General features: G+C 44.2%; 4 protein-coding genes across 8 annotated transcripts in view; 3 read left to right on the top strand and 1 right to left on the bottom strand.

The window, feature by feature from the left end:
* SCARA5 (scavenger receptor class A member 5) overlaps window positions 1–98,438 on the top strand; it is a 121,035-nt gene extending 22,597 nt beyond the window's left edge. For both annotated transcript variants that reach the window (XM_082607266.1, XM_082607265.1), the window contains exons 3-9: window positions 1,633–1,761; window positions 45,381–46,055; window positions 56,205–56,285; window positions 58,382–58,480; window positions 60,618–60,674; window positions 84,495–84,689; window positions 96,022–98,438. In XM_082607266.1, coding sequence (XP_082463392.1) covers window positions 1,633–1,761; window positions 45,381–46,055; window positions 56,205–56,285; window positions 58,382–58,480; window positions 60,618–60,674; window positions 84,495–84,689; window positions 96,022–96,158 — 1,373 coding nt within the window. In that variant the 3' untranslated portion in view covers window positions 96,159–98,438. The remainder of the gene's footprint in view (window positions 1–1,632; window positions 1,762–45,380; window positions 46,056–56,204; window positions 56,286–58,381; window positions 58,481–60,617; window positions 60,675–84,494; window positions 84,690–96,021) is intronic.
* A 34,891-nt stretch (window positions 98,439–133,329) lies between these two features.
* On the top strand, window positions 133,330–162,441 carry PBK (PDZ binding kinase). Of its 3 annotated transcripts, none has more exons than XM_082616627.1 (8): window positions 133,330–133,496; window positions 137,647–137,724; window positions 142,431–142,524; window positions 147,173–147,315; window positions 147,998–148,167; window positions 150,519–150,648; window positions 160,623–160,799; window positions 161,430–162,441. In XM_082616627.1, exons 2-8 carry the CDS (start codon window positions 137,667–137,669, stop codon window positions 161,627–161,629), a joined length of 972 nt encoding a protein of 323 aa, XP_082472753.1. In that variant the 5' UTR covers window positions 133,330–133,496; window positions 137,647–137,666; the 3' UTR covers window positions 161,630–162,441. The 3 variants fall into 3 exon arrangements, with proteins under 3 accessions (XP_082472753.1, XP_082472754.1, XP_082472752.1); XM_082616626.1 differs by having other exon boundaries at window positions 133,331–133,496; window positions 161,427–162,441; XM_082616628.1 differs by lacking the exon at window positions 160,623–160,799.
* An 11,951-nt stretch (window positions 162,442–174,392) lies between these two features.
* Window positions 174,393–202,040, bottom strand: ESCO2 (establishment of sister chromatid cohesion N-acetyltransferase 2). The gene is made up of 11 exons (XM_082618327.1): window positions 201,952–202,040; window positions 200,745–200,813; window positions 199,151–199,982; window positions 195,771–195,864; window positions 189,978–190,035; window positions 187,104–187,230; window positions 185,874–186,005; window positions 184,334–184,423; window positions 183,490–183,633; window positions 178,895–179,070; window positions 174,393–175,780 (listed from the first exon to the last, which is right to left on the bottom strand). The coding sequence occupies exons 2-11, from the start codon at window positions 200,795–200,797 to the stop codon at window positions 175,648–175,650; spliced, it is 1,839 nt and encodes a 612-aa protein (XP_082474453.1). The 5' UTR covers window positions 200,798–200,813; window positions 201,952–202,040; the 3' UTR covers window positions 174,393–175,647.
* Window positions 202,041–203,546: 1,506 nt separating this feature from the next.
* Window positions 203,547–242,643, top strand: CCDC25 (coiled-coil domain containing 25). 2 transcript variants are annotated; one of them, XM_082616813.1, is made up of 9 exons: window positions 203,547–203,652; window positions 208,378–208,425; window positions 212,930–212,969; window positions 217,673–217,724; window positions 223,540–223,615; window positions 227,602–227,705; window positions 227,907–228,109; window positions 237,437–237,482; window positions 241,287–242,643. In XM_082616813.1, the coding sequence occupies exons 1-9, from the start codon at window positions 203,625–203,627 to the stop codon at window positions 241,314–241,316; spliced, it is 627 nt and encodes a 208-aa protein (XP_082472939.1). In that variant the 5' UTR covers window positions 203,547–203,624; the 3' UTR covers window positions 241,317–242,643. The 2 variants fall into 2 exon arrangements, 1 of the variants encoding a protein (XP_082472939.1); XR_014293655.1 differs by lacking the exons at window positions 227,907–228,109; window positions 237,437–237,482; window positions 241,287–242,643 and adding an exon at window positions 225,327–225,429 and having other exon boundaries at window positions 227,602–227,693.
* Window positions 242,644–288,358: the final 45,715 nt, after the last annotated feature.

Genomic DNA, 288,358 nt, shown 5'->3' with positions numbered 1-288,358 from the left:
CCCTTGTGGTCACCAAACCTTCTGAAGGCCGTGCAGGTGGCAGTGTTACCTGAGAGGTGATAAGGAGCCCCCGAAGCACCTCAAACGTTTTCTGACTCTCAATTATTTCATCATCTGCTGTCAGCCTTTTCCAGTTCCCACCCATGCCTCCATGCGTGATGTTCTGCAGTTGGCAATACTCTCCCTTGCAGGGGGTGGAGAATGAGCATAATAGGGACATGCATACTTTGAAAAAAAAATGCCCTCCATAGATTCTTTTTTTTTAAATTAATTAATTAATTAATCAATTAATTATTTTGGCTGTATTGGGTCTTCATTGCTGTGCGTGGGCTTTCTCTAGTTGCGGCGAGTGGGGGCTACTCTTCGTTGCGGCGTGCGGGCTTCTCATTGCGGTGTCTTCTCTTGCTGTGGAGCACGGGCTCTAGGCTCATGCGGGCTCAGTAGTTGTGGCGCACGGGCTTCGTTGCTCCGCGACATGGGGGATCTTCCCGGACCAGGGCTTGAACCCGTCTCCCCTGCATTGGCAGGCGGATTCTTAACCACTGTGCCACCAGAGAAGTCCCCCCTCCATAGATTCTTACCTGCCATGCTGGGGGTCAGGGTGGAATGGCATCCCTTCCTCTCCATTGTCAGCTGACAGAGCTGGTGGAGGTTGGTGAGCTTGCTGGCCTCTGCACCGGCCATCTGAAGGCTGTCTCGAAGGAGAAGTCCAGTGGAAAGAGGACAGAGAGTCAGGACACCTAGGTCCTCACCCAGGGTTTGTCACTAACATTTGACGTCCTTCATCTGTAAACAGAAGGGGTTGTACTAGACAATCTGTAAGTTCCATTCGAACTCTGATATTTTGCTGTTCCATTTTGGCCAGAACCTGGTGAGCCTTGTGTCGTTTCACAGGAGGAAGTTAGGTACTATGTTTTCCTGTAAATCTTAACCTGAGGTTGTAAACTGGTGGTTGGATCCGGCATGTAAATGTGTTTTGTTTTGTTTACGCTTCCTAGTGGTTTTTTTTGGTTTTTTTGTTTTTCTAATTAGTTGTCAACACTTAAAAAAAGGGCGATTTCTCCAAATCACTTCTGACTTGTCTTGAAGCCAGAAGTGGTTTTGAGTAGTGAGTTTTGGATCTGCCAATGCCCGGCCCTTCTTCCTGCATGGCAACCTCTTCTGGACTGGGCATGCACTGTTGGGTTCCCCAGGCCCACCTGGCCCACATCCCTTCCAGGCCACTGTTAGAAGCTGGAGTTTGCAACCTCGTTCTAAAATTCTCTCCATCTTCTCCTGATCACATGGGACAATAACACTTTATAAAGGACACATATTCCAGCCTATTTGAGCTTTCTCTGTGGCTTGGACTGGCTCTAGGAGGTGGGTTTGCGTGGCCTCGTGAGCTGTGGGCATGCCTGTCTGGCTAGTTCATGAGCACAGAGGGTGGGAGGAGAGATAGAAGCAGAAAAGCTTCTCACGATTCAGAAAAGCTTCCCACCATTCCAGCTGCATTACAGATGTGCAGAAGTTGTGTGAGAGGTTCCATGTGAACATCTGCATGCATCAGGGAGGGACGAGACCAAAAGAGAAAAAGGGCTTTGGGGCTTTTCAAATGTCTTTTTTCCTCTTCTCCTTACCCTTATTGTCTAGGTCCATGCCACAAAGGACGGGCGGGTGGCTGCTGCACCCAGCTGGGCTCCCTGTCGGCCCTGAAGCATGCAGTCCTTGGGCTCTACCTGCTGGTCTTCCTGATTCTCGTGGGCATCTTCATCTTAGCAGGTAAGAGCATCCTTTCCCATCCTGGCCTTTAAGGAGGTGAGCAAGAAGTGAGAGCGGATGGGAAAACTGGGGAGCTGGAGCTCTTCCTTCCCATAGTCAGGAACTCAGACACTGCTTTCCTCACCATGGAAACCACAAAGGAGGAAGCTGGCTGGTCTTTCCAACCAGGCATAAGTCTGAGCAGCATCGCCTGCTTTGTGTGGGGGTGAGGAGCTGGCAGGGGCTCTATGAGCATGGGAAACCTCTTGAGTCCAGGAGTAGAGACCTAGCTGCTCCAGGTGGCTTCTGCCTTGTCCTGACTCATAGTCTGATGCTGTGCATTACACTGGGCCTCCCTAGAGCTCTGCACTATGGTTCATACTGAGCAGGCTGGGCCCCCTGTCCTGGGATGTGATGAAAATAGTTATGAGACACTTTGTTGCTGAGGCTAATCAGGGTCATGGTAAACCTGTTGCCCCTTTGTGATGACTGGGGGTGGGATGAGTTTGCCCCAGCTCAGCCAGGCTCTTCTCCCCAGTTTCTGTCTGTACAACAGGCTAGTGACAGGCTGGACTTTGGACCATGTCCTCTAGCCCAGAAGCAGAGCTCATGGACCCAGGAAGGGATCAGATGGAAGATCCCATGCTTTGCTCAGCCCAGCTCACACACAGGTCAGACCACCGTGATGGAGATGGTGGAGCAGATAGGGACAGAGACCGTGGTGGTCTCTCCTGACTCCCACCCAGAGGGAGAGAGGCTCAATTCCCACCTACCTCGATGGAGGTATATAAGGCTTGACAAAGTGAGGCCAAGGGATCAGCATCACTCATCTTACATGAGTGCCTACTTGGTGCCTGGTTCCACGCTAGGATTGGAGACACTGCTAAATAAGACCCAGGGGATCCCCTCCTGGAGCTTCCAGTCTAGGGGAGGAGGTGGGAGCACAGAGGTGGAGCCCTGTCTCAAGGCAGAATGCGACAGGGACTATGATGGGGCCTTTGATGTTGACACACAAGTGCTGTGGTGACCCAGAGGAGATGCACACAGAGCAAGTGTGGGTGTTGCGTGGAGGGGCCAGGGTGGGGTACGGGGAATGTAGTCAGAGAAAGGCTGCTGGCCAGACAGAGCTGACTTGGAGTGCAGAGGGTGGGGTCCTTGACTTAACTCTTAATTCCTGCCCTTAACTCTAGTAATATGGAGGTTAAGCCCTTGAGGATGACCCCTCACTAGAAATCTCTGGTCTCGTGTCACTTTCTGTCAAGTGAGACTAGTCACTTGGGCCCGGTGATGGGATATTCAATGCTGCCTTTGCCCTCAGATTCCCACACTCGGGGCAAAGGGCATCACTAGGGGTGGTGTCTGTCCTATCAACCATTGACCCGGGTTGGGGGGCAGCCAGCAGCAACAATGAGAGAAACTAATGATTCGTCCAAGGGATGATGTCCAGCCAGAGGATTTTTTGAACATGTTCTTGGGCTGCTCAGTGAGAGATTGGGATCTGGGTTTTGTGGGCTTGGCAGCCACGACCATAACAAATTTACAAAATTTTTGAAAAGTGTTTCGGCCCGGCAGGAAAGCTAGGCTATGGTATTACAACTACGCTGCTGAACAAGAATTTTTAGGTGACAGAAGAGGGTGTGGAGGAGAGAGCCAGGCTGGTGGGGACCCTGGGGCAGGTCTCTGGAGGCCTGGAAGGCCTGGAAGGGCATCATCTCTTGGGTTTCAGGGGAATGAAAGTTCTCTTCCAGGGTCTGAAGGGCTGCCATGTGGAAAAGGGCGGACATATTCTGTGTGGTCTCAGAGGGTAGAACTAAGTGAATGAGTGGGTTTTGTAAAGAGACAAATTCCCATTCAAAATACAGGAGACTTTCTAACAAGAAGTGGTACCCAGCACAATGCAGAGAGGCTTTTCTTCTGGCTTGGAGGTCGAATGGGATTTATGATGATGTTCTGGAAGTTTCAGAAAGGAGGGTGGAGAATGGTTTCCTAATCTAATGGAAACATTGCCTTGCTTCCTGTTATTCCATGTGGAAATCTGGGGAGGATTTTGATCATCATAATTACCTTTGAACCTGAAGTTTATGAGTACCAGATTGCCTGTGTGGAATGAAAATTTGGGGTGGATTGGAACTGATCTGATGAAACAGAGCATCAGACTTTATCTCTTGGCTCTGTGGCCTGGCCACTGTCACCTTCCCAGTTTCTTGTCCGGAAAATCACGTTGGCCTCTGGGAGAGGTTTGAGGAGGGTAGCCAATGAAAAACTATCGTCACCAGCTGCCCCATCCCTAGGGAGGGGACTTAGGAATGTGGTGGATGAGTCCGGGCTTCTTCAGAGAGGCCCTGCCTGACGTTGGGTAGGACGTTTCTTCAGATTACCCTGATTGAAGACCTCCAGGGATGCTCCTTTTCAAAAATACCAAGATGGTGGGGAGATGTATGGTTCAGTGTAAACCAGAGCTAGCCTGGCCTTTTCTTAGGTGTCCTGCTGTGGCTGCTTCCTCATTTGGGGCAGAACTTGCTCTCCAGTGCCCTACCGAGGTCACCTTTCATAGGAGGTACTATGGTCTGAATTGTGTCCCCTCCAAAATTTATATATGAAGCCCTAACCCACAGTGTGATGGTATTTGGAGGTGGGGCCCTAGGGAGCTAATTAGGTCATGAGGGTGGGGCCCTTATGATGGGGTTAGTGGCCACATAAGAAGAGGGGAGAGAGAGACACAGAGAGAGAGAGAGAGATCTCTGCCATGTGAGGACACAGGGAGAAGGGGCCATTAGAAGCCAGGAGGAGAGTCCTCACCAACAACCAAATCTGCCTGCACATTGATCTTGGACTTCCCAGCCTCTACAACTGCGACAAATAAATTTCTGTTGTTTAAGCCACCCGGCCTATGGTATTTGGAGGTGGGGCACTAGGGAGCTAATTAGGTCATGAGGGTGGGGCCTTGTTATAGCGGCCCTAGCTAAGACAAGAGGAGTTCTGTATGAACCACTCTTAGACTTCAAAACCTCCTCGTCGACACAAAGCTCATACATCCGACAATTGTATGACAAAATTAACCACTGCAACCAAGTGCCATGTCTGAATACCCGGTTGGTAACATCTGATTGAAGTACAGATGCCTACTCTTACTTCAATATTACCAAATTATAGTCTCACTGCATAAAAATATTACTCATAAAATTTCCCATGGGATTTCTCTTGATTCCTTTCTCTATCCAAGTATTCAAAATAAAAGACAAATACTGTATCTGTGTTTATGCAGCATCTCAGCATCCCCTCTCAGGTTAATCCAGCCATTGCCCAAACTATGTACTCAATTGGGCTTTCTACCCACCACCTAACTCTCCATTCCCGACCAGCATCCTCCCGGGAACTTTCCTCTGATATTCCCACACCATCACTGGGTTCTATGACCACAGTCTTCCATCATCTCCCAAGAAGGTGGCATCGGTCCATTCTTCCCAAATTCCTCTAAGCCTTTCTATGTCTTTAACCCATTTTACCTGGACTGATGGTTTCCTATTATGTTTTTGTCCTGTTCCAGCGTTCCTTTTGGGACAGCAAAGACTCTCAGGCTTAAGTTCATGAACAAGGGAATTGAGATTGGATGATCACGTGTTCAGGAGGTCCTCCATCTAGCACTTTATGGAAGATGTCCTCTGTGATGGAGTTCAAGGGTTAGAGGAGGTTCAACCTTATCCATGACTATTGTGGGACATCACTGTGGTGACAAAGGGTGGTCATCAGGAACTATCTCTTCCTCCCCTTGCCTGTCATGGCTCCATTGAAGAATTTGAACTCCCACTGTGACATGAAACAGCAGAAAGGGGACGTGTCAACATCTGGGGATCTAATTTGGTGGAAAGCTGGAGCATTACAGCAATCCAGACTATAGAGTTGGACCAGGGAGAGCTCCTGGTGATCTAGGGGCTCCTATCATGCCTTAATTTAATCCTTTCTTAATAGCAGTCAGCCATTGCCATCAACATCCTCAGTAAGTATTTAACTTGTGCATGAGTGCTTAGTGGGTTTAGGACAACAGAGCAAGCCCTGGTGTCTTAGTCTGTTCAGGCTGCTATGACAAACTACCACAGACTGGGTGGCTTAAACAACAAGTATTTATTTCTCACAGTTCTGGAGGCTGGGAAGTCTGAGATCAAGGCGCTGGCAGACTCCATGTCTGGTGAGAGTCCACTTCTGGTTCACAGATGGCTGTCTTTTTGCTGTGTCCTCACATGGAAGAAAGGGCTAAGGATTTCTCAGGGGTCTCTTTTATAAAGGTACTAATCCCATCCTGAGGGCCCCACCCTCATGACTTAATTATCTTCCCAAGGCCCCACCTCCTACTACCATCCCTTTGGGGGTTAGGATTTCAACATATGAATTTGGGAGGAACAAAAACATTCAGTCTATAGCTACGGAATAAAAGATGTAATTCCTGCTCTGGGAGGATTTAAAATCCTAACACACGTACACATTAGGACAATGTGATGTAGCTAAGGCTCCGTGCCAAATTCTGCAAAGGAGAGCCTGATTCTCAGGAGCTGGAGGGGTTGGGGCAGCCTCAGCCTGAGAGAGCTGAACACCAAGTGACCCAAATGTTGTTTAAATTGAGCACCCCTTTTTAGATCACGTTGTTTCAGGGAGGTCTGTCGCCGACTTTGCAGTCTGGGAACAGCGTGCTCAGAGCCCACATCCCTTGATACTGCAGATTACTGATACCATCGTGCCTCTTGGAATTTAGAGTGTGATGCCCTCAGCCTTTTCTGGGACACTCTGTCAGAAACAGCACATGCGATGTCATCCTGTGCTTATTGTGAGGGCGCCCTTGAGGACATTGTTTGTTCTGTTACATAATGTCAACTAAGAGGACCCGTGGAGAAAGTATTTTCTGTCTCAGTCTCAGAAGGAGAAATACTGTTCCTGAGGAATTAGTTTGTTTTCACCTGAAGGAGACTGTGGATCTGAAAGTCATTAAAATCACTTTCCTGGTGGTAGTTAATGCAAACTGAGAGCGAGTTGTCATCTCTTTGTAAGATGTGTGAATTTGTAGGCAATTAAAATGGAAACCTGGAGACATCTCTGATCCACCCACAGCAAGTGTATTGACCTCCAGGCAAATGTTTTTCTGCTAGTCTCATTCTTACCTTCATTTAGTGTCTCTAACTTGTTCTTCCTTTATCTTGTTCTCATCTACTGTTATTTTAGAATATTTTATGTATCCTCATAAACTGCCTTAATCCTTTTTGGAACAGGGAAGGGTATTATGCCCAGTTTTGTCTTTTATTTTATTTTATTTTATTTATTTATTTATTTATTTATTTATTTATTTTTGTGGTACGAGGGCCTCTCACTGTTGTGGCCTCTCCCGTTGCGGAGCACAGGCTCCGGACGCGCAGGCTCAGTGGCCATGGCTCACGGGCCCAGCCACTCCGCGGCATGTGGGATCTTCCTGGACTGGGGCACAAACCCGTGTCCCCTGCATCGGCAGGCGGACTCTCAACCACTGCGCCACCAGGGAAGCCCCCAATTTTGTCTTTTAAAAATAATTCTGCCTACTGTATTCAATTCTGCCAGTGCATGATTTTTTAAATATGTGAATGAATGAATGAATGAATGAGACAAGGTACCTTAGAGGGGATCTTGGTTGTGGAAAAAAGATGATGATTTCAGTTTTAGCCAAATATCGAAATGACATGGTAATTATGGACTCACCATCAGGTACCCTTGGCTAATAGAAGAAGTAGGTGTGTAATTAATTATATTAAGACACACATGTCATGGTATCTACTGTATTGGCGTTACAGCATTTAGGGAGAATATTAGGATAGAGAGGGTCACGTAGTACCTTATGCTGGTTAACACCACGGACTCTGAAGCCAGCCTGTTTGGGTTTGAATTCCCCATTCTCTGTTACCAGCTATGTGACGTTAACCAAGTGACATGAACTTTTTCTACCTGAGTTTCTTCGTCTGAACATGGGAGAAGTAATTGTACTTGCCCCTTTGGGTTCTTATGAGAGTTAAATAAGTTGATGTATCTGAAGCGCTTAGAGAAGCACCTGGCACACATTAAACATGATACAAGTAGTAGGTACTCTTGGTCTTATAGTAACAGTACTCCGCCTACTCTCAGTATTGTGACTTTTGCTTTTTCTTGGTTTTCTTTGCAGTCAGTTAAGCTTGATAACATAAACTGAGAGAAAAACTTGGGTCTGTAGTCCCACTTCATCCATTAACACCCTGTAATCTTGGGAGAAATCACTTTGCTGTCTGAACCTTTGTACACTCATTTACAAAATGAGCAGGTTGGATTAGATCAGTGTTTCTCAAACTTTTTGACCATGACCTACATTAAGAAATACATTTTACATGACAACTAGTTCACACATATATTCATAACTGAAATAATCTTAAATGTGTGATGAATGCTGATGATTTTCTATTCTGTTCACTTAAAAAAAAATTGTTACAACCCACACATTTTTTTCATGATCCACGAATGGGGTACAAACCAATGTCTGAAATACAATGGGCTAAATGATAGCTCTATTTTCTATCTGTCTTTCAAATGTTCTAAGAGAGTAGCTATGTTCTCTTTGGCTTGTGGGTTTGAGAGTAAATTTCTGGGTTCAAGTCCAGGCTGTGCCTCTGAATGTTTCTGTAATCTTGGGGCAAATCCTTTAAGCTCTCAAATCCTTGGTTTCCCCACCTACTGCATGCGATGACCATGGTACCTATCCCCCTAGGGTGGTCATGAGGATGAAATTAATCCATGTATGAAAACTCTTCGTGCCCGGCACATTCTGTCAGAATAGCAAAGGGTTAGAAACCTCTTCATTTAGCCTGAGCACCCAGTGGTTTTGTGTTTAAACAGAGGGAACTAGGCATGCTCGGTGCAGTGGGAGGGGATGTGCTCAGAGCCCACATGGTTCCAATAAATTGACAGGGGAAGCTTAGAGACTCTGAGGGACCCTCTGCACTTGCTGTGGCAGCCCAGGGAACAGGATGACAGTGTTTCCAGCTCTGCGGTGCTACTCGGGAGCTGAGCCTTGGAAGGGGCCTCAGGGGACACCTTGAACACCCTCCCTCCCAGGGCAGGAACCTCCCTCCCGACTCCCCAGCCCAGGGAACAGGATGCCAAGAAACAGGACAGTGTTCCCAGCTCTGCGGTGCTACTCGGGAGCTGAGCCTTGGAAGGGGCCTCAGGGGACACCTTGAACACCCTCCCTCCCAGGGCAGGAACCTCCCTCCCGACTCCCCAGACAGAAGAGGTATTGTGCTCTTATGGAAGAACAGCCACCAGTGACAGGGAACTCCTGCCTAATCATCCCTGACTGTCCCACACATGCTGTTTCTAGTTTCTCTGGCAGGAACAGCTCACAACAAGGCTGTCTCCTCATCCTCATGGTTATTCTTCAGAGAATTGAAAATAACAGGCTCAGCAACAGTTGCTTGGGAGACCTGGTTTGGGGGCCTCTGTGAGATGCCCTGATCTTGCCACATTGTATTGAAGTCATCGGTTTAAGTGCCTGCTCCCCTCCTAGTCCAAAAGAAAGCTCTTCACGATAAAGCACCGTGTCTTGTTCATCTTCGTATTCCCAGTGCCTAACGGGGTGTCCTACACATAGTAGATGCTCATTTAATGTGTGGCCTAAACTGAACACCTCAGCATAATGGGCATCCTCCCAGCCCCTCCCAACGAGCTCCAGGTTTTAGTGGTAAACAGAATAGACACAGGACTGCTGGTGTGGCCTGTCCAGGACGGGGTTTGCTGGGCTGTGACCAACTTTGATCTGTTTCGTTTTTTGCTTTTGTTTTGGCCGCACCACGCGGCATGTGGGATCTTAGTTCCCCAACCAGGGCTTGAACCCATGCCCCCTGCAGTGGAAGCTCAGAGTCCTAACCACTGGACCACCAGGGAATTCCCAGACGAACTTTGATCTGGACCCTCCAGATCACATTTAGGCTGATGTAGCCTAAATTTTCATAAGCCTTCCCAGCAGTGACTCACAGTAACACGGGATACCACATCGAAATGATGGAATACTAGGCAGCCATTAATAATCATGTCCACGGCCCACCCACCCCAAGCCCAGATTTCTCTCAAAAGAAACACTGCCTCGCGAGGGCTCCTTTGTCCCACATCAGTACAACTGGCTTGTGGTTGATGTTGTCGTTGCCTTCACCTAAATGCAGATCTTGTTAGTGATCCCAATTCCATGTCATCACACAGGTTTCTGCCAAGTATTGCAGCCTGTTGGATGAGTTTGAATCCAGACTCGGACATCTGTCACTTAACTTCTCCTCTCAGTCTTGTGTCATCAGTCGTGTCTGAGCCAACATCCCAACCCGATCCCCATCCCACAGCCTGCCGCCACGTGGACGGTTCCCAGGAGGACATGACCAAAGGCACGCCAGCTTAGGCACGCGCTCTACCGTCCTGTGAGGCGAGGTGGGGACACCTCACAGACCCCCACCAGCCGTCTTCCTTAAACCTAGACCAACCCCACCTAAGAAACCACCTTTCTCCTGCAACCGACCTTGGCTGTGTGGGCCTTGCCATCAGAGCTCCCCCAGAAGTACCCCCCAGCCTCACCTTAGCTCCAGGGCAGAGGGAGGAAAAGGAAGAAGGGAGTTTGACATCCTGACTTCTCCACAGAATATTCCACTGCCCTGCATGGGAGACATTTCATATCTCTCTGACTTTGATGGAGGCTTCCAACCACCCCTGAAATGAGAAAAGTGGGCCCGGGGGGAGGTCACCTGCAAACTTGACAATATGCTCTCTGGGTCTTCAATCAAATTGTTACAATAATTAGATAGGACAGGGCAGAGGACCTACTCAGCTACATCCCCTAGAATCCTTTCTCTTGAGGAAGTGCCAAATCCAGCCACTGCCTGTTTTTGTCAATAAAGTTTTATTGGCACACAGCCGTGCCTGTTCATTTGTGTATTGTCTACAGCTGCTTTCTTACTACAAGGGCAGAGCTGAGTTGTTATAACAGAGACCAGATGGCCTGCAGAGCCTAAAATAGTTACTCCCTGGCCCTTTACAGAAGAAGTTTGCCGACCTCCCCCTCCAGGCTTGACCACTAATTGACCTCCCCCTCCAGGCTTGACCACTAATTAACCCTTTAATCTTTCACCTCTGTGTTGTGCTTCACAGTTTTCAAAGAATTTTCACATACATGATGTCATCTAATCCTTCTAACAATCGAAGGACTCCAGAAAAGAGTTCACAGTATCTGGATGAGGAAACAGGCTCTGGGGAGTTGCCTGTGCCCGCCTGTGGCCCCGCAGTGGGGCAGTGGGAACCTGGACCAGGACCATGGGAATGTGTGAATTGGGGACTTCTCTTACCCCAGACTCCAATTGGAGGTACTATCTACCGCTCACCGTCCAAATGCATGGGAGCTAGAGTCGGACTGCCAGGGTACAGATCTTGGCTTTGCCACGTACTGTGTGACCTTAGGCAAGTTATTCAAGCTTCCTGAGTCTTAGTGTTCCCGTCTATAAAGTGGAAGTGATAATACTCTCCACTTCAAAGTGTTGCGGTGAAGATTACATTAATCCATCCATGTAAACGGCTTACAGTAGTCCACAGCATGTAGTTAAGTATCATCAGTGCAGTTAGGTGATTGTACTCGAGACTAACGCCCATCAACTGGGGAATTCCCTGGCGGTCCAGTGGTTAGGACTCTGTGCTGTCACTGCTGAGGGCCTGGGTTCGATCCCTGGTCAGGGAACTAAGATCCCACAAGCCGTGCAGCCCGAACAAACAAAACAAAACAAACAAACAAACAAAAAACAACTCCCATCAACCGTACCACAATCCAGCCCTCATTCGTCCATATCTATACAGAAAATAGCAAGAGAGCCTTGTCAATTGCTTTGATTTCTCTCCCAGAAGCCAGGATTGGAAGAAATTTTAGAGGCACTGTGAACACAGCACCCAGGTCTTGCTAAGAGAAGAGCTTTCTTATTTTAGCGAAAGAAGATGGAATGGGCTTGAGTTAGGCTCTTGCTTCCTTCTGCAGTTTTCAACTCCCTCTTCATGGCTCAGCCTTTGCACCTGTGAAACCTGCCTTGCCTTCTGCTTTCTGGTTCTATCTTCTGCTCTGTGTGCCCTTAGCCATCAGGGCACATAGAGATCTCATCACTAACTGATGTCTCTGAGTGTGGCCTGGGATTGAAGCTGAGCCACGAACAAGCTCCCCTTCTGTGTTCTTTTGGAGAGAAGAAGTTATAAACTTGGAATTTCTGCAACGATCCTAGGCATTTTGCCTCGCCTGCCCCCGCCCAGGGGCTTGGAGCCCTCTCGCATCAAATCCAAAACAACAAACGCTTGTTGAGTGCCAACAACGTGCCTGGCAGTGTGTTAAGACACAGCGAGATACAAAGAGGAATGAAGAGAGGCCCCTGCCATAAAGATTGTAACAACTGGAAGAGCAGATATGCAAAGATAAACTAGAAACACAGTATAGAGCAAAGAAACAGAAGTTTTGGAACGAGGCAAACCTGAGTTCAAATATCGGCTTGATCATTTATGAATTGTGATCTGGGGAAATTATTTAACCCTCATAAGAAAAAACATTAAATTGGGGATAATAATGATCACTTATCAGTATTATGAGGATTCAGTGAGAGAACACATAAAATGTCTTGCACAGTGCCTGGTTTATCCCAGGGGGTCCATGCCATCCGTCCTTAAGAAGTCCCTCAGAGTTGGGAAACCGAGTGTTTTGGCCTCAGCTGTCCTTCCACCTGAGCAGCCCAGCATGGGCTGATGGCTGCAGGCATCCCTGGGCTCTTGCCCTTTTCTGTGCTCCTTTGTGGGAGCCCCACGTTCCCCAAGATGCTTTTCAGAGCAAACCAAGGGATGCGGGGAACTGCGGCAGGGGGTGGGGGTGGGGTGTGCCCCCTTGGCGTATTCCCAGCTCATCCTCCCGGGGTGGTCTCATTCCACAGTCTCCCCTCCTCAGGAAATCCCAGAAGACAGGCAGGCCCAGGCTCCGCTCCAGCTCAGAGCACATGGGTGGCCTCTCCCAATGGTCCCTCGCTGCAGTCCTCTCTGATGCTCAGCTGTCCTCCACTCTGGGCTCAGCTGTCCTCTAGGGGCGCTACCCAGAGGCAGCCCTCCTTTTCACGAGATCCCCATCTCTATGTGGGGTCTTTGGAACCCCCATCCCAACTTAGTACCTGCGTGAACATGAGGGAGGGCAACGAAGGTGTCTGAAGTGACTTCTAGGAGGCGATGGTGCCGGTTCCGAGGGTGGAGAAGCTGGGGAATCATCCAGAGCCCTAGCTGTGCTGAGTCACTCTGGGAGGAAGCCCTTCTGCAGAGCTCTTCGTTTCTTCTTCCTGCTGTTGTCAACGACGACAGGGTCTGGCCAGTTGTCCTCTGTGTAACATTTCAGCCTATTATCTGCCAAGGTTTTGGAAAAACCGCATCTTTCTGGGAGGAGTTGAGGAAAGGTGTCTCTGATTTACAAATTAACACCCATCCCCTGACCATTAGTGGCCCTCCAGCCTGAATAAACAAGGAGATTGCCTTGAGGAAACTGGAAAAAAACCTAAATGCCAACCTTAAGGGATTGTTTAGCTAAACTTTGGTGAAGTCAACCCAAAGGAATATTACACAGCCGTTCCAAATGATAACTATGAAGCAACATGGGGAAACGTTTATGAAATCATGTCAAGGGAGAAAAGACTGCCCAATTGCCTGTGTAGGCTCCAGGGCAGTTGTGCAAACAGATGTGCATATAAAAGGAGAAAGGCTGGAAGGGAACTTGGAGGAATGAAAACAAAGGTGGTAGAGTGAGGCTTATCTGTACACATTCTTTTTTTTTTTTTTTTTTTTTTTTTTTTCGGTACACGGGCCTCTCACTGTTGTGGCCTCTCCCATTGCGGAGCACAGGCTCCGGACGCGCAGGCCCAGCGGCCATGGCTCACGGGCCCAGCCGCTCTGCGGCATGTGGGATCTTCCCAGACCGGGGAACGAACCCGTGTCCCCTGCATCGGCAGGCGGACTCTCAACCACTGCGCCACCAGGGAAGCCCTGTACACATTCTTCTTTCTCAGTTTCCTCTAATGTTGTTGGTGATTTAATAAAACCACCTTTAAAAAAGCCACGGGAATCCTTCTATAACCCCAGGAACACCACACACAGCAACCAGCCTAGTTCTGACTGTCCTGGATTCACCAGCACACCCTCAGTTCTCTCCAAACGTATGTGGGTGCTGCCCCTGCCTGGTTTCACATGGCGACCAGTAGAGGCTTCCTGGAGGCTGGGACCAGGGGACACAGATGGAGAGCTGGACAAATGCCCCGAGGGCACAGAGCAAGGGAGAGGCCGAAGGACAAATAAAACCAGGGCTGGGAAGGGGGAGTCCTGACCTCAACCTTGTAAATGAGACTGAGGCCCAGGGAGGGGGTGTCTGGCTCAGGATTTCCCATGCCTCTGTGTCCCAGTACAGACTTGCATCCAAGGCCCCAGATCCCCCCAAGCTCCTGGTCCCCCAGGAAGCCCTGTCTTCCCGTGCACCCTCCTCAGGGGTGCCAGCTGTCCTCCAGAACCAGGCACATGCTTTCTGGTGCCTCCCTTTGTTCTCAAAGCTCTCTGCTTGGCTAACGTTTGTCTGTTTGTTTGTTTATGACTTCTACTTCCTTTGGGAATAAAATTAAATGCTCCAAGTTTCCATTTAAACTGTTTTTCTTTTTTCTTGCTTTAAGATTTCCCCACTGCCCAGCTTTAACGAGGTATAACTGACAAAAATTATATAGATTTTAGGTGTACAATGTGATGTTTTGATATATGTTATGAAATGATCATCACAATCAAGCCATTAATGTATCCATCACCTCACATGGTTAAGATTTTTTTGTGTGGTGAGAACACTTAAGACCTACTCTCTTAGCACATCTCCAGTGTACAGTACAGTATTGTTTTTTAAATTTATTTCAATTTTATTGGAGTATAGTTGATTTACAATATTGTGTTTCAGGTGTACAGCAAAGTGATTCAGTTATACATATATTCATTCCTTTTTGGATTCTTTTTTTTTTTTTTTTGCATTATGCAGGCCTCTCACTGTTGTGGCCTCTCCCGTTGCAGAGCACAGGCTCCGGACGCGCAGGCTCAGAGGCCATGGTTCATGGGCCCAGCCGCTCCGCGGCATGTGGGACCTTCCCGGACCGGGGCACAAACCCGTGTCCCCTGCATCGGCAGGCGGAGTCTCAACAACTGCGCCACCAGGGGGAGCCCCCTTTTTGGATTCTTTTCTCATATAGGTTATCACAGAATATTGAGTAGAGTTCCCTGTGCTCTACAGTAGGTCCTTGTTGGTTATCTATCTTATATATAGTAGTGTGTGTATGTTCATCCCAAGCTCCTCATTTAACCCTCCTCCCCACCACGTTTCCCCTTTGGTAACCATAAGTTTGTATTCGAAATCTGTGAGTCTGTTTCTGTTTTGTAAATAAGTTCATTTGTATCATTTTTTAAAAAATTAGATTCCACATATGAGTGATAGCATATGATAGTTGTCTTTCTCTGTCTGACTTACTTCACTTAGTATGATCATCTCTAGGTCCATCCATGTTGCTGCAAATCGCATTATTTCATTCCTTTTTATGGCTGAGTAGTATTCCATTGTATCTATATACCACATCTTTATCCGTTCCTCTTTTGATGGACATTTAGGTTGCTTCCATGTCTTGGCTATTGTAACAGTATTGTTAACTATAGTCACCATGCTGGACCTTAGATCCTGCATAACTGCAACTTTGTACCTTTTGACCACCATCTCCCCACGTCCCCTACCCCCCAGCCCCTGGCAACCATTCTTTAACTCTCTGCTGTTATGAGTTTAATTTTTTTAGATTCCACCTATAAGTGAGATCATACAGTACTCTGACTTATTTCACTTAGTGTAACGTCCTCCAGGTTCATCCATGTTGTTGAAAATGGCAGGATTTCCTTCTTTTCTATGGCTGAGTAATATTCCATTGTACGTATATACCACATTTTCTTGATCCATTCATCCATCCACAGACACTCAGGTTGTTTCCACATCTTGGCTATTGTGAATAATGCTGCAATAAACAGATATCTCTTCGAGATCCTGGTTTCATTTCCTTTGAATATATGCCCAGAAGTGGGATTGCTGGATCACAAGGTAGCTCTATTTTTAATTTTTTTAGGTGTCTCCTTACTTGTTTTCCATAGCGGCAGTACCACTTTACGTTCCCACCAGCAGTGCATGAGGTCGTCTGTTTCTCTGTGACTTCTCCCCCGCATGCACGCCCACCTCCTTCCACGTTAGGAGCAGGCCTCAGCGCTGTGACCTGTGTCCCCTAACATGTGTCCACTTTCACAGCCTCCAGCACCTCCTGCACATTCTGAGGACCCTGAGCCCCTAAGTCCTTCCTTACAGGCAACTGCCTTCTAAAGAACTCCTCATGGAGGGCACCCAGGCACCTCAGAGTCAACAGTCCCAAACCCAAACTCACCGTCTGTCCTTATCCCAGCCTCCCTTATTCTTCACCTTGCTTGATAACATAACCATCTAAGATGTGAAGCCCATTTTATGGGTGTACCATTATTTCTTTAACCAAATCCCCGTTGTTGGATGCCAATGTCTCCAACTCTTCATGAGGGACAGGACACAACAGTTGATTAATGGTGACATTGTTCTGTGGCTGGCAGAGTTCAGGAGGGCATGGGATTGCCCTTTTCAGCCCAGGCTCCAATGGCCCACCAGGTCCTCCCCCAGGTGGGGAGAGGAAAGGGCTTCTGCAGCATGTCACCTGTGCCCATTTGCTCTGGACTTTGGGGCCATCTAAGCATCCCTTTCCTGACATTTCAAGGAGCCTCCCTGTTGCTCGGTTGCTCAGATGACCTGGTCCAATGGGCCCCTCCTCCTCCGCCATCCCAGCCCACCCCATCCTACCGCTTCCTCACAGCCTTTGGTCCTGGATGTCAGCCTTCAGGCCATCTGGCTTCCCTTTGGGCTAGACTACAGAAAGAGGGACTGGGATTGTATTAGTCAGCTCAAGTTGCCATAACAAAATACTGCACACTGAATGGCTTAAACAACAGAAATTTATTTTCTCACAGATAGGAGGCTGGAAGTCCAAGATCAAGGTGGTGGCAGGTTTGCTTTCTCTGAGGCCTCGCTCTTTGGCTTACAGACGGCCGCCTTCTCACTGTGTCCTCACATGGTCCTCCCTCTATGTGCACATCCCTGGTGTGTGTCTCTCTTTTTATAAGGCCACAGTCCTATTAAATTAGGGCCCCCACTTTATGACCTCATTTAACCTTCATTACTTCCTTAAATGTTCTATCTCCAAATACAATCACAGTTGGGGTGGTGTGGTGGTGGTTAGGGCTTCAACGTATGAATTTAGAGGGGACACAGTTCAGTCCAAAACAAGAATGAAGAAAAACATCCCTCACTGGATCTGCTTCACGGTCAGATATCTATGTGTATCAGACCTTCTCCTGCAAAAATGACCTACTCTAAGCAATTTCCCCATGGACTATTGTGCTAAAAAGGAACTCCTGTCACCTTCCTTTCTCTTTGTGGCCTTTTACAAAGGACCCCTTTTCTTTTTGAACCCAAGCTTGGCCTTTGCTTGGTCCCAAAAGGAGTTGGGTATGTGTCATAATGAGGAAGAGGGTGAAGGGAGAAGGAAAAGAATCCATTCTGTCTCACTGTTTTTTGCTATAATAAATAATGCTTGCACATAAGCCATTGTCCATATAGCAAGTAAATCATAACAGTCCAATGATTTCCTTTGGATAGATTCCTGATGGTGGTATTGCTGTGTCTCAGTGGATATATGTTTTTAAGGTTTTATGGAAAGATTGAACCAATTTACATGGAAGGACAAAATTTTTAATTATTCTGTCTTAACTATGTGTAAATGGTTTGTCACTGTTGGGTCTACAAGAAAGGTCTTGTTATTTGTGAGAAATAGAGGAAGTAGCTTAATTGCCCTTTGGGTAACTAGCTGAGGACTCAGGACCCAAGGGAAGCAGCACTTTGCTGGGTCTGCAGCCCATGCCCTTATGATGGCAGTGAAGGCAGAAAGAGTCCACTGTCCTCCAGCTTTCCAAGAACTTGGTCCACACAAACTGGGATCTCTACCCCGACCCTCATATTCCAACTTTGAGCTGATCAGAAAATGACTCCCCGGGTCTATCAGTTTCGTAGGGCTGTCCTAACAAAGTGCCACAAACTGGGTGGCTTAGAACAACAGAAATTTATTTTCTCACAGTTCTGGAGGTTAGAAGTCCAAAATCAAGGTTCAGGTAGGGCTGTACTCCTTCTGGAGGCTCTAGGGGAGAATCTTCCCTTGTCTTTTCTAGTTTCTGGTGGTTATCAGCAATCCTTAGTATTTATTGGCTTGTAGCTGCATCTTATAATATGTGCCTCATCTTTAAGTGGCCTTCTCCCTGTGTGCCTGTGTCTCTGTGTCCAAATTCCCTCTTCTTGTAAGGACATCAGTCATATTGGGTTTAGAGCCCACTCTAATCCAGTATGACCTTAACTTAACTTGATTATATCTGCGAAGACCTACTTTCCAAATAAGGCCAACTCACAGGTTCTGGGTAGACATGACGCTATTTGATCCAGTATACCAGGGAATGGAAGTACGTTTGAAGTCATTGCTGGTGAAAAGCATTGAAAGAAAGAAAACATTTTGGGCTTCCTCTTCTGCTGAATCTCAAGGGAAACTCCCTATTTCATATTCTTTCATGATATGGTCAGTCAGGTGTGGCCACAAGAAGAAAGGACAGAAAGGCTGAGGAAAACATAATGTATTGTACTCACAGGTCCCAGAGACGAGAGGCACACATGCCACACAGAGCCACATGGGGAAGCATCAGGGGGCTCAGGAGGCAGAAGACAGGAGTGAGGGTACTACTTTGGTCATGACCTGTATTGGGGTTCAAGGAAAGGAAAGACAGGGCAGAGTAAAAAGTTTAAGACTGGCTGCTTTGAATAATTCCAGTGGGCTGTGGGCTATCGGGGTGGCCTCTAGTTGCCTGGTACCTGGCCCTGGGATGATTAGGACAGAGGAAAATTGACTCCTGGGGCCCACAGGCCAGATAGAGGGGGTGTGGCTCTGGGTTGGTTACTTTGCACATCATAGGCGTGCATCAGGCGGGGCTCTTGCTGTCATCTCTAAGAATTGGCTAGCCCAGGGAGGGGCTGTCCCTGCCCAGCCAGGAAGAGATGTCAAAACATTGTAATATACAGAAAATTAAACACATATACAATACACACCCTCCTGCGGGAAAGAGGAAAGACCCGGGTTCCTTGGTCCCAGCTCATGTACACCAGTGCAGCGTTCTCGGGGGGCTGGCGGGGTGCACTCACATTCTAGAGTGGGCTCTGTCTTCCACCTCACTGGGACACCGTGGGCAAGTCAGCAGCTGCCCCAGGAGGACAGGTCTCCACACTGGTGGTCCGGCCCCTGGCTCTCGGCCTCAGCACTGCCACTAACTGTGTGGCCTGGAAGCCTGGAGACCTGATCATTTGGCACAGGGATGGTTACCTAGAAAACCCATTTCTACCCTGAGGCTCTTTAGAGGTTACATCAGGGACTCCAGGTTGATAATTTCTGGACTAGACCTTTGACGTCCCATCAGCTTGGAAAAGGTCCCCTGGTGTCCCCCTTCTGCATCCATTTAGCCCATCTTTCATCTCACTCTTGTATTGAGGCTGGTGGTTTCTATGACTCCCCGCTAAACTGTGCCCTCTGTGAGGGCAGGGGCCACATGTGAATACCTTTGTATCATCCACGTTGGCCTAGATTTTGGAATTATACGGACTTGGGCTCCAGTCCCAAGCTGCTCTTTTTCACTCTGTGACTTTCGGCAAATTACTTAACCTCTTTGAGCTGCAGTTTTCTTCTCAGTAAGTGGTACTTCTAGTACCATCCTCCAAGTGACGTGGTGATCCTTGAACGAGACAGTGTGTTTAAGTGCCCACCATTCCTCTTGGGAAGGAGTCCCAGTACACCATATATTACGGTAATTCTTGGTGTGGGCTACAGAAGAAGCTGTTTAGCGCACGCTAACCTAGTTTTTTCTCTTGGAGCTGAGCGCTCAAATAGGTGTTTTGTGGCAGATCTCAGCTGGATAGACTGAGTGGGTGCACCCATGGTATTTCTTAACCTATATTCCAGGGAAAGAGTCAGCATCGGGGTTTCTGGGCATTGCTGAGATGGACAAGGTTAGTGCCACTTTGAGATCCAGGCACCTGGACTGAAGCCCCTGCCCTGTCCCCATACTTTAAAGGGACCCACTCAGTCCCTCATCCTACCACATTCGATCCCACAAGACGAGACCTCTTTGGCACTAAGAAAACATACCTGCCTGGAGCCCTTGACCCCTCCCTCTGGGCCCTGCCCCAGGGACCTGGTGCTGGGGAATTTCCTGCCCTGAAGGCCCAGCTCTCTTCCAGGGCTTTTGGACTGTCTTGCTGAGGGCAAATCATATTGCTGGCCAGAGGGTGGCAAAGCAGGAGCTGTTTGCAGGTGTTGGGGGGATGGGAGGGTGGAATTTGGATGTTGGAGTGACCCCAGGCATGGGTGTGAGGCCCGCTGTGGTGCAGGACCGCACAGGGGTGGGAGGGTGAGGGTCTTCTCACCAGGCAATGCCTGGACCAGGTTCTGGGGAGGTGTACGTGTTCCTGGCACCTCCAAGTTCTGGCTCTCACCAAAGTCCAGACATGGGTGATTTAATGGCTACGAACGTGCTGGTGTCACTGCCTCCGACTTCGAGGCTGGCGTCCAGTTGGCAGTGGCCATGTGCTAAGCCTGGCCCCTCCTCGGGGGTTCTGGACGTCCCCGGCTGCAGGGACTCTGCTCAGAGGCAACCAGCGGGGGGTGGGTGGAGGGGATGCTCTCAGCCCAGGCCTCGCAGGGAGGAAGGATGCTCAGACACACTCGCTGCGCCTTCCTGGTCTCTACCCCGTTGGTGCCCCTTGACCTGCCCGGGGCTAGCCTGCTGCCTCTGGCTCTGGTTCTTCCTGCAGCAGCCCTGCTCTCCTCGGCTGGGCCAGTGTCCCACCCCGCCGCCGCCCCCAGCCCCTCTGCAGGAGCCATACCTGTGCCCACCGGCCGTCCTCACCCAGGCCGCCTGCAGTGGAGGATGCAGACCTGCAACACCATCAGGCTTCAGGCAGGGGTGCTCCCACTTGGCTCCAGCCACCATGAGCTTAACCGTTTCCACCAGGAAGGGCTCTCTAAGGGGCTGTGGTCAAGGCGGAAGCGGGTCGGCTGGGGGTGGGTTAACGTATCACTGCTACGCCCTCTTCTCACCTTCCTCTCTCTCTGAGCTTTCCCGTGGCAACTACGGCCTAATGCCCCAGCTGCCCAGTTGGTGGTGCCCGAGTCCCCCACCTTGCCACACGGCAGCTGCTACCTTCACCACCCCGGCCAACATTACATCACAGTCATATTCTATTTTCCATCCACCATTTCACTTGGTGGGGGTAGATACCATTATCCCCATTTACAGATGAGAAAACCAAGGCCCAGTGAGGTTGCTAGTTCCCACAGGTGAATAGGTGTTCATGAAGTTTAACTGGCACCCGTGGTTGTGGTCTGAGCTGGGCTCAGACTCAGGTTTTCCAGCCAAGAGCTTGTCCCACGCGCCCGTGCAGCGTCCACACGGTTTCCACCTGGCCCCCAGCAAGGGGATGCAGCTCAGCTTGGAAGCAGATCTCTGGGCCAGGCGGGATGAAAACAGGCCTGGGGCTCACGTCCTCGTCTCTGTTCCCATAGCTCACGGCCTCTGGGCAAGAGGTAGGTAGAGAAACGGAGGCACCTGGTCGTGAGTACAAGGGGGCGTGGTTTTTCACAAAGAAGGCTACTTCCAAGCCAATCCACCGTTCCATCCCTTTGTATCTGTTCACACAGCCTGGCCATGCGGGTTTTTATGATGTCTGCTTTTCTAGCACACATTATACAAACAGATCTACAAAAAGGGCTGTAAAGCATCGCAAATGGCAAAGTAAAACGCACGAACTCCCAAGGATGGATTTTAAAATTTTCTCGATAAAACAGGGTGTGATGGAGACGTTCCTGTTCCTTTCCGCAGCCCACTGCTTTCAATCTAATTAGGCGTTTGGTCTGGAATCATTTTTTTTTTTTCCTCTCAGTCTTGGAAAGTGTCCCACAGCTGGAGCCGCCTGCTCTCCACTGTTTGTTTTTCTTCCTTGGAGAGGGACTTGGGAAGGTTACCCACCAAACCCCAGAGGAATAGGCAGTTTGAAGAGCTTTCATGTCCCCAGGCACACAAACCCCAAACACACGGGCCCCAGGCTGCACTCTTTCTCCCAATGAGCCAAAAAGCTGGCCCAGGGTCCTGACCTCCCCCAGAGCAGGGCCCGCCCCAGGCCCCTCCTCCTTCCTTTACGTTTGATGGCAGAGAAGATGGGGGAAGGGAAAACGATTCCAGCCCATGGGCCCCAGGCCAGTTCCTGAAACTTCAGTTGTAAAAGCTGAACTGGGGCTGCATCAGTGGCTCCCGGTCGGCCCATTTATCATCTGGCCTTGGGTGGGACCAGGCAGAGCCTGAGTAATGCTTGCCTGGGGTGCACGCTTAGGCCCAGCCAGACTCTCCCCTCAGCCCCGCCCTTACCCCGGGGGATCAGTCCCCAGACCCAGGCAAGGCTTCATCTACCCCACCCCAGCTCTTCTCTTTAGCTCCCCTTTAGAATTTTTTTTTTTAATGTGGTAAAATAGACATAAAATAAAACCTACATCTTAACCATTTTATTTTATTTATTTATTTTTAAATTTTTTTGGCCTCACCACGCAGCTTGCAGGATCTTAGTTCCCCGACCAGGGATCAAACCCGTGCCCCATCAGAGTCCTAACTACTGGACTGCCAGAGAAGTCCCCATCTTAGCCATTTTAAAGTGTACAGTTCAGCGGCATTAAGTACATTCACAGTGTGCAACCGTCACCCCCATCCATCTCCAGAACGCTTTTCTTCTTCTCAAACTGAAGCTCTGTGCCCTTTACACACCAACTCCCCATTTCCCCTCCCCCCAGACCCTGGCAACCACCCTTCTGATTTCTGTCTCTGCAAATCTGACTACTCTAGGAAGCTCACGTAAGTGGAAGCGACAGTATTTGTCCTTTTGTGACTGGCTTCTTTCATTTAACAGAATGTCCTCCAGGCTCATCCATGTTGTAGCATGTGACAGGATCGCTGTCATTTTTTAAGGCTGAGTAATATTCCGTTGTGTGTGTCTCTATATATTCTGCTTTCTGTTTATCCGTTCATCCATCAGTGGACACTTGGGCTGCTTCCACTGTTTGACTGTTGTTAAGCATGCTGCTATGGGTATGGGTGTACAAATATCTATTCGAGTCCATGTTTTCAATTCTGTTGGGAGTATCCCCAGAAGTGCAAATTGCTTGCTCTTTGGATTTTTGTACTTGAAAGTTCAGCAGGACATTCTGACCACCTGGGCCCTCTGTTTGCTGGGAGAGACAGAAGAGTTTGAAGGAAATTAGAGAAGAAAACCAAAAGTGAAGGAGATAATAAACTTTCATCATCCCACAGCTCTCGGCACAGCAATGTCACTGAAACAGAAATGGGATAGGGTTTTTATTAGAAATGCAGCTTGCCAGGGCCCAGCCCATTCCTAAATTGGAATCTCCAGGCTATAACCTCAGAGTGACTTGGGTGCTTCTGATTCATAGCAAGTTTTAGAGCCACTGCCTGCAAATTACACATTCCACCCACTGGGCTAAAGTGGGTAAAAGGGACCTCGTGAGATTCTCTGTGGTCCTGGGTACACTTGGAGTGTCGATAATGACCAGTCCATCACATCTGGTCTTCTGTTTGCCAGATTCTTGGTCATAGCATAGTGACCCCTGCCTGGCTGGGTTGTCTACAACAGTCTGTATTCGCTCAGGCTGCCATAACAAAATACCGTACACCAGGTGGCTTTAACAACAGAAATGTATTTTCTCACAGTTCTGGAGACTGGAAGTCCAGGATCAAGGTGTCAGCAGGGGTCGTTTCTCCTGAGGCCTCTCTCCTTGGTTCGCAGATGACCGCCCTCTTGCTGCCTCTTGACCAGGTCCTCTCTCTGTGTTCTTCTGCCCCTGGTGCCTTCTCTTCTTATAAGGACACGAGTCATATTGGATCAAGGGCAATGGCCTCATTTGAACTTAATCACCTCTTTAAAAGCCTTACGTCCAAATACAGTTAACATTCTAAGGTACCAGGGGTTGGGACTTCAACACATGACTTTTGGACGGGGGGACACGATTTAGACCCTAACACAATCATTTCCTCCTTTATTCAATAGATGATTATTTTATTGTATTTTATTTTGCAGTACGTGGGCCTCTCACTGCTGTGGCCTCTCCCATTGCGGAGCACAGGCTCCGGACGCACAGGCTCAGCGGCCATGGCTCACGGGCCCAGCCACTCCGCGGCACGTGGGATCCTCCCGGACCGGGGCACGAACCCATGTTCCCTGCATCGGCAGGCAGACTCCCAACCACTGCGCCACTAGGGAAGCCCGATGATTATTTTAAATTCTTTCTTTTGCTCAAATATAATACCATTAGAAATTAGAATAAAAATTACTCATAATTCCACCACAAAAAAATCAAATTTTTTTTTTGGCTGCATTGGGTCTTTGTTGCTGAGTGCAGGCTTTCTCTAGTTGCAGCAAGCAGGGGCTACTCTTGGTTGCAGTACGCCGGCTTCTTGTTGAGGTGGCTTCTCTTGTTGCGGAGCATGGGCCCTAGGTGCGCGGGCTTCAGTAGTTGTGGCACGTGGGCTCAGTAGTTGTAGTGGCTCAGAGCCACTACATGTGGCTCGTGGGTTCCAGAGCACAGGCTCAGTAGTTGCGGCGCATGGGCTTAGTTGCTCTGTGGCATGTGGGATCCTCCCGGACCAGGGCTCGAACCCCTGTCCCCTGCGTTGGCAGGCAGGTTCCTAACCACTGCGCCACCAGGGAAGCCCCCAAACTCAATTATTTTTAAGAATCCCAGTCTTGATCTGTGTGTGTGTGTTTGCTTAATATTAAAGCATATGCATTTCCCACATTGTTACATAATAGACCTCATAGCTGTCATTTTTAGGGCTTCATCAAAGTCTACCAAGTGGATGTATAATCATTTAATTATTCCTAAATGGTTCAGTCCTGACTTTCCCCAGTTTTTTACCCCTACAAACAAGGATACAATGAATTTCTTTGTGCTATCCCATTTCCCTTCTTTTGGACTGTTTCCTTAGGGTAAATTCCCAGGGGTGAGATTATCGGACAAAGGATGTGAACATTTTTATGGCTCTTGATACATTTTGGCAAATTGCTTTCCAAAAGTATTTGATATTGTCATCAGCGATATATAAATGCACAAGTTTTCACCATAGTTTTGCCAGCATATGTAGCACCGTCCCATTATTTTTAGAGAGATTTCATTTTGTTTTATTCTGCATTTCTCTGATAACTAATAATCTCATAAAGTTTTTCATACATTTGATTATTACTTGTAGCATCTCTTAAGAAACTGGCTCTTTAAGCCTTTTTCCTGCTTACCTATGTGAGGCCACATCAGATATTTATCAAGTATCTACTACCCGCTCCGGGAATACTGGAGGGCGACCAAGGGTGTGTAAGGCTTAGCTCTTACCTTCCAGAAGCCTGAAATCAACAATCACATCTTATTTAGTTATTGCTGATTTCTCTGTACCCGGTCCACTGCTTTGCACATTTTGTGTGCTCAGTAACTTTTGTCACGTGTAGTTCAACCCCAGATAACACGTTTCTGTTTCTTGAAGTTCACGGAGATCTGTATTCCGTTCAAAGGAATGCAGGCTCAGAATCCAAAAGGAGCCTGAAACCCAGAGAGATAGCCCAAAACTGAGAATCTTACTTGGATGAGCATGAGGTCCTGTGTTCCAGCGTAGGGAAGGTGCACTTGACAGGAACTTTAAAGGAAGATTCAGGGTTTGAGGTTGGCGGAATGAGGAACTGTGTAATACAGCTGCTCACCAAAAGCTGTTGCCATCAGAGGCATGTGAATAGCGGTGCAGTGTGTAGAATACGGAAGGTGACAGTACTGTCCGGCTCCACGTAGTTTAGACACCTCTGCAATTCCCGTTTGTCCTTTTTTCCTGTCTTTTCAGTTTTTTATTTTGAAAAACATTTTAAACCTACAGAGAAGTCGCAAACATTGTATAATGAGTGTCTGTAGACCCTTCATCTTGGTGCCGGGACTTCTCTTATATCACCACTTAGAGTTTTTACATTTGGAAATTTAATGTAGGTACAATGCAATTGTAAATATATCATCCATAATTAACTTGCTTCCATAGCATTTTTTTTAACCTGCTGCAGGATCAAAGCTGTTGCTGAAACTCAGCCTCTGTTCACTGGTGCTGAATAGAAATGCGGAGACAGTGTTCTGGGTGAAGTAAAAAAGAGTAGCTTTTTTTTAAAAATTTATTTTATTTATTTTTGCCTGCATTGGGTCTTCATTGCTGCATGCAGACTTTCTCTAGTTGCAGCGAGCGGGGGCTACTCTTTGTTGTGGTGTGCGGACTTCTCATTATGGTGGCTTCTCTTGTTGCTGAGCACGGGCTCTAGGTGCACGGGCTTCAGTAGTTGTGGCACGCGGGCTCAGCAGTTGTGGCACACGGGCTCAGTTGCTCCGCGGCATGTGGGATCCTCCCGGACCAGGGCTCGAACCCGTGTCCCGTGCATTGGCAGGCTATTTCTTAACCATTGTGCCACCAAGGAAGCCTGAGAAGAGTAGCTTTTATTGCTTTGCCAGCAGGCACAGGGGAGCACAGCGGGCTAATGCCCTCAAGACTGTGTGACCCACCCTGGAGGGGGGTAGTGAGGAGTTTTATAGTGTTCAGGGAGCAGGGCATGATCAGCTCGTGGACCATTCTCGGATTGGTTGGCATCAAGGTGAAGTTTCAAGCATCATCTACCCTCCACTTTCAACCAGTCTAGGGGTCCATGCTCCTGTGGTCAGCAGTTTTCATCTGGTGGGTCGGCTTCCTGTACAAACAACTTAGGAATGTGTGTCAGGCCTTTATCTGTATCTTTCAGGGAACTGGGAGTTCAGTGATTCTGCGATGTGGCAGATTTATAGTCTAAATTGTTACTGGTTCCCCAGAGCAATGGCTATTCTCAGTTTCTCCATCTTCACATTTCCAAATCTTTACTCCTGAGTCAGCATTTTACTTCAAAAGGCAAAGACACAGGGGCTTGTACACGGTTGCAAAGCCAGGATTACCCATTCAATTACCATGTCTCTTTAGTCATTCTTTTATCTAAAATAACTCCTAGCCATTGATGGTTTTTCATGACCACGATATTTTTGAAGAACACAGGTCTGTTGCTTGGTATAATGTCCCTCAATTTGAGTTTGTTTGTTTCCCCGTGATTAGATGTCAGTTAAACATTTGTGGCAGAATTATTTCATAAATCCTTCTCAGTGAATTGCATCAGGGGCATATTATGTCATTTTGTTCCTTTACTGATGACGTTAAATTTGATCACTTGGTTGAGGTCTTCATCTACTGTGAAGGTACCTTTTATTTCCTTTCTAATTAAGAAGGGATCTGGGGGAGACTCTTTGATACTGTGTAGGTATAGTTTCCCAACAGTCTCTCACTCAGTGATTTTTATCATCCACTGATAATTATTGCCTGAATCAGTTATCACAAAGGTGGTCATAAAATGGTGTTTTTTTTCTAGCCCACCTCAGTGACACTAGAGTTACAGGTGGACACAGACCCTGGAGTGCTGAGGCCGGCTTCAATTACAGGTGTCTTTCCCCAGCTCCGAACTGTGATGTCCTCTCCGTAGCTTGATGTCGGCCATACACCTCAGAAATTGGCAAGTGCTACAAAGAGGGATTTTTGTTTTTCCCTTGGAGAACCAGTTGTTAAACATTTACTGCTAATTGCAGACAAGCTGAAACACATTCAAAGGAGAATGGTTTGGGCAGTGATGGGCCTTGAAACTTTAAGGAAAGGGGATCTGTCTTCGAATATTAAAATGACTACCTTGTGCGGACTCTTCGTTATTTAGGAGGAAATCCATGAACACCCCACCCTCTCTCCCCACCTGGTGCTCCAGCCGTGCCTGAGCCCTTGAAGGAATCACAGGCACTCTACGTTCCGTCCCCACCACTGACCTTCCTGTGTGGAGCTGAGGGGTGTGGCACGCAGGGCAGAGGCAGCGGGTCACCTTGGGAAGGGAAAGGGATGCTTCTCACTCTGATCTTACAGGAAACAATGTGTTTTCTGTTTTTTGGCTGCACCGAGTGGCCTATGGGATCTTAGTTCCCTGACCAGGGATTGAACCCAGGCCCTCAGGAGTGACAGCGTGGAGCTGTAACCACTGGGCCACCAGGGAATTCCCGGATCTTAGAGGAAACAATGTGCATGCAGGGCTGCGAGGTGCAGAGGATATAGAGTTCATGGCTTTCATATCCTTGGTAAAGTATGTACAGAGTTACTTCTAAGAATGACGGATAAAGTAGGCTTGGGCGTCAGGAGCATGAAGAAGGTTTTGAATGGCTGCTAAGGGGATTTTTTGCAGCCTACCATCCCACTCAAGGCAGTTCAACTCCAGGTGTATCCCAACAGCACAAGGATAAGCCAAGTCAGCACAATTCTTCTACCAGGTCCAAGAAGTAAAGCAAGGAAAGGAAGGGGATGCAGCTACCCGGGGTTTGTCACTGATGAGTATAAAGTAGGAAAACTCCCCAGAGGCCTGGGCATTTGAAAGCAGGTCTGAATCCGGGCACAGCAGTGATTCAGGTGTAGCCAGAGGAGGGCTCACGGAGGAGGTCGAGTTACTAGGATCAGTCTGCCCACTGAAGACAGTGGCAGGTCCCCTCCTGATGGGAGAGCCGACAAGCTTGGTGGCGCTGGTAGAAAGAGGGGAATCAGTGTTTGGGTCTCTTTGGAAAGTACCCAATGATACCAGGTCCCAGGGGAAGGAGTGGGGTGGGGGGTGGTCTTCACCCTCTTCACCCCCAGGGACCCCAGAGAGTCACAAATGGGAGGAAGATGAGGGACAAATGTATGTGGCACTGCATCTCAAGGCCTGGCTGTCACTGGCTGATGGTGGAAAAACCATTTCTTTTCACTGCCCTCAGTTCTTCCTCTAATGTAAATGGGGATTAAGTGCTGGTGAAACGTATACAATTATGTAAAGCTCTATACAACTCTTCAGATGTACCATTATGAATATTCATGTCAACTAATCCGATAATCAATGAAGGAAGGGAAGGCACCTAGAGTAGAAGGTTACCTGAACACCAATAGTTTGAATTTGAATACGCCTTCGCGACAGAGCTGGGGTTTTCTTCCCACATGTTTGATTTCCTTAAATGAGATAACATCTACATAAAACACAACACAGTGCCTGGCCCATAATAAGTGCTCAATTAGAGTTTACTCTTTTCTTTAGTCCTCACAATGCCCCCCACCCCAGATAGATGTTGTTAATTCTATTTTTAGATGAAAAGGGAGAGACTCAGAATGATGAATTCCCTTGTCCAAGAGCAGCAAGTGAAGTGGTGGGCAGGACTTGAACCCAGGCCTTTGGCCTCTAAGTTCGATATTCCTCCCTTTCTAATCTACGTGTAAGGACCCATCCAATTTTCAGAGTCTATGACCTTCTCAAATCCACTTCCTTTATATAATCTGCACTTCACGCCAAGATGTCAGTTTTTGAACAATTGTACATGTGAGATACATGCAGTGTTTTGGTTTTTTTTAATTACAATATGTTAAAAGTCGTCATTAAATTTTTCCCTTTTGTAGAAAAGGCGCTAAACCCACATAATACCACATCGTGATTGGTGACTGTCACTGGCCCAATTTCATATGACTCTTTTGCAGTAGTAAATAGTTTTGTAATACTAACAATATCCAATCTAATAATGCAAGATACCCTGGGGACCAATTAATATCTCAAAGTAACTCTTACTCTTGGTGTAAATGTTTTTAGTTGGAAAAACTCTGCCTGTTGGGGTGAAAATGCTTTTGCATTATTGTTGATAGTGATTCACATGGATGGATGGATGGATGGATGGGTGGATACCTTATTCCGATTTCCTGGACAACAGTGTGGTATAGTAGCAAGAGATGTGAACTGGGTTTCAAGATCTATGAGTCCTAGCTCTGATTCTGCCACCAATTCTTAGATGACCTGGGACATTTTCATATCACCTTTCTCAGCCTTCATTTCCTCATCTGAAATTGAGAAGTAAATGATTATTAAGGTCACTCTTAGCTCAAAGCACCCATGATCTTACTGCACCATGAGTCCGAGTTCTGAAGAACAAAGATATCAGAGGTTTGACACATTGGCTGCAAACCTCGTGTTCCAGAAGAGGAAACTCAATAAGTGCCAAGACTCCTGGCAAGTCTGGCTCAGAGTCCTCACATGTTTATTAGTGAGAAGAATTTCCAACCTCCTCAAAATACTTTATGACAGACTCAAGCAATGAAGAAAGATGGAGCTGAGAAAATCAGCCAATGGGGAGAGCTCACAGGACTCCAACCAAAAGCTGCATGGAAGCCCTAGGAGACTGATATTGAGCTGTTTGAAAACAAGCACTTATGGAACAAATTGTCCAGAAAGATAGAAACACAGAAACATGCTCACTGCCCTCCCCGATTTCAGATTATGGCCTCATGTGACTGTGGCTGGGAGGCGGACTGGTGAGATGGAGGGGGCCCCTCTAACCCAGCATCAGGAGGCTCTTGCTGGCGCCAGAGGGATGGACCGCACATGGGGTAGAGCAAAAAGTCACATACTCTGGGGTTTAAATCTGGATTTGCCATTTGCACATAGTGTTTTCTCGAACAAGCTGCTCAGTCTCTCTGAGCTTCATCTGTAGAACTGGGGATATGAGCATGTCATGTGTTCTTTTATGAAATGGCCAGGCATGTGTGGCCACAGAGGAGCTAGAGGCTCAGGCAAAGTGTATTGTACTCACAGGTCCCAGAGACAGGAGGCACAAAGGCCACACAGGGCCACATGGGGAAGCATCAGGGGCATCAGGAAGCAGAAGGCAGGAGTGAGGGGAACAGTTAGGCCACGGCCTTTCTCGGGGTTTCTGTGAGAAAGACAAGGCAGGGCAGGGTAAGCAATTTAGGATTAGCTAGTTTGGATAATTTTGGTGGACTTCGGGCTATAGAGGTGGTCTCTAGTTGCCTCTGACCTGGCCCTGGGATGATTAAGGCAGGGGAATATTGCCTCTTGGGGCCAGAGAGAGGAGGTAGGGTTCCAGATTGGATAGTAAAGGATGCTCCCCGCTGGGTCCTTTGCATCTCTAAGAATTGGCTAGCTTCAGGAAGAGCTGTCTCTCCCCAGCCAAAAAAGGTTTCTTAAGAAGTAAAAATGTCATAATATACAGAAAATAATTATATATACAGGCATACTTCAGAGATCATGTGGGTCTGGATCCAGACCACCCCAATAAGGTGAATATTGCAATAAAGCAAGTCACACGAATTGTTCGGTTTCCCAGTGTATATAAAAGTTATGTTTAGGGCTTCCCTGGTGGCGCAGTGGTTGAGAGTCCTCCTGCCGATGCAGGGGACATGGGTTCGTGCCCCGGTCCGGGAAGATCCCACATGCCACGGAGCGGCTGGGCCCATGAGCCATGGCCGCTGAGCCTGCGCGTCCGGAGCCTGTGCTCCACAGCGGGAGAGGGCCACGTACCAAAAAAAAAAAAGTTATGTTTACACTATCCTGTAGTCTATTGAGTGTGCAATAGCATTATGTCTAAAAAAACAATGTCCATACCTTAATTTAGAAATACTCTGATGCTAAAACATGCTAACCATCATCTGAGCCTTCAGAGAGCTGTAATCTTTTTCGCCGGGAGATGGAGGATTGAAATATTGCAAGAATTACCAAAGAGTGACACAGAGACACAAAATGAGCAAACGCTGTTGGGAAAATGGTGCCAATAGACTTGCTTGATGCAGGGTTGCCACAAACCTTGAATTTGTAAAAGACACAGTGTCTGTAAAAAGTGTAATAAAGCAAAGTATCATAAAACAAGGCATGCCTGTATGTATACTCACAGATACAATACAGAACACATCTCATTTGTGAAACTGGACATACGGACAACGATCTCAAAGGATCACATGAGATAAGATACATGACACCCAGCCCACTATCCAATACTGAGTGGACAGTCATTAATATTAGTTTTCTCTCTTCTTCTGTTCAGTTAAGTGGAAGGACCATGGGATTAGTCATCCCATCTACACCTCTGTCTACCTGTGTGACCTGGGGCAAGAGGGTCCTTCTGTCTAGGACTCTGTTTTCATATCTGTGAAAGAGGGAGGGGCATCCACATGGTCGCCAAGGTACCTTTTTTTTTTTGCGGTACACGGGCCTCTCACTGTTGTGGCCTCTCCCATTGTGGAGCACAGGCTCTGGGCACGCAGGCTCAGCGGCCATGGCTCACGGGCCCAGCTGCTCCACGGCATGTGGGATCTTCCCGGACTGGGGCACGAACCCGTGTCCCCTGCATCGGCAGGCAGACTCTCAACCACTGCACCACCAGGGAAGCCCGCCAAGGTACCTTTAAGGCCCGATGTTGCCACTTTCTTGTCTGATTCCTGCTGAGATTGGAAGTGCACCTTTCTGGGATGGAAGGACTGGGACAAGAGGTCCCACAGGGGGGCATGGAAAAAGCAGCCTTGGAGGTTGAAACCGTGATGCCAGATTGAAAAAGAGATTGTCCACACCTTTGAGCACAGAGCCCAGCTCTGATGGCCCATGCTGGGCCATCTCTTTAGAGCCCACACAGTTAATCTCCCCAGTAACCAACCATGGGCCCAGCCTTGGTGAGCCAGGGAGCAGGGACATTGCGTATGAGGTTGTGAAGCACAAAAGTACCTATTCCACCGCATACATTTAATCTTCACACTGATGTAAGTATCTTGCCTGTAGACCAAACCCCTAAGTTTCCCCACAGCATCTAACTCTGAGGACTGCTATAAAAAAAAAAAAAAAAAGATTGGGGTGGGTATCCGATATTCCACACATGGTCAAGTGTCCAGCAATCAATAAGTGCTGAATATGAAAGTTTCCTCTCTTGTGAATTATTCATGACCCAATGAAACTGTCTTATGTCTTAATAACATTCAAACACTTATTTGTATCCTTTAAAAAATGTGAATGGTCCATTTGCTAGCCCAGTGATGACATGAGAGTCTAGAGAGGAGTTTATGCTCTATGATGGGTGGGTACCATGTATATAGAGGGGCCGTGCATTAAGTGAAATCCAGCAAGTTTTAGGTTTTTTTCACTTTCTTTTGTGTTGTTGTTGCTTTACTTTCCTTTTCAAATAGAATGAAAACTGCTGGAGATAAGATCAACTCTGGGCTCTAAAAGAGCAGTATTTACACCCTGACCCCTTTTTCTTGATGGATTGCTTCATTATAGCTTAGGGGTTTTATTATATTGTATATCAATGGGGACTCCAGCTTAAATGCCAAAGAAAGGTGCCTGGGAAAATCACTGAGCGTGTACCATGGGGCAAGTCACTTTTCTCTAAATGGGACTCTCCTTTCCATGTGTGGTTTGAGAATAAGGGTCTAAATTTGTCAGGTGAGGTCTTTATTTATAACTATATTCCATTAGTAAGTCTTTGAGGGCTACTTTGTAGAAATAACTGCAATAAAGGACCAACAATCCCCATTAAAGTATAGAGAAGATCCCCCACTAGATTTTTGTTTCTAAATGAAACTCTCACATCCCAAGAGTGCATCATCACCCAAAGGCAGCAGTGATTTGAAGAGGGGCTTGGTCCTCAAATCTCCAGGCAGTCTGGCTCCGTGAGACTCAGACTGGTTGCATTCTAGGCTCTTCTGAGTTGGCCAGGACAGTACCACCTAAGGGTGTGACCAAGGCCTGGAAATCAGCACCCACCTTTACTCTCCACCCCAGCTTCTTCCCAGTTAATCTCTAGTAAAGGCCCTCACTTATTATGGGTTAAATTGTGTACCCCTCAAAATGGATATGTTCAAGCCCTAACCCCTAGTATCTCAGAATGTGACTGTATTTGGAGACAGGGCTTTTAAAGAGGTGATTAAAGTCAGATGAGGTCACCATGTTGGGCCCTAAATCGGTATGATTAGTGTCCTTATGAGAAAAGGAGTTTAGGACACAGACATGCACAGAGGGAAGGCCATGAAGACACGGGATGAACACAGCCATCTACAAGCCAAGGAGAAAGGCCTCAGGAGAAATCAAACCTGCCAACACCTTGATTTTGGACTTCCAGCCTCCGGAACTATGAGACAATTAATTTCTAATTTCTGTTGTTTAAGTCATGCAGTCAGTGGTATTTTTTTAAATTAATTTATTTTATTTATTTATTTTTGGCGGTGTCGGGTCTTCATTGCTGTGTGTGGGCTTTCTCTAGTTGTGGCGAGCGGGGACTACTCTTCTTTGCAATGTGCAGGCTTCTCATTGCAGTGGCTTCTCTTGTTGTGGAACGAGCTCTAGGTGCACGGGCTTCAGTAGTTGCAGCATGCAGGCTCAGTAGTTGTGGCACACGGGCCTAGTTGCTCTGTGGCATGTGGGATCTTCCTGGGCCAGGGCTCAAACCTGTGTCCCCTGCATTGGCAGGCGGACTCTCAACCACTGTGCCACCAGGGAAGCCAGTCTGTGGTATTTTCCTATGGCAGCCCAAGCAAACTAATATATCATTTATTTGTCTTTTTAAAAATGCATAAATAAAAGAAGGAAAAAACAAAATAAAAAATAAAGACAAAAAAGGGAAAGAAACAATGGTAACAACAAGCATATCCATGAGTAGAATGGTTTTTAGACCTGCCTCTCCCTGGATGGCCCACTGAAGCTTGGCAGGGTGATTACAGGTACAGCTTAGAAGAACCACAAGAAATCGTCTTATTTACAGCCCCTGCTTATAATATCACACCACTCTGTTTTCATGGTGAGTGCTTTTTTTTCCCCCACAATGATGTGAGGCCAAGAGGAGTCTGATGCAGAGCCTCTGCAGTTGGCATCAAAACACCCAGCTCCCAACTCTGGCTTGCCCCTTCTTAGCTATAAGACCTCTGAAATTTACTTAATTTCTCTGAGCTTTAGCTCTCCTCACTTTAAAACAGGGATAATAAATAATGCCTACTTCACAAGTCGTTCTGAGGATTAAGTAGCACAGGTACATGGAATGTCTGAGGTGTTGCTAAGAATTTGACAAGGATGAGCTAATGTTGAATCCAGGGATCACTTTGAGAGTCTGATTGTAAATGCAATATACCACATTTGTCCCTTTTATATGTAATCCTCTTGCCTTCAGCTGAGATTTCACATCAATTAAGATAATTTTGAGTTTTGATTTTGTCACCTACAATATTACTCTTGACAGCTTTGCATCGGCTGTTGGTTATCTACAGCAATTTGATTCAAAATGGTTTGAAGGCTTAAATATAAGACATGACACCATAAAACTCCTAGAAAAGAACGTAGGCAAAACATTCTCTGACGTAAATTGTACCAACGTTTTCTTAGGTCAGTCTCCCAAGGGAATAGAAATAAAAGCAAAAATAAACAAATGGAACCTAATCAAACTTATAAGCTTTTGCACAGCAAAGGAAACCATAAACAAAACAGAAAAACAAACCTATGGACTGGGAGAAAATATTTGCAAATGATGCGACCTACAAGGGCTTACTTTCCAAAATATACAAATAGCTCATACAACTCAATAACAAAAAAACAAACAACTCAATCAAAAAATGCGCAGGGGCTTCCTTGGTGGTGCAGTGGTTGAGAGTCCACCTGCCGATGCAGGGGACATGGGTTCGTGCCCCGGTCCGGGAAGATCCCACATGCTGCGGAGCGGCTAGGCCTGTGAGCCATGGCCACTGAGCCTGCGCGTCTGGAGCCTGTGCTCCACAACGGGAGAGGCCACAACAGTGAGAGGCCTGCGTACCGCAAAAAAAAAAAAAATGGGCAGAAGACCTAAACAGACATTTCTCCAAAGAAGACATACAGATGGCCAATAGGCACATGAAAAGATGCTCAACGTTGCTAATTATTAGAGAAATACAAATCAAAACTGCACTGAGGTACCATCTCACACCAGTCATAATGGCCATCATAAAAAAGTCTACAAATAACAGATGCTGGAGAGGGTGTGGAGAAAAGGGAACCCTCCCACACTGTTGGTGGGAATGTAAGTTGGTGCAGCCACTGTGGAAAACAGTCTGTTCCTCAGAAAACTAAAAATAGAACAATAGCAATTTTACTTCTGGGTATATATCTAAAAAAAAAAAAACCAAAAACACTAATTCGAAAAGATACATGCACCCCAATGTTCATAGCAGCACTATTTACAATAGCCAAGACATGGAAACAACCTAAATGTCCATTGACAGATGAGTGGATATAAAAGACATGGTACATATATACAATGGAGTATTACTCAGCCATACAAAAGGAATGAAATAATGCCATTTTGCAGCAACATGGATAGACCTAGAGATTATCATATTAAGTGAAGTAAGTCAGGCAGCGGAAGACAAATACTATATGCTATGAATTATCATATGGTGGAATCTAAAATAGGACACAAAGGAACTTATTTATGAAACAGAAACAGACTTACAGACATAGAGAACAGACTTATGGTTACCAAAGGGAAGAGGTGGTGGGGGAAGGATAAATTAGGAGTTTGGGATTAGCAGATATAAACTATTATATATAAAATAGATAAACAACAAGGACCTACTGTATAGCACAGGGAAGTATATTCAGTATCCTGTAGTATACGATAACAGAAAAGAATCTGAAAAAGGCTATATAGTTTCTGAAACTATATAGAAACTAACGCAACATTGTAAATCAACTATACTTCAATTTTTTAAAAAGTTGACCCCCTTCCGCCCCCCACAAAATAGCATTTTGATTCCTCCAGGTTGATACCATATCATTCAACAGTACTACAGTCTTCCTATTCTTCAACCTCCAGTTCCAAGAGGCCACTGAGTCCTAACAATGTTACTTCTCTATCGTGTCTTGTATGTCCCTCGTCTCTGTCCTAACAGGCGTGGCCCTGCTCCAAGGCCCTCCTCTGTCACCAGGACCACAGCCTCCTACTGCATTTCCACACCTCCTCCAGGTCCTGTTCTTTGCAATTCACTCTCTGCACCGCTGGCAGAAGCATCGGACAAGAAGCCACTCCAGACAACTAAAGAAACTTCCCTCATTACACTCATTGCATTCAGCTTCTTCAGATAATCTTAATATTGGGTTTGGGTTTTCTTTTCCCAAAGAACATTTGGAAACACATTAGAAGAGTTTTAAAACAGGTTCCTTTTGTGTGTACATTTCTCCCTAAGTAAATGATAAATTTCTTGATAGGAAAGCTTACATTTTAGACTTCTGTGTATTTACGGCTGCCCAAACCCATATAGTGAGTTGGTACGACACAGACATGTACTGAATGACTTAATGCATGAATGAACAAATGAATATCCCCAACTCAAACTTAGTTGTGAGCTCTTAGGACAACAGGGAATCAGGATGTGAACAGGGAATGTGCCAAAAGGGAGATGGGGAGAGAGCTGGCCTCTTCATGCCTAGGGAAGAAGGGATGCTTCTTGTCTTAGCCTGGAATTACTTTGGAAATCAGAGCCAGAGACACGGGCTTGGTAGTTTATTGTGAAAAGTGATCCTGGGAGGCAGGAGTTAGGGACCGGAGAGATCAGAAAGGAGGGAAAACAATGACAAGGATATATTCTTGAGCCGGTCTCTGCTGTGGCTGCTAGAGCTCAGCCCTTCCAGGACTTTCCAAAGGGCTATGTAGTAAAAGCTGAAGACTTGTCTGTCTGTGGAGAGTGTTTGTCCACCAGCTGCTTCCTGCATAGGTCGGGGTTACCCTGAGTGGCAAGACCATGCATCGATGAGGTCCAGGTGGCTCCCATGATTCTGAGAAGTCACAGAAGCCCTGGGGGCAGACAGCTAGAGATCGGAGATGCGGATGAAGTGTGGTGTTGCCGGGTTACACCCACCTGAAGTTGGTCACTGTAGCCCTGGCCAGAGTAAAAGGTGGGCTGAGAGAGAGCGAGGCTGGGCCCAAGGGCTGCCCCCGTCTCCTCCACTGGTCCAGGCTTTTTTTTTTTTTTTTGGTACACTGCATGGCCTGTGGCATCGAACCTGTGCCCCCTGCAGTAGAAGCTTAACCGCTGGACCACCAGAGAAGTCCTCCAAGCTCTTCTAAGAAGAGATGTGGGCACTTCTGTGCCTCCTACCACTCTCCATTTTCAATCATTCACTTATTCATCTGATAGCTATTTACTGACCAGCTACCAGGTTGCAAGATTCTGCACTAGGCACTATGCTAGTCTAAATAGCAAGTCCCTAATTCCATTTGCGAATTCACAAAGCATTGGTCTCTTTCCTATTAGACGTATGCACCCCATCAAAATGCTGGGTTGCCTGACATTGCTGGTAATAATTTCAGATCCTTTAGCCTCCGAAATGGGAATCCCGGGGATACGTTCTCCAAGAGAAGCCTTCTGAGTTATAATTTGTCTTGGACCCCATTTCCACAGTATCAACAGTGAATTATCAGAGACTCCATCTGCTTGGACCACCAAAGGGAGTGCTTATGCCAGGAGCACAGAATATCCAGCCACACCTCTGAGGAAAGTAATCAACCTGTTGGTGGGGTTTTTCTTCCTCTGAGGTTGTACCAGGCCATCCAAATATGGATATCCATGGCTGTCCGCTGGCTTCCAGTCAGCCTGCAGTCCATGCATCCTCCAGCTCCCAGTCTGTGCTCATCCATGGGCCAGAGTCAGGGTCTATGTGTAAAGGATGGGTATCTGGGTTGCAGCCAACCCAGCATTCCAGGGGGCAGGTAGTCTGCATCCTTCATGCCTGTTTGTGGGATCCTGCCTGTAAGACCGAGAATTGGCCACCTGTGCTTGCTTACTTAGGGAGCCCTACCAGCCTCTAAACTGACAAAGGCCACTGCAGGTAGGCTCTCAGGAGGGCACACCTATGTGGGCAAAGCCTGTGGCCCCGGGAGCTACTGCTTGGTGAGTCTTCAGATGGACCGGGCATGAAAAAGCTCAGACCACCTGTGCAAAGATGGAGAGTCTGTCTGGCTTCCTTCTCAAAGGGCCTCCTGATGCTCTGAGCTGCAGTTGCAAGCTCCCGGCTCCCTCCTGTGTGAGCAGGGGCTGGTGAGGCCACAGACAAAGGAGAAGCCAGTCTCCAGACTATAAATGTTTATCCTGGACATCCTGCTGAGCTAGGAATGAGGGCATGTGGTTCTTAAAAACAAATAAGGCAATAAGCTCACCCCAAATGTACCAATGTGCTGCCCTCTTCTTTGGGTCCTTATGAATGTCCCCTAATACCCTCCCTCCTCAATCTGCTTCATTTCCCCTGCCTCAGCCCTTCACTTACAAAACACACATTCGAAGATAAAATTATGCAAAATTTCAAGAGAGTGACCGCAGAGCAGTAAGCCCCGAGCACGGGGCCCTTCTGCACGCGGCGCCGTGTGTCACTGCACTGGTCACACACCACGAGGCTGGCCCCAGTTTCCTCCTACCTCTTGGAAACAGGGGGGCCCTAGTGAAAATGTGCATCACTTTAAGCGCTAAAGGCCTACTGATAACCTCTTCATTATGCAATTCTGAATGAATATTATGCTCCACTTTTAAATTAATTTTCTATTAAAGTCACATGTCTCCAGATCGCAGGAAATCCAACCCTGTGTTGCAGACCTCCTGAAAGAAAGCCCCTGTCTTTTTCTTGGTGCTTAAATTGAGGTGCTTACCTTGCAGTTTCATTTCAGCCCCATCCTTTCCCATCTTTGCCCTTAATGTGATGCTCTATGAATTCTGATACCCGCCTTCCTTCTGTCAGCCTAAATGAAGACAAGGCAGGACCGCTGCATGGGGCAGTGAAAGAGCCAGGCAGGTCCACCTCCTACTCACAGATGGCCTTGAGTTACTTACTTCATCGCTTGAGTTTCCATTTTTCATCTGTGAAAGGGTGATACCCTCTGCCCGTAGGCTTGGGAGGACCACAGGAGAATTGTACGGCACTTGGCAGTGTCCTAGCATCTACCTCCCCAAGGGCCTCCATCCAACTTGGATGCTATTTCTTCGTGCCACCCCCCTCCCCAAGCCTCTAACAAGTCCCTCCTGCTTCTTGGGCCGGTACAGGGCCTCTGCCCAGGTGGTCTGGGTAGAGAGGGAGGCAGATGCCTTCTGCTGTTTTGTGTAAGGGGGTTGGGGGGTAAGGGGGGGCCAGCAGGGCCTTCAGAGACCGAGCAGCCTGAGCTTCCTTTCATGCTCTGCCATCTTCTCGTGCTTCCTCATCTGAACACAGGCAGAATTCCTACTTCACACGTGTGCTGGGAAGAGGAAAGGAAGCCACTTCTAGCAAGAAATGAGAACCGAGTCTGGTATAAAGTAGGTGCTTAATAAATGTCATCTCCTGCCCTGCTTCCCCATGTAGACTTTGGAGTTCAGTATGGGACTGACCTTCCCTGCAGCAGGTATGGAGGACAGAAGACTGGATTGAGGGACAGGTGACCCCATCGCGTCCTTATTTCATGCTTCTGGCATCTCTTGCCTTCTCTAAGCCTCTTGTTTTCACCCTTCGATGAGATTAGGAATACCTACCCTTCCTACCTCCTGAGATTAGTTACAGTGAAAATTAAGGGAGGTGATGGATGTGACATTTTGTACAGAGATAAAGGGTTATTAACACCAATGCCCAAGGTTTAGGTGACAAGACCTCACACAGAACACTTAGCTTTCTTCCTCCCAACTCATACACACTTCCCCTTCCTCGCTGGCACTGTGGGTGTGCCTGATGTTTTTGGGGAAGGCATCCTCGCTGGTCAGTGACATCTGGAGCACCTTGACTTAACCAGCATGTGATCATTTTTTAATGAACATAGAAGACAAGTATGGAACAGGGAGACATCTCAGGGCTGGGGTGTGGGTAGGAAGGCTGCAGGAGACGTGTCTATGCGAACCACCTAGCCCAGGGCATGGCCTGAGACAGACATGAATACATTAATCATATATTATGACAAAGTGTATATTAACACATTCATTAGTATTCAGCAATTAATACTGAATCAGAATCCCAATTAGAATCCATGATTCCTGCCAAGCAGCCTGACTCCCGCCTGGGTGTATGATGGGGAACTCATTACCTTCAAGGTTTATTCCATATTTGTGTGTCTCTGTTAAAAAGTTTGTTCTGTGCCTTCCACCGTTTCGGCAGTATCGCAAGGGGAACTCTGGACCCAAACTGCCTGAGGCCAAAGTCAGTCTCCTCCGTCAACCAGTGTGTGACCTTGTGAGTGACTCCACCTCTGTGTGCCTCAGTTTCCTCGTTTGGAATATGAGGATCATAACAACACTTATCTCAGAGGCTTGTTATGGAATTAAGTGTATTAATACGAGAAGCACTTAGAAGAGTGGCTGGCACATAGGACTCAGGAAATGCCAGTTATTATTGTTACTCTATAATTTATTTTCCCCTTGTGAAAGTATGAAAGTTGAAGCATAGTTAAAGCACATTAAAAGTAAATACAGCAGGCAGAGAGATAAATGAACTGTTTGCATAAACATGAATTAAGAGAGTCACACTCAAGGAAGAATTGTTCCCTGTTGAGGACAGCAAACATCTGGAAGGAATTAAATGGCGGATGAGAGGGGGTGGGGGTAATGTGAGCTAAGAACACACTGTGACTGTTGGAAGGAGATAATTCACTTCTCGGGTAGGTAAGTGATCCCAAAAGGGGGAGGCTGCTCTGGGCTTCTACGGCATGATTGGTTGCCTGAAGAGTATTAACCCCTCAAAATCATTTTGTTCTGATTAGCTGGAGTACCTAAAATGCCTGTAACATTCCTTTGAGCTAATGCATTGCCTTGAAACAGCCATTTCTTAAATGCAAATATACTAACATAAAATAACAAGGTATCGTTCTGTATCTGTGAAATTAACAGTATGAAAATTGTAAGGGTACACTGAGGTTTCACTGAAACTGGCACATTTAAAAATCTATAATATACCTATAAATAGGTATAACTTTGGGGGATGCAATTTGGCTGGAATTTTTTTATTCTTTTTTTTTTTCTTTTGTGATTGGGTTGGAATTTTTAAGAGTCATAAAAATGTCTATAACTCTGGCTCTACTAATCCAACTTCTGGGAATTTACTGGTAGGAAAAATTCCAAAGGAAGGAGGGACCTTTCTGTGTTTATTTTCCATGATTGAGAATGGGTAAATTACAAGACATCTCCCTGACAGACTCTTAGGCAGCCATCAAAAGTATAATTATAAATGACAGATGAGAGAATATTTGTAAAATAATCATTCACAAATTTAAAAAAAACCCAGAAATCAAATTGTAAAGATTGGGTATGCACATGGATGGAACTAGAAGAAGAAAATGGAAGGAAAACCAGTGGGCTTTGTTGGAGATTGTGGGATGGTGGAAGAATTTTTTCTTTTATTTCAATTTATGTTAATATTGGTTGTGCAATAAACAATAATCAAAGACCCAAATGAACCCTCCTGGAAGGGGTAGCTGATTGTCAGCTTTTACCATATGGGCAAGTTTCAGTCCAGTTTTCTGGACAGAGAGAAGGGGTCTTAAAGCTGGCAGGTTCTGAAAGGAGGGGGCTGATGGGCAAGGCCAGGAGCCTCCAAGAGCACAGGGCACCAGTTGGGCATGGGGACCACCTGAAGAGAGAAGGAGGGGCTGGTGGGAGCTGGCGGAGAGTGAGTTTAAGGGAAATTGCCTCCTTCATGGCATTGCCTCTGGCCAGCCTGAGCTAATGGAGTCTTAAATCAAGTGGTTGCACTGTTACTCTTAGTCACTCACAATGCCAATTTTAAAACCAGAATGAACAAAACCCACAGTGTTTTACTACTTCTCATAAGCTGCGGTATCTCTTTGAACTTTGGAGCATCAAGAGCAGAGACTGCCACTAAAATATTGGGCTTTCTGTTTTCCAACTGCCCTGTCTCTAATACTTGTCAAGCAATCTGGGTCGAATATTGTGGACAAACACATGATCTAATCCTGGACTGCAATGATTTCTTAGGTAGACAATTCCTGTGGTTACTTGGGCTGTGACGGGTTCATGGATTCATTTCCCCAGAACCTTTACTTGTATTGACAACTCTTTGGCTAATTTTCCAGAGTAGCGGAGGAATGGAGGGCACCACTGGACCAGGAGTCAGGAAGCATGCCATTAGGCAGATCACGAATACTCTCCCGGACTCAGTCTTTTTATCTGTAAATTGGGGAAACTTTTTACAGATGACTGCATAGACCTAAATTCTGTGATGAAAGTCTGAAAAACCCAATTTGGGCCGTATTAGAGGGTCTTATGCCCAGAATGAAGTTGACGATCCTTCTAACATACTTTGCCCAGTCTTTCCACACCATGGAAAAACCAAATTTAGATCAAGCCGCACCCTGTAAGGGGATGTTGACACACTGAGTATGTGCAAAAGAGGTTAGCCAGGATTCATGGAGGCTTAGAAGCTTGTTGTGAGACAGGAGATGAAGGAACTACAGATTTAAACCAGAAACATTGTTACGTAGCAGGGATGTGATAACTGTCTTTGACATGCTGAAGAGCTGTCTTGTGGGAAAAAAAAATTCACTTGCTTTATGTGATCTCAGAGGGCAGGATCAGTGGATAGAAATTACAGGGAGGCAACTTTCAAGTCTGGACGGAATGTAGAACTTTTGAACAGTTAGAACTAACTGAAGGTGGAGAGATGGGCATATGCAGAGGCTGGGCATATGCTTTTCTTGGAGATTAAAGGGCTGAGTGAGGGAGAATTTGTTTTCTTGTTGTTGTTGCTGTTGTTTGGTTTTCGGGGGGAGGGGGTTTGGCCATGCCACGCAGCATGTGGGATCTTAGTTCTCCGACCAGGAATCGAACCCTTGCCCCCTGCAGTGGGAGCACTGGACCACCAGGGAAGTCCCGAGGGAGAATTTGAAGTGGGGTTCCAATGCCCAGCTAGCACTGTGAGCCTCTGAATCTAATCTGAAATGACTTATCTCCTGCAGGGTGGCCACCATCAATGCTGTGCACTTCTGGAAGCATCAGCCCCAGCACCCTCCCAAACTACCTTCCCCTTCCAAATCTTCTCATCGCTTGAACAAGCTGTGTACCAAATTCCACGGCTCGCTCCATTCCAAGATTTCCAAGGCACAACTCCCTCTGTGCCTCGTTTGCCCCCATCTCCTGCCCTGCCCCCCACCCCCCACTAGTAGTTTCCATTTCTCTGGTTTGCAGAGCAGGGCGGGAGACAGCTGTGCATAGTGAACAGCAAACAAACAAGCATCCCTAGACCTCCCAGGATGCGCCAGGGTTTGTAGCATACCTGAGTGCAGTCCCTGAGCTTCCAGGAGACACCAGATGCTAGCTTAGAATGATTAAGATGCACACCACACCCCTCCCCTTCGTATTGTGAAATAGCTTTTCGTATAACCAAGAAAAGGAAACCTCGCCAAGAGGAAAGGGTGGGAGATCACTGAGATGGGTTGTTTGCCTGAGGAGGGAAATAGGAGATCTAGAAGTCAGAGGCGGAGAAGGGAGGGTACGGATGTTAAAGCATCTCCACCCACCCAGAGGGAATGGGACCCTGAATTCAGGAGTGGGAATTACCAGTGTTGCCCAGAGCCTGGCTGAGTCTGCTGCTGCCGCGGTCCCTTCAGGCGGTCCCCTAGCAGACTTGTAGGGAAGCATCTGGGTTCCGGAGCAAGCAAGCCCTCTGGGTTGGAATCCTGGCTCCACCTCTTACTTGCTCTTCTGCCTGAGGCAACTTGAACAGCTCTTGCCCTAAAAGGGGATAAATAAGGGTACCTCCCTCCTAAAGTGGAGAGGATGACACACAATACTGTAGGGTGAGCCACGTGGAACCGCTGATGTCTGATCATTTCCAAAATATAAAAAAGACAATGTCGGGGCTTCCCCGGTGGCGCAGTGGTTGAGAGTCCGCCTGCCGATCCCGGGGACAGGGGTTCGTGCCCCGGTCTGGGAAGATCCCACATGCCGCGGAGCGGCTGGGCCCGTGAGCCATGGTCGCTGAGCCTGCGCGTCCGGAGCCTGTGCTCCGCAACGGGAGAGGCCACAACGGTGAGAGGCCTGCGTACCGCAAAAAAAAAAAAAAAGGCAATGTCTTATGGATCAACCTCATCCATAATGAGTCCCCGGTTCCCAAACTCATCCGCACCTTAGAATTATCTCGGGCTCTTTTTAAAATTCCAAAGCCCGGGTCACCTCCCAGACCCATCCAATCACAATTTCGACAGGTGGGATGCCTGGCCAGGTGATTCTCACGGGCAGACACGTTTGGGGACCACTGGCTGAGCACAGTGCCGGGGATGTATTGAGGCGCTCAGCCATGGCCACCTCTGATTTCCCTTCATCTGTCGTTTATTGAGCACCTCCGGCCTGCCGGGCTCTGTCCGGGCCTGCCTCTGGGCCCCGGGGGCCTCCGCAGCCGCCTCATCTCTCCCCCCACCCCCACCCCTCCTCCTCCTCCGCAGTGTCCAGGCCCCGGAGCTCCCCGGACGACCTGAAGGCGCTGACTCGGAACGTGAACCGGCTCAACGAGAGCTTCCGGGACTTGCAGCTGCGGCTGTTGCAGGCTCCGCTGCAGGCCGAGCTGAGCGAGCAGGTGTGGAAGGCGCAGGACGCGCTGCAGAACCAGTCGGACTCGCTGCTGGCGCTGGCGGGCGCGGTGCAGCGGCTGGAGGGCGCGCTGTGGGGACTCCAGGCGCAGGCGACGCAGAGCGAGCAGGCGGTGGCCCTGCTGCGCGACCGCACGGCCCAGCAGAGCGACGCGGCGCAGCTGGAACTCTACCAGCTGCAGGTGGAGAGCAACCGCAGCCAGCTCCTGCTGCGGCGCCACGCCGGCCTGCTGGACGGGCTGGCACGCCGGGTGGGCGCCCTGGGCGACGAGCTGGCCGACGTGGGCGGCGCCCTGCGCGGCCTCAACCTCAGCCTGTCCTACGACGTGACCCTGCAGGGCACGCGGCTGCGGGACCTGCAGGTGCTGGTGAGCAACGCCAGCGAGGACGCGCGCCGCATGCGCCTCGTGCACCGGAGCCTGGAGCTGCAGCTCAAGCAGGAGCTGGCCGTGCTCAACAGCGTCACCGAGGACCTGCGCCTCAAGGACTGGGAGCACTCCATCGCGCTGCGCAACATCTCCCTGGCCAAAGGTACCTCCGACCGCCCGGGACCCCGGGGGCTGCTTGGGCCCTTCTGCTCAGGCCTTCTTCCCGCACCTGCCTCCCCAGGGTCCGGGAGTCCCCCTCCCTCCCCGAACCCGCTCCGCGTTCATGAAGTCTTGCCCTCCAGGACCCTGGAGTCTTCTGCCCAAACGGACTGTGCCCATTTCCAGGCCCACACAGGATAAACCTCCTCTCTGCTGCCCCCCGCCCCAGACAGTGCACTCTGTCTGCACCCCTAGGCATGAGAATGGCCAAGATGGCTCCTGGGGACCTGGGTGGTCAGAGCTTGGATGTGCCAGCCGGAGCCTCCAAGAGTCTGGGGCTGGGGAGGAAAGCTGGGGCTCAGGCCAGACAGGGAGGCGCTCCCCCAGTGTCCTGGTCCTTGCATATGGTGTTCCATGCTGTTGGGCTGTGCCCGGCAGGCCTACAAGGCCTGCACTTGCCCAGCTTTAAGACAGAAGAAAGAGCCTGGAGTCAGCAACAGAGTCCTCAGTGGTTTAATGGATTGGGGAGTTTACACGTCTGAAGCAAGGTCCTGGAGTGACACCCCACCGTGTGCGTCGGATGGGCGGGCAGGACAAGGCGGCAGTCTTCTCTGTGGGGCGGGGTGGGGGGGGGAGATTGCCAGTTGGGAATTGATGTCAGGTGGGCTCATCGGTTACCAGGGAAACCAGCAGAGGGTCACGCCCCTCAAGGCCCCTTTGATAAGAACAGTCATTAGCTGGGGCGGAGGCAAGTATGTAGGAGGATGAGTCACGTGATTAGGGTGTAGGTGGAGCAGACACTCGCTGGGCAGGGGATGTTCAGAGAACAAGAGAACAGCCATCTTGGGCGGCCTGACCGTATACATGGTAGAGCTACAAAAAGTTGGAAAATTCCAAATTTGAACCTGGCCTTCCAGGCTGTTATAAAGCTATATTTATCCAGGTAGAAGAACATGTTTTATTTTCTTTAACAATGTGTTGGCTTCATTTATCACTCTTGAATATAATGGCAAAAATGCACGGGCCTCCATTCGTACTCTCGCTTGGGGTCCACAAACATCAGCACCTTTACAGCCAACCTTCCTCTCTTGCACCCCTGACTGACCACTCCCCCGCTCCCCTCTCCCCCATTCCTTCCTGCTGCTGTCTGCCCTGCATGTCACTGTCAGAGTGTTCGAGAAATGTACTCTTCCTGCATGACCCCCTGCTCAGAACCCAGGTCTGCGGGGTTCACCAAAAACTCCTCAGGCTGACAGTAGACAATGAGAATACCATTTTGAACAACAACTATGTCAGGTACCGTGCCAAGTGTATCTCACAGGGTGTCTTTTGAAAACAGCCATGAATGTGCTGAGATTCAGGAAGCTGCCCACAGTTGCAGGCTAGGAGGTGATGGGGCCAGGACTTGAACCCTAGCTCTTCTGATCCCAGAGCTGATGTGCCTTCCATCACATCCCTGGCCCCAGCCTGTCTTTCCTGCCTTCTCCTCTAACTGGTCCCCTGTACCAGGGGTTACAAACAGAACTGTCTGCAGGGGCCAGTCGAGCAATGTCAATGCCTAAAATGACTTTGGTGTCAGGGGAGTAGTAGGGGCTATGGCAGGTCCAGCCCGTTTTGGCCTGGCATTGATAAGGTCTTCCCATTTGTTCCAGAGAAACTGGAAACATGGAATGTTCTAGAAACTTTTAATTATTTAACTCTGTGGGCCAAATACAACACATCTGTGGGTCGTACATGGTCCACAGACGGCTCTCTTGCATCCCCTGCCCTATGTGAAGCATCCAGTCCAGTGGGACACGTCTTGTCCCTGCCCCAGAGACACAGCCCACCTTTCCCACTGCCTTAGCTTTACTCCAGCGGTTCCTTCCACTGCAAACCCCCCTTCTTACTCCTCGTGATCTAAATCCCACTGATCCTTCCCATCTCAGTCAAACCCACCTCCTCCAGGAGCCCGCTGGCCTCTGTAGCTCACCGAAGTCTCCCTTCTCTGGGATTCTGTATTTATCAGAGCAGAAGGTAGTCATGATGGAGACTTATATTTGCATGGAACTTTCCAGATCCAGTTAATAATAATAGAACATTATTTTGTTTTAAAGTAGGTCCCCATCACCAGCTGTGAGCTTGGTTGAAGGCAGGTTTCGCTATGGAGAGCAGGTAGGATTCCTGCAGAAAAGCAACTGAAGCTGCAGGAGAAAATACCAGGCTTACTCCAGGACACACAGTTAGAAATGATCCAACCCAGGGCTTTTGTATTCAACAGCTTTAATAAGGTGTAATTTACATGCTGTCGGATTCACCCATTTTAAATGTGCCATTCAGTCACCAGCCCACGACTTTCAGCTCAACGCCAGTGCTCAATCTGTCACAGCCAGTCACCCTCAGCTGTGTCCCCCAGCACCTAACAGTGTGATACATGTGACTGGAACTCGAGGAATGTTTGTGGAACAGCTGTTACATCTTTTGAACCCGTGCCATCAGAGGATCAGTTTTCTTGTCCTGGGTCCCTTTGGTTTCATGTCTCAGAAATCAAAGGAGAGCAGGCGGTAGCATGTCTTCTTCCAAATCCGCACCCCTGGGGTCTTAGCTTTTCCCATCTTTTCATTTCCTTGACCTCCCCAGTCTGTTCAGTACTCAATAATAGCAGCGACACCGAATCATAACCTACCACGAGCCAGACATTTTGTCGACATTTATTCTCTAAGCAGACATTAAAGAGTGCTAATCCTCACATCCTGCAAAAAAGGTATCACTGAACCCATGTTATAGCTGAGAAACTCGAATAACTTTCCCAGTGTTTCTGATACAGTTGGCAAGTGACAAAGCCAAGATTTAAAGTGGGTCTTTCTGGCTCGGAAACCATGTTTTTTCACTGACCGTGGTGCTTTCTGGGGTGGAGAGAGACCGGCTAGAAGCCATGAAGTGAGAAGGGAGCGTGGTCCCTCGGGTCTATTCCCGTATTTGGGGGGTAGGCCCTACCACGTGCTCCTCCTTCCTTCTTCTTCCGGTCAACAGACATCACCAGGCTTCCTGCTGGTGCAGCCTCTTTGGCCTCAGCGAACATTTCGCATCCTGATTCTTTAACTTCTGAGTCCCTCTCCTTGGCTCGGGCTGAAGCGGCTCTGGGTCATGCATTTGCCATGGTTCTTCTGGTGGAATCCTCTAAGCAGTCTTTCTTTGGTTCTGAAACTAAGTTTCACACTTGGTTCCTTTGAACTGAAGTTTCATCTCGGTTCTGCCCAGACCTGCCTTCCAGTCTTCCAGCTTGGCATTATTGATGGGTTGCTGGCTCTTCAGAGGTGAACACCATTCGGCCCCTATATCTCCCAGGACCACCACTGTGGCTGGTGTTTCCCCTTCCCACCTCCCTCTCTCATGGTGGTTAGGGACCCAACTGGTATGATTAAAGAGAGTTCTGTTTGGTATATCTGAATGTAATTACCATTCAACTTCAACAGCACAAAACTCTACCGTGGCTTTTAGATAAGGGATGTTTCACCAGATAAGCTTTCCTGCATTTTTACACTGCTGTCTGAGGGGCCTTTCTTTACTAGTTTTGTTCAGTTCCTCTCTTAGTCTTTAAACACACACACACACACACACACACACATGCCCTTTGCCCTTTCCTGGCTCAGAATCCACAAATACCCCACTATGTATATTTTTCAAATATGGGCTTGTTTATGTTATTCTTGAGCTTGACCCCAAACGGTTTCATTCTCTCACTTTGTTACACAGTTTTCTATGAGTTTTGTCTCTGGGTTCGTCTTTTGTGTACATTCACAGTGGGGCTTTCTGTTTTCTGCTTTGGATTTTCAGCATTTATCAAGTCTGTTGAAATCTCTCTGTGGCTCTGAAAGAAGCAGAGAACTTAGATGATCAGACAGGCGAGGCATCCCAGGAGGGGGAAAGCTAACCAGAGAGGGGAGGCATCCCAGGAGGGGGCAGTGTGTGAGCAAAGGCCTGAAGGCAAGACTCCCCAGCCACATGCAGGTGGTTCAATTCGCTACGTGGGTGTTTATAGATTCACAGAAGGTTAGAGTGACAATAGGGCTCTGAAATCACCTAGTCCACTCCCCTCATTTTGTAGTTGAGGCCCTTGAGGCTCAGAGAGGGGAAATGATTTGCCTACATCAAATCCCCAGCCAGTGCCTCGGCTGGGCTAGAAGATTCATCTCTCAATTCATGAAAGCAAATTGACAAAGCAAACTTATCTGTGGGCTGCTGTTTCGAGAAAAAACACCATCTAGTAGAGTAGAGAGTCCCACTCAACAAATGTTCATAATGGGAATGGGGTCTCGGGTTCCAGGCTGGAACGGTGGGCCCTGGTCTCTGGTGCACAGGGATGTGCATCCCTGAAGGTGGTGGGCGTCTCTGTGAACAGAGGTGTTTCTATCCCACCACGGGCTAGGAAGCATGGACTGGTGGCGCCCTCCCCAACCCCAGGGCAGGCTGCAGGGGCTCTGCTGGGAGGGGAATGGAGCGCCTGCTGTGAAAATTAGCAGTTGCTCCCAGCCTTGCCCACCAGACCTCTGCCTGAGGCTCAGAAGAAGGCTGGCTTTGCAGGCTGGGCCACGGCCCCGTGCACACCCTCAGGGTCCCAGAGAGGATGCATGAAATGAAGTGAGAGAGCTCTTGATACAGTAAACGTCCTAGCGCTGAGAATGCAGAGCCCCAGTGACATCAGGGCAATGGGAGCAGGGACCCGACCTCTGGCAGCTGCCCCAGGATTAGCGTGGTTCTGCAGTGGTGTTTACATTACGAGCTTGGTCACCGTTCTGCTGGCTTCGGGCCCGAGGCATCAGCTGTCATGATCATTTGTTCTTGGCAGGGCACTGTCTAGATTCCAGCACACATGAGTCCCCCACCCCGTCTCTCGTTCCAGGATCCGGGAAGGGAGAACGGATTGCTTTTCCCTCCCCATTGGCTGGTCCCCAGAAGAATCCTGGTGTTTCTCCCAAATGCTCAGTCCCAAATCCTTTGTTCTGTGCTGGAGATGCTTCCAGCTGGAGCGGCTCAGGGCAGCCCAGCGAGGGCAGAGCTGTGCTGGGGGTGGCATGGGGGGTGGGCTAGACCAGTGGACAGGCTCTGAGGGGGGCCTGGGCCCAGGGCCAGGAGGTTCCCTCCCCACCTCCTCTCACTCTCAGTGCCCCCTGTGGGAGGTGGCGGGAGAGAGGGGCTGGCACCCAGGACCGGAAGCCCAGTGGAGGGGCTCTGGACTGTTTCCACAGTTGAGGAGAAGTGGACTCTGCTCTCCTTGTCCCAGCCCACCTCTGCCCTGGCCTGCTCCAGGGATAGAAAAGGTGAGACATGATAGCGTAAGCTGAGAAGCTTAAAAGCTCATCCGAATATTACTCAGTCATCAAAAAGATGAAATAATGCCATTTGCAGCAACATGGATGGACCTCGAGATGATCATACTAAGTGAAGTAAGTCAGACAAATACCATAAGATATCACTTATATGTGGAATCTGAAATATGATACAAATCAACATATCTGTGAAACAAAGCCAGACTCACAGTTGTAGAGAACACACTTGTGGTTTCCAAGAGGGGGATGTGGGAGGGATGGAGTTTGGGATTAGCAGAGGCAAACTATTATATTTAGGATGGATAAACAGTAAGGTTCTACTGTATAGCACAGGGAGCTATATTCAATATCCTGTGATAAGCCATATATGAAAAAGAGTATATATGTGTATATATATATATATATATATATATATATATATATATATATATGAGTGAGTCACTTTGCTGTACAGAAGAAATTGACACAACATTGTAAATCAACTATGCTTTAATAAAAATTTTAAAAAATGATCATCTGGGGACCACTGGGACCACTGACACCATAACAGCTTCCACGACTGCCCAGAAGTCATTCCTTGAAATCTCTCCTGTGTGCCAGGTGCTATGTGAGGCCCAGGGCCACAGAGAGTGGGGCTCCAGCCCTTTAGATAGGCCTGTCCTCCTTGGGGACCACAGTCCAAGGGGAGTGACAGTGGCTGGCGTGTGGGCCAGGGTCAGGGTGGCCTGACCAGGCTCTGGTGCTCCCCTGAGCAGTTTGTACATGGTGATGCCTGAGAGTCCTTCCAGTTCTGAGATCTGGGGGTTCTGCCCTGGTGCCCTCGGAGATGGGAGGGATGAGTGTGAAGATGAGCTTCAGGGCTGAGAGTGATGGGCCTCTTAGAAAGGAAAAGATTTGACTAGTATTTGGGGACGCCATGAGGAGAACGTTTTTGCTGAGGTGGAAGAGAGTTTGTTTCGAGAAGCATCAGGCTGTGAGTTTGCAGAAGAAGGAGTCAGGTTAGGAATGATTTTCAGGGGGTCCCCAACAGAGGGGGCTGCCCATCACGGTGTGAGGGGCCTCCAAGGGCTCTGAGTTCACTTGATTCTGATGAGATTAATCAGACAGCAACAGTGGGCTGGAGAGAGAGGCTGGAGCCAAGGAGGGAGGCTGGGGGGAAGGAGTTAGACACATGACATGGGAATCACCTGGAGGACAGCCTTGAAGGGGGCTGGGCAGAGGAAAGGGAGGAGTCCAAGAAAGCTCCAGATTGTTAACCTGGATTCCTGAGAAAATGACAAAAAGTCAGATCCCAAGAGTGCATCACCCATGGGCAGTACTGGTTTAAAGAAGCACTTGATCCTCAGAGCTCCAGGCAGCATGGCCCCATGAGACTCACAGTGGCCGCATTCCAGGCTCTTCTGAGTCGGCCGGGCCAGTACCACCTGAGGACATGACTAAGGCTTGGAAATCAGCACCCACCTTAACTGTCTACCCCAGCTTCTTCCCAGTTAATCTCTAGTAAAGGCCTTCACTAACCACTTAGTTATGTCTTAAGAACTCTCCATGGGTAGGATGTTTTTTGGATCTGGCTCTCCCTGAATTGGAAGGGTGATTTCAGAGTCTGGAACAACCATCTCCAAATAGATCTGAGGAAGCATTACGAAAAGTGAGGTACAGATGGTCAGGGATGGCCTTGCCACTCAAAGCTTCCCAAGCCTGTTTATATCCACGATGTCACTGAATTCGCTTCTTCCTCACTACAAACACCAGAGGAAGGGATTTTTACTTAGATTTTATGGAACCAGGACCTGAACCTAAGATCTTCCATATCCATCCTCAAACCTCACCTTCCAAGTGATCTCTGCCACCTTGATGCCTTACCATCAGGGTCAGGCCACTGGGCAGCATCCTCTCTTTGCCAGAATTACTCCCGGGAAGGTCCATATGTTGGGTCACACCCACATCAGAGTGAATAAAACAAATGGAGGGCATGGTCCATGGTATCCTTGACCTGCTTGATTCCCGGAGTGCTGGGTTACCCACGGGGAGGCCTGAAGGGAGCAGAGAAGAGTGAAAAGGGATGGAGTGGACTGGGGGGAGGGGGAGGGGGACAGCCCAGTGGCAGCCCATGACGTACAGAGATCCAGGAACCACTCTCAGCTCCCTTTGCTGCAGCTTTGACCTGGCCAGGAGATTGTTGGAATGGGCACTGTTAAAGCTCATTTGCTTCTGGACTCTATCTTTCTTTGCTGTATAATCTTAGGCGTGTTCCCAGCAGTTCCTGTGGTCCAAAAACCGAGGTCAACATGGCCAGTCTTACTTTGCTTTTCTTCCTAGAAAAGAGGAAGATGACTACAAACCCCAGTCCTCCTTAAATGATTTGTGTAACTCACAAGTCATTGTGTAATGATGTGTGCATTTTTCAATTGTTGATTACTTTTTTCCCTGTGCACGTGCTGTTGAATTCTTAAACAGCTGTCAACTTTGGTTAGGGTCTGCAGACAGTGTCACCTTTGGGAATGTATCAGTACATCCTGATCTTGGCCACCTGGCTGTTTCGTGTGTATTAACACCCTCTGATCTCATATACTCGTTCATTCATCAAATATTTATTGTGCAAGACATGACTGCTCTGCTGTGAGTATACATGTTTTGGTTTCCTAGGGCTGCCATAACAAAGCACCACAAGCTGAGTGGCTTAAAACAACAGAAATGTATTCTCTCACAGTTCTGGAGGCCAGAAGTCTGAAATCAAGGTGTCCACAGGGCCCTACTCCCTCTAAAAGGTCTAGGGGAGGATCCTTCTTGGCCTCTTTCTAACTTCTGATGTTGCCAGCCATCCTTGGCGTTCCTTGGCCTGTAGACACATCACTCCAGTCTCAGCCTCCATGGTAACCTGGCCTTCTGCCCAGCTGTCTGTGCGTTCTCTTTTTATAAGGATGCCAGTCATTGGGTAAGGACCCACCCTACTCCAGTCTGACCTCATCTTAACTAATTACATCTGCAAAGATGCTGTTTTCAAAGAAAGTCGGATTCTGAGGTTCCAGGTAGACGTGAACTTGGAGGGGACACACTTCCACCCAACGCAATACAGTTTGGGCATTTTCCTTGGTCCTCTTTTTTCTCTCATCCAGCAGCCAGAGCAGGGCAATTTAGAGTCTGGATCTTCACAGCCAGTACGAGGATGTCAAGGATGTGGTCTTGTCTCAGGGAGCTGGCCATTTTCTTAGGAAAAAGAGAACACGTACTCCTGTGACTGTAAGACCAGGCATTGTGAGATAAACGTCAAGTGGCACCAAAGACGTGCATTCAAACAGGCCATGCCCACTTGCAGCAGGAAAGATAGATCAGAGAACGTTTGGCCAAGAAGGTGGTCATGAGCATCCTTGGGGGGCAGGTAGCCATAGGAGATTAGCAAGGAAGGCCCCCCTGGCTCGCCAGTCTGGGAACAGCAGGCTGCCGTGCGGGAAGGTTCGGGTGCATTCTGGGAATGGCAGGAGGTCTGCATGAGGAGCAAGGCAGGGTGGGCGGGGCCAAGCAGACCTGAGTTGAAACCACGGCTCCCTCACTCGCTAGTTGGCTGTGTAGTCTCAATACCCAGCATGGGGGGACTGAATATGATCACACAAGCTAGAATCCCTGCCATGATGCTGGACCCTCGCTCTGGAAGGAAGCCCCGCTAAGGAGCAATTAGAAACCTCTTCTTCCATCCAGGTGCTCAAGCCAGAGATCTGAACCTGATCCTGGCCGCCTCCCCTGCCTTCACCTAGTTTAGCCAAGGTCTGTCTCTTCCACTTCCTAACAGCCACTCACATCCCTCCCCACGGCTACTTCCCTAACACAGGGCTCCCCCACCTCTCACCTGGGGTGCAGCCTCCTCCTTGACCTCCCTGCCTCTGCTTTCCCTCTGTTCCAATCCCTTTCCAGCACTGCAGCCTGAGCAGTCTTCCTCGTGTGCACATATGACCACACTGTTCTCTCAGGCCCCCTCTGTGGCTCCTGGTGCCCCCAGGGTCAAATTCAACACACACCAGGCCTCCAGGACCCTCCACTTTCTCACCCTTCTTATCCCATCATGGGACCCCCACCCCCAGTTTCTAATCCCATCATGTCTCACAGATCTCCTTCTTATCTTTAAGCTCTTACAGGGATTGTTCCCTCCGCCTGGAACTTTCCCCTTTTCCTCTTAGTTAAGGCTGTTATAACAATACCACAGACTGGGTGGCTTACACAGCATTCCTTTCTCACAGTTCTGGAGGCTAGAAGTCTGAGATCAGGGTTGGGTTCAGATGAGAGCCTTCTTCCTGGCTGCAGATGGCTGTCTTCTTGCCGTGCCCCCCTATGGCAGAGAAAGCATGCTCATCAGTGCCAGCGTGAGGAAGGGAGGGAGGGAGAGTGCTCTCTGGGGTCTCTTCTTATAAGGGCGCTAATCCCATCGTGGGGGCCCCACTCTCATGACCTCATGTAAACCTAATCATCTCCCAGAAAGGCCCTGTCTCCAGATACCAGCACATTGGACGTTAGGGCTTCAACATACGCATTTGGTGTTGGGTTAGGGGAGCCACAGACATTCAGTCCATAACGCACTCCCACTCCTCTCTTTCCTTAGCCACCTTCTGTTCCTCCTTGCAATTTCACTTTGGGTATTACTTCTTCCGGGAAGCTTTCCCTGATTCCTACCTCCCCAGTGCAAACACACACACACACGCACGCACACACACACACGGCTGGACTAGATGGAGCCCTGTGTGCATCCAAAGCATAATGCTGACCCTTCCTCTTTTTAGGAGGGAGTTTCCTCCGCAGGTGACCTACTCCAGAAAGCCATCCTCTAACCTTAGTGCTGTTTGTAACCCTTTCAGGACCACCGGGCCCCAAAGGCGATCAGGGGGATGACGGGAGAGAAGGCAAGCCTGGAATCCCTGGATTACCTGGACTTCGAGGTAATGGGGAGGCCCCTGGGAGGGAACTGGACATACCAGGAAGGGAAGGGGCTCTGCTATCCATCCCTGACCCTCTATTTTCTCTTTGGTATCGGTTATGGAGCTCCTGGGACAGTGCCCAGTCAACTCAGCTTCAGATGCCCTGTTCTGTTAAAGCTTCAGATGCCCTGTTCTGTTAAGAGACTAAGAGGTTATTGGTATAACTATAGGATGGAGCAAATCCTTTTGCATAGAGAGTACCAGGACCTGAAGGAAAAGGGAACACACGAGGCTCACAACTCCTTGAAGCCACTTCCCACCCCAGCAGTCAGGGTCCCTGTGACCAGGGCCACTGGAAGGTATTGAGGGTGTCCCCTGATCCACAGCAACCCATCAAGTATGCTGTGTCCCCTCAGTGTTTCCTGAGTCCCCAGCACCTGACCCCCTGCCTCCTGCGGAACCTGCCCCGGTCAGTAGATACCTGCCCTCTCATGCCCTCTCCACCCTGCTACATGCACTAGTGACAGCCCGGAGGGTCCAGTAGCTGGCGGGGAGGGTACTTTGAGGCCTTCTGGAAAGAGTCAGTTCGTCTTAAATGCCTCGTCTCAGGAGTTCCCGTCCTGTTACTTTACCACCTTTTGCATCCCAGCCTGTCCATTCCCGAGCCTCTGCTGTGAGCAGCGTTTTTCTAAGGGAGTGTAGAGTCTTCTAAGTGATGTAAGAAGAGGGGAGGTTTATCAGGGGAAAGGTGTCGGCTTATTTATGTCAGGAATTATACCTCCAAACCACCCCCTTCCTAAATCTCTAAGGAGGCTGAGAACAGGAGAAGAGGCTGGTGGAGGCAGAACCCACGGCCTGGCCTCCACTCCTGGCCTCCACCTCTCAGCACAGCTCCCTAAACTCAGAATCAAGGAGGCCCAGGGCTCCCAGAGCTGTGGAACCTCCTTTTCTGCCTTAGTCAATGACAGGATGCAGGATCCCTGGGCATATCCTGCAGGAGACACAGAATGCCGTGGCCTCAGGGCTGCTGGGCTCCAGGAATGCTGCGTTAGGGAAAAAAAATAAAGAAATCAAGCCCTCATCCGAGGTGCTACCACCCTCTTGGGGCCCCCATCCTCTTCCAGCCGTTTGATGTTTACGGCGGAGGAATCATAAGTGCGAGACAGATTTCTCCGTGTCGCGGAAAAGGCCAAAGGAAACCAACTAACATTGGAAGCAGGAGAGTACAATTAATTAGTTAATTAGAGTGCCCTGCTTTGCAGAGATAACTGTGGGTTTAGGTCAGACCTCCAGGGCCGAGGCCTCACTGGGCGAAACCACTTGTTTACTCTGGCTTTCCAGGGTGACGTGCAACCAGTGCCACGGGGCCTTGTGGCCAGGAGCCCTGGGGACTGATGCGACAGCGGCCTGTCTGCCCCAGTTGCGGAGCTTGCAGACTTCCTGCCTCCTCCTCAGCCTACCTTCCCCTTCTCTACACTTCCCTGTGTTTTCCACAAGGAAGGGACCTTTCTGGTTTTTTCTTACATAGGATGGGGAGTGATTTAATCTTCCTCCTACCCCAAGTACCAGTAAGCCTTTTTCATCCAGCTGAGATGAAGCCGACCAAGCAGGGATAGGACCCTGCCTCCAGCGCTCTCTGCTGTGTGACCATGGGCAGGTTACCTAACCTCTCTGGGCCTCAGTTTTCTCATTGGTAACACAGGTGAAATAATACCTCAGTTTATGGGGAGGATTAAATAAGATACTTAATGGAAAGCACCCAGAACAGTGCCTGCCACGTTCAAAAGGCTCCCAAAAAAATTTGCAAGTCTAAATCTCTAGCAAAGCTAGAGGTATAGAGATACCTCCCAAATGAGCTTGGCACCTCCACCATCACTCACAATAGAATTGGACCTTTCGGGGGGAGGGGTTCGGCCTCACTGGATAAAAGGTGCTGACGGGGAGGGTTTGTGCTGACCTTTTGGACACTGTCTTTGCAGCATCTTTAACTGAGAAGAATCAGGAAGCAGGGATAGCAGGAGGATGCATGGTTGAGGTCTGTGGCTAAGCCAGACGATGGCCTCTGGGGGCCCTTCCAGTTCTGAGTCTGAGGCTCCAAAACTTTCTTGTCTCCCCAGGTCTGCCAGGGGAGAGAGGGACCCCGGGACTGCCCGGCCCCAAGGGCGACGAGGGGAAGCTGGGAGCCATGGGACCGATGGGCATGCGTGGGTTCAAAGGTAACAACGCATCTCAGCTCACCCTCGCTCACCGCCAGCCCCTGCGCACCAATGTGGGCACTGGAGTGTGGACCGGGTTCAAATTCTAGTTCTTCCACTGGCAAGCTGAGTGACCTTGAGCAAGTCACTGAATCTCATTAGGCATCAGTTTTTTTTCTTTTTTTTTTTTCTTTTTTTGGCCGCACCACAGGGCTTGCGGGATCTTAGCTCCCCCGACCAGGGATGGAACTCACACCCCCTGCAGTGGAAGTGCGTGTCCTAACCACCGGACTGCCCAGGGACTTCCCATTAAGCATGAGTTTCCTCATCCCCAAACTAACGAGCCGCGTGATACCATATTTCACAGGCCTGTCACGAGGATTACGTGGAACGTATATGAGTGAAAACACGGTAAACTCCAAAGCGCTGTAGAAATGCAAGGGAGTGTTACTATTGGTTGCAGCTCAGTGTTGTAACCAGAGGAAGCCAGGCCAGGAGAGCGGGCTTGCAGGAGAAACACAGACCCAGGATGGCCCCCTCCCCCCAGTACGGCCACATTCCTCACAGCCCCTCATATTCTTTTTATTCCCCCAATATTTAAAACATTAGGGGTTTCCCTGGTGGCGCAGTGGTTGAGAGTCCGCCTGCCGATGCAGGGGACACGGGTTCGTGCCCCGGTCTGGGAGGATCCCACATGCCACGGAGCGGCTGGGCCCGTGAGCCATGGCCGCTGAGCCTGCACGTCCGGAGCCTGTGCTCCGCAACGGGAGAGGCCACAGCAGTGAGAGGCCCGCGTACCGCAAAACAAAACAAAACAAAACAAACAAACAAAAAACTTTAATCAATCCTCAGATTTCCATTGCCAATAGTGTTTCTTCTGACTTTTTTTCCTTCCCATTAATAGTCATCTTGTTCATTTTCAGGGAATCCCACTTTATAGTCAGTCCCATCTTTCCACGTTCATTTCAAGAGTGTCCAGGCCTCTTAGCACCATTGCAGAAGAAGAGGAACTCTGATATTCTTTCCCCAGGCTCTCTCACTTGTTAAAATGAAAACTAAGAAAAAGAAAAGTACTATTAATCATTCCCACCCCACATCTAGGATGACCTCTTAATCTAGGATCACTGGGAACTTTTATTCTACTTTCTGGTTGGTGATTAAACAGACTGAGGTTTTCCTTCCTCTTATGATCCACATTTTAAAAAATCGATTTTAAAACACATTACAAAAGCAGCACATGCTTATTGAAAACAATTTAACAATACAGAAATGTATAAAGTATAAAGTAAAAAGTGAGTGCCTTCCCCCTAGGTCTCTTAAGTGCTTATTCTTCAGAATAACTACTGTAAACACTTTGGAGCACATCCTGCCAGACCCTTTTCCAAGCACATTCATATTTACATATATGGTTGCTTTTGTTTTTTTCAAAACTTGGAGCACATGAGGCATCCTCCCCTGGAACTTGCTGGCTTGCTTTTTTTCATGAGAGAATATGCCATAAGCTTTTGATTTGCAGATATCTTTCTGGAGGCAATTGGATGGAATTCCCTGGTCATTTTAATGTCCCCTTGAGTGGTGTCAGGACCCTTCTACTTCTTTGTAGAGTGAGATGCTAGCTGAGAAAAAAAGCTCTGTTGTTTTAACCATATCCTGGGAAGGAAATTCCACAATTCCCTGGAAACTCTCCCTCGTGTTTTATAGCCTCCTCCACTGATAAATCTGCCTGACATAGAACCTATGTCTCTCCCTTTGTAACTGAAGACCCTCCCTCCCTTTTCTCTTGCCGTGCTTATTAGAACAACCTTGGATTTGGACTTCTGAAACTTTGGCTGTTTAATAGGAATATCTTTGCTTTGTCTTCTTCCTGTGGGATACCATGTACTCCTTAAGTCTGTGCTGCGCTGCTCCTCTATGCTTTAGTTAGGAGGGAATGAAACTTCTCTGCTTGGTGCCCACCCACCCTGCTTCCAAGGGGGACCAGAATAGGCAACATAATTGGCCCAAGCTCTTACCCTTTCAGCCATGCATGCCCTCCAGGGCTGCGGGCTCCTCCCTGAGGATTTCTCTGGTCTTGGGTTAATGCTTCCTGCACGTAAGACTTTATTTACAATTAGGATTTATTTCCATTTCTAATGTCCGTTTTCCTCCTCTGTTTCAGGTGATCGAGGCCCAAAAGGAGAGAAAGGAGAGAAAGGAGACAGAACAGGGGATGCCAGTAAGGAAATTCTGTTGGGGTCACTGGATTCTGTGTCAGCACAGGTGTAGCTGTTGCCCAAGCAACCCAAGTTTCGGTGGCTGGAGGCTGGAGCCATAGGCTGGGGCTCCAGTGTCAAAGGAGCTCCCTGGGCTCCCTGAACCCACTCCAGGGCTCAGCTGATCCAGCAAGAGAGAATTATACCCCAGGGGCACAGGCCACATTTCCAGACATGGTATAAACCAGTGGTTGTGTGGGAGGGACTGGAGGCAGACTACATGGGCTCCCTTCCGGCCGCCTCACTATGTAATGTGTGCCTCAGTTTTCTCATCTATAGAATGGGAAGAAGAAACATTCTTATGTCATAGAGTCATTGTAGAGAATTAAATGAGTTAATCCATGTAACAGGTGGTTAGGACACGTGGTTAGGACTCAGTAAGTGTTTGTTATTATTATCCTATGTAATACACCTATTTAGACAGACTTACATCATTGGAGATGCTTGCTAAAATTCAGTTACTGACCTTGTTAAAAGTCAGCAAGACCTCATGGGGAAAGGTGTGGAGGTGAAGCAGAATCCTGTTTGTTTTCCTCCTCTGCCACTAACTGAGCAGCGATGCTGGAAATCTCATTATTTGGAAGACCACCGAGGCCAGGAATGGGCGTCTTTCCAATGAGGATCCTTCCTAAAATGTTTAAAAGGGAAGCCAGCTTATCTAGTTATGACACTCTTTTCCAGGGTTTATTTCCCCCACAAAGGGCTACATGTAGAACCTTGGAGAGAGTGCCAGAAAAGAGCAAGCCTCCCAGCCAAGTTTCGATGAATAGAGTCTCCTAGCCAAGATTCAAAAAAATACCACCATATAGTATCTGTTGGGCTCTGAAATGCTGCCATCTGGGTGAAGGCTCAAGCAGTTTACCCACTTCTAGGGCATCTGGGCCCTGGTGTGGGGTTGCCTAAGAAGGCTGGACCTGGGGAAAGGGACAGATGCCACTATAGATGCACACTTTGGACCCAGATTGAGGGTTTCTTGAAGGCTGATCTTTGGTTTCAGTGGGTCCTTAAAATGACATTTCCATCCCAGCCACGCAGGACCAGGAGACCTTGCTCTTGACTAGTGCCCTTCTCCAAGGTCCCTGAAACTCTAACTTGCCTCCTACTTCCTCTGCCCTTTCCTTTCCCAGGGCAGTGATTAAGGATCAAACAGGAAAAGTGTACGTGACAGCTCTCTGTCGCTCTAACGTGGTGGGTGTACCTGAGGAGGAGGTATGCCTGTGTCTACCCTGGACTCCACATGCCCACCTTACCTTAGATGCTGTAATCCACAAAGCCATCTATGTGCTTCGCAGTCTTTCTGGCACTATGTAGAGTCCCTTCCAAGGATAGCCAAGGGCTTAACTGGGAGCGACCCGGCTAGATGAGATCTGCTGGACCCTGCAGGAGCCAAAAGAAAATTTGGAAGGGGAAGGACGGGAGTCTAGATGTGATCTAGGATGTCTGAGATAGATCTGACGCACATTTATCTAAGGGCTGGGCACCAGGACTTTGTCTCTTGAGTGCTGCCTTCTGCAGCTCTTAGTGGACTGGCTTCTGATGGAATGCTGCCCGTGCAGCTGAAAAGGACCGTGGCATTTAGCTGTGTGAAATAAATAACTCCTGATGGGGTGGCGGGAAGGGAGGGACTGTGGAAAGATCACCTGTGAGAGGGGAATCAGAAACGCTGCCCGCGTACCCAGGGGTGCTTGTCAGGACTCTTTGACAGCCGTTCTCCAGCTGGCTCAAGAGGATGGTGTGGTCTCAGCTAGCCGAGCCTGGGAGAGGTGATGGTTGTCAGTCGCCATTCACCCCAGGGATGCTCGCGTCACTGTTTACCTTGCCTCCGTGGGCTCAGCTGGGTGGGATTTGCGCTGGGATTGGGCTCTGAGGCTAGGGGCGCTGTGTATGCGTGGGGGGGGGGGTGGGATGTGGGGGGTGGGAGCTGAGCCACGTGGGGGCGCTCCCCCAAGCACGGGTGGGGAGCCTGGGGAAGGGTAGCTAATCCACTTGACCCCGGAGCCTATTGACTGCACCACAAGAGGCCCGTGTCAGCTCTGGATGGCCCCTCCTCGGGGACTGCCCTGAAGATGCTGTACCCTCCCTGGAGCCAGAGCTCACATAACAGCCTCCTGACAAGACCCCAAAATGTCTCCATTTGTGATGGAGCTGGAAAGTGGGGACAGGGACGGCCCCATCGACAGGCGGCCATACACAGCGTGGGAGGCACAAGGGACACATATGGGGATCGCAAAACCACCAGGCTGGACGGCCATCCATCCATCTCCCATTCTCAGAGGCCTGGAATGGGGAGAGGAGACACCCAAGGCAGAGGCTGGACAGAAAACCCAGGCCTCGGCCTTCTCTGATTCTGGAATGAGAGCTCAGGCCCCTGGTCTTGAAGAGGAGGGTTGGGCTCCTTAAACCCCCTAGATATATGGCTGGAAGGGCCTGAGGCTGAAGCGGGGGCTGCTGAAGCAATTCAGGGCTGAGACCTGGGCCTTCCCATGGCCTCCACCCTCTGGCCTGTCTCTGCTCACGCCAAACCCACACTGTAGTCAGACTCCTGGTTAGGTTTCTAAGGAAGTCTGGTCCCAGAGGCCTTCACTGGATCCCTGGGACTGAGGTCTGAAGAGGGAGCCAGGGATCATCTTTCAGAAAAGTGTGGAAATTCTGACCCAGGCTGAGTGCCCGCTTCTGGGGGGTTCTTAGTCATTCCCTGGGCCCAGGGCAGCCCCACCGTGAGATCCAGTGGGTGGGAAGAAGGAGTTCTCAGCACAGGGCTCCACCCTCCTTCAGAAAAGGATACGGTGGACGAGGCCCCCTCCTCTGGGAGCCCAGCTTGCACCTAAGGCCTGGAACCTTTACCAAACACCTCCCACCTTTAGCAGCGAAATCCTAAAGCTCCAGCAGGTGGGGATGTTACTACATTAAAGGGGTTGATGAGAAAAACAACAAAGACCCCCGCCTCAGGTCAGAATTGGAAATTAGGGGTTTTCCTTTGAAGAGGGCGTTACAGAAAAGACTTCTCAGGACCCCTGTTTTAAGTAAATATTAAAATATTTTTCAGAACAAGATCTTGTAATTGTTTACCCATGTTTTGGCCTGGAGTCCTAAGGTTTTAGAGTTCTAGGGTTTTAGAGTCCTAGGGTTTTAGAGTCCTAGGGTTTTAGAGTCACAGGGTTTGGATGGTGTTTCAAACCAACTCCTCTCCCACCCTTGACCCCACTGAACGGTCCTCTGAACAGAGAGCTGGAGAGAATTCCCAGAGTCCCCCAGCTAGGTCATGGCCAAATTGGGGCTAGAATACAGAGCTCTTGACTTCTGCTTGATGAGAAGTAAGGGTGTTTGTTTGTTTGTTTGTTTTTAATTTTTATTGGAGTATAGTTAATTTACAACATTGTGTTAGTTTCAGGGGTACAGCAAAGTGAATCAGTTACGCATATACGTATATCCACTCTTTTTTAGATTCTTTTCCCATATAGGCCATTACAGAGTATTGAGTTCCCTGTGCTATATACGAGGTAAAGGGTTTTTGTTGTTGTTTGTTTCAGGCAAGGGTGATATCAGTCATTCTATTAGATGTTTGGCTTTTGAGAGTTTCGCCAGGAAAAAAAAAAGTTACATATACACATCTCAAGACAGAAAGACATTTGTTTTACCCTCATATATGGTCCATTTGCAAGAAAAATAAATAGTATTTTTGCAGCTAAGGGGTGGGTGAAGGATCCAGTCTTGTTTAAGGCCCACAGCATGAATTTCAAGCAGGATATAAATTCAGATTGTTTAAATACGATTCCTCAATTTGGTTTCACATGGAAAAAAGTATGCAGAATGACCCAGGGGTAAATTCCAAGCCAGTGCTTGTTGATAGCTATCAGTTGCATCTCAGAAAACTTGAAAAAAATGTTTAACACCTTGTGTGTGTTTTCAATATTTAGGGAAGTAGGTTTGTGTGTGTTTGGCAGAGAGGGGAACCAGTGGGAACCCCAGCATGCAGTATAAGCTCAAAATAAACGATCAGGATGGTGGTTTCTAGACAGTTTTTTTTTTTTTTTCCATTGCTACTGAGATGTCTCTATCTCTGTTTTAACAGGTACTCATTTTGGGGGAGGGGGTGTGTGCTGCGTGGCATGCAGGCTCTTAGTTACCCAACACGAGGGATTGAACTCGTGCCCCCTGCAGTGGAAGCGTGGAGTCCTAACCACTGGACCGCCACAAAATTCCTTCTATCTCTGTTTGAGAATAAGGGATGCAAAGATAGTCCTTTGGAGTCCGTGAATTCCCATCCGCCCATCCCTGTCCCTAGAATTGGCGGCACTGGGTGCCCCAAGGGACCTTTTTGAGCACCAGAAGATAGCATTCTTTCAGGCCTGAGCGACAGATCTACTGGACCTTTTATGTATAATTATATTTCTTTATTAACTCAACTGCAGGTACATACTTTTTTTTTTTTTTGTGGTACGCAGGCCTCTCACTGTTGTGGCCTCTCCCGTTGCGGAGCACAGGCTCCGGACACGCAGGCTCAGCGGCCATGGCTCACGGGCCCAACGGCTCTGCAACATGTGGGATCTTCCCGGACCAGGGCACAAACCCGTGTCCCCTGCATCGGCAGGCTGACTTTCAACCACTGCGCCACCAGGGAAGCCCCCTGCGTGTACATCTTATTCCTTATACAACTTTAATGCCCCAGCAACAACATGGTTTAAAAGTAAACCACACTTCCAAGAAAAACTAAGCACTCACACAAGACTGCTCACCAGTTTGCACAGGTACTCTGGGGAGTAAAGTGTCTGTGCCTGACATTTCACTTAATTCTCCAGTCCTTCCTATTCAGGAGGCATAATGATGTCCCTGTTCAAGAGATGAGGAGGCTGAGGGTAGAGGATAAGGAACCCGCCCAGAGCCACCAGCGTTCATCAGGTGCAGAGCCAGGACGCAGATCGGGTCTGTCCACCCTGCAGCCTACCACCAGTCCTGTTACCATCTTCGATTATCTTTTACTCTTTTTTTCTCTCTGGCCTTTGACATGGGGGTCAGCATGGGGTCCTCATGAGCTACCATCCTTAGTGGGTTTAATATGAAAGCGCTAATTTCCTCCTTAGCAAGGCTTCCTTTTTTTAAATTTATTTGTTAATTGCAGTATAGTTGATATAAAACATCATATAAGTTATAGGTGTACAACAAAGCAATTCACAATGTTTAAAGGTTATCCCCCATTTACAATGATCACAAAATATTGGCTCTGTTCCCCGTGCTGTACAATACATCCGTGTAGCCCTTTTTCTTTTTTTATACATTTATTTATTTATTTTTGGCTGCGTTGGGTCTTCATTGCTGCGCGCAGGCTTTCTCTAGTTGCGGCGAGCGGGGCTACTCTTTGTTGAGATGCGCGGGCCTCTCACTGCGTTGGCTTCTCTTGTTGTGGAGCACAGGCTCTAGGCGCGTGGGCTTCAGTAGTTGTGGCTCGCGGGCTCAGTAGCTGTGACTTGCGGGCTCTAGAGCGCAGGCTCAGTAGTTGTGGCGCACGGGCTTAGTTGCTCCACAGCGTGTGGGATCTTCCCGGACCAGAGCTCGAACCCGTGTCCCCTGCATTGGCAGGTGGATTCTCAACCACTGCGCCACCAGGGAAGCCCCCTGTAGCCCATTTTATACCTAATACTTTTTCATCCTCTATCCCTGTATTGCCGCTCTCCCTTCCCTCTCCCCGCTGGCAACCACTAGTTTGTTCTCTGTATCATTGAGACTGCTTCTTGTTTGTTATATTCACTCGTTTGCTGTATTTTTTAGATGCTCAGTTACTTTTGAGAGACTTTTCCCCGTCTCAGAGTTCGCTCTTCCTTTCACCAAGCCTTAACTGCCTCCCCTGCCTGGGGGCTCTGGGATAAGCCAGACTAAAGTTTTCACACCGGGGATGGGGTTCTCTGCCTCTGCCAGTGAAGCCTCCCCCCTCGTGGGCGTTGCGCATTCTTCGTGACTATGCGATTGTGCCTTCCTTTGTCCCTTCTTTTATCCTCACATAGCGAATCTCTGACAGATGCAAACATCACAGGGTGGGTGGAGATGGAAAAGTGGTTTTTAAATGTTTCTCCCCCTACGCTTATGTCTGGTGACTGAAAATACACAGACACACAAGACTCACTGAGAAAAATTGTCCCACAGCAAACACTGTCTCCTGTGCTGGCTGGAGCAGAGTGGGGGACACCCCAGAGAGAGAAATGGGCACAAGGATGTGGAAAACGAGGAGCGCTGGGCACCAGATGAAAGCTGAAAGATGAAAGCTGCCAGGGGCAGGCAGGGCCTCAAGCCCCCGGATCAGAAACCGGGCCGACACAGCGCGGAGCTGGCTGTGGAAGGGGGCTGAGGCAAGAGAAGGTGAGGGGGCCGCCCTCACTTTTGTCCTAGAGAAAAGGTACATGTGTGGCAGGAAGGAAACATTTAGGCAAGAGAGCGTCGGTTATTCGCTTATTTAGCGAACATTCGTGGAGGCTTCGCTGGAGATCAGGCTCTGGCTGAAGGCTGGGGAGCCCAGATGAGGAAGGCCTAGCCTCACCTTGAGGAGCTCCCAGGCTGGCAGGTGACAATCCTAGGAGAGCATGGTGAGGGTTTTAGGAGGTGAATATACAAAGGAAGTCACTCAGTGAGGTGTCTTTGACCCAAGTCTTGAAGGGCAAGTTGGTGTCCAACCGGTGCCTGGAGAAGGTGAAGAAATGCCAGGGAAAGAGAACTGCGCATGAAACAGCAGAGCAATGTCTGATAAACCCAAAGCGTTTGGTACAGCAGAGGTTTGCAGAGCAAGAAACAAAAACTAAGGCCAGAGGGGTATTCAGGGATCTGTGCGCAGGAATGCAGGCTTGGTCTCTGGGCGACCCGGACGGGCTCTAAGCAGGGTGTGACATGGCAACAGTGGGAGCTGACCGGCCAAGCAGAGAACTAGACTAGAGCTAGGACCCAGGCCGTGACAGTGGAGCCCCAGGCATCCCTGATGGCCCTCAGCCCCTCAGCCAAAGCCGGCACCTGGCAGGCTGGCCCTTCCCCCGATGGGAAGGTCCTTGTTCAGGTCCGGGCTCCCCCGCTGCCTCTGCACCTGCTCTTGGCTGAGCTGCTCTGCTTTGAGAAAGGCCTGTTTTTCAGAAACCCCCGTTTCCTGAGAAGAAGAGGGGATGGGCGGGCTGTGGAGCAGCAGTGCTGAGATCCGAGTCCCCTGCAGACCCAGCCGTGTGGCCCTGAGGCCACTCGCTGAGCCTCTCCAGCCACAGTTTCCTCTTTTCTCCCCCGTTCTGTGCGAAGGATGGGATCGGGCCCCGCCTTGCCAAGAGCCTACCTTAAACCTTCCAAAAACCAATCCAGTGACTTTTCCTGAAAGCTTCCTAGTGACCCCTTCCAGGAGAGCTTCCAATCGCTCTGCCCAGAAAGCAGCTCAGTTCCGTTGAGCCCAAGCCGCCCTTGGTTTGATGGCTTCAAATAGATCCAGGAAAAACACAAGTGCTGGCTCCTTTAAGAAGCCGGGGGCCAAGTGGGAGAGTGTGGTAGGGGAGGTGTGCTGTCTAAGATCCAGGGACACTCCCGGCTTGTAAAACAGAGAGAGAAGAGCTGCAGCTTGGGCCCCAGAGCAACGCAGCCCCCTTGGAGACTCCACGCTCTCCCCGCGTAGCAGAGGATGCTAGGTCCTTAACAGGCCCGCTAGTATTTGTACTCTAGATACATAGATGCTGAGTGAACCGACGCAGGAGCCCGCTGAGGGCCACAGGGGGAAAAATGAACAAGCCAGTGTTTAGCGTTTATGTCGAGAGTGAGTGGCCAAGGGCTGGAGCGGCACTTGGAGAGGTCTGCTGCCTTTAACCGTTAGGCTGGTGGGTATTACTCCTGTAGGTGGAGGTAACCTGTCTGCCCCCTAAGCACCTGTTCTTTTTATGATGAGTGATCCAGGGAGCGTGTCAGCACCGTCTGCGCGTCTCGCATGACCCACACTCAGCTGGCACTGCTCAGCCCATCCCCCCGGGGCCCCGCAGGACCATAACATCCTCGACTCCCTGGCCAACAGGCGTCGGTTTCTGGGATCTGCCCTAAAGAAACCTTGTAGGAATACAAACCTCAGATCGCGGGTGAGAGAGGCATTTTCTACAAAAACAACGCCTTGGAACCACTGAAGAATTGAAGTTTTGGCCTTTGATGTGGGTTTTGTATGAGGAAAGTTTTGAGACGTACGTTAAAACCAGGAATGATTGAACTGTTTATTGAGAAAGCAACTCAACCAACTCAGGAATTGTTCGTAATCCCCGTGACCCTGCACTCACTCATTTTAGGTTGGGTGGTAAATGTGCTGCAGGCACTAGATTAAATCCGGGAGGTCCCCGCTGCCGTGTCTTTTTGATGTAACTGGATCAGAGTTAGCTGCCACTGCATGAACTTCATGGCTCCACTTCCTCTCGAGTCCTTTGCATGTGGAAAACCCCCTCGGGGTGTACTTGGAAACAGTGGTCTAGATGGACTTACTGCCCCTAGCGCTGGATTTCAGCCGCTCTTCTAAAGAGTGCCATTGTGGAATTCTGATGGAACAAAGAGGTAGGCAAATCCTGTGGACATCCCGGGAGGTCTTGTGGATGCTATGGTCAGGGGAGCTCACGGCTGATGCTTCACCGACTCAAAGGCTGGGCGAGTCCTTTGCTGTGGCGGCCAGCACCATCCTTGGGAATTATACTCAGCTCAGTACTATTTACTGAGAACTGGCCACCCCGGTCCCTGAGCTCCCTATATTTCAGAAGTCTTTAAGGTATGTGTCATTATCCCATTTAAACAGATGAGGAAGCTACTCTGAGAGGTTAAATTACTTGCCCAAGGTCAGAGAGCTAGATAGTGGTGGACCCAGTATACAAGCAGGTACGTCTTCAAGGGTTTAGAATATGCAGATGGGAAGCATCCCAGCCAGGGGTCTCAGACCTTGAACTTGGAAGAGAGCAGAACCAAGAGAGAGGAAACAGGGAAGGGTGGGGACACGGTGAACGAAGCCAGAGGGTGTGAGAGAGCCTTCTTAGGAAAGGCCACTAGTCTTGGTCATGAGCCCTAGAGGTAAGGCAATGGTCCGTGAAGGCTTTAGAGGGATGCCGTGTAAACGTCAACACCTCCTCTCAGCTATACCCGTGACAAAATGAGGGTTCAGAATCATGGCCTTTCTCCCGGCTCTACAGCATTTCTTTCTAGTCCTAAAGGCCTGTTGACCCTCTATGACCCCTCACTGCCCTTGGAGAGGCCCAGGAGCAAAAGCAAGGCAAAGGACTCACCTCTCCACCCAGGCCGCCCAGTAAATTCCTACAAATCCAGCTCCAAGCAGAGCTTCTGGGCACTAGCGACATCCTCCCACTGTGATGGGGTGAGCCTGTGTTTCAAGCCTGGGCAGGGAATGTGCTTCGTTTATTATTTGATCAGACATATTTTCATTGAACACCTGCTAGGAACCAGGCGACCATGGCTAGGGCATTAGAGGAACAAAATCAGCCACGACAAATTCCTGGTTTCCAAGGAATATGCAGTAGAGTTGGGGAGACCAATGGGAGAGTCAACAGTTAAGAAAAAAATCCAGCATAAAAAGTACAGTGATAATTGGGAGATACTTCTGCTATTCCTTCTGTCCAGTAAAGTCCCGAGTACCCCCATGTGACCCCCAATGAAAGACACAGTACAGTGGCCTGTGGGGCTGGAGACCCAGAGGTGGCCACTGTATCCTGGGACCTTAAGAAGTCACTTTCCTTCTCTGAGTATCCGCTTTCTCATCTGTAAAATGGGTATCACACCCACCACCCCAGAGGAGGACTGCCAAGATCAAATAAGACCGTCTAACAAAAGTTCTTTGAAGAGGCATAAATCACCATATTTAGAGCAGATTGCCATTAGGAAATAGCATTTTATAAAGTGCACCCGCAGGCCAGACCACATTTTAAAAGCGATGCCCTCCAGCATCGCTTTTTCAGCCTGACCGGAAACTCCTTAGGCTTGTGGGATGACTCCTGTCCTTCCCATAGAGACAACATTTCCTGTGGATGTCAGGGGAAGGAGCAGTGCCCCGTCTAGGCAGGCACAGAGCCCTTGTGCTGCAGGCTGGCTGGGGGCATGGGGAGTTCTTTCTTCACAGGAGAAGAAAAGTTCAACTTCCTTAAAGGGCAGCTGGTCTAGATTATCACCGGGTCTCTACTCTGCAGCTGCAGAGAATCAGAGCCTATTTTCCCAGCCCCATGTGTTTATTTCTGTTCCCCACAATCTCCTTTCTTTCGACTTGTTTTGCTTTGGCAGGGCCTAGAAGGCAGGATAAATACACCTAAAGGAGCTATGAGGTTTCAGTATTATGCTGGGTTTCTCCTCCTCTCATCTCTTGAGAAGCAAAGTTCCCTGGGCTTTTGGGCCCTTCTGATGCACAACCAAGCAGGTTCTGGGGTATTTAGGGATCAGTTCTGTTCTTAGTGCCCCTCAACCATTCATTCATCCACTCACTCATTTAGTACCGTTTGTTGATGGCGACGTGCTAGGTCCCTGCCTGCAAGTGGGGCTGCGACTGGGAACCACAAGGATGCTGAATGCCTGTCACTTCCTGGGAGCTTCCAATGGTGGGGCATGCGGGCTGGCCAAGGGAGCGGTGCTGGACTATTTCTCATCTGTGGGAAGCACATAGCGGGGCCACAGGTCAGGTAGGCCCTCCTGGAGGAGGTGACCTGACTACTGTGAAGTCGTGTAGCCCAGGCTTGATCCCAGATCCATCCTCTCCAACAGTGCTTCTAGCCCGGGCTGGGCATTTCCACTACCTGCCAACTGTTCAAAAATGTTCCGCCCCCGATTCCCCGCTGGTAGATTTTGAAGCACCCCGGTGATTCTTACATGAAGCCCAGGGTCAAGAACCACGGCTTTAAGTCCCAGGCTCTTTCCCTTATTCCTAAAGACATGAGTTCCTACAGATCCAGGGGGCTGCTGGGAGATAGATGAAAGGTACTTTACATATGGTGTGGGCTGTTATTAAATATTTGTCTGAAGTGTTCAGCCTGACAGTTGGCTCTGTGGTTTGAAAATGAAAGGCCTTTGCTCTCCCTGGCTCCACCCCGGAGCAGCTGTGTGACCTTAGGCAAGTTATTTGACTTCCATGGGCCCATTTCGCCTCTGTTAAGTGAGGGTCATAATGCCTAACTCATGGAGCTATTGTGAACGGTAAATGAGCAAGGGCGGGCGTGAGCACTCTGCACGGGGCCCGACATGTCGTGGGGACTGAGTGTACGTGAGTTCCCTTTACCGTCCACCCTTGACTTGAAATCTCTCCCGGGCAGCACCCAGGACCTGCGTTTGTTGTGCTGGGTTTGGGGCGGCTCTGAGCCAGGTGCAGACAAGCCCCATAGGCAGTGGGTAGTTCTGCCCCAGCCCTGGAAACCAGTTCCGAGATGGTAGCTACTGGTCATTAAGCTGTCCTCCCGGACCCACTGAGAGGCTGAATAATGCAGCCACTCCCTCGGCTGTGCTCCCACCAGATGCTGGAGAAAGAGGAAGTTATTCTGCATCTCGCCCCCCCAATTATAACCCTGAAACCCAAAGCAAATAGAGTAAAATAAGGTAGGGAGTAATTGGATGAAAAAAACACTGGAGCCCTCCAGAGATGCCAGTGCCCTGTGAGCGAAACCAGATGTTGGTTTTAAAATCCTGGAATGGATTCCCAAGAGATACTGTCAAGTTCCCTTCCATCCCCAGAGGCAGAATGAGCAGCTGTCAGGCCTGGTACAGAGTGGAGAGGAATCCTGTATTTGAAGTGGGAGGGGGGATTCAAGGCCAACATCCAGAGTCCCTTCCAGCTCTGGGGCTCAGGCATTCAACGCCAAAGCTGGGGAATCTGGAGCAGACCCAGCCTGCTTTGTCTAAGACCTTGCGTTTCCTACATCTACATTTACAAGGCAAAGAGAGCAAAGATATTTGTTTTTTAGAAAAGAATCCCCACATATTAGATATGTGCTGGGAGCCCCAGAGTGGCCTCAGCCCTGGCTTCACATTCCTGGACCATTCTGGAGTGGCCTTGCTTAACGAATCACATCCAGCTTGCATTAGTGAGCAGAAACTTGCTGACAGCAGGAGCCAGTCTTCTGCTGACGCCCCTGTCCCCCTCCCCTAATATGCTAAGAAGCCAGGAACTGAGCCCTGGGGAGAGCAGAGGAAGTTAGGAGGAGATTAATCCAATTGGAGGAATGAGAGCCCCCCCTGCTCCCGCTCCCCAGGCAGCAGGCTGGCTTTGCAAGGAGACTTCCAAGGATACACCCCTGATGGGGCTACTGGTATCCAAGCCAAACTCAGCAACTCATGAAGACGTCTCAGAGCTGACGCACATGTTTCTGGGCGAAGTGCTGGCTGACCGGGGGTGGAGCTCACAGTAATGGGTGCCCGTGGTGTGCCAAGTCTTTGACATGTGAGATTGCTCCCAGCCATCACCATTTTACCCATTTTAAGAAGAGGGTAAGTGTAGAGAGGTCCTATCTGGTCCTATAGTAGAGCCAGGATTTAGACCCTGTTCCTGAGTCCAAAGCCAGCCTCATTCCGCTCTCCCCTGGTGCCTCCCACAGGAATCCCCACCACCATGTTTTCCTCCCTCCGCATTCCCCAATCCACCGAGCGCAGAAGAGGCAAGTAGCTAAGCAGCTTTCAGATGGGTGTGTGGGATTCACAGGTGCTCTCTTTGGGCATTTTTGGTAGCAAGGACCAGAGAGACTCACTGGGTCACTTCACGTAATGGGGTCACATGGTAAGGACACCTGGGAAGACTTTGGAAGACTGGGGCTCATAACACCAGTGGGCCTTGCAGAGCCTGGAAGGGGCAGTTCTTTCAGAATCCCAGGCAGTTCTGGGGGCTTCAGGACTGGGGTTCATGTCTTCACTCTAGTGTCTCATGTCCGACGCGGCTTGTTAATCCCACTGTCCCTGCCTCTCTTTGCTTCTGCTGCGTCTCAGCTGCCTGCATATTCCCCCCACTCAGATTCCTGAGAGGGTCTGGGTGATCCTGCTACATCATTCTAGTGGTTTGGACCAAACTCCTGAGCCAGACCCATCCATCACTCATGGCCTTACACATGGGAAAGGAAGTGCCCACGGGCTGTGACCATGGCATACAGGTTGACTAGCTTATCTAATGCCAGTCTTATCACACCTGATGTCAAAGATAAGCAAAGCTGGGTGCTAAAGTGATCAGGACAGATCTTACTCAGTAATATACTATATGTAGTGGGGCAATGAGGTCAAGGGGAATTGAATTCAACTTTGATTCGTACAGGGGTGACTGGGCATTTTAATGGGAGAGTGAGGGAGTGAGGGGTGAGTGGGGACTCAGTGGAGTCAGGGACGTGAAAGATTACTAAAAGCGGGAGGGGGTTGGTCCCTGTGAAACCCATCTGGGTTGCTAACTGGGACTCCTCCTTCCCACAGAGGCTGGGAGACAGGACGCTGTCTTCAGATGGTGGCTGGAACGAACAGTAAATTCCTTTAGCAGCCTTGAGTGTTCTCAGGCAGGCACTTTAAGGTGGGGCTGGGGTCATCCTAGGGATGCAGCTTGGAGCTGTTAGAAACTGTGGGTTTGGTTAAGGAGAGGGTCTTTGTCACTGATGCCCTCAAGCACCCTGGGAAGTGAGTGTGACAGGGGAAGAAAGGAGGAAGAGAGAGTGTCCTAGTGCCTCTAAGGCTTAAGAAGAATGCTGGCAGCGTGCCCTGCCTGGCCCCTGCCAGTCCCCTCCTCCTGGCTCACCACCCTCCTACCTACCCCACACTGCCCACCCCAGATCCCGTCTGGTGGCACTTAGCAGGGGCAGTTTGGAATTGCCTTGTAGCATTTTTGTGTCCAGAGAAGAAGCAGGTTCCAACCCTCTGTGTCCCCATGGCTGGGTCAATCCATGTTTAGAAATCAACCAGCAACAGGGAGTCTAGAATGATCTACAGAAAAGCAGCACAAATAGATACAACCCGGGGTCAGGGCCCCCCATCACGGTCTTCATTCTGGTGTGGTGGGCTCAGTGGGTAGACACTGCACCCATTCTGAACAGGAGGCACCAAAGGTTAAGACTAGAACCAGAGAGATACAGGAACCATGCGGTACTCAGCTGGGGATTCTGATCGGACCCCCTGACAAAGTCATGTATCCATCCACCCATCTGCCATTCATCCCACCTAGTCAGCAAACATTGACTTAGCTTTTTCAGCTGGCCAAGCATAAGGTTAAGTATTGAGGGTACTGAAAATGCCAATGCTGGAAGGAGCAGTGGTCTAGAAAGAGAGGGATCTGGCGTCCCAGCTCTGAACATCAGTTTCCTCATCTCTAGATGAGGGGTTTGGACTGGGACGTCCCTGAGGTCTCTACCAGCTCTGACATTCTGTGGTTTTATCCATTTTAGGCTGTTAGTTCATTTGAGTGCCTCAAGGGTAGACAATACTTATCTGTCCTTGCATCCTTAGCACCTAGTACAATTCTGGAATATCATAGGGATTCCATAAGTGCATCTGGATGGATAAGTAAATGAGTAACTGAAAAAAGAAATACATACATTGTATAGAGAATTAATAAAGATAATGCATCTTCAGTCCCCCACATCTGTGCACAGGAAGTAGAATCACATTGGATGTCAATGGAATATTATCACTCCTCTCGAAAGCTAAGACAGGTTTATCCTCTCCCCAGCTGGAAACAGCAACATCTTCATTTTCATAGACAAACTCAGCAGTAGCTCTGCTTCACGAGGGTATTCCTGCCATCTTGGAACTCCCAGAAGACTTAGGAGAAGCCAAATTGTTTCTGTGCCTTTAGGGTAGAAGTATTACTATTCAAGGGCTAAAGTCATTTGTTTTTAAGGGGACTCCTCCATCCAAAGACATCTTGCATCAGAGATGTGAAGCCGACTTAGTGGACCCACGCAGAGATCCCATGAAGAATGAAGGACTCGGGGAATTCTCTGGTAGTCCAGTGGTTAGGACTTGGTGCTTTCACTGCTGTGGCCCGGTTTCAATCCCTGGTCAGGGAACTAAGATCCCACAAGCCACACAATGTGGCTAAAAAAAAAAAAAAAAATAGAATGAAGGACTTGGAGAGAAAGGAAGATAAAGATGGAGAACTGGTTCCAATGTGAAGTCTCAAGTTCAGTCCCAGCTCTTCTACTACTGACTGTGGGATGACCTTAGGCAAACACAGCACCTCTCTGGGCCTCTGTTCCCTTGTGTGTCACATGAAGAGTTTGGATTATGATGATCTCCAGGTCTCTGCCAGCTGGGAAACTCTAGGCTTCTCCATCATTTGTGATGGTTAGAAAAGCCCAGGGACTTCCCTGGCGGTCCAGTGATTAAGACTCGGCACTTCTACCGCAGTGGGCATGGGTTCCATCCCTGGTCAGGGAACTACTAAGACCCCACATGCCACGCGGTGCAGCAAAAAAGGAAAAAGAAAAGCCTAAAGACTGTGTGACGATTACCTAAAAGTAGCTCAATGCACCAAATAGTGGTGACATCTGTAGCCTACAACTGAGCGTGAGGAAGTTGTTGCTAGAGATATCTCCGGAAAATGCAAAGCTCCTTCATCCAGACACAATGTCTTGTTCTTCTCCACCATCTGACCTCTTCTGTGCCTCAGCCCCACCCTCTTTACTGAGGGGCCGGGTCAGGACTGGAGCAGACCTGCGATCCTGCTGCAGGAGGGTGGATGAGGGCCTCATGGTCGGTCCCAGGAGTGGCCTGGATAATGGGCAGGGTCAGCAGAGCAGGGCAGGGAAGGAGGAGGCGGCTTCTGGGGTCTGGCCCTGCAGCTAGGCAGGAAGCTCCGAGCAGGGATTAGAGCCACGGATGCTCTGGGAAACTTGTTGGTGAAATGACTGAACCCTTTGATCTGGGAGAGAGCAAGGAGGCTACCCAGCTGGAAAGGACCAGTCTCCTGCCCTGAGTTCCATGCATCAGCTTCCTCCTCTGTTAGTTACAGTGATGCTGCTGGTCGAGGCTTTGGTGGAAGGGACTCTTCTCTGCTTCTCTGTATAAAAAGGGAGAACCTCTGACCCCAAATCTGGGGCAGCAGGGAAAAAAGAACATTGGGGGGTCCTTGCTATGAGAGGTAGGAGGAAAAACTCGTGCCCAGGACTTAGTGGGCTACGACTTGGGACAAGCTATCAAGTCAGGAAACCCTCCACTCATCCTCCAGGTGTTCGGTGGGGCACAGCGTTTGGTGTTTCCCTTCAGCTTGGGTCTCTCAGACCAGAGATGGAACGCGGGCAGGGCTCTTCCTGCAGAGAGCAGGGTGTGGGCCAGCCTGGTGGTCGCTACTGTCCTCTCCACTTACAAACCGTAGGCACATGTCCAGGTAGATTCCAGTCTGCAGAGTAGGGACCCCAGAGCAAGAGAAAGAGTTTGATATTCTCTTCACTCAGGGGGGTTCCCTTTATGAATCAAACTCAGATAGCCACATGAGCTTCTCTGGGCGGACTGGGTTCTGTGGAGTTGTGGATCCACATGTTGCTCGGGAAGGATTTCCCAGGGCTCCCCGAGGTGGGAGGTTAAGAAGAAAGTATGACAGACTCTAGGTCCATCCACCTCATTACAAATAGCACAATTTCATTCCTTTTTATGGCTGAGTAATATTCCATTGTATATATGTGCCACATCTTCTTTATCCATTCATCTGATGATGGACACTTAGGTTGTAGAGTCTGTCATTCAGAGTGAAGTAAGTCAGAAAGAGAAAGACAAATACCGTATGCTAACACATATATATGGAATTTAAGAAAAAAAAAATGTCATGAAGAACCTAGGGGTAAAACAGGAATAAAGACACAGACCTACTTGAGAATGGACTTGAGGATATGGGGAGGGGGAAGGGTAAGCTGTGACAAAGTGAGAGAGGCATGGACGTATATACACTACCAAACGTAAGGTAGATAGCTAGTGGGAAGCAGCCGCATAGCACAGGGAGATCAGCTCGGTGCTTTGTGACCGCCTGGAGGGGTAGGATAGGGAGGGTGGGAGGGAGACGCAAGAGGGAAGGGATATGGGAACAGATGTATATGTATAACTGATTCACTTTGTTATAAAGCAGAAAGTAATAAAAAAAAGGAAAAAAAAAGAAGAAAGTAAAGAGGCCTGTCGGTCAAGGGCAGCTATCAGGGGAAGTCACATGCAGTTGTGACAGCCTAAGGTCCTCTGCCCCCAACCTGGGCCATCCCCTCTGACTACTGGCCTAGGAGTGCCTGGGCTTTGTACAATCAAAACCCCTGCCTTCCGTCTTCCTCTACTGTCATGTGCAAGGAGAGGCATCTCCTTGACCCCAAATACACACTCCTTGGGGAGCACTCTGGGTGGGTGTCTACGGAATAAGCTCCCTGGACTTACAAGAAGTGTAAGGGGGTGGGGGGTACGTACCAGGCTGAGGCAGCCTCCCAGACACCGCATCTGATTATGTCGGGCGGACACAGCTGTGGGGTAAGAGCGTTTCCCATAGGTGGTTGGTTGCTTGGTGGGAAAGCCTTGCTCTAGGGCAGAAACTGCTGGGAAAAAGCGACCTGTACACCCTCTGCCCACAGAAACCCGAACCTCTTAGCAAGTCCTGACATTCTTCTCAGCTCGAGAGGGGGTCAGTGTTGCCATCACTGGGTGATTCCACAAGTGCATTCCAGGAGGTGGCATCATGGCTCAGCCTGGGAAAGGCTGCCTCCAGGCCCCCCGGTAGCTTTCCAGGGCAAAGCAGGCTAGAGATTCTGTTCCTAGGACAGCCCCTTAGACTGTCTTATTCCCTGAATTGGGGCAGTTTGCATCATAATCAGGTCAAGTCTCAGCCACGGATTTCCTAAGGGAGGTATCCACAGGGATGGGCTTTTGTTAGGGGAAGAAAGGATTAAAAAATTACAGCTTCGTGCCATGTTCTGTAAGATGGAGCTAGACCAAGATGAACCTCATTGATTCTTTTGGGGCATGCAGCATCTGCCGATCCCGTGGGCAGGGAGCTGTGCTCAGCCTCCATCCAGGGAGAAGCCCTGGATTGGGGAGACCTGGGAACAAGTGACAAGGAACAGGCTCCAGTGCTTGATGAGCCAACCCTGGGGTCCGGGTGTGCGGGGCACGGGGGACACACATAGCCACAGGACTGATGGGGGCTATTGACCTTGCTTGGTGTGTGGGGAGCATGGGGCATAGACCAGGACTGACGCTGTGTCCCATAATTATGGTTACCATATGTTTCCAATTTTTGGAAGTTGACCTGTTTCCAAATATTCTTTTGCCACTTCCATATACACTGAAGCCTCCTGGGAATTCTAATATTTCAGCAACCAAGTGACGCTCTCCAGATTTCCTTCAGCACTCACTATAATCACATGACAGACCACAGCCTTATTTGCTCATTTGGAATGTATGGTCATTGTACCAATAGCTTGAATTCTGGGTCCAGAATCGAGGGCCGTCCCACCGAAAGAAGCCCTCAGTGAGGGGACTGAGTAGAAGCGGCTGTGCTGTAATAAAGAGGGTGTTGGAAACACTGGTAGCCCTGATGCTGACTCTCCTCAGGCCCCCACCAAAGCCATTGGCTCTGGGGAGATGTGTCCACTAGACAGGACTTGCCCACTGGGGTATATACTATCTGAGCGCATTCATTCGTGCATGCCTTCATTTAGCCCAGCTTGGGCATCTTGATGTACCAGGCACTGTATCAGGCCACATGACCTGTCTTCAGAGTGCTTACAGTGTCCCAAAAGAGTAAATAGGCAATTATTACATGGAGTGATAAGTATGTCCACAGAAGGGGCTGTGGCCAGGTATGGGGGAACCACAGAAGGTTTTCGGAGAGATGTGACATTCAAGCTGAGATTTAAAGGACATGAAAATCTTAGGCCAGAGCACAGACATGGGTTTTTCTGAGTTGGGGGGGGGGTGGGGGGAGGTCCATGTTCTCCCTCTGCTCGTTCAGGTCTCCACTCAAGGCCTTCCTTGTCTCCCCGTCCAGGATGGTGCCCCCCGCCATGATCCATTCCCTTCCTTATCTCCCCATCCAAGATGGTGCCCCCCACGATCCATTCCCTTCCTTGTCTCCCCATCCAAGGTGGTGACCCCGCCATGATCCATTCCCTTCCTTGTCTCCCCATCCAAGATGGTGCCCCCCACGATCCATTCCCTTCCTTATCTCCCCATCCAAGATGGTGCCCCCCACGATCCATTCCCTTCCTTGTCTCCCCGTCCAGGATGGTGCCCCCCCGCCATGATCCATTCCCTTCCTTGTCTCCCCATCCAAGATGGTGCCCCCGCACGATCCATTCCCTTCCTTGTCTCCCCATCCAAGGTGGTGACCCCGCCATGATCCATTCCCTTCCTTGTCTCCCCATCCAAGATGGTGCCCCCCACGATCCATTCCCTTCCTTGTCTCCCCATCCAAGATGGTGCCCCCGCACGATCCATTCCCTTCCTTGTCTCCCCATCCAAGATGGTGCTCCCCCATGATCCATTCCCTTCCTTGTCTCCCCATCCAAGATGGTGCCCCTCCACGACCCATTCCCTTCCTTGTCTCCCCATCCAAGATGGTGCCCCCACACGATCCATTCCCTTCCTGTCTCCCCATCCAAGATGGTGACCCCGCCATGATCCATTCCCTTCCTTGTCTCCCCATCCAAGGTGGCGCCCCCTCCATGCTCCATTCCCTTCCCGTGCTTCTGTTCCCATCTATGCATCACTATGTGGCCATAGTTATATTTTTATTTGTTTCCTAGCTTTATCTCTAGTCTCTCCCACTACAATATCAGTCCACGAGGGCAGAGACTTTGTTCATGGATGTATCCATAGCTCCTAGAACAGGACAAAGCCCCTAATAGATGATCACTTTTTTGGCAAAACAAAGAAGTGAACAGAGTGAGTTCAGGCTGGCCAGAGTGGAGAGATTAAGGGGGAATCTCTGACCACCAGCCCTGTTTGCCCACTCTCCACCCAGCTTCTTCCTGTTATTTTGACCCTGAACTCTGCTTGGCCGGCTCTGGGACACACAGCATGCTCCTGCCCCTTCTCCCTCTACTGATGACCCCACACGGAGGCTGCTGTTGGAGGCCTCCTGGACTGGCGTGGCCCACTGCCACCGTGACAGTGTTGTGACAGAGGTGATGCGGGTCTGGGAGAAATCAAGGCTGACATCTCAGCCTCGGCCAACCCACCAGGGCCAACCCCTGACCCGGGGCCAGGCCTTCTTTGCTCCAGGTTCGCTTGTCATGACTGCTCCCAGGGGAGCGTCCCTATCTCAGACCTGGCCTCTGCATCCTGTTTCTCTCTGTGTTTTCTGTCTCCAGGATTCCTGCACTCTCTTGCTCATCCTCAGCCTTTTCTGATAACCTGGCTGGAGCTTGTAAACCCACGTGGGGAGAATAGTCAGGGATGAAGGATGCATAGAAAATGGAATTAAACTTTTCCAGGAGCCTTTCCATGCCATCACACTGTACTCTTGCAGCATCTTGGAATGGTGTGGTCTCCTGGGGACTTCTTTGGTCCCCCTGTGCAGAATATTCTGGGGTTTTCCTAGCCTGGGCAACTCAAAACAGACACGCAGCCAGCTCTAATTCCTCTCCTTTCCCATGTGGCACAGATGCGGGGTTTATCAATTCTGCCACCTCCTCCAGGAGGCTATAAAGGTCTTTGCCAGGACGTCCCTGGTGGCACAGTGGTTAAGAATCCACCTGCCAATGCAGGGGACACGGGTTCGAGCCCTGGTCCTGGAAAGTCCCACATGCTGCGGAGCTAGTAAGCTCGTGCACCACAACTCCTGAGCCTGCGCTCTAGAGCCTGCGAGCCCCAACTACTGAGCCCACGAGCCACAACTGCTGAAGCCCGGGCACCTAGAGCCCGTGCACCACAACAAGAGAAGCCACTGCAATGAGAAGCCCACACACCGCATGAAGAGTAGCCCCCGCTCGCTGCAACTAGAGAAAGCCCGCATGCAGCAACGAAGACCCAACACAGCCAAAAATAAATAAATAAATAAATAAATAAATTTATTTTTTTAAAAAAGTCTTTGCCAAGTCACAGTCATTAGAAGAGGGAATCCCCTATCCCAGCCGGCCAAGAAAAGAAAGACAAAAACATAGTCCGAGGATGCAATACTTATTGGGAGAAGAACTTGATTGGGTTTGCTATTTTCTTTCTTTTTTTTTTTTTTAAGATAAGGACTTTTAAAAATTAATTAATCTGTTTATTTTTGGCTGCGTTGGGTCTTTGTTGCTGTGCGCGGGCTTCTTCTAGTTGCAGCGAGCGGGGGCTACTCTTCGTTGCGGTACACGTGCTTCTCATTAAGGTGGCTTGTCTTTGTTGCGGAGCACGGGCTCTAGGCACGCGGGCTTCAGTAGTTGTGGCATGCAGATTCAGTAGTCGTGGCTCATGGGCTCTAGAGCACAGGCTCAGTAGCTCCTGCCATGTGGGATCTTCCTGGACCAGGGATTGAACCCATGTCCCCTGCATTGGCAGGCGGATTCTTAACCACTTCGCCACCAGGGAAGTCCAGGTTTGCTATTTTCGCGGGCAGTTCGTTGTAGGGTTTTCCTGCATCATATCACATACCTGTCACTGTATCACAGCACAGTTGTACCCGTCTCCACCCCACATGTCCAGGTGGCTTCTGGCTGCAAAAGTGGCAACCTTGACCTCGTCCCTGGTCTTGGCATCACTGAGCCATGGAGCTGGAAGGAATGTTCCAGAACACCTAATCCCATCGCTCCCAAAGGCCACTCCACAAACATAGACTACCTCACAGTCATTTGGGACACTGGTAAAATATACAGATCCCTAACTCCTGCCACCAAGATTCTGATCCAGTAGGTCTGAGTGGGCCCAGGAATCTGCCTTCTCACAGGCATTGCTAATGATTTTGATATGTGGCCAGACTTAAGACTCAGTGACCACTCCAATATCTTGTCAAGAGGAAGCTTAGGTCCCTGAGGGGCGAAGATACCTGCCTCCCACCCCAACTCATGGTATGGCAGACAGGTTGGTGAAAGGACCTTAGATGACACCCCAGCTCTGGCACTAACGGTATCTCCCTGGCGCTGTAACTCTCCAACCAAACCCTGGCTTTGAGATGATCCAAAGGCTTTTTTCAGCTGCTCCCCTTGGAGAAGTAACGCCTTGCTTTGTAATGCAAAAGAATGAATCTTCACTCTTTCATCGATGTAGCAAATGTTTACTGTACATTTCCTGCAGCCAAGCTCTGTGCTGAACAGAGTTTATAGATGAACGTGACAGGGCTTCAGCCATCAGAGATGGGGATCGGGGGTTGCAAACTAGGACTTGCTTATTTCCTACTGTGTGCCAGGCACTGTGCTTGGAGCCTTAACGCAGTCTGCAAAACAGCCCTATGTGTTGTCCCCATGTCACAGTTGAGGCAATGCCCTCAGAGAGTCTAGAAGACTTTCTTAAGGTCGTTCAGGTAGAAAGAAGAATCTTGTATGTGCCAGGTGCCATTCTAAGCTCTTTACACCTATTGCTGTATTTCACTGATTCTGTGACACACATTTTAACATCTCTGAAATCTGGAAGCCTGTAGCAATCTGTATAGCCTGCCACTGTAACTGGCAAAGCTTCTTCCTTCTTAGTAGCATGTAAAATAGTGATGGGCCTTACAAAACAGCGGCTTTTTAGATTTGATGAGTTACTGTCCCCCATTTAACAGGTAGTAAGGGACAGAACCAGAATTCACGCCCAGGTCTGTCTGGCTTCAAACAGTTTCGTGCTGACAGCCTAGTGGGAAGGTGGACACAGATGACAGCGCAGGGCTGAGACACTCCTGGGGGACCTCTCCACCTACTAAACTACGCGGCAGGGCCACCTGTTCACAAAGCCTTGACCATCCCTTGATTTCCTCTGTGCCCCTTCACCCTCCGCTCTGGCAGGCCTGACAGCTGGTCACCAGGTGTCAAAAGATAGAGAGGAATCCAACAATTCTGCTCCTTGGTATTTACGCAAATGAGCTGAAAACTTCTGTCTACACAGAAATCTGCACAGGAATGTTTGTAACAGATTTATTCATAATTCCTTCCAAGAGGTCCTCCAGTGGGTGAATGGATAACTAAACTGTGGTACATCCAGACAATGGAATATTATTCAGTGCTAGAAAGAAATGTGCTATCAAGCCATGAAAAGACATGGAGGAACCTTAAATGCATATGACTAAGTGAAAGAGGCCAATCTGAAAAGACTACATACCGTATGATTCCAAGTATGTGACATTCTGGGAAGGGCAAAACTATGGAGACAGGAGAAAGATCAGTGGTTGCCAGGGGTTCGGAGGTGGGATAGCAGGTGAATAAGTGGAGCACAGGGGATTTTTAGGGCAGTGAAACTGCTCTGTAGGACACTGTAATGATGGAGACATGTCATTAGACATTTGCCCAAAGCATAGAATGGACACCACCAAGAGTGAACCCTAGTGTAAACTGTCGACTCTGGGTGATCATGCCGTGTCATGTGGGTTCACAGATTACCGCCGTGGTGGAGGTGTTGATAGTTGTGAAGGGGGCTGTGCATGGGGTTGGGGGGTAGGAGGTCTATGGGAAATCTTTGTACCTCCTTCTCAATTTTGCTATTAAAAATAAATAAAGTCTATTTTTAAAAAAAAGGTGGAGAGAAGACGGGCAGGGGTGATAATGGGCAGGGGTGACACCACGGTTTCTGCTGGCTGCCGGCTCCGCCTCGGCTGTAGCCCCAGCTCCCCTCTCCTATGTTGGGTGGTGGCGGGGAGTCGGGGGGGTCCCCAGGTGGGGCCCCACTGTGTCCAGCTTGGGTAGTGACCCGTGACCCTGTGCTTCTTCCGGCAGGTGGCATGGAGGCCTTGATGGTCCGGCTGGTGAACGGCTCGGGCCCACACCAGGGCCGCGTGGAGGTGTACCACGAGCGGCGCTGGGGCACCGTGTGCGATGATGGCTGGGACAAGAAGGACGGGGACGTGGTGTGCCGCATGCTGGGCTTCCCCAGCTCCGAGGACGTGCACCGGACGGCTCAGTTCGGACAAGGTAGGGCACCCGGAGGAGGAGAACATGGGGCGAGGGTCCTGGAGGCCTAGGCCTGCCCTCCTGTCCAGCATCCCCTTGACAGCAGTCCTGCCAGTGTCAGCCGGGCTCTGCCTGGATCCTTCCCGCCATGACCACGGGATGCTCACGGCCCCCAGGCGAGCTGGTTTGTCTTCAGACAGTTCTGCTTATTAGAACATTCTTCCTTCCCTTGAATTGACTCCCTTTCTTTTTGGTCTCCTACTGGCCCCCGTTTTCAGCCCTGCATCTCAGGGCTCTTATCTAATCCCACACCCATTTGTCCCGATTACACTAGGAAGCAGGTACAGCTATCATACCTATATTCCATATGTGGAAACGGTGGCACAGAGAGGCTGGATAACTTGTCCAAGGTCACACAGCTAGCAAATGGCAGAGCCCAGGTTCAGACCCAAGCAGGTAGCTCGGGAGTCCGTTCTCTTATCCACTCTGCTGGCTGTCCCTGCTCCTCTTTGAGTCTTTTCTTCTTCAGATGAAGATCTCCAAACACTTCATCTCATCCTCAGGGGAAAAGATTTCGGCAGTCTTCACCATTTTGGTTGCTTTCCTTTGACAGGCTTAGACGGTACAGGAGAGTTTGAGGGAGAGGTGCAGACCCTTCCTGGGCAGGCGGCTGATGGGAACCACCTGTCCCTTTCCGACTGCAAAGAGGTTGGCTCCACCCCAGCTCCAGTCTCTATCCACAGTACTGTGTCTTCCCCTCAGGCTAGTTCTCTGTATTAGTCTGCTCAGCTGCTGTAACAAATACCACAGACTGTAGGACTTAAACTGCAGACATTTATTTTCTCACAGTTCTAGAGGCTAGAAGTCCAAGATCAAGGTGTTGGCAGGTCTGGTTTCTCCTGAGGCCTCTCTCCTTGGCTTGTAGAGGGACACCTTCCCCCTGCGTCCTCACATGGTCCTCCCTCTGTGTGGGTCTGTGTCTCTTCCTCTTAGAAGGACACCAGTCATATTGGTTTAGGGCCCCTCTAATGACCTCATTTATCCTTAATCACCTTTCTAAAGGCCCTGTGTCCAAAGACAGGCGCATTCTGAGGTCCTGGGGGTTAGGACTTCCACATAGGAATTTTGGGGGGACACAATTCAGCCCATAACAATTCAGCTGCACACACAGCACACTACACGTTCACACTCAACTATAAATACTCACCGTCACAAATGCTTTGTCCTTATTCGGACCTCGAACTCAGAGAGACCTGTGTTGACTCACAACTAAAACAATGGTCCCACCTGCTTGAAGACAGTGCTCCCTGCACCTGTATAATAACGTGCTGTGCCCGACTGTGTGCTCTTGTTACCCCTCCACCCTGGATCTTGGTGTCCCATCTGTAACTTAAAGGGGCTTAACAGACCCTGTGATGTGCCTTCCAGCTTGGGCCCCTGGGATGTGAAATACTTCTGCTCAGCTGTCACGAGGACCTGCATTCTGGCAGGTGCGGGGAGGGATTTGGACTGACCCACTCATACTCAGTTGCCAGGTCCCCTGGTGACCCGTGGAGGGCCCACTGGCCCCGCTATGGAGGCTACTTGTGTCATGGAGTGTTTGCTGTCTTACCTGAGACCATGGCGGCCCAGCCCACTGTGCTGAATGGTAAAGGGCCTCATGGTGAGAGGAGGGGCATCCTTTTCAGATGGGGACATAGAGCCGGGTCACATCCCAACTGGCCATGGAACCCTCCGCTCCCCACAGCTGCCTGTCTTCTCGTGCCCACTTTGGAGTGCCACAGTCCTGGCTCAGAATCTTGTCCCTTAGACCTCAGTCACTGTTGCAGACTGAATGTTTGTGTCGCCCGCCCCCCCAAATTCATATGTGGGAATCCTCAGCCCCAATGTGATGGTATCAGAAGGTGGGGCCTTTGGGGGGTGATCAGGTCATGAGCAGAGCCCTCATAATGGGACTGGTGCCCTTATAAAAGGGACCTCAGAGAGCTCCCTCCTGCTTCCGTGAGGACATACAGTAGCCTACAAGCCGGAAGAGGGCCCTTCCCTAGAACCGGAACTTGCAGGCACCCTGATCTTGGACTTGCAGCCTCCAGAACAGTGAATAAACAGAAATAAATGTCTGTTGTTTAGAAGCCACCCAGTCTGAGCAGACAAGACAATCACACTCACTGAAGTGACTCTTGTGAAATGTGTTGTGACAGCTGGCGGAGAGTGGCCGATTGACCCCAGCGTCCTGGCTTCTCGGCTTCAAGGCCAGTGCGTGGGGAGTTCAAAGGGTCCAGCTCCACGAAGGGCAGCCCACTCGGGGAGAGCGCTTCCCTCCCATCTAAAGCTCTGGGCTGTGTCTCAGCCTGTTTTCTTCAAGGAAAACTGCCATTTCTGTTTGCATGAGGAACAGAAACAGTGGGAACGGTCCTCGTTTTCCTTTTTTGGCTCCAGTGAGGGCTTCTCCCTAATAAGTGGAAGTAAACCTTTGGGGGGGAAAATCATAAACTCTTTTAGTGAAGCCACATTAGGTCATGTGAATGTCATGGGCAGGGTTAGCCTAAAACTCTTTCATCCTGCCTTGATTTTTGTATTGTATGGTGTAAAGGAAAGCTCTACAGTTGCCACCGGATTTGTTTTTTTTTTTTGGCCGCACTGCATGGCTTGTGGGATCTTAGTTCCCCAACCAGGGATCGAACCTGGGTCCACAACAGTGAGAGTGCCGAGTCCTAACCACTGGACTGCTACGGAATTCCCACCACTCAAGTCTTTAAACCAGTCAGTGGGAAGCCAGACTTGCTTCCACATCAGCATCAAATGTGCACCGTAGTTTTCCATCATCATCCAATAACTTAGGTCATGTGATATTCGAGACCTGGACAAGTAGCCAGGTGTTCCTCATGGGTGCACAGAGGGAAATGGGGGCCGGGGAAGGGATGGGGCTTGCCTGGCACCCATCCTCCTAGCCCGGCTGCAGTCCCTTCTTCCCACAGCAGCTTCTGGCACTTTCCATGGGCAGGCACTAGGCTCAGCACTGGGGCACAGAGTTGAGTCAACCTAGTCTCTGACCTCAGCACATTCAGTTTAGAGGGGGAGGCAGACAGGTTCACAGATTCTAAACTGTTGGAAGGGCTAGCCTGCCCTCGCAGCTGGGGGCAGAGGGAGGGGAAGCCCGCCTCTCCTGGCAGCTGGCGGGGTTTGCATCAGGTCCCAACGGCCCTCTGACCACAGCCTCCCGTCATGCAGGTGCCCCGACTCCCAACCCCAGTCCGCTCACCCTCAGCCTCACGGAGTCTCCCAAGCCCCCGGCCCCGCTCTCCATCCACTCGTTTCTCTTCCGGCTATGCTTCCTGCCCTGCCAGCCAGGACTGCAGACGCGTCCCTTCTCGCACCCTCACCCACTCCCGTGTCCCTTATCTGCTGGGTCCCTGAGTCTTAACAGATGCTACCAGTGTCAACATCTCTGGTCCCTTGACTCTATCTCCTCCTCTCTGTTCCCCCTGCTCTTGCCTTAGGAGCCCGGGCTGGGTAGAGCAGTGGCTAGAGCTCAGTCTCCGGGTCAAAGCCAACCTAGCATCCCATATGCGCCACTTACTAGCTGGTGACCTGGAGCAGATTTCTTAACCTCTCCAGGCTTCCGTCCCTCCACTTTTGCAGGATGACTGCAAACTCGAAGTGAGATCACATACGGTGAGCAGTTAGGACAGTGCAGGCCCTGCGGTGCACAGTTATTTGCTGCTTGTTGGGTGGAGATGGGGCCGTCCTCCATGAGCTGCTTCCCACACTGCGGCCCCCTGTCCCCCTCCAGGCTGCCTCCTTTGCCTTCCTCCTCCTGGCTGCCAGGGATCTCTCTAAAATGAGCTCCTGCCTCTGTCACTCCCCTGCCCGATGCTCAGTGGGTCTTTCCTGCTCTCAGGGTCAAATTTGGTTTCCTTAGCTTAGTGCCCAAGGCCAGTCCTCACACGCCTCCCACCTCTGGCGGCGCATCCCTTAGCTGCATGCGCCCACGTGTGGCCTCTGAGCTCACACAGCTGTTTCCCAGCTCTGTATCCTCTCACGTGCTGTTCCTTGGGTCTGGAATGCCTTTCCCTCCTCTTCACCTAGCTAATTCCTTCTCAGCATTTTTTTTTTTTTTTTTTTTTTTTTGCGGTACGCGGGCCTCTCACTGTTGTGGCCTCTCCCGTTGCGGAGCACAGGCTCCGGACGCGCAGGCTCAGCGGCCATGGCTCACGGGCCCAGCCGCTCCGCGGCACGTGGGATCCTCCCGGACCGGGGCACGAACCCGCGTCCCCTGCATCGGCAGGCGGACTCTCAACCACTGCGCCACCAGGGAAGCCCTCCTCCTCAGCTTTATTTTTTTATTATTTTTTTTTTTGCGGTACGCGGGCCTCCCACCGTTGCGGCCTCTCCCGTTGCGGAGCACAGGCTCCGGACGCGCAGGCTCAGCGGCCATGGCTCACGGGCCCAGCCGCTCCGCGGCAGGTGGGATCCTCCCGGACCGGGGCACGAACCCGTGTCCCCTGCATCGGCAGGCGGACTCTCAACCACTGCGCCACCAGGGAAGTCCCTCCTCAGCTTTTAAAGTCAGCTCAGTGATCACCTCCTGGGGGGTGCTTTGCCGCTCCACCCCAGCCCGTGATGTAGATGCCCCCCTCTGCTCCCGTGGCATCTTCTGTGCGTACCTCTCCCGCGCTCCTGATCGCTGAGGTATGTGGGAACACCTTGAGGGCAGAGCTCCAAAACCCAGGACTGTGCCTGGGATGTGATAGGTACTCTGGGTAAATGTGGGAGGGAGGAAGGAGGGACAGGAGGAGGGGGCGAGGGAAGAAGGAAGGAAGGAACTTCTGTGCCTGCCAAACCTGCGTCCTCCCCAGAGCCATACGAGAAACTGCCCCACCCTGGCAGCCCTCTCTGTGGTCTGGCACCATCAGAGTTTTCCTGGACAGGGCTCAATAATTGAATTATCAGTTTCCCTGAGAAAAAAGCAAGGAAAGGCCCAAATGAGAAAGACTTGGAGATTTTTTTATTTTATTTTAAATTGGTCCAAGAGCTGTTGGACAGGGAATGAGTGCAGATCAGGAAGATGGAGGGTGATGGCTGGAGCAAGGGTCCAGGAGGAGATGGAGGGCGTGAGACCACCATAGCGCTGCTGGGAAATTAGTCCTGGACCCGCCAAGAAAATCTTTCTTTGAGACAGAGAGACAGACGGAAGGAGCTGAGGATGGGTACAAATGCATACAGATTTGTAGGTGGGAGTGGGTGGATAGAATTGGGAGTGTTCTCTTTTAATTCTATTATTAGCATTTTTTGGCCCTTTTTTTCTAAGATAAAATTCAGATACTGGGAGGTGGCTTAGTGCAAGGGTCAGCAAACATTAAAGGGCCAGGGAGTAAATAGTTTGGGCTTTCTGGGCCAGATGGTCGCTCTCACAGCTACTCAGCTCTGTAGTTGTAGCATAAAAGCAACTACAGACAAAATGTAATCAGACTGGGGGCAGGCAGGCTCCGTGTTCCAATAAAACTTTTTTTTTTTTTTTTTTTTTTTGCTGTACGCGGGCCTCTCACTGCTGTGGCCTCTCCCGTTGCGGAGCACAGGCTCCGGACACACAGGCTCCGCAGCCATGGCTCGCGGGCCCAGCCGCTCCGCGGCATGTGGGATCTTCCGGGACCGGGGCACGAACCCGTGTCCCCTGCATCGGCAGGCGGACTCTCAACCACTGCGCCACCAGGGAAGCCCCCAATAAAACTTCATTTACAAAAGCAGGCAGTAGGTCAAATTGGGTTTGCAGCCTCCTGGCTTAGTGATCTGTGCTGTGTGCCGTGTATGTGGTTCTATAAGGAATGGGGACTGGACTGGCTGGACGTCAGAGGCCTGGGTCATGATCTCATCCCCTTAATCGTCGTGGGACAGGTCACTTAACCTTTCTGGGGCGTTAGTTTTCCTACCTCTTAAATATCTGTTTGATAGCCATCCTGCCTGTCCCTGTGTGAGGCTCAGATGGCAGCCCGTAGGAATCAGTGTAACTCATTCTGATCTCAGAGATCAGCAGTGAGTGGTAGCTTGAAACAGGATCTTAGTTCCCTGCCCAGGAACTGAACCTGGGTAGCCTGGATGAAAACCAGGAATCCTAGCTGCTAGACCCCCAGGGGCCAGAGGCTAGAAGCTAAGTGGCCCTGGCTCTTGCCCCCATTTGAAAACAAGAATGTTTCAAGGAGGCAAAAACTGTAAAAACAGGTACAAAGTTTATTATTAGAGACACAGCACAAGAAGTGGGAGAGCACACAGAGAAACAGTTCGTTTGTTAAGAGACTGAAGCAAGGCAGAGATACACATCTGGAGAGAAAGGGTGTAGGCGTCTTCTAATGAGGAGGCAATAAAGAGGTGATTTAAATCATTTATTTAGGACAGTCCTTCCAGGTCTTTGTTTACCTTTGGCCAATTTCTTGTTTCTTATTCCACGCCTGACCTGTCCTAGGAATCTCCCCAACATGCGTGCTAACTTTTTGCTAAGATGGATCCCACTGCAGAGGCCTATGGGGGTCTTGGCATCACGTATTATGGGGTGGCACCCCCTCCTTTTTGACCCCCCCAAGGAGTCTTAATGTGCCTGTGCAGTCAGGGAGTTTTTCTTAACCTCAGGGGTAGTCATCTTATCTCTTTACTTCAGCAGAGCTCAGTTTTTTGCCACTAACTTTGTCCTTGGAGTGTCTGGGGGAAAACAAAGCTTCAATTTTACTGCCCTTGACAAATACCAGCTGTCCAGGCCAGGGGCCCATCTACTTCCTACCTCAATTCCTTCTATTAATATTACTCAAATAAACATGCAGCAGCTCAAATGTTTGTTCCATGAAGCAGAGATTTTTGTTTTGTTTTTATACAATTTTGAAAGGTTGCTTTCCCTTTATAGTTATAACAAAATATTGGCTAATACTCCCCATGTTATATATTGGGTTGGCCAAAAAATTCGTTCAGTTTTAAGTAAAAATAAAAGACACATTTTTCATTTTCACGAAGAACTTTATTGAACAACGTTTTCACTAACCAAACGAACTTTTTGGCCAAGCCAGTAATACATCCTTCAGCTTATCTTACAGCCAATAGTTTGTACCTCCGTGTTCCCCACCCCTGTATTGCCCCTCCCCTACCACTGGTAACGACTAATTTGTTCTCTATATCTGTGAGTCTGTTTCTTTTTCATTATATTCACTAGTTTGTTGTAGTTTTTAGATTCCACTTATAAGTGATATAATACAGTATTTGTCTGTCTCTGTCTGACTTACTTCACTTAGAATAATGCCCTCCAAGTTCATCAATGTTACTGCAAATGGCAAAATTTCATTCTTGTTTATAGCTGAGTAGTATTCCATTGTATATAGATACCACAGCTTCTTTATCTGTTGATGCACACTTAGGTTGCTTCCATATTCTTGGCAATTGTAAATAACACTGCTATGAACATTGGGGTGCATGTATCTTTCAAATTAGTGTTTTTGTTTTTTTTTCAGATATGTACCCAGGAGTGGGATTGCTGGGTCATATAGTAGTTCTATTTTTAGTTGTTTGAGAAATCTCCATACTGTTCTCCACAGTGACTACACCCGTTTACATTCCCACCAACAGTGTTTTTCTTTCATCATTTTTTGTTCATTGATGTAGTCCCTACACCCAGAATAGGGCTGAGCATGGAGTAGACTCTTAAATACTTGTCGGGGCTTCCCTGGTGGTGCAGTGGTTGAGAGTCCGCCTGCCGATGCGGGGGACGCAGGTTCGTGCCCCGGTCCGGGAAGATCCCACATGCCAAGGAGCGGCTGGGCTTGTGAGCCATGGCCGCTGAGCCTGCGCGTCTGGAGCCTGTGCTCTGCAACAGGAGAGGCCACAACAGTGAGAGGCCCGTGTACCACACACACAAAAAAAAGATACTTGTTGAATGAATGAATGAATAAGGATAGAATAAAATCTCCACTTACGCATCCCAACGATATCACCTTCCAACAGCTCTAAGTGTCAGAAGACCTGGTCTCTTGTCCCAGTTTTTCCTCCTCAAGGTAAAAACCTCAGCCTGTTGTTTAATTTTTCTGACTGTACAGTGGGGAGCACAGTAGCCCCTTCCCCGCTTACCTGCTGGGGCTTCTTACGGAGCCAACAGAGAGACCATCCGGAGGAGCAGACCTGATCTAGAGCAGGGCTTCTCAGACCTGAATGCATGCCTGAGCCTAGGAGGTCTTGTTAAGATGCAGACTCTGATTCGGGTCCGGGTGGGCCCGAGACTCTCTGCTGCTAACAACCTTCCAGGTGATACTGATTTCCTGGTCCTTGGGCCACACGTTGAGTATCAGGTGTCAGCTCTAAAGCTAAAAGGATGATTGGTACCTGGAGTCATGGCAGTGCTAGCCCCTCTGACATGGCAAGGAGCAGAAACGGTCTTCGGGTTCATAGGCCCTTCAGCGATGTCCCAGGACCTGTAGATATTCAGTGCTGCTGAATTAACAACGCTTTTCTCATTTTATTAGCTCTTCCATGACTGGACGTTAGCCAGAACTCCCTAGCTGAACACCAGCTAGAGTTTGGAGTCTCGTGATCCTGTGTATGCACTTGGGCTCGTAACCTTGGGGCCTGTTCTGTATTTGTCGGTCTCCTTCATTTGCTCCTTTATTTGTTTTGGATGTGACTAATCCCACAGAGCTCTTGGGCCTGTAGCCCAAGGAAGGGTAATTTGTAAACTGATGTGTTTTCCAGGAGACATTTAATCTGAGAATTTTTGCTCGGCCTCAGAGAGCTTATTGTGTAAGAGGCACACTGTATCCGGCTAGGGAAGAGGCTCTGATGAAGAAATAACATCCAAAAAGACAGCAGAAGGAGGCCTCTCCTCCCAGCTCTGTTCCTGAATTCACTGTTTGGTATTCCCATGACAACAGATGCTGAAAATCTGGGCATAAAAAATATGTCCAAACCACTTAGTTCATGCGGTCGTTTTCGTGGGCAGCAAAATGGTTTAGGTGTTCCCTTGATGCTCTTTGTAAAGGGATTTCCCACGCAATCCAAGGGTGAGTGACAGTTTTTTTTTTTTTTTTTTTTTTTTTTTTTTTTCTTTTTGCAGTATGCGGGCCTCTCACTGTTGTGGCCTCCCCCGTTGCGGAGCACAGGCTCCGGATGCGCAGGCCCAGCGGCCATGGCTCACGGGCCCAGCCACTCCGCGGCATATGGGATCCTCCCAGACCGGGGCACGAACCCGTATCCCCTGCATCGGCAGGCGGACTCTCAACCACTTGCGCCACCAGGGAGGCCCGAGTGACAGTTTTAAGGGTTTTAATAATTAGTCCTGACAATTCCTCTAAAAGGAGAGGTTGTCTGGCTGCTGAGAGTTGGGACAGGGAGGAAATGGGGGTAGGGTCAGGGTACAGTACTAATCCCTGAGCTACCTTTTGTATAGGGTTTTGGTGCATTTGAAAGCCCTTCAAAATACAGGAACTGGGAATTCCCTGGTGGTCCAGGGGTTAGGACTCTGTGTTCTCACTCCCGAGGGCCTGGATTCAATCCCTGGTCGGGGAACTAAGATCCCACAAGCCACACGGTGTGGCCAAAAAAAAAGAAAAATATTCTCTTGGGACGTTCCCGGTGTCCAGTGGTTAAGACCCCGCCCTTCCAATGCAGGGGGCACAGGTTCCATCCCTGGTTGGGGAACTCAGTTCCCACATGCCATGCAGTGTGGCCAGAAAAACACAAAAAACAAAATATAGGAATACATGTCACCTCATTGAACTTGCCCAGGTTGGCACAGTCAGTAATGTTGGAACGCAGTTTATGACCTTTGACCCCATGATTTTGGGTGCCGGCTCATAGACCTAACAAGTCAGGGTGCTGGAGTGACCAACCATCCCGGTTTACCCAGACCCTACCCAGCTTTAGCATGAAAAGTCTCATATTTCGGGACTCCCTTCCCGGTTTTACAACTGAAACGGTCTTCCTAGATGGGGCTGAGACTTGAATTGAGATTTATTCTACTTATTGTAAAGCCCTATTTCTGCTGTACCTATTTCTACTTCTCAAACTTCAATGCAGAACCACTTGCTTCAAATGTAGATTTTGATTCAGTAGGTCTTGGGTGGGGCCTGAGGTTCTGCAGTTTTGACAAGCTCTGGGGAATGCTGATGCTACTGGTCCAGGACCACGCTTTGAGTAGCGAAGCTCTAAGCTACTGCTTCCATGGGAGATGGGAGCCCTAAAGCTCAGGCATCCTTCCAGAGGGCTCCCAAGTGAGCTCCCACCATTGGAGACCTTCCTTGGCCATCAGCCCAGAAAGCCCACCTGAATCATGGGTGATGGCCCTGCCAGTTCATCAGTGGGGGCTCTAGGTGACTTCTCCCCTCTCCACTGACCCCTCTGACCCCAGACAAGCCCTCTCCATTCCCTTGGAGCCTCACCCAGCTGCCCTATTCCCTTGACATTCAGTAAGGGACCTCAGTGCCAAGTTTATGTCTCTTGAGACTCAGGTACAATCTTGGGAAAGCCAGCTAAAGGCTCCCCTGCATGGGCATCTTCAGACCAGTAGGTTGGTCCCCTTAAGAGATGAGTGAACGGACAGACAAAACTCAGCTAGTTTGTCGTAGGGACCTTGTATTTTGGGAACTTGACCTAATTACTTGTGGTTAGGGATGCTTCTGCCTGTCATTACATAGATGTCTGGTTATAATGTTAAATTCTGGGATCCCCTGTCATTCCGAGTACCACTGTTTTGAGCTCATAGAAAGAGACCGTCTGCTTTAAATTTCAGAAGATTGAAGGTCATGTTGGTATTGACAGACTTGAGATACTTATGGGGCACTGGATCTGTCCAACCAGGGTCTGTCGGACACTGTCCTTCTGATTAGGCCCTGTCTGTATATCCATCAACAAATGCCGCAAGATATCGTATCTCAAAAACTATGAAGTGTCTCGTGTAAAGCGTGGCCTGGGAGGCAGCAAGACTTGGGCTTGAGTTCAGACTCTGCCACTTACAAGCTGAGCAACCTTGCACCAGTTGCCTTCTGAAGCTCAGTTTTCCCATCTAGGAAAAGGGTTTATTCATGGCTATCTCACAGCACCATGGTGAGAATGGACGAAGATCGTATGTGTAAGATGCTGACACATAGGGGCTACTCAGTAAATACCACCATCTCCACTGTCAATTATTCTTATTCTGCCCTCAAAAAACTGAGCCTAGAAAAGAAGTATTTGGTCTTGGTGGAATGGAGAAGGCAGATGGGAACCACTAGATTTGAGAACTGACAGCAGAGCTCGGGACAGCTGGGTCAAGGACAGACAACAGTGTTCCTGTCTGTCCTGCCCTCCTGCATCTCCGCTAAGAAATCATGTTGACTTGTCTCCACAGGCACAGGGAGGATTTGGATGGATGATGTCGCCTGCAAGGGCACAGAGGAAAGCATCTTCCGCTGCAGCTTCTCCAAATGGGGGGTGACAAACTGCGGACATGCTGAGGATGCTGGAGTGACATGCAAGAGACACTGACAGTGGGCACAGCCCAAGGTCCGGACCCAGCTGCCAAGCCTCCTTCCTGCATTCCTGGGGTGGGGGCATTGCTCGGGGCTCCCCTGACCCACGCCTCCCCGCCCAGCACCCCCAGATCCCCGGATTCCCATCCCAGGACCCATGGTGGCCTGTCATCCTCCTCCCCTTGGACATCTTTTCCAAAGCACAACTCTGGGATCTACTGCCTGTCTCTCCCTTCCACCAGGGTTCCTGCATGGAGCCCTGGTCAACTGGATCGCCATTTTGCCAAGTCTTCTAAACACCATGCATCAGGCCTCTGTATCCATGTTCTCTGTGGTCTGTGAGTTACAGAAAAATGTTGGCCACAAATGCATCCGTGAAGATGGGAGGGAGGCATCCCAGATCGTTTACTCTGCAGATCATTCCCAAACCTCAGGCCAAGAGTTCTGACCGGCCAGAGACAATACTGAGTGATTCATTTTCCCCCTTTACGCTGCCTCTGCACAGCGTTTGTTAGTTGGGGGAAGTGACATAGAGGAGAGGCCAGCTGTAGGAGCCAGAGGGAAATGCAAGTCTCCTTCAGGAGCCCGTCTGGATTCAGAGAAGAGGAGTGAGAGGAACATTTATTGAGTGACTGCCACGCGTGCTATTACATAGTATCTTGGGTGCTAAATTCATTTATCACTTTGCAGCATTCCTATAAGTCATGTTAGTGTGGGTACCACGTCACCTCCAGGTAGCATTCAACTGACCCCTTCACCTGGCCTGTTAATCAGATCGAGAATGACTGAGACCACTGTTGCTCCCTGAACTTTCCTGTGTCTTCACCAGGCTCGAGCAAGAAGCTTGGGTGCAGGACGGGTGTGACTAGAAGGTTACATACTCCAAACCCCACAGGGTGTGAGTTCAAGGTCAGACAGGACTGACTTCCAGGGCAACCATCCACACAGGAGGAAAGCTGATTTGGAGGGTGACATGGGGCTGTCTGGGTTAAACCAAGATCAACCCTCAGTTATCTGGCAGTCAGGGTTAAAGCTATGTCACCTGTGTCTCAGAGCTGTTTGGAGGTGATGATATTGAACCTTCCAGGCCTCTTTGGGTGTCATCCTGTGGTCAGGAGAACACATGTCCTGATGGAGCCTGTAAGAGTGGAAGGAGGGGACTTCCCTGGTGGCGCAGTGGTTAAGACTCCGTGCTCCCAATGCAGGGGGCCCGGGTTCGATCCCTGGTCAGGGAACTAGATCCCACATGCATGCCGCAACTAAGGAGCCCACATGCCGCAACTAAGGAGCTGGCGAGCCGCAACTAAGGAGGCCGCAAGCCTCAACTAAGGAGCCCGCCTGCCTCAACTGAGACCCAGTGCAACCAAATAAATAAATATTAAAAGAAAAAAAAAGATTGAAAGGAAATGAGGATTCCCTACAATCTCTGGGGGAAGAAGAGGCCGTGGGCCTTTCCAAGTCCTCAATCTGCACCCCTTTCCTAGTGATGGGGAGATCATATTCTGCTTTTGACACGAGGAGGAGGTCAGACTGGGCCATATATGTGTTCTAGACCTGGGGGCCTACATGGTAGCAAGTGAGTGCAGACCCTCCTCCCTTGAGGGAGCCACAAACTCAGTCAGGCCTCGGATACACAATCACCTGTCCTATCTGGTGAGCACCACTTGCCTGGGGAAGGCGACAGCTGGGACCCTCTGGGTGTAAGACCAGCAAAGTTCCTGGCTGACAACTAAACCAATATGTGCTATTGGTTGTTCTTTGCGAACCATATGCTTGTTATTCATTAATGTCCTAATGATCAGAGACTCTCCTTCTGACTAATTGCTATGTTTACATAACACGCATGTACTCATGCATCTTTTCCCAGAGCCAATATATGTATGCATATATGAACACAGCACTCTTTACTATAAATAGCTCAGCACACTACAAAGTTTGCATTAAAAAAGAAAATACTCGAGGTGGAAAGATGTCACGTTGAACGATATAAATTCCCAAGTCCGTTCTGGCAAAGAATCCAGTTATCCTATCAATGAAGACCCACATAACTTTCTTACTTGGTCTTTTCATTTGAGAAAATACAAATCTTGCTTTACATCAAAGAAAAACAACGGTGATAAGTGTTTGAACCTTAAAATAAAAGTCTACTAGTTTACATTCCTACTTAAGAGGACATGGAGATAAAATAACCATGGACCTGTATTTCAGGGACTAAAGGAAATTAGGCCAGGCCTAAAATACATCAGACCTTTTATAAGAAAGAATTTCAATAAAGCTGAAAACATGTTGCTAACAAGCTTCCCCTCATATTCTTTCTCATGAAAACCCAGTGAGCGTGGGGAGGACGGGTGAAAATTGGATCGTCTGATAATTTTTCAGCGGGAATTGGTAGAATGGGTGGCTTATGAGAAGCTGTCTTAATACTTCCGGAGGACAATAAACATAGTCTAAGCCTTAGTACTTCCAGAGGACAATAACCACAGTCTAGACCAAGAACATGGTGGCACATTGATGTCTTAAGCCCTATTCGATAACCTAAGGAAGGGGTCCCAAGCAGCAGAACAATAATCACGGCCCAGCTTGTAAAAGAATTGCTTTCATAGTCATTACAGGAAAGAACACCTATTTCCTCACTTCTCCAGAGTTCTTACTTGGGGATGTGCTTTCATCCGGAGTTCCATTCACAGATAAGAAGACCGTCCGGAGTTGGGTACAAGGTGTGTGAAGTCACTGGGCCTCATCACCCAGTGAGAGGTATGAACTCCCAGGCACAGGACCCAGGGAGAGTGTGGGGATGGCCCAGGTCACCGCCTAGTCCTGGCCACAAACTCATAGCTGCACCTGTGGGAAAACCTAATGGCCCAAGCCTCTGTAGGCCATAAAAATTTGCCAAAGGAAGTCAACAGAGAAAAGTGGGCTTTCTGGAAATGCACAAAGGAGGCATCCTGGTTTTCTCCTCTTAAAAGTCCGGTGATACCCACCCTCAAATCACTGTGGTTCCCGTTCTATATTCAGTCCCATGGAGAAGGGTGGTGGCCCTTCGTCTTCCTTCTCCACTTTAATGTCTACAAGGCACTGCTTTTCCCTGGTCTCAGATACCTGAGAACTGACCTTTGGTGCCTTCGTGTATTGTGGTCAAGCCAACCACTGTGGTGGGTTTGAATTATGGAAAGGAGTTACACCATTCTCCACCATAGGCACCGTGGTTTCTTCAGCTACATTGTTTTCGGACAGTTACTCTCACATTTCTGTAAGATGTCAGCTGTGTGAATCACTTGTCTTTCTCTTCTTAGAAGCGCTCTCCCTTCAACCCTCCATGGAACATCTTTCCCTTCCTTTTCCTCTCCTTCTCCTCCTCCACCTTTCGCTTCTGGGAGCTGAGATGGGTTCTGACTGACTGGAGCTTTGTTATCGAATCCTCTCCACCAGCTCAGCCCCCAGTTAGAATAGACTAAGGAGCTTTCTGGGAGGACCCTCAGTCCCCCAGGTCATCCTCCCACCCTGGCTGGAGGGAACTTGAACGATTCCCAGCTCTGTATGAGCTCTGGTAATGATGCCTTCCTCAGAAGTTGTTCTAGCTGGCCTCCTGGGGTTCACACAGATTGGTATTCAGCGGACGAGTCAAGGGAACCCTATGCACCTTTCTGGAAATTTCTCTGCATAGCTCCGTACTCTCGGATACTGTGCCCTACAAATTCCAGCCACCTTGGCCTACCCAATCTCCAGTCTCTTTCTCCTCACCTCAGCGAGTTTGCCACTTGGCCGCAGTCAGCAGGGAGCCTAGGCCAGGGGAGGCTCACCTCACTTGCTGTCTTTTTCTCAAGGAGCACAGACTCATGCTACCTGTGGTCCAAATTCTGAAAATGTTTTGTCAAGTATTTTGGACAATTTTCTAGTTATGATAGAAGGAGGATAATTCTGGTAAGGACTCTCTCATGGCCCAAAGCAGAAGTCTGCCCTGTGGGTATTTTCTGGTGGGAGAGAATCATAAGGGAAGAGCCTTCATGGTTAGAACTCAGCACAACATGAGGATCTGGCGGAGACTAGTTCTGGAAAGAGGCTCTCCAGGTGGGGAGAGGGCTTCCCTGTCACATTCTCTCATGGCCCCCGACTGCTCAGACTCCTTCCAAAGGTCAGGTCCCCAGGGCTCTTGCCTGGTTCTCCTCAGTGCTTGGCCCAGTTAAACTAAGGATGAGCAACGAGGAAGTAATTTCAGAAAAAAGACAAACAGCTTTAAAACAGACAAGTCTCCAAAACGGAAGTCTTAGATCCTTCAATAACTACTTGAGTTGTAGTCCCCAAGAGCTGGTAAAAATGTCCTGGCTCCTTGCCTGGTCCGCTTCCCTCTCAGCCCCTGCCTGTGTCCACATCATGGGTGCTTTCTCATTTCCCATCTTGTTCTCCTCAACAAGCAGAAAAGAGTGCACTGGCTCTGTTGCCTTCAGGACTTCCAGTCACCGAGAGCTCATTCTGGGCCCAGGGGAAGACCCCATCCTGCTGCTGCTGACGGATACAGATCACTTTAACAGGCACAATGGATCAGCTTTCTCTCCCAGTGGAAACCCAGGGCAATGGTTCTGACAAAGTTCTTGCCCTTCCTTCATCTGCATGTTCACTTAATCCATGGTTATTGAGTCTCTACCACGTGTGAGGCCCAGACCAGGTATAGGAGATATAGGACCAGACGGATTTGGTCCCTGCCCTCAGGGAGCTTACCTTCTAGCCCTTATATCCTTTTCACAGGCTTTCAGTATAACATTAACCAAGAACACAAGAACAATAATATCTAACAACAGGAAATGCCCAGGTGAGGGAACAGTGGTTGCCTGCCATGCTACTTATACAAAACACAAATAGCTCAATTGTTTTTTAAAAAAATCATCTTCATTGCTAATGAGTTAACAACAGCATAGGTGGCTCTGGTTATGCAAATAATCAACAAATAGGAAATGAGGATGATTGAACACTAAGTACATATGCCCATTCATTCCAAATAGCAGTACATAAGCAGAAACAATAGCTAACATCCCTTTAGCATTTAACGTGGGACAGGTTCTTTGGGCTTTACAAGAATGAACTCTGAAGGAGTTACAACCACTAGTTCTGTTCTAGTCATTCCAGTTCTGTGGGGGAGACTCGGGCACTGAGAAGATCACACAGTAAATGAAGAAGTTGGGACTTGAACCCAAGAAGTCTTAAACACTACACTCTATGTAACACAAGCAATGATAATACTAGAATTCTATAAGGTTACTTACATACCTGCCATACAATCTAGCCATTTCAGTCCTAGGTTTTTATGGAAGAGAAATAAAAGCACGTGTTCACACAAAGACTTGATATATTAATGTTCATAGAAGCTTTATTTCTAATACACAAAAATGTATTTTTTTGTGTGTCCATCAATGCCCAGCAACAGGTGAATGGATAGATGAATTGTGAACAATGGACATAATTGTGGATGAACAAAGCCAAAGCTGGAAGTTTAAAAAGACAAATAATGTTGATAGATCTGAGGCAAAACTGATCAAGAAGAAAAAGAGGTGAAACAAATAATATGTTAGGAATGTAAACAAAGACAAAGTAGAGACGTAGCAGAGAATAAAAAGAAAATAAGAGAATATTATAAACAACTTTATGTCTATGAATTTTTTGAAAACTTGGATGAAATTTAGATGAAAATCGAGGTGAAATCGAGGTAATTTTTAAATGCCAAAATGGCACCAAGAACTTGAATTAGTGCAATGACATTTATTTTTATTTTTTATTTTTTTAATTTATTTTTTTATTGGAGTATGATTGCTTTACAAGGTTGTGTTAGCTTCTGCTGTACAGCAAAGTGAATCAGTTATATGTATACATACATCCACTCTTTTTTGGACTTCCTTCCCATTTAGGTCACCACAGAGCATTGAATAGAGTTCCCTGTGCTATACAGTAGGTTCTCCTTAGTTATCTATTTTATAGATAGTAGTATATATTGCAATGACATTTAAAGAAATAGAATCTGCAGGTGGTTAAACAGATAAGCTGTACCAAACATTCAAAGAACAGAGTGTGGAAATCTTACACAGATATTTCCTGATTATAGAAAAAGATAATTTTATGAAACTCAATATATGAAACATGAATGACCTCCATAACAAAAGAAGAAAAAACACATGAAAAAGGAAAAATTATAGGCCAATCTCAGCCATCAACATAGATGCAAAACCCCTAAACATCGTATTAGCAAATGGAATCCAGCAAAGTATAAAAAGCATTGTTCAACATGCCAAGTTAGATTTATCCTAGGAATGCAAACTTGGTTTAACATTAGAAAATCTACTAATGTAAATCATTAACAGGTTAAAGGAGAAAAAGTAAATGGTTATCTCAATAAATGAAAATTCAATATTCATTAATAATAAAAACTCTTTGCAAATAAGAATAGACAGGAATTCCATAAACAAATATACTTACAAGACATGTAACAAATATACTTACATGTAAATATCAGCATGTAACAAAGATACATGTAAATATCAGCAACTTTCCTTCAAACATCAGAAACAAGATTAAAAATGCCAACCAGCTCTGCTACCTTTCAGCAATGTGCCAGACATCTTGGCCTGCACAATAAGAAAAGAAAAAGAAATTAAAACTGTGAGGATTGGAAAGGAAGAAACAAAACTAAGCACTTGCACGTGATATACATAGGAAGCATGATCATATACACACAGAAAACTTAGAATATGAACAAGCTATTAGAATTAGTATGAGTTAAATGCACGAATGATAACTATGAGACAAAAAGAGATGTAAACATGCAGTCTCTCATTCTGACGTCTCATCACTTTTAGGTACACTCTTAATTCTGATGTTTAAAAAAATGAAATTTTATATTCCAATTTTAATTTAATTTTATTTTATTTTTTGGTTGCACCGCACGGCATGCGGGATCTTAGTTCCCCGACCAGGAATTGAACCCATGCCCCCTGCAGTGGAAGCGCAGGGTCCTAACCACTGGACTGCCAGGGAATTCCCCCAATGTATATTTTAAAGCTCCTCAAAAGATATGAATAGTCGCAGGATGCTCCCACTGAAATATATAAACAGGTGGCCTCATCACCAATAATTTTGGAGCAGGGAGTACTGTATTTGGACCATGAAGCCCTTGACTATGTGAACCCAGGCCATCTCTCTGACCTCATCTTGTCCCACTGCCCGTCTCCTGCCTCTTCACTCCAGTCCACCTGACAGCCCCGACACGTGTGCCATTTCCTCTGCAGAGAGAGTTCCTCCTTCTGCGGCCCCACTCCCACTCCTTACCGTTGCTGTCTTTCAGCTCTCCACCTAAATATCAGTGCTGCTGGGGGAGTCTTCCCGGAGCCCCACTCTAGGGTGTGTCTCCTTATTATCCACTCTCATGGTACCCTGCTCTTTCCTTTTCACATCACTACTCCTATTTGTCTGGTATCTGATTCCCTCAATAGACTGTCAGCTTCATGAGGGCAGGAACCCACTGTGTCATCAGCACATCAGCACCCACAGTGTCCCCACTGTGTCATCAGCAGCTGCTGGAAGGTCTGATAAATACAAGGTGCTTAATATTGGAGAAAAGAAGGAATAGAAAGAGGCAGGAAGAAAAACCCTCTCCTTTCTAAACTAGAGAGAGAAGAAAGAGAACTTGTGTGTTGGGGGCTGGGTAGAGGGAAGGTTGAGGGGACAAGGGGGTATTGGCTTTGTTACCCCATCCCACAGTACTTGGGATATTATTATTTCTAAAGTACATTTTTCCCAGTAGCAGCTTCCCAACCACAGACATAAGGAGACCTTTGGAAATTCCATTATCTAATCAGTTATTGCTGGTGAATTAACACAGCTCAGAAAATATCAGTAGGGGAATTCCCTGGCCGTGGAGTGGTTAGGACTCCGCAATTCCACTGCAGGGGGCATGGGTTCCATCCCTGGTGGGGAACGAAGATCCCACATGCCGCACCGCCAAAAACAAAAACAAACAAAAATCAGTAGGTAACAATGTTACATCCCCCCAATTAAACACCTCAGTGGTGAGCAACTGTAGTTTGACATCATTCATTGAGCAGAAATTTGATTATAGTTAGGGGAGGCCATTTGGTAAAGTAGAAAGATTATAGAATATGGAATCAGAAGACCTGGATCCAAGTCTTATTTCCACAATGTATGAGATGAAACTCCAGCCTCAAGGTCATCATCTATAATTGAAGTATCCTACACACCTTATGTTACAAGGATTTTTTAAAAATATGTTAAATTAAAAGTGTTTTTAAAAAGATCTAAAGGGTTATATGAATAATAACATTTATATAATAACATGGAAGACTTCAGCCTTTGGTTTACTGGAAAGATGGTCATTATACTTTAAAATTGTAAGAATTGATCGATAATATAATACAATACAAATACCTTAATAAATAAATTCTGGGACCCAAATAAAGTATACTTCATGGTAGTATTACATTGTTAGAGTATCAGCCACAGATTTGCCTGAATTGTCAAGGAAACACAGAATTGGGGTTTTAAAAAAATCACTCCATGGGAGTCTGCTCATGAAACAAGAGGTCCCCTAGGTCCAGTTCTTTTCTGGAAGAGCAGACACTGAAGCATCTGTAGTGTGAACAGCTGCAAAATACACTTTGCAGCCCATTTCTCCAGCTTACTGGATAACAGGCCAAAGAGTGTACGGGAACTTGAAGGGCAGGAGGGTAGAATACACAAAAGAAAGGGCAATAAAAACTCTACACGGTTCCCGCCTCTCCAGTAAGATCACTGCTGGCTCTCTGGTGACACCTGCAGGCTATTGAGAGAATGAGGCTTGAAAGCCTTAGGGAAAGAACACAAACTATCTAAGGCCAAAATCAACCAGATTTCTAAAGACGACTCTAACGTGCGTATGAATCGCCTGGGGATTTTGTTCAGATGCGGATTCTCATTCAGTAGATCTGGTTGGGACCCGAGATTCCACAGGTCTGTTTTCCCGGGTAATGCCCAAGACTGCTTGGCCACTCCACCTGCCGGGTCGCAGGGCTCTCGGGAACTTTCAGGGCATTGAATGCCAGAGGTGAAGAGGGTATTAGAGGTCATCTTGTTCAACCTCCTTATTTTACAGGTGAGGAAGCCTGAGGGCAAAGAGAGAAGGTGGACACCTCCACAAATGTAAGCAATATAAGATGTTTCATTTCTCTAAATCTGGCTTCCTGGTCTGTAACAATAGACTACCTGAGCTCAGACAGGCTTTCCAGCTCTTACGTTTAAAGAAGACATGACTTGCCCAAGGCCACGCTGCTTAGATAGAGCAATGCGAGTCTAGTCTGCCTCCTCTGATGAGCTCAAGAGATCAGGTTGGATGGCAGGGGTGCCCGAAGATTCATCTGATTACCAAATGCCTTGGGCATCAAAATGGCTGTTTTGTACAACTGAATGATTTTTTTTTTCCCTGTTTCTCCTTGACCTCCTTGTGCTCCTGGCTGGGGAAGTAACTAGTTCTAGATGAGGTAGATGATGTTCTTGGTTTCCAAATGAAATTGATATTTTCCAGATGGTAAGAGCCCAGTCCAGATTGCTGAAGGGAAGTCTGGGTCAGAAATCACACTAGTTCTTCCAACTGTCATATCTGGCTGCAATTACAAAGAAAGGCCATCTCCCAAAACAGTCACAAGAGCACATGACCCACCAGGTTACAGTGGGGTTACCTCAAGCCTGACCCTTACATTCCCCAGAGTACCCACTTCCCCAGGTTCCATGGAACCCCCCTCCACCCCAGCCCAATGCCACAATTCCTCCCTATAGCCATGGTATGGGGGAAACGAACAGGACTCTTGATTTTTTAGTTCAAGGACACTTAGGGACAAATTCAACTAACTCTGAACTACATTAGGTGTCCTTGGTCCAAGTTTTGGAATGAATTACCTTGAAAAAACAGCTGACGCTGCATTTTATAATCCAGGGCCTTGGAGTGAATTACCCCCAAAACACAATTAATTGACACAATATGAAAATAAGCACTGACTCATGGAATTCATTAACATTACCATTTAAAGTAATGGTTCAGCTCTATGAAATTAGAAGTGCAGAAATTGACACTTGTATGTATGATCTGGCCTGGAGTAGTGGAAAATTCCCTGAATTGGGAAGCAGAAGATAAGGGCTTTATTCCTGAATCTGCCACTTATTAGATGTGCGTCCTTGGGCAAGCTACTTAACCTCTCTGGGACCCAGATTCCTACATTTGTAAGATGAAAGGGCTGTTAGATGATCTCTCAGTTCCCTTCCAGCTCCGATTTTTTATGACCTCAAAACCTGTATAGGTTTCACAAACAGAAGAAAAATGCTAGTAAGGGGTCTCTTATACCTTAATGTCACACACAGAACTGTCTGTTCTGCTCAGGAACTGTATACAGTCATCCCTCGGTATCTGTGGGGGATTGGTTCCAGCATCTCCCATGGATACCAAGATCCGAGGATGCTCAAGTCCCGTATATTAAATGGTGTGGGATTTGCATGTAACCTACACACGTCCTCCCATATACTTTATATCATCTCTAGATTACCTATAACACCTAACACAATGTAAATGCTATGTGAATGCAGCTGACCCTTGAACCACTCTGGGGTTAGGGGTGCCAACCCTTGACGTTGAAAATTAGAGGTGAACTTGACAGTCAACTACCCATATCCGAAGTTCCACATCTGCAAATTCAACCAACCTTGGATTGTGTAGTACTGTAGTGTTTGTTGAAAAAAATTGGTGTATAAGTGGACCCGCCCAGCTCACACCTGTGTTGTTCAAGGGTCAACAGTAGTCATGGTTCAGACAAATTCAAATTTTGCTTTTTGAAATTTTCTGGATTTTGGGGGGGAATATGTTTTATACACAGTTGGTTGACCTGTGGACCCCATGGAGGCAGACCCGCAGACACAGGCCAACTCTCCAGAACTGGTTGTTTGCCATCTAGGACCTTGATCATATTCAGCTGTGTTTCCTCAGCACCTAGCAGGACCTCATAAATGTTGAGTAAGTGAATGAAGCGAGTCAAGTCTTCGTTTAGAAATTCTACAATTCTGGCAGGGCTTAAGAACATAATTTCCTCGACCCTACTTCCCTATGTGTCTCCTCTTTAAAGCCAAATCTGAAGAGATGACTGCCGGCTCCATTTCCTTCTTCCCACTGACACCTACCCCTTGAGGGACACTGACATAATCCTAAGCTTACCAGTGGCTTCGGTGTTGGTGTGACACTGTGAAATGTGTATATGTGGTCTTGGTCGCTGGTTCCTGGGACAGAGCTCCTAAAGCCCTTGTAATTTCCTGAGTGCTAAAGAGGAGAGGGGACATCTTTTGGTACTCATAGTAAGTCCCTTTCCACCTTACCGGAGTTTATGCTAATGAGGTGACTTTCAGAGGATGGGGGTTGGTTACTAAAGGAACCAGGCATTTCATTAGAGAGTTGAAACTTTCAGCCCCACCCTGATCTCTGGGAGGAGATGGGGATTGAGCTAATCACCAATGGCCAATATTTAATCAGTCATGCAACATCATGGAACCTCCATAAAATCTTTATTTTTTTAATCTTTTTTTTTCTGAGTTAAAAATTTGATTGTATTTTATTTTTTTACATCTTTATTGGAGTATAATTGCTTTACAATGTTGTGTTAGTTTCTGCTTTATAACAAAGTGAGTCAGCTATATGTATACATGTATCCCCATATCCCCTCCCTCTTGAGTCTTCCTCCCACCCTCCCTATCCCACCCCTCTAGGTCATCGCAAAGCGCCGAGCTGATCTCCCTGGGCCATGCAGCTGCTTCCCACTAGCCATCCATTTTACAGTTAGTAGTGTGTATATGTCAGTGCTTAAACAACGGGATTGGGAGAGCTTCTGGGTTGATGAGCACAGGGAGGTGCCGGGAGGGTGGCATGCCTGGAGGGAGCATGGGAGCTCCTTGCCTCTTACCACACCCTGCCCTGTGCACCTCTTTTTTTTTTTTTTTTGCGGTACGCGGGCCTCTCACTGTTGCGGCCTCTCCCGTTGCGGAGCACAGGCTCCGGGCGCGCAGGCTCAGCGGCCATGGCTCACGGGCCTAGCCGCTCCACGGCATGTGGGATCTTCCCAGACCGGGGCACGAACCCGTGTCCCCTGCATCGGCAGGCGGACTCTCAACCACTGCGCCACCAGGGAAGCCGCGTGCATCTCTTGCATTTGCCTGTTCCTGAGTTCTATCCTTCATAATTATCCAGTAATAGTAAGTAAAGTGTTTCCTTGAGTTCTGTGAGCTGTTCTGACAAATTACCAAACTGCAGGAGGGGAGTCCTGGGAACCCTTGATTTATAGCTGATCGGTCAGGAGTACAGGAGGCCCAGACTTGAGACTGGCATCTTGGAGGACTGAGCCCCTAACCCGTGGGGTCTGCACTAACCCCAGGTAGTTAGTGTCTGAATTGAATTAAATTGTGAGACACCAGGTGATATCTACAGAGAACTGGAGAAATGTTTGGTGTGGACAACCCACACATTTGGTCTCAGAAGTGTCGTGAGTAGAGAAACAGTTTTCCTTTAGTTGGTAAACAAAATGGGCCTTTTGTAGTCTTTATTACACCTGCTCACTCATCAGCATTCAGCTCTGCTGTCCACCATCTTTCTTTTGGAACAAGCTCATCGGGTTTCCTTCACACTACACTTTTCTAGTTTCCCTCACCCTCTATAGTTTCTTATCTTTAGTCTCCTTTGTGAGCTCGCCCTTTTCCCTGGCCATTTAGGTGCTGGAATTTCTCCAGACTCAGTTCTGTTAGCACTCCTTGGACTATCATGCATCTATATGCCCCTGACTCCCATATGTCTGTCTGCAGACCAGACATCTCTGAGCCCTAAGCTTATATCTCCAAGGGCTGACCTTGTCACCAAGATTTCACCAAATCCTATCAAGTACAATATGACCAACTCACCAAGAAGAAAACGAACAACCTGATTAAAAATTAGACAAAAGATTTCAAGGGACACTTCAGCAAAGACAATATACATATGTAAAATACGTACATGAAAAGACATTCAACACTGTTAAACCCACACCACTATGCACCCACTAGAATGGGCAAAATGCAAAACAAACAAACAAACAATACCAAGTAGTGATGAAGATATGGTGTAACTGTTGCTCTCATAACTTCCCCAGTGGGAATACAAAGTGGCACAGCCATTTTGGAAAATAGTTTAGCGGTTTTTTATTAATTATATACTTATCCAAGCCAGCAACTCTAGAGAAATGAAAACCTATGTTCACTGTACATGGATCTTTCTAGCACCTTTATTCATAAATATCCAAAACTGGAAACGCAGATGTCCTTTAGTGGGTGAGTGGATAAACAAACGGGTACATACAAGGCAATACCACTTAGGAATAAAAAGAAAGGAACTATCGATGTACATGACGACACAGATGAATCTCAAATGCATTATTCTAAGTGAAAGAAGCCAGACTCAAAAGATTACTATATACTAGAGGATTTCACTTAAATGACATTTTTGAAAAAGTAAAATTACAAGGACCAAGACTCTGCCGGGCATTGCCAGGTTTTAGGAGTAAGGGGAATATTTGACTACCAAGGACAGCTTGAGGGAATGTTTGGAGATGAAATTGTTATATAGCATCAGTGTAGTGGTGGTTACGTGAGTCTATGCACTTGCCCAAATTCATAGAAATGTATAGCCTCCAAAAGAAAAAAAAAAGCCCTGATTTTTACTCTATGTGAATTTTTTCAAATTAAAATACAATATGTTCAAAACGAAATCCTGTATCCCCTTCCATCCATGACCACCATCACACAGCAGTCCTCTGTTCTTCAGTCCTCTCGGGTGCAGTGAACAAGAAACGCCGCGGTCCAGGTGGCCTGCCGACAGCTTCCTCTGCTGCCGCTCCACCCACTGCATCCCTGGGTGCAGCTCTCCACCCCACGCCTTAGCCCACGCCTCCAATGCACCTGGGCAACTTTGGTACCTTCCTAGCTGGTTGCACCATTTCTACTTTTGCCTGCCTACAATCAATTTTCTCTACAGTAGGCAGAGAGAAGACCAAACACAAATTTGGTCTTTTCAGTCCCTTGATGGAAACCTTTCAACACATTCCCACCGCTTTTAGGATGAAATTCAAAATCCACATGGTCTGGTTGTTTCTCCCCAGCCTCACCCTGGTGCCTCCACTGACGCCCCAACTCCACCTCCCGTACTCTAGCACACCAGCCTTTTGCTCCATCAGAAGCACCAAATGCCATCAGGCCTCAGAGCCTTGACATGCTCTTCCTTTGGGGCTAGCAGTTCTTTCCACCTGCCACCCTGTTACGTTGATTAACTGCTGCCCGTGTGTCAGATTTCAGCTCAAATGCTCCTTCCTTCGCGGAGATTTCTGGGATCCCTTTGGACTAGGGCAGGTTTTTTTTTTAAAAAATGCTTTCATATCCCCCTGTCATTTTCCCTCAGGGCATGTACCAAAATTTGTAACAAGAATGAAAATTTCCCATCCTCTTAAGAACAGGACAGTGGTTCGCAAATCGTGGTCTCTGGACCAACAAAATCAGTGTCTCCTTGAGGACTTGTTAAAAATGCAGATTTCCAGACCCCAATCTAGACTTTCTGAATCAGAAACCCTGAAGAAGGGGGTCTTGAAGTCTGTGTTTCAATAAGCATTCCAGATGATTCTAAAACACTCAAATTTGAGAACCACCATCCTAGTAAATGACTGATTATTCTATGGTTTTAAACCTGTTTAATCAATCAAGGCTCATTTGCTTGAATAACCATGCTTCCTTAAGGCAGCCAATTATTTGTGGCTAATCAGTGATTAATCATCATGATGATCATCATCAATAAAAATAAACCCTTACATTTGCATAGTATAACTTAATTTAAGGCAGCTTTATGTGTTATCTGATTTGGCTTTTGTAATTGCTCTGTGATGTTAAGGCTGCTATTATTATCTCCATCATGTAGGTGAAGACACTGAGGCACAGCCAGGTTAGGTAAATTGCCTAAAGTCACATAGCTGGTGCTATGGTCTGAATTTTTGTGCCCTCTCCCCAAATTCACATATTGAAATCATAATGCACAATTAAATTAGTGGTATGGGGACTTACCTGGCAGTCCAGTGGTTGAGACTCCGAGCTTCCAATGCAAGAAGAGCGGGTTCAATCCCTGGTCAGGGAACTAAGATCCCACATGCTGCATGGCACGGCCAAGAAAAAACAACAATAATAAATAAATAAATAAATTAGTGGTATGAAAATGTAATAGATGTGTTTGACAAATAGAATCTAAGGTAAGAGGTAAGAGGCAATTGTAGTGATCCAGGAGAGAGAACAGTGTTATGGAGAAAGGAAGTGGCATTAGAAATGGAGAAAGAGGGCCAAATTCTAGATATATTAAGAAGGTAGAATCGATACGAGTTGATTGGTTTGAGGTAGAAGGTGGAGGAGAGGTTTCTGGAAGCATCAGTAGAAAAACATCAGAGCAGGAGCGATTCTTTGGATGTGGCAGGGAGTGGAGGTGGGAGAAACACACAGATTCAGTTTGACGCATGTAGAATTTGAGGTTCTCTTGAGATATTCAGGCAGAGGAATCGGGAAGGCAGTGCAATAGTTAAGTATTTATTGGATGGGCCAAAAGGTTCATTTGGTTTTTTTTTCTGTAAGGTGGCTCTAGTAGCACTTAGTTGTCTTTAACTTCATTCGAAACAATTTTGTTAGATTGTATTGTGACAGCTCTCATATCAATGTGCCTTTAAAAAAAGACATCAAAATTGGTGAATTTTTGCGTAGCCATTTTAATATTGAAGATGGAAGAAAAAAAGCAACATTTTTGGCATATTATGTTTTATTATTTCAGGAAAGGTAAAAACGCAACTGAAACGCAAACACAGATATGTGTCGTGAGTGGAGAAGGTGCTGTGACTGATTGAACGTGTCAAAAGTGGTTTGCGAAGTTTTATGCTGGAGATTTCTCGCTGAACGATGCTCCACGGGGTCGGGCAGACCAGTTGAAGCTGACAGCAATCAAATGGAGACATTAATTGAGAACAATCAATTTTTTTTTTAGAACAATCAATGTTACACCATGCGGGAGGTAGCTGACATACTCAAAATATCCAAATCAAGCACTGAAAATCATTTGCACCAGCGTGGGTATGTGAATCGCATTGATGTTTGGGCTCCACATAAGTTAAGCAAGAAAAACCTTCTTGACCATATTTCCGCATACAATTCTCTACTTAAACATAAGGGAAACATTCCGTTTTTAAAACAAATTGTGACGGGCAATGAAAAGTGGATACTGTACAATAATGAGGAATGGAAGAGATCATGGGGCAAGTGAAATGAACCACCACTAACCACACCAAAGGCTGGTCTTCATCCAAAGAAGGTGATGTTGTGTATATGGTGGGACTGGAAGGGAGTCCTCTATTATGAGTTCCTCTGGAAAACCAAACGATTAATTCCAACAAGTACTGCTCCCAATTAGACCAGATGAAAGCAGCACTCGACGAAAAGCGTCCAGAATTAGTCAACAGAAAATGCATAATCTTCCATCAGGATAACGCAAAACCACGTGTTTATTTGATGACCAGGCAAAAACTGTTAAAGCTTGGCTGGGACATTCTGATTCATCCACCGTATTCACCAGACATTGCAACTTCAGATTTCCATTTATTTCGGTCTTTACAAAATTCTCTTAATGGAAAAAATGTCAATTCCCTGGAAGACTGTAAAAGGCACCTGGAACAATTTTCTGTTCGAAAAGCTAAAAAGTTTTGGGAAGGTGGAATTATGAAGTTGCCTAAAAAATGGCAGAAGTCATGGAACAGAAGGGTGAATACGTTGTTCAATAAACTTCTTGGTGAAAATGAAAAATGTGTCTTTTATTTTTTACTTAAAAACCGAAGGCACTTTTTGGCCAATCCAATGGCTAGCAATATAGAATTAGAAGCTGTTAGCACTTACCATAAATTAGACAGTACTAAAGCCATGGGGAAAGATAAGCCTGCCTTGGAAGAGAGCATAGAATGAAAAGATAAGATGACCTAAGATGTAAAACCAAGTAATTGACTTGAAATAACATTGTAGCTTTGTTTTTAAAAGTCATTTAAATGTTTTTTACGGAATGGTTTGAATTGGAGAGGGCAAAAATTGTAGGTGGCTGATAGCAACAAGCTGTAGAGAAGTGTTTTATGTACACATAGCACCTTGGTAGCTAACATTGGAGACACTTGTTTTATAATAGAAAAATGAAAAGTTGTTAAGAATTGTCTCTGGGTTATTCTCATCATCAGGAATTTTATACTGTCTAATTAATTACTCTTCGCCTTCCTATTTATGCCACTTGAAAGAAACCCAGGAGAAGTAGGAAACCATGGAAGAAATAATGTGTTCCTCTTGGGAAAATATTTTTTAGTAGCTATATGGGGGGAGCTGCAAGGGAAAAAAGTCAGAAACCCAACAATAGTGTTAAAGAAACTAAGGAAATTTTGACAGCAAAATGTGCAGTATTGTACACAAACCACTTCTGACACAAAATTGACCAGAAGTGTATCCAAATTTGACTCCAAGATAGGATGTATTACTCATTAGAATGAGGTAGACCAGCATATCTCAAAGCTTATTCAAGGCTCTGAGAAATAAAGAAATTTGTTTAATTTTATTAAGGCCATTATCTCCCTAAATTAAAACAAAAATCCAGGACTTCCCTGGTGGCACAGTCACTGAGAATCCACCTGCAAACTCAGAGGACATGGGTTCGAGCCCTGGTCAGGGAAGGTCCCACATGCCACGGAGCAACTAAGCCCGTGCGCCACAACTACTGAGCCTGCACTCTAGAGCCCACGAGCCACAACTACTGAGCCTGCACTCTAGAGCCCACGAGCCACAACTACTGAGCCTGCGCTCTAGAGTCCGCGAGCTCCATTTCCTCCACTCCCCTTTGTACTGTTATTATCATCATACAAGTTATGTCTTTATACATTATGTGCCCATCAACACAGATTTACAATGACTGTTTATGCAGTTGCCTTTTAAATCAGATAGAAGAAAAAGAGACTTATGAACAAAAGCAATACCTATACTGCCTTTTTATAGTTACCTATGTAGTTACCTTTCCTGGTGCTCTTTATTTCTTCATATGTATTCAGGTTACTGCCTAGGACCCTTTCATTCCACCTGAAGGACTCCTTTTGGTATTTCTTGAAGAGCATGTTGGCTCTCTTACTTTGTTTTATTCTTTTTTATATTTTCTTTTCTTTTCTTCTTGTAGTTGACTTACACTGTTGTGGTCATTCTTTTTTATATTTTCTATCTTTTTATTAACATTTACTATTTGGTAAGACATTGTTCTCATACTCTCCTTTAGTTCTTTAAACATAGTTGCCTTTAGTTCTCTAAAACTATTTGTAATAGCTTTTAAGTTCTTTGTCCAATAATTCCAACATTTGGTATTTCTCAGGGATAATTACTGTTGATTTGCTATTTTTTCCTTGTGTATGGGTCATACTTTCCTGTTTCTTTGCACGTCTCACAATTTTTTGTGGACACTGGGATATCTAAATTGTGTAATACAGTGACTCTGAAAATTGGATCTCCTTCCCCTGGGCTTTTTTGCTGTTGCTGTTTGTGGTTGTTATTGTTATTTTTACTGTTTGTTTAGTGACTTTCCTAAATGAATCCTGTAAAGTCTATACTCAATGTGTTGCCATTGAAGTCTCTGCTAGATTAGTTTAGGGTTCATCAAATGATCAAATAGAGATTTCCTTAAACACCTTGAAGTCTCCCAGCCTCTGTCCAGAGGCTCTGTGTGTGTTGGAAAATGCCTTCAATGCTCTGAAGGGCAGTTTGTAACACTGCCTTGGCCTTCACTTCTTGCTTGCACGGAGCTTCAAGGTCAGCCAGAGGTGAAAGATTATAGCCTTCTCAGGACTTTGCTGGGAAAGTGCACAGCCCTGCCCATGTATGCGACCTCCTAGATTCCCAGGAATGGGTCAGAGCTTTTCAAAGCCCCCTATGGATATTTTATTCCCCAGCTTTTCCTTTTATGTTTTTGGGCAGCTTCTTCGTTGCTCCAACTGTTAGTGCTGCCTTAGGCAGCTGTGATGTTAAACCATTGCCACTAATTATTTTCAACAAATGCCCCAGGGAAAAGGCTGTTGACACCGAGAAAACTCTTGAGTCAGATCAGATAAAGACAAGCCCTGCAAGTGGGTGTTTCCAAGGAACTGCCAGTCAGGTCAAATAGTGACAGTTCTCTGGGGATGGGGCTTTTTAGGGGACCTCAAACATGTTTCCCCCCTGCCAATCCATGCCTACCATCGTTGTTGTTGGCTACCATGGAGCTGAGGAGGGGGAGATGGGATAGGACAAGTTAAAACACCGCAAAGTTCATTCTTCTTACTGAGGTTCAGTTGCTTCTCTCCTCCTTCTCCTCCTCCTTTGAATAAACCTTCATTGGATCGTTGCAAACGTTTAATTTCCAGAGTTATAAACATGTTGATTTGGATAATTTTTACTGGTGTTCTCATTGCTTTTTGGAGGAGAAGATTTGTTCTTTACTACATCATTCTAGAAGTTAGATCCTCCAGACTGTTTTCTTTAAACCATAGAACTCTTTATGCCACATCTGTTACCATCCGGTGCTTATTAACAGTGTATCAGCTATGAGTTGTTGACTGATACGAGGAGCCAGGCATATTATTTGATCTTTACAACAACCATGGTAAGCAGCTACTATTTTTATTGTTGCTGTTGTTTTTGTCACCAGGTTCAAATGAAGAAGGTGGAACATAGGTTAGCTCATTTATTCAAAATCACCAAAGCTTGTAAATGGCATCGAAGAAGCCGTGTTGTGGAGAAGGCCATGTGCAAGAATGGTAGGTAGCCTGTAGGAGCCGAGGACCTCGGTCCTACAATGGCAAGGACATGAATGCAGCCAACAACCAGTTCACTTAGATGGGGATCCCAACCTCAGATATGATCACAGCCCTGCCCACCACCTTCATTGTAGCTTCATGAGATCCTCAGCAAACTACCCAGTTAAGCCATGCCTAGACTCCTGATCCACAGAAAACGTGAGCTAATAAATGTTGGGTCAAGTAGATTTTTTCTGTTAACACTTTTATTCACATGCAATACAATTTGCCCACTTAAAGCATACAATTCATTGGTTTTTATTCTCTTCACAGCATTGTGAAACCATCACCATAATCAGTTTCATAATATTTTCAGTACTCCCAAAAGCAAGCCCATATTTTTTAGTAGTCAGCCACCATTCTTCTATTCCCTCAGCCCTAGGCTACCGCTAACCTCCTTTCTGTCTCTATAAATTTGTTTATTCTAGACATTTCATATAAATGGAGTCATACAATATGTGGTCTCTTGTGACTGGCTTCTTTCACTTAGCCCAATGTTTTCAAGGTTTATCCGTGTTGTGGCATGTATGAGTATTTCATTTTTTTAAAATTGCTGAATAATATGCCATTGGGTGGATATACCACATTTGACTATCAACTGATGAGTGTTTGTTTTTTCTACCTCTTGGCTCTTATGAATAATGCTGCTACGAATGTTTGTGTGCAAGTTTTTTTGGGGGCATATATTTTCATTTCTCCTGGATATATGTACAGGAGTGGAATTGGTGGGTCATATGGTAACTCTATGATTAAACTTTTGAGGAACTGCCAAACTGTTTTCCAAGGCAGTATTTCTACCAGCCGTGTATGAGGTTTCCGATATCTCAACCTCCTTACCAACGCGTAGCTGGGGCTGATGAGAACTTCCAATGGTCTGCCTCTGCCAGGAAGATACCGTATCCCGTAAGTGAGAGATGGGAGAAGAGGGAGCCCTGTGTTCTTGGCATCACCTGCCTGGAATAGAGTTTTTGTCCCATTGAGCTGGGAGGAGGGAGGGAGGGGATGAGTCATGGTTCAAATACTACAGACTTTTGCTGTTCTCACCAAGTTTTACTAGGTTTTCTTGAATAAGTATTTCTTCATTTGCTCTATACCCTAAGGACGATTTCCAGAGACTTTAAATATTAGGATTTAAGAAATAATTTTCACTAGTTATGCTTGTTTTGCTGGAGACTGCAGAGCTCTCAACACTGTCATCCTAGAGGTGGAAATCTAAATGTTTGTTGTTTAAAGCTGCTAAGATTGTGGTAATTTGTCATGCAGCATGGAAAACTGTTACACAGGGAACTAGTGCTCTTACAAAATTTACTTTGAGAAGCAGTGTTGTTGGCTAATCAAGCACTGGAATAAATGGAAAATTAGATTAATTTGAAAAGGATGATATTTAATGATTAATGGAAAATACATTGATGGCACCCATTTCAACGGTGGAATTTTTTTTTTTTTTTTTGGCTGTGTTGGGTCTTCGTTTCTGTGCAAGGGTTTTCTCTAGTTGTGGCGAGTGGGGGCCACTCTTCATTGCGGTGCGCGGGCCTCTCACTATCGCGGCCTCTCTTGTTGCAGAGCACAGGCTCCAGATGCGCAGCCTCATTAGTTGTAGCTCATGGGTCTAGTTGCTCTGCGGCATGTGGGATCTTCCCAGACCAGGGCTCGAACCCGTGTCCCCTGCATCAGCAGGCAGATTCTCAACCACTGTGCCACCAGGGAAGCCCTCAACAGTGGAATATTTTTAATTTCAAAAGGAAGAGCATATTTGTCTCCTTCCATAAATTATGCATAGCCAAAGCACTCCCAGTACCTCATGCCAGTATATATTAATTACAGGTAAATACATTTCAGAAGGTTAAGTAAACCAGCAGATTCCATACTTCTGAGTTTCACTGATCAGTTAATTTCCAAAACATATTGGGAGGCTGTTGTAGGGTTGCCCCCTCTTAATATTTGCCATATAAGGACATCTTTGAAAAACCATCTATACAAACCATCACCATTTCAGATCTGAGAGGGCATTTGAGCATCAATAAGGAAAGGAGGTCATAATCTCAGGATTATGAGGGATAATCTTTGAAACGGAATGCATTTAGCCTTCTAAAATGTCACTTATTCCCCCTTTTTACTCTTTTTCTTTTTTTTTTTGCGGTACGCGGGCCTCTCAGTGTTGTGGCCTCTCCCGTTGCGGAGCACAGGCTCCGGACGTGCAGGCTCAGTGGCCATGGCTCACGGGCCCAGCTGCTCCACGGCATGTGGGATCCTCCCGGACCGGGGCACGAACCCATGTCCCCTGCATTGGCAGGTGGACTCTACCACTGTGCCACCAGGGAAGCCCCCTTTTTACTCTTTTAATGGTAGTCCTGTGGAAGCTTTGTTACAAACTGATTGGAAAATTGGCATTTGGGAACCGTCGAAATTTGCAAGCCAAACAAATAAAAATGGCAAACTTAGTGGGCTCCGTTGTTTTTGCAAGGCACCCCTTCCCTAGTCATACATTTTGGATAAAGCCTAGACTTAATTCCTATCCATATGTAAAAATCAAAATATACTGAGTGAATATTCACTTTACCAAAACATTTAAGAAACACCTCCTAAATACATAGCTATCAGAGTATATTTACATTTTTTATATTCAAGTACTTGTCAAAGAAACTTGGAGAAGCAGAGGAATTGAAAGATAACAGTATGTACATTGACATTCAGCCATAAATGGAGATTAAGCGTTCTGGAAATTACAATGTATTGAAAGGGGAAGTAAGAGTAGGTATGAGATGTGAGATTTACACAACAATTTTCAGGAATACAGCTGTTTTGTAAAACGAGGAACACTTATGTTCATTGGTAACATAATTTAAGGGTTAAATCCCAGGATACTTTTCTGTTAGCATAATGTATCTCTGAGAAATTCTCCTGCACTTGAAGAGCAGTACAGCTGCTCTGGGCTTTGTCCAACTTAGGCTAATATCTCTATAATTCTTTATAGAGCTAATAAAGTCTCTGGAACCTTCTTACTGTGATTAAACACTAGCAAAGGCCTTGCCAAAGACACTTAGCAAAGAACTGGCATTGTAGGTTTCCAGTAACTGAGTGACCAGGGGCAGTCATAGCAAAGATCAGAATCAAATTCTGAAGAAAATATGTCACATTTGAGAAAAGGAGTCAGCATTCATTTCTGGCATTGTGGATTCTGTGGTCAAGGCGTCCTCTACACAGTGTTTACTGCAGGTAACTGGAATGTGTCACTGGTGCCTCCTTTTCCAATTTTAACTCCATGTTGCTTCCCCAGAGAATTAGGAGAGTTATTCTCCTCTTCCTTTTTTCCTTTTCACATGAGATATCAGGTAATCCCCTCATCCCACAAATTATTTGGAAGATGAGGAGTAACTCGGGCAAAGCAAAATAACTTCCAAACCAAAAAATGTAAATGTTTTTTTTTCTCTTCCTCAGAGCATAAAATGTTTTGAAATAAATAATAATTCTGGCAAAAAGTCTCCTCCCTGGGCTTTAGGATGGGGAGTAAGCTCAACTTTCTTTAAGCCAAAGGAGCTCTGGGTTGATAACATTCCATGTTTTATAGACGGATGAGAATGGTTCTTTCCTAAAGCTTTCTTCCTGTTTGGGCAGACCTACCCGCCTTAAAACTCAGCATGTTCAGGTCTTACTCAGCTAAAGGGTTTCTGTTGCAGCTTACCTTTGACCAGTAGCATCACCTGGGAATCTGAGCTCCGGATTAAGCTTTGGTGACTAGTCAGTCAATAGCAAGGTTAATAAGCAAGAAGGAGCTCTAAGCATGGCAGAATCAGAAAGTCCAGATCAACCAGATGTGTGTTGAAATTCAGGGGAACGCAAGTTCAGGATCTAAAACTTAAATAATGAGGCGATTGCCAGGGAATATGCAAGGCAAAGTCCGGGAATGAGGAGAAATGGAAAGTGTCTAGGAGCAACTCATCCAGCATGTCCTGGACTGACCCATCTTGTCACAAAGCAAGCCCAAGAGAGGACAGTTTTCTTCCACAAATGTTTACTAAGTAGTAATGAAGGCTGTACTTGAACAGTGAATACAAAGGTCAAGGAGAGTTTCAGAGCTAAAAATGAGAAAGTGGACACATGTCCTTTCTTTCACTTCCTCCTAATGCCCTTATGAAATAAGAATAAAGTGACTTTGTCTATTGCAGGCATAAACCTACAAGAATGGGTTAACAGGAGGGGAGACAAAAGCAATAGCAAACTGGGAAGCTGATGGACAAGAAGTGAATGACTTAACAGACATGAAAAGGCTGAATGATAACCATGATTGGAGAAGGCTACGGAATTCCCAAAAAGCTTAGGACACAGTGGCAGTAATGACTTTTGAAAGTGGGGGTGAATGTGTGGCTAAAGTTAGGAAATTGGTTGCAACTCTGTTTAAGAAACAGTTAGACCTAGAAACAGTGACCAAACCAAAAGCAAGATTCATCCCTAGCACCCAGATTGTGGTATTGAAATATCCCACTTTAAAAAGAAAAACATGGATGCTTCTTGAAGAAATGGCTGGTACCAAGTCTGGGGTGAGAAGTGTACAAGATGGGTCTGAAACGTCTTGTCATATCAATTGAAAATGAAACTATCAAAAACTATTAAAGTCATGTAAACAAGAATCAGGAGCCAACTGGGAAAGTCTTCCACTGGCAAAAGATGTTACAGTGTGTCAGTAAGGACTATAGTTGAAATGAATTAAAATCCATCAAATCTGTTCAAATCCATGTATTTATAATGGTGGGGGTTTTTTGGGGTTTTTTTTTTTGCGGTACGCGGGCCTCTCACTGTTGTGGCCTCTCCCGTTGCGGAGTACAGGTTCCGGATGTGCAGGCTCAGCGGCCGTGGCTCACAGGCCTAGCTGCTCCGCGGCATGTGGGATCTTCCCGGACCAGGGCATGAACCCGTGTCCTCTGCATCGGCAGGCGGACTCTCAACCACTGCGCCACCAGGGAAGCCCTATAATGGTATTTTTTAAAAACCATAAATGGTCACCTTAGAAAGATGATTGGCAACCAATTCATTATTTTGAAAACTGGTGTATAAATGGAAAGAATGAGCAGTTATATAAATAGTATAACTGATTAACAAAATAGTAGTTTGAGAAGCAACTACTAAATGAAAAAGAACTGAGAGAATTAAAATATCACCATTTTGTAACCTTCAATAAATTAATGGATCAAAGGATTAACCATCAGTAACTACTAACATCATAAAAAGAGAGATAACCAGACATGTGTGCCTCCTGATGAAAAAAAACATGCCACCACTATGGTTTAATACACATGAAGCAAAAACTAACAGAACTAAAAAAAAAGAGACAGATCTACAATCATAATTCAAGATTTTAGCACCCTTCTCTAAATAATTGATAGAGCAAGGAGAGAGAAAATCAATAAGAATAGACACTATATACATAGAATATATGCTGTCCTATTTGTAGGACAACTCTGTCAACCAACTTGATCTAATGGACGTTTATAGGGTAATCCACTCCAAACTGTAGAATATACCATTTCTATACAAGCACATGGAAATTTCTCTAATGTAGACCAAGTTATGGGTCATTAAAAATAAGTATCAATAAATTTCAAAAAAAAATCTTACTGAATATGTTCTCTGACCAAATGGAATTAAATTATTAATCAATAATACTGAGATATAAAAAAAACCTTGAAATGTTTGGAAATGAAAAGTCAAACTTCTAAATAACTCTGCATTAAAGAATAAATTACTAGGGAAATTAGAAAGTATTTTGAACCAAAATACAATGAAAATGCAATGTGTCAACATCTAGGTAATGCAGCTAAAACAATGCTTAGAGGAAATGTATAACTTTAAATACTTACATTACAGAAGAAAAAAATGTTTAAAATCAATTATCTAAATCTCTACCTTAAGAAGCTAGGGGAAAAAATAAAACTAAAAAAAAAGAAAATTAAATCTAAATCAACTAGAAGGAAAGAAATAAAAAAGGTAAGAGTGGTAATTAGTGAAACAAGATAGACAAACAACAGAGAAAACAAACAAAGCCAAAAGTTTATTCTTTGGAAAACATTAATAAAATTTATTATCTCTTAGCAAAACTGATCCAAAAAAAGGAGGGAAAACACAGACTATTAAAGTCAGGAAAGAGGGACATCACTATAGATACTACAGATAATAAAATGATAGTAAGGAAATATTATGAACAACTTTGTACCAATTAATTTGAGGACTTAGATGAAATAGACAAATTCCTTGAAGGATGCCCTTACCAATCTTAACTCAGAAAGAAATAGAAAATCTGAATAGCTCATATCTGTTCAAGTAGTTAAGTTTTTAATTTGTAAATTAGAAATTTGATGAATTCTATCAAATATTTAAGTAAGAAATAAATACTAATCTTAAACTCTTTCAGAAAATAGAGAAGGAGGAATACCTTCCCAGTATTTCACAAAGTCATCATAACCTGGATATCAAAACCTAACAGGGATGTTATGAGAAAAGAAAATTACAGGCTAATATTTTTCATGAATATAGATAGAAAAATCCTTAATAAAATATTGGGGGGCTTCCCTGGTGGTGCAGTGGTTGAGAGTCCACCTGCTGATGCAGGGGACATGGGTTCATGACTTGGTCTGGGAGGATCCCACATGCCGCGGAGTGGCTAGGCCCGTGAGCCATGGCTTCTGAGCCTGTGCGTCCGGAGCCTGTGCTCTGCAACGGGAGAGGCCACAACAGTGAGAGGCCCGCGTACTGCAAAAAAAAAAAAAAATTGGAAAATTAAATTAAGAAAATATATATGCACAATTATGTATATTAAAAAATCTCAAAAAATCTACTAAAACTAGTAAATAAGTTAAGTTAATAGCAGGATATAAGCTCAACATACAAAAATTGTATGTTGGTATTTGTATTATTGTTTATACTAGCAACAAAAAATGGAAATTAAAGTGGAAAACAAGGTCATTTACGATAGCATCAAAAAAAATAGACTACTGTGGAATACGTTTAACAAAAGACATGCAAAACCTCTACACACAAAAACCATAAAGCATTGCTAAGAAGACCTAAAAAAATGAGAGGTACACTTTGTTTGTGTACATGAACACTCAATATTACTCAGAGGTCAAATTGCTCTATGGATTCAATGCAATCCAATCAAAATATCAACAGTTTTTTGTCTAAACTGACAATTCTGAAATTTATGTGGAAAATCAAAGCACTTAGAATAGTCGAAACAATAATAAAAACACAGTTGGAAGACTTCTACTACCTGATTTGAAGACTTGGGATAATATTATGTTAATCAAGCCAGAATGATTTTGGCATAAGAACAAACAACTAGATCAAAAGAACATATTAGAAAATTCAGAAATATACCTACATATATACTATCAAATGATTTTCGACAAGTCACTAAGAGGAAAGTCTTTTCAATAAACAGTGCTGGAAGAATGGGACATGTATGCAGGAAAAGTGAACTTTGACCCCTATCTCCTGCCATACACAAAAGTTGAGATGACCATAAACCCAAATTAAAAGTGAAAACTATAGGGACTTCCTGGCGGTCCAGTGGTTGAGACTTTGCCCTTCCACTGCAGGCGGCGCAGGTTTGATCCCTGGTCAGGGAACTAAGATCCCGCGTGCCATACAGTGTGACCAAAAAAAAAAAAAAAAAAAAAAAAAAGCTAAAACTATAAAGCTTCTAGAAGAAAACTTAGGAGAATATCTTTGCAAACTTGGATGAGGCAAAGTCTTCTTAGAAAGGACATAAAAAGCACTAACCATGAAAAATTGTTAAATTGGATTTCATAAAAGATTTTAAAATCTGTTCATTGAAAGATGTCTAGAAAATCAAAAGACAAGTCAAAGACTGGGAGTAAATATTTGCATTACATACAGTCAATGAAAGGTTTGTGTTCAGAGTATATAAATAACTTGTACAACTCAATAATAAAAAGACAACCAACCCAATGGAAAAATGGGCTAAACACTTCAACAGACAGTTTAAGAAAGAAGCAATATGATCAACAGGCATGTGAAAGGATGTTCAACATTATTAGTCTTCAGGGAAATATAAATTAAAAAGAACAATGGAATACCACTTTGCACTAGAAATAAAAGCATACATTGTTAGTGGGAGTGTAAAATGGTACAATTTTGGAAAAATGGTTTGGCAGTTCCTTATAAAGTTAAATATACCCATGCCCCATGACCTAGAAATTCCACTTTTAGTATTTACCCAAGACTAATGAAAACATATATCCACAAAAAGACTTGTACAATAATATTTACATCAGTTATAGTCACAATAGCCCCCAATTAGAAACAGCTCAATTATCCATCAACAGAAGATGGGAGAAAGAAATTGTGAGATATCTATTCAGCTAAGAAAAAGTACATACAGTCTGACTTATTTTATATGAAATTCAAGGACAAGTAAAACTAATTAGTTGATGGAAATCGGAACAATTGTTATCTATGGGTGGTAGAGATTATCAGGAAGGGGGCAAGAGAGAACTTTTTGGGTGACCGAAATAATGTATTTTTTGACTGCAATGTTTATTACCCAGATGTATACATTTGTGTATTGTGTGTGAAATAAGTGAAATTTGTCAATAGTGTACATAAAAACCTATGCATTTCACTGTATGTGAATTTTGATTCAACACACATTAAACTAAATACATTTTTCAAAGTAGTCTTTTTTATTTTTTATTATTTTTTTTTAATGAAAGCTTATTTATTTATTTATTTTTGGCTGTGTTGGGTCTTCATTTCTGTGCGAAGGCTTTCTCTAGTTGCGGCGAGCGGGGGCCACTCTTCATCGCGGTGCGCGGGCCTCTCACTGCCGTGGCCTCTCTTGTTGCGGAACACAAGCTCCAGACGTGCAAGCTCAGTAGTTGTGGCTCACGGGCCTCGTTGCTCCGTGGCATGTGGGATCTTCCAAGACCAGGGCTCGAACTCGTGTCCCCTGCATTGGCAGGCAGATTCTCAACCACAGCGCCACGAGGGAGGCCCAAAGTAGTCTTTTTTTACAAAGGAACTTGCAGAAGATGCAAAGAAACAAAGAAACAAACAAAAAACAAAAAATGTCTTCAGTCTTGATCTGGCCTGGAATTTTTAACTGTATTCTATTGGATTTTTAGGCCTAAACAACAATGTGAACTCAAGGTGATGTCAATTCAGCTTAGTGGATACCTCTGCTAGCTTCCTTTCCTCCCAGCTCCCTGCCTGTCCCCCCATCATAGAGGAGTAATTTCTGGGGAAGCCCTTTTGGCCTTTTTCTCCTTTGAACATGTTCTGATACTCTGCTTGAGGGACTAACTTCCTTTTGTTTTGGTGATAGGCCTCTAAAGTCCTCACAGTTCCTACAAGTTGATTCTCCTACTCCATACACTGCCCTGATTAATTTTGTCCCTTCCAGCCCACTGCCACCGGCCGGTTTAACACTTCTTAATTTCTCATCTGGACTTTGACAACAATCTCCCATTGTCTGCCCCTCTCCAATATGTACCAAGGAGATTTCTCCATCTAACATCTGACCATATAACCCTCCTGTTTCAAAGCCTTGTATGGCTCTCTAATACCTACAAAACAAAATCCAAATCCTACCATCAGAAAAGCCCAGGATCTGGCCTCTACCTGTTTTCCTACTCACTTTTCCTTGCTGTTTATTGCTCTAAGACTATGCATCCTTTCTTATGCTTCCACATGGTCTGTCCTCTGCCTGGAGATCCCAGACACTCCCCTTCTGCCCACCAATCAGGATGGCCATGCAAACTTCTTACTTTTCAAGACCCACATCAGTGAAATCTTCCCACACCTTAAGTAGAGTCAGACTCCAATTATGTACTTATCACAATTCTACTGTATCTGTTTGTTCACTAATCTATATGCTCCCTGCGGGCAGGGAGGGTTTTAATTTTTTTTCAATTTTTTAACCTCCAGCACCTGGCTCAGGATCATTTGTTCGATGAATAAGTGAATGAAGGAGTTGACCCACTTCTGGAATTTTCATGAGCAGTTCTTAAAGCAAAATCCCTCTGACCACTTCCAGGGAAGAGCCTCATCAAAGTCCACTTAGTTCAAGCTTACAGTCTAAATATATAAACAAACAAACAAATAAGTAAATAAATAAAAGCTAGCTCCCTCCCTCCCTCCCTCTGTCCTGTTCACTACAGCAGCCATTCTAATAAGCTATATACCTAGCTTAGGACTGTTCTCTGACTCAGGATTGCTGAATTTGTGCTGAGAATATTAATAGGTATACACGAAGGCCTATAGGTGTTGAGGTCTTGGGGGGCCCTTCCCTTCTGATAATCACCTAGCTCTTCACCTGAGAAGCAACCATTTTAAAAAAAATGGGTGTATCATATTGCTGGAAAAGTGATTTCTGGTTAAGGGCAGCCCGGTGGTAACAAGCTCTGGGCTTGTTTTTTTTTGTTTGTTTGTTTGTTTTTTTGCGGTACGCGGGCCTCTCACTGCTGTGGCCCCTCCCGTTGCGGAGCACAGGCTCCGAACGCGCAGGCCCAGCGGCCATGGCTTACGGACCCAGCCGCTCCGCGGCATATGGGATCCTCCCGGACCGGGGCACGAACCCGTGTCCCCTGCATCGGCAGGCGGACTCTCAACCACTGCGTCACCAGGGAAGCCCTGGGCTTGTTTTTATGGCTCTGCTTCATGGGTTTTAATATGTGGTATGTGTGTACAGCCCGACCAGCTTCTCCATTTAACTCCATCCCCAGAAGAAAGGGCCCGAACCTATCAGTTTCTTATGTCTTGAGTACATCTGGTTTATTTCTCTTCACTCAATCTGTTTAGTATATGCTGTTGCCCTATTGGCAGGATAATTTCCAACAGCATGCAGTAAGCAGAAGGACTGCCATTCCCTCTAAACTCTCTATGCATTCCAGGTAGGTACTGAGTCGTTGAAATGTAAACCACCAAAACCTCTTTCCTGTTATTCACTGTATTGATTCACCCTAAGAAGCTGAAAATCAAGAAAATGTTTTCTGGCTGAATTAGAAAGCAAAGAACATCTTAGAGCGAAAACAAAGTCAGGGTGCCGAAATTGTGGCCAGATGTCAGAACCAGCCCAGAGGTCTTACACAATCACAGAGGATGGAATACTGATCTTCGTTAGGTATTAAGTAGGCGTCTTCCCTGAGGGAGGGTTAGAATTCCCTGTTATATCTTCCCGGTTTGCTGGACCACAGTGGAGGAAGGAAATCATCAATTATAAGCCACTCAGATCCCAGCACATTTTCCAAAGCACTTCTTGTTTTTCAAGCCCCATATTCCCAGAACAAGCGAAGTTTCATTTCTTGCTGGGCGGTAGGAAAAGTCAGAGCTGAAAGTGGAAATCTTTAGCCATTGAGGATGAGCAAAAGCTAGAGGAGTCCAGTCTTCCTCACAGGCAGCTGTGTGGAGGGCTTCCCAGCTCTTTCTCTGCTCCAAGCTTGCAGCTGCACCCCTGTCTCAGATCTCGTGTTAGGAAGAGATGCTCCAGACAAGCAGATTACCTTTTAAGAGTTCACCGATATTCCCGTCCCTGTTTTCTCTTTTCTGTCCTTAAGTGTTTCCATCTTGCCATCCCCATGCATCTGAACGGACACACCCTTTCACTGTCCTTTGGGGGAAGGGGGCAGAGTAGGAAACCAAAAGCAATTAAACTATAATAAGGTGTCATATTTGCCCAGTGTTTTACCACTTCCCTACTTCCACAGGTGGATTCAGGAAGCAGATGACAAAAATTAAAGCAAAAGTGGTTTCTCCTGGAGATTAAGTGGAAAGGGAAAACACGAGAGTTGGAAACATCATCTAAGAAGCAGCAGCAGGCTTTAGCAGGTGTTCAGATCCCTGTGGAATGAAGCGTATGAGTGAGGTGACTAGGGGATAATCTGTCCTTTGCCTCTTCCAGCTTCTGGTGACTGTCGGCATGACTTGGTTCGTGGCCACAAGGCCACATCTTTAAGATCAACATCCTCAAATCTCCCTCTGCTCCAACTTCACACTCTTCTGTGTGTCTGTGTCAATCTCCTCTGCTTCCTCTTATAAGGACACACATGTGATTGCATTTAGGTCCCACTGGATAATCCAGGATAATCTCCTCATCCCAGCATCCTTTAACTTGATCACATCTGCAAAGACTCTATTTCCAAATGAGCTAACATGTACAGGTTCCAGAGATTAGAACCCCATATCTTTGGGGGCTACCATTCAGCCTATTACAATGTCTTTTGCCCATTTTCAGTCTGGACTCTTTGGTTTCTCTACTGTTGAATTTTGGGAGTTCTTTATACAAGAGCTGAGATACAAATCCTTTGCAGACATGTGGTTCACAAATATTTTCTCCAATTCTGTAGCTTGTTTTTGTTTGTTTTGTTTGTTTTGTTTTTTGCGGTACGCGGGTCTCTCACTGTTGTGGCCTCTCCCGTTGTGGAACACAGACTCCGGACGCGCAGGCTCAGCGGCCATGGCTCACGGGCCCAGCCGCTCCACGGCATGTGGGATCTTCCCGGACCAGGGCACGAACCCGCGTCCCCTGCATCGGCAGGCGGACTCTCAACCACTGCGCCACCAGGGAAGCCCTGTTTTGTTTTTGTTTTTGTTTTTTAACCCTCTTCATGGGGTCTTTTGCAGAACTAAAGTTTTTCATTGTGATGAGGTTCAATTTATCAATTTTTCTTTTTATAGACCATGCCTTTAGTGTCAAGTCTATAAACTCTTCACCTAGCCCTTTGTTCTGAAATTTTTCTTCAAGTATCACCAGTGTATTTCTAAATTTTTATAGTTTTATGTTTTATACTTTTTTCTAAAAGTTTTATAGTTATATGTTTTACATTTTTATGTTTTATATTTTTGTGTTTTACATTTTTTTCTAAAAGTTTTATGTTTTGTATTTTACATGTGAGTCCATGTTTTCCCAGCTCTTTGCCATGATGGACTTTATTACACAGTTACGAAGATTTCTAGGATACCGTGGTGGGCTGTATTACTGTTCGTGTTATTCACTCTCCCTCTTCCCTTTATGAGGATTATATATCTGTGCCTATTTCCAGGCAGGAAGCTGAGGCTGGGAATGTCATGTTCAAGGATATTCACCATAGCTGTGATCCAGGGGTCAAGAGACCACCACTGCCACTGCAGGTGTCTTTCAACGTCCACAGAGTAAGTGACCAGGCACTAGAACACACCTACTGAAACCCCAAGCCCCACAACTCTGCTTGCCAGGGGACATAGGTGAAAGGGCAGGAAAGGGGTTCTGTCCCACTTCTGTCTTCCAAATTGCACTGAGTACATCTCACTGGCAATTTCAAATTTACCACCAGAGCCCACTTACTATGTCCAATGTACAGCCAAACTTCCCAGGCTCATCTTCCATCATGCACTTTCTTCTCCTTCCTTTCCTTTTTTTTTAAAAGCTGCTTTGTTGTAAAATATGACAAAAATACAGAAAGCACTCAAAACAAAGCATTCAGCTCATGATTTATCAAAGCAAACCCTCCTGTAGCATCACCCAGATAGAGAGCTAGAATGTTAGCACTCCTGGAGCACTTCCTGTTCTCCTCCCAGTCACTTTTCCCCCCTTCCTCCTAAGTGACAACAAACCTGACTTTTATGGTCATCACTTCGGTGGTTTTTAAAAAATTTTTTTTGCCAGTTTAAACTTGTAAATAGTATGGTTTCATTGTACCTGTTTTTGAGCAGTCTATAAATGAAATTATGAAGTATTATATTTTTGTATCTAGCTTCTTTGCTCAACACCGTGAGGTTAACCCCAGTTGGTGCAGACAGTGACATTGCTGTATATGGTATTCCACTGCATGAATATAATACCATTTATTTAGCCTTTCTTCTCTTGATGGACATTTAGGTGGTTTCCCAGTTTGGCTATTACAGATAATGCAGCTATACACAATTATGTGCATGTCTTTTGGTGCACATATGTGCATTTCAGTTGTATATATATCTAGGTGTGGATAATGTTGTTTTCAGTTAATTTTTTTATAAGGTGAGGTTTAGGTAAAGATTCTTCTTTTTTCCTTTCCCCTTTTTTTTTCTTTTGCCTATGGATGTCCGACTTCTCCAGCATCATTTAAAAAAAATACTCCAGCCAGAGTGATCCTCCTAAACTAAAAATCAGACCATGTCCTTCTCCTGTTTAAATTCTTCAATAGCTTATTCTTGCACTAAGAGGACACCTACCTCTCCAGCTTCATCCTGGGTCACTTTCACCCACCTCCCACGATGTCCCAGCCACCCTACCTTCTTCTTGGTCCCCCAAACACTCCAATGTCTTTGCACTTGCCTTTCCCTCCGTTTGGAAGGTTCTTCCCCTGGCTCCTCATGTGACTGGCTCCTTCTGATCCCTGAAATCTCAGTTTAAAGTCAGCTGCTCAGATAAAGCTTCTCTGACTACGCTATGAGAGTGGACTCCTCTACATTACCACCCATCATTCTCTATCACGGCAGCCTGCATGCACTCTCCACAGTCTTGACCACCATCTGCAAGTGCTTTAATCACTCATTTATTGTCTACCTTCTCCAATCTACAGATCTACATTTCAGGAAGATTAACCAGGCAACAATGTGGAAATCAACTGGAGGAAAGGAGTGACTGGACTCAGGGGGCGCAAATTAGGAGGTTGTTGGGGTCATCAGTGGAGAGAAATAAGAATTTATAGTCCAAGGCGGATGAAGGTGGAATGGGGAGGAGGAAAGAGATTTAAGAGACGCACAAGGAAGAGTTGTCAGAACTTGGATGGGTTAAGGGAAAGGGAAGCCCCTGGCTCAGGATATGGGGATAGATGGAGGCACCATTCACTAAAACTGGGACCCAGAAGAGAAGCACCATATTTGTGGGGGGGGCACTCAGGTGGCCTCAGCTGTGGACCCAGTGGCTTCAGGATGCCAGAGCAGCACCCTAGGCACATGTTGACTTGTTGGATAGACAGAGGTAACAAGATGAAATTTTGAAATGTTTACTTTTTTCTTCCTCTTCCCTAAACGTTCCCACCATTCTTCTAGCCAATCACCAGCATCCATATGGCCTCAAAGAGAATTGAAATGTATCAGCAGTAGAAAAGAGGAAAAAAAATTAATATCCTTTTTTTTTCTCCTTTAAACTCGGCTCAAAAGGGGAGGCCCTGAATGGAGCAGAAGTTGGAGTTTACGCCATAAAAAGGTGAGGATGCAGATGTTCCTTTGGGCATAACCAGCCAACAGTCAAATACAGAGTTTGGGTCTCTTTTGCCTAAGCCAAGAAATCCAGGCTATTTACTCACTGGGAGAAATAACCCGTTCATGTTGGAAGCTGTTTCCCATGACAACTGACTGGTGTGCAAGATTTTGAGATTAGTGGTTACACTTCATAGGCAATAACATTAAGCTTGTGAAGTTCAGATGTTTCTTCAAATAATCTCTGGAGGTACTTTTGTAGTTACAAGATGGGGAACAGGATGGTTATAAGCCTTTACCCAAGGGCCTTCATTCCTGTGAATATTTTCTGCCTCATCTTACACCTGTGTCAATATCCTCATCTCCCTAGAGTTAACTTTGCACAGGCAGCGGTTAATTAAGAAGCTCTAAGCCTCTGGCTTTAGGCAGGACTTTATTAGCCGTAAGAATAGAAAACAGAGGGCTTGTAAAAATGTAGAACTTAATAAAAAGCATAAAAAATTATAGGTATTTTTTTTAAAAAGACGATGAGGTCTATACTATGTCTCCGCAAAAAAAAAAATTAGAATGAGAATAGAGGGAAGATGCAATGAGACCATCTCTGCTTAGGAGACGGTGGCCAAAAATGGGAAGGCCCTGGAGGTGGAGGGGTGTGTATGTGTGTGTAAGGAGGAAGACGTTTTGAACACATTTGTTAAAGAGGAAGTCCAAGTTTAACATGGGTTCAAGTCCTGGCTCAACCATTCATTAGCTCTGTGACTTTAGGCAAATTACTTAACCTCTCTGGGCCATAGTTTCCTCATTTGAAATAACAATGTGGTTTACGATCATAGTAACCTACATCATAGTCTGTTTTGTATTGTGTTGATTTGTATGTGTGTTTCTTTCTTAGGGTACTTCCCCGCCCTTCCCCGATTCCCCCACCGCATAGATTCTAAGATCCTCCTGAGCAGGAGGGGTTTCTGTGACTTGATCGTCTTGTGTGTCTCTTTTAGTGACTACTGTAGTATATCCTCTACAGTGGGCATTCAACACACACCTGGCATATAGTAGATGCTCTCTAAATATTTGTTGTGAAATGAATGTGGTGATTATAAGTTAGCAAAATTTCTGAATATCTATTTTTCATCTCAGCCAAAAATGATTGCTACTCGAGGCTAATCAATTTTTAGGTACAGTGTTTAGAGGCCATATAAATCTGTAATAAAAATGCATGTAAGGGCTTCCTTGGCGGTGCAGTGGTTGAGAATCTGCCTGCTAATGCAGGGCACATGGGTTCGAGCCCTGGTCTGGGAGGATCCCACATGCCGCGGAGCAACTAGGCCCGTGAGCCACAACTACTGAGCCTGCGCGTCTGGAGCCTGTGCTCCGCAACAAGAGAGGCCGCGATAGTGAGAGGCCCGCGCACCGAGATGAAGAGTGGGCCCCGCTTGCCACAACTAGAGAAAGCCCTCGCACAGAAGCGAAGACCCAACACAGCAAAAATAAATAAATTAATTAATAAACTCCTACCCCCAACATCTTTTTTAAAAATGCATGTAGGGGCTTCCCCGGTGGCGCAATGGTTGAGAGTCCGCCTGCCGATGCAGGGGACACGGGTTCGTGCCTCGGTCCGGGAAGATCCCACATGCCGCGGAGCGGCTGTGCCTGTGAGCCATGGCCTCTGAGCCTGCGCTCCACAACGGGAGAGGCCAGAGCAGTGAGAGGCCCGCGTACCGCAAAAAAAAAAAAAAAAAAAAAAAAAAAAAAAAAAAAGCATGTAATAACCATTACACATTCTGGGCGCAGTGTTCGTAATTGGGGAAGAAGTTCAGCCTAAGTACAGGCATATGTTTTCTTTTTAACTAGAGTTGTCCCTCTGAAGGGCTGACAGTGACTGTAAAAATCAGTTTGTCCTTTGCTGCGCTTCTCTTCCTTTAATTTGGCTTCAAATCATCCCAATTAGGTAGTAAAAGGGATCGCTAAGCAAAATGGAAAGAGCAAAAAAAAAAAAGTAACGGCGAATACGGCTTGGTATGTCCTTCGCGGCACCCCGTAGTTCTCGGCAGACGTAAGCGCGGTGCGCGCGCTTTTGAAAGCCGGGCGGGTTCCCATCGCAACGACAGTTACCGAGGGCCCGTGTTGGCAGGTGGGCAGTCCAGGCGGTCGCGGCGTGTTGTCGGAGGCCGCTCGGGACCAATTTTCAAGACAGCCTTGGCTTGGACGTCTCGTCCCACCGCGCGGCTCCGGTAAGGAGAGCTTTTGCGGGCCCTTTCCGCGCGTGGGCCTGGCCGGGGGTCGCCCCACCCCGAGCCGAGGCCTCTGCGTTTGCTTTCCTGACAGCTGGGGGCCTGGAAGGCAGGTGGAAGACGTTGGGAATATGGCGTTGAACTGGGAATTATCTTATCCAGTATTTTTGTTTAGTCCTAGGGTCCAAAAGTTACTGATATCTGATCCAGTAGGCCTGTTGATTAGCTTGCTGTCCACTTTTTAGTATTGCTTCTCAAACAGTCCTTGACTTTTTAAAAATACCCTATAGTTGTTCGACAAACATGAAGTTCTGCCGTCATATTACTCGCATTTCTAATGTATCATCATCTAAAATGTTTACAATTTGATGCTTCCTAAGAACTTTTTGATTTAGATTAGTATGGTAATTTAGCAGTTTATATATAATGTGTACATACAATATATACAGAATTTAAAACAGAGTTAGGGCCAGTGGCCAGAAGCCATTTATCAGTAGAGTAAGGCCTAAACTGTGTAGTCGTGAAAAAAGTTGCCTCAGACATCTATGGAATGGATAGGATATATTTAGGTGCCAGTAGGTTGGAGTAGAAGGGGGCACTGAGTCCTAGAGTAACCTAGAATGTAATGGAATGTTAAAAGGATTCTGTTTAAACGTAGGTTTTTAAAAAAGTTTTAATTATTTATTTTATTTTTGGCTGCGTTGGGTCTTCATTGCTGCGCGCGGGCTTTCTCTAGTTGCGGCGAGCGGGGGCTACTCTTTGTTGCGGTGCGCGGGCTTCTCATTCCGGTGGCTTCTCTTGTTGCGGAGCACGGGCTCTAGGCGCACAGGCTTCAGTAGTTGTGGCACGCAGGCTTCAGTAGTTGTGGCTCGCGGGCTTAGTTGCCCTGCGGCATGTGGGATCTCCCCAGCCCGGGGCTCGAACCTGTGTCCCCTGCATTGGTAGGCGGATTCTTAACCACTGCACCACCAGGGAAGTCCAACTCAGGTGTTTTTAATTGAAGGGAGGTTTTTAGTTTTAACACTCGTGCTGCTTCTAACTGTTGTTACCGACTGGGGTCCTTGAATTCTTTTATCAATAGAAATTGATAAGAGGCCAGATAAGGAATTCAGACAAGGCTTTATTGGGACTCATGCTGTAGCATGAGGGAGCAAAAACAAGTAACAGGTGCCCCTGCTCCCTGAGGAGGGTGGGCTGGTTCCTTAAATAGGATGAGCTTGGGGGCGGATGGGTGGGTGGGGCCAGAGGCGTGGCTTAGGTGGTCTGCCCACCTCCTTGGCGGTGCTGTGTGCAGGGATCATGCCCAGTACTCTGCTTTTGCTCTTGGCACCTCAGAAGTGGCAGTTGGTTTGTGGCCTTTTGGTATCTTATTGGTCATAATTGTACCAGGTGCAAGTGCAAGCACTCCGGTAAAAGATCCGAGGTCCCAGTCCATCTCAATATCAAATCTGCCTTATGCTGAGGGGGGAAAGGCAGTGAGACATAGAAGGCAGTAAGATTTCCGGGATACCATTCTTGCCGACCTTATTTGCATCCTGCTTTTCTGGCCCCTTCTCAGGTTACTTTGTTTTTCATTTCTCAAGTTGAGATTCCTCAGAGCTCTCAGTTTTCTATCTATACGTACTTCCTAGGTGATTTTATCCAGTCTCTTGGCTTTAATACCATATACATGCTGATATCCCACAAATACACATCTTCAGCTTGGATTCCAGACGGATATCCAGCTGTCTGTTTCACATTTCTACTTGGACGTCAGACTCAGGCATTCAGAATTGGTTTTCTGATCTCAGTAGTGGCACCTCTGTTCTTTCAGTTGCTCAGTCTGAAAACCTGGAGCTATCTTTGACTTTTCTCTCATTCCTAACAACAAACCAAGCATTAGGAAATCCTACTGGTTCCAGATTCAGAACAGCCAGAACCCAACCGTTTCTCACCATCTCTACTGCTGCTATCCTGATCCAAGACACCATTATCTCTCCTGATTATTGAAATAGCCATCTTACTGGTCCGATTGCCTCTGCCCTTGTTCTCTTCAGTTAATAACCACAAGCCATAGTGATCCTGGTGAAACACAAGATGGAGTATATCACTTCTCCTCCTCTGCTCAAAACCCTCTAATAGCTTCCCGTTTCTCACTAAAAGCTGAAATCCTTATTGTAACTAAAGCTCTCTAAATAAAAGCCAAGGATGTTATGGCCACAATGCTCTACTTGATTTGCCATCTTCCATCCCCAAACTTTGACTTCATTTCCTTCTCCCTCTTGCTAGCTCTGCCCACTTAGCTTTTCCTTGAACATTTCTGCCTCAGGACCTTTGGGTTCATTACTTCCTCTGTCCGGCAGGCTTCCCCTAGGTACTTGCTTGGGCTAGCTCCCTCACTGCCTTCAAATGACACCTCCTCAAGGAGACCTCCCTTGACTACCCTAACACAGATTTCAAGCCCTTTTGTCTCCCTTCACTTGGTGTATGTTTCCCCTGACTATATGTCATCATCTTATATATTTATCTTATTGTTTGTTTGAGTCTTGTTCTCTGCTGTGTCTCCAGTATCTAGAACAGTACCTGGTGCATGGCACATGCTACATAAGTATAAGTGACTGAATGAATGGAGATTAGCTTCCCACAGGTAGAGAGAAGTCTTAGAAACTCATTGAGATGCTCCCTCACAACTTCCTGTGAGGAAAAATGGAGATGGAAAAAGGGGAATCAGAATCTTATGGGGGAAATTATTTCCAAGGTAGAAATACCTCCTGAACCCACTCTGTTAAAAATAGTTTATCCTTTCCCAAAGATGTGAAACTTGTTCCAGAAAAACTTGTTCCTTCCTTGTAGTTGAACGTCACTTGATTAAATTAGTATATTTGGCATGAAAAGGGGATTGTTGGTGTTCTGAATTCAGGCAAATCTGAAGACAGTGGTGATTGTAGCTACGTTTAAAAAAATGAATAGGCTTCATATTAATAGACAAAGCAGGGCCTTTGAGCGATTTTTTTTTTTTTAGCACAGAGTTTTTAAAGATGCTGTCTATTAAGGGATATTAAGGGCTCTGTGCAACATTTAAGCAAATGTTCTCTCTACCTCCCAGTTTTTTACAGACAATCCAAACAAGCTTATAGACATGTAGGAACAGTTTGCTTTAGAGTAAATCTAATATGGAACCTAACTTTTTTAAAAAAGAAAAATGAATTTAAATTTTTTAATAAAAAGGATTTTTTAAAGAAATATGTTACAGAAGAAATAAAAAGCTTGGATTAACTTGCTTGTGTATGCAGTATGTGTATCTTATTTTCAAAAACAATTTTAAAATAATAGGTTATTAAGATACAATTCACATATCATAAAATTCACTCTTTGAAAGTGTACAATTCAGTGGTTTTTGGAGTAGAATTGAATATATTAAACCACTACCTAATTTTAGAATATTTTCGTCACCCCAGAAAAGAAGCACACATCCACCAGCAGTCACTCCACATTCTCTCTTCCCCTCAGCCCATAGCAACTACTAATTTATCTTCTGTCTATGGAGTTGCCTTTTCTGGACATTCTGTATAAAAGCAATCATATATGTGGCCTCTTGTGTCTGGCTTCTTTCACTTAGCATAATGTTTTCAAGTTTCTTTCATGTTGTAGTGTATATTAGTACTGCATTCCTTTTTATGACTGAATAATATTCCATATTAGACTATGTACTCTGTTGAATAATATTCTCTTGTGTGTATTGTATACCACATTTTGTTTATCCGTTCATCATCTGATAGCTATTTCTGTTTCCTCTTTTTGGCTATTATGAATAATGCTGCTTACATAGCCAGTCTCTTAAAAGGATGTAAAAGACCTGTTAATAACTACCCCCAGGAAGTGTGGGAGGGTACTAGGTGATTTTGTTTTTTAACTGTGTGCATCTATTATTTTTTAACTAAAACAAAAAAAACCCACTATCAGTAATAGCATGACCTTGGGTATGTAATTGTACTTCTCTGGGTTTCAGTTTTCTCATTGTAAATAAAATCAGACTAACTATTTGTCATGGTCTTTTTCAGTTCTCAAATTTTATGTAAATGAGTGATAGTATTACAGGAATTTTTTCTTCATGAATGAAAGATGTATTCTTTATAACTGAAGTGGAACTTTCTCTTTATTTTCATCATAGCACCTTGAGTGATTATTACAATGGAAGAAACCAGTGATTTCAAGACACCAAGCAGATTATCTGAAAAAAGGAAATCTGGTAAGATATAAACCTTTCTTCTTTGTTATTGCTATCAGAAATGTCTTTGTATTATTATAGTTTGATCCTTTAATTATTATCTATCACACATGAACAATTTTAGCATAAGTCGTCTTTATAATGTTGATCTTAAGAAATAAGACTTCTTTTATAGGCCAGAGTTTGGTCATCTTTGAGTTAATTTGATTGACATTCTAACAGATTTGTAGGTTCTCCCTAGTGAAGAACCAACTTAACTTGGACCATTAAGGAACTATTTTACCTTTCCGCCTCTCATACATGGAACGTTATTTTCCAAGGCAATTCAATGGACAAAGGGTAATCTTTTCAATAGATAAAAACAATTGGATATCCATATGCAAATCAACCCTTAGCTCACATCATATGCAAAAATGGCCAAAATTATAAAATTTCTAGAAGATAACACAGGAGAAAATGTTTTGTGCTCTTAGTGTATAGATTTTTGAATACTGACTTTGTGTCCTGCAGCCATACTAAACTCACTTATTCTATTAGCTTTTTTGTAGATTGCTTAGGATATTGTACATAGTTGGTAATGTAGATGAATAAAGACAGTTTTCCTTTTTTTCCCTGGTCTGTGTTACTTTATTTCTCTTTTCTTTCCTTACGGCACTGTCTCCAGTATATTTTTGAATAAAGAGGTATGAGAAGACATATTTGCCTTGTTCCTAATGAAGTATTATGTTAGATGTAGGTTTTTTCCAGACGCCCTTAATCAGGTTGAGGAATTTTCCTTTTATTCCTGGTTATTATCATGAATGGGTATTGCACTTTGTCAAGTGCTTTTTCAGTATCTGTTAAGATAAAGTTTTCCTTTTTAAACTGTTCATGTGGTAAATTATGTTAATTTTTAAATCTCAAACCAACCTTTCATTCCTGGGGTAAAGCCAATTTGGCCATAATGTATTTTATGTATTGCTTGATTCAATTTGCTGATATTTTCTATGTTCATGAGAGATATTGACTGTACGGAGTGTTTGTCCAGTTTTGGTATCAGGGTATTCTGTATTCATAAAGTAAGATGGGAAGTGTCTTCTTCTTTTTCTTGAAGAGTATTTGTAGAAATGACAGTATTTCTTAAGTGGTAGAATTTACCAGGAAAAGCATGTGGGCCTGGAGTTTTCTTAGTTGAAAGATTTTAACTGTGCCTTCACAGTTAATAGATGTAGGGCTCTACAGGTTATCTGTTTCTTCCTATGTAAGCTTTGTCGGTGTTTTTTCAAGGAGTTTGTCTGTTCTGAGTTGTCACGGTTATTGGCATACAGTTAGTTGTGATACACTCTGATGACCCTGCTAATGTTGGTAGGATTTATAGTGCTATCTCTGTTTTCATTTCTGGTACTGGTATTTTATAGTTTCTTTCTTTCTTTCTTGATCAGTCTGACTAGAGGTTTATCTATCTTGGTGGATGTTTCATGCACTTGAAGAGATGTTTTCTGCTGTCGTTGGGTGCAGTGTTCCGTAAGTGTCAGTTAGGTCAAGCCGGTTGACTTGTTTATGTTGTTTTCTTCAAGTCTTCTGTATCCTTACTGAGTTTTCTGTTTACTTATTCTACTACTGAGAGAGGAGTGTCTCCAACTACAACTGTGGATGTGTCTTGTTTCCAATCCTATCAGTTGTTGCTGAAACTGGCTATTAGGTACCATATACATTTAGGATGGTTATTGTTGTACTCTCTGTTCATAGTCCACTTTATGTGGTATCGATAGAGCCACCCAGTTTTATTTTGATTAGTGTTTTGATGGTATATGCTTTCCAACCTTTTACCATATTTATATCTTTATATTTAAAGTGAGTTTATTATAGACAGCATGTAGTTATGTGTTGTTTTGTTCTAATCCATTCTGACAACTTCTGTCTTTAATTGGAATGTTTAGGCACTCGCGACATGTGGCAATTTACATTCAGGTTCAAATGAAATAAACTTAAATTACAAATTTAGTTCCTCAGTCTCACTAGGCACATTTCAAGCGCTCAGTAACCACATGTGACTAGTGGTTCCCTTCCTGGGCAACACAGATACAGAACATTTTCATCAAGACAGAAAGTTCTATTGGACAACACTGTTCAGACCATTTACATTTAATGTAATTCTGTATGGTTGGATTTAAACCTACTATTTTGCTCTTGTCCCATAGCTCACTGATGATTTCTTTATTTTTTTCCTGATCTTTTTCTCAGTGCTTCATTTTTGGTAGTTTCTGTTGCTTCGTCTTAAAATTTAGTTACTTTTTCTTCTGCTTCTCTAAGGTGGTGTTCTTATTCGTTGTATTTTTCATTTCTTGAAGTTCCATTTGGACCTTTTTTTAACATCTTTTTCTTTCCTTGTTATGCTCACATTTTCCTTTACATTATTGAGCATATTTTGGAGATTATATCTTAAGGTTCTTATCTGCTAATTCTACATCACTGCCATTTTGTGGTATGTTTCTGTTGGTTTATTTTTCTCCTGAGATGGGCCATATTTTCTTGCTTCTTTCATGCCTAGTAATTTTTCATGGCTGCTGGACATTTAATATTGTTGAGTGCTGGATTTTGTTATTCCTTTGAAGGGTGTGTGGTTTTGTTATGGTCCAGTTAGGTTACCTGCACATTAGCTTGTTTCTTTTGAGGCTTGCTTGTAAGCTTTGTTCTAAACTTTTTCTATGGGCTAAAATGTAGCTGTACCACTAAGTGTGACTCTTTAGAGGACTTTACTCAATACTCTGTGAGAGTTACCATGCTCTGGCTGATGGTAATTGAACTATTCCTAGACCTGTATAATCTCTGGTAATTGTTTAACCTATTGCTTGCGTTTGGTGCTTTCCTCAGCTTTGGGGGGTTCTGTCCATTGTATGTGCAGGTAAGTACTTAGCCAGACACTCAAAGAGAGACCTCTTTTCAGATCTCTGGAGCTTTTTCTCCCACTTTTTGGCTCCCTCTTTAGTTCTCTATTCCACAAATTCTAGCTACTTAAATCTTGTTGACCTCTAATCTCCATCTCCTCAATTTGACAAGGGCTCTGCTGTGTTTCTTTGCACTGCAGCCTGGAAACTGCCTTCAAGCAGTAAGTTAGGTCAGTGATATGACTCACCTCATTTGTTTCTCTTCTCTCAGAGTTTACAGTCCTGCTCTGCCAATTGTCAAGTATCTGAAGACCATTATATCTTGTCAAACTTTCTAGTTGTCATGACAAGATGGCAATTCCAGGAGCAGTTAATTGTTCATTTAGCAAAAGTAGGACTCCTCTATCTCATCTTTTTTAATGACTGTATAATACTCTGTAATATAGATATACTATAATTATGACTCTAACGATGAGTACTTAGGCTGTTTTGTCTTTTTGCAACCACAAATCACATTCCAATATTCACATGTACATGCATGCATATATGATAGTAAATAGTTTAGGCTTTGTGGGCCACATAGGAACCCTATTGTTATATTCTTCTTTTTTTTAATGATTTTTGCCTGAATCAGTCATTACTATGATGGCTGAAAAATGATATTAAAAAGTTTATTTTATTGTCCTCGAAATCTGTTGAACTCTGGATCCAGGTTAAGTCAGTAGGGCTGCGTGGTGCCTTATATCTGTCACTGCTTCCTGAAGTCCTGTTTACCGTCTCCGAAAGGCTCAGCTCCTGGAGAAGCTGGAGGTGTGTTTAGAAGGGTATGTTCCCAGGAAGAGAGAGAGATTTGGAGTCCAGACTGATGACAGTCTAGTACACTGAATCTATCTCTCTGTTTCCCCTGTTTTGGCTCCAGAGAAATAAGACAGTCACTAGTGAGATTGGTGCCATTCTGTGTAGTTACTTTCTATACTTTGAATTTTCTCAACTCAGAGATCTTGTCCCTGGTTTTGTCTTTATTCTAAGGCCTCCTCAATTTCTCTTTTTTCCTGGACATGGAATCTAGATCTTCGATTTTGAAACCAGAATTGAACTATTGACTCTAGAACCCTGGTTTCTTTAGCAAGTTGCTCTCTGGAATCAATCCCACAATAACGGCTGTCCATAAATGCCTTGATGAGGGTGTGTAATTGAGAGGAGTGTAGCTGATATGACACTGCCTGTCTTTTCTACTTTGAATCTTCTTTCAGGGTGATCTTGGTCTTGGCTTGATTCTAAGTCCTACTCAGGTTCTGATCTTTTCTGGAATCAGTTCCTAGCTCTTCGATTCTGAAACCAAATCTGTATTCTAGACTCTTCAGTGTTATTAAAGGCAAGTCTTCGTTTGGTAGCATAACCTGGATAAGTTTTTTGGTTGAAAACATTGATGAGGATTTTCAGTTGGTCTTCTGTGAATTTGGTGCAGCTGTGTCTACACTTCGTTGCCATGGTGTTGTTTGGAGAGTTGTCTTGGGACATGTTGGAAGAGAGTCATGAAGTCTAAGGATTTGACCAAGAGACCTTCTTTATCTATTTTTTAACAAGGCTTTTAAAATGTAAAAATCGATGCTTAGCTTGTGGGCCGTACAAAAACAAGCCGTTTACTGACCCCTGCTTTAGTGTTACTGTCAGATCGAGCTCTAAAAGTAGACTTGGTCAAAGGGTATCCATTTAAAATTAGGATAGATAGTGTCAAATTGCTTTCCAAGACTGCCAGTTAATACTCTTTAAGAATAATATGTTGAGAATGTTAGGGTGCATTTGTAGACATCTTTTCAAATACTAATTTTATCTTTTATTTCTCTTTCTGACGTTTAGCATCGTGTTTAACTCCATGCATAAATATTCCTGCCTCTCCGTTTATGCAGAAGCTTGGCTTTGGTACTGGGGTAAATGTCTACCTCATGAAAAGGTGAGTATAAGATTTCAGATGAATGTTTTTATGTGGAACCATAGTTCCACTGTACTTGGAGACAAAAAGGAATATGAAAATTCAAATATTTAGATTTGGGGTATGTTCATAACTTTGCCAGAGCTCTGCCTGGTATACTTTTCTCCTAGCTTCCTCCTGATGGATTATTAAAGGAGAAGTAATTTACCTTGTAATTTTTCCTTGGCTTGTTTAAGAAGGGAAGAGGACAGGGGAGAGGGGTTCCTGTGTGATGCCAGTGTTGGGGGATATCAGTGGTTATTAATCCCTTCTGTCTGGAGAGTTGCCTTCTCAAGATACTCTCTTCTAAAGAAGTAAAAGTTGTTTTATTTCTTATGTCATCATTGTTAAGTAAGAAGGACAAATATGTGATTTTAAGGTAGGAAAATCGTATTAAAAGAAAAATGAAATAGAATAGGGGCTAATAGCTAATAATATTACACATTACAACAAACACATTTTATTAAAAGTTGTTTGTTTTATTCATTACTCTGTACCTAGTTTCATGTTTATTAAGTGGCAGACAATTAAGCCATTACATATTGCTTAATGTGTTCTCGGAATCACCCTGACTAGTCCAACCCAGCACATCATTAGCTTCTCTAGGTTTATATTGTTTCTGAATAGAAATACTGTAATAAAAAGCTAATGAATTGAGAATAGCATAGCAGTTATATATAAGTGGGTATTCTTGAAGCATTTTTGCAGTTTAAACACCCCCTTTGTGTGTTTGTATGCTATAAGTTTTGTGAACTTTCATTTTTTAATGTCTAAAACTCTTGTCTAAGTTATTTTGAAAGAAAAAATTTCTCACAGGTTCATGGCTAGTCTCATTTTTCTCCCTTTTAAATAATATTTTTATAAAGTGAAGTGTGTTGTTAACAAAGCTATACTGTATGTGACTTAATTAGGAAGCTTCAGGTGACTGATTGAAACAGCAGTTCCTGCCTGAGCCTCCCAGTCTTCAGGGTGGCCCTGTTAGCTTGGGATTTTCCTTTACCTGTAGCCTAGAGATTTCCTTTGCTTCTCTGGTGAACTGGATCCTCTGTTTTTCTGTATCTCATGTCTTAGTATTTCTTGGTTTACATCTCATTTTGGTTGAGGACATTTGGTAGCGCCCCATGAAAAGATGCACAGAAGATACATTTTTGAGAATTTGCATTTCTAAAAACGTTCTCATTTTACCCTCATACTTGAATGGCCTTTTTTGTTTTTCTGGGTTATAATTCTCATTCAGAAGTACTTTTCCTCCAGAATTTTGAGGACATTGTTCAAGTGTTGCTGTTGAGAATTCTGAAGCCCTTCTGACTACGGATTCTTTTTATATATCTGTTCTATGTTATCTGTCCCTCCCACTGTAATTTCACAATCGCATGCATGGGTGTGGGCCTCTTGGAAACTGAAAATTCCTGTTCTGAAATTTTTGAGAAATTATTTTTTAAATTACTTTGCTGATCATTTTACCCGTTTTTCTTTTTTTTTTTTAAGTCAATTAATTAATTAATGGCTGCGTTGGGTCTTCATTGCTCCGTGCAGGCTTTCTCTAGTTGCGGTGAGCGGGCACTACTCTTCGTTGTGGTGTGTGGGCTTCTCATTGCGGTGGCTTCTCGTTGTGGAGCATGGGCTCTAGGCACACGGGCTTCAGTAGTTGTGGCATGCGGGCTCAGTATGTGGTGCGCAGGCTCAGTAGTTGTGGCGCACAGGCTCTAAAGCACAGGCTCAGTAGTTGTGGCCATGGGCTCAGTTGCTCCACAGCATGTGGGGTCTTCCCAGACCAGGGCTCGAACCCGCATCCCCTGCACCGGCAGGCGGATTCTTAACCACTGTGCCACTAGGGAAGTCCCATCACCCCTGTTTTTCTGTTCTCTGTCTTGGAACTCCTATTATTTGGATATTGGATTTACTGGACTGATCTATGATCTACCTTTATTTTATTTATTTTTTTGGTCTGGTTTTCTATTCTCTCTTTCTCTTTTTGTTCTGTTTTCTGGGAGATTTCCCCAACTTCATCTTCTGATACTTCCATTGAGTTTTTCATTTTTGTCTATCTTGTTTTTAATTAATTATCTGAAAGTTTTCCTTTTTAAGATGGCATCCTTAGTCTTGTGGGGATGCTAGACATGTTGTATATCTTGATCTGGATATTGATAACACAGGTATATACACGTGTGAAAACTCACTGAGCATTTAGGGTGCATTTGGTCGTGAATTACTCTTTTCCTGTATGGTTCACAGGTTCTCAACTATGTCAGTCAACCTTAGGCTAAAGACCCTCTGCTTTTTTCCCCTTTCAAAGCCAGTCTTCCATCTTCAGAAGCTGGGGGATAGAGGATGGGCAACTGCCTGCTGATACAGAGTCGAGGATCGTATCTAGGAACGCACCTGCTTTTAAAACAACTTTCAAGAAGTTCATTGGGCCTGTTAAGTCAGTTACTTTCAACTGCTTTTCAAGCTTCCGAGACTTTGTTGTCTCCTCTTCGTTCTTTCCATCCTTGTCGGTTGGTGTATGTCTTAAAATATTCATTTGTTTTTATTTTAGAGGTGCCTGGGAGGGATCAAAATTATATGTGTATGTTCAGGCTATCATTTCAATTCAGAAGTCTGCATTTTTTACTGTGAAATTTGCATTGCTAGATAAAACCCAACATAGTTGTGATGTATTATTATTTTTTAATCAATGGATGGATTCATTTTACTGTTTGTTTAGAATATTTGCATCTCTGATATAAGTAAAATTAGCTTGTGATTTTTCCTTTTCCTTTCCTTTTTCCTTGTGATTTTCCTTGTCCCTGTTTGATTTTTTTTATTAAGGTTATATTAGACTCATAGTCCCTTTTCATTCTATTCCCTGGAACAGTTTGTATGGGATTGAATAATGTGTTCCTTTAAAATTTAGTAAACTCACCTATAAAATTATCTAGGTTTTGTGTTTCTTGAGGGAAAATTTTAAACTCTTGATTACATTTCTTCGTTTATCAGTTTTCTTAGATTTTTAAAACAAATTTGTCCATTTTGTCTTTTAAATATATTGGCCTTAAAAGTTTTAGTATTTATTCACTTATATATTTTTAAATCTCTGCTGAATATGTCCCCATTTTTGTTTGCAATATTTGTGTCTCCTTTTGTTTTTTTTCCTTGTGCAGTCTCAAGAGAAATTTGCCTGTTTTATTAGTATTTTAGTGAACCAACTTTTAACTTGGAAAAGTTTTATTCAGATTTTGTAAATACATTCTTGTCATTCTGTAGGTTAGGATATGTTATGGAAAAGGTGAAGATGGACTTGCTCACTGAATTCTAAATAATCGAGAGCTATGGGGTACCCCTTGAAACTTGAAAAATATATTTTTCATATTAAATGAGATGGAAGAGGTATCCCCAAATGCTATTGTTATCTAAAACTGGAGGTTTAAGAATAATTTAGATAAACTTATGCATGATAGATATATATGAATTAAGAAATCTAGTGATCCTTTGAATACATGTTTTTTGATTTTAAACAGAGGTCCTGCAATCATAGAGCTGTGCTCATGAGATAGTACAGAGCTAAATGGGCTCTTGGTTCAATCTGTTGTTTTACCATCTTATGGTTGAACTTTTTTTTTTTTCTTTTTGCGGTATGCGGGCCTCTCACTGTTGCGGCCCCTCCCGTTGCGGAGCACAGGCTCCGGACGCGCAGGCCCAGCGGCCATGGCTCACGGGCCCAGCCGCTCCGCGGCATATGGGATCCTCCCAGACCGGGGCACGAACCCGTATCCCCTGCATCGGCAGGCGGACTCTCAACCACTGCGCCACCAGGGAGGCCCTGAACTTTTAATCTTTAACTTTTGAGGCTCTTTGACTAGCTTTTGTGCCCATATGCTGCATATACTTTGTCCTTTGTAATCTGCCATACTCATAAACGCCTACCTTACCAGGTGAACAAACCGTTCCCTGACTTCGTTTTACCTGTTTGTTTATTTAGGCCTCGAAACATTTATACCTTAAATATTCTTAAAACAGCTGAATCTTCCTAGAAAATAGAAATTTACATTTTTTTCTTATTTTTATGTTTATTATTATCTCCCTAAACACATGTATATGGTGAGAGGTATATAAGATGAATTGCTAAGTCTGTTAGAGGTACAGTATTTGTAGGTGAAGAACAGTCTGTTGTTCTTTGCATGGTTATATCTGAGCCAAATGTATATCTTCTTTAGGTTGTTTCTTAGGTATTAGTGTTTATTACTTTAACATTCTGTAACTCATATTTGGTACCTATAGTTAAATGCTTTTTGAGTAGTTGGTAGTTTGACATGCTTGAATGAAAAAATTAGAAAATACTATAGTAATTTTGAAATTTAAAATTTATAACATTTCATCTTTTTCCTTTTAGTTTTCTCTTTTTAACCCTTCCCTTCAGTAATAGATATCAGACTTCTCTTGTAATCAATAGATTTATCAGATATAAGTACCCAATTAAAGAGGATGTATAACAGAAGTGTTGATAGTCTAAAATATTTTAACTAATTTTTTTAAAAAAACAACAAATTATTATTAAGTCCTTTTCAAAATTTGGAAGTTCTTATTAGTCATTTGAAATGTATTATGGTTATTAATCTTTCTGTACATTTTTGATTAATTATTTTTTAAGATCTCCAAGAGGTTTGTCTCATTCTCCTTGGGCTGTGAAAAAGATTAATCCTAGATGTAATGATGATTATCAGAGTATGTATCAAAAGAGACTAACTGATGAAGCTAAGATTTTGAAAAACCTTAATCATCCAAACATTATAGGTAAGTTTAGATTTATTTGGTAACAGTATCTGGTGTAGTATTCTGTTTATCCAGAAATGGTTTATATAATATCTTAACTGGTTTCATAAATAAAAATGAAGAGGGTAGTGATGGAGTTTGGCAAGAATCAAATTAATGTGAACATTCTAAAATAAAAATTAGTGGGAATTCCCTGGTGGTCCAGTGGTTAGGACCCTGTGCTTCCACTGCAGGGGGCACCGGTTCACTCCCTGGTCTGGGAACTAAAATCCTGCAAGCCGCATGGCTTGGCCAAAAAAAAAAAAAAATTAGTATATATTTTTAGATGCTTAAGTATATATTTAAAACTTCATGGGAGTACATATAGTCATTTATGGTGCTGGTACTATGGAGAATTCAGGAGTGTAATATGATATTCATTTACATAATTTCCTTATTTTCATTTTTAATGTAAGTAGGGCTGGTGAAACCATTATATTTAGGAAGGCATTGAGTATTAAAAAATATCTCAATTTGTGATACTATTGGCAAACACTGAAGGCATTTTAAATTAGATCTACTGAATGAGTTTTGTAAATAATAGCTATTTCATTTTATATTTGACAGTGTTAATCCAGATCTGTATTCGGTCACATTACTGTAAAAAACTTAAATACTGTTGTTCTTCCCTATTCCAGTAACAAAATGTCGTATTTTCTTTAAGGTTACCGTGCTTTCACTAAAGCTAGCGATGGTAGTCTGTGTCTTGCTATGGAATACGGAGGTGAAAAGTCTCTGAATGACTTAATAGAAGAACGAAATAGAGATAGCCGAGATCCTTTTCCAGCAGCCATAATTTTAAAAGTTGCTTTGAATATGGCAAGAGGGTTAAAGGTAACTATGCTATTATATATATATTTTTTTAAGATTTATTTATTATCTATTTATTTATTTTTGGCTGCGTCAGGTCTTCGTTGTGGCACACGACATCTTTGTTGAGGCATGCGGGATCTTTCATTGCAGCGGGTGGCCTTCTCTCTAGTTGTGGCATGCGGGTTTTCTCTTCTCTAGTTGTGGCATGTGGGCTCCAGGGCATGTGGGCTCTGTAGGTTGCGGCATGCGGGCTCTCTGGTTGAGGCGTGAGCTCAGTAGTTGTGGCGTGAGCTCAGTAGTTGTGGCGTGCTGACCTAGTTGCCCCGCAGCATGTGAGATCTTAGTTCCCTGACCAGGGATTGAACCTGTGTCCCCTGCATTGTAAGGCGGATTCTTCACCACTGGATGACCAGGGGAATCCCATGCTATTATATTTTAAATGACTTTTGTGGGACCTGAAGAAACTAAATACTTTATTTATTTATTATTTAAAATGTTGTGTTTAATTTCTGCTGTACATCAAAGTGACTCAGTTATACTTATATATTCTTTTTCATTATGGTTTATCCTAGGATATTGAATATAGTTCCCTGTGCTATACAGTAGAACCTTGTTATTTATCTATCCTATATATAGTAGTTTGCATCTGCTAATCCCAAACTCTCAATCCTTCCCTCTCCTACCCAGCCTCCCCCTTGGCAACCACAAGTCTGCTCTCTGTATTTGTGAGTCTGTGTCTACTTTGTAAATAAGTTCATTTGTGTAATATTTTAGATTCCACATATAAGTGATAATCATATGGTATTTGTCCTTCTCTTTCTGACTTACCTAGTATGATAATCTCTAGGTCCATCCATGTTGCTACAAATGGCATTATTTCATTCTTTTTAATGGCTGAGTAATATTTCACTGTGTGTGTGTGTGTGTTTATATACACATCTTCTTAATCCATTCATCTGTCGATGAACAGATACTAATATACCTAATTCCAAGGTGGAATTTTTTCCCCAAAGAGTGAGTTGCTTTAAGTTAAAGTCTTTATAGAATCTCTCACATTGAAGAGTGCACTGTTTATTTATTTTGATCAGCAAAGTATTGTTAGAGGCCTTCACACCTTCACATAGCCTTAAATAACCCAAGTCAGGAAGTTTTGCTTATAGAGATTGCGTGTTAGATTTAGTTAAATGGACTAATATATTTAAAACAAATTTAGTCTTTATTCCTGGGGGTGTACTCTAACCCTCTGTTGCTATAAACAAGCCTTTCAAAGATTTTTTTGTGGGATACTAAGTTTTGGACATGGTGAATATACATCTATAGGTCAAGTGAAAAAAGTGCTCTCAATGTTATGCAAACAAATTTTTGTGCCTTTGAGTAGACATACTGTAAGAAATAAGTAGAGATAAAAAGAATTCTTTATCCTAAATAACTTAAGTAATTATGGCTCCAGAAAATTGTTGGATGACTCAAAAAACAGATTATGTAATGATACTGATGTCAGAGTTGCATGTTAAGAATTCAAATAAAGTTGTTTCATGAAATGTGAAACTGGAAAAAGGCAATATTTCTAAATATATTTTAATATGTGTATAGAAAAACTGATTTTAAATAGGTAGGATTAACTAAATAATTTGAATTATTTAATAAATAATTATTTTAAATGTGTATAATGGAATTAATAAATTACATTATAAATATATTTGAGCATATTCAATTTATGGTCAGCAACATTTAAATTAAGCACAGTAAGTGTTCCAAGTTTAATACCAAGAATTGTTTCTGCATCATTTTCAGGCCCAGCTCACAGTAGATGCCCAAATGCTGATGACTGAAAAAATAACAGTTTTGCAGGACGTTTTTGATTATGGATGAATATCATCACTTGTCAATTCTAAGAAAGAGTTAATGTGTAAAGCAAAATATAGTCTTAGATTACATTACTCCTTCATCTTCTGCTTGTGAATTATTTGTAGCATTATCTCAACAATTTGTTTGAGGAAACCCTGTGTCATTGTGAAGATTACAAAATTATTTCTAAAAATTACTAGCCTCAAGTAAAATTGTAGTATATTTTGAAATCTGCAGTAGCATCTTTGATGTAAAAGTATGTGAGGTGGGTTTGAAAATTAAAAGTTAGCTTATCTATAAATAGACAGTTTCCAAGGAATCTTTCAGATTTCTGGTCAGTATAGCAGACCAAGATAGCTTGGGATGGTCCCTTCTCTAGCTTCGAATAATTTGAAATGATGGACAGATATAAGCCTGTAGGTTAGGAAGGGCATTCAAGTTGTTATTTTTGTTTGAGAGTTACCATATTTTTTTAATTAGTTTGTATTTTTTGCTCAGATGTGTTTAATTTTCCACTCTTTTAGTATTTGCACCAAGACAAGAAACTGCTTCATGGAGATATAAAGTCTTCAAATGTTGTTATTAAAGGTGATTTTGAAACAATTAAAATCTGTGATGTAGGAGTCTCTCTACCGTTGGATGAAAATATGACTGGTAAGTAGAATCCTAATTCTTTTTTTTAAATAAATTTATTTATTTATTTTTATTTTTGGCTGCATTGGGTCTTTGTTGCTGCATGTGGGCTTTCTCTAGTTGCGGCGAGCAGGGGCTGCTCTTCGTTGCGGTGTGCAGGCTTCTCATTGAGATGGTTTCTCTTGTTGCGGAGCACAGGCTCTAGGTGCAGGGGCTTCAGTAGTTGTGGCGCAGGGGCTCAGTTGCTCTGCGGCATGTGGGATCTTCCCGGAGCAGGGTTCGAACCCATGTTCCCTGCGTTGGCAGGCAGATTCCTAACCACTGCGCCACCAGGGAAGTCCCAAGAATTCTAATTTTTAAAATTGCTTTTATACAGTATTTAAATTTCTAATTTTTACATATTTAAAAAGGTAATAAGTTCACATTCTTCAAAAATCAAAAACTATGAATAAAAAGTGTACAATAAAAAAAATCCCTTCTTTTATGTCTCTCTTCTACTCAGCCTCTAGCCCCCTTTCTTGCCACACACACAATATAAATTATTGGTTTCTCATTAGCATATATTTTAATTGAAGAAATGTGGAGAACTGTTTCTAACCTGGATTGAGATTTTTAAGTGGTAAAAGATCTGGGAATAGAAAACAAAATTTTTATAAGGTTTTGTAAAGGAATTCATTTAGCATCAGCATAGTGACAAGATTTGGGAAACTGCTGGAAGAAACTGGAGTGGGAGTAGGAAAGAAGGGTGCTAATTAAGGCCTGTCTTCTGCTTTTTGCCCCTTGGCCCACCGCACCTCATTCTTCTCTCTTTATTGTCAATACTGACCATTCTCTTCTCAGGGAATTTAAGATATGTTCTTTCTTTTTTTTTTTTTAATACCTTCTTTGAATATTGTTTTCCATTATGGTTTATCATAGGATATTGAATATAGTTCCCTGTGCTATCCAGGAGGACCTTGTTGTTTATCCATCCTCTATATAAAAGCTTACGTCTGCTAACCCCAACCTCCCACTCCATCCCTCCCCGAAGCCCCTCCCCCTTGGCAACCACCAGTCTGTTCTCTATGTCCATGATTCTGTTTCATAGATAGGTTCGTTTGTCTCATTTTAGTTTCCACATATAAGTGATATCATATGGTATTTGTCTTTCTCTTTCTGACTTACTTCACTTAGTATGATAATCTCTAGTTGCATCCATGTTGCTGCAAATGACATTATTTCATTCTTTTTCATGACTGAGTAGTATTCCATTGTATATATGTACCACATCTTCTTTATCCATTCATCTGTTGATGGACATTTAGGTTGTTTCCATGTCTTGGCTATTGTGAATAGTGCTGCTGTGAACATAGGGGTGCATGCATCTTTTTGAATTATAGGTTTGTCTGGATATACACCCAGAAGTGGGATTGCTGGATCCTAACAGTAATTTTATTTTTACTTTTCTGAGGAACCACCATACTGTTTTCCACAGTGGCTGCACCAACTTACATTCCCACCAACAGTGTAGGAGGGTTCCATTTTCTCCACACCTTCTCCAGCATGTATTTGTACACTTTTTAACGATGGCCATTCTGACCAGCGTGAGGTGGTATCTCATTGCAGTTTTGATTTGCATTTCTCTAATAATTACCAATGTTGAGCATCTTTTCATGTACCTATTGGCCATCTGTAGTTCTTCTTTGGAGTAATGTCTATTTAGATCTTCTGCCCATTTTTCTATTGAGTTGTTTGTTTTATTGTTGTTGAGTTGTATGAGCTGTTTGTATATTTTGGAAACTAATCCCTTGTCATTCACATCATTTGCAAATATTTTCTCCCATTCTGTAGGTTATCTTTTTGTTTTGTTTATGGTTTCCTTTGCTGTACAAAAGCTTGTAAGTTTGATTAGGTCCCATTTATTTTTGTTTTTATTTCTGTTGCCTTGGGAGACTGACCTAAGAAAACATTGGTACGATTTATGTCATAGAATGTCTTGCCTATGGTCTCTTCTAGGAGTTTTATGGTGTCTTGTCTTATGTTTAAGTGTTTAAGCCATTTTGAGTGGCTTTGTGAATGATGAGCGCGTGTGACGGGGTGCGGCTGTACAGCTTCCCCAATACCACTTGCTGAAGAGACTGTAGGGAATTTAAGATATGTTCTTGATGAGAAACAAAAACAAAAAGCAAAAGGCTTAAAGAGAAAGCCTCTGCTTTCAACATATTATCTAATAAATAATATTTAAATTTACCTCTTTATATAAATATAAGGTAGAGGGAAGGCTAATGATACTGTTTCGAACTTATGTACATCTTAATTTCTAGTTAAAGTCTACAAGTTGAATTGAAGGAAAAAGCCAAGATAAATAGATTGACTTTATAATGATGTCTGTAATCATTAGTAAAGATAGAAATGGGCTGAACCCTTAGGCTAATTAACTGGTACAAGGTTGAAACTTCAGCAAATAAAAGGAGAAATTGTCAAAAAGAATAAAAATAAGATTTTTAGCATAATTTTCTCAATCCTTAATAGATCTAATAGACAAAACTAAGATGTAAAAGATCAGAGTAAATAATAAGTTCAATCTCTATGCATTAGAATATTTATCAAAATTGACCATATACTAGTTAGGTTACAAAAGAAAATCTCAGATTACAAAAAGTAAAAATAGACTAAAGGTTAACATTCATTATCCTCAGCTATAAATATAGAAATTGGTAGTACAGTTGGAAACAAAAATTCAGGAATTTAATATAATTGTGTATAGTTCTTGGCCAAAAGAAGTGAAATTCCAGTTACACGCTATTCAGAAAATAATGAGAACGTAAGAACAAATCAAAACCTATCTGATATGGTCAAAAGTACTCAAAGGAAAACATTTTCATTCTTTAACCTTTATGAAATTGAGTATTCAACTGAAATCAGAAAAAAAAAATGAAGCCCTAATAGAAAGAAATTAATGAATGAGAAAATCTATAAATTCTATAATATCCCAGTATGTTCTATGTTACTGTAGAACATTTCAAAGAGAATGTAAAGTTTATCCTTGAGGATACATGTTCAAACACAGCCAGGAAAATTCTGTGGAAGAGTGTTAGTAGGAATTTTCCTGACCAGATGTTAAGTATTATAAAGCTATAGTAATTAAAGCCGTGATACTCATGCCAAACTAGGCAGAAAATTTTAACATAAGAGTCAAGAGATAGTTCCCAAATATATAAAATTTGTTATATGATAAAGGTGACATTTTTGTATTAGTGAGAAAGAGGTAGTTGAGTCAGTAAATGATGGTGTCTGGTCATTTTAGAGAAAGTTGTTTTCTGTCCTCACACTCTAATCCCTGTAGATCAAAGGTTAAAAAAAAAAGCAGAAAAAATTGTTGGTGAATATCTCCTTAATGTTGGGCTTAAGAAGGACACCAGAGGTAGAAACCATTTTTTTAAAAACAGTCATGACTACTGAAAATTCTTTGAAAAATTTCTGTATGTTAGTATGAGCAACAGTATACATTAATATACTCTCATACACTACGTAGAAGTTGCAATTGGTGTATCATTCAGGTTAAGGTAAGTTTTGCTGTGGTAACATAGACCCTCAAAAACCTCAGTGCCTTAAACCAAGGCTTATTATTCAAGCTACATGTCCATTAGGGCTGTGTTCCATGTCATTAGCATGTTAGGACCTAAGCTGCTAGGACATCCACTATATGGAATACTGCCATTGTTGTGTGGAAGGTAAAAAAGAACTCTAGACCTGCACTGTCCACTACAGTAGCCACTAGCTATGTATGGCTGTTTAAATTAATTAATATTTAAAAAATTTTAAAATTCATCTTCTCAGCCACTTTGGGCACATTTCCAGTACTCAGTAGCTACGTGTGGTTAGTGGCTACCATATTGGACAATGCAGATACAGAACATTTTTATCATCACAGAAAGGTCTGTTGGACAGCGCCACCCTAGAAAGTCTTGCACTAACAATTAAACGCTCCAGCTTAGAAATGACACCGGTCACTTCTTTCACAGGTCACTGACTGGAACTAGTCAAACGGCTTCGCCCAGCCATGACGGGCCAGAAAGTGTGGTCCTTCTGTGCGTGTAGCCAGTGGAGAGCATGAACTGCTTGACGTACAGCACTAGTAACCACCACGGTGCTGTAGCCTCTCCAGAGGGCAGTTGGAGATACGCATTTCTCCAAAACACAAAACCCTGAAACATGTTTATGCCCTCCGATCCTGTAATGTCACTTCCAAGAACACACTCCAAAGAAGTAATGGGGCAGTGCAGGTATTTTTTTTTACAATAACCTGGTCTATTAACTTCTGGAAAAGTCAAAAGCTAGAACTGGGCTTATAGAAGAAATAGAGTTGGAACAGAAGGATCAAAACCCGTGCAACCTTGAAAACAAAGCAATACCCCAAACAGTAGCCATCCTAGTAAAAATTCCAACACCGTACATCTCCACTGGCACCCAGTATCATTCAGTGTTGCGTAGCCATGAATCCTGGGTTTCTGCTTCCTTGAAGGTGAATGTGAGGGTGTTTATTTTCGATATATACTTTCCATTAAAAGTAAAAATTTGATCTGGCTTTTTCAATAAAAAAGTATCATATCACTTACATGTGGAATCTAAACAATAAACTAGTGAACATCACAAAAAAAGAAACAGACTCACAGATATAGAGAACAAACTAGTGGTTACCAGTGGGGAGAAGGAAGGGAGGAGAGGCAAGATAAGGGTAGGGAATTAAGAGGTACAGACTACTATGTATGAAATAAATAAGCTACAAGGATGTGTTGTACACACAGGAAGTATAGCCAATATTTTATAGTTAACTATAAATGGAATATAACCTTTAAATATTGTGAATCACTATGTTGTGTACCTGAAGTTTATATAATACTGTACATCAACTATACCTCAATAAAAAATTATAATAATAACAAAAAAGTATTTATAGGCTTGGGGGAAATGTCTTGGCAGCTCTTTTACCTGCACTCTCAGCTTCACCAGATAGTTTAGTGTTATAGTCAGCACAGCAGTTCTTAAAGCAGTGCTCTGAGGGAAGGCGTTTCTGCGGGCTAAGGCTTTTTCTTTGTGAGGAAGTTTACTCCGAATTACTTAAAAGATAACATTAACATACTGGGGAAAAAAATCACATAATTAATCTTTTTTACTAGTTGTGTATGAGCTAATTTGTGTTAGAAAAATACACCTTGTACCAGAATAGATTTTGCAAGAATGTAAGAGAATGTCCATCAATAAGGAAGGGATGGTGTTATTTATTGTACCACCACACAATCGAATACCATACATCCATTAAAATTATATAGGTTTACATTTGTTGGCATGGAAATATATCTAAATATGTTAAGTGAGATGAACAGATGATAAAATAGCACCTAAAGTATGTGTTTACCTACCCATTAAGAGAAGTTTAAAAAATACTAAATTTTAAAAAGTTTTGTGTTTTAATAGGTAACATAGTCACATATTTCATAACTATAATATACACAGGGTATTTTTTAAAAAGCCCAAATCTTAACAGTGGTAAATTCCAGGTTGATTATTTATTTAGCAAATATTTTTAATACTAAGTACAGTCCGGCGTTATGCTAGGAACTATAAATATAGAGGAAAAAAGGATAGACACAGTCCTTACCCTTTTAGGGCTTACAATCTAGATGGAAAGCAGTCCTTGAATAACTAATACTAAAGTACAATGACCAATACGCTGTAAGGAATTTTGTACACATGACAGTGCCACAGCTCAGCCTAGATGTTGAGAAAGGCCCCCCTAAATAATTAATGTTTAAGCGGAGACTTGAAGGATGGGCAGAACCTCCAGTTTCATCAGTTTTCAGTTTGTGTCCGTGAGAATGGAAAAAGGTAATGTCCGCTTAAACTCCTTGAAAGTACTAAAGGGCAATAAAATATTTAAGTTGTTTCTGTGTTGACAAGAAGGAATGACTGAACCATTGACTTATGATCTCATCAAACTTTTGTCAGAAGAATTTATCTTCACAGAGAAGTAAACTTCATTAGTAATGTATGTGGGGGAGCCACTTCTAATATGTTTAAAGTCTAAGCACAGACTTGGAGAAATGTGTTAAGTGGACATATAGGAAGTACACTTGTGGTTGGCTGGAGTCTCCAATTGGAACTGATGTATTAGACCCAGACTTCTAGAAAGCTACTCTTTAGCATGGCGGATCCCTGTAGGAATTTGACCTATTTAGAATGGGGTATGAATCCTTCCTTATTGCCACAGTGTCACTGCCCATGTGGACCATGTCTGTAGACTCTTTACCCTGTCATGCATTCCATTAGGGCCTCTTAGATGTGAGGTGATATGGGGGAAAACTTCAAGCAGCTTATACTGGACATGACTGCCTTCCAAACTTTATCTCCTAAAGCTGGGTTAAGTAAAAAGGCTGTCACAGACACATATTTTGTTCTGGCCACCCAGTGCTGGGTACTGTTCTAGTCTGGCATCATTGTTCTCACTTCATCTTCAGATAAAGCCTACTTACTTCTTAGGCAGATTTCCTCAAAATGCTGAATGAATGAATGAGTGCTTGTTGGCTGGAATCTTCAATTTCCTGACTTCTGTGTTTTCATTTCTTCCTTCTTGGTCTGCCCCTTTAGTTCTCTAAATGTTAGTTTCCTTCTTTCTCCCCTTTCTTTGTAAATTTCTTGAGACCCTCAAGGCAGACTTTCCTTTAGTTCTGAAGAGAAGCTTCTTTCATTAAACAGGCTTCCTGTGTTTTTTTTTCTACTTCCTGTGTGAAAGTGAATTATATTAATTCAGTTTGTTTTCACTCTAACCTTATTTGTGAGGAAATGGAGATTATAGCAATCAAGTACTGAAAAATTCCATTTTTAGTACAATATACTCTGAAGTGAATGTTCTATTTGTGTTTGAGTGTATCCTAGTCATAGCAGAAGTAAAGATTTTTAAATATGAAAAGGAACATGTATAAGATTATGGAAGAAATTATAGAGTATCTTTGTTGACTACAATGGAATTAAGTTAGAAACCAGTAACAATAAGATGTCTAGGAAAACCCCAAGCATTTGGAAATTCAAATAACCTATGTGTCAAAGAAAATGACAAGGGAAATTAGAAAATATTTTGAATTGAATAAAAAGGAAAGCAGTACATATCAAAAATGTGTGAGATATAGCTAAAGCAGGGCTTAGAGGGAGATTTGTAGCTGTGTACGTGATTATAGTAGAAAAAAGAAGGGATCTGAATGAATAACTTATGTTCCATCTTAAGCTAGAAAAAGAAGAGCAAGACAGGTCCAGAGTAAGTCAAAGGAAAGAAATAATAAATATATGAGCAGAAATCAGCGAAATAAAAAATAAACACGAGAAAATATTAATAAAGCCAAAAGCTGCTTCTAATTGACAGATCCTTAGCTGGATTGATCAAGAAAAAACACAAATCTCCAACATCAGGAATGAAAGAAAGGTTATCACTACAGATCCTGCACACATTTAAAGATTAATAGGCCATTACAGACAACGTAATGCCAACAAATTTGACAACTTAAATGAAGAGAACAATTTCCTTGAGAAATACAATTTACCAAAATCGGTATAGGAAGTAATAGGAAGTCCAAGTAGCCCTATATCTAGTAAACATTCCCCCAGAGAAAGCCCAACACCCAGATGTTTTCACTGCTGATTTCTATCAAACATTCAAGGAAGAAATGACACCGATTTTACATAAATTTTTCAGAAAATAGAGGAGTAGGGACCACTGACCATTTTGTTCTGAGGCCAGCATAACTCTGATATCAAAACCTGACAAATACTCATGAAAAAAGAAAATCACCAACTCACATAGGTGCAAAAATCCTTGACAAAATATTAGCAAATTGAATCTAACAGTATATAAAAAGGATAGTACATCTGACCAACAAGAGTTTATCCCAGGAAAGAAAAGTTATTTTAATATTCAGAAGTTTATGCTAGCCACCATATTAACAAGTTTGAAAACTGTTTTGAGATTTGTAAACATCTCAATTGAAGCAGAAAAAGCATTTAACAAAATCCAACTTGCGTTCATGATAAAAATTGCTAACTAGACAAAGAAGGGAACTTAGCCTCAGAAACGGTATCTAACAGAAAAACCTTCGGCAGCATCGTACTTACAGAACAAGGCTTATGTGCCTGCTCTCACCAGTGTTAAACACTGTCTTATAGTCCTACCATTAACATAAGGCAAGAAAAAAGTATAAGGCATCAAGATTGAGGAGGAAATGAAATTGTTTAGGTAGAAAAACTCAAGGAATCTACAGAATAACTACTACAACCAATAAATGAAGTTAGCTATTATATTTCTATATATTCAAAATAAATAATGAAAAAAAGAAAAATTTAAGATTTCTATTTACAAATATAGCTGTCCTCCAGTTTCCACAGGTTTGCTTTCCAGTTTCAGTTACCTGCAGTCCGAAAATATTAAATAGAAATTCCAGAAATAAATAATTCATAAGTTTTAAATTGCTTGCTGTTCTGAGTAACGTGATGAAATCCTGCCATCCCACCTGGGAAGTGAATCATCCCTTTGTCCAGCATATCTTGCCCGTTAGTCACTCTGTAGCCATCTCGGTTATCAGATGACTGTTGCCAGTGTGGCAGTGCTCGAGTCCAGGTGAACCTTATTTTACTTAATAATGGCCCCAAAGTGAGAGAGTAGTGATGCTGGCAATTCAGATATGCCGAAGAGAAGCCATAAAGTGCTTCTTTTAAGTGAAAAGGTGAAAGTTCTCGATTTAATAAAGAAAGAAAAAAAAATCATATGCCGAGGTTGCTGAGATCTACAGTAAGGACGAATCTTCTGCCCATGAAAGTGTGAAGAAGGAAAAAGAAATTTATACTAGTTTTGCTGTTACACCGCAAACTGCAGAAGTTATGGCCATAGTGTGTGATAAGTGCATAGTTAAGAAGAAAAAGGCATCAAATTTGTACAATAAGATAATTTTGAGACAGAAGGAGAGACCACATTCACATAACTTTTATGACAGTTTATTGTTATAATTGTTCTATTTTATTATGTTGTTGTTAATCTCTTACAGTGCCTAATTTATGAATTAAACTTTATCATAGGTGTGTATGTATAGGAAAAAAAATAGTATATATATATGGTTCAGTACTATCCATGGTTTTCAGGCATCCACTGGGGATCTTGGAATGTATCCCCCAGGTATGAGGGGAGACTGCTGTACCAAAAAGCATAAAATATTCAAGAATAAGTTTAGCAAAAAGTCCAAGACCTCTTTATTGAACACCATAAAGCTTCACTGAGAGAATTAAATAAGATGTTAAGTAAATGGAGAGATCATGATTGTGGATTGACAGACACAATACTGTTTAGATATTAATTCTTCCCAAACTGATCTAGAGATTCAGTCCAATCCCAATCAAAATTCTAGTTGGCCTTTTCATTGAAATTGACAAGCTGACTCTAACATTTAAATGGAAATGTGAGTGGACCTATGTCATTCCTGGGCAGAGAAGCTTTAAGAGCCACTGTGTGATTCCACTCTCCCTTTTCCCTGATTTAGCAATCATAGAAGCAAAGACATGGTAATTTTCTCAGCTGAAAGACAGCATGGTTTGAAAAATGAAGAAACTGAGGCACAGAGATTGTGATCTGCTCAAGGTCACACAGCTTGCAACATGTCTTTGGACCCGGGCAAGGCAATCTGGCTCCAGAGTCTGTACCTCCAGACATCCACAATCTATGTTCCTACCCCTTTCTAAGAGAACTGCTGTTTCTCTACACCCTTGCCAACTGACTAGCTTTTTGAATATTTAACAATCTGATAGGGAAAGACTCTTTTTACAAGGTTAAGTGTATTTTTCATGTTTACTGGTTATATTTATTAACCTTTAAAAACCTGTTAAATAACTTGCTCATTGTTCTTTGGGTTGTTTGCCTTTCTTAGTGGTTTCTGGTGCTTGCCCTTATGACCATCTTGCCTGTATTTTACTTGTTTCAGTGACTGACCCTGAGGCCTGTTATATTGGCACTGAGCCTTGGAAACCTAAGGAAGCTCTGGAGGAGAATGGTATTATTACTGACAAGGCAGACATATTTGCCTTTGGCCTTACTCTGTGGGAAATGATGACTTTATCTATTCCACACATTAGTCTTCCAGATGATGATGATGATGAAGGTATAACTGCATATTTTTAACATAAATCCCAATCTCTTCAGTTTGAACTAAAGAATAGCTTATAAAATTATATTTTCTCTTATTAAGTTAAAATTTAAAAGAGCAATTAGTTTGATTTAGTGGCATAAGATGTAGGTTATATTAATACTGATGATTAATTTGGTACCATCCTGGTTTAATCTCATACAAATGAGATGTAGAGTAAATGAGAACAGGGAGGTAAATTGAGAAAATCCAGAGGAGCAAAAAGTTACCTTAAAAACTCCCCTTGCCTGAGAAAATGATTGGAAAGCTACAATAGTAAGAGGGTTGGGGTCAGTAACCTTTAAATCCCTGACAGGGACTTCCCTGGATGTCCAGTGGTTAAGACTCTGTGCTTCCACTGCAGAGGGCACAGGTTAGATTCCTGGTCGGGGAACTAAGATCCCACATGCCACGTGTGCGGCCAAAAAAATTCCCTGACAGTAGCTAATCTACACCATGGCAGGACAATTGAAGAGACTGCCTGTGTAAAATGAAGAGCGTATTGGATGATGAATTCTTATTTCAGGAGAGTGAATTTGAGCAGTCGCTAAGCTTTTCCATGATTTAAAGTGATCTTGTTTCAATCTCCAACTCCTTCATGAGCAGATAACACGTTTGATGAAAGTGACTTTGATGATGAAGCATACTGTGCAGCTCTGGGAACCAGGCCACCTGTTAATATGGAGGAACTGGATGAATCGTACCAGAAAGTAATTGAGCTCTTCTCTGTATGCACGAACGAAGACCCTAAAGATCGTCCTTCTGCTGTGCACGTAGTTGACGCTTTGGAAATGGATGTCCTGTGATCACCTCATACTCATGACTACCGGAGCTTCAAGTATAGCTTGTGTGTATAGCTGTTCTGTTTACCATAATGCATTTACATAGTTAAATAATTATTAGACTTTTCAGAAGTGGCCTATTTTAGGACCATAGAGAGCACCTTTTTAACATTTGAACGGCTTTCTATTATAAAGGTATTTCGTGTATGCTTATGCTAGTAAGCATTTGAGATTGTAGAGGGTTTTCTATAAAGTTTGAGAAACTAGTTACTCAAGTATTTGAGCTTGTTTATACAGATTTAAAATAAAGTGCCGTAAACTCTAACATTAATTTGGATTGAGTGACTATTACTTTTATTAATGATCTTTCTCAGATATTCTCTATTTTAATGGATCTATTGAAATTAGCACTTTGTGTATTACAAAATAGATCTACATTTGCTTATCTTTTAAAACATTAAAGCTTTTGCTGGCCTTTCTTGGCTGATGTGCTTATTAAATAAGGTCACTGAGACCAGAGACCTGGGATATGGCTCAAAAGAGTAGCTCCTTGGATATTTCTAAACATTTTTGGTTAAGGCTTTTCTTGCTCTCTTGGCTCCAGGCATATCTTTGGGTTTTGCTTTAATTTATTAAATGTATTTTCTGTACTTGTATCTTTAAAATTTTTTAAATTTACTAATCTGTACTTAAGCATATCACAGTATTGGTGTAAAAATAATAAAACTCTAATAGAACAATATAGAGTAAAGGACTTTAGTTACCAGAAGGTGTATTATCTTATTTGGTACTCCATTGTTTTGAATGTTGTCATTAAACTTACTGAGTGAAAGTGAGTAGGCTTCTTTCTCTTTCTTGGCCTTATTTTGTTAATCTGTAAAATGAGGGTGATTTGAATCGTTAGTTTCTAGCCGTGAGCCACAGCTCCCTGAGATTTTTCAGTTATTGAATTGTGCTTGTGAATATAGGTGGTATGCGTAGACTAAAAATTACTGTCACATGGGGGATCTTAGATTAAGAACCACTGCTCTCTGAGATTTAAACAATTCTGGAATTCAATGGAGGGTTCCTTTTAGTATGAGATTGTACCAAGCAGTACTATACAGATCATTAACGGCTTATCTTCTATCAAAATAACATTAAAGTGCCAAGAAAGTAAATGGAAAACCGACTGATTTATGGAAAAATTTTACTTATGTACACTTTTGCACCCTGACATCAGTTATCCTGACTAACTTATATGTTGTGTGTTGCTTCTCACTAGGTCTGCCAAGCTGACAAAGGAGTTTCTCTCTCGTAGCCTGTTCTCATGAACTGCAACGTTCTTTTGAATACATAAACAAATACTTTTCCTTGAATAATTGTTTCCAGTGCCTATAGTTGGAATATCTAAATGGAAACAAACAAACACCCAAGGACTGGGCCAGCAGATTCATAGCACTTGTCTATGGCAGACGTTACAAAGTGATCCCAGCCTGCTTTTTCCTTTGAGTCTGGATAGGGCCTTGAGACCCTCAACACAAGGTTGCAGAGATTTTACTACCAATGGCAAGAAAACTTTTAAAATTCTTGTTCTGGAACTTGCTCTTGAAGTCTCTTCTTAAGTTACCTTCTTTTTTTGGTCATTTGCTTCATTCTCAGGAAAGATTTACGTGTGACTGGGTTGAGGATATAGCAATACTAATCTTTTGGCTGAATTAATTATAATTGGCAAATCAAAACAGGCTTCTCTGAAGTAGCTTTCTCACCTCCCAGACAAAGGCCTCCAGGAACCTGTTTGTACCTCTATAAAACAGAGATGATAAGCACTTGCTTACGAAATGTTAGAGGACTGTTCTTTCATGCCTCACAGTACCTACTTAGTCTACAATTTGTTGATTAAAATAAAATTAGAACTGACTTTTTTTTTTTTTTTTTTTCTTTTTGCGGTATGCGGGCCTCTCACTGTTGTGGCCTCTCCCGTTGCGGAGCACAGGCTCCGGATGCGCAGGCCCAGCGGCCATGGCTCACGGGCCCAGCCGCTCCGCGGCATATGGGATCCTCCCAGACCGGGGCATGAACCCGTATCCCCTGCATCGGCAGGCGGACTCTCAACCACTGCGCCACCAGGGAGGCCCTAGAACTGACTTTTAAACAACAAAAATACTATATATAAACACTTGTGGCATGCAGCTGAAGTTGTCCTTAGAGAAATTTATAGTCTTAAATGCTATATTAGAAAAGAAAGGCTGAAAAATCAGCTAAGAATCTAGGAAAAACAAAGTAAGGCTCCCTTCCGATAGAAAGAAAGAAATGAGCAAAAATTTTAAAACAAAGCAAAACCTATCATAGAAAATAGAAAACAAACATATAATAGGATCAACAATGCCAAAAGTTGGGTCTTTGAAAATATAAATAAAATTGATAAGCCCTAGCAAGACTTCTATAGAAAGCAAGAAAGACATGTCATAAATTAAAAAGGAAACATCACTGCAGATCCTGTAGATATCCAGCCTCACTCATGAACACATGAACATTCCCAAACAAAATATTAGTAAACCAAAACCAGTAACATAAAAAGGAAAAACTTCCTCAAGACCAAGTTGGGTCTATTTCAGGAAGGCTAGGTTGATTTAACATTTAAAGTACAATGTAATCCCCATGTTAACACAAGAAAAATCAAAAGATAGAATAAAAATGTTGATAGAATCCAGTATCGCTTCAAGATGTTTAAAAGCATCTTAGAAAACTGGGACTAGAGAGGAACTTCCTTAATGTAAGAAAGGGTGTCCATATCTAGCAAGGAAGCTATAGTAAACATCATTTTATAGTAGCTATGGATTGAAAGTTTGTGTTCCACTGATCGCTTCTCGGCCTTTTGGCTAAGGTCAAGTGAAAGTTTGTGTTCCACTGAAAGTCATATATTAAAGCCTAATCCCCACTGTGATGGTATCTGGAAGTGGGGCCTTTGGAAGGTGATTAGGCCATGAGGGTGACCCTCATGAATGGGAATCGTGCCCTTAGAGATGTGAAATAAAATTCATATTTTATGGCAAGACAAAAATTTAAACATAAAAAAGAGTTCTCTGCCCTTTGGCCTCCTCTCTCCCCTCCACTGCGCACTGTGTACCTGCATTATGCATCGACCAAACCTCCCCCATCAGCAGAAATACCTGCTCAACCATAAAGAGCAACATTCTCCCAGCATCAACAAGACAACTCCTTAAAAGATAACATTCCTTCTTAATATTGTAAGTGGCCACGAGGACACTTAGATCTGGATTTTGTAAACTGTCAGTAATATGTCATTTAATGTAGAGACCTCTGTCTGAAAAAACTTTTATAACTGTGTTTTGACTTCTAACAGATGTAACAGTTCTTGGAGCTTTCTGAGATGCTGTTCCCAGGGTTATAATCCTCAATTTGGGTCCAATAAAGTTTTCCATTTCTTTCTTAGATCGACTGATTAACTTTGTCTACATGCCCGGCAGAGCTGGCAGGATATCAGAGAGACCCATCAGAGGGCACCTGGAGTCTACCCGGTACCAGTGCTCGGTACCAGCATGGGCCCATTGAGCCCCACAGACTTCTCGGTTCTCCTCAGGTGTTCCAGTGAGTTCTCCTGATATCTGGATATTATTGTTTGAGTGAGGATCCTGAGAATTTTATTTGAGCTGTTTCACTTAAGCCTTGGGCCTTACGGGGCACCAGTGCATTTCCTAGGCAGGACACAGAGGCTCTGGGCAAGAGGCCCAGGGAAACATAGGTGGCTGGGTTTTTGTTAAATTTGGCTTAAATCGAAAAAAATGAGTTGATATATGGTCTGAACAACACTTTTCCTAGTGAAATGAGAGACTGAATTAGTCATCTCTGAAGAATGAGGAAGACCACTACAACCATTAAATGAATACTGCTCGTCCGGGGGACGTGACAGAGGATGGTTTTAGACTGTCACAGGGAGAAACCAAGCCACATAAAAGAAGTCAAACTGACCCAAGGGTAATTCCTTGGGGAGCTAGACTCAGAAGCACAGTGTCCTCAGAAAGTTGTTCAAATTATATCTCATATCTCATATCTGAATTAGGTTATCAAATTAATAGTGGGAATTGTGCTTCAATGGCCAAACAGGTCCCATGCAAACAGCCACCTATGGGAATACCAGCTGGGTTTATGTATGCTTGCAAGTGCTTAAATGGGAGCTAAAGGATATTGGGCCCTGAAATGGCCAAGTTGGGGTTCTGCTGGCACTCCAAAACAATTTTGAGTGCACAGTTAAAGCCAGCAGTCTTCTGAATCTGTGCCTGCAGGGTCTACTGGAAACAACAGTGGTAAGTGTTTTTCTCTTTTCTAAAATTAGATTAGCAGGGAAAAATTTGTTAGGCTAGCTCCTTGGATCTTTTGAATTGGAGAAACTTCTAAATTGTTAAAATTTTAGAGAGCTCTCATCTTAAATGATTTCAATTATTTTAAACTATTTTAATTGGTATGTGGAAGTCCCCAAAGGCTTCAACATTCCAAAATGTCCTCATTGAAAGATTTGTTGTATAAGGCTGATGAAAGATTAATGACATAAAAGGTACCTAAGGGACTTCCCTGGTGGCACAGTGGTTAAGAATCCACCTACCAATGCAGGGGTCATGGGTTTGAGCCCTGGTCCGGGAAGATCCCACATGCCGCAGAGAAACTAAGCCCATGTACCACAACTACTGAGGCCCACGTGCCACAACTACTGAAGCCCACACGCCTAGAGCCTGTGCTCCGCAACAAGAGAAGCCACCGCAATGAGAAGTCTGTGCATCACAACGAAGAGTAGCCCCCGTTCACTGCAACTAGAGAGCCTGCATGCAGCAATGAAGACCCAACGCAGCCAAAAATAAATAAATAATAAATTTATTAAAAAAAAAAAATCCATGCTTCCACTGCAGGGGCAGAGGTTCGATTCCTGGTCTGGGAACTAAGATCCCACATGCTGCGCAGTACTGTCGGAAAAAAAAAAGGTACCTAAAACTTTATTGCTCCTCTCTATCCTTCTTTGAGTACTCATTCTAGAAATCTGTCTGAATTGCCTCTCCACTCTGAAGACAGTATTAAATGGTTACCTTTAGAAATGGGACCACCTGGTAAACCATAATGGAAAAGGATAGGAAAAAGAATGTATATATATGTAAAAAAAAGAAAAATCGGACCACCTGAGGCTGTAGGCAGTCTCTTCAGATAGAAAGCTGAACTGAGGGCCATAGTTAAAGAATTTCTTAAACCCAGGGAGGATCCTCAACTGTTTGTAAATGGATTATCAAAATAGGAGGCCACAGGTCTGACTAAACTGACCATAGCTGATGTTCAGAGCCTGACAGGAATTTTATTTTGGGGGGTGCGGGTGCTTCTCCCCTAAGCTAAATGAGGGAAGTAAAACATCCCAACATAGGTGAATGGGTATGTCAGTCCTTTGCTATCACTGAGGTGGCCACTCAGTTCTCTGAGGAATTAAAAGCAACTGTACTTGTTTTACAAATCTAGTCTTTACAGGACCAGAGGTGTGGCTCCAGAAATAATCTAAAAGTGGTAAATCCTTTTACCACTCCCCAAATCTCCTCTATTTATCTTAAGAGACTTGTAAGTATTGAAAAAAAATCTTTTTTCTGGCCTTAAGGGAACAAAGTCATCCAAGGAGGAACTTCCGTTTCTCCTCCTATATCTTTGAGATGCAAATATTCTACCTGGTTTTCTCCAGGAACCCTTATGTCCGCCATCTTTTCAAAATGCAAATTTCAGGAAAGGGGGATAGGTAATTTGGGACTTGAGTTGTCAAGGTCAAATAGAAATCTTGTATCACCTCCATAAATATTAGTAACAGTGTTTAGGCATCTAGACAGGTGACCTTGGTTTGTTCCATCAGCCAGAAACCCACCAGTTTGAATTCAACCTCTTTTGTAACTGATGAGTTTTATATTGCTGCACCTGACTCCTGGCTGAAATTTTGGAATGGCAACTATGAGGTCTGTTTGTGTGTTTGTGCCTATCTGTGTATGTGTGTTGTAGATGTGTGGTATTGCCAAAATTAATTTGTAAAAGAACTCTATTTAATTGGCTTAAAGGAAATCAAGCACTTGTATACTCAGAAATATAAAAGAAACTGGCCAGAATGAATTTCAGGGTCACGTGATCTGGGAAATAGTACTGAATCGATATCTGGTATTGAAGCTAGCTTAAGCTTGTTGGTTTTGTTGCCAAACTCACGTTTGGCTGTTTGAGCTCAAAAACCAATACTCGAGAGACAAGGGTTGGTTGGAAAAGAAAGGTTGCTTTATTCAGGAGGCAGCAACCTGGGAAGGTGGACTCCTGTCCAGAAACCAACTTCTAAGACTGCTCCACCATGACAGTTTAACATTTAAAGGGGGAATCATTTGGGGAAGGGGTCAGAATCTTTGTTATCATCCACTGTGTGCAGACTCTTCTGATTGGTTGGTGGTGAGGTAACAGGGTGGTGTTCCAGGAATCTTGGGCTCAGCCTGAAGTTACCATCCTCTACCTGGGTGGTGCCTTAGTTCTTACAGAAGAACTCAAAGGTATAGTATTATGTATATTCCTTGAGTTGGAACCAGGACCCTGCACTATTGTTTCTTCACTGCTCCTCCTTTGTTTCTGCATTCCCTCCCTTTTCTCATAAGCAACTATTTGAATCTGCCCTTTGGAACTCAAGGAAGGTCACAGAGGCTGAATGAAGCCTATTTCCTACAAACAAGAAACAGGGGACATGGAAAGGATTTGTACCCGGGAAGGCCCCACTGGATCCTGCTGGGTTTCAGTTTCATTAATATAGACATGTCTTTCAAGTCATCAACATGAAGTATAATACTTTTATTGTACCTAGCTTGGCTAGAAATCAAGACTGTATTCCTGTTAGAAAGTTTGTCAACAAGAAAAATAATATAATGAAATTTTTAAGTAAATAAGGTAAATGAGATAAGGGCTTCTAGGTAAACTCTTTAGGAATAATTGTGTTTTGGGAATATCTGTTTTAAGGATAGTATATCCAGATTTTGGTTATTTGAAACTAAACTAAGTTAAACTATGATAATTCATTCACTCTCTGGGTCATTTCAAATAGGATAAAATACTGGAACTTTAACTGCTGGGCAGGTCTAAGATTACCTACTTTTGTCTTCTTATGAGAGGGAAACTGAAGATGTTTGGGTTTGTTTAACACATATCTTGCAAAAGTTTTCCAATCAGGAAGTGCTGGTATGACAAAGAGTACACAATTACTTACTTCTTGGTTTTTGCTATAGATTAAGGTTTTAAGGTTACGATTTATAAGGGAAATATTTCAGTATTCAAGGAAAATGGGAAGCATGTTTTCAGTAAAAGAAGGTATGAGGAATGGAGATGCATTTTGTTAAAGGAAAAAATGATGGTTTTCTAGAGCTAGCTGTTTCTGAATGAAAAAGAAAGTGACAGACAGAGTACTATGGATGCAGAAAGTTATGGAAGTGAAACAGGAGGGAAGAGGGCAGGGCACAACCTTTAAAAGAACGACATAGCTTGAGGACACGACATAAACTGATTAGAACCATATAGGTCCAAGATGGCAGAGTCGACTTCCACTAGACCTTGAGCCTCAGTATATGCTCATTGTAACACATCAGCAAGCTAAATGACATACCCACAGGTGCCATGACAGTTCCAAGGCTGACCATAAAGGTCAAGAAGTGGGCAGTGGTCCAATTCCTGGAAATCCCCACCCCTTCCCCCCAAATAGCTGGAATACTCCCATTCATTAGCCTATGAAATTACCCACCCCTATAAAAACTGACAACCCCAGACCCTGGTGCGGCTCTCGCCTTCTGAGATGGCCCACACTCTGTCTGTGGAGTGTGTTTCTCTCTAGATAAGTCCACTTCTTACCTATCACTTTGTCTCTCACTGAATTCTTTCTGCGATGATGAGACATCAAAAACCTGAGCTTCATTAAGTCCTGAGACCAGGTGTGTGATCTCAGTTAAAAGACCATCGGTTCGAGTCCCAATCTGGGTTTTGGCTGTGAATGGGTATTGTTTCACAGTGATGTATGATCCTCTTTGACCAGGTGTTTTGAAGCTTTTTGGTATTTTTGACAAAATTCCCAAAGATAAATTCTAAATGAAGTTCGTTTGAACTCTAGCTAACTTTGAGCTTTCCAGAGGGTCCCTGGAACACCTAAAAGTATTTTTCTCTCCATCTCAGGGAGAGGAGTGAACGAATTAGGCTTATTTGGTATGTTGTATTACATTAAGTGTTGTCAAATGAGTGGTGATAAAACTTCTTAGGTTGTATTGTATGGGTAAATGTTATTAATATAGATATTCTAGAAATTAATATGGCACTCCTAAACTTCTGGTATGTCCTGGTAAGTGATATCAGTTATAATTCTAGTTATTATCTTAAATTGTATGTCACAGAGGTACCCCAGTTTATTTGTCAGCTGCATTGTAATCAGGTCTTTAACCTTGACTTTTCAATGAAAGTTTTTTGTCATTTATAGACAGTTATTTTACTCCGGTGTTTTTGCAAAAATGCTTCATCTTCAAGAAGATTCATAGAAAGGACTTTTTGACAAGTACAGGTTTCTGATAAACTTCAGATCATACTGCTGAACTGGGTAAGAAATGAAAGAATTCTACTGGAAAACCTGATGGCTTCATAAAACTGTTAACAGAAGATTAAGATCAAGGAAGTCACATAGGACTGAGTGAACTTATGAGTATGGTTATAATTTTTGGTTTTTATCTGGAATATTACTGGTTTTTAATCTGTGTTTTCCAGATATAAGGAAGCCTTTAAATTACACTTCTGTTGGTAGATTTGAAATTTTTACCTTTTCTCTCTACCTGATCCCTTCAGAATTTGGAAACTGTTAGGTTTCCAGCAGCTTTATCTGGTAAATAAGGAAGACCACCTCCTAATGGATGCAGGAATCTCAAGAAATTTGGGGGGATCTCAAGAAGAGAGAAATTTGCCCAAATCTCTATCACCCAAATCTATAGATCTCACAGACAGAATCTATGACACACCCTTGGTGTGGCTTTCTTGGCCTTGAGAACTTTCTTAAAAAGTTCAATCCGAGATTCCTTGTGAAAAATGTCTTTTCTGGGTGGTAGTTATGAAGGTGTTTGTGATAACTCATTGAACTGTACATTTTAAAAAATAAACTTATAAAGAAGTCTTAGATTTACAGAAAAGTTGCAAAGAAAATTCCTATAAACCCCACACCTAGTTTCCCCTATTGTCAAAATCTTAACATTGGTATATTTATCACAATTACTAAACAATATTGATACATTACTATTAACAAGTCCATACTTTATTCAGATTTATTTTTTACAAATATTGAGTATAGTTCCCTGTGCTATACAGTAGGTCCTTGGTTATCTATTTTATATATAGTCATGTGTATCTGCTAATCCCAAACTCCTAATTTATCCCCATCCCCACTCCTTTCCCCTTTGGTAACCGTAAGTTTGTGTTCTGTCTGTGAGTGTATTTCTGTTTTGTAAATAAGTTCATTTGTATCGTATTTAGATTCCACATATAAGTGATATCATATGGTACTTGTCTTCCTGTCTGACTTACTTGTTTTCCTCTGTCTTACTTCACTTAGTATGATAATCACTAGGTCCATCCATGTTGCTGAAAATGACATTATTTCTTTCTTTTATGGCTGAGTAATATTCCATTGTATATATACACACCACATCTTTATCCATTCATCTGTCGATGGAAATTAAGTTGCTTCCATCTCTTGACTATTGTAGAGAGTGTTGCAATGAATATTGGGGTGCATGTATTTTTTCGAATTAGAGTTTTCTCCAGATATATGCCCAGGAATGGGATTGCAGGATTATTTGGTACCTCTGTTTTTAGTTTTTTAAGGAACCTCCATACAGCTTTCCATAGTGGCTGTACTAACTTACATTCCCGCCAGCAGTGTAGGAGGGTTCCCTTTTCTCCACACCCTCTCCAGCATTTATTGTTTGTACTTTTTGATGATGGCCACAGACCAGTGGGTGAGGCTTAGCTAGCGGTTTGTACAGGCTTCCTGGTGGGAGGGGCCGGTGCCTGTCCACTGGTGGCTAAAGCTGGGTGTTGTTCCTCTGGTGAGCTGGGACCTGTCTGGGGGGGAGGTGTCTGCAGGAGGCTGTGTGCTCTTTAGTCTTTAGGCAGCCTGGGGCTGTGACTCCACCCAGTTAGTTTGGCCTGAGGCTCCCAGCACTGGAGCCCGCAGGCCGTTGTGCGGGGTCAGGTCTTGTTGCTAGTGAGTCGATATGGCAGCCACCAGGTGCGTCCCCAAGGTTGGCGGTTCCCCCATATGTCTGCCACCAGTGTCTGTGTCCCCAGCATGAGCTACAATCCCCTACCCCCACCCCGGGAGACTCTCCGAGACCAGCAGGTAGGTCTGGCCCAGGCTCCTATCAAATTACTGCTTTCACCCCGGGTCCCGGTGTGCCTGAGATTTTGTTTGCATCCTTTAAGCTTGAAGCCTCTATTTCCCCCAGTCCCCTGGGGCTCCTGCAGTTAAGCCCTGCTGGCCTTCAAAGCCACCTGCTCTGGAGGCTTGTCTTCCCAGTGCCGGATCCCTGGGCTGGGGAGCTTGACATGGGGCTCAAAATTGCCACGGCTGTGGGAAAACCTTGCTACATTATTCTTCTCCATTTTGTGCGTCGCCCACCCATGGGGTGGGGTTTGATTGTACTGCGAGTCTGCCCCTCCTACCCAACTTGTTGTGGTTCCTTCTTTATGTCTTTAGTTTTAGATCTTTTCTGGTAGGTTCCAGTTTTTTTCATTGATGGTTTCTTCATTGATGGCCAACAGGCACGTGAAAAGATGCTCAATATTGCTGATTATCAGAGAAATGCAAATCAAAACTACAATGAGATATTACCTCACCATTCAGAATGGCCATCATCAAAAAGTTTACGAATAATAAATGCTGGAAACGGTGTGGAGAAAAGGGAACCCTCCTACACTGTAGGTGGGAATGTAAATTGGTGCAGCCACTATGGAGAATAGTGTGGAGCATCCTTAAAAAACTGAAAGTAGGGCTTCCCTGCTGGCGCAGTGGTTGAGAGTCCACCTGCCGATGCAGGGGACGCGGATTCGTGCCCCGGTCCGGGAAGATCCCACGTGCCGCGGAGAGGCTGGGCCCGTGAGCCATGGCCCCTGAGCCTGCGCGTCCGGAGCCTGTGCTCCGCAACGGGAGAGGCCACAGCAGTGAGGCCCGCATACCGCACAGAAAAAAACAACCTGAAAGTAGATTTACCATATGATCCAGCAGTCGCATGCCTGGGCATATATCCAGAAAAGACAAAAACTCTAATTCAAAAAGATGCATGCACCCTAATGTTCATTGCAGTACTACTTACAATAGCCAAGACATGGAAGCAACCTAAGTGTCCATCAACAGATGAATGGATAAAGAAGATGTGGTACATCTCAGCCATAAAAAAAGAATGAAATAATCCCATTTGCAGCAACATGGATGGACTTTGAGATTATCATACTAAGTGAAGTAAGTCAGACAATGACAAATATCATATCATTTATATGTGGAATCTAAAAAATGATACAAATGAACAAATGTTGGGCTTCCCTGGTGGCGCAGTGGTTGAGAGTCCACCTGCTGATGCAGGGGATATGGGTTCGTGCCCCAGTCCAGGAAGATCCCACATGCCGCGGAGCGGCTGGGCCCGTGAGCCATGGCCGCTGGGCCTGCGCATCTGGAGCCTGTGCTCCGCAACGGGAGAGGCCACAGCAGTGAGAGGCCCGCGTACCACAAAAAAAAAAACAAAAAAAAAACAAATGTTACAAAACAGAAACAGACTTACATAGCACACAAATTTATAGTTACCAAAGGGGAAAGGTGGGGGGATAAATTAGAAATTTGGGACTAACAGATACATATTCCTATATATAAAATAAACAAGGACTTAATGTATAGCACAGGGAACTATATTCAATATCTTGTAATAGTCTATAATGGAAAAGAACCTGAAAAAGAATATGTGACTGAATATATATATATATATGTGTGTGTGTGTGTGTAAACTGAATCACTTTGCTATATACCTGAAACATTGTAAATCAACTATACTTAAGTAAAATAAATAAAATGGGAAAAGAAAGGTTTTAAAAAAAGTAATGAGAAGTGGTCAACATGTAGATTATTTTAGAATTTTTTTCATATTACAGAGACCAGCGGTACTTTTGTGTGGCAAAAATAAATAGAAATATATTTAGAAACAGACCTCTAATCAAAATAAAATTATAAAAAAATAAAGTTGGGAGGCCAGAAGGGGGAGCTCTCTGCCCTATGAAGATAGCAGAGCACAAGAGGAAGCTGACCTTTTCTTGCCTGGCTAGAGCTCAGCCAACAAGAGACTGTCACAACTCAGCCAATGATAAGTGCTGGACTCTTTGTTTACCATTGCCCTCTCACCTTCCTCTTCCTCTCTGTAAGAGTTCCCTCCATTTTTTGCTGAGGACTTGAACATGGTCAACTTGGTTACAGACCCTGAATTGTAATTCTTTGCTAATCTCGAACAAACCCATTTTTGATGGAGAAATAACTGGCAGTCTATTTGTTTTATGTCAACAGCTGCTATAAATATTCATGTGCAGGTTTTTGTGTGGATATAGTTTTCAATGATTGTTTTTCATAAAGAGCATGTACTATTTTTATAACCACAATCTGTAATTTAAAACGAAAATCAGTACATTCAACTGAATAAAATATTGAAAAGAACTTTAATTGATTCATCATAAAGGCATTGAGCAAAATAATGTTAATAAAATTTTTTAAATAAAATATTTAAGACAATTTTTAAACACAGCAGTGCAGAAAATAGCATTAAAATGTTTGTAAAATTACACACATTTTAACACTTCCACAGTCTTTGTGGAACCCAGGCTTTTAAATTTTTGAACCATTAAAGGCAAATAAAAGAATGTAGAGGAACAGATTCTACATAGAGTTACAACCTGGACACTACTTCCCTAGAGTCTTATTGCCAGAGAGAAGTTATGACATGAGTTTTTTAGAATAAAAAAAAAAAACTGAATAATTCTTTGCTTTTCAAAGTAAGTATCCAAGAATTATACCAGAAAAATGTGTGCATATTTAGGTGTATTTACATAATGTCGTCATGTTCTGTGGCCCATCAGCCTCGATATATTTATTTACTAACCTTGGTTCTGTTAGTATACATTTAAAATGTAATCATATGAATCATCTAATCCAACTGGGTATCCATTTTGTTAGACATCAATCACCAGCAGTAAGTTCACTAAAGAAAAGTAACACAATTAGCATTTTCAAACACCAAAAATTAATGAAATGACAATAGTGCAATTACTAAGTTTAATTAAATCTGATGACAAGTGTGTTTTGATAAATGATTTTTAAAAAGATAAAAATATTAAGCTCTAGAATTCTGTTCTATACAAAAGGATATGGAAATCTTACTCTTTATCATCTTTCCCTGGTACAAATTAGAAACTCAAAATAAATATACTCAAACTGAGTTGCTACAGCCAAGTGCCTATAAAGTGAGAATTTTGTGTACAAATTCAGGAATTACCTTTAAAAAAAATGGGGATGGAAATTATTTGCCTGTCTTTAAATTTTCCTCTTTGCTTCTGATCAGGCACGAGAAAATTCTGGCCCCAAGGTGTGCTTTATAAATGATAAGTGGTCACATTTGTGTGGAAAACCACCTTGCTTTGTCAATGTTCTTACATAGAAGGCAAGTATCTTCCAGCTATAGCTACCAAGTTTCATAATTAAGGATTCAGAGTGCTAGTCAGTATACATCATCCAAAGATTTTTCCTTTCTTTGCATCCCTAGATAATTTTCAACGAATTTACCCCTGACTTTTCAATTTATAAGGAACAAAACTGAGGCAGGTTTCTGTATATGTGTGTGTGTCTTAGTATTTTTATTTTGATATTTGTTAAACAGTGTGTATTTTATGATAATGGGCTGTCTGAACTCATCCATATAGTAACTGTTCTATAGTTGAAATTGGCTTTAAGTATTAAAATTGTATACAAGGAAATTAGGGGTGTTGCAGTACTTGGTTGCAAATAACTTGCCATCTGGTGTTGGGTCAGAAAATGCTATTTCATTCGTGCTGAGAAAACAGCCAAACATGAAGCAATTCCTAAAAAAGAGAAAAAGATAATTTAACAGTGGAAACAACTTAAAATTTTGATTAAACATAAGCACAATTATATCAATATTTTAAAGCAATCCAATTAAAAAATTTCAATCTCTTTACATATTCTTGATTAGAACCAACATTATTTTATTAAGTGGTAAAATGACTCAGTGCCTTGTATTTTACAGGTGGAAGTCTAATGATATCATTTCACAGATGAGAAAACTAAGGCCCAGAAAAAGTTCTGCTGAGAGGCAAAGGGAGCCACACAAACCATCCGGTTGACTCTAGGTGATCCGTGATAGTAAGCAACTAATATGAGACAATATTGCTAGTTAAAAGCCACAGATAGTTATAACAACAAAAAAAATAATTATTTTAACCAATAACTATATTCTTTTCAACTACATCACACACTCAGGGCTTTAAGAAGGCAAAAACTAATCTGCATTTTGACTACAACTCTCCTTGATCCAGCTCAATTATGATTAAAAGCAATAAAATGAAATAGCTGAAAGAATTCAACAAAACTGAGAGATAGTCTATGAAATAACTGGCCTGTACTCTCCAAATTCTTCAATGTCCTGAAAGACAAAGAAAGGCTAAGAAACTGTTCCAGGTTAAGGAAGATGAAGACTAAAGAGATATTATGACTAAATGCAATATGTAATCCTGAACAGGAAAAAAAATGCTATGAAGAGCATTTGAGACAAATGACAAAACTGAAATATTGACTATACATTAGATAGTCTAGCATTATACTGGGATATTAAATACCCCAAATTTGATATCTGATCTGTCCTTATATAAGAGAATATCCTTGTTATTAAGAAATACATACCAGGTTATATACTGGTATTCTCCATACCAAATTTATGTATCTCAACATAAAATATAGAAAATGGAGGTATTTCACAATTAACTATGAAACAAAATCTTTACAGACACCAACTCACTCAACTCTCACTGCTCCCCTTTGTAAGGTATGGTGGGGGACTAGGATTGAGGCCTAGGACTGCAGCCCTGCCATGGTCTTGGTGTCCTTTCTTAAGAAGTGTATGGAACCCAAAGGCTAGCAGAGTGCTACTCAAAGTGTGGTCCTTGGTTTTGTCAAAGTGGAGTCATTGGTTTGTAATCTGTTATCTTAAAGATAGAGGTTGAGAGAGTAAGTGTTGTGAAACTCATCTACCTAACCTAGATTAGGTAATTAACAAGCAAGAAAGAAGCAAACTCATTTGTCCCATTATCAACTACGTACCAACATACAGTGTTAGTACAAAGTGTGCATACTGTAGTTTTAAAATGGAGAATTCATACACCAAAGACTCACCATTTAGAAATACACAGTTCAGTGGTTTTAGTATATTCAAAAATTGCACAAAATTCAAGAACATTTCATCACCCAGAGAAACCCTGTAGCCATTAGCAGTCACTCTCCATTCACCCTTCCCTCAGTCCCTGGAAACTGCTAGTCTACTTCTATCTATGGATTTGCCTATTCTGGATGTTTTCTATAAACAGAATCATATAATAATATGGGGTATTTTGTGAGTGGCTTTTTTTAGTTAGCATAATATTTTCAAGGTTCATCCATGTTTTAGCACGTATCAGAACTTCATTCCTTTTTGTGGCTGAATATCCTATTGTAGTGTTGTATGTATATACCACATTGTGTTTATCCATTAATCATGAATTTGGTTGTTTACAGGTTTTTTTTGGCTATTATGAATCATGCTGCTATGAACCTTCATGTATAAGTTTTTGTGTGGACCTATGCTTCCATCTCTCGAGTATACTTGTAGGAGCAGAATTGCTGGGTCATATGGTAACAGTTTAATTTCTTGACAAACTGCCAGACTAGATTCCACAGCAGCTGTAGCATTTTACATTCCTACCAGCAGCATACAAGGATTACAGTTTCCTCCACATCATCACCAACACTTGTTATTTTCCCTTTGTTTTCATTTAGTCATCCGAGTGGCTGTGAAGTGGTATCTCATGATGGTTTTGATTTGTGATTTCCTTTACAGCTAAGGATGTTGAGCATAGCTTCACATGCTTATCAGCCATTTGTATTTCTGCTTTGGAAGAAAATAGAATACACTGAAATCCTTTGCCTATTTTTAAATTGTGTTGTCTTCTTGCGTGTTGTAAGAGTTCTTCTATATACGTTGGATATACTATACTCTTATTAGATAAATGATTTGCAAATATTTTCTCTCATTCTGTGGGCTGTCTTGCTAATTTACTTTTACATTTAGTTACACTTGTGAGTTGCAGTAAGTCTTTATTAATTACCTAGTCACACACGGTCAATAAATATGTACAATTTCTAAAATTCTTTTTTTTTATTTTTAATGTACAATTTCTAAAATTATTTTTTCTATTTATTTATTTATTTATTTAGGCTGCATTGGGTCTTAGTTGCAGCATGTGGGCTGTTTGTTGAGGTGCATGGGTTTTCTCTCTCTAGTTGCGGCGTTTGGGTTTTCTCTCTCTAGTTGTGGTGCGTGGGCTCCAGAGCGCATGGGCTCTGTAGTTTGCAGCACGCGGGCTCTCTAGTTGAGGCGCATGAGCTCAATAGTTGTGGTGCACAGGCTTAGTTGCCCCGTGGCATGTGGGATCTTAGTTCCCTGACCAGGGATCAAACCCACGTCCCCTGCATTGGAAAGCAGATTCTTTACCACTGGACCACCAGGGAAGTCCCGAAAATTCTTTTTTTTTAACTTATACTTTGTTTTTATAGATTTATTTAAATGTAATTTTACATGTGTTGAAGCTAATAAAAATTTGGACCTCCATTTTTCCATTTGTTTGCTTCCTAGCAATTTATCTTTACTTTATTTTATTAATGTGTTGGTCTGTAACAAAATCCAGTCTTTGACCACAGGTAGTTTGAAAAGCACTGGGCTAGAATGTTTCAGACTTGGAATGTTGTGCCCGAAATTGAGTATATCTAGTTCTTTTTTTTTTTTTTCAGTGCCAGCATTGCCTTAGCCTGACTTTGGTAGTATTTATATAGAAGTGTCTTACCAACATCATTCCCTTTGGCTCATGAGCCGAGAAAGGTTCTGGGAAAGCTAAGCTGGGTCTAATCCATTTTATTTTATTTCTTACCTGAGAGTATCTACCAGTCGTCTTGCAATGCGCTTTCTTCTCTTCAGTCTGAAGACCCAGATTCTACTTATCCCACAGATTGCAGGTTCTGGTACATCTGAACATTGCCAAGCCCTATGACATTCTTTAGAGCTTGGGGATTCTGGACCAGTTGGTTCAGACAGGACACGGAAGGCCTGCAATGATACACAGAAGCATCTAGAGCTAACAATACAGCTGAGTTCACATTTCTTTTTAAAAACCATTCTTTAAACAAAATTTAAGTATCTAAAATTAATCTTATCCTACTTTCACAAAAATGTTAAAATTCTTTGCTATTTCTTGAATTCTTGCCCATTTACAGTCACACAATGCTTAAAAATTACTAGTGGTGTTGAGATATTCCCACATCCTAGTGTAATTCTCTCCATCCTAAAATGTACATTTTATATTCTAAAAAACTAATAACATTAAAGAAGGTTTTTGCACATAAACTATGAAATTGGGTATTTAAATTTTTCTTTAAACTTCTTATTTTGAATAATTATAGATTCAGAGGAAGTTGACAAATAGTACAAAGAGGACATGTATCCTTCGCCCAATTTCCCCCAATAGTTACATCTTCCATAACTATAGTACAACACCAAAAGCAAGAAATTAACATGGGTGCAATGTGTGTGTATAGTTCCATGACAATTCATCATACCTGAATACTGATTTAACCATCACCACAATCAAAATACAGAGCTACTGCATCATCACGAAGCTCTTCCTCTTGCTACCTCTTTATAATCCCACCCATTTCCCTGCCCCCCACCATCCCTAAACCCTGGCAACCACAATCTGTTCTCTGTCTCTAAAATTCTGACATTCTGAGGATATCATACAAATGGACTCATACAGAATGTGACCCTTTGAGAATGGCTTTTTTTTTAATTTTATTTTTTTATACAGCAGGTTCTTATTAGTTATCTATTTTATACATATTAGTGTATATATGTCAATCCCAATCTCCCAATTCATCCCACCCGCCACTTTCCCTGCTTGGTGTCCATACATTTGTTCTCTACGTTTGTGTCTCTGTTTCTGGAGAATGGCTCTTTTTCACTCAGCACAATGCCCTTGATACCTGTCCAAGTTGTTGCATATATCAACAGTCTGCTCCTTTTTATTGCTAAATAATATTCCATGTATGGATGTACCAGTTTGTTTAATCACTCACCTACTGAAGGACACTTCGGTTGTTTCCAGGTTTTGGCTATTAAAAATAAAGCTGCTATAAACATTCAGGTGTGGGTTTTTGTGTAGACATACGTTTTCATTTCTGGGATAAATGCCCAGGAGTATGATTGCTGGGTCATATGGTAAATGTATGATTAGTTTTTTAAGAAACTGCCAAACTTTTTCCAGAGGGGCTGTAACATTTTACATTCCTCCAACAATGTATGAGAAATCTAGTTTCCCTGCATCCACACCAGCATTTGCTATTGTCACTATTTTCTATTATAGCTGTTTTGATACGTGTATATTAAGTTTTAACTCCCACTGAGAAAACTTTGCTTCTGAAATGAGAATGAATAGAAGAGTATATGTATGAGTTAGTTGGCTATAGAGATCTTCCTCAACTTTTGAGGGATTACGTCCAGTAAATGTAGATTTTGGGCTTCCCTGCTGGCGCAGTGGTTAAGAATCTGCCTGCCAATGCAGGGGACACAACTTCAAGCCCTGGTCTGGGAAGATCCCACATGCTGCTGGGCAACTAAGCCCGTGCGCCACAACTACTGAGCCTGCGCTCCAGAGCCCGCAAGCCACAACTACTGAAGCCTGTGCGTCTAGAGCCCGTGCTCTGCAACAAGACAAGCCAACACAATGAGAGCCTGCGCACCGCAATGAAGAGTAGTCCCTGCTCCCTGCAACCAGAGAAAAGCCCACAAACAGCAACGAAGACCCAACACAGCCAAAAATAATTAAATAAATAAATTTATTTTTAAAAAAGAAAAAGATCAAAGAAACAAAAGGTCAAGTTAATCACTTTTACAGCCCATAGTACAAACCAACTGCTTTTCTCTCTCTACTGTCTGATAAACACACAAGAGACTATATATGTATATGTGTATGTGTGTGTATAAACATATATATATGAGATGAAAAGCAGAAAAAAGGAAAATAAGAAAGATGGTAGAAATGAGAGGAAAAAAGGGAAGGCACGTATAAAAAAGGAGTAAGATACAAAGCTACAGTAATGAAGACAATATGGTACTGGCACAAAAACAGAAATAAAGATCAATGGAACAGGATAGAAAGCCCAGAGATAAACCCATGCACCGATGTTCAACTTATCTTTGACAAAGGAGGCAAGGATATACAATGGAGAAAAGACAGTCTCTTCAATAAGTGGTGCTGGGAAAACTGGACAGCTACATGTAAAAGAATGAAATTAGAACACTCTCTAACACCATACACAAAAATAAACTCTAAAAACCTAAATGTAAGACTGGACACTATAAAACTCTTAGAGGAAAACATAGGAAGAACACCCTTTGACATAAATCACAGCAAGATCTTTTCTGACCCACCTCCTAGAGAAATGGAAATAAAAACAAAAATAAACAAATGGGGCCTAATGAAACTTAAAAGCTTTTGCACAGCAAAGGAAACTATAAACAAGACGAAAAGACAACCCTCAGAATGGGGGAAAAAATTTGCAAATGAATCAACAGACAAAGGAGTAATCTCCAAAATATATAAACAGCTCATGTAGCTCAATATTAAAAAAACAAACAACCCAATTAAAAAATGGGCAGAAGACCTAAATAGACATTTTTCCAAAGAAGATATACAGATGGCCAAGAGGCACATGAAAAGCTGCTCAACATCACTAATTATTAGAGAAATGCAAATCAAAACTACAATGAGGTATCACCTCATACCAGTTAGAATGGGCATGTATCACTTTACATTCAGAAAATGTACAAACAACAAATGCTCGAGAGGGTGTGGAGAAAAGGGAACCCTCTTGCACTGCTGGTGGGAATGTAAATTGATACAGCCACTATGGAGAACAGTATGGAGGTTCCTTAAAAAACTAAAAATAGAACTACCACATGATCCAGCAATCCCACTACTGGGCATACACCCAGAGAAAACCATAATTCAAAAAGACACATGCACCCCAATGTTCATTGCAGCACTATTTACAACAGCCAGGTCATGGAAGCAACCTAAATGCCCATCGACAGACGAATAGATAAAGATGTGGTACATATATGCAATGGATTATTACTCAGCCATAAAAGGAACGAAATTGGGTCATTTGTAGAGACGTGGATGGACCTACAGACTGTCATACAGAGTGAAGTAAGTCAGAAAAACAAATATCGTATATTAACGCGTATATGTGAAATCTAGAAAAATGGTACAGATGAACTGGTTTGCAAGGCAGAAATAGACACAGATGCAGGGAACAAACGTATGGATACCAAGGGGGGAAAGCGGGGGGTGGGGGGAGGTTGGTGGTGGGATGAATTGGGAGATTGGGATGGACGTATATACACTAATATGTATAAAATAGATAACTAATAAGAACCTGCTGTATAAAAAAATAAATAAAATTCAAATAATAAAATAAAAAGGACTAAGAGCATCATTTCAAGATGTACTGAGACAAATAAGTATTTTTAAAAGGAAGGAGACATAAGTGTGGGACATTATAAAGTCAGGTTTAAAGAACACATTTGAACTATACGTCTTCCTAGCTAAAGATTACCCTGTAAGCTCCTTGAAAGGCAAAAACTATATATCTCTATTGTAGAACAAGGGTTGGCAACCTTTTTCTGTATGGGGTCAAATTGTAAATACTTTAGACTCTTTGGGCCACGTGGTCTCTTTTGCACCTACTCAACCCTACCTTTGTAGCACAAAAGCAACCACAGATTAATATGGAAATGAATAAGCATGGTTGTGTGTCAATAAAACTTTATTTACCAAAACAAGTGGAGGGCCACACTTGGCCCATGGGCTACTGTTTGCTCCTCTGCTAGAACACTGCTAATTAGTATCCAAAGTAGATTCTAATTAAGGCACAAGTAAGGACTATTTTGCCAAACATATTAACCTGCACTAAGCCACATGTTCAACAGCTGAGCTTATTTAAAATACTATACTTTAGGGCTTCCCTGGTGGCACAGTGGTTGAGAGTCCGCCTGCCGATGCAGGGGACGCGGGTTCGTGCCCCGGTCTGGGAAGATCCCACATGCCGCAGAGCAGCTGGGCCCGTGAGCCATGGCCGCTGAGCCTGCGCGTCCGGAGCCTGTGCTCCGCAACGGGAAAGGCCACAACAGTGAGAGGCCCGCATACCGCAAAAAAAAAAAAAAAATACTATACTTTATAGTCCAGGTATATAAAAGACAACATGAACTTAAGACTGACTTATCCTGCTTATATAAGGCAAAATACCAGATATAATAGAAAAAAATGACTTCAATGATCTATATGGTCAAGGATATTTTAGAAGGAAAAATTCATTAATGGTAGCATTCTTAAATGCTTGAGACTTCTCCCAACTACTTTATTTTGCTCACAAATTATACCAGCAACTTATTAGACATATACGATACCTGTTTGATGGGCTCTGCAATTAAACACCCAACTACTTTCTTTTCATCAGAAATAAAGAGAAAAGTTTTGGTTCTGTTTGGATGTCTGGGAACAACTTGCTGGAAGCCCAATTCATAATCGACAAGTTCCTGGACATCTTCGACCTAATGATGTTAAAAACCAAAAGATGTGAATTTGTTTTAGAAAGTATAATAGAAAATATACATATTTATATACACAAAAAGTATGATTACCATTACCAAGTTTAGCCTCTTTTATCTCTACTTCCTAAATTTACACAATTCCAAAATTATTTCACTATTGATGCATGTTTCTGCCACTTTGGAAACAGGGTTTTAAGAAACTATTTTAAAGATTGCTTTCAGCAGACAGAAATTCAGACCCTTGGGAGGGATAAGGAGTAGGACGATTTTATTTCAGCTTTATTCATTGTTCACTGGGGCTAAACATCCAGCCCAAGAGACAAAGGCAACACCAACATAAGAATTAGACTCTGGAGCCATTAATTTCTCAATATTATAAGTTTAGTTTCTCTCTCACAAATTGAAGATGTAGGTAAAAGATAAGCTATAGAGCCTTATCTGTTTTCTTTAATCTCCCCCTGACACTCCTTTGTCTTGTAACTGTAAGTTTAATTTTGTATGACGTACTATGAAAGTCCTCCTTACAACTGTACCAAAGTACAGCGGATTATCTATAAGCAAAAGTATTTTACAGTTCAACATAGGTTGATTTCTTGGTAGAGAATGGGGAGAGTAGGAGGAAAACAAAGATTGAGAAAGTAACACTATAGATCAACTACACTTCAATGAAAAAAAGAAAAGAAAAACTAATGTTCCACACCTTTCTGATAGCATAACTCGGATCATGTGACAGGACCAACACAATTTTCCCATCCCAAAATTCTGCTACGACACGTTCCTTTTTCCAGCCCTGCCAAAGGAAAATAAAAAGTCACAGTTTAATCTGAAGAGGGAAAAAAATTAAATAATATGGTCTGGAGAGAACAAAAAGATGGACAATGAATGATATAAAAATGATAAAACCCAACTACAGGAATGTGGTAAGGGAAATAAAAGATGCCTAAAACAAAGTGTCTGCCCTCCAGGGGCTGACACCCTATCAGGAGACATGTAAACAATCTATTATAAAATAAGTTGAAGTCAAATAAGAGCCCTTCATAGGAATATAAAGAAAAAACAATGAATTATTAGGGGTGTGAAGGTGGGGGAGGGGTGGGATAAGCAGAGGGGTTTTTTTGGCGGGGGGGGCATCGCACCATCAGCAAGTGGGGTCTTAGTTCCCTGACCAGGGATCGAACCTGCACCCCCTGCACTGGCAGCGCAGAGTCTTAACTGCTCGACCGCCGGGGAAGTCACCAGAGTTTTCATAAATAAATAAAACTATTACGAAGGCGTGGGCCTCCCTGGTGGCGCAGGGGTTGAGTCCGCCTGCCGATGCAGGGGACGCGGGTTCGAGCCCCGGTCCGGGAGGATCCCACGTGCCACGGAGCGGCTGGGCCCGTGAGCCATGGCCGCTGAGCCTGCGCGTCCGGAGCCAGTGCTCCGCAACGGGAGAGGCCGCAACAGTGAGAGGCCCGCGTACCGCAAAAAAAAAAAAAAAAAAAAAAATATTATGAAGGCGTGAACTACAGCAATAAAAATAGGCAAAAAAGGGAGTGCATTTGAGTAGCAGGTGTAGTCATAAAGATAAGGCCAACAATAGGATGTATTTGGAGTAGGAGAGTGCTTGATGAAGAGGTGGGACCTCTCTTCTCAGTAAAGAAAAGCCGTTTTTCTAAGGTTATCGATAAAGAAGAAACTAAAGTGAGGAAAGGAGAAACTCCTCAAGTCTTTGAGTTTTGTATCTTGACTGCTCAGCTCTGAAAGCTAGAGGTAAGGATGCAGGATGTTCACTCAGCCTAGAACAATAGCTTCTCTTACATTAGGACAGGAGGTTTGAAGTGGCACTTTTACTAAAACTTAACTTTTAAATACCGTCAGTCTCAAATATTAAGGACAACAAAATTGCAGATGATGAAATATTTTTGGACACATAGATCTTTCCATATTTAGGCAAAAGAAATGTATCTTTTAAAGCAGCTTCACTTTTTTATTTTTATTTTTTTTGCGGTATGCGGGCCTCTCACTGCTGTGGCCTCTCCCGTTGCGGAGCACAGGCTCTGGACGTACAGGCTCCGGACGCGCAAGCTCAGTGGCCATGGCTCACGGGCCCAGCCGCTCCGCGGCATGTGGGATCTTCCCGGACCGGGGCAAGAACCCGTGTCCCCTGCTTTGGCAGGCGGACTCTCAACCACTGCGCCACCAGGGAAGTCCAGCTTCACTTTTTAGAACAAATGGAAACGACTAATTTTTTTACTTACTGCATATTTGATTCCCTCCAGAAATCTGTGGTGATGCTGAGCATGCTGCAGTTCATCCTCGGGGTTGGAAGCAGTGTAGATCATGCCACAAGACTTACACATGGTGGCTCCAAAATGTTTCTGACCAGCGTCCTACAATTGGAAGAGAAAAAAAAAAACCTATCTAAACACATCACAGTTAGCTCTACATTTAGTTCATGTAAATTTGTCCATTCATTCAAATTTGTCCTCACTTTTTGTTTTTATGCTGCACAGGTGAAATACTAAATGAAAGTCTGGTTACTCTATCTTCTCTCTCTGCATAAACAAAACGGAATGAGAAGAGCCCTAAACATGCAATAGTGATGAAAGAAGTGAAACTGCCTCTTTGGACAGTGGAAAAAAAATCAAGATTCTTTAGCTGGACCCATAGTTCTAGGAAGCAATAAGATTAAATCATAAATATTATAGCTAAGATAAACAATGGAATTTCCTTATTAAGCTCCTATACTAGAGGCGTAAAAAAGCCTCATTTCAAAGAGGCAGGGTAAAAATTTCAGGACTTCTACATTCATTATATAGTATTTTTTCCTTAAGTGGTTAGGAGTCTGAAAGTCTTTTCCCCAAGAGTTGATAAAAAATAAGTAAAATACATAGTAGAAGTTCAGGAAAAGCACAGATAAATTAATGAATATAGAGAATTCAGGGATATTCAATGTCAAGGCTTATTAATTCCCATTGTATCTCATAAGGCTTTGCTTAATGCTACTGAAAAATACCAAATTTTGAATTGTCTATATAGGCGTTTGCAAACTTTCTACCAAGGGCCAGAAAGTAAACATTTTAGGCTTTGCAGGACACACATATTCTTTTTTTCCAACGCTTTAAAAATGTAAAAGCCATTTTTAGCTCATAGGCCATGGTCCGGATTTGGCCCACAGCCATAGTCTGCCAAACCCAGGTCTAATGCAATGTTGCTATTCTCATTAAGTCTTTTATAGATCAACAATACTTTTCCTTATCCAGAGGCAACTCATTCATCAGCATTCTACTACTTTGCTAGGACTGCCCAACACCGTCAGTTCAAAAATGTACCTGACTAGCTTTAAATGCTGCCACTACAGCAAAGGTAGCGTTTACAAACTCAGAATATCTATAACCCCCGGTAACTATGCTTAGACAACACGTCAGACTTCAGGTTCTGTATGTGAGAGCCATGTACAGGAGGAGCTTTGTTTTAACTTTACTCACAATGACGAGCTGGTCTTTTGTTTCTTTATTTGCATCTCTGGTATTAGTATTTTTCTGTGTATTGATTTGTTTCAAGAAGTTAGTAGACGTGACGCATCCCACAGAAGACTGTTCTTCAACTAGAGATCTTGAAGTAGAAAGTTGGTATTATTTAATAATTTAAAAATATTTGACAAATTATAATGAAAAGAAATATATATAACATTTGCAGAGGACTTTGCAATTTTTAAGGCTTTCTTTCTATCGACAAAACTTGATGAAGTAATAGGGCTAGAAACAATGAGAAACCTGAGGCCCACTCAGACAGGATCAGTAAACTACTCAAGGTAAAGTAACTAGTGAAGAATGGCAGAAAGACTCAAATCCCTGTCATCTAACACCACGTCGAAGGGATTTCATCTACAGTATCAGCTGCATATGTGCAGGATTTCTTTGTAAGTTGATGTCACCCTTAAAATTTAATCTTTTTTTGCTTTATCAAAACTTAGGACAATATTTACCCATGTAGGCATAAAGAAACTCCTGGAATACCATAGCAGATATGTAGACTCTAATACGGAATCTCACAGACCCACAAGAAGTCAGTCACCAGCACATTATGATCCAACAACTTTTTACTGGGGCAGTGAGTGAGGCTAATACACTCGCTAGTCCGCATGCTTAAAGCAGCACCCTACTATTCTCAAATTCTTAGAGAAAAAAAAAAAATTGGCTGGAGAGATGTTGTTGAGGCAACCTTTTCGCATTAGGAGAGAACGCTGGGACTGGCTTATAGAGACTGCAAACAGGAGCCCTTTGGCCAAAACCAGCTAGCAAATGTTTTGATCAACTCGTACAGAGTTTAAAACTTTGGATTAGCTACCAATATTTTAAAATCTAGAGATTCCACTTAAAAATGTGTATTTACAACATTGCAAGAGACACTGTAAGATCATTAGACCTGTTTCATTGAAGAATCTACTAGTTGGAGCTACACAGCACATGCTCTTTTAGGTGGGGCATGCTTCTCCAGTTGGCTCCAGTCTCTGTCCAGCCTGGCTGGCTCTGTAGGCACTGAGTTTGTAACCCTTGCCTTATAATGAAATGACCTTTTTCCAAGGATCAAAGAAATAGAAATCTCTAGAGAGTAGAGGCAAGGAAAAAAACCAAGTACCCAAAGCAAGGGGTTCAAACAGAAGCTGACACTGACAAATGAAAAAACACTGGAAAAAAAACCCTATCTAATGCTTTATGCTAACCCAAGGTGTCTTGCTAGCATCTGACTAGAAAATGGCTTTCAAACTGACTTGACAAACCTATGGTGAGAAATATATTTCGCATGATGACCAATACAGATACATATATATATAACGGAAAAAAAAAGGATTCACTAAATACACTTACTACGTGAGAGATGCATTATTCCATTTTTTAAAAATGCTAGATGTGATGCCCTTAAACTGATTTGATAAACTACTAATGCCTGTAATATAAAAAACACTTGTCTAGGTCGCTGACCCCCTCCACCCCTTATACAACGTTTGCTAAGTACCTCAGCTCTTCCCACCCCTGCATGCGTGACCGCAATCACTTTACTTCTATCCTAGCAATTTTAAGTTTATTATACGTATTTGTTTAAATGCCTGTCCTCTTCTAACCATAACTTCCTTGATAGCAGGACCATGTGTTATTTACCTTCCCATCTCCAAAACACGGTGTAGTTCAATACCACATGGTACTCTATACCCTATACTCTATGCCAAACGTGAGACTACAAATCCAAAGAATCTGTAACCTACCTAAAGTAAAACTCATAGATTAAACCATAAGAAATTGATGATATCTGATTTTTTAGGTCCTACATAATGAACAAATTTCAAATGATTCAACCAACAGTCACCTAATATCTCCTTATGCTAGGTTAAGTTAGTTTATATACTGTTATTAGCTAATTGTGGTAGGTTTCAATCCTCAATAGATAGTCATGAAAGAAGACAGATGAGAAAAGGGAAGGGTGATAAAAACTAGGAATATGGCCTTTGAAGGGGAAAAGTTGCCCACCCAACCCAATCTCCAAGGCAATATAGGGTGAGATGCCCTAAGAGTAGGAGAACTTACCTAGGACGTACCTTGCTCAATACCTTTAGTTGTTTATCATCAAATAGGGAGAAAAGAACCAAAGCTGCTTAGCTAGATGAGACGTTCAGACTATAAGAAACTTCTTTTTCAGAGCTTTTCCACTTATGCTCACATGTACCCATGCCCCCCACACTTCCAGTTTTAGCTTTGACCAGGATAGTGGTAGCTTCAGCTGGGATTTATAACAGCAAAAAGCTGCTGCAAGTTACTTACTCCTCTGGCCAGAGTCTCCTCATCTATAAGATGGGGTAATGATGGTATCTACACCATGAGGTTGTAAACGCCCATTAAACATGAACTATTATCAATATGTTGTCACACAGGGGTGGCAATACAGCCTAATGGGCTTTGGTTAAAATATGGATTCTAGTCCTGGCTCTGCCAACTAATAGCTGTGCAACTGTGGCTGAATTACAAACAGTTTTCCCAGCTGAAAATGGTAATAATAGCATCAATCTTCTAGGTTGTTGTGGGGATAAGTGAGATAATGGATATAAACTACTTATTATGGGTCAGGTACTGTATAAAAGTGTAGCAATTATTACTATCCAAGTCCACAAAGGTCTTTTCCTTCTCTCAACTCTTCAAGTTCTTATGAAGTTTCCATGAGAGGATCTGATTTCATCTCCTATTCTCAATATCTCTTTAATGGGGAAAAAAAAACACTGTTCTCCAAATTAAATAGTGTAAGAAAGAAAAAGAGACCCAGTGGACTCACAATTAAACCTTGAACATTAAAATAAGAGTGACACTTACCTTTTTGTGTTGACTGAAGACACGGTGAAGATGGGATAGACAAGGGTCTCAGGAGAAACTTGTAGGGAAAAAGGTGACAATAATTTGTATCACAGAATAAACTTAAAGCTTTAAAGCATAAGAGTTTAAAGGTTAATAAAACCAAAATACTCACATTACTTGATTCCAAGACTTAAAAGTAATCAAGACAGTACGGTATTGACAAAGGCATAGACAAATAGATCAATGGAACAAAATAGAGAGACCAGAAACACCCACGCAGATACAGTCAACTGATTTTTGACAAAAAGACATAAATTAATTCAACGGAGAAAAGACAGTCATCAAATGGTGCTGGAACAATTTGACATCCACATTCAAAAAAATGACAACACTCACATAAAAATTAACTCAAAACGGATCACAGATCTAAATGCAAAATGTAGAACTATAAAACTTCTAGTAGAAAAATCCACATGAACTTGGGTTTGGTAATAATTTTTTACATACAACACCAAAGCACAATACATGAAAGAAAAATTAAATGAGTTAGACTTTATCAAATTTAAGTGTTTTGCTCTGCAAAAACTTAAGAGAATAAAAAGACAAGCCACAGACTAGGGAGTAAATACTTTCAATCATATTTCTGATCAAAGATTTGTATACAGAATATAAAAAGAACTCTTAAAACTCAATAATAATAAAAAAAGTCCAATTAAAAATGGGCAAAAGATCTGAACAGACCCTCCTCCAAAGACATACAGATGGCAAATAAACACATGAAAAGATGTTCTGCATCATTTGTCATTAGGGAAATGCAGATTAAAAGCACAATGAGTGGGCTTCCCTGGTGGCGCAGTGGTTGGGAGTCCGCCTGCCGATGCAGGGGACACGGGTTCGTGCCCCGGTCCGGGAGGATCCCACGTGCTGCGGAGCAGCTGGGCCCGTGGGCCGTGGCCTCTGGGCCTGCGCTCCGCAGAGGGAGGGGCCACAACGGTGAGAGGCCCGCGTACCGCCATTAAAAAAAAAAAAAAAAAAGCACAATGAGCTATTGCTACACACCTAATAGAATGGCTAACATCCAAAAAACTGACAATAAAAAGTGCTGGAGGGAATGGGGAGTAACAGGAACTCCCACTCATTGCAGGTGGGAATGCAAAATGGCGCAGTTGCTATGGTACATTCTGGCAGTTTTTTTGTAAAGTTTAACATAGATTTGCCACATAACCCTGCAATCATGCTTGTAGGTGTTAACCCAAGTGTTATGAAATCTTATGTCCACAGAATAACATGTACACAAATGTTTATAGCAGCTTTATTCATAAATGCTAAAAACTGAAAGCAACCAAGATGTCCTTTAATGGAGGAATGGATAAACAGACTATGTATGGTAATTCCATAGTTCAGCAAAAAAAAGGGAATGAACTATTAATACATGCAACAACACACATGAACCTTAAACGCATTTTACTAAGTGAAAGAAGTCAGACCCCAAAGTCTACCTATTGCACGACTGCATTTGTGTGACATTTTGACCGGAAAAGGTAAAACCATGGGGACAGAAAACAGATTAACGGTTGCCAGGGGGATGAAGAAGGGTGGAATAGGTGACTACAAAGGATACACACAAGGGAAGTTTTAGGATGAGAGAACTGTTCTGTAGGGTAGTGGAGGGGTTGATTCACGGCTCTATGCACTTGCAAAATCCATAGAACTATATATAACAAAGAGTAAAATTGAATGTATGTATTAAAAAAAAATCAACCATGATGTTGAGGGATCCCAAGATGGAATACAGACTGTGACAAATGAATCTAACTGCATTAGAACTGCATGGAGAACTGCATTGAAGGAGACAGTGGAAGAAAGGAAAGATGACCTAAGTAACTTTACAAAACAACATTTTGACTAGAAACTAGAAGGCTAAAGACAAAAGGACTGTACTTAAATGGTATACACTGGTAAATCTGTTTCTCACAGAATGAGTTAATACTGAAACTGTCCTGCAGGTATATTGAGACTGTACGTAATTGAGCAGGTGCACAGTGACCGGGAGGAGCCAAGTCTCTCACTGTCTGAGAGAAGCTACAGATAAACAAAGAAGGAAGGGAGGGATAACCCCTGGGGGACTGGATTAGTCAAAGACATCAAGTTTGAACTTATGTTTCTTTAGCATATGTACACATGGAGAGATACACAAACAATTATAGATGTGTGCATATACATGGATTAGGATACATACATATATTGATATTTTCTAGCTCTGTCTGCTGAGAGGGCCTAGGAGCTACGACACTCAAGTAGCAACAAGCACACCAAGTCCAGAACTTGGTTTCTAAATTATATTCCCCAACAGAAGGAACCAGGGTTCCTTGGAGAAGTGGCCGAGTCTAGGACTGCATCAAGGCAAACGCAAGGTGAGCCGGGAGCATCTTGTAGTGACAGAAAGTAAGAAGGAAGTGCTCAAAAAGCAAAAGAAGGGGACAGGTCAAAGAGAACTGACCTGAAAATATCTCCCAGTGGTCAAAGCTGGAACAATATGAGCAACAGAATACATAAATAATGTATTAAATTTTAACCAAAATATAAAATATTCATGAGTGCACACTGATGAATATCCAGGAGTCCACTTATTTATTTAAAGATTGAATAAATAGGGACTACCCTGGTAGTCCAATGGTAAAGAATCCACCTTCCAGTGCAGGGGATAAGGGTTCAATCCCTGGTCGAGGAGCTAAGATCCCACATGCCGCGGGGCAACTAAGCCTGCACGCCACAACTACTGAGCCTGTGCGCCTCAACTAGAGAGCCCGCATGCCAGAAACTACAGAGCCCACACACTCTGGAGCCTGTGCGCCACAACTAGAGACAAAACCCACACACCACAACTAGAGAGAAGCCCGCACGCCACAACGAAGAGCCCGTGCACTGCAACAAAAGATTCTACATGCCGCGATGAAGATCCTGCGTGCCATAACTAAGACCTGACGCGGCCAAAAAAATAAAATAAAGACAACTCTTCCTTACAGAAGGAATCCAAATTGGGCTTCCCTCGTGGTTCAGTGGTTAAGAATCCGCCTGCCAATGCAGGGGAACACGGGTTCGAGCCCTGGTCCAGGAAGGTCCCACATGCCACAGAGCAACTAAGCCTGTGCACCACAACTACTGAGCCTGCGCTCTAGAGCCCGCGAGCCGCAACTACTGAAGCCCACGCGCCTAGAGCCCATGCTCTGCAACAAGAGAAGCCGCCGCAATGAGAAGCCCGTGCACTGCAATGAAGAGCAGCCCCCGCTCACCGCAGCTAGAAAGCCCATGCACAGCAACGAAGACCCAATGCAGCCAAAATTAAATAAATAAAAATAAATCTAGAAAAAAAAATAAAGGATTATTTTAAAAAATAAAACAAGGGAACATTGTTTTAAAAAAAAAGAAGGAATCCAAATAATATATGAAAAATCTTCCTCTCTAGGAGATGAAACTTAATCCCCACCCCTCCCTGAAAGGGCAGGCCAGACTTAGTGACTTACTTCCAAAGAACAGAGTTTGGGAAAGGAAAAAGGGTAACTTTTACAGTGGAGAAATAGGGCAAGCCTGACCTTCACCAAGCGACAGAGGTTAACGTCATCTGTAATGTCATGTGGACATCAGCACCCAATACGATGTGGTGAGACGGGCAGTTCACCTCAGTGGCATTCTTCCCCCAAACCCATAACCCCAGTCTAATGATGAGGAAAACATCAGACAAACCCAGGTTCAGGAACATCCGGATAAGATAGCTGGCCAGGACTCCTTAAGAAAGTCAAGGTCATGAAAAACGTGGAAACAAAGAAAAGACTGAGAAAATATCACAGACCAGAGGAGACTAGGGAGACAGGACAGCTAAATGCAATACGAGCCCCAGGGTGGATCCTAGAACAGAAAGGGGACATTAATGGAAAAATTGATCAAATCCAAATACAGTCTAGAGCTTAGTTCATAGGAACATACCAATGATCTAAGTTTCTTAGTTTTGACAAAGGTACCACAGTAATTTAAGATGCTAATAAGGGGGGAAATAGGGTAATACAGGAACTCTCTGTATTATCTTTACAACTTTTCTGTAAATCTAAAATTACTACAAAATAAAAAGCTTATTAAAAAAAAGAAAAAAGGTGTGAGTTCCCTGGTGGTTAGGACTTGGAGCTTTCACTGCCCAGGTGTAATCCCTGGTCCAGGAACTGAGATCCCACAAGCCGCATGGCATGGCCAAAAAAAAAAAAAAAAAAAGGAAAAGAAAGAAAAAAGTTAAATAGTAATTGATTAGAGAAAAATAGTACATTGAAAGTGTGCTATTTAGTAAAAGAGCAAACTTTTAACTTTGCACTGAAAAATAATTAGAGTGCATTCTCTAGAAACAAGGCCAAGACAGTTGAGAATCTGACCTGCTATGGGTAAGTTACTTAACTTTAAGTCTGTTTCCTCATCTATAAAATGGGCATACAAACTTATTTCCTAGGGTTGTTGTAAGAATTAAATGATAAATTAGTTATTAAGTAATAAGATTTTATCATTTGTTTACAACCTTTATGAATTTTGCCATATGCTTGTACCATCTGTTCTTTTGTTTGTTTGTTTGTTTGGTCATGCAGAGTGGCATGCAGAATCTTAGTTCCCCAACCAGAGATTGAACCTGTGCCCCCTGCAGTGGAAGCACGGAGTCTTAACCACTGGACCGCCAGGGAAGTCCCTTGTACCATCTGTATTATATTTTATTTATTAAATATTTTTCCTTAAATGGACTTAGTGTACTAAAATAAATTTATTTTTAAAGAAAATTTTATAACTATTGTAAATGAAAAGCCATTATTATTTTTCTGCTACATGTTCTGTCGTATCAGGGATAGCACAACCCATGGAAAACAGAAAGCATACTAAACATTTAGCACTGCCTGGTACATATTCAGCAGCTAATAAGTACTAGTTATTAACAGTATATCTCAGAATAACCATTATGAATCATCATTCTATATGTCCTTATGTCATTAGATCCTCTTAAGGGCCATTTTGCTTTTAGTTTTATCTTTGTTTTCTTCCTGTGAGCTACAGTTTCTCACTATAGTCTACATATCTACTTCTAGAATTTTAATTTATTTCCAAATTTATAGATATAATGAACAAGTTAAAGTTACAAAGAATCTGGCTGGTAAGTAGAATGTTAATCAACCTCTTTATATATTCATAGTTTAGTAAATACTGTTTAAGTGAACAGTGCCATCATAAGTTAATAATAGGATTTCAGGACTAAGAGAAATTTAAAAATTAAGACTAACCCCTTACTTTAGAGATCTCTTCCCTAGATCACACAGTTAATTAGTGGCAGACCTGGACAAAACCCCAAGGTTCCTGATGCCCAATTCAGTGCCCTTTTATGGCCTTTTAAATGCTGCTTACAACTGGGCTTTGATCATAGATATATAACAAATTGTTTTCACTCCCTCCTATTATTTGGGGTAAAAGGTAGGTAGGGTATGTATGATAAGAACACCTGGCCCTAGGGAGCTTAAGTAACTTGGCCACATCTCACAGACCAATTAATCATCAGTATTTTGTCTTAAGTTCCAGCCTAAGGTCTCTTTGTCTCCTCCATAAAATGCACTGCGCTGCTTATCATAGAAAACAGTGTTACCAAGATAAACACAAAGATACAGCTCACAGATACTGAATATTTAAAAAACCCAAAATATTATTGTACATAATTTTATATTGACACATGTAATGAAGCATTATTACAAGCAAATAAACTCATTTTGAGAAGAAAACTTTTCTCTTACTTACCTGCCTTGTTCTCACTGAAAGACTCCTCTGAAGAAAAACTCTTATTTTCATCGGTTTTACATTCCCTTGAAGAAATGACTCTATCTGATGCATCCTGAAAATAATGAATAAGTAAAATTAAGGAAACCTATAATTCTTAATCATTTTCTATTTAGTGAATGAATCCCAATAGATCTGCTTCTAAAACAGAGTATATAGTTTATTATGAATTATATTTCATAATGACTTTAAATTCTCAATTTTCAGTCTATTTTAAGGAAAATTCCTTTTATATCTACTAAATGTAATATTTTAAAAGACAGAGTGTATATATTTAAGTCTATAATTTGTCATCCTGTCAAAAATGTATTATTTCCTGACAAAGATGACAGAATGAAGATTATAGAACATCCCTTCTACAAAAATGAATTGAACAACAACAAAAAAATTAGTGAAAACAGCAAAATTTCCCCAGCAGCTGCAAAACTGAAAAGGAACAACCTTTTGTCACAAGCTTTAAAATCAGGGAGCCAAGGAAAGAAAAAAAAACATTCTGGGGTAGTTGGAGAGGCTTCTAAACTCCCACTTTTGGGGCAGTAGCAGGGACTAACGCTACTTATTTGGTGAGACTCAGAATATATAGCTTGGGGGAAAAGGAAAAAACTTTTGATTAAAGAGGAACTCATTCAACATCATAACATCTCAGAAAAGGTGAGACAACCCATCAGTTTGCCACTTCTCAGGGGTCCATAAGGAGTTGGGGAAAGTTATGCACCCTCTAATGAAAATGGGATTCACCCTCATCTAGCAGAGATGAATACTAGTAGCGGGTATTTAACAAAACATTAGGTAGAGAACAGAGCCCAGTTCCACAAATTTAAGATGCACAAAAAGCCCAGCTTCTCAAACTACTAAAAACTAGGCAGAACCCAAAACCTAACCCCTTAAAATGAAGCTCAGAAAAGTCAGAAGAGTACTGCAGAGAAATCATCATGTCATTGTAACAAGCCTGTCTCTTCATTATCAAATGGATATGGAGATACTAATCAGGACCCCTCCCCTGCACACACTTTGCTTCATTGGATTGAGAATTAATTTTAGCTTGAGTTGTGCCCTAGATTTTCAAAAACTGAGTTATATTTATATGCAGTGACATGTACAGATATAAAGTAGAGTTTGATGAATTTTTCATAAACTTATATATCATGTAACCCAAACCCAAAACCCCTATCAAGATATAGGGGTGGGTTTTTTTGTTTTTTTGGGTTTTTTTGTCAGAAACAAGATAAAGAATTAGTAGAATTGCTGTTATGGCTGAGGCAAGCAAGAACATGCTCCATTTAACAATATACTTGGCAATACTTGATAGAAATGCTTACAAGGGCAGCAGGTAAATGAAATTAGCAGCAAAACCGGACTGATCTAGATAGGTATCCACACGTTGATTTAGTGGAAGGAAATGAAGAGCCCATACCTGTCAAATGGTAGCCTGATACTCTGTTCCAGGAGATTACTGCCATGCAGGAATGTGGGCTTAGCTTTGCCAGAGTTCAATTTTTCATGAAACACCAGAAATCTGTTACCTTACATTAAAAAAAAAAAAATGCTGGCTCTAAACGTTACGTAGGCCAAGCAAACATCCATGGGCTGGACTTGGTCCACTGGCCACCAATTATAATCTTTGCCATTGAGATGTGAAATGTAGGTGACGACAAGAGGTAGGAACTGGGGTTGGATTTGGGAGGAGGCAATGAGAACAGTAAGAGGAGGTGAGGAGGGAAATGACTACAGAGAGAGTTTGAATTGCTCAGCAGTATATGAGCCTCAGAGTGTATGTGAAAGCCTACAGCTGCAAGGGTTGTGATGAATATAAACAAGTCACCACAGACATGGAAGTCACCAAACTGGGAGCCCTTCTTAAGGCCTGTTGCCTCAACTACTTTCTGCACGTGGCTACATGGAAGAAAACCACCTTTCTCTCCTTACTGACAAGAGGGCAACAATAGAAGGTAAAGACCTGCATTGTCTATTATGGTAGCCACCAGCCACAAGCAGCTAATGAGAACTTGCTACATGGCTAGTCCCAACTGATACATGCTGCAAGTGGAAATAAACATGGACTTCAAGGACTTGGTACAAAAAAATAATGCAAAATATCTCATTAATAACTTTTTATATTGACGACATAGAAACAGTAACATTTAAAACATATTGGGTTAAACTTTTTAGAAACTATCTTAATGTAGCCACTAGAAGATTTTAAATTACATGTATTGGTATTCTATCAGACAGCACTAGTCTAGGCCAGCTGTGACAAACAGGAGCACAATCAAAAAAGCATAGAGGGCTTCCCTGGTGGCGCAGTGGTTGGGAGTCCGCCTGCCGATGCAGGGGACACGGGTTCGTGCCCCGGTCCGGGAAGATCCCACATGCCGCGGAGTGGCTGGGCCCGTGAGCCATGGCCGCTGAGCCTGCGCGTCCGGAGCCTGTGCTCCGCAACGGGAGGCCACAGCGGCGAGAGGGTCACGTACAGCGCAAAAAAAAAAAAAAAGCATGGAATGGCACCCACGAAAACATACTATGTAAAGTAAACAAAAACCCAACTATACATTCAGTGATCATCTCAAGTAGTGGGATTACAGAAGATACATATTTTTTATATTCTCTGTATTCTCTAAATTTTCTAAAATAAGTTAGTACTTTAAATAATGAGCTGAAACAAAGAAAAATATGCTTGTTCTCTGGAAATCTACTACCTGAATTTTGTTATTTCTACTTTCTAAAAACACTGACTACCAAGTAAAAGTTAAGTTTCTCTGGACCACAGTCATGAGGGAACTTAATGAGATGTAAACCTTAATGCCAAGAAAATGTTGGTAGGCTTCTGTAAGCCAAAAAAGGGAGGAAAAGCCCATCTTTCTACCCTGTCTCTAAATTCTTTAGTGATGATACTATTTGGCTTCATAAAAGCAGTCCTACAGACTGTAAAGATAACAAAATTCTGGGCTTCCCTGGTGGCACAGTGGTTAAGAATCTGCCTGCCAATGCAAGGGACATGGGTTCGAGCCCTGGTCTGGGAAGATCCCACATGCTGTGGAGCAACTAAGCCCGTGCACAGCTACTGTGCTCTAGAACCCGCGAGCCACAACTACTGAGGCCCGTGCTCCACAAGAGAAGCCACCACAATGAGAAGCCCGCGCATCTCAACAAAGAGTAGCCCCCGCTAGCCCCAACTAGAGAAAGCCCGCGTGCAGCAAGGAAGGCCCAACGTAGCTAAAAATAAAATAAATTTGTTTAAAAAAAAAAAAGAAAAATTTTGTTCAAAGTTACGTATATACAATGTATACTGAAGCTCTGTTATATAGCCAGCTTAGTTTTTAAAGTGATATATTTACATTTACCTTTATTAATTTCTCATCATTTTTACTTCTTTCACTCAGCAGCTCAGTGTTCAGTTCTTTTTCTGCTAACAAACACTTTGGCACTTGCCTTGTCTCAAAACTTCTTTCATTGACAGTTTCCACATCAGACTCTTCAATAACTTCTGATTTATTCTTTTGGGTGAGTCCCAGTAATGGCTTATCTTCCAGGGACAATTTTCTCAGGGAGGGTTTTTTCCTACTAACAAAAAAAGCTGCTCCTCCCTGGAGGGTAACTTGTGGTTTGACCTTTTGGCTTAGAACGCGAGGAGCATTCAGATTATTTTCAGCTGAGTAACAATTATTCTCTTTCTCCACAATTGGCTTATAGGCCACTCGATTTTGCTTGGAATTTTTAGAATTCTTTGACACAGGCTTGATGTACTTATATCCTGGTTGACACTTAGCAGTTAAACTCTTCTGTGGTTTTTTGTTCATCTTCTTGGAGCAGGCTGGTTTTCCCTGCATTTTTTCTGTCACACTGGGATATGATCTATCTTCATTTTTAGCTTTTAGACAAATAGACCTACTCTCTTTTATCAGCTTTCTCTCCAGTGGATTGAGGTACCACTTATCTTTGTTGTAAAAGGATATGGTAGACACAGCAGATTTAAATGGTGAACCTTGATTTGCAGATGGCAATCTATTTTTAGTCGTTTTGAGTGGACTTGAAATGAAATGGCCTTGTGGAGAGCAATGAATCTTTTCTTCATTTTTATCACTGCTTTGGCAAATGTGCTTTTTATTAGGTGATGGAAATACATTTTCAGTGAAGTCCAAAATTAATTTCTTTGATGGAATTTCTGATAATAGGCTATGAAAAGAAACACAGTCCATTGATAAATATAGTTATTTTGCTTCCATTTCTATGTCAATTTACTGCTAAGCAATAAACAACTCTACCTGTAAGGCATATTAAAAATGCATCTTCTCCACCAAACATCCATCCATATACATTAGTAGTTTAACAGCAGGATTCTCAAATTCTGTCTTTACCAAACAAAGCATCTGAATATTTTTCAAAACTAAGATTCCAACGTTTGTAAAAACAAACACTGTTTACAAAGAAGCTTTGAGATGCATATATATGTATATATGTGTGTGTGTGTGTGTGTATTTTAAAACCTATTTCTAAGCTTTGGCTATATACCTGCTATAATTTCCCTAAAATGATTAATTTTATGTAATAAACTGACCACTTAGGGCTGTTCTAGAATATATATCTCTGATATGACATACATAGAGTATAGAGCTTTATAGGATTGCTTACGGATGAGTATCTACTATATGCAAAACAGTATGTTAAATATTACATAAGAGAGCAGAAAGGAGCAAGGTAATAAAAGATCTGACCCACATTTCCAAGCCATAGGAAACAGCCCTTTCTCTGATTCCCTCCAAAGGCCTTAAAGAATTAATTATGAAAGCTTACAGTATTTCCAGACTAGAATTAGAATATAAAGTATTACTGTAGCCACAAGGAGTAGGTGAATGGAAGAATGGAAATATTTAGAGATAGAAGAGTGGAGATAAAAAATGCAAGATGGTGATTTTCTACTCATAGGATGAGACTCACTTATCACAGTTCAAAGAATGCTGCTTCCTTTTCCTTGGAGTTAAAGTTGACATCTTCTTAACTGAACTCCTAAAAGCAACAGAACAATATAATAACCAAATTAATCCAATGTGCATAAAAATCAGTAAATCAAAATTATACTTTATAAGTCTGAAAGAATTCTCAGATGGGTAATGGTCCATAAAGATCCAAAAAAGGGGGGATGGGTTTAAAAAGCAAATCACTTTAATAAAGGTTTAAACCATGAAGGTTAAAAAAAAAAAAAAAAGGAAAGGAAAAACACTACATCACAGTAGCAACTAATTCAGCAGGGACAGTACAATTTAATTAACTAATTAAGCAGGAATAGTACATGTTTCAAGCCGGAAAATGATCCTACCAAGGAGGAAGGATTTTACCCCATTTCAGGACACACTTTCCCCTCAATTAGCCTGATGAATCCCTACCAAGTTTAATCACTTTATATTCTGGGCAGCTGTCCTTGCCACTGCCCTCACCCCTACCCCTCCCGCTGTTAGATGCTCTTGCCCTAGGCTTCCATTCCATCCTGCACCTCCTTGGTATCCGTTTAGCACATTTTCTTGTTGTTCGTTTGACTGTCTTTCTCAACAGCCTGCATGTTCAAAGAAGGCAGAGACCGTCTCTAGCTTTTTCATCAGAAGCAAGAAAACGGGGAAGCATAATCCTCTCATTTTTCTAGTCGAGGAGCCGCTTGTTTCCTTATTTACAAAATACTCTGACCTCCTAAGGCTGAGGGTAAACACAATCACGCATGTTAACTCTCGGGCAGATGGTATGTTGCTCAGTAAGCGTTTTCCCTTCCCTTTCCTTCGGATCAAGTATTTAAAAAAAAAATTACACAAGCTTGACTTCAAACAAACAGAAAGACCTGGGTCTCTGGGAATTCGTGTCGAGCTGCGGTTTAAGGGAAGACCTTTCCGGGGCTGAATGAGGAAAGGTAGGAGAGAAAAGCGCCTCTGTCCCCAAACGCTGTCAGGGCAAAAAGACGAGAAAACTCGGCGTCAGAAAGATGGAAACCCGGTGACCTGGAAGTGCGGACACCCGCTCGCTGGCTTCGGTCTCCAGCCGCGAACGCGCCAAGCACCGAGCAGAAGCTCTTTTTCCTTGACATTCACCTCCACGTTCCACAGAACCTCCCGGTCTCCTGGCTCTTCCACCCCACGCCTCGACCCTCCGCAGGACTTACCTGCCCCTCGGACAGACAACCTCTCCTCAGCAGAGCCAGGGGTCCCCACTGTATTCAAATTCTCGCGCGCCAGTCCAGGCGGAAGTAGGTGAGTCCCGATTGGCCGCTTCCAAGCGCGTCCAGGGGCTGTCTCGATGATTGGCTGTGCACTAACGTTTGCCCCGCCCACCCGAAAGGCGGTCTCCAAGATTCTCCCGCCCTTGCAAGGCTAAAAGCTCTCTTCTCTCAGAAACCAAGTCTTCCACAATCCCTTGCGGCGCGCCGGGCTCATTCCATTCCGGAGGCCTTATCTAAGATGCATTCTGGGAATTGTAGTTTTTAGCAGAATAAAACTGAGGCCCTCTGGAACTCCAGGCACATTCTAAGGTCACTTAGTGTAAGATGTTTTTGTAAAGTAGCCTCTCTAAGATTTCGAGGTAGTTCTTTTTCACATTTGAAGCTTTACTGTTAGTTTACCTTTTTTTTTTTACTAGTAATACGTTAGGTTTCCAGCTCATTTTTTCATTTTTCAAGTTAAATTAAAAAATCATGACAGTAACATCTATGCGCCAGGCATTCTTGCACGTTTCATGTGTTTTATTTCATTTACTCTTCACCACAGTCTATGAGATATGTATCATCATTCCCATTTTACAGAGAATAAAACTGAGGGCCTGAAAACAATGACTATTTATAGGACAGAGCTAGGTTCTTCCTTTGCAAAGCCCAAAGATTCCTAAAGCACTCACTGATTATTAGCTACTGTTGTTATCTTTGTGTACCAGCTCCTGGTACAATCTCTGGCACTTTCTTAGTTCTAAATAAATTTCGTTAAGTGATGTGCTTAACTTCATAGAATGAAGTCGGTCAGATGAAGTTAAGAGAAATAGTCAGGTCAAAACTAAGTGCTGTGGGAACTTTCCTTGAGTCAGATCATTCCCACTTTACATCTGGAAGATATCTGAGGTTCAGAGATTTGCCCAGTCTCACAAGTAATAATAGATGGCAGATCTTACGCAGAGAGGCATATTGCCTCCGGGGAATATCACAATTTACTATGTCCTAAACATTTTATGCCCTGGCAAAATAGCCTGTGAATTAGCAGCTCTATTCATCTTCATTTTACAGCTAAGGTTAAGTGCACCACCAAATGTGCCCAGTAGGTGATGGACCTAGAATGAGAATAGTGGAGGAACTGGGGTTCACTCAAAATTTAATGAGCTCCTACTAAGTGCCAAGTACCGTAACTGGCTCAGTGAACGCCTAGCTGTGAAGAAGACAAAAGGTTTCTACTCTAAGGCAGGCCAGATGCGAGTGAAAGGAGGCAGGTAAGACCAAGAGCTAAGCCTCGAGATTTGACCGCTCACGGGGTGGAGGTTCTGAAAATAAAGTCAGTGAATGACATTTTTCTCTTAGGAAGACGGAGTTTCCCCGCAGTTTTCCAGTCACCTATTGTCCTGGCTCCATCCTCTTTCCCCTCAACCCCCCAGTAAACGGAGCTCTCAGCGCGCCGATGGGGCAGCCCGCCAGGATTGAAAACGGCGCCGGCAGCCGACGTTATGACACTGCCCGACGTCCGCCGGAAGTGCGCGGAGGAGTTCCGGGGGACGCGGCCTCCGCGCTTCCGGTATCTTGAGCTTCCAGAGCTGAGTGCTGCCGCTCGGCGCTGCAGTCGCCGTGACGCCGCCGGGATCATGGTGTTCTACTTCACTAGCAGCAGCGGTGAGTGGGCGCCGAGACCTCCCGGGTCCCTGCTCGACCGCGGGGCTCCGAAGCCGAGACCCCCAGGCCGCCGCTGAGCCTGGTCCTTGAGCGCCTCCTCGGCAGTGGGTGCCTCTTCGCGTCCTCATGGTCCCCCCACCGTGTCCGTCCCATTCCCCCCCGTGCGCCCCCTTGTCAGGGCCTGGGGGCGCGTAGAGGCACCATCCCCCTTGCTGTCTTTGCCTCCGGGAGTTGTTCTTTTCCCTCAATCAGAAAGACCTGTCGCTACCTGGAATTGGACAGTTTGTGGACTTCTTCGCACCCCAACCCCAAGTCTTCCCTTCCCCACCCACCCCCGTAACGTTTAATCTTGCTGCGCCCTGGTAATTACCCGCATAGAGAAAGAAAGGAGACATCTGCCAACAACTCTGCCTTACCGGAAGTGCGCCTTAGCCTTCTAGGAAAGGGTTATAGGGCCTGGATGTTACCGAAAGCCATAAAAAGACTCTGGAATAGCGATACAGCCACTCACTGGGCAGAGTTGATGTCCCAGATCTTGAAAAGTGACATGATAATGTTTCTGATTTGTCTTTGGCAGGCAAGGAAAGGGTGTGTTTAGTTCCCAGGAAATATTGTTGTCTTCATTTCTCTACTTATGTTGTTCCCTTTGCCTACAATCAATCCCCCAGTTAGCTGCTTCTCCCCTGAGACAGCCCTCGCCTATCTTTTCCAGATGCCTTTCCCGCCTTGTCGCCACCCCAGGATTGCTTAGATACAACTCTTCGGGGATCCCGTTAACACCCATGTATGCCTTTGGCATTGCACTTGTCATATGATATTAAACTGTCTGCTTGAGATAGAGTGTAAGCCCCTTGATGGCAGGGAGAGGATCTCCAGGTTTCTCTAGTGTAGTGCCTGGTTCATGATAGTTACTCAATAAATACTTATTGAATCGATGAATGATATTTTTTGACTTCTAGCACACTCTATTCTGTTGCTCCTGTCTCTGCCTACTTGTTAAAGGTGAGATTTAAGTGAAACTAGCTGCGCAGTGTTTGTGTGGGTTTGAATAGAGTGGTACTTGCTCTTCAGAGATGAGAACGTTGAAGCCCAGGGAAGTTCTCACTCACAGACCCCCTCCCCTGCTACTCCATCATACTATCACATCTCATTTTAGGCTTCCACGGGGTGCCATAAGCTATTTCTCTGTCTCTATAGGCTTAGTTTTGTCTTACCCATATTATTAAAATTACTAGAAACAAAATTCACACTAGCCTGAAAAATCATTATAGGCCCCGAATAGCATTTTCATCCTCTCTCTGCCCTGTCCTGCCCCTCCAGATAACTGGAGCGTCTCTTCGTAGCCTCTCATGAGAGCCCCTGACACCATAGTTACCCGTACAAGTCCAGCAATGGAATGAAAACTATAGGCAGGCCATATAGGTACTACATGTATTTTATGCTGGCTGCTTTATTCTCCTTAAAGTGATTCTAAATTCCTTGAGCGCTAGTCGGACACACGCAGGTGCCCTTAATAGAGCAGACTGCTTCAGTTGATTTGTGGATCATGTTTTTCTCATTGGCTTCCATTATAACATCACAGTTGCTTCCTGTCAGAAAAATATTTGGCCTCAAAGTCTAATAAATCTGCACTTGTGCAGCTTTTAAAATTGCAAAGTTAATGGAAAAATTATAACTTCCAGTAAGTTAGTAGTAAAACTTTATATATCCTAGTACAGAAAACAGGTTGAACACACAGAATCTGCAGGAAATGACTTCGTATAGATAGCCAAGCTTTTCAAGCAACTGATGGTTTACTGCAAGAAAACTTTTTTTAAAAATGGGTTGAAAATCTCAATAGAAAGTTTTTGCCTTCCCTTTTAAAATTAGTATCTCTAACTAAAATCTGCTTAGTTTTATTCTTTCATGCCCTCATAATAGAATAATGAAACATTAGCCTTGCTGTATTTCCAGTGTCACATTTAAGCCCCTCTGATTTGTGGACCCACAAATTACCTGCACATGGCTCATTAACTTCACTTGTACTTCTAGTACCTTTTACTAGCATCTGTCTCAAGATAGATTGTTCTGTAAATTATGAACTTATCACAGTACCTCTAAAGTTGGCCTGGTTGCTACACCTGTATCAGGTATCTTCAAGATAACTAGTTCCCATACTAATCAACCTTAATATTTGGGTGAGAGTAACAAAAATACTAGAATAATTCAATTTACTTTTCCTTTATCCCTCTAACATGGATGGGAGCTTAATTCAGATTTCTTACTCAGCAGTCATGCTTTTTAATTTTCTATTTTGATATAATTTCAGTATTTCAGAAAAGTTATAAGAACAGTAAAAGATTTCCTTTATAGCCTCTCTCAGATTCCCCAAATTGTAACATTTTACCACACATACCTTATCTCCTTCTTTCCCCCTTTCTCTTTCTTTTTCCAGCTCCCCTCCACCCCAACTCTCTCTCTCCACACACACACAGATTTTTTTTTTTTTCTGAACCGTTTGTTAGTAAGTTGCATTTTACCTCTAAATATTTCAGGGTGTTTTTCCTAAAATCAAGGATATTCTCTTATCAGAAGACATTCTTCATTATCAAATTAATTATCAATTAACATTGCAGCAATACTAGTGTGTAATCAGCAGCTTTTATTCAGTTTTTATCAGTGTCCTAGTGATGAATTTATAACAAAGGAAAATTACAACTCATTGTTGCATTCCGCTGTCATTCATTACTCTTTAGCGTCTTCTGATCTGGAGCATTGCTCAGTCTTTGTGTCTCACACGGACACTGTCAGTTGAAGAATTACTTTGTAGAATGCCCCTCAGTCTGGGCTTGTAGCAGTTATGTTCTTAATCACCTCACTTTATAGGTCAACCATCCAAAGAACCATCTGTCCTTCTCTGGGCTGTAATTTAGATAGCTTGTCCTGCAGAGACAGCTTTGTTTATTTCGATCATTTAAAAAAATTACCTTTGTTCTGATTACAAAAACCATCTATACATTTTACAAGCAAGTAGACAAGGTAACTATTGTTAACAATTAAATGTATATCCTTCCACAGTGTAAAGAAAATGGGTGCGTGTATTAAAAATATATATGTAAACATGTTTATGTATACACAGTTACTTATTTTTTACAAATTGAATATTACTGTATATAGATACACAAAAATACTGTTCTGCTGTTTAATTTCTTCACCTGTCCTTTCTTTTTAATGGGTACATGGTATTTTGTTTATGGATATTCTATAGTGTGTATAACCAGTCTTAACTAATGAGTGTTTAAGTTGTAAAAAGAACATCACTGCTTGACGGAGTATTCATTAGTAGGATATATACTCCTAGTGGTGACATTTATAGGCTCAAAAGGGTGTACCCATATAACAATGTACAGAGAGGATCTGAAACACTTTTTAGTTGTATTCCTGCACTTGGCATTTGTTATATGCTATGCAAAGGGCTTATCAAGCTAATATAATGCTCTGTTATAGACAAGTATTTCTGTCAATTGGTCAGTGCAAAATTCTCTTCTTTCAAGTTATTTTTCTCAACTATTTCCAAGTAATTATGGACTATAGTCATCATAACTGCTAACTGAAGGAATTGGGAGTTTTCTGTCCCCAAGAGAGGCAACTACGATTGATCATTTAAGGAGCTTCTCATTCTGAATGTGCAGGCAATCCTGAATTTAGGGATCTGTAGATGGAAGAGTGCTGCTTCCCAGCCTTCAGAGCTCCACTCACGCGGTAGTCCTCTGGAGCGACAGCTAGCAGACTGCCTGGCCCAAGCTTGTACCTGTCTGCCAGACTTTGTAGGCAGAGGCTCAGTGGCTGTTAATTCAGGAGTCTAGGTCCAAACGGGGTCTAACAGGTTTTGGTAGACTAGCTCGGAAAACCAGGACCCAGTTAGAATTTCAATTACAAAACCTAACTGATTCCAGATGGAGGATGCCCACATCAAAACACACTAGCTCAGGAAAGCAAATGTCATTTCTAAGGTAAACCATACCCAGAATATTCTTTTTGATTTAGAGTAGTGGTCCCTAATGCTGACTTCACATTAGAATCACTGTAAAAAGAGATCTTTTGCAAAACCCCAATCCCCAGAGATTTGGATTTGGTTGGTCTTAGGTGGAGCTGGGGCAAAATTAGGTGATTCTAATGTGTAAACAGGGTTCAGAGCCACTGAAGCTTGAGAGCCGTTGTTTCCCCTCGTAATAGGGAGCCGTTGTAATAGGGAGCTTATTATAATTTGCAGCACACCTAGGACATAGCTAAAGCAAATTATGAAAAATAGAACTTGCCTAAGTATAGGAACCTATTTTTAAATGGTCGAGGTGAAGAGTTTTGGTCGTTGTTTTTTTAAAACTATTTTGAAGAAGGCAGAAGTATAGGACTGAACTGGAATTGCGTTGAACTAAATCCCTGAGAAAGTAGGAAAGTAGCCATTTTTAATGAGGGTTGGTAAACCTTCTCCAGATGGTCAGTATTTTAGAGTTTGTAAGCCACATACGGTCTCTCTAGCTTATTCTTCATTTTGCTTTTTTCAACCCTTTAAAAATGTAAACATCATTCTTAGCTCAAGGGCTGTCCCAGAACAGGGCTGGATTTGGCCTACAGGCCAAGAATGTTTTGCCGACCCCTAATAAGCATTTGTCACTTGTTTTTCCCATCAAACAGTTGTGTCGGTGTTGAAGTTATCTAACTATTCTTATTTTTGTTTTGTCTTAGTTAACTCATCTGCTTACACTATTTACATGGGAAAGGATAAATATGAAAGTAAGTTTTCAAAAGCATTTGATTTTGAAATTTCCAGCAGGTAAGTGTTAATTGCCTTTTCTCCCAGTGGTTTGTTGGATATGAGTTTTCAGTTAACTACTAACTAACCTGTTATAAGGAATTCCAAAGGATTAACTTTCTTAGACTTTCATTATATCAGATAATAGTTGAGCTAATTGGACCACCTGTGGCTGATTAGAATCTTACTTTACAAAGAGTTTTGTGGTATCATTTGATTTAGGGGTGACAGGAATTAGAGGTTAACTTGTGCTGGTTTTCATCAAATAAAAATAATCTGTGGCTTGAAAAGATCATTTTCTGTACATTTTTACCTCGTTTAAGAAACATATCTTGGTTGTTTTGAGGCAGAAGATGGTTCTTTTTGAGTTGAAATGTTAACAGTGCTTTCTTGACCACTCTCAGAATGAAACACGTTATCTCATACCGTGCACATTCCTATGACTAAATGATACAAACATTCACCTAACTAAAACAAAAATTTACCAAAAAATACCCATACTATTTTCTGTTGTATCTCATTTTAAAAAAACTAGTCTTAACCTGCTAAATTAATTTTCTGACTCACTAATGCATTTGATCTAAAGTTTACAAGAAAAACACTGATTTAGGGATCGCCTTTTTGACTGCACGAGTGGCGGGGGGCGCCGAAAGGGAACTGTAGCTTTCTTGATCAAGAGAGCAGGGAGGAGGGCTTCCCTGGTGGCGCAGTGGTTAAGAATCCGCCAGCCAGTGCAGGGAACACAGGTTTGAGCCCTGGCCCAGGAAGATCCAACACGCCGCAGAGCAACTCAGCCCGTGCGCCACAACTACTGAGCCTGCACTCTAGAGCCCGCGAGCCACAACTACTGAGCCTGCACTCTAGAACCCGCGAGCCACAACTACTGAGCTTGCACGCCTGGAGCCCGTGCTCGGCAACAAGAGAAGACACCACAGTGAGAAGCCTGTGCACCGCAATGAAGAGTAGCCCCCGCTGGCAGCAACTAGAGAAAGCCTTCTCACAGCAATGAAGACACGACACAGCCAAAAATAAAAATAAATAAATTTATTTTAAAAAAAGAGAGAGATGGGCTTCCCTGGTGGCGCAGTGGTTGAGAGTCCGCCTGCCGATGCAGGGGACACGGGTTCGTGCCCCGGTCCGGGAAGATCCCACATGCCGCGGAGCGGCTGGGCCCGTGAGCCATGGCCGCTGAGCCTGCGCGTCCGGAGCCTGTGCTCCGCAACGGGAGAGGCCACAGCAGTGAGAGGCCCGCGTACCGCAAAAATAAATAAATAAATAAATAAAAACAGAGAGAGAGAGAGAGAGCAGGGAGGTGACAGCACTGACCCTCAGGATGTGGGACACTGAAGAGGGAGGAAAGAACTGCAACAAGGGAGCTGGGAGAAGGTGACAGAATTCCTCTTCTCCAAGCTTGAAAAGCACAGTTGCTCTTCTCTTGAGGGTAGCATCATGTTCTGGAAAAGACAGCTCTGAAGTCTGGCCAGTCTGGGTTCAAATCCCAGCTCTTCAGCAAACTAGCCATAGTTACTTAACCCCTTAGAACCTCAGGGTTCTTAGGTGTAAGAAGAGGATCCTGGGACGGTATCGGCCTTACAGGGCTGTGAAGGTTAAATGAAAGAGCCTGGGGGGAGTGCCTGGCCCACGGTGGGCACTCAGTAACTGGTGATTCGCTCTGGAGCTCCCCAAAGCCGCCTCCTTTCTCCCCTGGGAACACTCCAGGCCTGGGTGACTGCCTCAGTAGTCTGCGAGCTGCCTGATTCACTTCAGTTACTTTTCTTTAACCCTCAGGTATTGCTTTTTTTTTTTTTCCTTTTCTAAAACCATCAGTGTCTGTTCTAGGTGCCGTTTGTAACTGACAGTTTAAACTTGATCCTTTAAAAGAGACAAGTATAACATTCTTTAGTATGAGACACTTGATTAATGAAATAAGGCCCCAAATTAAAAGATGTCAAAGAACAGTGATAAGTTATATATAACTTAGATATAACTATGCATATAGTTTTATAAAAACATACAGTTGTATGTATATATATAGTTATACATGCTAAGTATATGTAGTTGGTGTATATACACATACATCACATAAAATATATATAATGTTATAAATACGATAATGTGATATAGTTATATAACTATATAATTATAAATCAGATCTATATAACAGTTTCAAACCCTGCTATAACCATAAGCAGAATCAGTATAAGCAAGGGTATCACATCCTAGCCAAGAGAAAAAACCAATAGCATAAAATAACTAATTTTTTTTTTTTTATTTTTGGGGGGGTACGCGGGCCTCTCACTGTTGTGGCCTCTCCCGTTGCGGAGCACAGGCTCCGGACGCGCAGGCTCAGCGGCCATGGCTCACGGGCCCAGCCGCTCCGCGGCATGTGGCATCCTCCCGGACCGGGGCACAAACCCGCATCCCCTGCATCAGCAGGCGGACTCTCAACCACTGCGCCACCAGGGAAGCCCAATAACTAATTTTTAAACGGTTTTTTCCTTACAATGAATTTATGCCATTGACTCTGGTTGTGACTTAATGGAGAAGCTGTCTGCAGCATATTAATACTTGAGCTTTATATTTCTCCTAGTAACCCGTGAATTGTCATGGATACGTTTTCTCATAGCGTCCTGCTGACGAACATAGCTGGGGAGGGGAAACTGTCTTCCTATATTACATTGAACAATAAGGCACAGTTATAGGAGTCCTAGTTATCTGTAGTAGATATGGATCCAAACCTGACCAAATCTACTTTCCCTTCTACCACACGAAGGGTGTGAACCCAAGACTCAGGTTCCTGAGAGGCACCTAAAGCCGAGGTCGTGCGGGTTTTGCACTGTGCAGCCCTGGCGGGGCGGGGACAGCGTTATGTATGTCTTACAGCGAAGGGCTGCTTTGATTCCGGTGCACACTGATGGGCTCCCAGTGCTGCCGACGCAGGCAGCTGTGCCGGGGACATTCCCACCGTGTCTCTTTTCCCTTCCATTGTAGTTTCCTATTTGCTGGGGCTGATCTGTGTGAGGCCATGTGCCAGCCTCTGAGTATCCAAAGAGGAAGATTGAGTCTGTGTTTTCACAGTGTTCATTCAGGTGGAGGCACATACAAAACCAAAGAGCGGTCAGTTTTGCTGTGAATATAAAACTGCTCTAAAAAATAAAGTCTATTAAACAAAAGTATGGGCAAAATGAAGTGATATTAATAGCAAACACTGTAGAAGTAGAGGGGGCGGAGAGTAAATGTGGTTAGGGAGAGCTGAGAAGGCTTCGTGGAAGAGTGGGTTAGGATGGGCTAGAATGAATCCTTTAAACCTCCGTTGTAGGAATTTCTCTCTACAGATAGAAATCTAGATACAGAGTTTATGTCTGCAGATGTAAATTTAGATTCTGTCTGGAGCCCACTGGAGTGGTGTTTTGCTGTCCTTAAAAGTATATGTAGGAAACAAACATCTGTACGTAGAATACTTTTCCCCAGGCACTCTTAGAGTTATCCAACTCTCTCAGTCTGCTTTGTAAGAACAGTATTACATTTTTAAGTTGCCTGTTCTCTGGTACTCCTAGCACATCACGTTTACTTCTAGTAGCCTTGATGACTTCAGGCTAAGGGCTGGATGGAACATAAATGAATTTTAAGTTGAATGAGTCACGTTCTCTAAAAAGCTTTTCAGGTGTGCTCTTTTTATTAGCCAGCAGGTGGCACCAGGGAGCCAAACATTGCCCAGATGAGGAAAAGAGGTTTTTATAATTCCCTTTTTCTGATTTTTCTGATTACTTGTCGGCTATTTGCTCAGCTTCTTACTTAAGCTAGTAGAAAACCCTTCAGAAAACTCAAGGTGTCTGCAGTTGCTTAGAGTACCCTCATCCAAGAGGGTGCTCTATCATCTTTTTGCTTTTCTGGAAAATAAATACTTCATTCAAGTTAGATAGATTATACTTGAGTACATTTTAAACCATCATATGTGAATCACTTTACCTTACAGTTTTTAACTTTAGGTTTAATAATTTAAGTAATGCTTCTGTATTACTAATTATTAATATGGCTATTAGAGGTATATATTGAGATAACCTTTCTGTAGAGATATATATTATTAACCTTAAAAATATACATATGTAGGAGTTCCCTGGTGGTCTGGTGGTTAGGATTTGGCGCTTTCACTGCCGTGGCCCAGGTTCAGTCCTTGGTCGGGGAACTAAGATCCCTCAAGCTGTGCAGCACGGCCAATAAACAGATAAATAAAAGAACCAAAGAATACTTTTAAAACTGAATTAAAATTTTAAAAATAAAATATTGTATTAGTTTCAGTGTACAACATACTGATTCAGTATTTTTATAGATTGTAGTCCATTTAAAGTTGTTACAAAATAATGGCTTTATTTCTCTGTGCTGTACAATATATCCTTGTTGCTTATTTATTTTATACATAGTAGTTTGTATCTCTTAAGACTCATTTCTCTTTTTTTTCCTTTTCTTTGTTCTGTCTCTCTGCAGATGAAGATCTGATAAAGTATGGCTGGCCTGAAGATATTTGGTAAGTAGCAATTTTGGTTCTGCTTTTTATGGATCATTATTTACTTTCTTAGACTTGACCAACCACCTGACTCCTATGATTAAAACTAGAACTCATGCTTTGCGTTTTGGCTATGAATATTCAGTGGTAAATAGCTGACTGCCAGCTCCCTTCATTTATAATTACCACATTAACTGGGAGTGAGGTCTTAGGGCTAGATCTCGGGCCTCACTGCAAAGGTCTCAGGAACATAGGCTTTTACCTCCTGTGTGTCTCCTCATAGTAGGTTACTGAGACCACTGCACTTAACACACTCAGACCCCTCTTTCTGAGTGGATGGATGCAGGCTTCACAAGAAGCAGTGAAGAAAATAGATTCAAGCTTCCATGTCGGTGGAATAGGTGGAGCATCTGACCCGGTCCAGCTTTAGAGAAAACACAGCCTGGCTTCCCTTTGTCTTCTCAACAAAGAGTTTAACCCTGGCTTGATCCAGCCCCTACCCCCTCTTTCTAAAAGAATTTATGGAAATTTCAAAAATTATAATATATTCTTTCTTAGCCTCCTTCCAAGATAATTTTATTTTGCTCCTCACCGAACCCAGTCTAAAAAAACAACAAAACAAATGCAGAAAAAAAAAACCCTTCATTTTAGTTGAATTCTTTTCTTTTTCTAACTGCCTTGGGATGCTATATGGGCTTTTCTACAACTCAAACCCAAAACCTGTGAGGAGTTCATGGATTCCTGCTACTTTCTTTTTCTTTCATGTAATGCTCTCATACTCAGTTTGCTTTCTTTTTCTAGCTGCAGCTTCTACCACTCCCTCTGACCCTTGTGATGTCTCTCTCCTGGAGCCTAACTCGACCTACTATAGAGCGGGATATGGTCTCTATGACTCCTAACACCCCCTACCAAATGCCGTCCCTGAGGAGAAGCACTCGGATCCTGTTGGCTTTAATGATAGTAGTAATGGACATTTACCAAACACATAAACTGTAGGCCAGATCCTATTGAGTGTTTACCTCCACTAATACATTTCATTTCACTACAACCCTGTGAAATAGTTACCAATATCATGCCCATTTTTCAGATGAGGAAACTCAGGCTAAGGGAAACTGAACAGATCCACTCGGGTCGTTGCTGGCCCCCAGCCAGCTCGAGTTCTAGATCCCTGTTTCTGTCTTCCCTCAGGCTGTTTGGGCCCAGATCCTTCACTTAATTCCCTATAGTGACAGAGCTTAGGCTGCCACTTTTTAGAAGAGTTGACTGATTTTCAATAAGGTATGCAACATTGGATATCTGGCAGGAAAGATATTTCCCAGAGACTAACTTAAGCTACTCCCTAGATGTAGCCATTCTCGGAACCCCCGGGCCTACCTGCAGGAGCCCACTGAAGGGCGCCTCTCTGGCTCCAGCCTACCTCATTGTGAAGGAGCTGCCTCCTAACCTCGTGGAAGTGCTTCCCTGTCTGTCTGCCCTCTCTGAAGTCCACACTCCAGGAACCAAGAGGCACTAGAAACCTGAGGAAGTTTAAAGGCTTTTTTTTATCAGCCCCCTGTTCCAGCACAGCGGCCCATCTTCTGAACTCAAATATGTCATCAAGGTGGACACTGCTTGGTGCCCCCATACCTCAGGTGGGCAAGTTGCACTGCTCCGGGCTTCTGCATTGGGTGCTGCTTACCTTCCTAGGACCCTTGACTATAATCTCTGCTCCCCTGCCTCCCGCCCCCAGCCCAGGACAGTGATCCACCCGGTTTGTTCACTACTCTGTCCCACTACCTAGCGTAGGACCTGGCACATAGTAAGTGTTCAATAGATGTGGACTTTCAAATTGACTAGCTCTCTGCCTGTCTGGAAATGATCTCTGCTGGACATGTCTTCACAGTAACTGCATTCTGGTCATCTCCATTTTGAGCACCTGTCACCCTTGGCTGGATTATTTCAGTTGTCCTCAGGGCCCCAAAGATCTCCAGATCTGTCACACAATAGATAAGGATGATCACACCTGTTACGCAGTTACCTGCTGTAAGGTTTGGGGCAAAAGTACCTGCATAGGAAAGGTTACATACTCAGATGCACCGTGCAAGTCAGTTCACTACAGCCTTTTACTTGACATTAAAAAAAAATTAAGTGGAAAAGAAATTTCCAATTTACAACCTACACCTCATGTATTATGACTTGGGTTTTTCGTTTCGTTAAGGTAGACTTCTGGAAGGCACTTATCAGACTGGTGTCTATAGCTTCCCGATAGCCATTTTGACACTCTTTAATCTTGAGATTTAATGTCTGTTGTCGGAAGTGACTGACTTTTACTTCCAGAAGCTATTCTAGGTCAGGTGTGAGCTGGCAGAGCCCTAAATTTCAAGACCTGTTACGGTTAAAAAACTGTCAATCCTGGAAACATTCCTGGGTGTGCAAAGAATGAATCAGTTGATCTACATTCCAGGGCAGATTTTCAACCTGGAGCTTAACCTCTGGGAATGTCAGCATCTAAGTTTATACCAGGAAACCTCCTAAGGTGCTTTTAAGCAAAGAATTTTTCTAGGATTAAATGAAAATGGAACTAAATTCATTTTAAACAAAGGAAAATACAAAGAGTTTGCGTTCACTGCTTCCAAACCCCCTAATGAGTAGTATTTCCAGAGACCCCACTTTAAGGAGTTAAACGACCAAGCTTGGGGTCCCGTGCATCTCTGCATTCTCAGGTCAGGAATGCTCATGTTTCTAGTCTCTGCATTCAATAAAGAGTAATAGTGATTAAGCAGGGAGAGGAAGGTAACAAGGAAGAGAGGGAACTAGGGAACTAGTGGGCATAATTTAAACTTGGAGTGAGCATTTTGGGAGGTTTGGAAGGTTTTTTAAGGAAACTCACTCAAAATAGTTTGTTTACAGAACTGACTTTTTTGTTCGTTTTACATTTCAACCAAAGCGCCATTGGGACATGCATTCCCCTTGCACTTTTTAGAGGTGTACCTACAAGCCTGAAGTTGGTGTAGATCAGCAGTGATATTCCCGGGTGTGTTTTAGTACTTTGACTGCTTATGTATGAACCCAGTGTGTATATACATTAAACTACTTCTGTATGTCTTTTGATAAAATTCCACATCAGAGACCTCTAAGGAAAATCAGAATACAATCAAGCTACTATGGGTATGTAGAAAAGAGTTGTTATAAATAGAGAACTTAAAACAAATTGGAATGGGAGAAGTTTTCTCAGTTGAGCCTGCTTACTAATGGGGTATTTTCCTAAGACTCTGAAACAGAGTAGTGAGGTATAATTTCCAGATTTTCAAAAAACACATTTTCTGGCTGGAAAATGCCAAGCTGAAGATGATAATCAGTAGCAGTCTCTTACGTGGGAATGCAAATAAGTAAATGAACCAGCAGAAGAAAAATAAACTAAGATGTTATATTCATTTCTGCTATCACTAATGGTTAGGAATAAAACCGAGAGTCATCATAGACTGCCAAAAATGTGTAAAAATTTTCTTTATCCAAAGTGACTAGCAAGATGCTTAACCTTTTTAAAGAGGGCATGAGAAACAGCAAATCTTGACCTTTATATAGAATCACACGGCCTACGTCTTGGACCAGGTATGAGTGTGTAACCATTTTCAGCTCTAAAAAATCCATTAATGCTAAGAAAATGTCTAAAGAAATGCATAATGGGATGTGACGTTGCCTCCTCAGGATTTTACTGAACATTCCTCAGTCTGGAAAGGAAAGGACTAAGGAAGAGAAAAGTTAACAGAAATCACGAGGTGACAGTCGTGTGTTACATCGTTGGCTAGCATTCTGGAGGCCTCTCTGGGTGTTGGAGAGAGCGGTCACCTTCATTTGGTGAATTGTAAATAGGAAAAACTTAAAATCCCCAAATGTTGGACTAGGTGAAAAAAGAAGTAAGTTTTAAAAGATTTAATTAAATTGGTGAATGATAGAGCCTTAATGAAAGGTAAATTTAGGATAGTGGGGTGAGAGGGCATTCTGAATATTTTTAGGACAGCGTCATAAAGGGCAATCACCATGCTTTCCCAGGAGGCACATATTAGTGTCATTGTCAAGAGGTAATTCAGCTGGATGAATTGTTGGTCTGACCCATTTGGTGATGTGGTCTGCTTACTGCTTCAGTCCTCACCTGACTCTTCCATCTCTGTGATTGGCATTCGCTTTGGATTGTTTTGCCATTGCTTGAAACTCAGGATTTCCCAAACCAAACCTGTCATCTTTCTGCCAAACTGGCTCCCTCTCCAACTGTAAGATGTTACTGTCAGTGGTCCTGTGAGTCTCCCAGGCTTGGAAACACTGGAGTCTTGCTGACTTCTTTCATTCCCTTCTCTTCTCCCCTAAAATTCCTTCCCCGTGTTTGCTCTAAGTCCCGTGGTTCAGCTTGGGACCCACCAAGTCTCAGTTCATCAGTGAAGCCTTGGGTCACTGATAGCTCTTTCTCACTTGAAAAATCACCCTTCCCTGGGCTTTTAACATTCATTGCCCCCTGTACTCATCTTGGGACTTAGCCTCACACAGCTGCAGAACATTCCATGTTTTTCTCACCTCTCCCAGTTGATAGTGAGCTCTTTGGAGGTGGTGACTGTTTTCTGCCCCCCACAGTGCTCAGTGTGCAGTAGGCACTGAATTAATATTTTTGAAGTGGAATGCTTTAAATGCAGGTGGCCTGAGGAGATGGTTATCTTGTACCTCTTGCTAAAAGTGGTTTTCATTCTTTGTAGGTTTCATGTGGACAAACTCTCTTCGGCTCATGTATACCTTCGATTACATAAGGTAACTGGATTTAAACATGGATTCGTGACTTTTTCTGTAGTGAGGAGCATCCTATCTTGTCCTCTGTCCTTTTTTTTTTTTTTTTGGCAAATAAATTGTTTAGAGTAATAAATATGTACAAAAGTCTACAAATTAGCAAATGAAGAGATGTCTTCCCCCAACCCAGGAAATCACGAAGGGCAATTCTGGTGATTTTTGAGGCTTGGAAGGGGACACAGCACATATTTCCCAGATGGAAGCACTGCCTTGTCCTGCCAGCTGAGGTGTGCTGTGTGTCACCTCTGCTCTCTCTCCCTGTCATTTCAGTTGACACTACTGGACTTTGTCTTCTTCTAGGAAGATCATGTTGTAGTTCCTTTTTCTCAGACTCATGTGATTCTCCTGCCTCACCAAGGGCATATATGTTCCTAGTTATCAGGGGCTGCTTTGGGAGGTTTAAAACAGCATTATTGTAGTAAAGGGAAAAGATTTAATGTTCCCTAGTCACCTAAAACCACTGTTTTTCCCATCTGTCTTTATATCCATCTGTTGTATTTTGTGTAGTTGAATCATAGGGTGTGGATAATTATGTGTATTTTTTAAAATATTTATTTTGGAATTATTTTAGATTCACAGGAAAGTTGCAAAGGCAGTACAGGTTCCTATATACCCCATGTCCAGTTTTCCCCGTTGCTAACATCTTAACGTTACCATGGTAGATTTGTCTGAAATGAGAAACCAGAACTGATGCATCACTATTAACTAAGCTCTGGACTCTATTTGGATTTCTCCAGTTTTTCCATTATTGTCCTTTTTCTGTTCCTGGATCTGGTCCAGCGTCCCACATTGCATTTTAGTTGTCATGTCTGCCTAGCCTCTGGTCTGTGACAGTTTGTCACTCTTTCCCTGCTTGTCATGACCTTGACAGTTTGAGAAGTACTGACCCGGTCATGACTAGACTGGAGTTACGGGTTTGGGGGAACACCAGCACAGAGGTGAAGTGCTCTTCTCCCATCATGTCAGGGGTATGTGCATGGCTAGGACTTACCACCGATGGTGTTAACCTTGACCTCCTGGCCAGGGTAATGTCTGTCAGGTTTCTTCACTAGAGAGTTGCTCTTCTCCCCACATACTTTATTATTTGGAAGCAAGTCACTAAGTCCAGCCTGTACTCAAGGGGGAGAGCTCCACGTCCTGGCCTGGGGAGTACCTGCATATATTGTTTGGAATTCTTCTGTAAGGAAGATTCATCTCTTCTCTCCCATGTATTTAATTCAGTCATTTACTTATATCAGTACGGACTCACACATTTACTTTTCACTTTGGGTTATAATCCAGTACTGTGTCATTTTGTTGCTAAAATTGTCCCTGCTTTCACTCTGCCAGCTTGGCTCTTGTGTTCCCTGGACATGCTCCTGTCGTTTTACTTTTTGAGCACTTCCTTACTTTCTGACACTCAGGATGCTCCAGGCTCACCTTGTATTTTCCCTAGGATCAGCCATTTCTCTGAGGAACTTCGGTTTCTTTTATTGGGAAATGGTATTTAGAAATCAAGATCTGGACTCTGGGTGTGCTCACTGCTACTAGAGTATCATTGCTTCTAGGCCCTCTCGTGTGACAGAGCTAGGAAATAGGTGTAGGTATACTAACCCATGTGAGTCATTCGTATGCATAATTTTTTCTGTATCTACAGTAAGCTAACCATGACTGGTGTCTCTGATGAACCCGTTACTACAGGGGCCTTTCTCACATTCCTTCCTTGTTTATCTATTCCTTCCTTCTCAGACAGTGGGAAGCCTGGCTCCCACCATCCACCATCATTTGCTTATCTGAATCCAGTATATATGGAAGTGGTTTCAGATTTGTTAGCCTGTATCCCCATAAGAAACAACTTTATCAACTGAAGTACAGTGCAATTACAGTTTCCATTCAAAATGCTGTTTGTCACAGTTACTTGTCAGCTGCTCCGCGTCCTCCCCACCTCATGCCTTTCAGTGATGTCTGTCACACACTTAGGTTCTTTTGTCTCAGTCTGCATTCCACCTTGGCTTCCCCTGGTTGATTGTATTACTTTTTTTTTAATACATTTTTATTGGAGTATAATTGATTCATAATGCTGTGTTAGTTTCTGTTGTACAACAAAATGAATCAGCCCTATGCATACACATATCCCCATATCCCGTCCCTCTTGAGCCTCCCTCCCGCCCTCCCTATCCCACCCCTCTAGGTGGTCACAAAGCACCGAGCTGATCTCCCTCTGCTATGCGGCTGCTTCCCACTAGCTATCTATTTTACATTTGGTAGTGTATATATGTCCATGCCACTCTCTCACTTCATCCCAGCTTACCCTTCCCCCTCCCCGTATCCACAAGTCCATTTTCTATGTCTTTTCTACATCTTTTCTACGTCTTTATTCCTGTCCTGCCCCTAGGTTCTTCAGAACCATTTTTTTTTTTTGGAGTCCATATATATGTGTTAGCATATGGTATTTGTTTTTCTCTTTCTGACTTACTTCACTCTGTATGACAGACTCTAGGTCCATCCACCTCACTACAAATAAGTCAATTTCGTTTCTTTTTATGGCTGAGTAATATTCCATTGTATATATGTGCCACATCTTCTTTATCCATTCATCTGTCGATGGACATTTAGGTTTCTTCCATGTCCTGGCTATTGTAAATAGTGCTGCATTGAACACTGGTACATGTCTCTTTTTGAATTACAGTTTTCTCAAAATGGATTAAAGACCTAAATGTAAGACCAGACACTGTAAAACTCTTAGAGGAAAACATAGGAAAAACACTCTTTGACATAAACCACAGCAAGATCTTTTTTGACCCACCTCCTAGAGTAATGAAAATAAAAACAAAAATAGACAAATGGGACCTAATTAGACTTAAAAGCTTTTGCTTTTAAGCAAAGGAAACCATGAACAAGACAAAAAGACAACCCTCAGAGAAAATATTTACAAATGAAACAACGGACAAAGGATTAATCTCCAAAATACACGAACAGCTCATGGAGCGTGATATCAAAAAGATTGTATTACTTTTAAAGTGACAGTTTACAAACTTTTTCACGTTACTGCATTATTTTCATATTTATTGTTTTGACTGGCTGCTTTGAGTTGATGATATGCCACAGTTAATTTGAAAGCTCCCTTGTCAGAATATAAGTTGTTTACAGTTTTCAGCATTATGAATCCCCAACAAGAAATATTTTTTTAATGAACTACTTTCTATTTTTCTTTTCTTTTCTTTTTTTAGAGTAGTTCTCAGAAATGAAATTACTGGGTCAAAAGATATAAACATTTTGATAATTCCTTTTATGCCAGATTGCCCTTTGAAAATATTATGCTGGTTTAAAATGCTACCTGATATATATAGGTTTTCCAAAAACTTTTTGGGGTTTTATAACTTCAGAAAAATAGCAGCCTTTTGACCAATTTAATAAATACAAGATGGTACTTCATTATGCTTATAATACTTACTCCTTAATTTACTAACAGGGTAAAACATTCTACCACATCTTTACTTATTCTATTTATATTTTTGAGAACTGTGTTGTAAAAAAAAAAAAAAAAAAAAAAAAAAAGAAGATTGTGAACTCTTTGCTGGAACAAAATTCTGAATTTTCCTAGGCAACTTCTTGCCATTTTGGAACTATTTTAAGTCTAGAGAAGATAAAGTATGGTGTTCCCAACTTTCCTTTTGGTTCAGATTAAATTTTTTCCTTTGGGTTCTGCTGCATCAGAAAGTGGAAATAACGGTGGGCAGTCCCAAGTTCACATTGCCACCAGTTAGAACTTGTTTGAACAGGAGTTTGATTTCATTTTCTTTTGGAAGCACGTAATGTGCTAGATAAAAATATGTGCTCCTTAAGGAACTTTTACCTGGTTGATCTCCTGCAGTAAACGACATAGCCCTTTGCACTTAGTAGGTACCAAGTAAGTGTTGGAAATGCAGTGAGACTAGGCATAAGTAGTTCAGAACCCAAACTCTGGAGCCAGACTGCCAGCTTTGTATCCTGGCCTTGCTGCTTATCAGCTGTGCCACTCTGAGCAAGTTATTCAGCTGTGCCCGTTTCCTCATCCGTAAAAGGGAGCTAACAGTCCCTGTCTTACTGGGTTGTTGTGAGAATTAAATGAGCTATAGCATAACTGAAACATTTAGAATGATGCTCGGCACATGCTAAGCGCTGTGTGTGTTCATTCTTTCTTTGTCAAATTCAGGTGAATTCAACCCAAGCCTTGAAGATCATGGATATCCAACAAGTGTTTTTTCCTAGGCTTATTTGAGTTTTGGAAACCTATAGAAAAATCTCCCTTATCAAGAGGTTGCTTATCTCATTAACACAGATGGCACAAAGCCCACAGTCAAAATTCTGGCCTTTACATATGGAGAGTACCTTACACTCTCCGTGCAGAGTTTGTTTACTCTGACTTTATGCATAATGCTAAGCTGAATTATTTTATTTTATTTTATTTGGTCTGCTCATATTATATTGGAAGTAGCAAAATAAGAAGAGGCTATTGCTTCAGGAATAGCAATAGGTACAGGTAGCAAGAAGGGATGTTGTGACATAGCCTGATATCAAGCACCAAGAAGCTGTACGTTCCCACAAAAACTCCATAAGCACCATACTCTGGGGCCAGTTGTTAGAGCATGGCTTTAGTTAGTCCTGGGTTCACCTCTCACCTCTGTCACTTACTAGATACTGGGAGCTGGGCCTGGTTGCTTAACCTCGCTAAGCTTCATCTTCTTCATTGGCAAAGCGAGCGTAGTACTATCCATTTCATATGGCCATTTATTTAGTGTACCTAGCACTCAAAAAGCAGATATTCAAAAAGTGGTAGCTATTGTTTTGTTTTTTAATTATTGATTTGACTTATTTAGTATAGGGTCAGTCAGCTTCTGTGTATTTTAGATGCCCCTGAAGGCATCACTATCACTGTATTACAGCCTAGTGTAAAGGTTGATATTCATGATGATGACATTGTGTTATCAAGATGGTAAATTCAGAATCCTCTATTTAAGTGGTCAGGGGATCTCACAGGATGAGATATGGCTTTAAAGTAGTGACAACCTTAAATCACGTATTTTTTGGTCAACATTTAGGTAATTGAGATTTCCATTTTGAAACATTTAAAATAAGGAAAAAAATAGAAACATAATGGAATAAACTTAATTTATCTCAAATATTTAGGTAGATAAAACATTTCATTCCCAGACAGAAGCGCTTCAGTAATCCCATGCCTAACAGCCAAGTGCTGAGTTGATTTCCACTAGCTCTTGCCTCAGATATTTTTGTTCTTTTGGAATGGCTTTGCTTATTCAGCTTTGACTTTGATATGGTATCTGTAAAGAGAATGAATCAGTATTTTTTCTCTTTTATGGTAGAAGGTTACATCTAACACACCAGGAGCTTGGTTCCTGACTAATGCCAAGGGTAGATGACCTAACAGATCACGGAGACCCAAAACTAGAAGATGTCTCTTGAGAGGGAGTTTGTAGGGACCTCAGCTAAGAAGACTTCCCATTGCCAAAAATAGGCACCATTTCTCCACAAGGTTTCTAAAAGTAAGAGAAGAGGGAAAAATGACTCAGACATAAATACAGTTAATATTTTAGTGGTTTTCTTTCATACCCTGTTTTTTTTCCCACTTATTAAGTCAGGACTTTCCATATTACTGCCTTCTCTTAAACATTTCCACAATGGACTTCATTTTTCAATGTTTTGAAGTACAGTTGAAGAGCCCCTGCAGAGCCCTATAAAAGTGCTCCAGTATTGATCAGTGACAAGGTAGTGGACCATTTGGTTTATTCTTGTGTTTCAGGGGGAGAAAATAGAAGACATTCCAAAGGAAGTACTGATGGACTGTGCCCATCTTGTGAAGGCCAATAGCATTCAAGGTCAGTTTTCCTAGAGGTGTTTTCAGAATTAACACCGCTTTCTCTGTGTCTGAAATGATTACGTCTTAGAGAACATATTACTGACTTTAGCTTGAGTCAAGGGAATGACACGTAACATGCCTTTCCCCTGTTTTGTTCTTTAAGATGCAGCTGCACTACCTGTCAGAGAACTGAAAGCCAACCTCCCTGCCCCTCTCATTTTCATGGCCCTATCTCAAGTCTTTTTTACCCAGTTTTCTTTACCTTGAATAGAAAACTGTCTAGGGCTTCCCTGGTGGCGCAGTGGTTAAGAACCCACCTGCCAATGCAGGGGACATGGGTTCGAGCCCTGGTCTGGGAAGATCCCACATGCCGCGGAGCCACTAAGCCCGTGTGCCACAACTACTGAAGCCCGTGCACCTAAAGCCCATGCTCCACAACAAGAGAAGCCACTGCAGTGAGAAGCCCGCACACCGCAACTAGAGAAAGCCCGTACACAGCAACAGACCCAATGCAACCAAAAATAACTAATAAATTAATAAATTAAAAAAAAGAAAAGAAAATTGTCTAGACCTGCCTACCCCTAAGGTTACTTGTAGAAAGACTTTTGGAAATTACATTATGTTAATTGCCAAACAAGAGATGTGTCTCATGGCTTTATTTGTAACGTTGGTTGATGTCTTTGTTTCCGTGATTTGTTATTAGATTCTAGGACCCAAGTCTCCCAGTTACTCTTTCCTACTTCTTCTTTCTTTCCTTCTCTCCTTCCATACTTTTTTCTCCCTGTAAACTGTGAAGATGTCAAGTCCGTTGATCTTGTTATCTCCCAGAGAATCTTAAATAATATGTCTAGGGTTGTGCATTAGAATCAGTATTTTTACAGTGCTCTTCAGGTGATTCTAATGTGCAAAGAGTGTTGAGACAATTGGCCTCCATGTTTTAAGTAGGACCTGCAGTATTGGCCTTGGTGCTGGTTTAGTTCTACTGTACAAGATTTAATTTGTCAAGTCAGTATAGGACACTTAATGGAGTGGAGGTGGCAGTTATAAAGGGGAGCTGGGTGATGGTATTCTGCCAGGAACGAGCTAGTACACTGGATTTTAGTTGTAGGACATGGACCTGGATAAGGTAGAGGTACGTTTGGTTTGATGTAAAGTTGAGGGGTGATCCAGAGGGTTCGGAAAAAATGTGGTTTGCATAGAAGATAAGCATGGGGCAGACACAGAGACGACAACGGGTCCCGGGAGCTGGTGATTCTAGAAGAAGAGCTGGGCAGTGTGCTCCCTCCCCCATCACTTAGTCCGCGTTGCCTGCATCTCACTCGGCAGCTTTACTGAATCAGGTGCCTAGCCAAAGAAACTGGAAGTCTTGTCTTACAGAGCCATTCACTTTCAACTCCATAAGTCATTAAATTGCAGTTAGTTTTAGGACACTGCATTTTTATGAGTAGAAGAAGAGCTCCTCAGATTTCCAGTTAAAATCTTTGGTTATGGAAAGAAAAATAATGAAAATTGAAACTACGTCATTATCCTCCTTCCTTGTGTGTTGCAACCTCTTTAATGTGTTTTCGTGCCCCTGGCTAGCAGATTGTGAATTTATTAAAAGAGCTTTGGACTCGTTATTCTTGGCCCGGCCTCTTTCTTCTTAATCCCTTTATAGTTTACTAGCTCTAAAGAAAGCAGAAAAGAGGAAGAGCCATTGAATCACTGAATCACTCTTCTCTCCTCTTCAGCCTTCCACAGGGATAGTTCACTCATAAGGAGCTAAGCCCAAGCGTCTCACTCTCAGGAGTCAATAGCAGAGGATGCTGAGGAGTGAAGAAGATTGTCTTTGCTGTGAGATTTGCTAAGTACACTACATTTGCGTCACTGTGTTATTAAAATATTTCCCTCCCTGGTTGACCACCTTCAGGGCTGTTTGTCGTCATAGAATCTGGTCAGCCTCTTCTTTATTCATTTTATAATCTCTTGCCAGATTAAACTTTCTAAAAGCTTAGACACTTTCTGTGACAGCCTTCACCTTGCCTCTACAGTTAAACCCAAACTTCCTAAGCTGGCATTTAAGCATCTCTGATCTGACCACAGACTTTGTTTCCCTTCATGTATTTCATACTCCAGCCAAAGCAGGTATTTGCTGTTTTCCTGCTTTGTGCCTTTGCTTGTGTTGTTCCCTCTGCCCTCAGTGTTCCACTCCTGCTCAGTCATCACGTGTCTAGAGTCGAGCTCAGGTTCAAGGGCTACGCTGTAGTTACAGTAATAGTAATAACAGCTATTAGCATTGAATGTTAATTACATGCCTGGCACTGTGCCAGGAACATTACAGATTGTTCATTGATCAACTCGACTGAATTAAGGTATCACTTTCATTTTATAGATGAGGAAGCTGAATTTAAGAAATTAAGAATTAAGGAACTTAAGCTCTCCCACGGAGCCTCTTCCTTCCTCCAGCTTTGAGTGACCACTGCCCTCTCTGAACTCCCTTAACTCTTCACCTGTATCTTTCCAATATCGCTTGATAACTTCTAATTTTCATTGAAATTATTTATGTACTTATCTGTCTTCCTTTAATCTTCAAAGGCAGGATCCATTATCTGATCCATGTTTGTATCTCCCACAGTGCCTTGCACATGGAGATTTTTTTGACTTAATTTTGAAAAAAATTTCAAACCTACAGAAAAGTTGCAAGAAAATTTAGAATCAGCAGTTTTTCCGTATTTGTTTGCCTTCTCCCTGTAATTCACTCAATGGTTTTTTAGCTGAACCGTTTGAAAGAAAATCACAGGCATCATGACCGTTCAGCATGTCCTAAGAAGTACATTGTCGTAAGTAACTGCATTACAGTGATCAAATTCAGGAAATGTAACATGGGTACAATGCTGCTATACAGAGTCCATATGTAAGTTTTGTCCATTGTCCCACTACCGTCACTTTATAGCAGTTTTTTGTTTTTGATCCAGGATCATACATTCTATTCACTTATCATGTATCTCTGGTCTCCTTTAATCTGGACACTTCTTTGTCTTTCAAGACGTTGACACTTTTAGAGTGGAGACCACTTTGGGTTGGTCCGATGCCAGTAGGACCACATTACGCATTTTGTGGCAGGAATACTACGTAAGTGAAGTCTCATGCATTACAGTCAGGAGGCACATGCTGCCAGTTTGCCTCGTTTTTGGCGATGTTAACTGCTCGCTTAGGTAAGGCCGTGTTCACCAGATCTCCCCAGTGTACGTGGTCATTTAATAAACATTGAAATGTATTGCCATCTAATTTGGAAGGGCCTTAGAGAGCACTGGACCAGTGATTAAACTGTGATTCTCAGAGCCGCCTGCGAGGCTGTCAGGGGTGGAGGGGAAACACGAAGTGGGGGTGGTGAGGGGAGAGGAGGAGGAGGAGTGAGCAGGATACCTGGCACCCGTTTCCTCCAGAGTATCTCTGCTTTGATTACTTTGTTATGTTTTCTTTGGTAAAAGAGGTTCCACAGCTAAAGAAACAAAAACCAAAAAGCTCTACTAAACTAGTCCAGTTTCCTCATGTTTCAGATGAGATGCCAGGAGCCATGGGGATTTTCCCAAAGCGACACAGCTGGTTTGTGGTAGTGCAGGGTAGAATCCGGTGTCTTGAATCACTTTATCTTGCTGCTTAACCTTTATTAGATCAAGGGCTCCTTTGAGAATCTGAGGAAACCTGTTTGGTCCTTTCCTGTTTAAAAACACATACAATAAAACTTGCATTCAATTTTAGAGAGTCTCAAAGATCCCTGAAGCTGATCTCTTGACCCTGCTTTTCATCAGAATACTTTAGCTTGAATTGTTGGTCGGCTTTCCCATTTGCCTTTGTGGGTGGCTTCTTTTTTTAAAAAAAAAGTATTTTGTGGTTTGAAACACTTGGTGGCTTGTTCATTCTCAGCCTGTTCCTCTGTTGGATTATGGTGACTTAATTGTGGGTGAGGGGACGCATTGCTCAGCGTCCTCCTGCCCACATGTTGAAGACAGTCTCTCTTGGCAGGCTGCAAGATGAACAACGTCAATGTGGTTTATACCCCGTGGTCTAACCTGAAGAAAACGGCCGACATGGATGTGGGACAGATAGGCTTTCACAGGCAGAAGGACGTAAGTGTGAGCATCACCGGAGGTGGCAGTGCCCTGGCGCTGAGTGGGTGTCTGTCTCTGCTGTTGAGGGCTCAGCATGATGTCTCTTTCCTAAAGGGAATCAAGCTGGGTTGCTAAGCTGCTGGAAGGCCCTGCCCTATTCTGGGGGGAAGAGAAAAGCCATAAAGATTCAGTCTTTTTTTCCCCTCCATCTCCCTCAAGGTGAAAATTGTGACAGTGGAGAAGAAAGTGAATGAGATCCTGAACCGATTGGAAAAGACCAAAATGGAGCGGTTCCCAGACCTAGAGGCAGAGAAAGAATGCAGAGACCGCGAAGAGAGGAATGAGAAGAAAGCCCAGATTCAGGAAATGAAAAGGAAAGAAAAGGAAGAGATGAAAAAGAAAAGGGAGATGGACGAACTTAGGTATGTTGGAGCTAAGGCACTGCCGTTGACTTGGAGAGTCTTCACTGCTGTTTTAATTAGGGATTAACCCTTAGGAATGGTACAGTTGGCCCTGTGTATCCCCGGATCCAGTCAACCATGGATCAAAAATGTTTGGGGGTGGAAAAACTTCCAGAAAGTTCCAAAAAGCAACGCCTGAATTTCCCTTGTGCTGGCAACTATTGACATAGCATTTACCTTTATGATGACTATTTACATAGCATTTAGAGTGTGTCAGATATTATAAGTAATCTACAGATGATGTAAAGTATATGGGAGGATGTATGTAGGTTATATGCAAATACTATGCCATTTTTATAAGGGACTTGAGCATCCGCACGTTTTGGTATCTGAGGGGGGTCCTGGAACCAATCCCCCATGGATTCCGAGGGACAAGTGTATTCTGGTATTCTGGTAGATGAAGGGACATATAACGAGCTCCAAGCCTTAAATGAGTTAGAATAAGGCATTTATGCTAATGTGTTGGTCAAGTGAATTGCCCTTTTATAGGGGCAGGATATGAGAGTGTACAAAATAAAATAGCTAATTTTAATCTTGGATAAACCATTGTAGGTTATCTTCAGAGTTTGGTTTGTAAACATCTTCAGGTAAAGAAGAGATACTCTATTGAGTGTTTCACATTAGCTATGGTATTTGAATGAGATTGTCTCCGCTCTAAAGGCCAGTGCCAGTAACTCTTAAAAGCTGTTTTTAAAACCTCTTTTTTATAAATTTCGAAAGTTTAAAGTAATTAATGTGGAGAGGCCTGCTCCAAAACACAGCGTTTTTAAACAATAAATAGTAGTTAAAACACATCTTGGATCCTGAAATTCTAGTGTATAAGGCCATGAAAATACTGATTGTATTAGTTTTCTGTTGTTACTATAACAAATTACCACAAATTTAGTGGCTTAAAATGACATAGATTTATCATCTTACCGTTCTTCATGTTAGAAGTTCAAAATAGTTCTCACTGAGCTAGAATCAAGGTGTCTGCGGGGCTGTGTTTCTTTCTGGAGCTCTAGGAGAGAATCAGTTTACCTTCCAGCTCCTAGAGGCCGCCCACACTCCTGGGCCTGTGACTCCTTCCTCATCTTCAAGGCCAGCAGCAGTGCATCTCTCTGCCCCTTCGTAGTCACCGCCCCCTCTCTGACCACAGCCTTCTCTGCTTCTGAGGACCAACGTGATGACATTGGGCCCACCCAGATACTGCGTGATAATCTCCCCATCTAAGATCTTTTTTTTTTTTTTTAATGATAAAAATTCAGTTTTGTAAATTGAACATCAAACCTCTTTTAAATTAAATTTAAATAAGTGAATCGGACACAAATGGAGAGAAATCACAGGAACTCTATTAACAGAAAGGGAATGAATTCTGGAATCTATTGATTTTTAGAGAAATAGTGCCGAGTAGTAGCTGGACAGCATTCCGGGCACTTTCATTTCATCATCTTCCCAGAAGTCCTTGCAAATGTCATTTATCTCAATGCTCTCAGGTTCACAAGAACTTCTAGAGATGAACTACTTTTCTCTTCCTGCTTGTATTACACAATGAACCATTGTACTTTCATCATCTTACCTTATCCACTCTGTTTTTCCATTCCTCATTATTATTCACCAAGTCAGATTCCATGCCTTTTCAGAGACTGCCAAGTTATCAGCTCCATTCTCACTGTGTCAAGCAGTCTTCATGACAATTTATAGTTTTCTCCTCTTCATGACAGCTCTAAATTTCCATAAGATGAAGTCTAAAGAAGATATGAGCTTTTTTTTTTTGTATAGTTTTATGTTTTTTGGGGTTTTTTTTAACATCCTTATTGGAGTATAATTGCTTTACAATGGTGTGTTAGTTTCTGCTTTATAACAAAGTGAATCAGTTATACATATACATATGTTCCCATATCTCTTCCCTCTTGGGTCTCCCTCCCTCCCACCCTCCCTATCCCACCCCTTCCCATCTAAGGTCTTTAATTAAAGTCCCTTCTGCCATGTGAGGTAACATATTCGCAGGTTCTGGAGATGAGGATGTAGACATTTGGGTAAGATCATTATTCTGCCTACTATACTGACTCTCTATAGATGCATAGTACTATACCTGAAGGGGCCTCAGTTTTTCTCTGAGAAAGAAGGAAATTAATCTTGCCACTTCTAGTCACAGAATTCCTAGATTTTTTCCCACTATTTTCCATAGATTTCATTTGTGATAAGTATACCAAAAAAAAAAAAAGTTATTGATTCCTTTGGGAAGGGTATAGGATCAATATGAGCTATCTTGCCCTGTCCTGACCTAGTTTCCTTGGAATACCCTGGATTATTAGAGAGATCATTGGGCCAGAGTGGAGGTTTTATGATCAAGCACTGGTATTTATTTGTTATCCATATGCACGCGTCCCTGTTGGGGGTTCTGCTAAAACAGGGTGAGTGACTGCATTTACAATACAATATTCAAATGGAGAACTCCAGAAGTGTTACCCCAAGTTATAAGCTGCCAGCATGAGACAGACTGATGCAGAGATTTAAACGTTCAGTTTGACGTAGAATTGTGAGTCCATTTTGTGTTGTGAGTGAAAGACAAATTAGCAACACCATTAGTTTCGAAACGTGTGGAATTTTGAGTGATACAGGATTTAGACTAGTTTATTCTTTTTGCTTTTAGTGCGGAGTGGAGAAAAAATTGAAAACATGCCTTTTTGTGCCTCTTAAAGCTCTACCATAATGTTGTTTAGAGACATAATATTATATGTTAGAAATATAATGTCACTCTAATGTCACTTAATTTACTTACAACATTTTTTTACACTTGTAGGCTCTTTATTTTATGATTATTATTTTTTAATATTTATTTATTTGGCTGCGTCGGATCTTAGTTGTGGCCCTCGGGATCTTTGTTGCAGCGTGTGGGCTCTTAGCTGTGGCATGCATGTGGGATCTAGTTCCCAGACCAGGGATCCGACCCAGGCCCCGTGCAGTGGGAGTGCAGCATCTTTCCCACTGGACCGCCAGGGCAGTCCCTACTTATAACATTCAATAAGAAAGATTAGCTAACATTTTTGGACACTTGTTATCTGCCCAACACTGTATTGTGCTTTACTGCATTATCTCATTTAATCCATTTAGCCATGTGAGGCAAATGTTTTGATCATCTGCATTTTGTAGAAGAGGAAACAGACTGAGGAACAGTTAAGTAACTCGCTCAGAGGCACGTAGCTTGTCTCGGTCTGATTCTCAAGCTCACACACACTGTAACCACTCTTTTCTGCCCTCTGATCAGTCTATTCCGCAGCTTCTGTGAAACTCCAGCAAAAAGCTCTAAGCTTCGGACTTGTTCTATAACCTGTATGCCTACAAAATCTTCTCATTCTGAAGTCTTTCACTTGCCTTTCTGACAAGGAAAATACCATTAAATTTCACCAACAGTTGATTCTTTTGTTTGGACCATCTGGTAAGGAATGTCCAATTTAATTGCTGTGATAAGCTGAAGAAAATTGACTTTTGAGTCTTCAGGGGATTCTACAGATAAACTGAGAAGATAGTCTCATCCTGGACAGTATCCCCAGTGCTTCCAGATGATTATAGGGAAGAAATCCTTAACAGCCTCACACCCAGAAGATACCCAACTTCTTTCCAGTTCTAAAGCCATTATTTAGACTCTAGACTCCTTTTTTCAACTTTCTGAACAGGAATGGCAGTAAGCTTTTCATTTCTAATTTCTACCAGGAGAAAAAAAGTGGATGGAATTGTCATTGTAGAGTCCAGGTTCTCTGAGCTCTAGTCAGGAGTATATCCATTAGCCTCGGGATCAGAACAGAACAAAGCCCACAACACAGAAGGCACCAACTTCCTTCTCAGATGAAAAGAGCAGCAGCCCCTGGAGACAGAACTCCATCTTGTTCTTGCAAATGAGTGCTTCACCCTTGTCCTCGGAAATTTCAGTGATCTGATAATGTAGATAGGTCTACATAAAGATCGTCCTTCTAGGTAGTTTTTTAAAGAAATATTTAGATTGTTTGGGAGGATGCCAGAGTGTGGAGGCTAAATGGTAGCAGTATATTAACATCTTTTATTAACCATTTTATTCATTCACACATTAATGAAAAGTTCCCCTTATTTAAGCTTCACGTATTAATTCTCACCCATCTTGTTTGTTAGCTCTTTAGACAGCTTTTTAGCTCACACTTGCCCTGTCAGCCTAGAATCTCATGGGATTTTAGTTTAGAGAATCTTTGTATAGGGTTAGGTGTAGGGAGGAAGCCTCACATGGCATGTTCTTTCTGTACCTGCTACACTGTAAGCCATACATAGAGGAAGAGGATGGAGCAAAAGAGAGTCTACGTAGGTTTTGAAAGTAGTCAGAGCCTTAGAAGTGACCTTGCCTGGAAAGTTAGAGAAGCAGGACAGCTTCTACTCAGTCTCCATGTCGTTTTTGGAGCGGTCCTTCAGGCAGATACCTGTGAGTCTCCCAGGGGATACCACACGGGCTGTGCAGGAGTGTCCGTGGCTCCCTCCAGTGTGTCCTAGGCAGTTTCATCTCAGTAGTTGGATTCATGGTTACAGACTGCTTACCTGCTGTGTTTATTTTTTTTTAATACATCTTTATTGGAGTAAAATTGCTTCACAACGCTGGGCTAGTTTCTGTTGTACAACAAAGTGAATCCGTTATACATATATCCCCATATCTCCTCCCTCTTGTGTCTCACTCCCACCCTCCCTATCCCACCCCCTAGGTGGTCACAAAGCACTGAGCTGATCTCCCTGTGCTATGCATCTGCTTCCCACTAGCTGTCTGTTTTACATTGGGTAGTGTATATATGTCATTGCTACTCTCTCACTTCCTCCCAGCTTCCCCTTCCCCCCTGCCCCCTGCCCCCATATCCTCAAGTCCATTCTCTACGTCTGCATCTTTATTCCTGCCCTGCCACTAGGTTCATCAGTACCATTTTTTTTTTTAGATTCCGTATATATGTGCTAGCATACGGTATTTGTTTTTCTTTTTCTGACTTAATTCACTCTATATGACCGACTCTGGGTCCGTCCACCTCACTACAAATAGCTCAATTTTGTTTCCTTTTATGGCTGAGTAATATTCCATTGTATATATGTGCCACATCTTCTTTATCCATTCATCTGTCGATGGACACTTAGGTTGCTTCCGTGTCCTGGCTATTGGAAATAGTGCTGCAATGAACATTGGGGTGCATGTCTCTTTTCGAATTATGGTTTTCTCAGGGTATAATCTTGTATTCACTTACTTGGCTTTTGTCATACTGTAACAAACATTTATTAACATCGAAATCAAGCTCACCATCTGAACATTGAAACCAGAAGAAATAAGCAAGTCAATAACAGATCAGAAAAGACCAAGGGTAGGGCCTAAGTTTACCTGAGGTGGGGATATTTAAAATTTGGGAGTCTCAGAGACCAGAATTGGAACCTGAGGTTCAGGTGATTGAAGTCAGGAAAGTACAAGACCCAGGTAAGAGGGCAAGTCACAAGTAAGCGTGTCGTCAGTCTGAGAATTGGCGTGAACTTGATTTGGGGGCAGAGATTACTTTAGCAAGGAGGTTAATGTGTGAAAGGTTATAGCTGATCAGTGGCAAAGCAGGAATTCAAACTCAAGTCTGTAATTCTGAAGTCCACACTTCTACTGTAGCTTGCTTGTGAGGCAAAGAATGCCCAGGTTGGCAAGACCTGAGTCAAGGCAATTCAAAGGCAAATAAAAGAATGAAAAATTAGGTACATTGGAGAGTGACTTAAAAGGTTTTGTTTAGTCCAGAACTTCATGCTGTAAGTGCTAAGGGACCACTGTAGGTTTCCTGGGATATTAGGAAGAAGAATACTTGTCGGAAGCGTTTATTGGAGACGTGTCAAGGAGGTAATGGTGAGACCAGTGACTGAAAGGATGGTATGGTCAGGTGTAGAAGTGGCTGCTTTCACTGTACCTCCTGTTGTTTCTCTCTCACACACTACTGCTGCTGCCTTCCATAAATAATGCTGTGTTGTGCCACAGGTCTTTGTCTTAATGATAAGCTCCCTCAGAGAGGCACTTCTGCGTTCCTGGATCTCCTTGAATGTGACCCTGTGCTTTGCACATGCAGTGAGTGACTTGTCAGTACATTAAAGATGAATAAGTAACTGAGATTAGCTTCCCCTGATGCAGTGATGCTTGAGCTAAGATCCAACCTATTTTGCTAGTTAAGAGGGCAGGGCCAGTGGAAATAGTACCGCAAGCAGAAGGAACCGTGTGTGCAAAGACCACATCACGGGACTAAAAGCCGACCCAAACGTCTGGAGCGGCAGAGGTGAGGGAGCCCAGGGATCAAGGGCTAGTTCAGCAGGGCCTTGTTGGTCATGTTTGTCTTCAGGCCGAAGGTTTTGTGAGGTCATTGGAGAGTGTTAAGCCAGGGGTCGTGTGATAAGGTTTGTGTTTTGGAAAGGTCATGTGACTGACCTGATCGGAAAGGGTGCCAGGTAGGGCTGTGGCTAGGCCAGTAGCTGTCCACGTGACAGAGTTAGTCACTTGGGCTGTGGTGGTGATGTGGAGACGAAGAGAACTGGACCAGTGAGAAATAGTTTCCTGGATAAAATTACAGGATTTGAAAATAGATTGGATTCAGAGGAGGGGCAGGGAAAAGAATGACTGCGGGGATTCTGGCTTGTGAAATGGAATGGATAGTGATGCTCTTCTTTGAGCTAGGAAATGCTGGAAAGGAACCAAACTGTTTTTGGTCGGGGGGAAGACCATGAGTTGGGTATGGACACAGGAATCTGAAAGTGTCATTGAGGCATCCCCCGAAAGAGTCTGACAGGCAGCTGGATTAATGGGATGGAGCGCAGAGGAGGCGTGTGGCCTAAAGAAGGGTAATTTGTGTGTTGCTTTCATATGAGTGGGTATTCGGACCCTGTGGTTCCTGAACCTGGCTCGTAGATGCCCACAGCTGGGCACTTGAAGGTATTTTAATCTTCACAGGTGATTTTAAAATACAGTTGGAAGTGAGGTTCTCTCTTAACTACTTTTTTTTTTATCAACATGGCTCTCTCTTTCCGCTCATGCAACTTATTGATCTTATCTGTCCATTTATATCTTATTGATACGATACCACTGACTCTTACAGGCATCATTACCACCTCTCTCTGGGTGTCTTCCAGCTCATTGTCTCTGTCTGTGACAAGTCTCCTTCCCTCCGGTCCTCAGTTTCCAGTTTCTACAGTTCATATTTCCTTGGTTGTCCCACCATCGCTTCAGGTGTGACATTGTCCTAAACCAAGTACATCTTCTTTGCAACATTTTCCCATTTCTCTCAGTTGTAACATTATTTCCTTCAGATCACCCATGCTAGAAGCCTTGGTGTCATCGTTGATTCCTCTCAGATTTACCCCTTCTTACCGGCACAGCCGTTAACCCCTTGTATTCATGCCCTCGAGGTGGGATATTGCGGTGGACTGGAGCACGATGGCCTGACTATAAGCTTGGGAGTCAGATCTGGGTTCAAAACCTCTCTCCCCACTTGTTCGCTGTGATGCCTTGGACAGCTTCCGTAGCTCCTGTGTGTACAGTGGGCCTGCTGCTGTCCCTTGCCTTAGGAGGTGGTTGTGGGGATGAGCAGTAATTTATGAAGCACATAATACAGATCCTAGCGAGTAAAGGGTCCTTGGTAAATGGTAAGTACCCTTGTCATTAACTGGTCTCCTTGCCCTAATTGCCCTTCTCCCTCTCTTCTCTCTGCTACAGATTACTCTATTTTTTTAATGTATTTTTTAAAAATACATTTATTTATTTATTTGGTTGCACCGGCTCTTAGTTGTGGCAGGCAGACTACTTAGTTGCGGCAGGTGGGCTCCTTAGCTGCGGCACATGGTCTCCTTAGTTGCGGCTCACGGGCTCCTTGGTTGTGGCTCTCCGGCTCCTTAGTTGTGGCTTGCAGGCTTCTCAGTGGTAGCTCGCCAGCTCCTTAGTTGTGGCATGCAAACTCTTAGCTGCGGCATGCATGTGAGATCTAGTTCCCTAACCAGGGGTCGAACCTGGGCCCCCTTCCTTGGGAGCACGGAGTCTTAACCACTGCACCACCAGGGAAGTCCCCGGATTACACTTTTTAAAACACTGGTATTACGTGGTCTTACTTTCCTTTGTCCCTTTATGTATTTTTACTAGAACTTTTTATGTAGCCACTACTGAATAGGTCTTACTTCCTTTCCTGATAAGCTTTTTGGGGTTAGGCTTTGTCTTATTCATCATTTTCTCGTTTCTTTCCATTCCATTTTCTCCCCAGGCTTAGCGCAGGGTCCTGTACATCATGGATATTTAGTAAATACTTGTCGAATCTCATCTGTCTACTCCATGGTGTACTGTGGCTTCCTGCTGATCGCACTGCTTTCACTCACATGGTTAGGACAAGGTAATTTAGCCCCACACATCCGGCCTGGTTTCCCACTACTTGGCTTTCAGACTCCACTTGAGTTGGTTTGAAATGCCATTGTAAGTACCATCTCTTTGCCTTTGCTCACACCGATCTCTGCATCTGCCCTCCTCCGTCATCCTCCCTACTTGTCAGGCTCAGTTTGGGTTACACGTCACCTGAGAAGAGTACCCCGACAGCCCTTTCCACACTAATGTGTTTCTTCTTTTGAATTCCTGTAGATCTATAGTCTGGACAGCGTACTTCAGCTCTGAATCACGTCTGCTCTTGGCTATAGATGAAGTTCCTCATCTGAATAATGCCACCACCTCACCGTTATTGTGGAAGTGACATGATATGAGCGAGCAAGCATGTTTGTAAACTATAAAGTGTAGTGCACGTGTCATTTATTGTCATAGATATTTATCCTTTATATGTTGCAATCTCCTTGAGCTCAGCAGGGATTCTATTTTCTTCGAAAGGCCCTCAGCATTGCTAGATACCTGGTAAAGGTTCATGAGAGGGCTTCCCTGGTGGCGCAGTGGTTGAGAATCTGCCTGCTAATGCAGGGGACACGGGTTCGAGCCCTGGGCTGGGAGGATCCCACATGCCGCGGAGCAACTAGGCCCGTGAGCCACAACTACTGAGCCTGCGCGTCTGGAGCCTGTGCTCCGCAACAAGAGAGGCCGCGATAGTGAGAGGCCCGCGCACCGCGATGAAGAGTGGCCCCCACTTGCCACAACCAAAGAAAGCCCTCGCACAGAAACGAAGACCCAACACAACAACAGCAACAAAATAATAATTAATTAATTAATTAATAAACTCCTATCCCCAACATCTTAAAAAAAAAAAAAAAAAAGTTCATGAGATACTTGGCAGCCAAATAACCTTACTTTAAATGTGTCTTTTCTTCTAGGAGCTATTCATCACTAATGAAAGTTGAGAACATGTCTTCAAATCAGGTATGTTCAAGTTCTTTGCTCTAATGTTGTGCCTTGAAATAATTCACTAAGGTTTTAATGACTGAGTCTCTGGCCAGTGTTGGTTCACAGGTTGCAGATGGCTTGACGTGGTTTGGCAGCAGTCATACACTCAGGTGGATTCTATTAGACATTGAGCGCCCCCCCCCCCACTTCCCTGTGGACTTTGCCTTGTGTTTGTTTTTAAGTAGGTCACCTCGTGGAAAGAGATTGTTACATCTTGTCTGTTGTGAAGTGCAGGTCTGTTAGTATTTATAGGACTTTCCCATTCCCCTCTTTTCTAGTTGCAGGCATGCAAAAGTGCCTTTATCTATTACTGTTATATGTTAATGTGACCATAGATTCTATATTGTAATTGAGCGAGGACAATTCAGTTAAATGAAACAAAAGATCTTATTTGTAGTCTAAACAGCAATATTGGTTGTCTTCATGTTCCTCAGGACCTACGATAAAGGGAAATGGTGATCCACGTGTCTTTCCCCAAATTTATTTTGAAGTGTCTAGAGATAGTACAGCTTAGCTATTATTAAACAGTCTTTGCGGGAAATCGAAATTAGGTGGATATATTTGCTATGTTGAATGCTTATAATGTATGATGCTTTAGGTCTGTGTTGTCCAGTGCACTGGGCACTCATTGCATGTGGCTATTTAAATTACATTTAATTTGATTTAATTTAAAAATTCAGTTTCTCAGTCACACTAGCCATGTGTGGCTAGTGGCTATGATATTGGACAGTGTAGAAATAGAACATTTCTGTCACAGCAAAAAATACTGTTAAACAGAACTGCTCTAGATGCTTGGAAATAACAGAATTTAAGGTCCCTTAAGGGTTACCTAGCCAAACCCCATATTCAGTGCATGAATTGTAATTGTTAATAGGATTTTACACCTTGTTCATAGCTACATGTCCTTCTAAAAATGGATAAGAACAATATTTTTATTCCTGTCTCTTTGAAAAACTAAATTTATGAGTCTCCTTTATGAGTCACAGATGTATCTTCATAATTTATTCCTGAGTATTCCAGAGTAGCATTATGTATTTAAATAGAACCTTGAATTTGAAGTTTAGACACTTAAACTGTCATTTACTAATTGGATAAGACTAATAAAGTTATTTAACCTCTCAGTAGGAGTATTCATCAGCAATAAAAGGAGACATATTACTTCCTGAGGCTGTTCTGAAATTTAAACAAGGTCACGTGTGTGAAAGTTCTTCTTTGACTTAGACAATATAAACGGTCATTACTATTTCTTATCCTTGTAGTCCTTAGTTGTTATTTACACACAGTATCAGTATCAAAAGGTGAGATGTATTTAATCGCTTCTGGGAACTATTCTTAGAAAACAGTTTAACAGTTGAGCAGAAGTCTTTAACATAAGCCAAATCTAATGTCTTTGTTGTGATTGTTGTTGCTATTGAAGTTTCCTGTTATTTAGAGACAACTTTTCAGCAGAAATCTGGCACATATATTATGTTATGACCTTAGGCATGTTCACCATGGATTTTCAAAGTTTGAATGTTGTTTTGGAATTAAGAAATAAACACACGCGCGCGCGTGCGCGAATATCCATATGTATACAAACACCACCATAATACAGCTACGGATGTTACAAGTTCCAGGATTAGGAAGTCAGATTTGTAGACCAAAGGGTTATTAACCCTTCTGCCTTTCCTCTCTCCCCCGTTGCTGTTACCTCTGTTCCTGAGGCCCAGGTTGGAATCGGGTTCAAATTTCTGAGGAAGTTTTGCATTGGGTGTTTCCATTCTCTCTCTCTCTCTCTCTCTCTCACGGTGGCAGGACTCACACAGCTTTCCCCCATACTTCAAAAGAAAGGACTTTCATTCTCCTTGTAACTGTCTTCTATGAAGGGGACGCAGACCTTTTTTTGATCCACTTTGGCAGCATGATCAGTTGATTTTCAGTCAAAGGCTGGTGTTTACATAAGATATGACTTAATTTTTAATTGAGCTTATATAAGTTCATCAGGAAAAATATTAGTCTTCCACTCTGAGGTTGGTTTTAATTTTGAGTTTTTGCTCTCCTATGTAGAATAATTCTCTTCAATCTATAATTTCTTTCTAATCTTTCTAAATTAGGCATCAGGAACCATCAGCAGTTACTTTTGACATTTTATTTGCATATCACTTTTTAAGTGGATGACAAGAAACCTCTTTTGCTACGCTGAAAAACATGTTGACGCTTACAGGGAATCTAAAATACAAAAATTGTCCAAGTCAAGTCTTGGATCGCAGCTATATATTTAAAAGTTACTTTAATCCCAAACACAGATCCCCAGACACATGGCAACTCTGCAGATCTAACTCACAGCCTTTATAAGGAGTAATTCACTTGGATTGGCCCCAAGCCACATTATCTTAGTGAGTTTTGGGGACACAAACATCCTCCGTGTTTGGCATCTAAAGCTGACCTTCAAAGTTGCAGGCTGACTCTTTCAACATCCCTAATGCTGTTATTTCAGTTTAGAACTTTCGGGCAGTCAGAGTTCTGGTGCGTGGATAGACTACAAACATGAGTTTCCTTTTTGTACAATTGTCCAAGGCATTTTTACTGTGGCCTCAGTTCGTTGTGCTAATTGAAGAGAAGCACAGAGAAGCCTGCTGAATGAAACTAGAGATCAAACCAGACTTCACAGAAATCACTGTTTTCCACCTGTTCCTCCTGTTTCCCTGCCCATCTTTAATACGAGTTATTAAGGAGACAAGCATCTAGCATACCTATAAGCGTAAGTCCTCTCCCTCTCTAACAAGTCAGGTATAAAGCAGCAGGAAAGAGAGAGGAGTCAAAACAGTGTTGTGTTCAAGTTATGACATTTTCAAGCAGATGTCCCAGAAGTCACATTATTAGTGAATGTTGGCGTCCAGAGCAGTTTTCTTAGGGTGTGCAGTAGCTCAGCAAGGAGTTTGGGGCTCTACTTTTGTACTTGATCTTCAGGACTTGTTTACACTATATACCACCATCATGTAAGATTCTTTTCATCAAAAGCTTGGCAAGCCAGCTAATGTGATAACTAGCCTATAGTTTCCCGGTGACTTTTTCAGTTAAAAAAAAAAAAGAAAAGGGCTTCCCTGGTGCCGCAGTGGTTGAGAGTCCGCCTGCTGATGCAGGGGACACGGGTTCGTACCCCGGTCCGGGAGGATCCCACATGCCGCGGAGCGGCTGGGCCTGTGAGCCATGGCCGCTGAGCCTGCGCATCCAGAGCCTGTGCTCCGCAACGGGAGGGGCCACAACAGTGAGAGGCCCACGTACCGCAAAAAAAAAAAAAAAAAAAAAAGAAAAGAAGCCATCTTGTGAAGTAACAGATACGTGATAACCCTGAGGCTCAGAGTAATGGAATTTAGGTCAAAAATATTTTTGCATATTTGCAGCTTTGTTGGCATTAAAACATTGAGGCAGTATTTGTTTGGTTTCATGTTATGGTATATCTGTTGAAGGAAGAGTTACATTTTCTTTCGGTCACTCTTGCTACATCCTATACTAAGTCACTGGGCCTTACTTCATAATTTGGGAATCATTGGTATCTTATTGCTGGGCAATTCAGGCCATGTAATGACACCTTAGAGAATATAGCTGCTAATCTAGCTATTCTAAACAACTAGCAATTAAAGATAGAGAAGAAGTGAGTGAATTTAATTATTTTACTTTTTACTCTGAATTCTGCAGTTTGGCATAAGGGGGCTTGTTACTTAATACTAATTGTAAATTTTTTTAATCAAGTTATTTATTTCGAAGGCTTTTATGGTTTCACTGTTTTGTTTCCTACAGGACGGCAATGATTCAGATGAATTCATGTGAATGGAGAAAAGGACCTTTTAAAGATGTGAATTTAGGGACAATTGCAGAAGTTTTGATTTCATCTGTGTTCTGAGTCATAAACAACAGCCAACCAAAATAATATTCTACAAATATTACCAACTTTGGAGTTAAAAAAAAATTGTTCCCTTTTCTGCTTTCAGAAAAGGAGCAGATAAATACACACACACACACACGTATACAATATAGTTGGGCTTAAAGACAGCATATAACTTTAGGAAAGTGAAAACATTTTTGCCAGAGCAGGTACTGGTACCTCATGAAGGTTGGCGGCCCTTGTTCTTGGAATGTTCCCCTCACCCCCGATTTCCTGATTAGAAAAAAAAAAAAGCATGGGTTTTGAAGGTGACAGTGATATTTTCAGAAGGTTGCTGGCTTCAATGGTCATGTCCCATTGTGCCACCTGAGTCTGTTAGCAGAGCTGCCCTCAGCTCTCAGCTTGTCCAAGCTTCCACGTGCTACATCCTTCCTTTTCCCATTGAGAGCCTCCATCCAGGTACCATCAGGCTTAAATAAATCATCGGTGTTAATCAAGGTTGGGCCTTACGGCGATTTTTACCTGAGCACCAAGTAACCCCAGCTGCGTATATTAAACTTCAGGCTCCAGAGTCATTTCTCAGCCCTGAGGGGAGAAATAGGAAGGGATGCTCTGTGAATCATTTTGACGATGGAGGTTATCTGATTTTTGTCTTGGGATGTAGCATAAAGCACAAGTCTACTTGGCAGTTATGGTTTTAGAAAGGATTAAGCATTTCACTAGCCAGCCAAGTCGTTTATTTACCTTGCAACAATATTTATTTTGAGTTAGAACCCCAGAGTTCAGGTTTCTCAATCGTAGACTCAGTAACTTATTATGTAGCAGTCCTACCCATCTGCACCACCTGCCCTCCAGGATGATTCTGAATAGAAGATATATTTTTATCACAGCCTGCAAGGCAACCCGTGTCGGGGGGAAGGAGAAGGCACAAAGCCGCAGGTCAGAAGGCACGCAGATGCGCATTTTAACCACACGCAGAGTCTGCAGCTGTATGCTAACCCAGCAAAAATACCTCCTCCAACAGATATTCCACCTGTAACAGCACTTTGGAGTGGCGGGTAAAACCACAAGACTTCAGGGGTTTCTGTTTATCCCAAGTTGGTGTATGGGGTTGAACTGGAAGATTTCCTGAGACATAACTCGGCCAGATTGTGAGAAGGGGTGTGGGAGATGACTCCAGAAATCTGTGATTGTGTGTGTATATATGTCCAATCATTACTCAGCCTGGAGTTCTATGAGTTGGAAATGTAATAATAAAGACTCGTTTTTTTTTATTTGGGAGGATACTGATATATAAATTCTTAGAATTAGCTTGTTATTTCCTTCCCCAAACTAGTTTTGAGGGTGATCGGGCTGTGAAGACCTCATCTATTATATAGGCTTATACTGGTAGGTTCTACGGGGTAATCTTCCTGCCTCAGCGATAAATGTGTCTCTCCCCCAGATGCCCACTGGGTCAGAGTGGATGACTTTTCTCAGACACACTGTGGATTGAGTGTAAATTAGTAACTGTACTTCTTCAGTTAGGTGGCCCTCCTGCCTGGTTACTGTAGGCAAACTGCTGCAAATGTCTAGAATGGGGAGCCTTCGCTTCTAACATCGCCTTTGTCACCTCAGCTCTCTCTGCTGCTTAAGAAGGACTCCTCTCTACCGCACATTTTAACGTATACAGGGAGAGCTTCTGAAGAATACATCCGTTTTTACTCTAGTGTGAGAGATCCTGGGGTCCACGTCGTACACATGTCCTAACTCTCAGCTGACACTGGTTTCAAATGTCAAGGCCTCTCTTCTGAATCCCCGGCGCTCAAACCTTTCTAGCTGCTCTGTGGTGGTCTCCTCCTACCTCTGCCTGTGCGATGGGTAGGTTTTTCTCCCCAGCTCCCGTGGTCCCAGAGGAAGCATCGTCCTTTTCTTTTGAGGACATTGGTTCAGTGCCAACAGGTCAAACTGTTGGCACTGAAGTCATCTCATTTCTTGCTGTTGGCATGTTTCCTCAACTTTCTGTAGGAAAATTCCAAATTGTTGGCAATTTTATGAGCTGTGTCCTTGATCAAATCATGCATAAAGAGGACTTCTCTTTCCAGCTCTGCCTTCAGTTTTCCCCACTCTGATCTGCGTGCGGGTGAGGTTCACATTATCCTTTAATTTACTATACAGACTCTGTTGTATTCCTGTAGCTTGAGAATTTATTTCTTATCCACCTTTGTTGACCTAGGGTCATGATCTTTGAGCAAGGGAAGTTTGTCACAGTGCTTGTGGAACAGACTAGGATGTTTACCAAAACACAGAAGGTTTTGACCTTAGCAAAGTAGGCACTAAGCTGTAGTTGAACCCCTTCAGTATCTCTTTGTTGTGCTGGGGGTTTTGGGGGGGTTTTTTTGCGGTACGCGGGCCTCTCACTGTCGTGGCCTCTCCCGTTAAGGAGCACAGGCTCCGGACGCGCAGGCTCAGCGGCCATGGCTCACGGGGCCAGCCGCTCCGCAGCATGTGGGATCTTCCCGGACCGGGGCACAAACCCACGTCCCCTGCATCGGCAGGCAGACTCTTAACCACTGTGCCACCAGGGAAGCCCTGTTGTGCTGTTTTTAACATTTTCTGAAGCCCAGATTTTGGTGAACCTTTTAACTCTTCAGTGCCATTGGTTTCCCCCACTTGGGAACGAAGGTATGAGCTACACATACAGCAAGATTAGAGAAGGAGGGTTCAGCTCTAGCCTCTTGCTTAAGAGCAAAGCTCCTGGGCTTCCTTGGTGGCGCAGTGGTTGAGAGTCCACCTGCCGATGCAGGGGACATGGGTTCGTGCCCCGGTCCGGGAAGATCCCACATGCCGCCGAGCGGCTGGGCCCGTGAGCCATGGCCGCTGAGCCTGTGTGTCCGGAGCCTGTGCTCCACAACGGGAGAGGCCACAGCAGTGAGAGGCCCGCGTACCGCAAAAAAAAAAAAAAAAAAAAGAGCAAAGCTCCTCTTCCCACATTGGCGTCTGTCAGAGACGGGAAACTCTCGTCTTCCAAGCTGGAAGAGGTTATGGGAAAAACTGAGCAGGATGGAGAAATGGAACACTTCCCAGTTTTTCCCGAGCTGTGGTATTGAAGCCGCTTTTCTCTGATTTGAAGTACAGCATTGTGAATAATAAATCCCATACTCAGAATGATCATAGTAGAGTTGAGTGGGCAACCTTTGGATTTTAAAGTAGACTGTGAAAATATCCAGCTGTGCTCAGAAGTGTAAAATTGGAAACTTAAATTACAAGCTAAATGTCCATCTTGACCCATCTAACTCCAGCAAGTATGTGACAGCTGGGAAATGAGGACGGCACGGCTGGTGCTTCAGCAGGCTCACGTTCAAGTTGGGCTTCGTGAGAGCTCTTCTCTGCCACGTGCATGTGGGCCCAGCACAGGGCAAGAGACTCGTGTGCGTTACATCATTTCACAAACGACATGCATGGTGCCACCCACGTATTCATCATGTTCTGGATGAGTGATACGTAAAATAGAATAAAAGCTGATAGTTTGAGAAGAAACAAGTGTGTGGGGGGGATTTCACTTTTACTTTTCCCCTCCATGACGCAGTCTCACTGACGGGATGTGTAATGATTTCAGGCAAGTAGGGAGAAGGAGGTTCTCGGCTACCTGAGATGGTGCCCTTGGAGCAGTCAGTTTTGCCCTTTAACAGGAAGAAGAGAGCAAATTACAGTAAAGGGAAGGTGGCTCAAGAGTTCCAGGAAGAGAACTGAAGAACTCAGAGCCTGAGGGCCGTGATCTTTGAGCCCTAGAACTTGAAGTCTACAACTCATTCCCTGCCCCCCTAGAGTTCTCAGGGGTCTGCCTGAGACCCTGACCCGGGAATGAGGTGCAAATCATGTAGACTTGCTGGAATGGTATCACTGATGAATGTCGTATCTCTGGGCCAGCGTTCTGTTTATAGAGTCACCCCTTCTGTGACAGTGCTTATTCTAATGTGACCCAGTATGTTGGCAGGAGGTATCAGGATAGAAGGAACCACAGAAACAGTCAGGCTTTGCTCCCAGCTGTAAAAAGCATGTTTGACTTCTTAAATGTTTATTAGAGGATGCTGGGTTCTGTTTGTCATTAGTCAAGGCAATACCTGTGCCCTTTTGGTTTTAACTGCCTTAGCGACTAGAATCCTGGGGTTTAAGGTTTTGAGTAAATCAACCTATCTGGGGAATGTAGGTTGAAACCAGACTTTTCATATAGAAAAATGTAGAGATCCATGTGTATTCTTGGTGGACTCAGGAGTACACTGAAAATACAAATAGCTATCTAATGCCCTGTGTTAACCATGGCTTACCATTAGAATATACATACCTCCATTTTCTCACAGTTGATTGCTTTGTTTTGTCTTGCTGATTTCATGGTGTCAATTACTGGAGGAACACCAAGCTCTCCACCTTAGTAGTTATGACTGCAGTTCTGTACTGTGCCAGATGAAATAAGAAACAGGTCTCTGTGTTGGCATGCGCCAGTGGGCTCTGACTAGGCATTTTCTGCTTTTGTTGACAGCCAAGGAACAGAGGCCGGGGAAATGGACGCTCACCCTAGAATCCCATGTAGCTTTTGCTGGTACCCAACCCTGGTGAGTGGGTGTCAGTGTTTAAGGCTAAAAAGAAAAGGAATTCTCCAAAGTCAGTATGGTTTTTCAATCCCACATCAACCCCATCCTGTAACCACTGCATTAAAAATATAAGATTAATGGCCTGACATTTCACATCCTGCCTAGATGAAGGCTTAGCCGCCTGCGTTTGCTGGTATTTTGGTTTCTGCCTCAGCAGTTTGCCTTGTAGAGAGAAGGTCAACATTTGCTTATGATTTCTGGGATATGCTTATGAGAACGGGATCTTCCAGGTGTTGAGGGCTATCCTGTGGATCTTGAAACGTTTTAGCTCTTAGTCAGATTCAGAGTCAACAGGTTAAAATGGCAGACTGAGAAATGTAAAGAGAAAAATACAGTTCGAGGCAATGGCCTTTTATCTGTCTCAGCCTTGCCAGAGTTATCTTCAGTTGTGAAGCCCCTCGCTTCGTTACATTAATCCCTTCAAAACTCTGAAATTTTTGTTCTTTGGTTAACGTACTCTGCACCCAATGAGGCTTACATAACTTATTTCCAAACTAGAATTGCTTTAAGAAGAGTCTTAGGAAAAGGATGGAAGGTCTGCAATAGTCAAGGCTTACATTGAGTCACAGGAAAAGCTGTACTGGTGCCTAGAGTTGGAAAATGTTTCCTTTTTCAATAAGAAGGGAGAGGGCAACCTGTGTCCCTGCCCGCCTCCCGCCCCCCGCCCCTTGGCGAGGCCCTTCGGGGTCCTGCTCCTGCCGTGGCAGAAAGCGTTCTGCTGCCGTGTTTAAGTCCAGTGATCGATTAGGACTTTATTGTCATTAAGACCTTCATGAACAGGACGATACACTGATTACCAGGACTCTTTTTCTCCCTCACATCTGTCCAGACAACTGCTCGTATATCAGGGGTTAAAGAGGATAAAGGAAACCCACAAACCTTCCCTCACTTCAGCATGTCGACTCCTCCCTCCAAGCACCAGTCAACTCCGCTGGATCTCCGGGGACTCTGAGTTGGGAAGAATGTTTAAACTATTTCCCTTTATATGATCAGAAATTCAGAATTTAAAAGGTAGAAAAGGGCACAGGTATTTTAAGGGCCGTGAAACTACTCTGGGTGATACTCTGATGGTGGGTACGTGTCACTATACGTTTGTCCAAACTCATAGAATGTCCAACACCTAGTGAACTCAGCTGCGAACTGTGGACGCTGGGTGATAATGACGCGTCATTTAGGTCCATCAGCTGTAATGGACGTACCGTTCATGAGGGATGTTGGTGGGGAGGCTGTGTGCACGTGAGGGGGGCAGGGGGTACGTGGGATCTCTGTACCTTCCACGCAATTTTGCAGTGAACCTAAAACTGCTCTAAAAAATAAAGTCTACTTAAAAGAAAATATGGGTAGAGTGATAAATGTTCCCAGTTCCCCTTCTCGGAGGCTACCAGTAGTACCAGTTTTTTATTAAAGGCAGAATGTCTAGATCTGGACTCAGCTGAGCTCGGGGATTCGGCCTGCTGCTCAGCCCGGATGTACCAGCGGCTCAGCGAAGGGGGAGTATGGGGGGACTGCTCTATGCTTCTGCCTCGTGGGGCATTTAATCCAAGAGAAAATGCCCAGCCTCTTCCCAGAGTCACCCCTCGCTGGGGCTTAGGGGAACCTCAGGAGTTCAGAAATGGAGAGGAACGAGAGGACGAGGGGTGTCTTGGTGTCCCCATCCTCAAAACCACCTCTGTCTGGACACGGAGGTACAGGACGGGTTCTCTCAGTAAACTCCCGAGTTCCAGTTAAAATCTGAGCGCAGTGGAGAACGAACAAAGGAAAAGAAGAAAACTGCTTACTTTCATCTCGGTTTGTGCTTGGGGGTGGAGAGGGGGTGGGAACAGCACTGGCCTCAGGCAACTCGGGACGTCAGCACCCCAGCCCCGCTTCGGTTCTGTCTCCCGCCCCCAGCTTGCTCCCTTAGCCACCCTGCATCCCAGCGCCTCTTCTTACTATGGCAGAAAGGACGGGAGAGAAGATCTAGCGTGGGTGAGGGTATGCCCATAGCATGAAGGAACGGGAGCCGTACACCATTTTCACCCTCGATTTTACCTTTAGGAGTGTGCATTTTAGGATGTAACTCAGCTCCTTTACTATGTGACTTAACGACAAGTCACTTGTCCCCTCTGGGCCTCCTGTTGCCCACTGGAGAAAGGAATAGGACTAGCGGAAGGATTATACATCCCAGTGTTACGGGGGTGCAGGCCGGTGATGGGAATGAGGGCCGGTGAGGCGAGGTGGGCAAGTGTGTGCGCACGTGTGGGTCGCTCTTCTAAAGGGGGCAGCTGCCGCCGAGCTCCAGCTGCGAATTGCTCCAGGGAAATCAAGTTCCATAAGACAAGCCAATGAATAACATTCCTTGAAGGAGCTGAACTTGACGGGAAAAAGAAGAGCGTTTTAATTTCACCTTCCACAATGGTCTGCTTTGCCTACCCTTGGATGACATCTTGGATGAATAGGTCAGATTCCATGACTTTCTGACCGCTTCCCAGGATAGGAACAGTTACATTTTTAAATTACAGTTTCCGTTTATGTATTAAAAATTCCAGTCTTCTATAGCGTGGATAAACAACAAGGTCCTACTGTATAGCACAGGGAACTATGTTCGATATCCTGTGATAAACCATAATGGAAAAGAATAGGAAAAAGAAAATATGTATGTATAACTGAGTCGCCTTGCTGAACAGCAGTAATTAACACAACATTGTAATTCAACTATATTTTATTTTTTTATTTTTATTTTTATTTATTTTTTATTTTTTCGGTGCGTGGGCCTCTCACTGTTGTGGCCTCTCCCGTTGCGGAGCACAGGCTCCGGACGCGCAGGCTCAGTGGCCATGGCTCACGGGCCCAGCCACTCCGCGGCACGTGGGATCCTCCCGGACCGGGGCACGAACCCGTGTCCCCCGCATCGGCAGGCGGACTCTTAACCATTGTGCCACCAGGGAAGCCCCAACTATATTTTAATTAAAAATAAGTTAAAAAAAATTCCAGTATCATTTAAATCCAAACTTTAACCACAAATAGGATTCCAAACTTCAACCCACCTTCTAGTTCAGGTCTGATTCTTCACTCCGCCTCTTCCAGCTCTCCCTGGGCTCCCCTTGCCCCCCAGCAGCTGGCTCCTCTAGGGGTGGGGCAGAGGCTAGAAAGGTAGGTTTAAGGAGGGTTACCACTTGGTCCTCCTTTACAAGACCCAATGGGAGGGGTCCTTTGGGACAAGCACTATTGTAATCTGGCTGTTGGTGTGTCTTGCAGGTAGGATGTGGATACACTCAACTACTTACTGCTCTCAGTTTTGAGACTTCACAAATATCTGATAGCAAATAACATTACAAATCTGGTTTTTAAGTCAACTCTCCAAATGTGTATATGGTAGCTCAGAATCATTCAGCACTGCCAGATCCAATCAGACCTGTCCATGGGCTGTCCGTCGCCCATAGGCTATCAGTGTGAGGGCTCTGGGTTAGAAGAGTTCTAAGGTCTCTTCCAGTCCTCATCATCTGTGAATTTATGCTTTTCCTAGATTTAGTAAGAACCACTGGAAGTCCTCCAGGCTTTTCCCCTTATAGGAAGGGTCCCTCCCCCCTAGGAATTCTGGGTGGCAGAGGCCTCCTGGAAATGTTTTATCCTGAGTAGACACCTCCAGCATTCTGAAGAAGCAGGAGATGAAGGGAAGGACCAGAAGGTGGCAGGAGAGAACAGCATGAGTCAGGTGCCCCTCTGAGCCCATATTGCATTCCTGCAGTTGGATGGGAGATTGACACAGGACCTCGGGGACCCCTCCAGCGCCAAGAACCTTGAAACACATCAGGAAAAGAGATGCTTCTGTTGGTGGGGGTGGGGTCTCAGAGCTCTTGGCCATTGACATCTCAGAAATGCGGGGTAGAAGGTGCCCGAACCTTCTAAACCAATGCCATGTATCGATCTAACAAGAAGCTGGGGGAATTCCCTGGTGGTCCAATAGCTAAGACTCCACACTTCCACAGCAGGGGACGCGGGTTCGATCCCTGTTTGAGATGCCGCATGCCACGTGGTGCAGCCAAAAAAAAGTTGTCAAAACATAAGGCTTATATTTGAAAACAAATCTCTCTTGTTTCAGAATCAGCCCCTTGCTTTCCTTCCCGGGCATAATGCGCAAGTTGCACTGAATCATGGAATTTCATAGAACCATAGCCCGTGGAGGTTGGAAGGGACCTGAAAGATTATTTAAACCGATCGTACTCTTCTGTGTCCTTTCCAACCACCCATAACAGAGCTCCTCCACTCTCTGCGTGAATGCATCCAGAGACGGGAAGCTCGTGAATTTTTAAAGCCATTTGACTATTAGAAAGTTACTTGATTGAGCCGAAGTCAGCCTCACAGTAACTTCTACACATCGTTCTGTCTTCTGCAGCTACCCTGGGCAAGTTGAATTCCTCTTCCATGTAACAGCCTTGAAAGGTTTGATGACAGCTGTCAACTGCCACCTGTGATTCCTCCTAAACTCCCATTAGCAGGAAAAGCAGGCATCTGAGGACAGATAATGGCACCTCATATGACCTGAGTCAAGTCCCCTCCTCCCAGGGAAATAGCAACTCCCCAACTGTGCAGGGTTCCTGGCCATGACCCCAGTGGCTCGCACAGAGCAGGGTAAAGACCATTCTCCACGCCTAGCCTAGATCACCTGACTATTTGACTTACATTATCAGCTAAGTCCCCTAAGTCTTTTCCACACATCATGTTGATTAGACTATTGGAATTTTGGGGGAGTTTTTTGGACCAGAGAACTTTAGATTTATTCCTTTCAATTTTTGTTTGTTTGTTTGTTTTTTACTGTAAAATGTAACAAACACTCAAAAAAATGCATGGAAAGATATATTCATTTTCAAGGATAATAATACTATAAATACTGTGTTCCATTGCCCAAGCTAAGAAATTAGAACCCCTGTAGCCCCCCACAGACCCTTAGTTCCTGTCCCTAGTCACATCCCTTCCTTCCCTCTCAACTCTCCTAGCTTCTGTGATTATCATTCCCTTGCTTTTCTTTGTGGTTTTTATCCCCTACACGCATTTCCCAAAACAATACACTGTTAAGTTCTGCCTATTTTGAACTTTATATAAAGGGAATCTTATTGTGATTTTTTTCTATGACTTGCTTCTTTCACTCAATAGTATGTGTTTAATTAATCTTCCCTATTAAAGATATCTTGTTAGAGTTAATTCGGGCTTTAATTATCTCCTCTAACCCTTTATAAATATTATCTACATATTTGTAAGCATTCCTTCTATATCATCATCCAAAAAATTTTGGGCAATGTTGAATGGGTAAATCTCAGGATAGTACCTTCAGCAAACTTCTAGAAACATCCCTTCTGACTGAGATTAATGGATTATTTAGCACTCTTTGGGCACAGTCACCCAGTAACTGATTCTCCTAGTTTTACTTGAATTCAGACGATATTTTCCTGCTTGCTCACATGATTATCAAAAAACACCTTGCTACTATATATAAAATAGATAAACAACAAGGACCTACTATATAGCACAGGGAACTATATTCTGGAAAAGAATCTAAAAAAGAATATATATATATGTATAGCTGAATCACTTTGCTCTACACCTGAAACTAACACAACATTGTAAATCAACTATATTTTAGTATTAAAACCCCCCGCACAAAACCTTGCTTGAAATCCAGATAAAGTATATTTATGGCATTTTCCTGATTTACCGGTCCAGCAGACTTGTCAAAATGAGGCTTGGAGAACGTGTATTGGCTCCAAGTAATTGCTCTACTGTGTTTTCTTCTTGTTTGTTTGTTTTGTTTTTGCGGTACGCGGGCCTCTCACTGCTGCGGCCTCTCCCGTTGCGGAGCACAGGCTCCAGACGCGCAGGCTCAGCGGCCATGGCTCACGGGCCCAGCCGCTCCGCGGCATGTGGGATCCTCCCGGACCAGGGCACGAACCCGCATCCCCTGCATTGGCAGGCGGACTCCCAACCACTGCGCCACCAGGGAAGCCCCTCTACTGTGTTTTAAAGAGCATAAAGCAGCCTTTTGGTTTCCATGATTTTGTCGGAGATTGAGCCTATAGTTGTGGGAAATCGCCTTCAACCTTTGAAAAATCAGAACTATGTTTTCTGACCTGTTGCTTTCCGTGATTTCTCAAAGTTCTCAAACAGCCTTGAGAGCTGTTTGAGTCCAAGTCCCCCCCTTCACAAGTTTTTAATACCTGGAGTGTCCTTGATCTGGACCAGGAAGTTAGGACTTGGAGAGAATCAGAGGCAACTAATCCCCTAAGACAAGGAAGGCATTTTACTGCAGAGATGGGAAGAGGACAAAGCTCTTAAAGATCGGCTTCCAGAAAGTGGTAGGTGAAGTAATTTTAAGAAATTGGCAATAGGCGCGGTATTAAGAATTTGAGAGCGGAAGGCCAAGGTTGAGATAGTCCCTGGAGTAATGAAAAGCGTGCTATTACTGGAAAAGGGATCAGATTGCCGAAGAAGTGGCAGAGTTAGAATGATTTCGTAGTCGGTCCATTTAGCATGGAATGATAACTTTCTCCACCAGCCAACTCCCAGCCAAGGAACAGGACAGGAGAGAGAAGACAGGACAGTCTGGGGCAGAGGGGTAAATTGAGAAGAGTTGAGGCCATTGGCGTGGGCAGCATCCAAAGGGCTGAGGGGCTCCAGCCCTCAGGGGAAGGAAATCAGACGACATGAAAGTGGAGTGGGCGGGGGAGACGGGACAGGTGATGTGACTGGGGGTCTGCGGAGAGGGGAGTGGGTTATGGTTATGATAGGAAAGGGAAGCCACCGAGCGTGAGGCCTGGAGGATGGACACAGAGTAGGGTGATGATGTGGCCTGGGGAAGGGGTGCTGCGTGCTGCTGAAGACGGACCCAGGGGGTGATGTCAGGGTGGGAGTAGGCTCAGGGGGGGCATCCCCAGGCAGGCGAGCACCCCGCACCAGGTCAGGGTGCCAGAGCCACTGGAGTTGAAAGTGCCAGAAACAGATGAACTTCAAAGGAGGAGCAGGGGATGGTGATGCGTTCGTGGCCTGGAGGTCTCAGCAGGGGACGAGGCAGAGTCCCCTACGTGGCCATGGAGTGAGATGGCAGTGGGAGATGACCCCATGGGACAGGGGAGAGCCCCTTTGGCTAAGGAGGAGGGTGAAGGAGGGAAAGGGTTTGAGAGTGAACGAAAATTCGCGGTGACAAAGCTGGAAGGTCGGGGCATCGTGACGTCAGTTCCAGGAGTCAGCCTTTCAGGAGGGGGCCGGAGGCCGGTTGCTGAGTTGCAGGATGTAGCAGGGGAGCTGGTGGATGGTTTTTCAAAGAGAGCCCTGTGGATAATAGGGATGAAGGCACCAAGAGTTGGGAGGCCTGAGACTCCCCTGGTGGTCCAGTGGTTAACGCTTTGCCTTCCAATACAGGGGGTGTGCGTTCGATCCCTGGTCGGGGAGCTAAGATCCCTCATGGCCAAAAAACCAAACATAAGAAACAATATTGTAATAAATTCAATAAAGACTTTAAAAATGGTCCACATCAAAAAAAAAACTTTCGCCTGCCAATGCAGGGGACACGGGTTCATGCCCCGGTCCGGGAGGATCCCACGTGCCGCGGAGTGGCTGGGCCCGTGAGCCATGGCCGCTGAGCCTGCATGTCCAGAGCCTGTGCTCCGCAACGGGAGAGGCCACAACAGTGAGAGGCCTGCGTACTGTAAAAAAAAAAACAAAAACAAACAAACAAAAAACTTTAAAAAAGAGTTGGCAGGCCTCTGTGAGGGCCAGGAGTGACCTTGCTGAAACCTCAAACTACCCTATGGGGTAGTTCATGAATACAATCTCCCTTTTAGAGATGCGAAGGCCAGGGTAGATGTGAACAAAAACAATGGGCGCCCTGCACCCAGGGCCTGCCTGTGTCTTTATTCAATTTCACGACCAAAGAGCACCTGCCCCAGTGGGAGGAGGTCATTACCAGGGCAGGTCACCCATTCAGGACAGTTCCTGCCAGCTTTCCCAGGGCAGACAAAATGACTAAGACCTTTAAAAGCATGGATGGGCTACCAAATTCAAATAGAAACCAGCACACAAATACATGTTCAACTACCGTGTACAAATGTAATAGTAGTCTGCCATCCTTACGCTTAGATTTAGCATAGAAACATTTCACTTCAAACTTCTAAGTTAGCAATGCGCATTGATTATTGAGAAATTGTACTCATTTGTAAACTATTTGAGTTAGTCAAAGCCAAAGAGCCGCTGAACCATCCCTGAATTAAGGTTGAGCTCCAGAGTCGTGAGTATTCCTGGCAAGACACCCAGTCTCACTGACTTTTTTTTTTTTTTTTTTGCGGTACTTGGGCCTCTCACCGTTGTGGCCTCTCCTATTGCGGAGCACAGGCTCCGGACGCGCAGGCTCAGTGGCCATGGCTCACGGGCCCAGCCGCTCCACGGCATGTGGGATCTTCCCAGACCGGGCCACGAACCTGTGTCCCCTGCATCGGCAGGCGGACTCTCAACCACTGCGCCACCAGGGAAGCCCTCACTGACTTTTGTCTCATCAGAGGCCACCACTAATCCCAATTGTCTTTCATCAGTCATTGCCAAAGGTCAGAACTGACCACCAAAGTCCAGGGCGTTTATGAGCAATAAGCCAGCCCTATCCCCATCCATGCTTTATTTTTTAATTTATTTTTTGCTTTTTTTTTTTAATCTCTTGCTTTATTTTTCTCCACAGCACTTATCACCATCTGCCATACTATCTATTTTTTGTATCTGTTTCTTGGGCCCCAGCCCACATAGGCTCCATAAGGGCAGGGGTTTTTGTTAACTCTGTACCCCAATATCTAGAATAGTGCCTGACTCAGAGTGGGCATGCAATGCATATTTGCTGAATGAATGACACTTCCCAAAGTGAAGTTTAAAAACAGCTTCCAAATTTTATAGCAAATCCAAATATATATTTAATGGGTTTATGTTTAATTAAATACATTTTACTGCATTTAGGAAATTTCCTGCATGTCCAGTTGTTAGGGCTCTGCGCTTCCACTGCAGGGGGCATGGGTTCAATCCTTGGTTGGGGAACTAAGATCCCATAAGCCACGTGGCATGGCCAAAAAAAAAAATTTTATTGCATTTAATGTAAGATGGGCTGGAGCTTCCAAAAAAGGTAACAGGGACTTGGATGGTTTTTAAGTGGCCTTGTTCATGAAGCTGGGAAGTACCTTAGAGATCAGCCAGAACAGAGATATGCCCTGATTTGATTATCCAGGGCAGAGGCTGGACTGAATCAGGGTCCTAGGCCTGTACTCTTTCTGTAGCCCACCCCAACTCCCAAAGTGGGTTGAGGATGTGGTGAGTGTCTTAGCGGGCTTGCCATGAAACCAATGATGCTTAATGTGTAGGGTCACCTCCCTTGCACAGACCCCCTTCCAAGGTCTGTGTCTAATTTTGTATTTGTAATGTTATGCACCTTTTCCTAAAGAGGGCCTCCTGGCAAATGGTATCAGCTTCAGGCTGCCCCAAACTGGGAGCTACCCAGTCGTAGGCACAAACAGAATGGCCTACCCTCACCCTCCCTGCCACCCCATACACACATCCATACATGACTGACCTGCTTCCCAGGCCCACCAGGCCCCAAACTTGGAGAACAAGACAAGATTCCCAACCAGGGCTTAGGAAGGACCTGCAAGGATCTGATTGGAGAGGTTGAAAATGGGCCTGTTTTGGGGGAGAAATCCCTCCTCTTCCTGGCGGCGGGGGGTGGGGGTGGGTGGGGGGGTGGGGGTGGGTGGGGGGGTGGGTGGGGGGTGGGGGTGGGTGGGGGGGGTGGGGGGTGGGGGTGGGTGGGGGGGGTGGGGGGGGGTGGGTGGGGGGGTGGGTGGGGGGTGGGTGGGGTGGGTGACGACCTTTGGCCTTGCTGGAGAGATCCAGGAAGGGGCAGGACCTGACTAGGGCTGGGATTGAGACAGGAGGGAAGTGGGCAGGGCACAACCTTCAAAGAGTGACATATGAATAAACTGTTGAGAACCAAATAGGCACAAGGTGGCAGAAGATTCGACTTCCAGTAGACCTTGAGCCTCATTATACGCTATGGTAACATATTAGCATATGCTAAGTGACACACCCAAGGGCGCTGGGACAATTCCAAGGTCTACCATAAAAGGCCAAAAAGTGGGCGGCGGCCCAATTCCTGGAAATTCCTATCCCTTCTTCAAGGTAGTTGGAATAATCCTCCCACTCATTAGCCTATGAAATTACCCAGCCCAGAAAAACTAACCACCCTGGGCTTCCCTGGTGGCGCAGTGGTTGAGAGTCCACCTGCCGTTTCGGGGGACAAGGGTTCGTGCCCCGGTCTGGGAGGATCCCATGTGCTGCGGAGCGGCTGGGCCCGTGAGCCATGGCCGCTGGGCCTGCGCATCCGGAGCCTGTGCTCCGCAACGGGAGAGGCCACAACAGTGAGAGGCCCGCGTACCGCAAAAACAAAAACAAAAACAAAAAACTAACCACCCCATGTTTCAGGGCCTCTCTCACCTTCCAAGATGACCCACACTCTGTCTATGGAGCGTATATATCTCTCGATAAATTTACTTCTTATCACTTTACCTCTCAGTGAATTCCTTCTGCGACAAGACGTAAAGAACCTGAGCTTCATTAAGTCCTCAGACCAGGTGTGCAATTTCAGCTGGGAGATTGTGAGTTTGAGTCCCAGTCTGGGGTGTGCAGTTTCAGGATGGTGGGGAGAGAACAGGGTCCTGCCCAGGGTGCCTATTCCCTCCGTACACACCCCAAAAAAGGGTCTGGGAAGACCTGAGCCTAAAGCTCCCATGAAGGACAAAGTGGAAACCTGGGCCCGGAGAGCGTGTGCACGGCTCTGGCTCCACCCAGCTCCTGCTACTGCTCATCCTTCAGCCTCACTGGGCTCTTCTGCTGCCTTGGGCAAGGATGGAGACTGGGCCTCCAGCATCAGCACCGTCTGGCCCTTCTTGATTCTCAATTGACAGAGAGGGTTAGGTGTCCTTCCTTACCCAGCTGAAGCTCAGCCTTTGAGCACCAAGTGTCTCCTGTCACCTCCGTAACCTCCCCAGCTGCTGCTCTCTCCTGGGGAAGAGCCCTGTCCCCTCCCTTCCTTTGACCTGGCCAACTCCTGCTTATCCTTGAAGACTTAGCTCAAATATCTCCAGGAAGCCATCTTTAGGCTGTCACCTGCTTTTTCTCTGTGTTCCCTGGTTCTTTGCAATGACCTGTATGTTTCCACTTCTCAAAGTAAATTGTAAGCAATTACTCGTTCCCAGAGAGTAAGGACTGTGTCTTTTATCTCTTATCTCCCAAGACATTTTGATGGCAGAAATCCTAAATAAGTGAGGAGGGTTGGCTATTTAAAGGCAACCGGGAATGGAGACAATTAGTTTGTAATTGACTACATTTGCTTCTCCAGTTGCAAAGAGAAGCTATTTCACCTGCAAGAAGAAATGCACATTGTTCCATTCTGGGAGACTTGTAGGCCGTGGAGTTTTGAAGACAGAAACGGGGGAATAAACTAAGCACCTCCTATATATAGTGCCAGATGTAGTGTTGTTTAATCCTTAAGGCCCCTTTGCTATTGTGCACATTAAACAGATGAGGAAACTGAGACCTTCAGAAGTCAAGTGGTTTGCTCAGCATCACCCAGCCTAGGCCTCATCTCCAGGCTGAGAAGTCTCATCATTACCCCTCCCGTCTCTCCTTGTGTGGATAGGATCAAGCTTGCTGCTGTCTGTCTTCAAAAACTCCACCTCCTGAAAATCTCCCAGAATGGAACAACCTGCATTTCTTCTTGCAGGTGAAGTCGCTTTTCTTCGCATTAAAATACCTTCTAAGGGGCTTCCCTGGTGGCGCAGTGGTTGAGAGTCCGCCTGCCGATGCAGGGGACACGGGTTCGTGCCCCGATCCCGGAAGATCCCACATGCCGCGGAGCGGCTGGGCCCGCGAGCCATGGCCGCGGAGCCTGTGTGTCCGGAGCCTGTGCTCCGCAACGGGAGAGGCCACAGCAGTGAGAGGCCCGCGTACAGAAAAAAAAAAAAAAAAAAATACCTTCTAAGGTATGACATTCCAAACATAAGGATCTTCTCTTATCTTCTATTTACGTCCTGACACTGTTGGATGTCTGAGCTTAGCTGATTTAGAGGGAGGGAAAGTGATTATACTTTCGCTTTCCAAAGAAGAACATAGGAATTTTTTTCTGTGTTTCTGAAGTTTGTTATAAGAGTATGGACACCTTACTTCAAAGAAGGGGAGAGAAGATAAGGGCGTAAGATTTTTGCTTTTATACGGTCATCTAGGTGTTTTGAAATTCTAATTAGTCCTAAAGGAGAGTGGAGAGACGTGGAGCATCCAGCCGGCACCCCCAGTCCTTGTCTTCAGCTGGTGAAAAGCTGAAGCTTACATATCTGGTATTGCATCTTTTGTGGTGTAAATGAATCATTCTACTGTTCTCTATACTTTTCCCAGGAAATACTCCCCCACTCCCCTGGGGGTCTAGAGTTTTACCACTGATCCAACTTAAGTTCTGAAAACAGTAGAGCTGGAATGGGAGTTCCTCAAACTTCTGGTCTCTAGGTCTCTGTTATGAGTCACAGGACTCCCAAATTCATTTGAAATCCATTCTTTGCCCAGGAAAGGTCTTTACTGCTGGTCTAACGTTTTGGGGAACATTTTTCTCCGTCCAAATGAATTAGATAAATGTTCGTGGGACATCTGACCTTGCCAGGCACTGCCTAAGGATTTGGGAAGTAGATGAAATTTCCCGAAGACACTCCTGAAGTTGACAAGTGACTAGATGAAAAAGCGCCCTGAGAGCCCAGAGGAGGGGGCAATTTAGTAGCCTGGGGCAGGGAAGTTTCCACAAGAAGGTGGCATTTGATCTGGGATTCAAAGGATCGCTTCAAACATACCAGGTTGTGGAGGAGTATTCTGGGCAGAGAGTCTGCCATAGAACCAAGGCCATAGGGGCAGCGGACCTTGCAATCAGATAATCCATGAGTTTCCTTGCTTTCAAGAATGATAAAATGTTTTTGGCTTATCTTGTATATTTCCTGTCTTGCATCTGTAACCCAACACTCTTTCAGGAACTCTGATTCCTGTTGGTGGAAAATGGTATTTAGAATTCATAATCTGCACACAGGAGGCACTCACTGCTACTGGCGGGTCACTGATCCTATACTTCAACAAAAACAATTTAAAATAAAGAAATAAGTAAATATAGCGTTAACTGCTCCCCCCCCCCCGCCCTCCACCAAAAAAAAAGTAAAGAGTGCTTGTGAGGCTCAACTCTCTGAAAAATTACATATGAAAGAGCCTGTATGTAGAAAATGATATGCAAATGTAAGGCGAGATTGTTTTTATTTTCAATTCCTTCTCCTAAACAGAATTTTTCTTGGCCCCATGCTATAGAAATATAGGAACAGGAGGATGGGGGAATTGTTCAGGCCTAAGAGAAGGCTCTATTCTTTTTTCGGCAACCACATACCACTGAATTTGCTGACCTGGGGATCCTGGCATCTGTGTCCTAGGGTGGAGCTGCCTGGACCAGCCCATCAGCCACTGGCAGGGAGAGAGACCTGGAGGGAGGAGAGGAAGCGGGGGTAGGGGGTGGGATCTTGTCTGAGTGATGAAGTATGTGAATCAGAGTTGGCCGGAACCAGGCATCAGCACTAGGTTGGCCATGCCATTGACGCAGCTGGACTGTGTGGCTCTAGCCCTGTGCCAACACCCCACGCCCCTAGGTACATTTTGGAGGGCATTTTGGGAAGCCGAGCAGCTGCCCACCTGACAAAAGTGCTCCACTGCTCCTCTGGGTCTGGGGGAATCCGAGGGCAGGCAGGTGAGTCTGAGCTGGCCTCTGTGGGACTCGAAGCACCCCCTGCCCCAGCACTGAATCTCAGCACTGTCCAAAGAGGTACATGGTTGGAACTTCTTGGACCCAATGGGGTACCTTGAAGAGAAAACTGGGGTGGCATGGCAGCCCAAGTGGGTGTGTGGAGGCCACAGCACCTGAGCAGGAGGCCAGGCCCTTGTCCAGTCCTGCTTCTTCCTGGCCTGGTCACTTATTCTGCTTCCCTGGGCCCCAGTTACTCTAGGTCTTGAATAGGGTCCAGAAACCTTTTGTAAAATCTCAGGTGACTCTGATGATCACACAGGTTAGAAACCATGAACTCATCCAAATGGTCAATAATCTTCTGACTTTGGTTTTTGGAATCTGTTCCTGCCTGATTTTTTGCTTTTCTCTGAACTGTGTTCATTTAATTTTTAAAAAATGTGTGTATATATATGTGTGTGTGTGTGTGTGTGTGTGTACACACATATATATACATATATACACACACACACACATATATACACACACACATATATATATACATACACACACACACACACACACATATATGGATGGATAGGAAGTGTTCATTCAAGGGGGGAAGAAAGGAAAACTGACATTTCTTGAGGAGAGAGTCTGTTCTGTGCTGGGTACTTTACCAACGTCATCTCTGTGTTGCCTGCCCAGAAGACAACTGTAGACTATAGACGTACTTTCAAGCAACTTGCCTTTCTCCATTTTCCTGACTCTGAAATGCAAGGGCTACTCCACTAGGGATCTCCTCACATTCTAAGAGGGGGAAATGAGAATGGGAACTCACATCTATTTTTTAGTCTTTTATTAACATTTATTTTTTTAAGCTAAAACAGTGTATAAAAGGAATATCTGTATGTGTTTTTTGTTTGTTTGCTTTTTGTTTTTTGCGGTACGCGGGCCTCTCACTGTTGTGGCCTCTCCCGTTGTGGAGCACAGGCTCCGGACGCGCAGGCTCAGCGGCCATGGCTCACGGGCCCAGCCGCTCCACGGCATGTGGGATCTTCCCGGACCGGGGCACGAACCCGTGTCTCCTGCATCGGCAGGCGGACTCTCAACCACTGCGCCACCAAGCCCCTGTATGTGTTTTTTAAGTCCATAATGAAAAATAGTGAGAGTTTACCTCTTGCCACATTCCAAAAATTGTCCCCCTACCCATCGCCCAGACAACCACTTTCACCCACTTCTTTTGGTAGTTATCCCTATAATATAAAATTTATATGCTAACACTGCATTTTTCTCAATGTATCAGTTTTAGGCATAGTGTACTTACTGACTTTTCTGTTATGATAATATGTGAAGTATTAGCTTTCTCATTGCCACCCCCACCTGTTGTCTCCCCATCCTCTCCATATGGTTGAATCACTATTTTTTTTTTAATTTTTAAAAATTAATTAATTAATTAATTTTATTTTGGGCTGTGTTGGGTCTTCATTGCTGCGTGCAGGCTTCTCATTGCGGTGGCTTCTCTTGTTGCGGAGCATGGGCTCTAGTCACTCGGGCTTCAGTAGTTGTGATGCATGGCTTATTTGCTCAGCAGCATGTGGGATCTTCCTGGACTAGGGCTCAAACCCATGTCCCCTGCATTGGCAGGAGGATTCTTAACCACTGTGCCACCAGGAAAGCCCTGCCATTTTTAAATTTTATATCTGTAATCAGGGTTTACATAATTAAGACTTATATAAATATGGTTTATGACAAAAGTCAAGAGGCACACTATGAATGCATTGTCTTTCCTGTATAGTTTTTCATTTTTCCTGGAGTTATTAATTGCTCTTCTTTTTATTTGCATAATTTTCTGTACTTCTTTTGAGGAGCTTCATCATGAAATCTACAATATCATTTTTGTTATCAAGTCTATGTTTTTTCTAGAGAGCTCCTTTTGAGAGTCCTTCATTCTCCTCCTAAGTCTGCTCTAGAGTATCCTCTGAGAATTCTCACCACTCCTCTGAGTTGCAACCCCATTTCTGGGAATCTGTGACTGTTTCTACTTGAGTTTATTTTTTTGTTTTTTTTTTTGGTACCTATTCTCCCATAGTTTCCCAAGACACTGTGGATGGAAATGAATTTTCTGAATCTTTGCATGTTTGGAAAACATTTCTCTTCTGCTCTCACACTTGGCTGATTGATTAACTGGGTACAGAAACAAAGACTGAAAATAATTTCATGTCATAATTTTAAGATACATTTGCTCAGGAGAAGTCTAATGCTATTCTTATTCCTTTGTGTGTAAGTTTTTCTTTGTTCTGTCTCTAGAAGCTTTTAAGTTCTTGGCTTTATGCTTGGTGTCCTGGAATGTTAGGATCAAAGACCTAGGTATGGGTCTTTCAGAATTCTTTGTTCTAGACTTTTGGCAGGTTCTTTTAATCCTGTGTCATGTACTCTTTAATTCTTGGAACATTTATTATATTTATTTGATAATTTCTTCTTCTTCATTTTCTCTCTCTTTCTGGAATTTGTTAGTCATTGAACCTCATGGGCTGATCTCCTGATTTTCTTATCTTTTCGTTCTTATTTCTTATTCCTGTGTTCTATTTTCTGGGAAATGTCCTCAGTCTTATCTTCTAACCCTTCAACTGTATGTTTTATTTTATCTGTTAATTTCCAAGAACTCTTTCTTGTTGAATGATTGTTCCTTTTTCATAGCACCTTGTTCTTGTTCCATGGCCTCTCATATTTCTGTGAACATATGAGATTGGTTGCCTGTTCATATTTAAGAATGAGGAACTGCAAAAGTTGATTGGAAGCTCTGTGTTGCTTATCACTTTAAAGTGACTGGGATGAGACTTTGCCATTTCTTTGGAAGACCACCCCCCCTTAATATTAGTATCTGAAAGTTTTTTCCTCGGGAACTATTCAGTTTCTCTAAAGAATCCTATTTTCCTGCCTGGAGAAAAGATGTGCATCAGTAGGTAAGGCAAGAGGAAGGGGCTCCGTGCCTGCTCCATAGTCAGACTTTCGACTGATACTTCCTTTTTAGCCCTGAATCTCACCCCCACTATTTGGTGCCTGGAGCCCCCAAGTCCATCACCTCTTCTGTTCTCTTTCTCCTAAGAATAAACCCTGCCTCCTGCCTAAGGAGTAAGAATCTGGTGCTAGTATTCTGAAGGTAGATAGGTTTCCTACTTATGTCCTCATTTTCCTCCCATGCCTCACCCTACCCTCCTCCCTTCCTGGTGCCTTCCCATTCCGAGCCTCTTCAGGGTCTACAGCATGGATTGGCTCTTTTCTCATAGATACCAGTCTCAACTCGCACATTTCTCCTCCTTGGTGCTAAAATCGTTACCACTCCTCCCAGCATTGACGCCTCCTCTTCTGCGAGATCCATTCAGTCTCCAAGTTCCACGGCTTCTTCCTCTCATCACTTCTCACACTCACCTGCTCTCCCCTTCTCTGCCTTCACTTCACCTCCACAGTCAGACCCCTGTTGTCTCGTGCCTGGTTCATGCCAACATCCTTCATCTCACAGTCTCTTTAAGCTCTTGTGTATTTCTCTCCTTCAATCAGTTCTGCATCCCGTGGCCACACAAAGCTGATCATCTCACTCCCCTCCGTTAAAGTGCAGACTTAGGATAAAATCTCACCTTGAGCATGAATCCTCAGCCTCCACTGCTCTCTTCAACCTCTCCCTCCTGGATCTTCTTCCCACTGCACACGCCCTCTCCAGCCATACTGAATTCCTCTGCTTAGCCATGCTCCCACTTAATGCCAAGCCCATGCCATGTTGCTTTTTTGCTTTCCTTTTTCTTTTCAAGAACTCCTACTTAGACCCTGCCAGTGTCAGCTTAGATGGCATTTCCTCTGGATAGGTTTTCCTGGCCCCAAGACTAGTAGCTGTTCCTCTATACATCCCTAGGGTAACGCCACTTGTCTTCATTAAGCTACCAGCTCCTCCTCCTGAGCAGGGACCATAGTTTGATGACTGTTGCTTCCCCAGTGCCTAGCCCAGTGCCTGACACGTAGTAGATACTCAATAAATACTTGTCAAACAAATGAATATATGAATAAATGATTGGATTCCCACGTTCAGATGCAGAAAGTGAGGTGGGAGAGGCCAAACGAATTATTCAAGGTCATCCAGCAGGGATCTGCACAGAGGTCCCTCTGGCTTCAGAGCCTATTGAATGATGGGCACGTCGTCCTTCAAGTGCACTTGCTTTCCTAGTCCCAGGCCTCTGACTCAGAGAGGTCAGCCTTGGTGGCCCCGGGGATTAGATTTCCAGGGCCCTCTGGGGTGGTTTACCGTCGGCACTGATCTCCAGCATCTCCTGCCTGGGTCTACCAAGGTCCTGCAGAGGTCCCTGCCAGCCAAGTGCCTGTGATAAAAGACAGCAGCCCCAGAGGGAGGCAGGTGGGGGCCTCCAATTCAGCTCCAGGCTCCTTGGACCCACCCTCCTTCCCCCTCCTCTCCTCATCCCCCTCAACGCTCATTTTCTCTGGCCCCGTACCCGGAGAAACTCAGATTGCGAGGATTTTCATGGGGGATGCAGTGGTGCCCTCACTAACTGCTCCCTTAACGAGCAGAGGAGTGAGTTCCATTTTGGCCCAATTCAGAGGACACTGCCCTCTGGGGATCAGTCCAGGCTGAAAGTTCAGATTATTTTGCAGCTTTTGAAGCAAACATCCACTCCAAAAACATGATGTCACCAAAGAAGGCTTGATTACCCTGTGGGGTGCTGGCAGCAAAGACACCCCTCTCCCATCTCCAGCAGGTCCTCCCTCAGGGGAGAGACAAGAACACTCATTTCAAAGCAGGAATGGTGTTTCTGAGGGGAGTTGGCCCGGTGTCTTGTGTGTGTGTGTGTGTGTGAGAGAGAGAGAGAGAGAGAGAGAGAGAGACCCAGAAACCAGAGATGGGAAACAAAGCCTATGCAGGAGTTCTGAAAGGCTTTGATGAACTATCTCTGCAGCTCTAAGCACAGCTAGTTCAGGAAGCTTCCCTCTAGTCCAGCTCAGCCTAGGGTCTTTACTATTGACCTGGAAAGTGAAGGGGGCTCCAGCTAATATTTCTTCTGCTCCCCTAATGCCTTCCTCTTTGAGAGGCCAGCACTGAGCCCCGGGAATCTGCAAGGCAAACATGAACCCCTCACGTCCACACGTTTTCCCTTCCTCCCTTGCTTCGTTCACTCCTTTTCCTTTTGCTTCTATTCTTTCCTCATTCTGCATGTTCCTCTTTTTCCTTTTTCCTTTCCTCTGCTTCCTCTTCTCATCTTCTTTTCACGTTAAGCTAATAACATCTAACCTTTATTTATCCATGATGAGAGGCCAGCCCCTCATTTATCTAAACACCTTATGGATAGTGTGTCATTTCATAAAAATTTTTTCCTTTAAGTGTTTTATAAGAGTAATCTTGCTTGTTGTAAAAAAAAAAATTAGAACATACAGGTGAGCTGAAACCAAACAAAAAACAACAACAAAAAGTTAAAGTCCCACCATAATCACATCTTTGACATTGTGGTGTACGTTCTCCCAGATTTCGCTTTAAGAATGGACCCTTCCAAATCTACTAGGAGATTCTTTAGAAGTCAGGAGTCCTGGGTCTGCAGTTGAAGCTCGGCCTTGAGCACATCACAGCCCCTCGGCCTCCCGTCTGGGGCTCAGTGTCCCCGGGCGGCACCTGCATCGCAGGAAGAGGCCTGCCCCTGCCAGCTGGTAGCACGCCCAGGTCAAGAGACCAGATTTTTTTTGCTCTCAAGAAAGCCCCAGCCCGTTGCCTTTTGCCACCATCCCGAGAATCAGAGCTGGATTCCGGGCATGGCCACACACCTCTTCACATCCCCTCGGGCCCAGCCTAACTTCTCAGCTTTCACTGTTTCTGCCAATGCGTTGGAAATGGCAGGGCTCCTGTGTTTCCTCCACCTGCACTAACAGAGGGAAAGTGCTGCCCCAGCACTCCTTCCACGTGCTCAGCATCCTCTGCCAGGCCCAGGTGCCCCACGGATGCAGGTGCCCCCGGGAGGCTCCTCTCCTGGATGGCTTGGGGCTGTTTCTTCCCTGGAGCATCATGGCCAAGTTTCCGTGGCCCTGCATGCGTGGACCCTGGGCCAGGGCTGTGGGTGTGGGCAGCTTTGGGTTCCATGTGGGCTCTGAACAGGAAGGGCTTTCATGTGGGTGCCATCTGGACTCCTGGGCCTGGCCCCGGCCCTGGCAGGGCCCAACGAGGGGGAGCTGCAGTGAGAAAAACACTTTGTGTTTGGGAGCCTGTTGGTGGCACGGGAGGACGGCAGGGCAAAGCGTTCGTGCAGGCTGAGAGCACAGAGACCAGTGGACCCTGTGGGAAGGAGACGAGAAAGCCGCTGCCACCTAAGAAGCAGCCTCGGCAGAGACACCGGGCAGAAAAGTCCGTCGGGTGGTGATGGAAAACAATTTCTCGAGCCTGCCTTTGCTCTCTCCGTCTCTACAGGCTCACTGAGCCAAATCAGGTCAAGCGTCCAGCTCGCGCTGCCAGACATGGTGGCATTGTTTCAATCCCCCGCCCCCCCCCGCCGCCATCCCCTCCCCCCCTGAGAACCGAGTTCTGACAAAGGAGGCCCTGAGGGACAGGCCTGGGAGGACAGAGGCCAAGGGCTGGGGAGGCACGGTCACTCCTTCTCTCCTCCCTCCCGCTGGTTATTTTTCTCCCTGGGACTTGAGGGAGAAAACAAGGCTGCCTCTGGAAGACCCGGAGGCTGTTTTTGTTTACATAAAGGCACTTTCTGAGCAAACTGCTCCCTGAAAGGTCAGCGCTCATCCCAGGCAGCGCTGGGACCCAGGGCGGGTTTGGGAGATGTGGGGAGAAAGGAAACCGCAGGCCACTTGAGGTCAGATGACTTCACCGGAGAGGGGAGGGGAGCTTCCTGGAGACGGGGCTCTGGGAGCCTCTTGCTGCTCCGTAGAACTCGAATAGGGCTTGTTTATCTGTCTTCCAGAGCACCCCACAGCGTGGCAGAGAGGCCAGAGCCACGGGCGGGACACAAGGGAGCTTGGCATCTGGGCCCGTATCCCACAGCCTCTGGCTTCACCTCCCTAGGCCTGAGTGTGCATGAGGGCACCAAGTAGAAGCACCTTGAGAACCCCCCAACCCATATATTCTAGGTGTTCAGCAAACATTTTCTGAGCAAACGCCCTGCACCTGGTATGATACTAAACCCAGAGGCCCGGGGAAGGTGACCGATAGCCCTGGTTTGCCTGGGATCCTCCCAGTTGTAGTACTGAGCACCTGGGTGTTTGGTCAGGCCAGCCCCAGACCTCAAGCAGCTCAGGATCTGGAAACAATGTCAGCTGTATAACAGCATGTGATGAGCGGCCTAATAGAGGGTAAACAAGGGCATGGAACTCGAGAGACGCAGAGACTAGCTCTTGGGAGGAGAGCTGGGAAATTTCACTACGGTGACACCGGTTAGCAACGAGGAGCCATGGCTGAATTTCTTCTGTTGTTGTTTTTTTTTTTTTTTTTTGCGGTACGCGGGCGTTGTGGCCTCTCCCGTTGCGGAGCACAGGCTCCAGATGCGCAGGCTCAGCGGCCATGGCTCACGGGCCCAACCGCTCCGCGGCATGTGGGATCTTCCCGGACCGGGGCACGAACCCGTGTCCCCTGCATCGGCAGGTGGACTCTCAACCACTGCGCCACCAGGGAAGCCCCAGATTTCTTTTTTTAATAGCTGTATTGAGGTATAGTTTATTTTTATTTCTATTTTTTTTAACTTAGAAAAATCTTTATGTATTTATTTACTTTTGGCTGCGTTGGGTCTTTGTTGCTGTGTGTGGGTTTTCTCTAGTTGCAGCGAGCGGGGGCTACTCTTCATTGCGGTGCGCGGGCTTCTCATTGCAGTGGCTTCTCTTGTTGCAGAGCACGGGCTCTAGGTGCACGGGCTTCAGTAGTTGTGGCACGTGGGCTCAGTAGTTGTGGCACACGGGTCACTAGTTGTGGCTTGCAGGCCCTAGAGCACAGGCTCAGTAGTTGTGGTGCACGGGCTTAGTTGCTCCGCGGCATGTGAGATCTTCCCGGACCAGGGCTCGAACCTGTGTCCCCTGCATTGGCAGGCGGATTCTTAACCACTGCACCACCAGGGAAGCCCGAGTTCAATGAATTTTAACAAATATACGTATGTTTTAACAAATATGTATACAACAAATATATATATATATATATCCGTGTAACTGTGACACCAGTCAGAATATTTACATCACCCCAGAAACTCCCCTAGTGCTCCTTTAGCGTCAATCCCTTGCTCACCATCCCATCCCAGGTGAACACTTACCTGGTTCCTGTAACTATAGATTAATTTTACCTGTTCTTAAGCTTCTTATAAAAGGAATCATACAATCTGTACTCTTTAGAGTCTGACTTCCTTTGTTCAGCCTCATGTTTTTGAGATTCACCCAAGTTGTTATATGTCTCAGTAGTTTGTTCCTTTTTTTACTCCAGAGAATGGATATACCACAATTTTTTTTTTTTTGCAGTACGCGGGCCTCTCACTGTTGTGGCATCTCCCATTGCGGAGCACAGGCTCCGGACGTGCAGGCTCAGCGGCCATGGCCCACGGGCCCAGCCGCTCCGCGGCATGTGGGATCTTCCCGGACCGGGGCACGAATCCATGTCCCCTGCAGTGGGGACATTTGTAGTCGTGATCTGTGCAGGTACAGTCCTCATCCAAGGACTCATGGGTGACCCAAGCACAATTTTGGGGTCTCTTATATGCACATATCTCTCTTATTCAATGCCCTGCTCTGCAGATTCCAGTTGCTTCAGCTGCTGCAAACTCTGAACCCTGACTCCTCAGCTCAGCAAAACTACTATGCTTAGATTAGACTTCAGACCTCTGCCTTCAGTTACAAAACTGTCTCCAGGGTGATCATGGTGTTTACCTCGTGTGTTTTCTTTCTCTCAGAAACCATAGTCTTAGATTTCCTTTTATCCACTATCTGAAAACAGTTGTGTCATATATTTTTTCTAGTTTTATGGTTGTTTATAATGGAAAGACTATACCTGTTATCTTGTGATATCCAGAAGTGGAAGTCACCCAGTGGATTTCAGACAGGCAAGTCTCAAAATCACTTCAATTCGTATCATACGGTAAGGTGTTGAGGAGACCACTTAGGAAACTCTACCACATTTTCTACTCCCTTTACATTCCTTCCTTTTTCTGGATCTTTTTTTCCAGTTATAGCCCTGCCTTCTGATGATTTGCTCCTGCTGGGACCTGAAGTGATAAACAGATGTGTTTAATTCCTTTGGGTCAGTATTATGTCCTGGCAGTTCATAAATCGGCACAAGTCTCTCTTTTGTGGATAGCTTGCATTCCTCCTCCGTGTCACGTTCACAAATTAGATCATGAATAACCTGTACTGACCAAACTGTCAGGGAGGTAAGCTTCTTATTGATCAGAGCCCCATTTACTTCTTCCTACACCTCCCTGCCCTTCTCCTTCTGAGAGGATCATTTCCTCAATTATCTGCTCATTCGTTTCTTATTCTATATGTGTTTTTCCTCTCTCTACTTTATTTCTTATTAAATTTTTTTTCTGGGGTCATATGAATATGTATATATCTTTGTATAAATTGATGTATATGTATTTATACATATAAATTCATATACATATATATGATTTACACAACCTGATGGGGGATGTTCATGCATATGTTAGTGAGAATGTGTGTGGCATAATTTCTGTGGAATGAAGTTGGCAAAGTGAGGTTGGAGAACATCCAGAGGGAGAGAGAACTATTTATTTACTAAGCATTGACTCTGAGTCAAGGCACTAAAATATACCCTTTACACACAAACTTCATTTAATCTTCATTACTACTCTATGAAGTAAGGATTCTTATACTTAGTTTTCAAAAGGAAAGCTGGGGCTCAATGAGGTAAATGTAACTTGCCTCAGACACAGCTGGTAAACAACAGAGCAAGGAGTTAAATCAGTGTTTCTCTGGCTCATATCTGGGCTCTTTTCACTATACAATACTTTCTCCCTAGAAAGATGTCTGTTAAAAAAAAAAAAGTGATCAAAGGGCATGTAGTTCCCTGACTCGTGAGGGTGGGAAGAAGATGTATGGGGAAGTAGACCTATGGTCCAGTGTTGCCTTGATGGAAATGGTCAGATCTTAGGAATCCCCTCTAATAATCTCCCACCTGGAATCTGAGTGATCTGTGAGGGTTTGTGATCAGGCACTGGAGAATGAAGAGAGTGGGAGAACTTAGCCGAGGGGATCAGAGATTTAAGTAATTGAAAATGCAGAAAAGGAGTCATAGGATTCACAAGGAAATGGTTCCAAATCTAGGAGGAGAAGGGATTGAGGATGAGGTCACAAGGAGAACAGAACCCTCAGGTGACAAAAAGGTCATTTGGCGCCGAAACTTACAGGAATCCACGGGGGGCGGGATTAATGAAGCAGACAGACAGCCTTCCCAGAAGTCACTCACACATGAAGAGACAGGAACTGGGTGAGTGCAACCAGCCTCCCCTGGTCTCAGCAAGGGGTGCCAACATCATTTATTAGATCATCAGGATGAAACGAGTGGTTCTAGTTAGAAACCTTAGCACGTTATGAAAGTATATTGAAATGAAGCATCATGTCATGACAAGTGCGAGAAGAAGGGAAGGAGTCAGAGAGTTTGAAGAAGAGAAGAAAGTAAAGGAACGTAAGGATTGCGCAGAGATTCTGCCACCCTGGCCAAGGGAGACAGACTGAACTGGGTGGGGTTCAAAAACGGGGCGGCTAGAAAGCGGTGCTCTGATGAATCCTGATGATTTGCTAAGTTCTCCCCAGGCTCAATTAAATGTAAACACTCCTTGCTTTGGAAAGGCAGCGTGACATCTTTACTTTTTCATATTTTAAAATAAAAATAATTGATGAACACATTCACAAAATCCAAAAGGTGCCAAAGAATATACAGGGAAATGTAGGTCTCCCCTCACCTCTGTCACCCACTTCCCCAGCCCTGCTTTCCAGAGGGACTCCTATTATCAGGCTTACGTGGCTCCTTCCAAAGAGATCTGCAGCGTTTAGAAACAGCTATGAATATACTGATAGCTTTCACAAAATGACAGCACACTGTACGTGTTCTTTTGCACTTTGCTTTTTATACATTTTAACTTTTTGAATATTTTTTGGAAATTATTCCTTATCAGTACCTAGACAACTGCCTTATTACTTTTTTTTTTTTTTTTTTTTGCTGTACACGGGCCTCTCACTGTTGTGGCCTCTCCCGTTGCGGAGCACAGGCTCCGGACGCGCAGGCTCAGCGGCCATGGCTCACGGGTCCAGCCGCTCCGCGGCACGTGGGATCTTCCCGGACCAGGGCACGAACCCGCGTCCCCTGCATCGGCAGGCGGACTCTCAACCGCTGCGCCACCAGCGAAGCCTGCCTTATTACTTTTTAAGAGCCACATACTTTTCCATCGTAGAGCTGTACCATAATTTAACTAGTTTCCTACTGATGGGAATTCAGGTTAACTTCCAATCTTTCGCTATTACATACTGCATACTCGTCAATAAACATCCTTGAACATACATCACTGTGTGTGTGTGTGTGTGTGTGTGTGTGTGTGTGGTGTGAGGGAGCAGGGAGGACGTAGGAGTGGAGGCGCAGGGTCAAAGGATACGTGCATTTTGAACAGTGGAGAATGGTTGTCTCCCTTTTTTAAATGCATGCTGGCTGCTCATCTGTGAAACCATCTGCCTGATGGGAGGAAATCGATCAGATATACCACGACATACGCTCTCTGTTTCAGTTCTTCCAACAATGCTGTGAGGTACAGAGGCAAGTCCTTCCTATATTTTGTCCAAGAAAGTCAAGCCCAGCAAGGCGCTGGCAATCCCAGTGTAACCCGGCAACTTCCGGTCCGTCTCTTGGGTACCCTAACACTGGGAAAGGTTGCAACTCTCTGGATAAAGGACAGAGATGCTAGGTCTCTAGAACTATGTGTCCTTCATGATAAATAACCGAAATCAGCTTTCTGGTGCAAACCAGTCTTAGCTGTGGGCCTGGGGTCTTTTGCTGCCTCCAGCTCAGCTTGAGCAGAGCTAAGAGAGCACAGCTGGGCCTGCTCCCAACCCACCAGGTTCTGTGATGTCTTGGGGTCCTGAGACAACGTGGCCGGGCCACCCCCAGACACAGGATTCCCCAGATCCTAGAGCATTTAGATGTCTTTTTAGTGTCCGCATACCCACATCCAAACACAAGAGGACTTTTGTTCTGAAATGGGGCCTTGGGGAGCCTGCCCTAGCCACCCGAACCCCTCCTCTGTGACGTGGGGAGATGATGAGCTATAAACAAGATGCGGCTCAATGCGTTACTAGCATCGCTTTGGGTCACTTGGTTTAGCTTGGAACCACCACGGAATAATCACACTTTTGATGGGCAGCCCCATTTCATTTTCTTGTTCCTAGGGCGTTTCTACCCCCAGCCTGGCCTATAGCCCTTTCCCTCTTAGCTTTCCAGGTTTTGAGGAAACAAAAGCTGTTCCCAGTGTCCCCCCAAGTCAACCCCTTGGTTGGAACTGGGGTGTCTACAAGAACCCCCACCCCACCAAGCCCAGAGAATGTCTCCCCTGGGCACTGCCAGAACTGGTTTATGAAATTTCTCTCTCAGACCTTTCGAGTTGCCTGGGCACACACTCGTCTTAGATGCTGTTTCTGATTTCAGGTCTTTTCTGACTGACTGGTTTGGTCCTAACGTGTTCAGAGTATTTCCCAAGGAATTCCAAGTTCTAAGGAAGGGCCTTGGGGCTGCTTAGGAAAGCCTCTTTAACTAAAGAGTTCCCCACCCCCTTTTAAAAAATTGTGAACTATATCATACATTCAGCAAAGTACAAAAACATATATGTACAGTTTAAAAATAAAATTAAAGCCAACACCCATGGAACCATCACCAGGTATAGACATAGAATATTGCCAGTACTCTAGAAGCCCCCTCTGTGGCCCTCCCTAATCGATTTGATATGTTGAAATTCAGGTGAGAGCTCTCCTCCTAAGCAAGTCTGAAAAACAATGAGTCACTGTCCTTCTGGAATGCCCCTCCAGCTATACTCACAGCATCCAGTCACACACAGGGCTGTCTTCTCCGGGCCTATGAAGCTCTCGAACTTTGCTCACACCCAGCCCTACCTCCCAGCCCACCAATGGGTTAGGAAGAAATATTAGCAGGTAAAAAACCTCACAAATGAATTGTATTCGTGAGGGAGAAGTGGCTTTTTATGGTCAATCTTCCTTTGCCTTTTCTTTTTTTTTGAAAGTCTTTTTGGTAGGTTGGTTTGTCTTAGGCCACTGTCAAGGACTTTGGTGGTTCCTTCCCCTTTACCCTGTGTCTTTTCTATCGCTTTCCTTCCTTCCTTCCTTCCTCCTCATTAGTTATCACTGACCATCAGGCATCGTGGGCCCCACAAAACATTCCCTCCTGTAGATGGAAATAATTTTAGAGTACAAACCGCGCATAGGTCACTAATTACAGGTGCAATTACTGGTCACAGAATCAAGTGCTGTCCATCATTTTTAGCTAGAATCCCTGAAGGACAGGAATTCAATAAATATTTTTAAACCAATGGAAGTTTCCTGGGTTGCTGTATCGTTCGGGATCCACTCGGAAGTAGAAATCACACTAGTTATTCAGATAGAGAGTATTTAATACAAAGAAGTGTGGACTGGGGTAAAGTGGTCCATCAGAGAAAACGCAAGGAGGAACTCTAAGGGATCACAGAGGCAGGAAGCAGTCACCACCCCCAGGGCTGGTAGAACAAAGGGTCAAGACTGAACTATTGAAACTCAGAAACTTGGAAGAGGGGCCCATAAGGCTGCAACTCAGATGTCTGGGGAGGGGGCTTGGCTCAGCTGACCCTGGTATCTCCGAGCTCGGAGAGGGGGATCAAGCCCTGTGATGAGGGGCATCAGCCATCTGGTATCAGTGTTTCCAACAGGGGAGGGGAAGGGCGTGCCATCAGGCTGCTTCTGTGTTTGACAGACTTCGAACTGGATTCAGCTGCTGTTATAGGTGAAGAAGGGAGGTTGGGGTGATGCTCACAAGAAACAAAAGCCCACAGGAAGCAGGTGGGAAGGAGTGAGTCTCTTCTCCTCTTCCTGGCTTCGATCTCTGTCTACTAACCCCTCTGGGCAGAGCGTAACCGGAAGCCAGGTGAGTGAGAGTCCTGGCATCACGAAGCAGTCTTGGAGCAGGGTGCAGAGTTTGGGACAGACAGACAGTAGCTTCATAACTGACCCAGTAGGTCTGACAGGTAACCCAGGACTGGCTCCCCTGAGACCACGAGCCAGGGGCTGTATTTAGTCCGTTTCCGCTCACAGAGATGGAGCACTCGATTCTGGAGAAGCAAAGATGAACGTGTGAAACACAGTGCCTGCCATCAGGAGCTCACAGTCTGGTGGGAGAGCACGTATGCCTGCAGGTTATTACAGGGTGGACAGTATGTGTGAAATGCTCTCTATTTACAGTTCCCCCACCACCCTCCTATTTATCTCTCCTCCTACTTGCAGAGAGATGATCAGGGAAGGCCCCCCTGGGGAGGTGACATTTGCGTGGAGTTCTGAAGGAAGCGGCAGCAGCCATATGAAGGTCATGGGGAAGAGAGTTCCAGGCGGTGTTCATACCCTGAGGCTGGCGCCTGTCTGTTCTGTTTGAGGAAGATCAAGGCCACCGTGCCTGGAGGCAGGTGGGGGGCAGAGGCACAGTTAGAGGAGCCAGCAGGGAGCAGGGCAGGGGAACCTCCCGAGCCTTGTTAAAGAGTTGGGTTAGGGCTTCCCTGGTGGCGCAGTGGTTGAGAGTCCGCCTGCCAATGCAGGCGACGCGGGTTCGTGCCCCGGTCCGGGAGGATCCCACATGCCACGGAGCGGCTGGGCCCGTGAGCCATGGCCGCTGAGCCTGCGCGTCCGGAGCCTGTGCTCCGCAACGGGAGAGGCCACAACAGGGAGAGGCCCGCGTACCGCAAAATAAATAAATAAATAAAAAGATGTTTATGCAAAGGAAAATACGGGTGTTGTTACCCGAAGAAGAGACAGTGATTGCTGGGGAAACTAATACAGCAGCTATCGCTGTAGGCAGCAGGGCTGCTGAGTTTGCAGGACTGAAGCCGGCAGAGACCAGCAGGAAGGGAATTCTGGGAGAAAGAAACGGTACAAGAATCAGCCGTGGAGGTGGGCTGGAGACAGTTTATGTAGCAACCTGGGCCCCCAGGAGGTTCCATGATGGCCAGGGAGGAGACGGGCCTCTTGCCCTCTGTTTTCTTTTTAAAGTAACGGTTTTCATCATCATCATCATCATCGTTATTTGTCTTTTAAGTTTTGATTATCGAAGATTTCCTATTACTCAGCCATAAAAAAGAAGGAAATAATGCCATTTGCGGCAACATGGTTGGACCTAGAGATTATCATACTAGGTAAGTCAGACAAAAAGACAAATATCATATGATATCACTTATATGTGGAATCTAAAAAACGGATACAAATGAACTTATTTACAAAACACAAATAGACTCACAGACATAGAAAACAAACTTATGGTTATCAAGGAGTTTGGATAAATTAGGAGTTTGGGATTAAAATATACACACTAATGGGCTTCCCTGGTGGCGCAGTGGTTGAGAGTCCGCCTGCCGATGCAGGGGACGCGGGTTCGTGCCCTGGTCTGGGAGGATCCCACATGCCGCGGAGCAGCTGGGCCCGTGAGCCATGGCCACTGAGCCTGCGCGTCCGGAGCCTGTGCTCCGCAACGGGAGAGGCCACAACAGCGAGAGGCCCGTGTACCAGAAAAATAAATAAATAAATAAATAAAAATAAAATAAAATATACACACTACTGTATATAAAATAGATAACCAACAAGGACCTACTATATAGCACAGGGAACTCTACTCAATGTCTTGTAATAACCTACAGTGGAAAAGAATCTAAAAAGATTCTATATATAACTGAATCAATTTGCTGTACACCTGAAACTAACAGAACATTGGAAATCTATTTTTCAAGAAAATTTTTTTTAAAATTAAAGAAAAGAGAAAATTTCCAACATACACAATGGTAACATGACTGGATACAGAACCCCATGTCCCCATCATCCAGTTTTACAATTATCAATGTTTTGCCAATTGTGTTTGATTTGTCATATCCCATGGAGTACTTTAAAGCAAATCCCAGACATCAAATCATTTCCCCTCTAAACATTTCAGGTGTGTATCTCTAACATACAGAGGCTTTCAAAAAACCATAATCACAATACGTTATCACACTTAATTTCTTAAATGGTCTAATCATAAAGCTGTGTTCAAGTTTCTAAGATTTTCTCAAAGATGTCTTTATAAGTTGGTTAGTTTGAATTAAAGTCCAAAGTTCACACGTTGCATTCGGTTGATATGTCTCTTGAGTTTCTCTCTTCAATACACTTTGACTTGAAGATGAATTTTAAGTCTCTTTTAATCTATCACATTCCCTCTTCTCTTTGCTTTTCCCATGCTATTTATTTGCTGAAGAAACTGAGTCATTCTGGGTTTGACCGGCTGACACCTCAAGCTCATGCAGATGGTATTAACATGTTTCTTTGGAGCCATTGTATGTAAACTGGAAGACAGATCTAGAGGCTGGATTACAATCAGGGTCAATTATCTTTTCTTTCTTTCTTTTTTTGGCAAGTTTACTGACTAGGTGGAACTGTGTACTTTCTACGGCCTCATAGCAGGAGGTATGTAATGTCTGGTTCTCTTCAAGGAAGTCATTTCTTTTTTTTATTTTCATTGGAGTACAGTTGATTTACAATGTTATGTTAGTTTCAGGTGTACAGCAAAGTGAATCAATTGTACATATACTAAAGGGAATAATTTCAATTCACCTCAATGAAAGATTTTGCTGTGGACTTTTTGGGTAGATAATATATTTCAGGTTTAAAAGTTCCCTTTTATTCCTAGCTGGAAAAGATTTCTTAAGAGTCATGAATGGATGCTTCATTTACTACATGCTTTTTCTGCATCTGTTTATGTATTTCCTTTTCTGGTTTTGGTAACAAGATTTTCTCTCACAGGATAAGTTGGGGAACGCTCCCTACTTTTTTCTGTTCTCTGGAAGAGTTTGTGTTGGATTAGAATTGCTGTTCTTTGAACGTTTTCATAGAATTTGCCTTTAAGTCTTTCTGCATGGGCCTGGTGTTTTCCTTGTGGGGGTATTTTTAACCACTGATTTAATTTCTTTAATGGTTTCTAAATATTCAGGTTTTAGACTCTTGAGTCAGTTTTGGTGAGTTGCACTTTCCTACGAATTTGTTTGTTCCATCTAAGTTTTCAAATTTATTGGCATCAAATGTTCATATTATTTCCTCTCAATGTCAACTTTTTCATTCCTAATGTTCTTTATTTATGCCTTCTTTCATTTTTTTTTGATCAATATTGCCTAAAGTTGATCAGTTTTATTAGGCTTTTAAAAGAACCAACTTCTGGCTTTTTTGATCCTCTCTATTCAAAACGTTCTTTTTCCCATTTCATTAATTGTTGCCCTTTATTATTTCCTTCTTCTATTTTCTTTATATGTATTCCTCCTGTTCACTTCCTCAAACTTTTTAAGTTGGACACTTACCTCATGAATTTTAGCCTTTCTTTTTTTTCTAATTAATATGAGTGTTTAAGGTTATTAATTTTCTCTCCAAGTATGCCTCAACTACACTGCTCAACTTCTGAGACTTAGTCTTTTCATTATAAGATTATTTAAAAATATTTTCTATATCTATTTCAGCCTAATTTTTATTATAATTTCTTTTTTGACTCAAGTTTTGGGAAGTGAATTTCTACTTTATGATTTTTTAAAAATTGAGTGTTAAGCACATATATACAATGGAATATTACTCAGCCATAAAAAGAAACGAAATTATGCTATTTGTAATGAGGTGGATGGACCTAGAGGCTGTCATAAAGAGTGAAGTAAGTCAGAAAGAGAAAGACAAATACCGTATGCTAACACATATATATGGAATTTAAGAAAAAAAAATGTCATGAAGAACCTAGGGGTAAGACAGGAATAAAGACACAGACCTACTAGAGAATGGGCTTGAGGATATGGGGAGGGGGAAGGATAAGCTGTGACAAAGTGAGAGAGTGGCATGGACATATATACACTACCAAACGTAAAACAGATAGCTAGTGGGAAGTAGCCGCATAGCCCAGGGAGATCAGCTCGGTGCTTTGTGACCACCTAGAGGGGTGGGATAGGGAGGGTGGGAGGGAGGGAGACGCAAGAGGGAAGGGATATGAGAACAGATGTATATGTATAACTGATTCACTTTGTTATAAAGCAGAAACTAACACACTTTTGTAAAGCAATTATACTCCAATAAAGATGTTAAAAAATTTTTTGAGTGTTAGTTTATATTCAGTGAAATGCCCAGATCATGTGTATAGTTTGTTGAGTTTTACCAAATGCATAACTCTGTATACATCACACATCTATCAATACGTAGACCCTTTCCACGACAGCAGGTAGTTGCATTATGCTCTTTCCATCCACCCCTACTCTTCTTCTGCACAGTCTAAGGCAGCAACTGCTCTGATCCTGAGCATCACAGAGTCACTTTGCCTCTTCTAAAATTTACTGTAAACGGAATCGTACTGTATGTCTTCGTTCGTGTCTAGCTTTTTTCTCCAGTGTAGCGGTTTTCAGCGTTGTTGTGTGTATCTTTTGTTTTTCTCTCTCTTCCTCCTCTTCTTCATCCTCCTCCCACTCCGTCTCCCCCCTCCCTCTTTTGAGTAGTTCATATTCCATTGCACGAAGATACCGCAATTTATTTATCCAGTCCCCTGTTGATGGATAGTTGGGCTGCTTCCAGTTTTCAGTGATTATGATGAAAGCGGCTGTGAATGTTTTTGTGTAAGTCTTTTTGTGGGATATGTTTTTATTTCTCTTGGGTAAATACCTAGGCGTGGAGGTGCTGAGTCATAGGGTGAGTGCTTGTTTACCTTTCCAAGAAACTGCCAAAGAGTTTCCCAAAGACGTTCTACCATGTTCACACTCCCACCAGGAACATCCTCACTAACACTGGACATTTTAAGTCTTGTTTTTTTTTAAGTCTTTTTAATTTTAATTATTTTAGTGAGTAAGCTGTGGTATCCTAGTTATTTTTTAAAATCAGTTTTACTGATGGATGATTTACATACAATAAAATGCACACATTTTAAATATATAATCTGGTGGGTTTTGACAAATGTCTACAACTGTATCACCACCAACCCTACTCAAGATATAGAACATTTCCATCACCTCACAAAATTCCCTCATGCTCCTTCACAGCAAATTACACCCTACTTCTTCCCCAGGTAACCATTAAACTTATTCCTACCACTTTTGATTTGTTATGCCTATTCTAGAGTTTCATATAAATGGACTCATACATGAGATACATTTTTTTTTTGGTATGGCTTCTTTCACTCAGCGTAATTATTTTCTTGTTTATTGCTGAGTGACATTCCATTGTATGGATGTACCACAACTTGTTTATCCAGTCTCCTGAGGGTGGATATTTGATTTGTTTTTACTTTTTGGCTATTATGAATAAATCTTCTATGAATATTCTTGAACAAATATTTTTGAATATATGTTTTTATTTTTCTTGGATAAATTCCTAGGAGTGGAATGGCTGAACTGTATGACAGGGGTATGCTTAAATTTTTAAGAAACTACCAACCTGTTTTCCAAAGAGGTTGTATCATTTTACATTTCCACCAGTGGTGTAATTGAGTTTTCAATTGCTTCTCATCCTAACACTTGGCATGGTCTGTCTTTTTTTTTAAAATAAATTTATTTATTCATTTATTTATTCTTGGCTGTGATGGGTCTTCGTTACTGCGTGCGGGCTTTCTCTAGTTGTGTCGAGCAGGGGCTACTCTTCGTTGTGGTGTGCAGACTTCTCATTGCAGTGGCTTCTCTTGTTGCAGAGCATGGGCTCTAGGTGACCAGGCTTCAGTGGTTGTGGCACGCGGGCTCAGTAGTTGTGGCTCACGGGCTCTAGAGCGCAGGCTCAATAGTTGTGGTGTACGGGCTTAGTTGCTCAGCAGAATGTGGGATCTTCCCAGACCAGGGCTCAAACCCATGTCCCCTGCATTGGCAGGCGGATTCTTAACCACTGTGCCACCAGGGAAATCCTGGTCTGTCTTTTTAATTTTAGCTATTCTAACAGGTGTGTAGTGGTATCTCATGGTGGTTTTAATTTGTCTTTTCCTAATCACTAATGATGTTGATCATCTTTTCATGTGCTAGTATCTTTTCAGAAGTGTCTGTTCAAGCATTTCACCTATTTTTATGGGTTGTTTATCTTATTGTTACTGAGTTGCAAGAGATATTTATATATTCTATTTATAAATTATTTGTCAAATATTTTCTCCCAATGTGTGACATGCCTTATCATTTACTTAACTGGCTCTCTCTTTTTTTTTTTTTTTTTTTTTTTTTTTTGTGGTACGTGGGCCTCTCACTGTTGTGGCCTCTCCCGTTGTGGAGCACAGGCTCCGGACGTGCCGGCTCAGCGGCCATGGCTCACGGGCCTGGCCGCTCCGCAGCATGTGGGATCTTCCCGGACCGGGGCATGAACCCGTGTCCCCTGCATCAGCAGGCGGACTCTCAACCACTGCGCCACCAGGGAAGCCCTTAACTGGCTCTCTTAATGTGCAGATTTTAATTTTATGAAATCTACTTTATTATATTTTTCTTTTATGGTTAATTCTGTTCTTGTTTCAGCTGAGAAATCTTTGCCACTCCAGGATCATGAAGGTATTTTTCTGCATTTTATTCAGAAGCTCCATAATTTTAGTTTTTAAGTTTAGGTCTTGATCCATCTTGAATTGACTTTTGTGTATAGTATGAAGTAGGGCTCAAGATATATATTTTTTCCTGTTTAGATATTCAATTGTTCCAGTACCATTTTTAAAGAATCTTTCTTTTTCTCACTGATTTCTTTTGATGCTTTTGTGAAAAAAAATCAGTTGACCATTTAGTATTGACCTTTTTTCTGACTCTGCTCTGTTCCGTTTGTCTATCTTTGTGCCAATACCATACTGTCTTGATTACTATATCTTCATATTAACCACTGAAATCAGGCAATGTAAGTCCTCCAAATTCGTTCTTTTTTCCAATAATTTTTTTCTTTTCTGTTTTGCTATTCTATGTCATTTATTTCTATGTGTCTTTTAGCATCAGCTTCTCCATTTCTACAAAAAAAACATGCAGGAACTTTGTTTGGGACTGCACTGACTATATATCAGTCTGGGGAGAATACATGATATTGAGTCTTCCAATCCATGAACATGTGTATCTCTCCATTTATTCTGGTCTTTCAAAATTTCTCTGAGCAGCATTTTATAATTTTATATGTAGAGATTTTATACAAATTTTGTTAAATTTATTCCCAAGTATTTTATGTTCTTTGATTTAAAAAGCTTTCTTCTTTTTTAATATAGTCGTTTAAAGCTCTATACTTCCTTCTAAGCACTGCTTTATCTGCGTCCAACAAATGTTGGTATGTCGTGCTTACAATATCAGTTTAGAATGAATATTCAACCGTTGCTGGGTGCAGTGTTCTCACATCATTAGGTCAAATCGGTTGACAGTATTGTTCAAATTTCTATATCCTCATGGCTTTTCTGCTTACTCATTCTGTTTCAAATACTGAGAGAGGGGTGTTGTGTTTAGGCCTGTTGCTGTTGGTCTAGAATTAGTTCAGAGTCAGCGCACAGGCCTGCACAGATTCTTGCCCTGTATATTTCAGCCAACCACTCAGGGGAGCTCTATGCAGATTTCTGGGGATCCACCTCTGCACAGCTCCCTCCTGCCCAGTACCCTGTCCGGTACCCAATTCTAGCTGCCTTGGCAACCCTAAACTCTGACCTCTTTTCCTTCCAACCCGTGGGACCAATGATCTCTGAATGAACAAACTCAGTGGGATGCCCACACTGCCTATTCAGTGTTTAAATGTTTCTATGTCCAGAAGAAGGTTGTTTTGTGAAGCTGAAGTAAGAACAACAATGGATGATGGGGAGCAAGTTCCAAATTATAAACTTGTGGGTCAGGCTGGTTGGAGGCATTTGGAGGTTTTGGGAGTTCAGAAAAAGAAGCAACCATCAGGTTATAAATCTGGTTAAATCATCAAGTGGAGATTCTTCCTTTCATATGGGGGAACTCTGCTTTATCACAAGGGACAATGTCAGAAGAAACAGAGTTGGCTTAGGGCAGAGGTGTTCAAATGTTTTGATCACAACCCTCATTAATAAAAAAAATTGGATTATTTCTTTGATCTCCTAATATATGTAAATTTATTTATGAATTATTTTCTGTTTTTCTATTATTGGTTAATGTCTCAAAGCCAAATTACACTTAGAATGATGTTGATCATGAAGGATAATAAATATAAATCTATTTTCAAGTCATAGTTTTGATCAGTCCACACTTTTTTGGCCAACTTCATGTCTGATCTGATTATGTGAAAACAAAGTGTGACCTTGAATGAATAAAACACAACAAGAAGATGTTTTAATATTTAAAAGTTTGTTCCTCCCGGCTGGAGGGTTTGGCTGGGCACCCGTTTTGGAGACCTTGGGTCTGGGGAGAAGGACGTAGGGAGGTTAGCAGCCTGGCTAAAGGTCGGCATCTGGCTTCCTTGTGGAAGCCTCCAACTTTCACAGCAGGGAGCGCACTTCTGTCTCCAAGTCCTTCACTGTTCTCACTAGTCCATCGTCATGTTTAGTGATGAGGCAGCCAGGATGGGGAAGCCTGGTAGCCCTGAGACTTGGGGCCTTGTCACAACTTTGTCACTAGCTTGCTTTGGGACTTTGAGCAAGTCTGTTTCTGTGGATCTCGGTTTTCTCAGGCCCCACTGAATTCCCAAACCCACCGTTCTGGAGGAAGTAGCTCTGAGACAGGCTGGGACGTGGGGCCCTTTGCTACAATGCTTACACCGGGACAAACATCTCCTTGAGCAACAAAATACAAAGAAGCTATAAGGGACTAAAAATAACTGCATGTGGGTGCAATTGGGGCAAATTCTGGACAAAAAGATACAAAAAGACCAAAGAAAACCCCCACTGCCACTTCTGAAGAGCAGGGAGCAAAAGAAGCATACTGTGCATGCCACCTGCATCCAGCACCACCTAAGGGGTGGGCAAAACTCCTAAGCCACCTCTCCGGCCTGACCCCTGGACACATCCCTACCCTCACCCCATATAAGGAACCAGCTCGTGCCCCTGCTTGGGGAGCAGGGGCCCCAATAAACCCTTGCCTGAATTTCTTGTCTGGCCTCTTATCAATTTTTATGGACTGGGGAAGGCCAAGTACCCTGGTCGGCATTAGCTCGGCATAGCTGGCTTCCATTCATCCTGGGTTCAAATCCACATAATACCTATGTGGCCTTGAGCAACTTACTGTTTTGAGCCTTGTTTTCTGACCTATAAAATGTAAAGACATTTAGTTCATGAGGATTAAATGAGATACTATACATAAATCAAAAAAAAATATTTTCCTTTCTCTGTCTCTTATGCCTGTGGTTCTCAAGTTTTACCTGGGGCGTTGGAATTCCCTGGGGAATTCTCCCCCACACTCCTCCTGTCCTACCCCATCTCTGTGGTCCTGAAGCACTGGGTCTGGGGTGCAGGCCCGCAGTCTGAATTTTTGCGGGTTCCTGGGTGGTTGCCCTGCTGAGGGCACTGCACCAGCCTTTGCACCTCTCCCATTACATCAGACACAGAGCCTTGCCCTCTGAAGCATTCAAAAGAAAACAAAAGGACTGGACAGGTGAAGGCAAGGAAAACACGTCCCCAGGGAGGTTGCTCAGTGCGCCGCCAGCCTATGTGTCCAGGCAGCTCCTTGTCAGCCCTGCCCGCCCTATTGGAATGTAGGGCGTGGTCAGAATGTATTTGTCAGTTCTTCACTCTCCTCTCCTGTGGCTCTGTTTTGACAGTGTGTCCAGGGCTGGCATGGCAGGCGTTGCCAGCTCAGCCCTGGCTGGGGAAGAGGAGCAGGAGGAAGGCCTGGAGGTTCTGCCCAGCCCACTGTCCTGCCCCGGCTGGCAGGGCACTGAGGCTGCTGGGGAGGAAGGGTGGGCAGATCGGGGGTCTTTAGAGGTGCTCAGGGATGTGCCCCTGGCCTGTGACCTCCAGGAAGCCCCTTGCTCTGCATAGAAGAAGGCTCAGGAGCTCTTCAAGATTTTGCACATCTGGTGGAGATGAAAACAACCCAACAGCGAAGGCCGTGATCCTAAGCCACCGACTGCATCCCGCTGCTATCACCTCTCAGTCTGGATTCAGACTTTCCTGCCTTGGCCCTGGCAAATTCCAGGAAAGCAACCAAGCAGGGCAGGAGGAACAGCACTTGGTTAGAATTGTAGGACAGGGGTCGGGCACATCCGATGACTCCCAGATGGAGTCGAGACCAGGCCACTCTCTTTGTTTCCTGATGAAGAAAGTGAAGGTTAGAGAGGGCGGTGCTGGGCCGACTTTCCCCCGATAAATGGAGGACCCAGCAGGGAGCAAGCATGACCCACCCCTATTCCATGTCCACCGAGGGTCTCTATCGTGAAGCCCACCCGATCTCCCCACTGGATGCGGGTTGGATCCATTTCCCAAAGTTTATGCACAGAACAAGATACTGATTCACAGAGTTTGCTGCAAACTTTACAATTCTGACTGCCGGCCCTGCTAACCCCTGTGGTCAGCTCTTAGGATTTTCGGCAATACCTACAATGGTCCAGATGCCCTGAAGGGCCGTGTTAGTACCAGGAGTGTTTGATGACATGAGACAGAGAGAGGGATTGCAGGGGGAGTACTTTCTGGGGAACGTGCAGCGGTTGGTGCCCATTGGTCCTAACCAACAGCAAACTGAAATTGCGGCAAAACCAGAGACATGAGAACTTGCTTTGCCCAGGAACCGAGACACCAGAGTTCTGGTCCCGGTTGGTCAACGAGCCCTTCAGCCCCTCTCAGCCTTTGGTTTCCTACCTGAAAAGTAAAGAGGTTGAGCCCGATGAGTTACAGCTTGTTCCAGGCTCTAACCAGGCAGGGAATGTGGGTGGGAGTGTGCAGGACCTGGAGTTCTGGCCACTCATCTACAGAGGAAAATGGTGAGTAATATTGCCATCCAGGAAGCCTGGGTCTGTAGGATAAACACCACCATGATGATGCCTGATGTTTACGGGATGGTAACCCTTGCCGGGCACCAGACACTGAATTGTGTCCCCAGAAAATCCATATGTTGAGGCCCTAACCCTCAGTGTGACTGTATCTCAAGATAGGGTCTTACGAGGTAATGAAGGTTAAATGAGGTCATAAGGGTGGGGCCCTGATCTGATAGGACTGTGGCCTTCCAAGAAGAGGAAGAGAGCCTTCCCCCTGCCTCTTTCTCTCTGTCTCTCTCTCCCCTTCCCCCACACTTCCTCTCCCGCTACCATGTGAGGGCAGAGCCAGAAGGCAGCCATCTGTAAGCCAGGAAGAGCTGGTGCCTTGATCTTGGACTTCAAGCCTCCAGAACTCTGAGAAAATAAGTTTCTGTTGTCTAAGCCATCCAATCTGTGGTATTTTGTTATGGCGGCCTGGGCTGACTAAGACACTGGGAAACTGGCCAAGAGCATCATCTTACTTAATCCCCTCAGCAACCTCATTCGGTAGGTCCAGTTGTAATCCCTATTTTACAGGGGAGGAAACAGAAGCACAGAGAAGTTAAATCACCCAAGACTGAGGTTCAATAGAGAAACATCTAAAAACTCATTATCGGACTTCTCTGGCGGTCCAGTGGTTAAGGTGCTGCTCTCCCAATGCAGGAGGTGTGGGTTCAATCCCTGGTCAGGGAAGATCCTGCATGCCGCACCGCATGGCCCAAAAAAATAGAAAAAAGAAAAGTGGAATTGTATAAATAAATAGATAGATCGATAGATAGATAAATAAATAAAGTGTCCCAGATTTGACCAGTGGGAACCCCTTTAGGGTGGCTCCTGTGTCCTTTAAAAACAAACAAACAAAAAGACACAAAAACAACAACAACTCACTATGGGACTTTGGGAAGTTAATTAACCTCTTCAAGCCTTAGTTTCCCCATCTATATAGTGGGAATAATAATAATATATGTAGATACAATATAGAGAGAGATTATAGATTTATAGACATTACAGCTGCATTACAAATTGTAGTGAGGGTTAAATGAATAAATATATGAAAAGTGCTTAGAATGGTATTCTGTTGCATCGTAGCTCTCCCGTCGGTGTTTGCTATTATTACTGTCGAGGTTATTCTCCTGTTGCTCTGTTGCCAAACACAGATTTTGTGGCCAGCTTTGCTCATGGTCACTCTTGCTCTGGTGCCTCTAATTTTTTACCACGTGATCCCTCTCCCTCCACCTCTTCCTCTGTGGTCACAGCCCACTGGATCAGGGTAGACCCCTGACCCGCAGGGTGAGCGATCAGATTGCTCTCCTAGGGCTGGGAACTGGAGATTGTAGGACCGGGTCCTTTGGTGGTCAGCCGTCGCCCTGTTATGCTGGGCCTCGTGCACACAGAAGACGCTGGTCAACAGAAAGGGGACAAAGAGGAGCAGGAAGGGGAGGGCAGGGGCCACTGAGAGAAGAGAGATAGGAGACTGGCTGGTTCTCTGGAGTGAAGACGGATGCTTGAGACGCTGGCAGCTTTCCACATCTAGTCACCCTGAGGTGGAGTTGTACGTCAAGTTTCCATAGCCTTGATTTTACCCGCTGCATCCTTGTCATGACTGCCCCCTCCTGATTTCCTTGCTAGAGCTTGAGAGGGCTTCTGTGACCAGGGAAACCAGAGGTGGTGGTGACTGCCTGGATGGACCCCAAGGGCCCGTCTCCACCCTGTGCCTGCAAATCAAGCTGATCCCCCAAAACCACACGGTCAGGGATGTGTTGGTGGCCATTGTCCAGGACCCATGAGTTTTTCTTAGGTGTTTTTGCTTATGTTCTGAAATCAACTCAGTTTTTCATCCTTGCAGCCTTGTCTCTCATTCTGGCCCCCAACTCATCCCTTGGAATTCATCCCAGACCTAACTTTTCTGGATTTGGACTCTGGGACGTTGGCTTGCTCCGACGCCTGGGTTTTCCTGCTCTTGTTTCCCTGGCCCAGCTCTCTGGATACCTGCGCCCATGCCGGCCCCTCCCACCCAGGGGTACCCCTGCCAGGCCTGTCATCCACCCTACCCGGGACAATGAGTAGTGAGAGTTTCCTGGAGGTTTTCCTGGGGACCCAGACTGTGAAATGACACCACTGGATGGTCCTCACTGCGTGCCCCAAGGCCCATCACCTCTGTGCCACGACCCGTTCTTCTCCAGCCCCCAGCCTGCCCCGCACGAGGCGGAGACGCATCTTTCACTACTGCTCCCTCCTCTATGAGAGGCGAGCCCCCAGGCAAGGCCGCTTCAGCCCTGTAACCCCGTAGTACCTAACTCACTGCCCAGCACATCTCAGTTGTTGACGGGGCCAGGTGGGGCAGGGACCCTGAGCCACCACGGGGAGTAAGGAAGTGGTGGGCGCCTCATGCCATGGTCCCTGGGGCCCCATCCCCATCCTTCCACCTCTCTGCTCGCTTCTTCTACCAAACACCCTATGAGGCTTAATTTCAAGTGCTGACTTGACCGGGCCACGGGATGCTCAGATGTCGGATTAAACATTATTTCTGGGTGTATCGGTGGAAGTGTTTCCGGAAGAGATGAGCGTTCGAATGAGGTGAGTATTTGAATGTGTGCACTGAGTAGAGAAGATGGCCCTTCACTAAAGCAGGTGGGCAGCCTTTCAGTGTGTTGAGGGCCTGAATAGGACAAAAAGGTGGAGGAAGGGAGAATCCTCTCTCTGCCTGACTGTGTGAGCTGGGACATCTGTCTTCTGCCCTAGGGCTGGAACCATACCATTGGCTCTCCTGGGCCTCCAGCTTGGGGATGGCACTTCTCAGCCTTCCTTTCTCTGGAGAATTCTGACTAAGACTCTCCCCCCAACCCCTGCCCCCTCTAAAAAAAGTAAAAAAGCAAAACAAGGCACAGGGCTTTCCCTAGGCCACGTTTTACTGACGAATGAGGTTACTATGCTACCATAGTCTGAATGTTCGTGTCCACCCCCCCAAATTTCTATGTTGAAATCTAACCCCCAGTGTGATGGGGTCAGGAGTGGGGGGGCCTTTGGGAAGGGATTAGGTCACGAGGGTGGATGACCCTCATCATTTATGCTGTTTCTGCTGTTTAGAAGTCACCCAGTCTGTGGTGTTCTGTTACAGCAGCCTGAACGGACTAAGACATATGCCTTGAAAGCCAGCCGAGGGCACAGCCCCTTCACGCACCCCTGATTCCTGGAACAGGCCCGGCTGATTCACAGAGGACCCAGCTGTCCTTTGTTTCCTGTGGACCCTGGAGGGCCAGGTCCTTTGGAGCAGGTCTGGTCTCCTCCCCCTTTTCTGTTTTATCTCCTTGTCTCAGGGACAAGACGGGGGAGCAGGGGGTATCACTCAGGTGTCCTGTCTTATTTTCCAATCCCGTTCTAGCCCAAGAGCTCTAGGGCCCTGCTGTGA

The sequence above is a fragment of the Mesoplodon mirus genome (genome assembly GCF_964341445.2).
Source record: "Mesoplodon mirus genome assembly, chromosome: 1".
Classification (NCBI taxonomy): Eukaryota; Metazoa; Chordata; class Mammalia; order Artiodactyla; family Ziphiidae; genus Mesoplodon; species Mesoplodon mirus.
This window is presented reverse-complemented; position numbering and strand designations above follow the sequence as displayed.

Bases quoted from the DNA above. Each gene is read 5' to 3' on its own strand.
- PBK (XM_082616626.1), top strand. From the start codon at position 137,667: ATGGAAGAAACCAGTGATTTCAAGACACCAAGCAGATTATCTGAAAAA. The intron at 137,725-142,430 runs GTAAGATATAAA...TCTGACGTTTAG, and splicing joins ATCTGAAAAAAGGAAATCTG to CATCGTGTTTAACTCCATGC. The intron at 150,649-160,622 runs GTAAGTAGAATC...TACTTGTTTCAG, and splicing joins GTTGGATGAAAATATGACTG to TGACTGACCCTGAGGCCTGT.
- CCDC25 (XM_082616813.1), top strand. From the start codon at position 203,625: ATGGTGTTCTACTTCACTAGCAGCAGCG. The intron at 212,970-217,672 runs GTAAGTAGCAAT...CATTCTTTGTAG, and splicing joins GGCTGGCCTGAAGATATTTG to GTTTCATGTGGACAAACTCT. The intron at 228,110-237,436 runs GTATGTTGGAGC...CTTTTCTTCTAG, and splicing joins AGGGAGATGGACGAACTTAG to GAGCTATTCATCACTAATGA.
- ESCO2 (XM_082618327.1), bottom strand. From the start codon at position 200,797: ATGTCAACTTTAACTCCAAGGAAAAGGAAGCAGCATTCTTTGAACTGT. The intron at 184,424-185,873 runs GTAAGTAAAAAA...TTCCTTTGGCAG, and splicing joins TGGAGGGAATCAAATATGCA to GGCTGGAAAAAGGAACGTGT. The intron at 183,634-184,333 runs GTGTGGAACATT...TAACATCATTAG, and splicing joins CGAGTTATGCTATCAGAAAG to GTCGAAGATGTCCAGGAACT.